Source organism: Sphaerodactylus townsendi, linkage group LG11 (assembly GCF_021028975.2).
Source record: "Sphaerodactylus townsendi isolate TG3544 linkage group LG11, MPM_Stown_v2.3, whole genome shotgun sequence".
NCBI lineage: Eukaryota > Metazoa > Chordata > Lepidosauria > Squamata > Sphaerodactylidae > Sphaerodactylus > Sphaerodactylus townsendi.
Window position 1 is genome coordinate 76268235 of NC_059435.1, and position 247395 is coordinate 76515629.

At 52.9% G+C, this 247395-nt stretch overlaps 2 protein-coding genes and 1 long non-coding RNA gene across 3 annotated transcripts in view; 1 reads left to right on the forward strand and 2 right to left on the reverse strand.

Moving 5' to 3' along the window:
- CCDC12 (coiled-coil domain containing 12) overlaps positions 1-94 on the reverse strand; it is an 11049-nt gene extending 10955 nt beyond the window's left edge. Inside the window, exon 1 of the mRNA XM_048510516.1 lies at positions 1-94. This exon is cut by the window's left edge and continues 41 nt beyond it. Within this exon, the coding sequence (XP_048366473.1) occupies positions 1-94 (94 nt within the window).
- Positions 95-30270: 30176 nt separating this feature from the next.
- LOC125440847 lies at positions 30271-32240 on the reverse strand. The gene is made up of 2 exons (XR_007245757.1): positions 31992-32240; positions 30271-30472 (listed from the first exon to the last, which is right to left on the reverse strand). It is a non-coding gene; the product is annotated as an uncharacterized LOC125440847 (long non-coding RNA).
- Positions 32241-71140: 38900 nt separating this feature from the next.
- On the forward strand, positions 71141-220927 carry NBEAL2 (neurobeachin like 2). The gene is made up of 58 exons (XM_048510517.1): positions 71141-71234; positions 94000-94088; positions 109709-109873; positions 120757-120838; positions 123854-123978; positions 125312-125394; positions 133989-134074; positions 134831-135137; positions 136357-136463; positions 140539-140611; positions 149373-149377; positions 152871-152954; positions 154749-154847; positions 156579-157162; positions 157894-158026; positions 159272-159391; positions 160773-161100; positions 162267-162349; positions 163746-163838; positions 164426-164597; positions 165585-165718; positions 166279-166438; positions 167541-167643; positions 168488-168641; positions 170394-170552; positions 172163-172322; positions 174852-174937; positions 175958-176190; positions 176310-176313; positions 176369-176742; positions 177656-177838; positions 179898-180057; positions 181339-181476; positions 181840-182145; positions 184183-184332; positions 185164-185321; positions 186510-186634; positions 188108-188228; positions 189951-190108; positions 190968-191101; positions 193879-193986; positions 194657-194752; positions 195984-196108; positions 198030-198170; positions 200254-200384; positions 202966-203075; positions 204536-204653; positions 205861-205958; positions 207054-207170; positions 207379-207468; positions 207639-207748; positions 212158-212330; positions 213211-213305; positions 214235-214351; positions 214534-214695; positions 217279-217427; positions 218197-218332; positions 219434-220927. Exons 1-58 carry the CDS (start codon positions 71148-71150, stop codon positions 219533-219535), a joined length of 8283 nt encoding a protein of 2760 aa, XP_048366474.1. The 5' UTR covers positions 71141-71147; the 3' UTR covers positions 219536-220927.
- Positions 220928-247395: the final 26468 nt, after the last annotated feature.

Below are 247395 nucleotides of genomic sequence, written 5' to 3' on the forward strand. Positions count from 1 at the left end.
CCCCTCCATCCCAGAGTCGTTCTTTGCTTTCTGGCATGAACATTCTTAAGACCCCCTTGGAAGACACTGGGGCAAACTCTTGTATGGGTGTCATGTGGATGTGTTTTGGGCCCACCGGCAATCAAGTACAGTGGGAAGGGCATTCTCCAAAGTTAAGAACATAAGAACATAAGAACAAGCCAGCTGGATCAGACCAGAATCCATCTAGTCCAGCTCTCTGCTACTCGCAGTGGCCCACCAGGTGCCTTTCGGAGCTCACAAGCAGGAGGTGAAAGCAATGGCCTTCTGCGGCTGTTGCTCCCGAGCACTGGGGGTCTCTTCCAACTCTATGATTCTGTGACACTCCCGTAGTTCATAACAGAGGAGAGGAAGTCCCCTCAGCAAAGGCGGGTTCAGGCCGATCCCCCAAATGATTTTCTGTACTCCCCTAATGGGGACCCAAAGCAGCTTGCATAATTCCTCCACACAACGATCCTGTGAGGTGGGTTAGGCTGTGAGGTTGTGAGTTTTTGTGGCATAAAGGGGGATTCGAACCCAAGTCCCTGAGATACGAGTCTGATATTCTTAACCACTTCACCACCGTGGCTGTCTCTGACATAAAATGCCACACAGATTTGGGCTCGGTGTAACTACCTTATTCTCCCAACCAGATTTTGCTGTCTCTAAACTGGAAAGTTTGTCCTGTACAGAAGGAGGAGACCCACCTTGTGGTCTGGTTCAGACAGACTCGGGGGGAGCCCAAGACCCCCCAGTTCGTCCTGGAACAGGTAAGCCAAACTGAAATCAGCAAACCTCACCAGGAAGCCAGGGAGAGTGACTTTTAACCGTGCTGCTGGCAAGACCGACACGTTCTCTGCTGGAGTTGTTTGTTCACGCAGCATTTGAGCTAGACTGCAGAAAAGCTGAGCTGTGCGGCTTCTTTGCATGGGAGGCCGGCCAGCTGGAACAAGCCACCGAGGGAGGGCAAGAGGGAATTGAAAAAAGTGGAAGAATTGCTGCTTTAGAAACAACTGTGTGTGTGTGTGGTGGGGGTGGGGGTGGGCAGATCCCAACCCCAATTATTGTGTTATAACACTGGTAGAAGAAGAAGAAGAGTTTGGATTTCTATCCCCCCTTTCTCTTTTGTAAGGAGACTCAAAGGGGCTGACAATTTCCTTGCCCTTCCCCCCTCACAACAAACACCCTGTGAGGTAGGTGGGGCTGAGAGAGCTCCGAGAAGCTGTGACTAGCCCAAGGTCACCCAGCTGGCGTGTGTGGGAGTGCCCAGGCTAATCTGAATCCCCCAGATAAGCCTCCACAGCTCAGGCGGCAGAGCTGGGAATCAAACCCGGTTCCTCCAGATCAGAGTGCACCTGCTCTTAGTCACTGCTCTTAGCTACTACGCCACTGCTGCTCCTGCTTCAGCCTGCTTCAGCCTAGAGGGTCGTGCACAAATGCGCCAGTGACTTTTGAGCACATGGAAAAGGTCTCCTTTCCCTCTTCCCACCACAGAACCGCCAGCTGCAAGGGCAGAGGTGATCTCTTGGGTCAAACAAGAGGAGGTTGACTCGTGCAGAAGGCAGCCGAGGAAAAGGCACGGCGGAGGAACTCACAACTGTGAGTATTTTGGAAGGAAGATCCTTCCTCCTCTGCTTTGCCCACCTGGGTGGGCTCCCCCCCCCAATCTTCCCACTTGCGCTGGCAGCCTTCGTTGCACCCTCTTTGGCCCGTTCCTCGCCATGGTTGTTGTGATGGTCAGATGGAGATGGGGGAAGGGGGGAGGATGGAAGAAAGATCCTGTAAATCACAGGTGTCAAACTCGCGGCCCTCCAGATGTTATGGACTACAGTTGGAAATGCTGGCAGGGGATGATGGGAACTGTTGTCCATAACATCTGGAGGGCCGCGAGTTTGACACCTGTACTGTAAATGAACAATGCATTTCCCCCATATACCGACCATCTCGCATCAATGGCCCCATTGTGTACGTGCCCTTATCCATGGGATGCTGAGCCATTTTGCTACCGCCTAGAGCAGTGATGGCGAACCTTTGGCACTCCAGATGTTATGGACTACAATTCCCATAGGTCCCAATTGGCCATGCTGGTAGGGGCTGATGGGAATTGTAGTCCATAACATCTGGAGTGCCAAAGGTTTGCCACCAAGGGCCTAGAGCGAGGGTGGCCAACCTATGGCGCTCCAGTTGGCCACGCTGGCAGGGGCTGATTGTAGTCCATGAACATCTGGAGCACCATAGGTCCATGAACATCTGGCGCACCTGGCCTAGTGATCAAGGCCTCGCCTGCTACTTCCACGCACCTTCAGGGCTGTGCAGCCTTTTAGGTTCCTCCCATTCCAGATCCATCCAGCAGCAACTGTAAAGGTCTTGGGGCAGAGACCCTTCCTCTTACGTGCCACGCAACACCTAACCTGCTCTCGTCCCAAAGCGGGGGTTCCATCCTCTCCCGACGGCGTTCCTGAATCTGGGACCGTCGTTCTTTCTCATGCAAGGACTATTCTGGAGGCCGCTCTTGGGTTTTCCGTGCCTTACGGAATTTTTTGCCTTCACTACTTACAGTGAAAGAAATCCACATTTCTCTTGAAGATTTTCTCCTCTCCTAGACTACACCGTTTCGAAGTTGGACGGTTTACCAAGGGATGGTGAAGGAGTTCCAACCTGCAGGCCTTTCCAGACAGACTTGGAACCAGAAGCCGACACCGTCTCTGTTGTGCAGAAAACAGGTGAGCCGCAGTTGGGAAACCTGAATGTAGAGGCGGAGCGCTCATGGGGACATGTGGGGGTGTCACATGTCCCCGGGCGCACACCAGCTGGTCATGTGGTGGGTGGAGAATTGCCCCTCACACCCCTCCCCTCAGCCCTGCCCCGCCCCGCGAGGCTGCTCCTTTGGCCGGCAGAGTCTTTGCCGGCTGAAGGAGCACCTGGCGGGTCGGGGCCAAGGGTGCCCGGCAGTGCCCCAGCCAGGTAAGTGGGTGGGGCACCCGGAGCAGGTTTTCGTCCCGGGCGCCATTCCCCCCCCACCTCTGTGGCCGGGGCTATCCACTGAGTCCAGCCCCAGAGTGAACCTACGAAGAGGTGACAGCACAACAGCCCTGTGGTTTAGGATGGGTGAAGATCTCCTAGGCCACAGGTGTCAAACTTGCGGCCCTCCAGATGTTATAGACTACAGTTCCCATCATCCCGTTAGCACGATGCTGGCAGGGGATGATGGGAACTGTAGTCCATAACATCTGGAGGGCCGCAAGTTTGACACCTATGTCCTAGGCTTTTGACTGCCCTTCAGGTGACGGAGATCACTTCCTCTGGACAAAATGGCTGCTTTGGAGGGTCCCTGGCATGGGACAAACCCCAAGCCCCGCCCTCTGCAGGCTCCCTCTTCCAGATCTCCAGGTATTGCCCAACCCAAAGGTGGCCGTCCTACTAGGTCCCATCCAGTCCCGCCAGCATGGCCAATTGGCCATGCTGGCAGGGGCTGATGGGAATTGTAATCCATAACATCTGGAGTGCCAAAGGTTCACCACCACGGCTCTATACATTGGTGTCAAACTCACAGCCTTCCAGATGTTGTGGGATCATAGTTCCTACTCATCCCCTGCCAGCATCATGCTGGGGCATGGGACGACATAAAAGTTCCAGTCCATAACACAGACCTGGAGGGCCGCAAAACATCAGGTACACACTGAGGGTCATTGAACTTGTTCAGTACAGAAGTAGGGAACTCACTTCCTCTACCCACTACTGTACTTATGGTTTGGATTTTTTCTTCTTCTTCCCGATCCCTACAACACATCAGTTTTAGTGCTCGGGTATCTATATATATTATTCCGGTCTTGCTGGAAGGGCTAACAGGATTTATAGATCTGGTAGAAATTCCGCTCTCCATGGGGGAAACGTGCTTATCTTCCCGGTCGGCTTCCAAGAGCGAGCTCGCCCGAGATCATGCTTTTGAGGCTGCCGTTTGCTTCTTACTGAAGTCATAATCCTTGTTCGGTTACAGGGAGTTGCTATGGAAATGGCTACAACCACAGCCTGAATATTACAGCTTCACACGGGAAAGACAAACGGGCCCGGAGGGAGGAGGGAAACGAGAAAAACCCCTAAAATCAAATGCCTTCCAGTAAAACACAAAACAGCAGCGGAGAAACTCCTGGTTGCTTTTGATTTCTACCCAGCGAACACAGAAATTATTGGGGACAAGGGACTCCCAATTTCCGTAGGAAAGAGATGGGGAGGGCAGGTCCGACCCAAATGAGGCAATTCTCAAAAGCAAATGAGAAAATCATATTAAAGCACTCAACAGTCACAGGGGTCCCAACAGAAGTGACAAGTATTGCCGAAGGCTTTTACGGCCAGAATTGCTAGGGTGTTGTGGGTTTTCCGGGTTGTCTGGTCATGTTCCGGTAGCATTTTATCCTGACATTTCGCTTGCATCTGTGGCTGGCATCTTTGAGAAAATGCTACTGGGACATGGCCATAACAACCCGGAAAACCCACAATACCCTAGAAGTGACGAGGCTGACTCAAGTTTAAAAGATAAAATTCAAGCCTCGGAGACACATAAGCACCTCTTCCACAGGCAAAGTGTGCCAGAGAGAGAAGGTTACCGAGTCAGGTCATCACCTTAGCCAATAATCTTCCAAGAGAACTCCACGGAACATGGAGGTCATTAGATTCTTGATGGCAATGAGATCAGTAATGGTAGACAAGCATTCCTGGAGCACAAACATCTCCTGGCTTCTCCAACATCACAGTCGGAAGGGGTTTTGAAGGGCACCTCGAACAGCATCCTTCTCAAAAGCAGGGAATCCAAATCCTTGACTGGGAAGGTGGTTTGGCAGCGCCCCTTGTTGGGACACCCCATCCCTCTTCTCCCAGGTCGACTGCCAAACTACCATCCCAGTCAAGAACTTCTCTCTATTATTCAACTGAAGCCTGTCACAAAAGCAGAAGAAGAGTCCTGCTGGGTCTGATTAGTGGTCCATCCAATCCAGTATCCTGTTTCCAACCTGTTCCTTTGCAGGCCAACAACAGGACACAGAGGGTTTCCCGGGATAAGAACCTCAGAAGAGCCCTACTGGATCAGACTAGTGAGGGTCCTTCTGGACCAGCCTTCCATCTCACACAGTGGCCAACCAGGTCCTTGGGAGGTCCAACAAGAAGGCACAGAGGCCTCCCCCTCCCCCTGATAAGAACCTCCGAAGAGCCCGGCTGGATCAGACTAGGGAGGGTCCATCTAGTCCAGCATCCTGTCTCACGCAGGGGCCATCCAGTTCCTCTGGAGGTCCAACAACAGGGCAGAGAGGCTGAGGCCTTCCCCTCCCCATGATAAGAACCTCCGAAGAGCCCTGCTGGGTCAGACCAGGGAGGGTTCATCTAGTCCAGCATCCAGTCTCACACAGTGGCCAATCAGGTCCTCTGGAGGTCCAACAATAGGGCAGAGAGGGTTTCCCGGGATAAGAACCTCTGAACCCTGCTAGATCAGGCCAGTGAGGGTCCTTCTGGAGCAGCCTTCCATCTCACACACTGGCCAACCAGGTCCTTGGGAGGTCCAACAAGAAGGCACAGAGGCCAAAACCTTCCCCTGATAAGAACCTCCGAAGAGCCCTGCTGGATCAGACCAGGGAGGATCCATCTCATCCAGCATCCTGTCTCACACAATGGCCAACCAGGTCCTCTGGAGGCCCACCAACAGGGCATAGAGGCTGAGCCCTTCCCCTGATAAGAATACAAGAAGAGCCCTGCTGGATCAGACCAGGGAGGGACTCCTCTTCTGAACATTCTCAATTCCTTCAATCGACTGCCTGTTGCACCCATGCATCAGCCAGCCAGCAGGGGTAGTGTACTGGACTACACCACAGGTTGCTCTGAGTGGCCCAGCACCTCCCCTAATTACATCCTGCAAAAGGAAGCCACACCTGCAAATCATCCTGCCTCACTTCCAATATTATCTGGGGGATTTCCAAAATTCAAGGAAAGGGTCTTGTAGTAAGTCTAGGAATAAGAACATAGCCTGCTAGATCATCAGACCTGCAAGCACAGACCTGTATTCATTTTAGTCCAGTACTATCATACTCCGCCCACCAGGTGCCTCTGAGAGCTCAATAATGCAGGTGGATGTGAAAGTAAATGGCCTTCTGCTGCTGCCAAGCCAAGCAGTCTTGAGCATCTTGGTCTGCTACAGCATTTGCAATCTGAGATCAAGGAGGACTGGTGATTGGGGAGCCATAGATCGAATTCTCCTCCATAAATCTGTCCAAGCCCCTGAAGCTACCCAGGTTAGTGGCCATCACCACCTCCTGTGGCAGCATATTCCAAACACCAATCACACGTTGCGTGAAGAAGTGTTTCCTTTTATTAGTCCTAATTCTTCCCCCCAGCATTTTCAATGAATGCCCCCTGGTTCTAGTATTGTGAGAGAGAGAGAATGTTTCTATCGAGTCCTTTCAAAAGTTTCCACTTACAAGCATCCACAAATCTTGCAGCCTACCGCTTGCATCTAGATACGCAGTATACTGAGAATGATTCTTCCGCTTACAGGAAAATATTTGAAGGCAGGAGAGGGTCCCTCAGTTCATGCAAAAGGCCCGGCACAGACTCTCCCAACTTCTATGGCACATTCAAAAGAGGGGGCGGGATGATTTGCAAATTGACTTCACTTCTTCACACAGTGGGCACATTCTGAACCAAAATATGTCTGTATGTGTGTGTGTAGGTATAGTGAGAGCCAGAGCGGTGTCGTGGTTAAGAGCAGGTGAACTTTAATCTGGAGAACTGTGTTTGATTCCCCACTAATCCTCCACATGAGTGACGGAGGCTTATCTGGTCAACCAGACGTGTTTCTGCACTCCTGCATTCCTGCTGGGTGACCTTGGGCTAGTCACAGTTCTCTCAGAACTCTCTCAGCCCCACCTGCCTCGCAAGGTGTGTGTTGTGGGGTATGGAGAGCAGCAATAGGCCACCTTGGATTCTTTTTTTTTACAGGAGAGAAAGGTGGGGATATAAATCCAAACTCTTCTCTCTAGGTGGGCAGGGAGGGAGGGGATTCCCACCGCCTACTGGATCAGACTATTAGGAGGACTCCCCCACGCAGTGGCATGAGTGGCTCTGTGGCACAGAGCAGGTGCACCTCCGATCTGGAGAGGAACTGGACATATTTTGATTCCCCAGCTCTGGCTGCTTGAGCTGCTGTGGAGGCTTTATCTGGGGAATTCAGATCTAGCCCGTGCACTCCCACACACGCCCAGCCAAGTGGACCCCACAGAAGGTCACAACCTTCGGAGCTCTCTCAGCCCCACCTACCTCACAGGGTGTTTGTTGTGAGGGGGGAAGGGCAAGGAGATTGTCAGCCCCTTTGAGTCTCCTACAGGAGAGAAAGGGGGGATATAAATCCAAACTCTTCTTCTTCTACTGAGGATTTCCAAACCCCACCATTGAACATGGGTCCCAAAACCCTTGCAACCATCTATCCTGGCACCCACCAAGTGTTTTTAGAAAGTCCACAGGACATAAGAGCAATGGAGTCTGGGAGCATCTTCCAGCCACAACAACAAGCGTCAGCCTTTTCTGAACAACCTAGTGACACGGTAGCCATTTAGGGTCAAGAGATTTCAGGTTGGGGTCTATACTACCTGGCAGTGGCTCCTGCGGCATTCGAACCTCGGCGTCTCAGGTCTTAATCCCGTGGTGGCGAACCTTTGGCACTCCAGATGTTATGGACTACAGTTCCCATCAGCCCCTGCCAGCATGGCCAATTGGCCATGCTGGAGGGGGCTGATGGGAACTGTAGTCCATAACATCTGGAGTGCCAAAGGTTTGCCACCACTGTATCTAATCTAATACTATAACCACCACACCAAATCCACAAGCTCTTCGGGGGGGGGGGGGCTGTCTTCTTTGCACAACAAAGCAGCAAGTGCAACGATTCTTCACGACAATAAAGCAGCAGCTATTTATATAAAACGATGTGCATACATGTATAACCGGCTAATTTCAAGCAGCCCCGTTTTCAGATGCAAATCACATGCTTCGCACGTACTAATTAAGCATTCCCACTTGGCCGCAAGACAGATCTAACTGTGCATTTCCGGAGCAGATCATTAACCTAGTTTTCCCTCTCTCTGCCCACTCTTCGTACATGAAACAAAAAGGGATCTGTTGGAAAGATGTGCAGCCTTCGACAAACTCCAGCAACACAGACCAAGTTAGCCCTGTCGGGATTTTGGCTTTCCCCTTCATAAAAAAAGAGATATTACAAAGCATCAGACACATTTCACTTTGCGCTGTCGTAACTGGAAGATCCTTGAAACATCAATTTAGGTCTCAGTAAAGACGTCTATTAAATACTATGTGTAAAAAGATAAGCAACACTATGAAATAGTAAAAAATTGTTATTGTACATGATCACAGTCGCGAGAGTGCTGATTGCTAAGAACTGGTAGTCTGAAACGGTGCCATTAATTGAAGACTGGCTGAATACCTTACTGGAATACGCAGCGAATGATAAACTATCTTCCTTAATTAAGAACAAAAGTATTACATTCTTTGTGGATGACTAGCATCCTCTTTTAAAGTTTGTGGGTAAGAGGAAGGAATGTAAAAGCATTATAAATTATAGCAGCATTTAATTTAAGTGCTACATGGTTAATATAATAAGATTTGCGTGGTTTTTTTCTCTTATTAAAGCTTATAAACTTTTTAAAAATTAAGAAATATTTTGGATTTAGATGAGGAATGAGAAAACCCGATGTATTTTAAGGTGAGCAGGAAGTGATAATTAAAATGATCAAAATCGTTGGAATCTTTTTTTAATGGAAGTGCTATCTTTCTATATGTTTCTTAACCCAAATGAGTTAATTGTAATTGTGATTTATTCAATGTATGCTGTTCGGTAACTGTTTAGTCTGTAATGTTCGTGTTTTTTTCTTTTTGTGTCTTTTTGTTAAATAAAGTTTACTTTTTTAAAAAAATTAAAGGAAGATCCTTGAAAAGGCTTAAAAAATTTAAAGGAATATCCTTGAAAAGGCTTGTTCAGAAAGGGAGCAAGCGGAACCTGTCTCCACTGTTATCTTTTGGCTGATAAGCTTAGAAACAAGAAACTAAAAACATGGGCTGGTCAGTCAGCTGACTAACTCTTGCGATGCTGCCAACATGTGAAGGTCATCGAAGGAATTCTGGAAGAGCCACCTGACCGTAAAAGGATGCCGGCAAGATAGCGAGGGGGGGGTCACCTGACAGCAAATGGGGTGACACGGAAGCTTCTGTGCCCCACCAGGAGAAGAGGACCATTCTGCAACAAAGGATACGTGTCACCCCATAGGTGACCAAGAAGGGAACCAAGGCTGGAGGACCTATAGACCAGCCAGTGTTTAAAGAAAGCCAAAGACTTACCATACACTTTTTTCTTTACAGCCAAAGTCCATTACAATACAGAACCCTAACAATTAAAATATACCCATATGCACAATGTACAACAACTAAAACTCTAAATAACAGTGATGGCAAACCTTTTTGAGACCGAGTGCCCAAACTGCAACCCAAAACCCACATATTTATCGCAAAGTGCCAACCCGGCAATTTAACCTGAATGCTGAGGTTTTAGTTTAGAAAAAATGGTTAGCTCCGAGGCGTGTGTTACTCAGGAGTAAGCTTGATGGTAGTCAGTGGCTTGGCTTTGAAGCAACCTGCAACTCTTCCAACAGGTGAATCACAATCCTAGGAAGGTTTACTCAGAAGCAAGCCCCGTTGCCAGAAACCGAGCTTACTCCCAGGTAAAGGATTGTGCTTTAGTTCTTCGCATGAAAATCAATTGGGTTTAACAGCGCTTAAAAGGGTTACCTACACTGCTTCCCCAAAACTAGGTCTTAGGTTTAATGCTAATAATCGAGCCCAGTGGCCCAGGCCAGCCTAGATGTGGGGGGGGGGGGCCGCTCTGTTTGCACGTACCCACAGAGAGGGCTCTGAGTGCCACCGCTGGCACCCGTGCCATAGGTTCGCCACCACTGCTATATAAGAACAGTAACGCCTTTGAACCCAATCCTCTAGAGCACAGGTCTGCAACCTGTGGCTCTCCAGATGTTCATGGACTGCAATTCCCATCAGCCCCTGCCAGAATGGCCAATTGATGGGAATTGCAGTCCAAGAACATCTGGAGAGCCACAGGTTGCAGATCCCTGCTCTAGAGATCCTGCTTCCCCGAGGGACTCCCCGTTCCAGCTGTTTGCATCCTGGGAAAAACCACAAACTCACTCCCTGCAAATTAGCACTTCATCGTAAAGACCAGACTGACTCTTGGCACCGAGTGGCAAGAGCTGTAAAATTTATATCGTTGAAGGTTTTCACAGCCAGAATCAACTGACTGTTATAGATTTTCTGAGCTGTGTGGCCGTGGTCTGGTAGGAGCTTTAGGAGAAAAAAACTACCAGACCACAGCCGCACAGCCTGGAAAACCCACCTGAGCCCGTTGCCAACTTTATTTATTTATTAAAACATTTATAGCTTGCCTTTGCTCATGATTCTAGGAGGCTTCCGGTAATAGTTAACAAAATTTCCAGTTAAAATCAAAACAACGTGGCAGATGTAACCACAAAATGGCCACCCCAGGAGGCAGAGCACCTCCCTCCCCCCCACACACACACACACACCAAGGAAGTCCAGGTGTAGGGGACAAGTGTAACTATTTCTAAAAAGTACATCTGGAAAAAAGAGAGATCAAATCCAGTACCACGAAGACGGCTGGCGTTAAAATAATATTATTTGATGTATTGTCGAAGGCTTTCACGGCCAGAGTCACCAGGGTGTTGTGGGTTTTCTGGGTTGTATGGCCATGTTCCAGTAGCATTTTGTCCTGACACTTCGCCTGCATCTGTGGCTGGCATCTTCAGAGGAGATCCTCCGAAGATGCCAGCCACAGATGGGGGCAAAACGTCAGGAGAAAATGATACTGGAACACGACCATACAACCCAGAAAACCCACAACACCCTAATTTTATTTGAATCTGCACAGTCCATGAGATCTCCAATCAGGCCAATCGGAATCAACTTTCCAAAAAGGACTGGGTGGGTTCCAGGAAAGGTGTCGGCAGACACCACGCACACTAACACAGCCAAAGGGCATGCCATACAATTGAGGAGTCCCTCCTGATACTTTAGGCGCACATCAAGGAATCCCACACACACACAAAGTAGGATGAGTATGGTGGCCCATCTTGGGGTGACTCAATCCTGCACATTTTGTGGGGGGCGGGGGTGGAATGGAAGATAACATGTACACCTTGATGACTTATACATCCCATTGTAAGCTAACCAATCCTGGTTTCTGTTTCTTGTTTGACAATTATAAATAATTATTACAAGGTGGGCAGACAGAGATGGAAACAGCTGTGAGTGGAAAGTTTAGGGCCTCTGAAACAAAGAAAGAGCTGCGCTGTGCACGGAAGGAATGCAGCTCTAAACACACTGTTCTCCATGTTCTTGCAAAACGTGTTTACAAAGTCCTCTCACCGTCCTGCCACCTCGCTTGGCATTCGCTATCCCCAAGTAATCCTCCTCCACTTCATTATTTACACTGTGAAACTGACCGGCGCCAGCAGGTTTAAAAAGATGACTGCTCATTTTCAAAGCTGTCATATTCTCCGCACGGAGCCAAAGAATTCCGCTGCCTTTGAGACCCTTTGCTGGCATTCCAAGAGCATGAAAAGAAAGAAAGAAAGAAAGAAAGAAAGAAAGAAAGAAAGAAAGAAAGAAAGAAAGAAAGAAAGAAAGAAAGAAAGAAAGAAAGAAAGAAAGAAAGAAAGAAAGAAAGAAAGAAAGAAAGAAAGAAAGAAAGAAAGAAAGAAAGAAAGAAAGAAAGAAAGAAAGAAAGAACGGAGGGAGGGAGGGAGGGAGGGAGGGAGGGAGGGAGGGAGGACAGAAAGAAAGAGAGAAAGAGAACGGGGAGGGAAGAAAATTCAACCATATCCTCTGGATTGCCAGGAAAGGTAAATATGCAACAGAAACAGTTGGAAAAGTTCTGACGTGGACGGCACCTCCCCAAAGCAAAGTAAAGCAGGCGAGCCCCTCCAGCCATTCACAAAGCAATCAAAAAAGTGCAATAAAAAATTACCCTCTTGGCCTCCTGTGGGTACGGAAGGGGGTGGGTCTTCACTTCAACTGTGGGTTGATTTTATTGTATGATTGTTATGGTTTTTTTGTTTTTATTGTTTTGTTGTTTGCCGCTCTGAGCCCTACGGGGGAGGGCAGCATATAAACTGAAATACAAAATATAAATAAATATATATATAGAACCAGGTGTTGGAGGGAGGGGGGAACGACCATTTTTTTAACCCACCCCAAAGACCCAGGGAGGATACGTGCCAGTCCCAACAGTATCAGTGGAACTGTGCCCCACGCTGAACCCGCACGGTGCCTTTTAGAATTTTTCAGCTTCTAAAAACACACACACACCCCTTCCAAAATGTTATCGGGATTCTCCGAAGGCAAAGGGGGAGAGAAACCAGCCCTTGCCTGAAGCAATCCGCTTCCCGGAGCCGTCAGAAAACTTTATTAGCCAAACTATTAATAAAGCATGAGCGGAGGGGAAGGCGGTTTATCTCGCCAGACAGATCACTTTATTCTGACTATGGATAATTCATGGAAGCACGGCTTATCGGGGGCACTGGTGGCGAAGAGAGACGGCAAACCTCCCGCTATCATCTTCCCTTTTTAATTAAAAAACCAAAAGGGAAAAAAAGCTTTTACAGATGGAAACCTCTGCTCGGGAGGACAGCGATAGGGCAGGCAAGTGAAAAATCAAGCGTAGGACGACTCCTAAGGCGTCTGTAGCTAGGAACGATCAAAGATAGGCCGCCCAGATATCACCGAATGAATTTGCTCACGCTGGCAGAGGCTTTCAGCAAGTATTACATATGCCGGCAGCCTTCTCCTCCAGGTTTGATTCCCAACTCCTACACATGAAGCCTGCTGGTGACCTTGGGCTAGTCACAGTTCTTTTAGAACTCTCTCCGGCCGTTTCTGCACAGCCAATTACAGCGTTGTGTTGTTGGTGTTATTGGAAACGCTGCAGCAACGGAGCATTCGCATGGCTGGCCGCTCCGTAGCGCATCAGCTGAACAGTGGCACTTTGCATGGCTACGCTAAGCAAACAGCATTCTTTTTTCCCCAGGGTAGACATTATGGGTGTTCAGCTCCAGGATTGTGGGGGCGGGCTCCGCGGCACCGATTCCTGGCAGGCGCTTCGCACGACACCGGCTCCAAAGCATCGTTGTTGAAAAGACTCGCTAGTTTAGCGATGTTCGATTACACTGTTGTGGGGCTGCTGGAGCGTCACTGCATTGCGGCAGCGTCGTTTCTGCAGTGTCATCCATGCAAAGTCTCCACCCATAACACTGAGGGAGCAGCAGTGGCGTCGGAGGTTAAGAGCTCATGTATCTAATCTGGAGGAACCGGGTTTGATTCCCAGCTCTGCCGCCTGAACTGTGGAGGCTTATCTGGGGAATTCAGATTAGCCTGTGCACTCCCACACACACCAGCTGGGTGACCTTGGGCTAGTCACAGCTTCTCGGAGCTCTCTCAGCCCCACCCACCTCACAGGGTGTTTGTTGTGAGGGGGGAAGGGCAAGGAGATTGTCAGCCCTTTTGAGTCTCCTGCAGGAGAGAAAGGGGGGATATAAATCCAAACTCCTCCTTCTTTTTACTGTCGTTTTACCAGCTTTTTTTGCCCATGTGGAAACGGCCTCAGCCTCACTTGCCTCACAAAGTGTCTATTGTGGTGAGAGGAAGGAAAGGCGTTTGTAAGCCGCCTTGTGACTCTTCACGGAAGAATCATAGAGTTGGAACCCTACCTATTCCCTCTTCCTTTGCTGCTCGATATGGCTGCACTTAGGTGCAGAACTGGATCCAGGCCTGCCTGTTCCCGCTTCCCCATGTTCTCAGTACAGCTGCACTGGAGTGCAGAAGATCATAAAATCATAGAGTTGGAAGAGACCCCAAGGGCCGTCCAGTCCAACCTCCTGCACTGCAGGAACACACAATCAAAGCACTCCCAACAGATGGCCATCCAGCCTCTCTTTAAAAACCTCCAAAGAAGGAGACTCCACCACACTCCAAGGTAGTGCATTCCACTGCCAAACAGTCCTTACTGTCAGAAAGTTTTTCCTGCTGTTTAAGTGGAATCTCTTTTCCTTCACCTTGAACCCATCACTCTTGGTCCTAGTGGATATCCGCTTCTCGGAGTCAGAGTACAAGACTATACAGGAAAAATGTACGGTATATATACTCCACTTGCTTTGCTACCATCAGATCCTCTGAAGATGCCAGCCACAGATGCAGGTGAAACATCAGGAGACAATGCTACTGGAACACGGTCATACAACCCGAAAAACCCACAACACCCAAGCTATGTTTGGCTTTAATTCATAAGAACATAAGAACTAGCCTGCTGGATCAGACCAGAGTCCATCTAGTCCAGCACTCTGCTACTCGCAGTGGCCCACCAGGTGCCTTTGGGAGCTCACGTGCAGGATGTGAAAGCAAGGGCCTTCTGCTGCTGCTGCTCCTGAGCACCTGCTGTTATTCGTTATTAAGTTAACTTGGGAACCACTATTGCTGCTTAATAATGGAGGCCCAGGTAGCACAAATGGCTCACACCATATTTTTCCATCTACGCCAGGCAAAGCAGCTGGCACCTGATCTGGCCACGGTGATCCGTGCAGCTGTCACTTCCAGATTAGATCCTGAATTCACTCTGCCCAGGGCTATCCTTGGCCTTGTTCCAGAATTGCCATCTGAGCTAGAATGCAGCAGCAAAGGTCCTTACAGGGATCCCACGGTGGGCACACATAATCCGTGCTCTACCAGCTACACTGGCTCCAAATGGAGCACTGGATTAGATTCAATGTTGTTGCACTATTGCACAAAGTCATAAACAGTCTGGGACCTGCATACCCACAGGACTGTCTCTCTTGGTATGTTCCTCAAAGAGTGCTCAGATCTGCGAATGGTAACTTACTGGTGGTCCCTGGCCTAGAAGAAGTTTGCCTAGCCCCAACCACAGCCAGGGCTTTTTTGGCTCTGGCCCAGTCTGTTGGAACATAAGAACATAAGAACTAGCCTGCTGGATCAGACCAGAGTCCATCTAGTCCAGTACTCTGCTACTCGCAGTGGCCCACCAGGTGCCTTTGGGAGCTCACGTGCAGGGTGTGAAAGCAATGGCCTTCTGCTGCTGCTGCTCCTGAGCACCTGGTCTGCTAAGGCATTTGCAATCTCACATCAAGGAGGATCAAGATTGGGAGCCATAGATCGACTTCTCCTCCATCAATCTGTCCAAGCCCTTTTTAAAGCTATCCAGGTTAGTGGCCATCACCACTTCTGTGGCAGCATATTCCAAACACCAATCACACGATGCGTGAAGAAGTGTTTCCTTTTATTAGTCTTAATTCTTCCCCCCAGCATTTTCAATGAAATTTTCAATGGAACGCTCTGTCCAATTAGAACAGCAGTTGCACACAGCCGGCAATACACCGGTGTTCTACCAGGGGCATGGTTGAAACAGACGTGATACCATCTGGCCTCTACTTTCTTTCCTTTGTACCATCCCAGTGTGGTTATAGTGGTTAAGAGCACGTGAACTTTAATCTGGAGAACTGGATTTGATTCCCCACTAATCTTCCACATGAGTGGCAAAGGCTTATCTGGTGAACCAGATGTGTTTCCACACTCCTGCAATCCTGCTGGGTGACCTTGAGCTAGTTACAGTTCTCCCCAAACTCTCTCAGCCCCACCTGCCTCACAAAATGTCTGTTGTGGGGAGAGGAAGGGAGACAGTCAGATGCCTTAAGTGTCATTGAAAGCCAAAGTGGTGTACTGGCTAAGAGCAAGTGGACTCTAATCTGGAGAACTGGGTTTGATTCCTCATTCCTCCGCATGAGCAGCAAACACTTAACTGGTGAACCAGATTTGCTTCCACACTCCTACATTCCTGGGTGACCCTGGGATAGTCACAGTTCTCTGAGAACTCTCTCAGTCCCACCTCCACTGGGTCACCAGTCAATCTCTCAGTCTAACCTACTTCACTGGTCTGTTGATATGGAGAAGAAGAAAACCATGAATGGATGAAAAGGAGGCCAGAAGAGATATTCTAAACGGGTTGAAGATGAAAAGGGCTCTCATTAAGAATCGCGCATGTATGACTCCCAGACCCTCCCACCATATAATGGCTTTGTTAAGAGCAGGCCTAAGGAATAAGAGGAGTTGGGTTTAAATCCCCACTTTCTCTCCTGTAAGGAGACTCCAAGGGGCTTACAATCTCCTTTCCCTTCCCCCCCAACACCTCTCCCTGTGAGGTAGGTGGGGCTGAGAGAGCTCCAAAGAACTGTGACTAGCCCAAGGTCACCCAGCTGGCATGTGTTGGAGTGCACAAGCTAATCTGGTTCACCAGGTAAGCCTCCACAGCTCACGAAGAGAACACAAAGCCCACCTCTGTGTTTTGTCCCCAAAGAAATGGTATGCAGAGATGTACTGACTGCCCCAAACCAGAATGCTGTGTCGCACTATTACAGCTAAAGAGGTGGGCAAGCAAAGGGTCATCCACGCGCCATGGTGTGACGTCACATCACGTTTCCTAGGGGTGGTTTGCCATTGCCTTCCCCAGCCATCCACACTTTGTCCCTGGTAAGATGGGTGGTCATTTTACCAACTTGGAAAAGAAAGAAGGCTCGAGCCAACCACCTGAGCCCGACTTCCGTTGGGATCGAACGCAGATCTTTGGCTGCAATTCTGCAGCTTACCACTGTGTGTCACAGGGCTCCTTAAAACGCATCTGCTAACAGAGACCCTCCGTGCATCTGCGCATTCTACTCAGGGCTGAGAGCAAACAAAGGAGGAGACGCTGACCAGAGAGCCTCCATGCATCAGCGCAGTCTACTCTCAGCTAAGGACATGCAACAGAGGAGACACTGACCACAGAGCCTCCATGCATCTGTGCAGTCTACTCTCAGCTAAGGACATGCAACAGAGGAGACACTGACCACAGAGCCTCCATGCATCTGTGCAGTCTACTCTCAGCTAAGGACATGCAACAGAGGAGACACTGACCACAGAGCCTCCATGCATCTGTGCAGTCTACTCTCAGCTAAGGACATGCAACAGAGGGAGACACTGACCACAAGAGCCTCTCCATGCATCTCGTGCAGTCTCACTTCAGCTAAGGACATGCAACAGAGGGAGACACTGAGCCACAGAGCTCTCCATACATGCATCTGTGCAGTCTACTCAGCTAAGGGGACACATGCAACAGAGGGAGAGACACTGACCACAGAGCCTCCATGCATCTGCAGTGCAGTCTACTCTCAGCTAAGCTGGACATGCAACAGAGGAGACACTGACCACAGAGCCTCCATGCATCTGTGCAGTCTACTCCTCAGCTAAGGACACATGCAACAGAGGAGACACTGACCACAGAGCTCTCCATGCTTTAATCTGTGCAGTCCTACTCTCAGCTAAGGACATGCAACAGAGGAGAGACACTGACCACAGAGCCCTCCTCCACATGCATCCTGTGCAGTCTACTCTCAGCTAAGGACATGCAACAGCAGGAGACACTGACCACAGAGCTCTCCATGCATCTGTGCAGTCTACCTCTCCAAGCTAAGGACATGCAACAGAGGAGACACTGACCACAGAGCCTCCATGCATCTGTGCAGTCTACTCTCAGCTAAGGACATGCAACAGAGGAGACACTGACCACAGAGCCTCCATGCATCAGCGCAGTCTACTCTCAGCTAAGGACATGCAACAGAGGAGACACTGACCACAGAGCCTCCATGCATTCATGTGCTAGTCTACCTCTCTCAGCTAAGGGACATGCAACAGAGGAGAGACACTGACCTCACAAGGAGCCTCCATGCATCAGCGCAGTCTTACTCTCCAGCTAAGGACACATGCAACAGAGGAGACACTGGACCACAGAGCCTCCACATGCATCTGTGCAGTCTACTCTCAGCTAAGGACACATGCAACACAGAGGAGACACTGACCACAGAGCCTCCATGCATCTGGTAGCAGTCTACTCCCCTCAGCTAAGGGACATGCAACATGCGAGGAGACACTGAAGCCACAGAGCCTCCATGCATCTGTGCAGTCTACCTCTCCAGCTAAGGGACATGCAACAGAGGAGACACCTGACCACGAGAGCCTCCATGCATCTGTGCAGTCTACTCTCAGCTAAGGACATGCAACAGAGGAGACACTGACCACCAGAGCCTCCTTCCACATGCATCTGTGCAGTCTCCACTCTCCAGCTAAGGGACATGCAACAGAGGAGATACTGACCTACAGAGCCTCCATGCATCACAGCTAGCTCCCATACTCTCAGCTAAGGACATGCAACAGAGGAGACACTGACCACAGAGCCTCCAAGCATCAAAGCTGTCCACCCTCTGCTAAGAACAGACAGACACTGATAAGAGAGCCTCCATGCATCAGCGCAGTCTACTCTCAGCTAAGGACATGCAACAGAGGAGACACTGACCACAGAGCCTCCATGCATCAGCGCAGTCTACTCTCAGCTAAGGACATGCAACAGAGGAGACACTGACCACAGAGCCTCCAAGCATCAAAGCTGTCCACCCTCTGCTAAGAACAGACAGACACTGATAAGAGAGCCTCCATGCATCAGCGCAGTCTACTCTCAGCTAAGGACATGCAACAAGAGGAGACACACTGACCCTTCACAGAGCCTCTCCATGCATCAGCAGCAGTCTACTCTCAGCTAAGGGACATGCAACAGAGGGAGACATCTGACCACAGAGCCTCCAAGCATCAAAGCTGTCTCACCCTCTGGCTAAGAACAGACAGACACTGATAAGAGAGCTCTCAGCATGCACTCAGCTGTTTAGCTCCACTCTCAGCTAAGGGACATGCAACAGAGGGAGAGACACTGACCACAGAGCCTCCCATGCATCTGTGCACAGTCTACTCTCAGCTAAGGACATGCAGCAGAGGGAGACACACACTGAGCCATACTAGAGCTCTCCATGCATCTGTGCAGTCTACTCCCTCAGCTAAGGACATGCAACAGAGGAGACACTGACCACAGAGCCTCCATGCATCCTGTGCAGTCCTACTCTCAGCTAAGGACATGCAACAGAGGGAGACACACTGACCACAGAGGCTCTCCATGCATCTGTGCAGTCTACTCTTCAGCTAAGGACATGTGCAACAGAGGAGACACTGACCACAGAGCTCTCCATGCATCTGTGCAGTCTACTCTCAGCTAAGGACATGCAACAGGAGGGAGACACTGACCACAGAGCCTCCATGCATCTGTGCAGTCTACCCTCAGCTAAGGACATGCAACAGAGGAGACACTGACCACAGAGCCTCCATGCATCTGTGCAGTCTACTCTCAGCTAAGGACATGCAACAGAGGAGACACTGACCACAGAGCCTCCATGCATCTGTGCAGTCTACTCTCAGCTAAGGACATGCAACAGAGGAGACACTGACCACAGAGCCTCCATGCATCAGCGCAGTCTACTCTCAGCTAAGGACATGCAACAGAGGAGACACTGACCACAGAGCCTCCAAGCATCAAAGCTGTCCACCCTCTGCTAAGAACAGACAGACACTGACCACAGAGCCTCCATGCATCAGCGCAGTCTACTCTCAGCTAAGGACATGCAACAGAGGAGACACTGACCACAGAGCCTCCATGCATCAGCGCAGTCTACTCTCAGCTAAGGACATGCAACAGAGGAGACACTGACCACAGAGCCTCCATGCATCTGTGTAGTCTACTCTCAGCTAAGGACATGCAACAGAGGAGACACTGACCACACAGAGCCTCCATGCATCTGAGCAGTCTACTCTCCCAGCTAAGGGACATGCAACAGAGGGAGACACCACCACAGAGCCTCCATGCATCTGTGCAGTCCTACTCTCAGCTAAGGACATGCAACAGAGGGGGAACACCTGACCAATAGAGCCTCCATGCATCTGTGCAGTCTACTCTCAGCTAAGGACATGCAACAGAGGAGACACTGACCACAGAGCCTCCAAGCATCAAAGCTGTCCACCCTCTGCTAAGAACAGACAGACACTGACCACAGAGCCTCCATGCATCAGCGCAGTCTACTCTCAGCTAAGGACATGCAACAGAGGAGACACTGACCACAGAGCCTCCATGCATCAAAGCTGTCCTCACACCCCTCCATAAGAACAGACAGACACTGACCACAGAGCCTCCATGCATCAGCGCAGTCTACTCTCAGCTAAGGACATGCAACAGAGGAGACACTGACCACAGAGCCTCCAAGCATCAAAGCTGTCCACCCTCTACTAAGAACAGACACTCACTGACCACAGAGCCTCCCATGCATCAGCCTTAGTCTACTCTCAGCCCAAGGACATGCAACAGAGCAGACACTGACCACAGAGCCTCCATGCATCTGTGCAGTCTACTCTCAGCTAAGGACATGCAACAGAGGAGACACTGACCACTGAAACCTCCCATCTGTGCAGATACTCTCCAGCTAAGGACATGCAACAAGGAGGAGACACTGACCACAAGAGCCTCCATGCATCTGTACAGTCTACTCCTCAGCTAAGGACATGCAGCTTAAGGGAGGGAGACACTGACCACAGAGCCTCCATGCATCAGTGCAGTCTACTCCTCAGCTAAGGACATGCAACAGAGGAGACACTTAACGCAGAGCCTCCCAAGCATCAAAGTTAAACGCCCTCTGCTAAGAACAACAGACAGACACTGACCACAGAGCCTCCATGGCATCAGCTTAGTCTTACTCTCAGCTAAGGACATGCAAGCAGAGGAGACACTGACCACAGAGCCTCCATGCACCCAGTGCAGCTCCACTCTCCTAGCTAAGGGACATGCAACAGAGGGAGACACTGACCACAGAGCCTCCATGCATCTGTGCAGTCTACTCTCAGCTAAGGACATGCAACAGAGGAGACATTCTCGACCCTACAGAGCCTCCATGAAGGACCGCAAATGCCCTCAGCTAATGACTATGCAAATAGAGGGAGACACTGACCATAGAGCCTCCATGCATGACCTGTGCAGTTCACTCTCAGCTACAGGACATGCAACAGAGGAGACACTGACCACAGAGCCTCCCAGCTTTTAATCTGTGCAGTCTACTCTCAGCTAAGGACATGTAAATAGGAGGGAGATGACTGACCACAGAGCCTCCATGCATCTCACAGGTGCAGGTCTACTCTGGCTAAGGACATGCAAGAGAGGAGACACTGACCACAGAGCCTCCATGCACTCAGCTTAGCCCACTCTCAGCTGGGAGATGCAACAGAGGAGATACCACCCACAGAGCCTCCAAGCATCAAAGCTGTCCACCCTCTGCTAAGGAACAGAGCAACAGACACCTAGGACCACAGAGCCTCCATGCATCAGCGCAGCCCACTCTCAGCTGCTGCGGACATGCAACAGAGGGAGACACTGACCACAGAGCCTCCATGCATCTGGTGCAGTCTACTCTCAGCTAAGGACATGCAACAGAGGAGACACTGACCTCACAGAGCCTCCATGCATCTGTGCAGCCCACTCTCAGCTAAGGATGATGCAACAGAGGAGACACTGACCACAGAGTCTCCATGGCATCTGTGCAGTAGCCCACTCTCAGCTAAGGACATGCAACAGAGGAGACACCACCCCACAGAGCCTCCATGCATCTGTGCAGTCTACTCTCAGCTAAGGATATGCAACAGAGGAGACACTGACCACAGAGCCTCCATGCATCTGTGTGCAGCCCACTTCCCAGCTAAGGGACACATGCAAATAGAGGGAGACACTGACCTCCACAGAGCCTCCATGCATCAGCTATAGTCTACTTCCCCCTCAGCTAAGGACATGCAAATAGAGGAGATACACTGACCACAGAGCCTCCATGCATCTGTGCAGTCTACTCTCTAGCTAAGGACATGCAACAGGAGGGAGACACTGGACCACAGAGCCTCCCAGCATCAGCGCAGTCTTACTCCCCAGCTAAGGGATGCAACACAGGGGACACTGACTTCAGAGCCTCCAAGCATCTGTGCAGTCTACTCTCAGCTAAGGACATGCAACAGAGGAGACACTGACCACAGAGCCTCCATGCATCTGTGCAGTCTACTCTCAGCTAAGGACATGCAACAGAGGAGACACTGACCACAGAGCCTCCATGCATCTGTGCAGTCTACTCTCAGCTAAGGACATGCAACAGAGGAGACACTGACCACAGAGCCTCCATGCATCTGTGCAGTCTACTCTCAGCTAAGGACATGCAACAGAGGAGACACTGACCACAGAGCCTCCATGCATCTGTGCAGTCTACTCTCAGCTAAGGACATGCAACAGAGGAGACACTGACCACAGAGCCTCCATGCATCTGTGCAGTCTACTCTCAGCTAAGGACATGCAACAGAGGAGACACTGACCACAGAGCCTCCATGCATCAGCGCAGTCTACTCTCAGCTAAGGACATGCAACAGAGGAGACACTGACCACAGAGCCTCCAAGCATCAAAGCTGTCCACCCTCTACTAAGAACAGACAGGCACTGGTCTGAGAGCCTCCATGCATCAGCGCAGTCTACCCTCTGCGGGGCCTTCTGGCCACCAGCCTCTGGCTGGCCGCCTTTGGAGGCAGAAGGCTAGGCGAGACGCGCCCTGCAGAGCAGGCCAGCCAGAGCGATGGCGGGAAAGAGAGGGGCGGAAGGGAAGCAGGCCTGACCGGGGGTGGGGGGCGTCCTGCCCTGCCCTGCCGCAGCCCCCGCCGCCCCGCCTCCAGAGCCCGACCGACCGACCGACCCACCTGCCTGGCGGCGGTGCCGGTGCGCTCCCGCAGGGCCTTCAGCCGCTCCTTCCGCCTCAGCGCCTCCTCCTGCAGCCCGCCCGGCGCGGCCATCTTAGCGCGCGCACTGCGCAAGCGCGTAATCTCCACGCAGCCGCAGCAGCCCCCGCGCCGGAGAGCCGAGAGACTCGGTCACTGGGCGACGAGCAGAGCGCCGAGTGTATCGATCGCCCAGGAGGCGGAGCCGAAGTAGCGAGGTTGACTGTCTGCCATGACTCTGAGCAGAAGCACCTCTGAGCGCGCACAGAGTGCTTTTCCGGCTGATTCTTGCTGCGGCCGGAAAAGGTACCTGTGTGAGCAAAATCAAAGCAAAGTCCAGGGGCACCTTAACGACTAAAACCCCAGTTATTTCACTATTCTTTAATTATTTACTGTTTTTTATTTCATTTATTCCACTCCTTTCAAAGCGGCTTGCATCAGGGGTGCCCAACTCTGGCCCTCCAGATGTTAATGGACTACAATTCCCATCACCCCCTGCTAGTGGCTGATGGGAATCATGGTCCATGAACATCTGGAGGGCCAGAATTGGACATTGCTGGCATACATCGTTCTCCTCTCGTCCATTTCATCTTCACAAGAACCCTGTGAGGTGGATCACCCAGCAAGGTTCTATGGCTGAGCGGAGTCTCGAACCTGGAATTCTCAGTTCTGACACTTTAACCATGAGGCCAGAGTGGCTTGGGGGGGGGGGGACCCCCGGGGGGGCACCCCCATGAGAATAATAATGCCCCTAATTGGATGGATAAAAATGAAAATCTTTGTTTCTGGAAAATAATCTCTTGCTATACTCGTAGTACTGCCCCGTGGGTCAGCTGCAGTATTGCAGTCAAAGCTCTGCTCACAACCTGAGTTCGATCCTGACGGAAGTTGTTTCATATAGCCAGCTCAGGGATGAAGAAGAAGAAGAGTTTGGATTTATATCCCCCCTTTCTCTCCTTGTAGGAGACTCAAAGGGGCTGACAATCTCCTTGCCCTTCCCCCCCTCACAACAAACACCCTGTGAGGTGGGTGGGGCCAAGAGAGCCTAGAAGAACTGTGGACTAGGCCTGGGAGGTCACCCAGAAAGGCCATGTGGGAGTATTAGGCTAATCTGAATTCTGTGATAAGCCTCCTCCACAGCTCAGGCAGCAGAGCAGGGAATCAAACCCGGTTCCTCCAGATTAGATAGACGAGCTCTTAACCGGGGTGTATTTCCGGGGTGTATGGCCATGTTCTAGTAGCATTTTCTCCTGACGTTTCACCCGCATCTGTGGCTGGCATCTTCAGCAGATGCTACTGGAACACAGCCATACAACCCAGAAAACCCACAACACCTTAGTAATTACGGCCATGAAAGCCTTCAACAATACACAGCTCAAGGATTATTCAGCTTTCCATCCTTTCCCAGGTCTGGAAAATGAGTACCCAACTTGCTGGGGGTAGAGTGTAGACGACCGCAGAAGGCAATGGCAAACCATCCCATAAATATAGTCTGCATACTAAATGTTGTGATGTGATTTCACCCCATGGGCCAGCAACGACCCGGTGTTTGCACAGGGTGTTTGCACCTTTACTTTTATATCTGTACTATCTGCACACAGTTGTCCTTACTATGCCCATGTGGTCAGAAATTATTCATTGCATTACAAAGGGTTCATGGCAACATGTCTGCTTTTTCTTCCATTTTATCCTCACGACAATCTTGTGAGGCCGGCTTACTTCTTTTTGTATTGTTGAAGGCTTTCACAGCCGGACTCAACTGGTTGTTGTGGGCTTTCCGGACTGTGTGGCTGGCATCTTCAGAGGTGTATCACAGAGAGAAGTCTGTTACACACTGTGTCCAGTGAGAAGGACAGCATCAATAACTGTGGGGCATGAGAACAGATCTCTGGGGTGAGGCGTCCTTCTCACTGGACGCAGAGTGTAACAGACTTCTCTCTGTGATACATCTCTGAAGATTCCAGCCACAGATGCAGGTGAAACATTAGGAACAAGATCTACCAGACCACGGCCACACATCCCGGAAAACCCACCAGAACCAGTTACCTATTTTTATTTATTTTCATCATTTAGAACTCACCTTTCTCCCCAAAAAACCGGTTTACATCACTTTTCTCCCCCTCCATTTCATCATCACAAGTTAGGCTAAGAGGATGTGACTGTTCTCAAGGTCCTCTCAGCAAGCTTCCATGGTAGCGTGAAGAATGTGAACCAGGGTCGTTGTGAAAGCCAGTGTGGTGTCGTGGTTGAGAGCAGGTAAACTCTAATCTGGAGAACCGGGTTTGATTCCCCACTCCTCCACCTGAGCGGTGAAGTCTTAACTGGTGGTGACAAGCCAAATTGTGTGTAACGTATATGACAAAGGAACAAAACAGCGCGTCACACACTGAAGACGGAGGATCAATATATTCAATAAATGTATTTATATATATTATAATTGTCCAGTTACTGAATCCAATGATTGTACATCCAGTTTTTTCAACAATAAAAGTTCATTTTTGAGATATATAATCCATATCTCCAATATCTACTGAACAAAAATAGTTCATTTTTAAAATATCTTTAGGATAATTATATTCCATATAGAAAGTACTTCCCAAACGACTCGCGCGTTTATAAGTACGTTTTCACTGTAGTCTTCCTCAGGAGAAGCAATTCTTTCAGGAAAAATTATTCAATCGTTTGCCATGCACAGGTCTTTTTACAAATAAATAAACAACATAGTATAATTTGTACATTAGATTCTAGTAATATCTAACACCATTTTTAACATTTTTAACATTTATGTTAAGTAACAATTTTACAAAATTGGTTTTACAACTCTCTCAGCCCCACCTGCCTCATAAGGGGTCTATTGTGAGAAGAGGAAGGGAAAGAGTTTGCAAGCCACCTTGAGATTCCTTACAGGAGAGAAAGGCCGGTTATAAATCCAAACAACAACAACAACAACAACAACAACACCCACCCACCCTCCTCCTCCTCCTCCTCCTCCTCCTCCTCCTCCTCCTCCTCTTCTTCTTCTTCTTCTTCTTCTTCTTCTTCTTCCTAGGCTGTACAGTGCAACTTCAAAATGCTTGCATGCATTTTCATTGCACAGTGGAGCGCACATGGCGCTGTCTCAATGTTTTCAGGGCGCATGACATGACAGTACTCATCAGCATGCTAACAGAATAAAGGGCTGAATAAAGTGTTTTTTGTTTTGTGTCTGTTTTTTGGATTCACATTCTCCCCATCGCATGCGTGCTAGCTAAGGAACAGGGTGTTTCCTTCCTCTTTGGAATAGACTGAGTTCAGTTTTTCAGAGTCTGGCGGAGCATTCAAAGCCCTAAAAAGCTCGTGTCATAATAAATTTGGAAATGTCAGAGAGGGAATAATTATGAAGAAAGGAAGGAGTTCCACTGCCCAACGAAAAGGCAATAAAAATCGAAAGAAAAACTAGGGACTCTGTCTAGGAAAAATTAAGCACTCAATGCCATCTTAAATAGAGTTGCCACCTGCTAAGCCAATTGATTTTAATGGACTTAGAAGCTGAGCATTTATTTATTTATTCAACACATTTGTTAGTCACCATTATTAGAATTCAAGACAACTTGCAGTATAAATAAAACATTGTAAAAGCACGTTTGTAAAATCTGTAAAAAGTTGCAGTCTTAAAACTCCCTTTAGATCTGCTTAAGATTGTTCCTGATCTTACATTCTGCATTCCACAGCAGGACAGTTAAAATTGTAAACATCAGATTGATACTCGTAACTAACTAAAGATAATCTAAAACTGTCACCTCCTGAATGAACTTTGGCAAGAATCAGCACCTTTTTAACACTCTGAAATATTCTAATTTGATTGCAAACTTAACACAATGAGCTTATTTCAGTAAATTTAGAAAGGGCTTCAACCTCTTCAACCACAGTTGAATTGACAGCAAATATTTTTGTTTTCTGTGCCAGTGATTTTCTTGCTGCCCTCAGATGTTCAGAAATCAGCTCTGTGCCACTTTGGATTTGTTTTCTTTTTTAAAAAAGAAGAAGAAGAAGAAGAAGAAGAAGAAGAAGAAGAAGAAGAAGAAGAAGAAGAAGAAGAAGAAGAAGAAGAAGAAGAAGAAGAAGAAGAAGAAGAAGAAGAAGAAGAAGAAGAAGAAGAAGAAGAAGAAGAAGAAGAAGAGGAGGAGGAGGAGGAGGAGGAGGAGTTTGGATTTATATCCCCCCTTTCTCTCCTGCAGTAGACTCAAAGGGGCTGACAATCTCCTTGCCCTTCCCCCCTCACAACAAACACCCTGTGAGGTAGGTGGGGCTCCGAGAGCTCCGAGAAGCTGTGACTAGCCCAAGGTCACCCAGCTGGCCTGTGTGGGAGTGCACAGGCTAATCTGAATTCCCCAGATAAGCCTCCACAGCTCAAGTGGCAGAGCGGGGAATCAAACCCGGTTCCTCCAGATTAGATTAGAAAAACAACATTAGATTAGAAAAACAGATTAGAAAAACAACCAAGGGATCAATAAACATTCTTATGCCCATTGTTTTAAAAATTATCATCAATTGCCAGGGTGTAAAATGTCCTGACAGGTGAAAAGGCATGTTTTGCATGGAGTAGACCTCTCTAATGTTTAGTGATACACACAAGCTTTATGATTCGGCTTCTGAAGAGCCAAAATTGAGTTTTAATACCCCACACACCATAGATGGTCCACGAAACCTGAGCTGCGGTTAAATCCACTCTTTCGCCGAACCTGTAATTCAAGCACTTCACGTGCCTCAGATTTTGATTCTGTTCCCTTTTTCTGTTTCAGCGCCACAAAAGAAAGTTGTACAAGCCAAGCCCTGATGTTGTTGGCCGCTTTCATCCAGATGTTTGCATTTTAAATTATTTAAGCAGCCATTGTAGGAAGGAGACATCAAAGCAAACAGACGGAAGCGGAGATGTCAGCTGCGAGAACCGGCGTAATGAGGTATCGGACAAAAGACTCCGCTCGTTGGGTTGTGTGGAAAAGGATGAAGGACAGAGATGAAGGCTTTGCCCTGGAATAAATTACTCAGCCGCTCAGAGGTTCGTTCAGAGAGAGTCTGAAAGATGAGACACGTATGAATATGAAAATGTGCCCTTGCCAACAGGAATCGTTGCCTTATAACAAAGACGCCGGAGTGGCAGAGTGACAGCTCCCTGAAAAAGATAACTTGTGCCTGTGTGTGCGGAGTTTCTGCAAGTGATCTTGCTTCTTTCACTGCAGGAGGAGGAGGAGAAGCAGAGTTTGGATTTATATCCCACCTTTCTCCCCTATAAAGAGACTCAAGGGGGCCTACAAACTCTTTTCCCTTCCTCTTTCCCTGCTGCCTTCAACCTTTCCTAGCATTATTGTCATTTCCAGTGACTTTTTTCCCCCATAATGTGTCCAAAATATGATAGTGTGAGCCCCCCTGCCGGCTACCCCTGCAGGGTAGGCCATCTTGACCTTTTAGGAGCTCTGTCGTCCTTTTGGAACAAACAGGACACGTCAGCTTCAGTTCATAATCAACGTGCTTAACAGTACTCCTGTAAACTCAAGTCCCTACACCACACCAACCTCCTCCTTCTTTCTCTGCATCTCTTTTATCCCTCTCAGGAATTTCCCTCCCTCCTGGGAGCTCCCTGCTCCAACCTCCTAGTGGCTGGCAAGCTGTCTGTCTTGTCCTGCTAGCCTGAGATTGGCTCTTTAGCCTTCCTGGCCCTCCTCCTTGATTGCAGCATGACTGGGGCTGTGCCAGCCCTGCCCCACTCTCTAAGGCTGCTGAGGACTGCTGATTGCAGCTTGGCTAGGGCTGTGTTGCCTCCACCTTGTTCCCTGGAACTATTGAGACTGTCTCTTGATGCCCAGGCTCGCCAGCCATTTCTGTGCTGTTCCTTCCTGCTGCTGGATTCCTGGGGCTCCCTGCTCCTTGTGGGACGTTCAGGGGTGGGGCTGTCGGTTGTGGGGTGATCCAGAGTTCCTGGGTGGGCATCTGTGACAAGGAGGTGGGTGAAATAGGGTGCAGGGTGCTGGGAGGCAGCCTTTCCCTCAGTTTAGTCATTTTCTCCCCACTGTGTAAGCAGTGGTGGGATCCAAAAATTTTAGTAACAGGTTCCCATGGTGGTGGGATTCAAACTGTGGCATAGCGCCAATGGGGCTGGGCGGGGCATTCTGGGGGCGTGGCCGGGCATTCCGGGGGCGGGGCATTCCTGGGCGGGGCTGTGGCAAGGACACAGCCAGCCATGCCTCGGGTCCTTTGAGCAGGAAATCCACGCACGCAGGCGCAGGCTGCCACGCACGCCAGTGCACCTCCTGCTAGACTGCTTCAAGTTCTGCGCGCTACTGCTGAGAGGAGGGACGTAACTAAGGCAAAAATCACGTGGCAAAATCACCCATTAGTAACCCCCTCTCAGCACACACAAATAATTAGTAACCTACTCTCGGGAACCTGTGAGAACCTGCTGGATCCCACCTCTGTAGTGTAAGACTTTCATAGGTACAAACCTACTTGCGCTCATCTTGATAAGATCACCCCTTCTGTCTGGCCTGCCACACATGCAGAATAATGCACTTCTAATCCACTTTCAATGCACTTTGAAGCTGGGTTTTACTATGCGGAATAGCAAAATCTACTTGCAAACAATTGTGAAAGTGGATTGAAACTTGCATTATTCTGCATGTGCTGAAGGGGCCTCTGTGCTGTAAATGAAACCCGCCAGTAATGCCCAAATCGTGGAACTGCCCTTCAGCCACTGAAGATCCTTGCTGGTTTTCACTAGCTGCAAAAAATGTGAATGAAAGTAGATTTATGGATTCTAATAGCATGAGGAAGTGAGGTTCTTAGGGAAGCTGATGGACAAGTTTGACCTCCTATAAGTTCCTCTTCTTCCTGTTTTTCTGCTTTCCTTGTAGGTTTCTCTGCACCTTTAGAAATACAAGGGAGTATCGCGGTACGTTGATAGCCCATTAATTAATTAATAGCCTCCAGAAAGCCTTTGCAGGGAATTGGATCAACAGAAGCAAGCTCCGCTCTGGGGAAATGTCTGGTGGAATAAAAAATGTTGTTTTGTCTTTGAAGCGCTACAAGACTCCATTGTTCCTGCAACAGAGTAACAGAGCAATCCTAAGCAATCCTAAGAATCTTACTCTGGTCTACTCAATAAATAAAGAATAAAGTGTTTCCTCTGAAGAGTTCTGCATAGTTTTTTAGAAGAAGAAGAAGAGTTTGGATTTCTATCCTCCCTTTCTCTCCTGCAGGAGACTCAAAGGGGCTGACAATCTCCTTGCCCTTCCCCCCTCACAACAAACACCCTGTGAGGTGGGTGGGGCTGAGAGAGCTCCGAGAAGCTGTGACTAGCCCAAGGTCACCCAGCTGGCGTGTGTGGGAGTATTAGTCCAAAACATTTTATTTGCAGTATTAGTCCAAAAACATTTGTATTAGTATTAGTATTAGTCCAAAACATTTTTCGTCCAAAACATTTTATTTCCAGCCTCAAAAAGTTTCATTTGCATCCTCTATTTTAGCCATTCTTTCTGTGACAAAGTTCTCGCTTGCTGCGCAGAGGTCTTTAAAATCTTTCCCTATAGTGCTCTGCAGCAGCCGGACTTCCTCTGCAACGCCGTTTTCTGAGCTCTGTCCATCGTCTTGCCTGTTTACTTCCATCCTTTACAAAAAAAAGAGGGGGGAGGGTGATATCTTCAAACTTACAGCGACACAACCCATAAAGATCTGCAGCCTGAGGTTTTGAAGCATCGAAGCTACAAATCTGTGGAGACATTAAAACAAAATGGGAGAATCTCCAAATGGCGACTCCAAATGGCGGACTAACGGGGAGGGCTAAAAATGTTTTGTACGTGTTTTTGCCCACGTTTTCAGCGACTTGTGTGGAAATTGCCAATGTTTCCCATTCAGCTCGCTAAGACTGACTTAAGAACATAGGAACATAAGAACAAGCCAGCTGGATCAGACCAGAGTCCATCTAGTCCAGCTCTCTGCTACTCGCAGTGGCCCACCAGGTGCCTTTGGGAGCTCACAGGCAGGAGGTGAAAGCAATGGCCGTCTGCTGCTGCTACTCCCGAGCACCTGGTCTGCTAAGGCATTTGCAATCTGAGATCAAAGAGGATCAAGATTGGTAGCCATAGATCGACTTCTCCTCCATCAATCTGTCCAAGCCCCTTTTAAAGCGAAACGTTCTGAGTAAACGTTGCTCAACCGCAGTGGCGTATCTGCCAGAGGAACATGGGGGGTGCCCAGCGGGCCCACAGCTGGAGCAGCCGGGCCCGGAACCTCCTGCGGGCCTGCCGGGTGCCCCTCGGCCCGGCCCGGCCCTGCCCTGCCAGGCCCAGCCCCACCAGGCTGCTCGGGACCACCACCACCTAAGGTAAATGGAGGTGGGGGTGGGAGGGGTACCCTGAGCAGGTGTTGCCTCAGGTGCCATTTCCCCCCCGGTTCACCTCTGCTCAACCGCAACAGCTTCTCTCATTGGAGCAGGGCCTTCTTCGGGGCCAACCTGCAAATGGCCAAAAATCAATAACTGCTTGTAGACGTGCCTTGCCTGTGGTGGCCACCCGCCTTGTGGTACGGCTTGCTCAAAGAGGAGGTCAAGAAGGGTCCCTCTCTCCTGGCTCTGTGCCAACGATGCAATACAAAATTACCCAAGAGGGTTTTCCTGCCAAGTAATAAGGTTGAACTCTTAGCAAAACGGCTCAGCAAGATACTTGAAGGCCTGTGGTTAGTTCATACTCTCCGTTGTAAGCAGTTTCCTGCTATGTAATAGTTTTAACCCATTGTGGGAACTAACGTCTATGCTCGGCTTCAGTTCTCTTTTCAGATATCTGGGTGAGGCTTGAATTGAAACAAAAGACCAACAACCAGCTGAAGAGTAAACAACATTTAATAATAATATGGTTTATTATTATTATTATTATTAATGATGATAATGATGATGATAATGATAATAATGATAATAATGATAATAATAATAATAGGGTTAGTTCTGATGCATATTCACCCACGAGAGAATCAGGTCTCTTTGATTCTACAACTTGTGCTCTTTCTGAATGACTCACCTCTGGAGTGGGCAACCTCCCCCACTCCTGTCCTGCTACTCGCGAGTAAGCTATAGAAGGACAAGGGCTTGGGAGGGAGGGAAGGAAGGAAGGAAGGCAGCGACCCAGACTTACTGGGGATCTTGGCCCGTTGCAAAGAAGGATCCCCAGATCGCCCACAGACCTCAGCGGGGGGTGCTTCCTCCCGAGTAGACCTCCCAAGGGCCGAGCTCTCTTCTTTCCCCTTCTCGCCCAGGCGCTTCCTCCCGAACCAGGCACCCAAGTGGCCCCAGATCCCTAGCAGAGCGCGCGCGCCCCGGGATTGCTCTCGAGGAGTCCCATCCACCCGCGCGACCGCCTGGCGACGCCTGCGGGGCGGGAGGCGCTGGCGGGGCCAGACGGCGGCGGGGACGGACGGGACTCCTCGAGAGTAATCTCGCCGGGGCGGGCGGCGCCGGCTGGGCGGCTCCCCCTCCCCGCCCCACCTGCCGGCCTCCTCCCTCCTCCTCCTCCTCCTCCGGGGCGGCGAATCAGGTGCGGGAGGCGGAGGAGGAGCCGCGGCCGGAGGGGCAGAAGGAGCGAGCGGCGCCCGGCGTGGCGGAGGGAGGCGGCCCAGCCGCGGCACCCGCGCGCCCCCGGACCCCCCGCCGCCCCCCGGGGATGGAGCCGGGCGCCCCCCGCTGAAGACCCCCCCCCCCCGCCGCCGCCGCCGCCATGGCCTCCAAGGAGCGGCTCTACGAGCTCTGGATGCTCTACTTCGCCAAGGTAAGCCCGGCCGGCCGGCAGCCCTCCTTCCCGGGGGGGGGGGGCGCGGGGGGGGCTCTGGCTTGACCCCCGCCCAGCGTTGGCTTTCCTCCTTCCGGGCGGCTGGGCGCCCCCAAACGACGGGGCACCTGCTTGGCTTCTGCCCCACCCACCCGCTCGTGACCCCACCCGCCTGCCGCTTTCCTCCTGCACACCTGCCACCTCGCCCCCCCCCCGTTCATTCTGACACCCACACCTTGCTTGCCAGGTGCCCCCCCCCCCAAAAAAAAACCCGCCCGGTCTCCCACTCACCCACCTACCTACCTGTCCATTTCCCCACCCATCCAGTTTTCCCCATGCAAACCTGTCCGTTCCCCCACCCCCGCCCGTTCCCCCACCCAACCAGTTGCCCCCCTCCCACCTACCGGTTTCTCCCCCCACCCCCTTTCTGCAAGTTTCCTCACGCACACCTGCCAGTTCTCTCCCCCCCCCCCGCCCCACCTGCCGGTTTCCCACATACTCACACCTGCCCATTTCTTTGCAAACCGGACTTCATTGTTTGGGAGGGGGAGGGGGAGGGGGAGGGGGAGGGAGGCAATCCCTGCACAGGTTCCACTAGGACCGGTCCAGCCCACCCCCTACCCCCCACCTGCGCCTTCAAATGTGGCCCTGGGGGGGTCCCCGGTTCTCTCTTTCTTGGCTCTTTTCCTTTTCACGCACACCCCCCCCCTCGGGCCAGCTCTCCAGACTGGATCACAGGAATATGGTTGCTCCACTTTCTGCTTGCTGGAGGTCCCGGAGATGTTGGGGGCCTCCTTTCCCCCACCCAGGGGGCTTGTGTACCCCCAGTTTATGAGGCCGGTCCCCCCTGGAGACATCCCTGGGCCCCTCTTGCCGACTTCACCCCTGCCCTTCTCCCAAGGAGCACGAACTGACCTAGGCTTTATTCTCTGTTTTATATTTTCTGTCCCACAACACCCCTACGAGGTAGGCTGGGTCGTGTGAGTGTTTCTTTTATTGGCTGTATTTCTAGCCTGCCTTTCTTGAGTGTGAGACTTGGTTTACCTTGCAAGTTTTGTGGCAGAGTGGGGGTGTAAAACTAGGTCCCCCCCCCCGCAGGCCAAGTGACTAACTACTACACCACACTGTCCTTCACAGCAGTGCCTCTCTGGGCAGAGGCCTCTTTTGGAAAGGGACGTGGTTTTATTGCAGACAGGGCTGTCCTGCCCCAGGGGTTGCTTTGCTGGGTGCGTTGAGATCGTCCTCGCTCAGGTGGGTCCCTGTTACTTCCCCCCCAGGTCACTTCCTGTGGCATCCTGGGGGAGATCCCTCCACCCACACCCTAATCCCCCTGGGGCGCCCCCATATTCCCCCTTTCTTTTCTCCACTTCCCAACAGTGCCCTGGGGACGTCTTATATATCCCTGGCCCTCCCAGAGAAGTCCTGGAACTTTCTACCTCTAGTTTCCACCCCTTGCCGTGGGGGCTGCCAACTCCAGGCTGGAAGATTCCTGGAGATTTGGGGAGCAGAATCTAGAGAGGGACCTGCTTGGATTATACATAGAAGAAGAAGAAGAAGAGTTTGGATTTATATCCCCCCTTTCTCTCCTGCAGGAGACTCAAAGGGGCTGACAATCTCCTTGCCCTTCCCCCCCTCACAACAAACACCCTGTGAGGTAGGTGGGGCTGAGAGAGCTCCGAGAAGCTGTGACTAGCCCAAGGTGACCCAGCTGGCGAGTGTGGGAGTGCCCAAGCTAATCTGAATTCCCCAGAGAAGCCTCCCCAGCTCAGGCAGCAGAGCTGGGAATCAAACCCAGTTCCTCCAGATTAGATACAGGAGCTCTTAACCTCCTACACCACTGCTGCTCCTGCCAAAGAATCCACCTTTGGGGCAGCCCCTTCCTGCAGGCGAGCAGATCACCATGGTCTGGTGATGTAATTCCAGAAGATTTCCAGGTGTCACCTAGAAATTGGCAACCCCCAATGCAGGCCACCTGGCTCACCTCTTTCTCCCCTTTCCCCCTGCCCCGGGCCCATATTTTTGGCAGCGCCTTCTTTTGCATTTCTCTCCCGGTTTCACGGATTTATCCTGCATCTTATGCGAACACCTGAAATCCCTATTTTTCTCTCTCCATCTTTTGTGTCCGCTACCTATTTCTGGGGGGTGGGAGATGTCCTAGGTCAGTGATGGCGAACCTATGGCACAGGTGCCAGAGGTGGCACTCAGAGCCCTCTCTGTAGGCATGCACAAACAGAGTGTGTTCCCCCCCCCCCCCAACACATCTAGGCTGGCCTGGGCCGCTGGGCTCGATTATTAGCATTAAACTTAAGACCCAGTTTTGAGGAAGTAGTGCAGGTAACCCTGTTAAGTGCTGTTAAACCCCACTGATTTTCATGCGAAGAACTAAAGCGCAATTCTTTACCTGGAAGTAAGCTCGGTTGGTAGGAATGGGGCTTGCTTCTGAGTAAACCCTCCACGGGTCGTGATTCACCCATTGGAAGAGTTGCATGGTTGCTTCAAAGCAAAGCCATCGACTACCACCAAGCTTACTCCCGAGTAACGCGTGCCTCGGAGCCAACCGTTTTTTCTGAATGAAAAGCTCAGTATTTAGGTTAAATTGCCGTGTTGGCACTTTGCGATAAATAAGCGGGTTTTGGGTTGCAATTTGGGCACTCGGTCTCGAAAAGTTTCGCCATCACTCTCCTAGGTGGGCTGGTCACTTTGAACTGCTACTTTGTTTTAATGGGGGAGGTTTTGTTGGAAATGGAGCTATGGTGGACCCATACTGGAGCGTGGGGTGGGGGGGAGAGAGAAAAAGAAACCTGTCTGAATGTGGAAGTTCGCCACCCAAAAAGGGCAGGTGCGTAGACAGAGCTGTAGGTTGAAACCCTCTTGAATTGAGTAAAGTTTTATTGGTTGACTTATTGCTTGTTCTGGTTGACTCAGTGCTTGTTTTGGTTGACTTAGTGCTCGTTCTGGGCCTCCGTCTTCCTGGGGAAGGTCAGAGCTGCCTCAGGTGGGTTGGTCGAGCTCGGGAGCAGGCCGCCGGATCAGTTTTTGAATAAATAAATGATGGCTTTCCAGTGGGCAAGGAGAGCTCGCCTTTCCGCCAGAGAGACAGCCTGCATTAAGGAACCCCGGCTTCCTGTGTGGTGTGTGCATGGCTTGGGCCAGGAGGCTGGGCTTGATGACCTTCAGGTTGCCCCCCCCCCCCCAACCCTGGGACTGAGCCCGGGACTCGCTCTTTGTGTTTTGCAAACCAGTCGGGCTGCCTGCCTGCCTCTTGGAGTGGACTTCAGGGGCACGGCTGGCTTGGGAGCCGGATTCCTCTTTTCCCCACCCCCTTAGCTTCCTGGGTCCACTTTCTGTTTGCATTGAGTGTTTTACGCGGCTTTGTTCTCCCTGCTCTGTGAGGGCTGCTTCCTCGCACGCTGGGTTTGATTTTTGCCTCAAACACCCAGCCTGGAGAAGTTTGAAGGCAGTAAACAGAGACAGGGGCAGTTTCTAGGGCAGTGGTCCCAATCTCTTTTCAAACATGAACCCCTTAGCAACCCATTTTCCTAAAACTATGCCCCCATATTAGCAAACCCATTGTGTAATTTTTTTTACACACCCTCCAAAAGCTCTGGCGCGTACTCCTGGGGGTACAAGCACCCCTAGTTAGGAACCTCTGCTCTAGAATACCGTTCCTCGGATCTGCCTGGTTACAAGCTACCTCTTTTCCAGGACGGTCCCTGCAGGTTGAACAGCCCTGGAGCATTAAAGGGGAAAGGACAAATTTGAAACATATCGATAAGAATCCCTTTTATGTTATTCTGCTAGATAAATTGGTGTTAAACCAACAAAATAGATACACCTGTAAGACCATTTTTTAATCATAGATATGTTATTTACAGGTGTAATTTACAAGTTGGAGTTACATCCAGTAACATTTTCTTGTATTGTCAAAGGCTTCCATCCGGAATCACTAGGCGTTGTGGGTTTTCTGGATTGTGTGGCCATGTTCCAGTAGCATTTTCTCCTGATGTTTCACCTGCAGATGCAGGTGAAAATGCTACTGGAACGTCAGGAGAAAATGCTACTGGAACACGGCCATACAACCCAGAAAACCCACAACACCCTAACATGTTTTGTTTGTTTCTGGGTGCATTATTTTTTAAGGGAGTTGTCTTAACATCGCCTTTTGGGTAAATATGGTAATAAGAGGAAGTTGAGAAGGGACGTACAGACAATGATGTTTGGATAGACTTTTATATCTGCCTTTTGGGATGGGTGCATAACTTCATCTTTCCCATTGATTCCTGGGCATTGTTAAACCACCCTGGTAAAATAAAACTCAAGTTTTTTGGCGCCTGCAAGACAGACAGATTTATTTTGGCATAGGCCCACTTTGTCAGATGCATGAAGTGCATTGGTTTGTAGGTGAACATACATGCGTACAGAGAGGGAAAATGTGGTAAACAGTGGGATAGGCAGGCAGTGATAAAATAAATAATACATGCATTGTCTAAATTGGCTTTCTACTCTGTTTTCTACTGTTTGTTAATGTTAATCAACAGTGTCTCCTTTTAATTATTATAGCGGTTGATATTTTTTGATGCCAATAAAGGCAGATGCATACCCTGTTTCCCCGAAAATAAGACATCCCCTGAAAATAAGACGTAGTATAGGTCTTGCTGAAGTGCTAAATATAAGGCATCCCCTGAAAGTAAGACATAGCAAAGTTTTTGTTTGGAAGCATGCCCGACGAACAGAACACAGCAAAATAAGACATCCCCTGAAAATAAGACATAGTGCATATTTGGAAGCAAAAATTAATATAAGACACTGTCTTATTTTCGGGGAAACACGGTATGTATATGATGCTTCTACCCAAGGCTCACTTTTACAAAAATACTGGGACAGTTTGCAACAGCAGCAGGCAAGAATATGGAAATCGTGTTAAACTTCTGGCACCGATGTTGACGTCCATCGAGCTTCTAGACTGCTCTCCCCTGTTGTCCAGGGCTCAGAGCGGTCTCCAACCTTCGATGCAATAAAAACAGTATTTAAAAAATGGCGCCCAAGAATATGAACCCAGCGAAGGATGGGTTGATAAATATTTGTCAAGCCCTGGATCTGTTCCCAATAACAAGCTTGGTGATTTCCAAATCAGAAGCTTTTATTGACAGACGACAGCACGGCCCAAGAGAGCGAAAGCCAGTTCTAAGGTCTGGCTTCCCACAAACCCATTTTATGCATATAATTCCGCCCCTCCCTCTTCCCTCCTTCCCAAATACCAAAGCAGAGTTCTACAGAGCAGGAATGTACCAGCCCGTTACTCCTCAAGGTCATATGAACTGATAAGAGGGCAAACCGGCACTCAAGCGTAACCTAAATCACTACATAGTGCAAGCTGCATAGTGAAGAGATAGAAAAAGTGCAGAGAAGGGCAACGAGGATGATTGAGGGACTGGAGCACCTTCCTTATGAGGAGAGACTGCAGCGTTTGGGACTCTTTAGTTTGGAGAGGAGACGTCTATGGGGATAGGGATTGTAAGTCTATAAAATCGCTTTTGCTGGCTGGGTAGAAAATGTTGGACAGAGAGACATTTCTTTCTCTCTTTCAACAATACTAGGGGAACCAGGGGGCATCCATTGAAAAAAATGCTGGGGAAGAATTAGGACTACTAAAAAGGGAAACACTTCTTCATGGCAACGTGTGATTTGGTGTTCTGGAATATGTTAGCCAACACAAAAGGTGCAAGCAGGATGGCCACTCACCTGGATAGCTTTAAAAAGGGCTTGGACAGATTTATGGAGGAGAAGTCGATCTATGGCTACCCATCTTGATCCTCCTTGATCTGAGGTTGCAAATGCCTTAGCAGACCAGGTGCTCGGGAGCAGCAGCAGCAGAAGGCCATTGCTTTCACCTCCTGCACGTGAGCTCCCAAAGGCACCTGGTGGGCCACTGCGAGTAGCAGAGAGCTGGACTAGATGGACTCTGGTCTGATCCAGCAGGCTTGTTCTTATGTTCTTAAGCATGGAGACAGCCAGAAAATGAAAGAATAATAAGCACTCTAAAACAAAATCCAGACCCCACTTGATGTCAGGGCTCCCTGATAATATCTTAGTAACAAAATATAAGAACGGGGATTTGATTAAGGCCTGGTGAAATATCGTCAAGCTTGCAAGGGAATTCTAAGGCCGTTTGGTTGGAGCTCCCAATTGCAGAAGTGCGAAGTTCGTCAGAGGGACTTCCTAGTCCTCTGTGTTATTTGTTTTGGTCTCTCTGTTAACACTTCCTGTTTGTTAACAATGTCATTGGAGTGCCTGGTATAATTGGAAGGAAAAGTGGATATATTGGCTTTGGAGTATTGCATACATTTCTGTGAGCTCTACACATTACGTGAGCGTGTGCACGCCTTACCAGGTGACCAGGTTTTGGGAGAGGAAGGTGGAATTTGCCTGCTGTAACAACCAGGGTCTCAAAAACCTGGTGATTGGTGTGATGGGTGTTTGGAAGATGCTGCCACAGGAGGTGGTGATGGCCACTCACCTGGATAGCTTGAAAAGGGGCTTGGACAGATTTATGGAGGAGAAGTCGATCTATGGCTACTAATCTTGATCATAAGAACATAAGAACATAAGAACAAGCCAGCTGGATCAGACCAAAGTCCATCTAGTCCAGCATTCTGCTACTCGCAGTGGCCCACCAGGTGCCTTTGGGAGCTCACATGCAGGATGTGAAAGCAATGGCCTTCTGCGGCTGGGTTATAGTAATGGAGCAGCAGTGGCGTAGGTGGTTAAGAGCCTGCACATCTAATCTGGAGGAACTGGGTTTGATTCCCAGCTCTGCCGCCTGAGCTGTGGAGGGCTTGTCATCTGGGGAATTCAGGTTAGTAGCCTCGTGTACTCCCACCTACTCTGGGGCCAAGTGGGTGACCTTTGGGCTGGTCACAGCTTCCTTGAGCTCACTCAGTCCCAAATCTGCACTTCACAAAGTGCTTGTTGTGAGGGGGGAAGGGCAAGGAGATTGTCAGCCCCTTTGAGTCTCCTGCAGGAGAGAAAGGGGGGATATAAATCCAAACTCTTCTTCTTCTTCTTCTTCTTCTTCTTCTATATTCTGAGCTCCATCTTGTGATAATGCACCTAGCTACACCCTATGTGCACAGGCATTGATATAACCTAAACTCTGGTTATATTCCAACATGGGTCTACGGCATTAAGTGTCAGATCCCCCTTTACGGCAGGAAAACCTAATTCAATCGATGCAGTAAACTAAACCTGCAATATTCGTCTATAAATATTTGATACTGATTAATAAATGTAATATGCAGAGTCTCAGGAACGAACACAGCACGGAGCCAAAGGGCCCTGTTTGGCCACCGTAATGGGGTAGGGGATTAAAGTTTATACCAGCTCTCTCTAGAGATCTTAAACTGTTCCTTATTCAGCAAAAAAAATATGTTTAGGATATAATAGGCACAACAGGGACTATTTATCAGAGTAAAGTGTCTAATTGCTGGTGATGTGACTCATAGGATGTATTCCTTCAACATCTGGTTCAAGAGTTCAGCCTGGTTTCTCTCGTAGTGAACCTGTTACTCAACCCATTTCTAGGCCATATTCCCTGATTTGGGGGAGATTTTTAAAAAAAATATGGAAAAAAATTGGTTAAGGAATTAATACAAAGTCTGGGAATGTTGGTCCAGCTACTTTGAATTAAAAGTCCTACCAAGTATCTACTACAACTATTAATACCAATATTTTCATTTGTGAAAACACTGTACAGTGACCAGCGATCCCCAACATGGTGCCCGTGGGCACCGTGGTCCCCAACAACACCTTTCCAGGGTCCTGCCAAATATTTTTAGAAAGTGGGCGGGATTGTGAGGATCCTTTGTCCAGCAAGGCTTCTGATTGGTCCCTCAGGGTTCAGTCAACTATGCAGATTAAAATAACAGTGACAGCTGCCATGACAGTGTTCGGTTTATTCTCTCTCACGCCTTTTGCCCGGCGTCTTTTTTAATTGTCCCCCTTCAATCCTGCGCTTTAGCATCTCCAATTTGGCTCCGCCTCCTGTTGCAGCCATTTTGTGGTCGCTCTCGCCTCCCGCGGCAGTCATTTTGTGCCAGAATTCCAAAGGTGCCCATAGACTGGAAAAGTTAAACATAAGAACATAAGAACAAGCCAGCTGGATCAGACCAGAGTCCATCTAGTCCAGCTCTCTGCTACTCGCAGTGGCCCACCAGGTGCCTTTGGGAGCTCCCATGCAGGAAGTGAAAGCAATGGCCTTCTGCGGCTGTTGCTCCTGAGCACCTGGTCTGTTAAGGCATTTGCAATCTCAGATCAAAGAGGATCAAGATTGGGAGCCATAAATCAACTTCTCCTCCATAAATCTGTCCAAGCCCCTTTGAAAGCTATCCAGGTTAGTGGCTATCAGCACCTCCTGTGGCAGCATATTCCAAACACCAATCACACGTTGCATGAAGAAGTGTTTCCTTTTGGGGACTCCCTGGATTCTCTGCCTGCTTCCCCCCTGCCTTCCAGCGTCCCATCGCAGAAGCAGAGACAATAGATGCTTCTGCCTTCTTTCTTCCCAGATGTGTTTAAAAATGGTGTGGTAAAAGTCCGGTGGCACAAAATGTATTTCAGTGCAAAGTGTTAGAGCCCTTATTGATGTTTCTCAATTCTGTTGGTGATTACAAAAAGCTCTCGTATTGCAAACGGAATGCCCGCACTTGCCCTTCTTCTGTGCTCCTCCCTGGATTTTCACTGCCACGACTCCCCCTCTGCGATCCTCTGTGGGTGGTCACGGATGGCCTCTTCCTTCAAAGAATTATTAACATCTCTACCGGCTAGGAAGTCAGCCTGCCCTCCGTAAAGATTAGCTCAGCGGCTGGTTCTAGCTGCCGGGTTGCTCGGACTTGTCCAGATTATTGCCAGGCCTGTGTATACTCTACACCCATGGTGGCGAACCTTTGGCACTCCAGATGTTGTGGACTACAATTCCCATCAGCCCCTGCCAGCATGGCCAAATGGCTGATGGGAAATGTAGTCCATGAACATCTGGAGAGCCGCAGGTTCCAGACCCCTGCTCTAGAGAGACCCTAGCTCAGTGGTGGTGAACCTTTGGCACTCCATATGTTGTGGACTACAATTCCCGTCAGCCCCTGCCAGCATGGCCAATTGGCTGATGGGAAATGTAGTCCATGAACATCTGGAGAGCCGCAGGTTGCAGACCCCTGCTCTAGAGAGACCCTAGCTCCATGTTGGTGAACCTTTGGCACTCCAGATGTTGTGGACTACAATTCCCATCAGCCCCTGCCAGCATGGCCAATTGGCTGATGGGAAATGTAGTCCATGAACATCTGGAGAGCCGCAGGTTGCAGACCCCTGCTCTAGAGAGACCCTAGCTCCGTGGTGGCGAACCTTTGGCACTCCAGATGTTATGGACTACAATTCCCATCAGCCCCTGCCAATTGGCCATGCTGGCAGGGGCTGATGGGAATTGTAGTTCACAAAATCTGGAGTGCCAAAGGTTCGCCACCACTGCTCTACACACAGTTTGCCCAAACGGCAGAAGAGATGGCAAACCTTTCTCTGAACCCTTTTCCCGCTGCAGCGGGAGGGGTCGTACAGTGGAACAATCTTCTGTGCAAGTAAAAAAATCTCCCACTCAGAAGATTCAGATGCTGGAAAAAAGGCGCGGCCTGAACCCCTTCCCTCGACAATCTGGCTTCCTACGTGCAGAGAGTTTGGTTTTAATTCTTGTGTTTAGAGGAGTCCAGAATTTCCACCAGTCCTCTGAATTGGTACCAGCCCGTGACTTGTTCACCTCCTGCAGCAGTGGCGTAGTGGCTAAGAGCAGTGGCTAAGAGCAGGTGCACTCTGATCTGGAGGGAACGGGTTTGATTCCCAGCTCTGCCGCTTGAGTTGTGGAGGCTTATCTGGGGAATTCAGATTAGCCTGGGCACTCCCACACACGCCAGCTGGGTGACGTTGGGCTAGTCACAGCTTACCCGGAGCTCTCTGAACCCCACCTACCTCACAGGGTGTTTGTTGTGATCGGGGAAGGGCAAGGAGATTGTCAGCCCCTTTGAGTCTCCTGCAGGAGAGAAAGGGGGGATATAAATCCAAACTCTTCTTCTTCCTCACTGACTTGGTGCAAATTTAAAGAATGCTGATTTTTGCGTGGGGATCATCCCGTGACTTGTGCTGATAAAAGCGGAGTTTTGTGTAGGTGTAAATAAAAATTTACATATCTATCGGAGGAGGGAAAAAAGCTAAGACAGGGCTCCGGAATATCCTCCAGCAGGGGCGTATTTGCCAGAGGAACATGGGGTATCACATGTCCCCGGGCGCACGCCATCTAATCATATGGGGGGACGGACTGCACTCGCTGGCTCTGAGTGGTAGACTTGGGCGCCTTGCCGGTTCCGGGTGGTAGACCTGGGCACCGGGGGGGGGGGTGTTTCAGATTTTGCCCCTGAACTCCATTTTCCCTAGATACGGCTCTGCCCGCGCCCACCCCCAAACACACACACCACCGGGAATCGTACTTCTCCCATCTAAGTCCTAACCAGAGCTGACCAAACTTAGCTTCCAAGAACTGATGAGATTAGGCAGGCCTAGACCACCCATCTCAAGGAAAAGACAAACAGAGGTGGTTTGCCATGGCCTATCTCTTGAGTAGCAACCCTGGACTTCCTTGACGGTCTCCCATTGAAGTCTTAAGCAAGCCTTTATTGGCATAGACAACAGTACAACAATAATAAAAAACGGATTAAAAAGCATATACAATACAGGAACTAAATGTTAGGTCAAAGGAAATCTACTGGCGTTTGGTAATTTCCAGGAGAAAGTCTGCCACTATCATACAGAGAGAAGGATCAGGGTTGTCCAACAAGCAGTGTAATCTAATTAAATCGGGGAGATGGGGTAAATGTAAAGGAGTAAGATTCACATACTTGGATCTGAGTTCCTTGAATCTGAGACAGTGTAGTAATTGGTGGGCCAGAGATTCAACTGAGCCGTCGTTACACGGGCACAATCTTTTAGCCTTTTCTTGCTTATTAAATCTGCCATGCAACAAGGCAGAAGGCATAACATTAAACCTGGCAAGCATTATGGCTCTCCTTTGAACGGAGAAGCTTCCCATTGAAGTCCTAACCATGGCTGATCCTGCTGAGCTCCCCAAATCTGACACGGGCAGGTTAGCCTGAGCTGTACAGTTCATCGCATCCACCTCACCACAAACACACCTGACCTTTGTCCTGTCTGAGCTGGCTTTGGGTACCCTCCTCCCAGCGAATCTCCAGTGAGGATGCTGAAAAGATATTCCTGGCATGCTTCGCCGACGGGCCCCTGTGGCGAGGGGATGCTTGTGAAGCGCGCGGGACCAGCCGACCTCCAGAAAAACAGCCAGGTCAGAGAACCCATCCGCGCCGAGTCACGTGCTCCGAACCGTTTCCCCGTGGCTCGTTGTCACTGTTAGCAGGCGGGTTTGAAATTGGCCGATCGAGTGTGAAAACAGGGCTTAGCGCATCAGCTGCTAAAAAATGCACGGCTGAGTCAGCTCCGCCATCTGTCAGACGGCAGCAATTCCTTCTAGACTCCTCAGGCAGAGAATGTGATGAGTTTCCCCCTCTGTTGTCGCTGTGCTGAGACCGTTGTCCAGCCCACTAGAAACCACCTCTGCAACCCTGGATCCAAGTTGCTGCCGTTATTGATTCTCATTAGCTGTACAATATATTACTCTGTGTGTGTTTGGGTGTGTGTGTGGGGGTGGGTGGGTGTAAAGTGCTGTCAAGTTCACAGCTGACTTATGGCAACACTATAGAGTTTTTGAGCCAAAATTTGGGAGAGGTGGTTTGCCACTGAAGAAGAAGAAGAAGAGTTTGGATTTATATCCCTCCTTTCTCTCCTGCAGGAGACTCAAAGGGGCTGACAATCTCCTTGCCCTTCCCCCCTCACAACAAACACCCTGTGAGGTGGGTGGGGCTGAGAGAGCTCCGAGAAGCTGTGACTAGCCCAAGGGCACCCAGCTGGCGTGTGTGGGAGTGCACAGGCTAATCTGAATTCCCCAGATAAGCCTCCACAGCTCAGGCGGCAGAGCTGGGAATCAAACCCGGTTCCTCCAGATTAGATACACGAGCTCTTAACCTCCTACGCCACTGCTGCTCCGTTACGCCATTGCCTTCCTTCAGGGGCGTATCTGCCAGAGGGACATAGGGTATCACATGTCCCTGGTCACATGCCATCTAATCACATGGGGGGGTGCTGGGCCGATGCCACGCTCGCCAGCTCCAGGCGGTAGATCTGGGCGCCATCGCTGGCTTCAGGTGGTAGACTTGGGCGCCAGGGGGCGGGGTGGAAAAATCCAGATTTTGCCCCAGGCTCTGTTTTCCCCTTGATATGCCTCTGCCTTCCTCTGCGTAGGAACCCTGGTATTCCTTGGTGGTCTCCAATCTAGTTATTAACCAAGGCCCGCCCTGCTTAGCTTCCACTGGTCGCCGCATCTCAAAAAGGATATTGAGGAGATAGAAAAAGTGCAGAGAAGGGCAATGAGGATGATTGAGGGATTGGAGCACCTTCCTTATGAGGAGAGGCTGCAGCGTTTGGGGCTCTTTAGTTTGGAGAGGAGACGTCTGAGGGGGGATAGGATTGAAGTCTATAAAATTATGCATGGGGTAGAAAATGTGGACAGAGAGAAACTTTTCTCTCTTTCTCACAATACTAGAACCAGGGGGCATTCATTGAAAATGCTGGGGGGAAGAATTAGGACTAATAAAAGGAAACGCTTCCTCACGCAACGTGTGATGGGTGTTTGGAATATGCTGCCACAGGAGGTGGTGATGGCCACTCACCTGGATAGCTTTAAAAGGGGCTTGGACAGATTTATGGAGGAGAAGTCGATCTATGGCTACCAATCTTGATCCTCCTTGATCTGAGATTGCAAATGCCTTAACAGTCCAGGTGCTCGGGAGCAGCAGCAGCAGCAGAAAGCCATTGCTTTCACCTCCTGCATGTGAGCTCCCAAAGGCACCTGGTGGGCCACTGCGAGTAGCAGAGAGCTGGACTAGATGGACTCTGGTCTGATCCAGCAGGCTAGTTCTTATGTTCTTATGAGATCTGATGAGATCAAGCTATCCAGGTCAAAAGAAGAAGAGTTTGGATTTATACTTTGCTTTTCTCTCCTGTAAGGAGTCTCCAGGTGGCTTCCAAACTCCTCTTCCCTTCCTCTCCCCACAACGGACACTTTGTGAGGTGAGTGGGGCCGAGAGAGTTCTGAGAGAACTGTGACTGGCCCAAGGTCACCCAACAGGCTTCATGAGGAGGAGCGGAGACACAAACCCAATTCACCAGTTAAGAATCCGCTGCTCAGGTGGAGGGATGGGGAAGCAGGAACCTCCAGGCCAGTGTTTCCCAACCTTTTCGAAGTCAGGGCACCCTTGACTTCACTCTTCATATCTCATGGTACCCCTGCCGTCACCCTCCACCTTCCCCTCCCAGGGTGAAGGGTAGCACTGGGGGTGGTGGTGGCTGCTGACCTTGTGGCCATGGACCAGCTCCATGTCCTTGCTGGCGCCGGTGGGAGACACCACAAAAATGAGGGGGGTAGTGTTGCCGTGGTACCCCTGGGACATGCTCACGGCACCCCAGGGTACCAGGGAACCCTGGTTGAGAATGGCTGATCCAGGCGAAGCTCTGTTGCCTGCAAATCACCTTTAGAAGTCAGCGCCAGGGCTCCGGAGCTCCTGGAACTTCTGAGGTTGTCTTCCAGGTGATGACGAAGTCTCCTGGCTTTAGAGTAGACCTTCAAGTCAGCCCCTTTAAAGCCTATCGAATCTGGGGCGCGGTTAGTTGTCTCAGGGCGAGGCCCCGAGAAACAAAAGCCTTTGGCGGTTTTCCTCGCCGGTAGTTCTTGGCCTGGACCTGCACAGCCCTGAGGTTGTTTGGCGTCTTGTCTGCCTTCTGCTCCATTTCCCTGTTTGGGCAGCAGGCACGCCCGCCATCCCAAATCCTTTAATTTGAAAGCTGTGTTTGCCTAGGATTTTCAGTGTTATTGCCCGAACCCTTCTAGACTGTTTGTGCTAGGAAAGCTTTGCGTTTGTATAATGATGACGGTGCCATTCAGGGGATCCAAAGTAGGGATTCAAAGATTCTTTTAGGATATCGTTCTCCTCTTTCCCGTTTTCTCACAACAGCCACCATGTGCAGTGCGCCTTGGGGGGATCTCAGTAGCCCCACCACCGGCCACCGATGGAGGGGTCCACGGCTGTCGGGAGTGCTTTGACTGTGTCTTCCTGCAGGGCAGGGGGTTGGACTTGATGGCCTTTGGGGTCTCTTCCAGCTCTATGATTCTATGGTCTGTTAATTTATGGTTTATGGAGCAGCAGTGGCGTAGGAGGTTAAGAGCTCGAGTATCTAACCTGGAGGAACCGGGTTTGATTCCCAGCTCTGCCGCCTGAGCTGTGGAGGCTGATCTGGGGAATTCAGATTAGCCTGTACACTCCCACACACGCCAGCCGGGTGACCTTGGGCTAGTCACAGCTTCTCGGAGCTCTCTCAGCCCCACCTACCTCCCAGGGTGTTTGTTGTGAGGGAGGAAGGGCAAGGAGATTGTAAGCCCCTTTGAGTCTCCTTACAGGAGAGAAAGGGGGGATATAAATCCAAACTACTCCTCCTCCTCCTCCTCCTCCTCCTCTTCTTCTTCTTCTTCTTCTTCTTCTTCTTCTTCTTCTTCTTCTTCTTCTTCTTCTTCTTCTTCTTCTTCTTCTTCTTCTTCAATTATTTTATTATGTTGGAAGCGGCCCTGAGCCTGCAACGGGAAGGGCGGCATACAAATTCAATAAAATAAATAATAAAATGTGAGGCAAGTCCAGGAGGGTTGTATTGTATGTTCCCCAGGTGAGGCCAACTTCCTGCTAACATTTCCGCCCAGAGACTGCCAAGGTTGCATTTTTTTTTTCTTCGAGGGCTTTTGAGAAAATGTGATAGCCGCTGGAGATCATACGGCAGCCCTGGAGGGGCAATAGCCAAGTCCAAGCCAAACGCTGCCCTCGCGTTGCTCTTAGAGCCAGGCTGGGACCACGGGTCACTTTGGCCAGTCGGCACGTCGTTTGTCTCCAGCACAATCCTGGCTAATCTAGCAGCAAACAAACTTCTGCAATCTGTACCCGAGTTTACTTGGAGAGAAGCCGGATTCCCCCCTCCCCTTTTTTTGGCTTCACTGCAAGGAAATAGCAAGTTATTGTCGAAGGCTTTCACAGCCGGATTCAACTGGTTGTGGTGGGTTTTCCGGGCTGGTGACCACGGCCACACAACCCAGAAAACCCACCACAACCAGAGGTGGGATCCAGCAGGTTCTCACAGTTTCCCGAGAGTAGGTTACTAATTATTTGTGTGTGCCGAGAGGGGGTTACTAATTGGTGATTTTGCTACGTGATTTTTGCCTTAGTTACGCCCCTCCTCTCAACAGTAGCGCGCAGAACTTGAAGCAGTCTAGCAGGAGGCAGTGCAATCGGCGCGGCGTAAGGTGCCTCCGCCTGCCAAGTGCATTCGCTTCAGCCTAAGTGATCATGCAGCGGCTGCTGCCCTTGCCACAGCCCCGCCTCTGGCACCCCCGCCCCAGGAATGTCTGGCCACGCCTCACAGTCTCCCCGGCCCAGCCCCACGGTGGCCACGCCACAGTTTGAATCCCACCATGAGAACCTGTTACTAAAATTTTTGGATCCCACCACTGACCACAAACAAAATAGCAAGTTGTTCGTCTCTTCTCCTTTGCCCCCAGCCGGCAGCAAACACAAGCCCTTACTATCTTCGGAGAACTAGACCAAAATATTTCTCTACCCTACCCCCACCCCCCATTGTTAATTAGCAGTTTTATCTTTGCAGCTGTTTTTACAGTCTGTGGTCCTGTTTTATGGATAGTTTTATGGTGTTTTGAGTACACCCCTTGGCTTGCTTTAATGGCTGGTTTGTTTTTATATTGCGGGGTTATTATTTTAGGCCTAAGCCGCCTCCTGCAGGACTCAGGAGAGGTAGCATCAAAAAATCTCTTGAATGGCTCAATAAGAGCACTAGGAAAGGACTGCTTTGCATTACGGGGGGTTGTTGACCCGTGGAACTCACTGCTACAGGATCTATAGATGGCCACTGACTTAGACAGATGTAGAAGGGGATCGGATAGATTTGTCGAGATGAGTCTGTTAACTACAGAAGCACAATGGGGCCGCCAGGGTTGGGCTATTGTGGTTTAACCCTGCTTGTGGGAAAGCAGGATGGGTAGTCTAGACCAGGGGTCTGCAACCTGCGTCTCCCAGATGTTCATGGACTACAATTCCCATCAGCCCCTGCCAGCATGGCCAATTGGCCATGCTGGCAGGGGCTGATGGGAATTGTAGTCCATGAACATCTGGAGAGCCACAGGTTTCAGACTCCTGATCTAGATGGACCACTGATCTGATTCATTACAGCTGCTTTTTAAATGAACACCAGAGCATTCAAACAAAACCCAGGCAGATGGTTCTTCATTTCCAATTCCTGCTCAAGAAAACTTCTAACTCAGGCGTGCATAAATCCTAAATAGATCAAGATAAAGGTAGTGGAGTTAATAAACCATCATATTATGACTTCTGTTGTTGTTATTGTTTTAAATATGTTTGGGCTGCCTTTCTGCCCAAACAGAGTCCACAAGGTGGCAAATGTTTTCAAAAAATCAAAACATTTGAGCAATCAAAAATAACAGTTAAAATTGTAAAATGATTCAATTAGATTGGGCGCCTGTTTTTAAACAACTTTAGATCGGGTGCCTTTAGATTGGGCGCCTGTTTTTAAACAACTTTTGTTGTTTTAATTTATGTAATGTTATTAATTGCTGTTTAAGTTTTAATGGATCTAAGTTTTATGTTGTATTGGTCTGCTGTCTTGGAGAACAGCCATATTGTGAGCCGCCTCGAGCCCTTTGGGGATGAGGCGGCCTATAAATTTAATTAATAAAATAAAATAAATTAAACACCCAGAGTTCGTTTTTATGATAACTTCCCCACCCTCGAAGGAGCTCCACGCATCATGCAGGGTACCCCCTGCCAATTTTTCTGCACAACAACCTTGTGAGGCAGTCCAGTGCTTGGAAGGTTATGGTGGAGGGGTATCTCTGATCCACGTCTGACGCTTAGTCACTGGGCCGAACTGGTTCCCTTCCCAAACCGCACTCTGTTTGGGAAAGAAGGTTCTGCATTGATGCAATGATCCAGGATTTTTCCCCCCCACGGGGAGTTCAGGGGCAGGGTGCAGTTGCAGGGGGGTGACCCTGCCATGTGCCCCCCCACATGGCCCCAGGAACTAGCGCCCGGAGCTCTAGAACCCCCCCCCCCATTTCCTCCTCATTACGCCACTGGAATGGGGTGACTCTTGGGTTGCCAGCCTGCAGTTTGCAAGAAAGAAGCAGCTGCATATGAGGACTGCAAGGCAGGGTACAAAGTATGTATTTGGGGGGTGGGGAAGGGAGAAGTTGCTGGTTTCAAACCTACCATTTTACCTGGAAGATTTTGACCGCAAGTACCAGGAGACAATCTGTACGGCAGGTGTCTGCCGCCCCTCTCTCCTTTCCTTCATCACTCTGAAACTTGCAAACTGCTTTTAGATTCTGCAGCGTTTTGGACTGTTGCACTCATCTAATTTCAGAGTTTGCGGCCGTCATATGCTGGTTATACCAAATCCAAAACCTTTATCAGGCATAAAACTGGTGTGTGTCAAGAATTCCAAATACAGTAAGAAGATCATTATTGCACAACTTGCAGTACACAGAGTAAAAATATAGCAACAGCTTCAGAGATTTCAACATTAGAGTTATGTAGAAGCTTAGCCATTTTTATCTTATCAGAAAGGAGCATAAATCCTGTTGGTAATACAGTTCTCAAATCAGTTCTGACGTTGTATTTTGAACAGTGAAGCAGAATATGAGAAAGTGAATCAGTTGTATCAGGACAAAATCGACAGGCTGGTTATATCTGCTCGCTGGTTAATGCCGCGCAAAGAACGCTGTTCCAAAAAGAGACCTGAAAAGTACCGACCCACTCATGGGACCAGTGAACAAAACCCCATTGTCCCAGGCCTCTCAGATCCTCTTGAGTGCAAGAAATGAATACCGCAGCCAGAGTTGCCAATTTCCAGTGAACTTTTTCTTTAAAAACAAACAAACAGAGGTATAAACAAGAGCAGCATCTGTGTGACAGAGTTCTAGTTTGCAAAACCATTTTAATGTTGCAGCCTGTTGAAGGCTGAAAAATGTGAGAACGGGCCTGTTTTGATAATTCAGGAAATGAAAATTCCATTTCCTTTTATCTGTTTTTTCCCATTGTGCAATTCACAGGGGTTACTCATAGCAATAGGAGGAGGCTCAGATAGAAAACAGGATCTCGGCTCTTGTGTGGGAGGTCTGTTGGGATTGAGTGACCACCTGCCCTTCCCCCCCCCCCCCCCCCCCCCAGTCACGGAATCGGGAAACTGGGTTACCGTTTCTCCATTCCAGATTGGGGTGACGATTTGTAGACTCGTCAACTGATACATCAGATGATGGTGCCAACTGTGAGATTTCTTATTCGAACACTGTAGTATATTTCTTAAAGTGTTTTGATCCTCTTTGATCTGAGATTGCAAATGCCTTAACAGTCCAGGTGCTCGGGAGCAACAGCCGCAGAAGGCCATTGCTTTCACATCCTGCATGTGAGCTCCCAAAGGCACCTGGTGGGCCACTGCGAGTAGCAGAGTGCTGGACTAGATGGACTCTGGTCTGATCCAGCAGGCTAGTTCTTATGTTCTTAAATGCCTTAGCAGACCAGGTACTCAGGAGCAGCAGCAGCAGAAGGCCATTGCTTTCACATCCTGCCTGTGAGCTCCCAAAGGCACCTGGTGGGCCACTGCGAGTTGCAGAGTGCTGGACTAGATGGACTCTGGTCTGATCCAGCAGGCTAGTTCTTATGTTCTTAAAGTGAAGAGGGCCAGGGTATTTGGGGCTGGCTTTCTCATCGGCGCCATTTCCTAGCCAAAGCTGGGCTTTTTCTTTTTTAAATAGTTTCTGCGTCTTTATTGCTATGTTCATTTCCTTTTTTAAATGGTGTAACTGTGCGCAGATCCTGGGGCGTTCTGCATTAAGCGCCACAGAGCGGCAAATTGTTCACATTTATAGAAACCCTTCCAATTACGGGGACTTTGTTCCAAGCGGTGATAACTACTGCAGCTTTTGAAAAAGTTTTTTTGTCCTCTTTAAAGTGGAAGTTAACCTGTTGGATTCTTGGGGCGTAGGAGGTTAAGAGCTCGTGTATCTAATCTGGAGGAACCGGGTTTGATTCCCAGGTCTGCTGCCTGAGCTGTGGAGGCTTCTCTGGGGAATTCAGATTAGCCTGGGCACTCCCACACACGCCAGCTGGGTGACCTTGGGCTAGTCACAGCTTCTCGGAGCTCTCTCAGCCCCACCCACCTCACAGGGTGTTTGTTGTGAGGGGGGAAGGGCAAGGAGATTGTCAGCCCCTTTGAGTCTCCTGCAGGAGAGAAAAGGGGGATATAAATCCAAACTCTTCTTCTTCTTTGTGATCAACATAGCTGTGAAAGAGGATTGTCAGCCTTCGGACGAGGAATGTTCTTCTACAGTTTTCTTTCAAAGCAGGCTTCGAAGGGGTTGCCAGTCCCACTGGGCCACCAATAGGGCGGTGATGGGTATAGGGTTGTCACCTCCAGGTTGAGACACTCCCAGAGATTTGGGTAGCCCTGACGGTCAGGAAGTTCTTCCTAATGTTTTGGGTGGAATCTCTTTTCCTGCACCTTGAACCCATGACTCCTGGTCCTGGTCTCTGGAACAACAGAAAACGAGCTTGCTCCCTCACCAACATGACATCCCTTCAAAAACCTAAACAGAATTATCATGCCACCTCTTAACCTTCTCTTCACCAGACTAAACATCCCCAGCTCCCTAAGTCTCTCCTCGTAGGGGCATGGATTCCAGACCTTTGACCATTTTGGTCGCCCTCCTCTGGACCCGTTCCAGCTTGTCAATATCCTTCTTGACAAATCCCCAGGTTCCATTTGGAGGTTGGCATCTGTAAGACTGCAACGTCTAAAAATCCTAACCCTACGAAAAGCTGATTGCAAAATTTCTCCTTGTACAAAGTCAAACTCCTCAGTTCCCTTCCCTCCTCTGTTCATTTCCTTAACTGTTCTGTGTTGACTCGATAGCACAGTCGCTGGTCCCGATAACGGCATCCTGCTAAAATATTATTTTCCATGTTGATGCTCATGTTGAATCTGTGCACCGTTAACTTCCAGTGTCCTTTTGGAGAAGCGGATAAAGCTCACCAGCCTCAGGCTGGGATGGTTCCAGAGGTGGGATCCAGCATGATTCTGGCAGGGGATGATGGGAACTGTAGTCCATAACATCTGGAGCAGAGGTGGGATCCAGCAGGTTCTCACCAGTTCCCGAGAGTGGGTTACTAATTATTTGTTTGTGCCGAGAGGGGGTTACTAATTGGGTCTGCTTTTCTGTTAGAAATTCCATTAGGTCCAAAAATCATAAAGCCCTGTTGTTTCCTATGTGGCTGGTTAGCGAAGGTAGAAAACGGGATAATTCTCCCTGTTGTTGGGCTGTTTTAAAAACATCTTTTAGAAATATGGTAAAGTTCCTTGTTTAAGGAAAGTATCCTTCTTTTGATTTCTAGAAACAAAATTAAATATTTGAAAGTATTAAGTATTTGACAGGCAGTCAATTAGAGGAGAAGTAGTTGTTTCTGTTGGCCGCAGACGATAGGACTTGCTATGATGAGTTTGAATTATGGACAGAAAGATACCAGCTGGAAATTAGGAACTTTTTTTTACAGTAAGAGTTTTTTTACAGTAACAGAGAAATTATTAATGCCCAGCCCCCAGAATGCCCGGCCATGCCCCCGTCGTGCCCAGCCCAGCCCCATTGGCGCTACGCCACTGTTTGAATCCCACCACCATGGGAACCTGTTACTAAAAATTTTGGATCCCACCACTGGATGGTTCCCACTGGTGGGATCCCAAGGAAGATCCAGTGCAGTCTAGCAATTAAAGTGTCCAACTAAGATTTGGAATACCCAGTTCCAAATTGCCACTCTGGCAAGGAAACTTGCTGGGTCCAAAATGCCCGTCCCTCAGAGTTGATGTGAGCTGACATCATACACAATTGAAGTCCCTTCCCCTCCCCTCCCCAAACGCCACCCTCCTTGACTCCACCCCAAAATCTCCAGGAATTTCCCAACCTGGAGTTGGCAACCTAAACCCTATGGTGGACGTCTAAGGATTTTCCAACTTCCAACGCAGGGTTTTGAACACGGCCCAGAAAAACGTTCTGCTTCCTGAATGTCAGAATGACATTTTCGCCAGTCGCAAACACTTGCGGGATGCCCGTTCTTTCTACGGCAGTGTTTATTGTTTTGTAGATGACAGATCTAAAACGGATGTCCTGGTAGTCTAATAAAAGACTTTCCTTTTTTACCGCGCCTGCACGCTGCTCTAAAATGTTGCATTTGGCAATCTGCACTGCTCAACACTTTCAGACACTTGCTGGCTCGTGTTGTGTGTTGGAGTAAAATTTCCTTCCTGTTCATTCCTTTATCTTCAACCCCCCCCCCCCTTAAAAAACCCCAATTTCTGGAATTGTTCCCCCATTTCCTGCTGTGCATAGAAATGGCCATAGAGAAGAAGAAGAAGGGTTTGCATTTATATCCCCCCTTTCTCTCCTGCAGGAGACTCAAAGGGGCTGACAATCTCCTTGCCCTTCCCCCGTCCTCACAACAAACACCCTGTGAGGTGGGTGGGGCTGAGAGAGCTCCGAGAAGCTGTGACTAGCCCAAGGTCACCCAGCTGGCGTGTGTGGGAGTGCCCAGGCTAATCTGAATTCCCCAGAGAAGCCTCCACAGCTCAGGCGGCAGAGCGGGGAATCAAACCCGGTTCCTCCAGATTAGATACATGAGCTCTTAACCTCCTACGCCACTGCTGCTCCTGTTTTTTTTTAATCAAGGGGTTTTTGAAGGACTGGATAATGCATACATGGGAGACATTTTTACCTGGCTTAGGTGCTTCTATTGCGGTCTCTCTTTGGGAATTTTGAAAGCTGCTGAGACAACAGAGGTGGCTGGTGAAGGAAACCCAGGAAGCATGGAAAATCCATATTTGACTAAAGTATTAGGAAGCAGGCAAGTGACTTGAATCGGGGTCTGGAGGGAGCGTGCAGGTGCACTCGATCCCTTGACCCCTAAGTAAAGAACAGATGACTGGGGAAGGCAATGACAAACCGTCCCGTAACCAAAGTCTGCCTAGTAAACAATGGGGTCACAAATAACCCAATGCTTGCACAGCGGACTACCTTTACCTATCAACCGGCATGGTGGAGTGGTTAAGAGCAGGTGCACTCTAATCTGGAGAACTGGGTTTGATTCCCTGCTCTGCCGCTTGAGCTGTGGAGGCTTATCTGGGGAACCAGATTAGCTTGTGCACTCAGACACCTGCCAGCTGGGTGATCTGGAGATAGTCACAGTTCTTCTGAGCTCTCTCAGCCCCACCTACCACACAGGATGTTTGTTGTGTGGGGGAGGGGGGGAGGGAGAAGAGTTTGTAAGCCCCTTTGGGTCTACTTACAGGAGAGAAATGGGGGATATAAATCCAACTTCTTCTTCTTCTTCTTTCTTCTTTCTTCTTCTTTCTTCTTCTTCTTCTTCTTCTTCTTCTTCTTCTTCTTCTTCTTCTTCTTCTTCTTCTTCTTCTTCTTCTTCTTCTTGCCTCCCCCCACCCCGCCACCCATAGTCGTCTCTTTTCTAAACTGAAAAGTCCCAGGCTCTCCAACCTGTCCTCACCGAAAAGGACTCCCAACCCCTAAATCACCTGGCAGTCCCTCTTGTGTGCTTTCCCCACTTTTGAGCTCGGAAGGAACCGTTTGTGCGGCTGGATCCACCTTGACATGGACATATAGTTTATGATGTTTTAAGCCATTGTATTTAATCCTACAAGTTATATGAGAGTGATTCCCTGGGCACCAAGCACTTCAGAAGCTTACTTTAGTTGGAAGAAACGAAACTCATGGGACAGCCTGACACTGAGGCTCATTCCGCACTTGCAGAATAATGCACTTTGAAACTGCTTTCAGTGCTCTTTGAAGCTGTGCGGAATAGCAAAATCCACTTGCAAACAGTTGTGAAAGTGGTTTGAAAACGCATTATTTTGCGTGTGCGGAAGGGGCCTGAGTTTTTCAGGTGGTTTGGGAAAACAGGGCCCCACCAAGGAGATAAGGAATTAGCAGAAGCTCACAAATACAGGTAAAGGTAAAATAGAAACCAGTAGTTGTTATAGAAGCCTTTTACGCAAGGTGTTTTTGACTGAAGTTTCACCAAATATGGGAATGGGCAGGGTGTGGTAAAAGGTGGGATGAGATGATCTGTCTTCTTGACTCAAACCAATGGTCGGAAGACGAGGAGGGATGTTTGTAAGAGGGTATAAATTATGTTACGCAAGCAACGGCCCCTTGAACCTCCTCCCTGTTGCTAACAGAGGAGAGTTCCCTCTTCTGCGCAGAATTGAATGAAAACAACAAATCTCTGAACACGGAAGAAGCTTTTGGATGGTTAGTTTTGTAACCGGTCAGAACTTTTGCTCTGTGGACAGGGCCTTGCCCTGTGCCTATCAGTCTCCGTCTTCAGGGTCAGGTGGGCCGGTGTCCTGGCTGCCTCCCGAGGTCTGTTTGCCTCCAAAGTCTGTGTCTCTCCAAGGTTATAAACGGAATTATTGTTTGCAGTCGCTGTTGGCTCAGGTATGCGGAGCTGGAAGCTTGACCTTTTATGGGAAACGGAGCCGCTGAGATGCAAGCTGCAGGGATCTCGCCGGCCTCGTGGTCCTGAACCGGCCGAGGGTTTTTTGCTCACGGGCCAGATTTTGGAAAGGGTTCCACGACAAGGAGAGTGGGCACCCACAGGCCCCTGGCAGGGTTGAAGCTCAACAGTGAGAGCCAGTGCAGTGTAGAGTGTCAGCATAAGATCTGAAAGAACTGGATTCGAATCCCTCCCCTTTCCCCGCCATGGAAGCTCGCTGGGTGATCTTGGGCCAGTCATACACACTCAACATAACCTACCTTGCAGGGAGAGAAAGCAAGAGTTTCCCTGGAGCAGATGGCTCGACGGATCTTCCTGGGCACTGTTATAAGCATTTAGGTTCTCCTTGGGCAAAAGTACCTCAAAGGAAAAGGTTTGGAGGAAAAGGTTTCTTGGCCAGGGTCTGCCAACGCTGGCTTCACTTCTCCATCTCTGTTAACTAAACACTGGGCCAGTGACTGTGAACATAAGAACATAAGAACAAGCCAGCTGGATCAGACCAGAGTCCATCTAGTCCAGCACTCTGCTACTCGCAGTGGCCCCCCAGGTGCCTTTGGGAGCTCACGTGCAGGAGGTGAAAGCAATGGCCTTCTGCTGCTGCTGCTGCTCCTGAGCACCTGGTCTGCTAAGGCATTTGCAATCAGAGATCAAGGAGGATCAAGATTGGTAGCCATAGATCGACTTCTCCTTGATAAATCTGTCCAAGCCCTTTTTAAAGCTATCCAGGTTAGTGGCCATCACCACCTCCTGTGGCAGCATATTCCAAACACCCACCACACGTTGCGTGAAGAAGTGTTTCCTTTTATTAGTCCTAATTCTTCCCCCCAGCATTTTCAATGAATGCCCCCTGGTTCTAGTATTGTGAGAAAGAGAGAAAAATTTCTCTCTGTCAACATTTTCTTGTTGACAGAGTGCAGCAGTGGCGTAGGAGGTTAAGAGCTCGTGTATCTAATCTGGAGGAACCGGGTTTGATTCCTTCTCTGCCACCTGAGCTGTGGAGGCTTATCTGGGGAATTCAGATTAGCCTGTGCACTCCCACACACGCCAGCTGGGTGACCTTGGGCTAGTCACAGCTTCTCGGAGCTCTCTCAGCCCCTCCTACCTCACAGGGTGTTTGTTGTGAGGACGGGGGAAGGGCAAGGAGATTGTCAGCCCCTTTGAGTCTCCTGCAGGAGAGAAAGGGGGGGATATAAATCCAAAACTCTCCAAAAACTCTTCTACCCCGGGCCCGTTTGGCAGTGTTGGGTCGAGCACGGCCTTGTGGGAGTAAAGCAGGGCCGGTTCTCCAGCCAAGTTACCCAAGCAACCATTTGAGTTGGCACGATGTCAGCGTTGCCAGTGTGCTGTAGGAATCCAGCCTCCTCTTGGCCTGCTACCAGCCCTTCAGTCACACACCAGACGACTTGATATCTGATGAAGGGAGTTTTGACTCCTGAAAGCTTATTCCCAGAAGAAGTAGAGGAGTTTGGATTCACACCCCACCTTTTTCTCCTGTCAGGACACTCCAGGTGGCCTACGAGCTCCTTTCCCTTCCTCTCCCCACAACAGACACCTCATGAGGCAGGTCGGGCGGAGAGAGCTCCAAAGAACTGTGACTGGCCCCAGGTCACCCAAAGGGAATGCAGGAGTACGGAAACACATCTGGTTCACCAGATAAGCCTCTGCCACTCAGGGAATCAAACCCGGTCCTCCAGATTATAATCCACCTGCTCCTAACCACTACACCGCGCCGGCTCTCTTGTTCGTCTCTAAGGTGCCGCTGGATTTGAATCCAACTGCAGCAGATGACTGTCACAGAATCATAGAGTCGGAAGAGACCCCAAAGGCCATCCAGTCCAACCCCTTGCAATGTAGGAACACACAATCAAAGCACTCCTGGCAGATGGCCATCCAGCCTGTCTTTAAAAACCTCCAAAGAAGGAGGCTCCACCACACTCCGAGGCAGGGAATTTCTTCCCTGAGCCGGTGTAGCCACTAACTGGGCCCTAACTAAACTCGAGCAGCAAAACATCTTGATCTGGACTGTTGACAGGGGGGGTCTCTCAGTGATGAGGAAAATACTGTGGTTCCATGGAAGAGCTTCCGCTTGGCATGCAGACGGTCTTGGGTTCAATTCCTGGCATCTCTGGCTAAAAGGATCGGGCGGGGAGGGATGTGAAATCCCTCTTCTTGAGACCCTGGAGAGCAGCTGCCAGCCTGAGGAGCAGCCGTGGCATAGGAGGTTAAGAGCTCGTGTATCTAATCTGGAGGAACCGGGTTTGATTCCCAGCTCTGCCGCCTGAGCTGTGGAGGCTTCTCTGGGGAATTCAGATTAGCCTGTCCACTCCCACACACGCCAGCTGGGTGACCTTGGGCTAGTCACAGCTTCTCGGAGCTCTCTCAGCCCCACCCACCTCTCAGGGTGTTTGTTGTGAGGGGGGAAGGGCAAGGAGATTGTCAGCCCCTTTGAGTCTCCTGCAGGAGAGAAAGGGAGGATATAAATCCAAACTCTTCTTCTTCTAAACTGAGAACCTCAGATTGTCCCTTTAAATCCATGCCGAAGGGGGTGGATTTAAAAGGAGAATCTGGGGAAATTTGGAGGGTGCCTGCTGTCAGGGGTGCAATTGTTAAGCTAGCAGCACCAAACTTTTAGGGTATCTTTAGGAGACTTTCCTAATTATACCACCCAGGTTTGGTGAAGTTTGGGGAATTCAGATTAGCCTGTGCACTCCCACACACCCCAGCTGGGTGACCTTGGGCTAGTCACAGCTTCTCGGAGCTCTCTCAGCCCCACCTACCTCACAAGGTGTTTGTTGTGAGGGGGGAAGGGCAAGGAGATTGTAAACCCCTTTGAGTCTCCTGCGGGAGAGAAAGGGGGCATATAAATCCAAACTCCTCCTCCTCCTCCTCCTCCTCCTCCTCCTCTTCTTCTTCTTCTTCTTCTTCTTCTTCTTCTTCTTCTTCTTCTTCTTCTTCTTCTTCTTCTTCTTCTTCTTCTTCTTCTTCTTCGTAGCTGATTCTGACTGTGGTGAACCAATGGTTTAGCTCAGGGGTCTGCAACCTGCAGCTCTCCAGATGTTCATGGGCTACAGGGGCTGATGGGATTTGTAGTCCATGAACATCTGGAGAGCCGCAGGTTGCAGACCCCTGGTCTAGCTCAGTACCGTGTTTCCCTGAAAATAAGACAGTGTCTTATATTAATTTTTGCTCCCAAAGATGCGCTATGTCTTATTTTCAGGGGATGTCTTATTTTTCTGTGTTCTGTTCGTCGGGCATGCTCCCAAACAAAAACTTTGATACGTCTTACTTTTGGGGGATGCCTTATATTTCGCACTTCAGCAAAACCTCTACTGCATCTTATTTTCAGGGGATGTCTTATATTCGGGGAAGCAGGGTAGAAGGCAGCGTCTTGTGGATGTGATCTTGTAACCTGCATCATAAAGGGAGGGAATCAAACCACAGCTTTTGTGTTAACTTGTTTCCTGAATGACACAGGGTGCACACAGACACTCCTGGTCTTGGTGATTCAGGGTGCCTTTCCATGCCTTTAACTTCTCGTAAGCCAAAGATCTGCGGTTCGGCACAGCAAGGTGCAAACGGCCGTATCTGTCTCCCGTGAGTCAAGTGTTGATGTCTGGCAGGCTGGCTTAGCCGTGTTTGACTTCTCAAGCAATCTGCTCTTTGCAATGTGAGGCTGTGTGTTTAAGATACATGTCACCAGGCGTTGTCGGGGTTCCGTGGGGGGAAAAATGTGGAGAGGGGAAGGTCTGCAAACACAGGACAGGGAGTTAATTCCTCCTGCATTTTGTGCAAGCTGCTGCAAGGGACATACGGTCAAGGAGCGGTCTCATCTTTCACCCTCTCGACTGTAGTGAGATTCGCGATCACCCTCTCATCTCTTCTTGCTGTGAGGATCCGAGAGAGATGGAGATCCTTGAGGAGAAGAAGAAGAAGAGTTTGGATTTATATCCTCCCTTTCTCTCCTGTAATGACACTCAAAGGGGCTTACAATCTCCTTTCCCTTCCCTGCCCCCCGAAAAGAACACCCAGTTTCTCTCAGCCGCGTAATGCCCATTGGGCAAGGTGGGCAGCTGCCCAGGGCATCACCTTGTGGGGGGCACCAAAAATGCAGGGTTTGTTTTGGGGTATTTTTAGTGGTTTTCCCTTTTTGGTCTGCAGAGGGCGCACTTCTTCTTTAGTAGCATAGGCATTAAAATTTCAGCGGGGAGTCATGTCAGGAGACCGTTCCTCTAATGCTACCCCCCAAGTTTGGTGCAGTTTGGTTCAGGGAGTCCAAAGTTATGGACTCCCAAAGGGGGGTGCCCCATCCCCCATTGTTTCCAATGGGAGCTAATAGGAGATGGGGGCTACACCTTTGAGGGTTCATAACTTTGGCCCCCCTGAACCAAAATGCACCAAACCTGGGGGGTAGCATAAGGACGGTCTCCTGTTGATACACTGAAATTTTGGTGGTGATATGTCTAAAAATACACCCCCTGCAGGCATCAATGACCTGGTGCAAAAAAAAATTCGGGTCGTGGTGGGGTGGCCGCCCATGGGGGGGGGGGCATCCAACTCAGGTTTTGCCCAGGGCTCCAGTTTGCCTTGTTACACCCCTGGCCCCACCTACCTCACAGGGTGGTTGTTGTGGGGAGGGGGGAAGGGAAAGGAGATTGTCAGCCCCTTTGAGTCTCCTTACAGGAGAGAAAAAGGTGATAGAAATCCAAGCTCTTCTCTCCCTAAATGTTTCAATGCCCTTCCAGTGCAGGCCAGGGTCGAAATGTGCCAGTTTTGCGGGCCAGGAGGTGGGCATCTTGATTATCACTCCAGAGGAGGAACAAGGAATATGCCAGAAAAACGAAAGGCCGGCCTCTCTCAGGGCGGAGGGTTGGGCTTCCCTGGAATCTCTGAGCAAACAGGTCCGTTCCTGGCGAGCGAGCGAGCGAGCCAGTGAGTCAGCCAGGAAACAGGGTTTGCTTCCCACTCCCACCGCAGTTTGTCAGTTTGATCCAGTTGAACTTTTCCACCCCAGAATTAGAGAGGCGGAGGAGAGGCCATAAATTGGCCCTTGACTGGCAAGCCGCAGGCGGGAGCGGTGAAGGGTTTTTGTGCAGCGTTCCGGGTGCCAGTGGGGTTGCGCAGTCTGGCAGGGCCCGGAGGTCGTGGGTTCTGTGCCAACAACCGGAAGAATCTGCTAGGGCAGCAGAGAAGCTGAGGCAGGAAAGAGGGGGGTGGAAGCGGCTCTGTTCCCCCCCACACACAGAGGTGGGATCCAGCAGGTTCTCACAGGTTCCCGAGAGTAGGTTACTAACTATTTGTGTGTGCCGAGAGGGGGTTACTAATTGGTGATTTTGCCACGTGATTTTTGCCTTAGTTACGCCCCTCCTCTCAGCAGTAGCGCAGAACTTGAAGCAGTCTAGCAGGAGGGGCACCGGCGTGCGTGGCAGCCTGCGCCTGGGCAAGGTATCTGCTTCAAGTGGACCGGGCGTGCAGTGGCTGCCAAGGCCCTGCCACAGCCCCGCCCCCAGGAATGCCCCACTCCCTCAGAATGCCTCGCCACGCCTCTACATCGCGTCTCCTCGCTACCAGCCCCCATTGGCGCTACGCCACAGTTTGAATCCCACCACCATGGGAACCTGTTACTAAAATGTTTGGATCCCACCACTGGGTTTTCCACACGTGCCATTTGCAGTGTTTACAACCTGGAAATAAAACGTTTCTTCCACGGAATTCTGCATTGTTTTACTGCCCTTTGGTCTTGGAAACATTTCCAAAGCACTTTTCCTCTGTTGTGTCTGAAATCTCTTTTATGGTGTTTCTTCTCGTTTCCAAGCTGGCTTCCCTCATAATGCGATCCTATCCTGCAGGGCTCTTCTGAGGTTCTTATCAGGGGAAGACCTCGGCCTCTGTGCCCTCTTGTTGGTCGTCCAGAGTAAATGGCTGACCCCCGTGTGAGACGGGATGCTGGACTCTCTGCAGTCTGACCCAGCAGGGCTCTTGTAATGTAGCTTCGGGCAGCATCTCTCTCCCAACCTCCGTGTCACGTCTTGCAAAGATTCCCATTCTGTTGTCTCACTTGCTCTTGGTGGACAGGAAGCTCTGGGTTTCCCTGGGGAAGCGCCGTTAGCAAGAACGATCGCGACAAACTGGGAAAGCCACAGGCTGGCTCGCCTAGTGTTTCTGGTCAAAGCGCCGGTAGGAGAAGGGAGAATGACTCTCCCAGCCTGGTTATTTTTCAGCATATTCTTTAACTCCCTCTCTGCAGCACAAGCTAATTGACCCACCGTTAACCTTCCGTAAGATTTGCTATTAAAAGCCAGCTGCATCTTTTTCTCGACCAGGTTGAAATGCAGGCATGCATTTATTTCTAAATCACTTCTCTCCCCAGCTGGGACTCAAGGTGGCCTAGAAGATGGTTTGTTGTTGTTGCTGTTGTTGTTGTGGTGGTGGTGGTGGTGGTGGTGGTAGCTTTCACAGCTGCCAGATCTTTAGCTGGTTGTTGGCCTTCATTACAATTCGAGCCTCACCCAGAGGCCTAGGAAGTTGTAATGTAGCGGCGTAGTATTCATGCGGATCCCAGCAGGGCTGCCTTCTGAATTTGATAGATGTTGATTTTGTCAATTCGAAGATGTTTCAAGTATTATTATTATTATTATTATTATTATTATTATTATTATTATTATTATTATTATTATTATTATTATTATTATTATTATTATTATTGATACAAAAACAGTCATACACAGCAAACAAGATCAATATGCTGGATTTTGTATTACATTACACGTCGGACACTTCCCAAGCATCTAGGACTGTGTGATGTATCGACGAATAATGCGTGCAGAGCCGAGTAGGGTGGCCTTTTGCAGCTGACGTATGGTGATTTTGTCAGCACCAATTGTTTTTAAGTGCCCTCCTAGGTCTTTAGGCACTGCACCCAGTGTGCCGATCACCACTGGGACCACTTTTACTGGTTTGTGCCAGAGTCTTTGTAGTTCAATCCTTAAATCCTCGTATTGTGTAAGTTTTTCCAGTTGCTTCTCATCAATTCTGCTGTCACCAGGAATTGCAACATCAACTATCCACACTTTCTTTTTTCCCACAATCGTGAGGTCATATTTATTATTATTATTTTTATTATTATTATTTTTATTATTATTATTATTATTATTATTATTATTATTATTATTATTATTATTATTATTATTATTAAACTTTGTTTAATACCACAGGTGCCAGTTCTTTAACTGGTTCTTGGCCTTTCATTACGATTCAAGCCTTCCATAAATTTGCCCAGGCCCCTTTTGGATCCACTGAAGCCAGCAGCTGTTGCCAAATCTGGTGGCAGGGAGTTCCACAAACCAATTGACTGGGTTGACTATTATAGCAGGCGAGATGGAGAATTTAGAGCCAGCATGGTGGAGTGGTTAAGAGATTTACCAGACTCTTATCTGGTAAATAAGGTTTAATTCCTCACTCCTCCACATGCGCAACTGACTCTTACCCGGCGAACCAGGTTTGTTTCCCCGCTCCTCCACATGAAGCCTGCTGGGTGACCTTGGGCCAATCCCAGTTTTCTGCGAACTCTCTCAGCCTCACCTGCTCCACACAGTGTCTGTTGTGGGCAGAGGAAGGGACAGGAGTTTGTAAGCTGTTTTGAGACTCCTTACAGGACAGAAACACGGGATATAAATCCACACTCTTCTCCTCCTTCTACAGTTTAGATCGGAAGTCTTCTATTGTGGTTTCTTCACCTGATTTTTGTTTGAAAGACCACCTAGTGCCTAAATCTCTCAGTGGGAATTCTGAGTGCCCAGACAAAATAGTTGTCTGCCAGGCAGGCAGCTGAGCTTTGTTCTGAAACCTCCGAACAGTGCTGGAATTGCCCAACATACTTATCACAGTCTGGCAGTCCGAACTCGAGTCAGCTCAGGTAGAAAGGAGCGTCTCACGGGCCGATCCCCGTTCCTTTGGCAACCCAACCAGCTGCCGCACAGCCAGGCAAACAGGAGAGCCCCCTTTCTCACGCGCCTCTCTCTGCCTCCTCCCCATGATCTGGCGCCCGCCCACGCCGGGTGCCGGGCAACTCTGGGGGCCTCCATCCGAGAGTCAATATTGACCGAGGGTGGCGGGCAGTCATGGATTGGCGCTTTGATTTTTACAAGCCTTTTCTGGCAAAGCGGCAGCTTGGGGCGGGCTGCCCAGCGGGATTTGACGGCGGCGGCTGCTGGTGCCCGGGAAAGGAGCTCTTGGCTCGCCTCCGGAATCTGTGTTGTGAAGCCGTATGCGAAACCGGGCAAAGAGGTTTCCAGAGGCCATGAATGTCATTCCTTGCCTAGGATCTTGGAGCACACTTACTCTCAGCCTCCACCCTGACCAGTATTTGGATGGGCAGCCTCCAAGGAGTACCAGGGTCGTGACATGGAGGCAGGCAATGTGGCTTGCCTTGAAATACTAGAACCAGGGGGCACTCATTGAAAATGCTGGGGGGAAGAATTAGGACTAATAAGAGGAAACACTTCTTCTCACAACGTGTGATTGGTGTTTGGAATGTGCTGCCACAGGAGGTGGTGATGGCCACTTACCTGGATAGCTTTAAGAGGGGCTTGGACAGATTTATGGAGGAGAAGTCGATCTATGGCTACCAATCTTGATCCTCCTTGATCTGAGGTTGCAAATGCCTTAACAGTCCAGGTGCTCAGGAGGAGCAGCAGCAGCAGAAGGCCATTGCTTTCACCTCCTGCACGTGAGCTCCCAAAGGAACCTGGTGGGCCACTGCGAGTAGCAGAGTGCTGGACGAGATGGACTCTGGTCCGATCCAGCTGGCTTGTTCTTATGTTCTTAGAGGTGGCACTCAGAGCCCTCTCTGTGGGCACGCTCACAGAGTTCGTCATGGGGGGGGGGGCGGAAAATCACACACACACACCCCACACACATCTAGGCTGGGCTGGGCCACTGCGCATGACCCATTCAAAGTGTTGCATGGTTCCAGCTTCCACCAGATCTTTACCCCGAGTAACGCTGCCTTTGGAGCCAACAACAGTTTTTTTTTCTAAACTAAAAGCTCAGTATTCAGGTTAAATTGCTGTGTTGGCACTTTGCGATAAATAAGTGGGTTTGGGGTTTCAATTTGGGCACTCGGTCTCGAAAAGGTTCGCCATCACTGCCTTACAGCATAGGTGTCAAACTCGCAGTCTTCCAGATGTTATGGACTGGTTCCCTTATCATCCCCTGCCAGCATGATGCTGGCAGGGGGTGATGGGAACTGTAGTCCACAACATCTGGAGGGGCGCGAGTTTGACACCTGTGCCCTACAGGGTCACCATAACTCAACTGTGATTGGATGACAAAAAAAGGACATTAAAGTGGGTATAAATAGCACCCTTCCTGACTATGCATCGTCTCTTCCAAGTGACTGTTCATGTTTTTACTTATTATTTCAGTTAAACCTTTTTCTTTCTCCTCAATGGGGGACCCAGCCTGGCTGACATTGTGCTATTCTTTCATTTTATCCTCACAACAACCTTTTGAGGTGGGCCAGTCTGAGAGTGGGCGACTAGCTCAAGGTCGCCAGGCAAGTTTTCATCACAGAGCAGGCAATTTGAACCCGGACCTCTCACACCCTAGCCACTACACTGCACTGCCTCTCAAAGTGAAGGTGGCTTACGTCATTCTTCTCTCCTCCATTCTGTTCAACCCTGCAAGGTAGGCCAGACTAAGCTGACGTGTGCGACTGGCCCAAAATCACCCAGGGAGCTTTCATGAGGGAATGGGGGACTTGAATCTGGGTCTCCTGGTCCGACACTCTAACCACTAGGCAGCACTGACTCTTAAACAGAAGGGGACCGAACTGGCTTGGAAATCAAGACCCGTCATATGACAGTCTTTCCAAAAAGTCAGTTCTGCGGCTAACTGTGACATTCACATCCCCGGCTTGAATCTTGCATCACTGCAATTTAAGAAGGACATTGACAAGGATATTGACAAACTGGAACCAAAATGTGGAGACCGGGTCCCAATCCTCACTGCCATGGAAGCATGCTGGGTGCCCTTGGGCCAGAGGTGGGATCCAGCAGGTTCTCACAGGTTCCCGAGAGTAGGTTACTAACTATTTGTGTGTGCCGAGAGGGGGTTACTAATTGGTGATTTTGCCACGTGATTTTGGCCTTGGTACACGCCCTCCTCAGCAGTTAGCTGAGAACTTGAAGCAGTCTGGCAGGAGGTGCACCGCGGCGTGCGTGGCAGCCTGGTGCCAAGTGCATTCGCTTTCTCCGCCTAAGGACCGCGACTGGCGTGCATGGCTGTCCTTGCCACAGCTTTGCCCAGCAATGCCCCGCCCCCACTTCCAGAATGCTCCTGCCCCGCCACTCGTCAGGTGCCCTCAGCCCAGCCCTTACGTTGGCTACGCCACAGTTTGAATCCCACCACCATGGGAACCTGTTACTAAAATTTTTGGATCCCACCACTGGGCCAGTTGCATACTCTCGATCTGACCTACCTTGAAAGGTTGTTGCAGGGATACAAGGGAGGAGAAAGGAATGCTGTGCACCACCTGGGGCCTCCATCAGGCAGAAAAGTGGGCTGTAAATCAAATAAACAGATTAAATTCTAGTTCTCTTTTTTCCTTGATTCCCTGGGGTGCAAGTCGGATTCTGTCCAGCAGAGGGCAGAAGCTCACCCGCCGCTTCCCACACACATTGGAGAATCCCTGCTTCTGAACTTCATAGCTAGCTAATTTTATGTTTTGCTTTCTGGCCCCCTTGGGAAATGCAGGACAAGGAGACCCCCAAGGAGAAGGCAGCATCAATGTTTCCCTGTTGTTGAGATCCCTTGCAAGCAGTGATGGCGAACCTTTTCGAGACCGAGTGCCCAAATTGCAACCCAAAACCCACCTATTTATCACAAAGTGCCAACCCGGCAATTTAACCTGAATACTGAGGTTTTAGTTTAGAAAAAACAGTTGGCTCCAAGGCGTGTGTTACTCGGGAGTAAGCTTGGTGGTAGTCGGTGGTTTTGCTTTGAAGCAACCATGCAACTCTTCCAACAGGTGAATCACAACCTAGGAGGGTTTACTCAGAAGCAAGCCCCATCGCCAGCAACTGAGCTTACTCCCAGGTAAAGGATTGTGTTTTAGTTCTTCGCATGAAAATCAGTGAGGTTTAACAGGGTTACCTACACTGCTTCCCCAGAGCTAGGTCTTAGGTTTAATGCTAATAATCGAGCCCAGCGGCCCAGGCCAGCCTAGATGTGTGTGTGGAGGGGCACTCTGTTTGCGAGTGCCCACAGAGAGGGCTCGGAGTGCCACCTCTGGCACCCATGCCATAGGTTCACCATCACTGCTTGCAAGGGTACTTGTATCCTTTTGGAACAAGGATATTACGAAAACTCCTTTGAATTAAAAAGAAGCACACCAACAACTCTGATTTCTGGTGTGGAAGCGTCTATTTCAGCTTGCGGGGTATCGTGGTTAAGAGTCCTTGAGAGCAGGGACTCAGTTGGAGAAGGGTTTGGCAACCTGGCTCTCCTTTTTCTGCTCATCTTGCTCCGTTGTTCGGGCGAACGCAGCCGCCTGCCCTTTGAGAAGGAGCCACTTCTCCAAATTGCCACTGTCAGCGTGAGCCCTCCTCCTGAGCGTTTTGTTCTCGGCCTGGCCAGGAAATTGATTTCCTTCTTGCCGTCGACTGTTCTCCTCGTACCACCTGCTGGTTCCCAGACTTTCCTCCTGAGAGGGGAGAACAGCTTTTTCTCTTCGTCCTCCCTGCCAAGAAAGAGACACGGCGGCCCGGTCTTCGGCTCATGGCAGGGCGACGTGGTGCTCTTGCTTGTCTCTTCAGTTGCGCTTCGGGGATAGAAGGAATCACTCTTGCAAAAGGAAGGCAGGGCTACTGGTGGAAGATCTAAAACTTTGGAAATTATTTCGCGTATTTTGGGGCGCATTGCAGAAATGAATTAAGGTAGGGGTGGCCAACCTATGGTGCTCCAGATGTTTATGGACTACAATTCCCATCAGCCCCTGCCAGCATGGCCAGTTGGCCATGCTGGCAGGGGCTGATGGGGATTGTAGTCCATGAACATCTGGCACACCATAGGTTGGCCACCCCTGGATTCAGACCCTTAGGATTTTCTTATTATTACCCTGTGGTTATAAGGATCGCTAGCTTCTAGGCCATGGGTGTCAAACTTTCGGCCCTCCAGATCAGTGGTGGGATCCCAAAATTTTAGTAACAGGTTCCCATGGTGGCGGGATTCAAAACAGTGTATGTAGAAGGGCCAATAATGGGGCTGAAGTTTGAGCACGACGGTGACGCATGGCCGGGCATTCTAGTATGAGGCAAGTTAATAATAATTCTCTGTTACTGTAAAGAAAATTTTACTGCACATAAAGTTCCTAATTTCCAGCTGGTATCTTTCTGTCCATAATTTAAACGCATTATAACAAGTCCTATCGTCTACTGCCAACAGAAACAACTACTTCTCCTCTAATTGACTGCCTGTCAAACACTTAATACTTTCAAATACTTAATTTTGTTTCTAGAAATCAAAAGAAGGATGCTTTCCTTAAACCAGGAACTTCACCCTATTTCTAAAACATGTTTTTAAAACAGCCCGACAGGGAGAATTATCCCGTTTTCTACCTTAAGCTAACCAGCCACATGTAGGGAAGCAAAGCAGGACTTTATGATTTTTTGGACCTAATGGAATTTCTGGCGGAAAAGCAGACCCAATTAGTAACCCCCTCTCGGCACACACAAATAATTAGCAACCCACTCTCGGGAACTGGTGAGAACCTGCTGGATCCCACCTCTTCTCCAGATGTTATGGACTACAGTTCCCATCATCCACTGCCAGCAATGTGATGGCTGGGGATGATGGGAACTGTAGTCCATAACATCTGGAGGGCCGCAAGTTTGACACCTATGTTCTAGGCTAATATTTATTTATTCTTTTATTTTGTATTGTCGAAGGCTTTCACAGCCGGAATCACTAGCGTGTTGTGGGTTTTCTGGATTGTATGGCCGTTTTCCAGTAGCATTTTCTCCCTCATTTATTTTATTAGTTTTATATCCTGCCCCATCCCCAAAGGGCTCTGGCGGGTTACAAAACTAGGGATCAGTACAAGGAAGTTATACTCACAACGTACTGCAGAGAACATGATAAGGAACAATGACAAAATAATCTAGGTCTGTTGTAACTTCAAAAGCAGTTTTAGTACATGTAGCCACATTGCTATGGAGAAAAGTGTTGAGTAAGCTGTGTAGTCAAACTCTATAAAGTTTTTTTGTTAGAGTGCAATTAGGCACCCCCTATAACTTTTTTTTGTTTATAGCAGTGATTGGTTTATAGAGTGTGTCTGGGCACCTAGCCTTCTCATTTGATGTAGTGGTTAAGAGTAGCTGACAACAATCTGAAAACCAGGGTTCGGTTCCCCGCTCCTCCACTTGAGGGGCGGACTGTTATCTGGGGAAGCCTGCTGGGAGTTTGTCAGCCGCTTTGAGACTCCTTAAAGGAGAGAAAAGTGGGATATCAATCCAACCTGCAGCATGGTGTAGTGGTTAAGAGCAGGTGGATTCTAATCTGGACAACCGGATTAGATTGATTCCCCCACTCCTCCATCTGAGGGGCAGAGGCTTATCCGGTGAACCAGACGTGTTTCCGCACTCCTACATTTCTGCTGGGCTCTTGGCTCAGTGTCCGTTCTCTCAGAACTCTCTCGGCCCCACCTACCTCACAAGGTGTCTGTTGTGGGGAGAGGAAGGGAAAGGCCCTTTGAATCTCCTTACAGGAGAGAAAGGGGGGGTTTATAAATCCAAACTCTACCTCCTCCTCCTCCTCCTCTCAACAGCCCCAGACATCTAATCAGCAATGGACTGCGATTATAGGAATCCTAAATGAAACTTAAAGTTTTTGTTTTCATGCCAGACTTCTTGAGGACCAGAAACCTGAAAGTGTCTGGAAACTGAGCTCTCTGGGATGCTGTTTTTTTGTCAGTGATTTCTGGGTCCCCAGTGGGTTTGCAGGAATAACTGGCTTGGCTCTGGAGCCTGAGGAAAGAGGAGGGCAGACCGGGGCCCGGGGTGGGAGCAAGGTAGACTTTAACCGGACTTGGGTGCAGTTTGGTTTTGCTTTCCTCTTTCAGAACGTAGCCCTCCCCCCCCCCCCCCCCGTGTGCGTCTTGACTCTGCAGAAATGAAACATCCACCCGTGAAATAATCTGCCCAGCCTCGAAGCTGCTAAACCGGCTGAGCCGGCCGGTTCCCCAGCCGGGTTTGGAAAGGGAACTGTTTGCGGGGAGCAGCAGGGCGCCCCATCAAAGCAGAAACCTCGCAGGTGCGTGTCTGGAGAGCCACCATCTGCCTTTCCCCTTCCATCCATACCCAGACGGACACGCCAGAGCGGGAAGACTGGCCCCAGAGCGGACGGAGGCCTTTCTCTCTCCCTTCCTGGTGCACCTGCAGTCCCGAGGGCTGAGCGCCAAGGCGTGTAGCGCTCCGGTTCAGCAACTCTCCGGCAATCCCACAGGTGTAATTGGGGCCCGGCCATGTGGCGGTGCCCGAACTTGTCTCTGTGACGGCGGCCGAGCGCTCCCAGCCACTCCCCTGCTCCTCGGAGGAAGGGATGAACGGATCCGGCGGTGGCGTTCTGGAGAAGTGGCAGCCGTGAGAGCATGGCGCTGGGCCGCCTGGACGCCTGGCACTCGGGGAGCATGAGGCAGCCGTCCGGGCTCGGTTGCCTGCCGGGGTCTTCTGGCTCCCTGAGAATGTGGCAGGAGACGCACGGAGAAAGGTGCCAGGTGAGCAGGAAGGAACTGGGCACTGCATGTCTGCCTGGCAGCTGGGACTGCCGCTTCTCTCCCCCCCCCCCCCCGGTGATGGGTTGTGTTTGGTGGACAGGTAAACAGGCTATTGCTGAGTTTAGGGTTGCCAGCCTCCAGGGGGTACCTGGAGATCTCCTAGAATTTTGAGTAATAGGTTCAAGGTGCAGGAAAAAAAATACCACCTAAACATCAGGAAGAACTTCCTGACAGCAAGGGCTGTCAGGAGAAACCGGGTTTGATTCCCAGCTCCACTGCCTGAGCTGTGGAGGCTTATCTGGGGAATTCAGATTAGCCTGTGCACTCCCACACTGCCATGGCTAGGGCGACCTGGGCTGAGTCACAGCTTCTGCGGGCTCTCAGCCCCATCTACCTCATGGGGTGTTTGTTGTGAGGGGGAAGGGCAAGGAGATTGTCAGCCCCTTTGAATCTCCTGCAGGAGAGAAAGGGGGGATAGAAATCCAAACTCCTCCCCCTCCTCCCCCTCCTCTTCTTCTTCTTCTTCTTCTTCTTCTTCTTCTTCTTCTTCTTCTTCTTCTTCTTCTTCTTCTTCTTCTTCTTCTTCTTCTTCTTCTTCTTCTTCTTCTTCTTCTTCTTCGATTTGGGGGGGCTTTTGTGAAAATGGGGAGAATGGACTGCAGGGCTGAGAAGCTCCGGTGAGCTCTGTCTTAAATCAACGGAGATTTTTTGATTTGGAATTTCCAGTAGCCCAGCTGTCAGCGCTCCTGTTGTGGGGTCACCAAATTGGTGGAGTCGGCAGTCCGCTGAGCCAATAATTCTCCCGTTTCCAGCCTGGAGTGGTGCCCCCTGCAAGCTTCCCTGTGTTTTGGCAAACTTTCCTATGTCCTTCGATGGGTGGTGGTCCTTCCGGGGTCTCCAAGAAGAAGAAGAAGAAGAGGAGGAGGAGGAGGAGGAGTTTGGATTTCTATCCCCCCTTTCTCTCCTGCAGGAGACTCAAAAGGGGCTCACAAGCTCCTTGCCCTTCCCCCCTCACAACAAACACCCTGTGAGGTGGGTGCAGGGACTGAGAGAGTCTCGAGCATGATTCTAGCCCAAAGGTAATCCCAGCTGGCGTGTGTGGGGAGTGCTACAGGCTAATCTTGAATTCCCCAGAGAAGCCTCCACAGCTCAGGCGGCAGAGCTGGGAATCAAACCCGGTTCCTCCAGATCAGAGTGCACCTGCTCTTAGCCACTGCGCCACTGCTGCTCCTAGGCCCCAGGCCCTTAGACCCCTCGAAGTGGACAGCCCAGAGATTCGAACTCAAGACCTTCTGTGCGCATAGCAACGGACTCGACTAACGTTGCCCGCTTTGGCTACAGAGGCGCCTCAGAGGCGTGCCAGGGGGGGGAGGAAGCTTGAGCAGGGAAGGTGGTTCCCAAGAGCCCATCCTCCGTACGCTGCATTTCACTCCGGGGAAATGGGCCCCTCTGGGCGAATGATAGTTATAATTTCATGGGCGGGGCTGTAGCTCGCCGAGAGGAAAGCACCAGCGCGATCGCCAATGTTCTGAATGTGCCGAGATATTGTTGAGGTGTCTCCGTCTTCCCTGATGAGGCTCTCGGGGGGCGGTGGGCACAGAACTGTTCGCGTTGTCCTTACCTCCCCTGCCCTCATAAGGGGGTTAGGTTGTCGGAGGCACCTTGATCTCCGTGAGGTTTTTAAAACCTGGGGCTGAATGGTACCTCTGCAGAGGGACTGGCGGGAATGGACTAGAACAGTGGTGGCGAACCTTTGGCACTCCGGATGTTATGGACTACAATTCCCATCAGCCCCTGCCAGCATAAGCAGGGGCTGATGGGAATTGTAGTCCATAACATCCGGAGTGCCAAAGGTTCGCCACCACAGGACTACAAGTTCTTCACACAGCGCGTTGTTAACTTGTGGAACTCATTGCCACAGGCTGTGGTGATGGTCACCAGCTAGGAGGGCTATAAAAGGGAAGTGGGGAAATTTCACAAGAGACGGGACTATCAGTGACCATCCATCATGATGGATATCTGCTCCCTCCAGGACTAGAGGCAGTATGTCTCTTTGGCCATTTTCGCACAGTCCAAATATCCCAGGATGGGCAAGTGGAAGATCCCTGTTCATGCAAAAAAAATGTTCCACCACGCATTCCGGTGCTAAAAGCGTTGGCCTGTCTCCGGTGTTGCTCAGAGCTAGGAAGAAAAGCAAAGGAGCTCTCTGGTCACCTCGATGCCTCCCTCCTTTTGAAGGAACGCATCTCTGTGGTGAGCGGGCACTTTGAGTAAATTTGGAAACTGTTTTCATGTGAAAGACGCGTCGAGGTGCTTCAGAGTGTGTGCAAAGTCCCACAAGGAAGTGCTTCTGGTGTTGCCATTATTATGTTCAAATCAGGCTGTGATTTCACTGGGATCACACGGAAGGAAAAAGGGATGGACTAATCCATAGGTGTCAAACTCGCGCCCCTCCAGATGTTATGGGCTACAATTCCCATAATCCCCTGCCATCACATTGCTGGCAGAGGATGATGGGAACTGTAGTCCATAACATCTGGAGGGCCATGAGTTTGACACCTATGGACTAACCTATGTGAATAGACCCCAAGAAGATCTGAATTTTTTTAATGCTCACAAAACCCAGCTGGTCACAAAACTTAGTTGGTCTTGTGTTCAAGGAGCAGCAGTGGCATAGGAGGTTAAGAGCTCGTGTATCTAATCTGGAGGAACCGGGTTTGATTCCCAGTTCTGCCGCCTGAGCTGTGGAGGCTTATCTGGGGAATTCAGATTAGCCACCAGCTGCAACTTCCCACACCGCGCCAGCTGGGTGACCTTGGGCTAGTCACAGCTTCTCGGAGCTCTCTCAGCCCCACCTCCCTCACAGGGCAAGAAGATTGAGAGCCCCGTTGAGTCTCCTGCAGGAGAGAAAGGGGGGATATCAATCCAAACTCCTCCTCCTCCTCCTCCTCCTCCTCCTCCTCCTCCTCCTCCTCTTCTTCTTCTTCTTCTTCTTCTTCTTCTTCTTCTTCTTCTTCTTCTTCTTCTTCTTCTTCTTCTTCTTCTTCTTCTTCTTCTTCTTCTTCTTCTTCTTCTTCTTCTTCTTCAAGGAGAGACTCCTCCACATGTGTGGCGAGCAAATGACTGCCGGAGAGGCACATTCCTTCACACGGGGAATCGTGAAGGTGATTGGTGATCTCTTCTTTTTTCATTCTTTGGCAAAAGGGGCACCTTGGGAAAGGGCCCAGACTGGGGAGTATTGTATGGGTTTTCGGGTTGTATGGCCCGTCGCGGTTCCAGTAGCCTTTTCTCTCTGGCGGCTCATACTGCCATCTGTGGCTGGCATCTTCTTCAGAAGAGTTCTGTCACGCGGCCGCTTTAACCTGGAAAACTCACAACACCCCAGTGATTCCAGCTGTGGAAGCCTTCGATAATACAGAGCCAAGACTCTTTTGCACAGGTGAAGTGTTCCAGGATCCATGGCTCTTCCAGAAGAATTGGTGTGAGAGATTTCGTAGTGCTTGTAGTGGTTAAAACGGAAGTAGACTTTAATCTGGGAGAACTGGGTTTTGATCTCCCCACTCCTCCACATAAGTTGGCAGACTCTTATCTGGTTTTGAACCAGAGTTTTGTTTCCGCCTCCTACATTCCCTTCTGGGTGACCCTGGGCCAGTCCCAGGATTCTCTCAGAGCAGCTCTCAGCCCCACCTGCCTCACAAAGGAGTGTCTGTTGTGGGGAGAGGAAGGGAAAAGACTTGTCAGGGCCACCTTGAGTCTCCTTACAGGAGAGAAAGCATGAGGATATAAATCCAAAACCTTCCAACTCTTTTTTTTTTCTGAGAACCTGGTGGCGCACTGGGCCGAGGAAATTGCCAGGAACTGGCAGCAAAGGCGCCATGCAGGTAATGTGGCGCGCCAGAATGAGCTTTTCCCTCCCGGTTGAGTTGGAATGTGTACATGCCCGTGAGGGATATTAGCATGGTGGAAAGGGTGAGCCCGGCTCTTGGCGGTTGTTTTTTCCCCAAAGTCACAGCGAAAAAATCTCCTGTCGCGGTTCCTGTAAGCTTTGTTCCCTTCAAAATGCGAACATGCCCGCTTTGGTTTTGAAATGCGGCTCTCTCTCGCTCCGCGCCAGCACATGAATGTCATTCTAGAGTGATTCATTCAGAAATCTTGTCGGACCACTTGTGCAAACGGCTGTGGAAACTGAGGCGCTCGGCTCGTAAATGGAAACTTTTTTAGGAAAAGGAGCAAGCAGAGGTGAAAAAATGCCAGGCTGCCAGATGTTTGTCGTGAAGGGCCAATAATCCCAGGCCATGTGAAGTATCCCTCCATTCTTTGAACATTCTCCTATTTTGGATTTTTTAAAAAGAAGTAATACATAGCAATAAGTTTTTTCTCAGTTATAAAACGTATAGAGAATTATGGGCTAGAGCGTGGTGAGACCTTTGGCACTCCAGATGTTATGGACTACAATTCCCATCAGCCCCTGTCAGCTTGGAATTGTAGTCCATAACATCTGGAGTGCCAAAGGTTCGCCACCCCTGGGCTAGAGGGGTCTGCAACCTGCAGCTCTCCAGATGTCCATGGACTACAATTCCCATCAGCCACTGCCAGCATGGCCAATTGGCCTACAATTCCCATCAGCCACTGCCAGCATGGCCAATTGGCCTACAATTCCCATCAGCCCCTGCCAGCATGGCCAATTGGCCTACAATTCCCATCAGCCCCTGCCAGCATGGCCAATTGGACTACAATTCCCATCAGCTACTGCCAGCATAGCCAATTGGCCATGCTGGCAGTGGCTGATGGGAATTGTAGTCCATGAACATCTGGAGAGCCACAGGTTGCAGACCCCTGGCTGGATTCTGCATGCCTCCATGCTCTTTTGAGCACATAGGTGAGATCCAGTTGCGTTATTTGTACCAGCTTGTGGATCCAGAGAATTTGAAAAGCAGAAGGGGGATGAAAGACGGTGGAGTTAAGGAGAGATCCCCAAGGGCCATCTGCTGTGATTCACTCCTGTCTCTGGGGCAGCATCTTCTCACCGAAATGTTATTTGTGCATCTTCTCACCCTCATTTTGGAACCCTCGCAGGTGGCTTGCGACCGATTAAAACCATTAAAAGCATAAGCATTTATTGTCATTTTGCACGCACAACGGAATTTACAGCAGCTTTCCTCGATGCACACAATTTCAGACTCAATCCCATCCTCACTTTCCCCTCCCTCCCCCCATCCCTACACAGCCCCAAACACATCAACACGAAGCCGCGGAGTTCAGCATCGCCACAGCTCTAGAGTAGAAGCTGTCTCTAAGCCTCTTTGTCCTAGTTTTGATAGACCTGTATCGTCTGCCAGATGGTCACAGTTCAAAAAGAGAGTGTGCTGGATGAGACGGGTCCCTCAGAATATTTTGGGCTTTCTTTAGGCTTCCGGAGTTATAGAGTTCTTTCAAGGAGGGGAGAGGGCAGCCGATAATCCTCTGTGCAGTAGTGATCACCCTTAGGAGCGCCTTCCTATCTGCCACTGGGCAACTGGAGAACCATACACAGATGCAGTAGGTGAAGACACTCTCTATAGCACAGCGGCAAAAGGACACCAGGAGTTTTCCATCCAGTTGTTGTTTCCTTAAAAGTCTCAGATAGTACAGTCTTTGCTGGGCCTTCTTAACCACCGCGGCAGTCTGTACAGGCCCCAGGTCAAGTCCTCTTTAATCATAACGCCCAGAAATTTAAAACTAGCCACTAAAAGGGTGCAAATCGCCATTGAAGTCAGCTTTGAAAAAGCCAGTGTTGAGTCACTACAGAATTGTCGCCCTTCCCCAATTGCCAAGAGAAATGAGTAAATCTTCAGCACGCTGTGGTATGAAAGCAGAAGAGGAACCACCTAGGACCCGCTGGGCAGGAGATCTACCAGCATGAATGTGTGGAACTCACTGCCACAGCAGATAGTGATCTGATACCAGCTCAGTGGCCTTTAAAGCAGAGCACAACAAAGGCCCTTTCCGCACAAGCCGCCTAAGAACATAAGAACAAGCCAGCTGGATCAGACCAGAGTCCATCTAGTCCAGCTCTCTGCTACTCGCAGTGGCCCACCAGGTGCCTTTGGGAGCTCACGTGCAGGATGCGAAAGCAAGGGCCTTCTGCGGCTGCTGCTCCCGAGCACCTGGTCTGCTAAGGCATTTGCCATCTGAGATCAAGGAGGATCAAGATTGGGAGCCATAGATCGACTTCTCCCCCATAAATCTGTCCAAGCCCCCTTTAAAGCTATCCAGGTGAGTGGCCATCACCACCTCCTGTGGCAGCATATTCAAAACACCAATCGTACATTGTGTGAAGAAGTGTTTCCTTTTATTAGTCCTAATTCTTCCCCCCAGCATTTTCAATGGATGCCCCCTGGTTCTAGTATTGTGAGAAAGAGAGAAAAATTTCTCTCTGTCCACATTTTCTACCCCATGCATAATTTTATAGACTTCAATCATATCCCCCCTCAGACGTCTCCTCTCCAAACTAAAGAGTCCCAAACGCTGCAGCCTCTCCTCATAAGGAAGGTGCTCCAGTCCCTCAATCATCCTCGTTGCCCTTCTCTGCACTTTTTCTATCTCTTCGATATCCTTTTTGAGATGTGGCGACCAGAACTGGACACAGTACTCCAAGTGTGGTCGCACCACGGCTGTATATAAGGGCATGACAATCTTTGCAGTTTTATTCTCAATTCCTTTCCTAATGATCCCCAGCATAGAGTTTGCCTTTTTCACAGCTGCCATGCATTGAGTTGACATGCCCATGGAACTATCAACTAAGACGCCCAAATCCCTTTCCTGGTCTGTGACTGATAGCACTGACCCCTGTAGCGTGTATGTGAAGTTTGGATTTTTTGCCCCTATGTGCATCACTTTACATTTTGCTACATTGAACTGCATTTGCCATTTCTGAGCCCACTCACCTAATTTATCAAGGTCCGCTTGGAGCTCTTCGCAATCCTTTGTGGTTCTCACCACCCTACATAATTTGGTATCATCTGCAAACTTGGCCACCACACTACCCACCCCTACTTCCAGGTCATTTATGAATAGATTAAAGAGCACTGGTCCCAAAACGGATCCTTGGGGGACACCACTCCTTACATCTCTCCATTGTGAGAATTTCCCATTTACACCCACCTAAAAGGTTTGCAAAATGTTTTCAATCCCCCCTTTACCGCGATGCTTGTTTGCCTTCAACAACACTCCCCCAAATACCACACCATTAGGGGGGGTTGTCTCTTTGGGGGCATTATTTGGAGAAACTATGGCTCATTCCGCACATGCAGAATAATGCACTTTCAAACTGCTCTCAATGCTCTTTGAAGCTGTGCGGAATGGCAACATCCACTTGCAAACAGTTGTGAAAGTGGTTTGAAAATGCATTATTTTGCGTGTGCGGGAGGGGCCTATGCTTCAAAGAGTCTTCGATTCTCTGTAGCAATCATGGGTTTGTTTTGACTTTATTTGATGTATTCGATTTATATCCCGCCTTCCCCCTGCCAGAGTCGATTCCCCCCGAACTCTCTCACCTGCCTCGCAAGGGGTCAGTTGTGGGGAAGGGAAGGGAACCGGAGTTTGTACGTCACTGTGAGACTCCTTGCGGGAGACAAAAGCAGGGTGTAAATCCAGACTCCTCCTCTTTCGTCTTCATCTTCTTCTAGTGCAGGGGTCTTCAAGCTATGGCCCTCCAGATGTTAATAGACTACAATTCCCATGAGCCCTACCACTTGGCCATGCTGGCAGGGGCTGATGGGAACTGTAGTCCATGAACATCTGGAGGGCCATAGTTTGAAGACCCCTGTTCTAGTGGAAACAGCTATGAAAGTCACAAAGGGAAGGTGATTGTTGAGTCTTTTTATACAGCACCCCGTGGGGCCACCTCGAGCTACCACCCACTTGATGTATTTGTAAGCTTGTCACTGAGGTGTAATGCAACCACCAAAAGCAGGAACATTTCTTGGGCGTGTGTCTGTGTGTTTGGTGATAGTTGGAGCAACAGAGGAAGTGGTGACTGGGGTGTTTTTGTGCAAGACGCAGCTCTCAGATCCTGGTTTTCTAACGGAGAGGACTTTCCCTTCTTCTTCTGGACCTCCAGAGAAGAACCACCATTCTTCCTTTCCAACGTCCCGTTCTTTTTGTGGTTCTCTCCAGATCAGAGGTAAAACGAGGGGAAACTGTGCCCAGGCCGTGCATGCGCCCTGCGCTTCTGCTGCGGTGTCGCCGGCCCCTGCCACGACACACCCCCCCCCGCCATGGCCCAGACATGCCTCCAACACTGCTCTGCCCACCCCGTGGGCGCTACACCACTGCACCAGATTTTGTGAGGTTCTGCCCACCCCGTGGGCGCTACGCCACTGCTCCAGATTTTAACCCTTTTGCAAGTCTGTGGCTAAGTGTGTTTAGAATAGTGTTACGAACCTCATAGAACATCCAAAAAGCTCAGCTGGGTCAGACCAGGGAGGGTCCATCAAGTCCAGCATCCCATCCCACATGGTGGCCAACCATTTCCTCTGGAAGTCAAACAACAGGGCATAGTGGCTGAGGCCTTCTCACAATAAGAACCTCAGAAGAGCCCGGCTGGATCAGAACAGAGAGAGTCCATCTAGTCCAGCATCCTGTCTCATAGAGTACCTGGCTAGTTCCTCTGGAGGTCCAGCAACAAGGCATAGAGGCCTTCCCCACATAAGAACATCACAAGAACCTGTCTGGACCAGACCAGGGAGGGTCCATCTAGTCCAGCATCCTGTCTCACACAGTGGCCACCCAATTCCTCCGGAGGTCCAACAGGGCAGAGAGGCCGAGGTCTTTCAGTGATGTTGATTTGTTTCTGGCATAGGAAGTCTGATGTATACAGTTCTGGGCACCGCAATTCAAGAAGGATATTGACAAGCTGGAACGGGTCCAGAGGAGGGCATCCAAAATGGTCAAAGGTCTGGAGTCCTACGAGGAGAGACTCAGGGAGCTGGGGATGTTTAGGTTGGTGAAGAGAAGGTTAAGAGGTGACATGATAGCCATGTTTAGATATTTGAAGGGATGTCATGTTGGTGAGGGAGCAAGCTTGTCTTCTGCTGCCTCAGAGACTAGGACCAGGAGCTGTGGGTTCAAGATGAAGGAAAAGAGATTCCACCTAAACATCAGGAAGAACTTCCAAACTTTCAGGGCTGTTTGACAGTGGAATTCACTGCCTTGGAGTGTGGTGGCGTCTCCTTCTTTTGGAGGTTTTTAAAGAGAAGGTTGGATGGCCATCTGTCAGGAGTGCTTTGATGGTGTGTTCCTGCATGGCAGGGGGTTGGACTGGATGGCCACTGGGGGTCTCATCCAGCTCTATGATTCTATGTAGGATGAAGTCCTTCTTCCAGCTTGTTCTAGAAGCCAAAGGAACTACTCTCTTTTCCTGTGCTTAGGTCTTCCTCAAAGGTTCGAGAGAGGCGCGGTGTCTCTTACTTGGTTGTACTCTTGCAGTGTGTGTTGAAACTGGGGCTGGGGCTGCACCTACTGTTGCCAATTCCAGGTTGGGAAGTTGCCGGAACTTTGGGGGCGGAGTCTGTAGAGGATTTGGACTGGGAAGCAACCCCAGCAGGGTGTCATGCCATCAGACCCACCCTCCAAAGCCGCCCTTAACCTCCTACACCCAGTGAGCAGCAGTGGCGTAGGAGGTTAAGAGCTCGTGTATCTAATCTGGAGGAACCGAGTTTTATTCCCAGCTCTGCCGCCTGAGCTGTGGAGGCTTCTCTGAGGAATTCAGATTAGCCTGGGCACTCCCACACACGCCAGCTGGGTGACCTTGGGCTAGTCACAGCTTCTCGGAGCTCTCTCAGCCCCACCCACCTCACAGGGTGTTTGTTGTGAGGGGGGAAGGGCAAGGAGATTGTCAGCCGCTTTGAGTCTCCTACAGGAGAGAAAGGGGGATATAAATCCAAACTCTTCTTCTTCTAACTTCTTCTTCTTCTTCTTCTTCTTCTTCTTCCTTCTTCTTCTTCCTTCTTCCTTCTTCTTCTTCTAACTCCTTCTTCTTCTTCTTCTTCTTCTTCTTCTTCTAACTTCTTCTTCTTCTTCTTCTTCTTCTTCTTCTTCTTCTAACTCCTTCTTCTTCTTCTAACTTCTTCTTCTTCTTCTTCTTCTTCTAACTTCTTCTTCTTCTAACTTCTTCTAACTTCTTCTTCTTCTTCTTCTTCTTCTTCTTCTTCTTCTTCTTCTAACTCCTTCTTCTTCTTCTAACTCCTTCTTCTTCTTCTAACTTCTTCTTCTTCTAACTTCTTCTTCTTCTTCTTCTTCTTCTTCTTCTTCTTCTTCTTCTAACTCCTTCTTCTTCTTCTTCTTCTTCTTCCTTCTTCTTCTTCCTTCTTCCTTCTTCTTCTTCTAACTCCTTCTTCTTCTTCTTCTTCTTCTTCCTTCTTCTTCTTCTTCTTCTTCTTCTTCTTCTTCTAACTCCTTCTTCTTCTTCTAACTTCTTCTTCTTCTTCTTCTTCTTCTTCTTCTAACTTCTTCTTCTTCTAACTTCTTCTTCTTCTTCTTCTTCTTCTTCTTCTTCTTCTTCTTCTTCTTCTTCTTCTTCTTCTTCTTCTTCTTCTTCTTCTTCTTCTTCTTCTTCTTCTTCTTCTTCTTCTTCTTCTTCTTCTTCTTCTTCTTCTTCTTCTTCTTCTTCTTCTTCTTCTTCTTCTTCTTCTTCTTCTCCCGGGGGGCTGACCTGTATGGTCTGGAGAGCCATTCTAATTCCCGGAGAACCCCAGGCCGCACCTGTAAGGTGGCAACTCGAGCTCCGCCTTTGCTGTCACGCTCCAAGGAGGTGAGGACCCCAAATTGGTTGCTCTCTGATTCTCCTTCCCTTCTGCAAGGTGCCGGCAAGCCAAGACCTGGCCGGCCCCTCCTCCTCCTCCTCGTCTAGTAAGCCTCTCCTTTGATCACGCTTGCCCAATCTAGGGAGGGGGGGGGCGGAGATTGCAGCTCTAGAGGGATTGCCAAATGCCCGGCAAGGAGTTGCGGATCGTCATCTCCTGTTACATGTCAAGGCTGCATTTCCTGCGTTTGGTTCTCCTCCCCTCCCCTGAAAAAAAAACCCTCAACGTTGCTACTCGACAACACTCCCATTGCTAAAAGTCCTGCACCGCAGGGTTGTTTTTCTTTTCGGAATGGAAGATTGGGCTGATACGTAACCATGACTGCTGTAGGTGGCGGCTGGAGATCTCCCAGCAGCTCCCAGCAACTTGGCTCAGCAGCAGTGATGGTTGGCATCAGCTCAACAACTGCCATCAGTTTAAGAGAGGCGGGCCAGGGCCTGTAGCTGACATTCTTCTTCTCAGTTCTTCGGAGAGGGTTAGGGTTAGGGTTAGGGTTAGGGTTAGGGTTAGGGTTGACCAAACAGCTGCCCACCCAGGGCATTCCCCCCCTCTTCCCGTGGTAGCTACGCCACTGCTGTGGCTTGCTCCAAGGCCATTTCCACTTCCCAATCCACCTGCCCTGGGAATGCTACGTTGGGATTTCTGCCTAGTTTGGGCCTCTGGGTGGGTTCCCACCACTTCCTCAGGTCTCGTTCTGCGTCTGCAACAGGTTTCGAACCCAGATCTTCTCTAACCACTACGCCATAGGTGTCAAACTCGTGGCCCTCCAGATGTTATGGACTACAGTTGGCAGGGGATGATGGGCCTCGAGTTTGACACCTATGCACTACGCCATACTGTCTGTCATGCTGTGAGCTAATCAGTGCTGGGTGATTCATTGAGGGATGTCGTAGTTTTGTTATTGATTGCTAGATGGAGTGAGTGACAACTGAAGTCTGTGACAACCTATGGGAGTCAAATCAATTGTTTGCCCATTTCCTCGCCCCCATCCCTTGTTCTGTGTTAGGTGCCACTCTAACAAACTCTGTGTTTTATAGTGGAGTGTTGATACTTTATGCGGTTGTGATGCCTGGGCTCTGTTGGTGGGTTTTCAATCAGGTCTGTGGAGAGGTGTATAGGAATGGCACTTTTGATGAGTCCATTTGGACTAAACTATTGATAAGACTCTGAATGGCTGCTGTATCTATCTGTCTTTTATGGACAATTGTTTTATTGTATTTTGGAATGCCAATAAAGGCTTGTCTATGTCTAATCAGTGCTGGGACATAACGCAACAGTGACTGAGCATGCACAGAGAGCTGTCCCCTCAATCTTCAAGAACACCAAGCACTCAAAAGTCTGGGATTACACGTTGTGTGGGTGTTGTGCGTATTCTGCGGATCTGTGACTCAGTCACGCAGCCACAGAACGAGACATCCGAAAGAAGCAGGGTCCCAAAATAAGCAGGCTTTCCACTGTGGCCCTCTGCGACCTCTAACAGCTGCTTGGGGCTGGGGCGGACTGCAAAATGCCAATAGTCCAATCCTGGCCTGGCCCTCTAACCACTACACTACGCTCCTGTCTCATTTTGGACCCCAGCAGTTGTGAGCGCCGCCCTTGCCGTGGATTGCACGGTCGTGTTCGGCACAGGGGCCGCAGCGGCTGCGACGGCCTCGTAGAGACAGTGTGTTCTTGCGGTATTTCTCTTGCAGCGCGAAAGGAAGTGTTGTCGGTTATAGTGACTGAGCGTTTCCTGGCTCTCCTTTTACACAAGCAGCCCCGTTCTGTGAAAAGTCACGTTCTCGTTTGGGCCGCTTTCTCCGGGTTCCTGCATCCCCCCCTTCCCCCTCCTCCTCTGCCAGGGCGGCCGGATCCTGCGAGGTGCCTTTTCTCCTCCTCCTCCTCCTCGTCTTGGTGCAGACTACATGGACCCCACGTCTCTGTAGAGCTTTTCCTGTCCCCTGGCCATGGAGGCTCAAGGTGGCTGGCCGAAGTCTCTCGCCCTGCCCTGCCAGGTAATATCCGCCGGGTTCCTTTCGGGTGGCTGCTGTCTGGGCACAGCCTGGTCGCGCCTGGATGCGCCTCTGCGCACTTGGTGAGCCGAGGCGCTGCAGAAAAAGGAAACGGGCGGACAAAATAGAAACTCCTTTCTCTGTCTCTTTTTGGAGAGGGATGTTTATCTTTGCTTTGTTACCGAAAGAACGCTGTGCGTGTTCCCCCTTCACCCCGTGGATGGCAACGGGGGACAGGTTGTTTTTTCCCCCAGCTGAGGAAGGAAACTTGCCATTCCTACAGGTGTCGTTCGACCTTGCTGGAGAGACCATATTTTGCACCCGTGACTGGGTGGCTAGCACAATTGCTAAATCCCTCGGCTGCTAGTGCAGGTGCGTGGCTAGAGACAAGGGTCGTTTCCCCACTTACCATCGACCACCCTTGCTGCGCGCTACTCTCAGCGCACGTCATTTCTGGCGCACTCCCAGGCTTCCCCACGACCCCGCGCTCTGCGCGAGGTCATCAAAAGGCGCCGTTTTGAGGAGCACCAGGAATGACGCGCGCTGAGGGGGCGCCAGAGCGGCAGCGTCGGGATGGCTGCGTTGTCGCCGCCCCTGTAGTGGGGAGTGCCGCGGGACCCCGCGCTACTTGGCGAGAGTAGCGCGCAGCAGATGGTACGTGGGGAATCGACTAAGGTTGCCAATTTTTTGGCGGGATGTGAAGAACTCCCAAGAACTGCAGTTCACCTCCAGATTAGAGATCAGTTCCCCTGGAGCAGGAGTCTGCAACCTGCGGCTCTCCAGATGGTCATGGACTGCAAATCCCATCAGCCCCTGCCAGCACGGCCAATTGGCCATGCTAGCAGGGGCTGATGGGATCTGTAGTCCATGAGCATCTGGAGAGCCGCAGGTTGCAGACCTCTGCCCTGGAGAAAATAACTGGGGGCAGAAGGCTGGGGCATTTTGCCCCCCTGAGGCTGCTCCTCTGCCCTGACCAGAGGTGTGTCGAGGGAAAATGTAGCCCGGTGCGAAATCTTTCCGACACCACCCCTGTATGGGCAGCCGCCCTCCCCCACCACGACCAAACAACTTTTTTGCACCAGGTCTTGAAGTCAGTGTATGGACCTGAGGGGAAGGAGGAGGGACGCGGGGGGAGATTGTCCGCGCCCCACGTGACTAAATGGCTGCAGCCTAGTGGCATTTGACCCCATATGTCCCCCTGGGCGGTACGCCCCTGGCCCTGACCCTTCTTCTTCGAATCTCAGAGTGGGTTCTCTGCCTCTGAGCCTGGTTCCTCCTTTCAATCTCTAACTCGTTGGATGATGCAAAATGCGTTTTCCGCGACCCCTGCCGACTGGCCAAGCTCTGAGGTGTGTTAACCTGGATCCTGGCAGTCAACAACAGGGAGCGGAAGCTGATCAATAAATTTGTTCACAATCCAACTTCAAAATATGGTACAGCCACACAAAAAAAGAAGAGGAGTTTGGATTTATACCCCACCTTTCTCTCCTGTAAGGAGACTCAAGGTGGCTTACAAGCTCCTTTCCCTTCCTCTCTCCACAACAGACACCTTGTGAGACAGGTGGGGCTGAGAGAGTTCTGAGAGAACTGCGTCTAGCCCAAGGTCACCCAGCAGGAACGTAGGAGTGCGGAAACGCATCTGGTTCACCAGATAAGCCTCTGCCACTCAGGTGGAGGAGTGGGGAATCAAACCTGGTTCTCCAGATTAGAATCCACCTGCTCTTAACCACTACACCACGCACACACACACACACACACGTATTTTTCTCCAAACAAGCGAGTCGGTATATCTTTGGGGGGGCGACGGAGTTTGAAGAAAGGAGTCATCTTTTGGCTTATCGTGTTTGAATGTCAGCTGTCAACAGAGGGGGAGTGGTTCTGGGTTCCAGACCCATCCCCTAATGTTTGCCAACAGAGATTAGCATTGGGACTTGATTTCGCAGGGCAGCCCGTCTGTAAACAACCCCAAGGTCACCTGGTCCAGCTCCACAGACCAGAGGGTTGCTCTATGCGGGCTGGATTTACTACCGGAAGCGCTTGTGGCTTGAATCCTCAGTCTGGCTGTTTTGGAGGGTCACCTTGTTGGCCTCCAGTAGAAGAGCTGGCTTCGAGCCTCGTAGGATCTTAGACACCAACAAGGTTTTCAGGGCATAACTTTTGGGACTCTGAGACATCATTGCCAGATTTTCAGGGCATCCGCTTTCGAGACTCCCGAGCTCCTTTTGCAATATTTTCAGGCCACAGGATTTGAGAGTCCTAATTCCCTTCGCCAAAAATTGGGAGTTTTCAAAAGTCCAAGCTCGGCTTTAATGCCCAGATTTTTGGGGCATAAGAAGAGAAGAAGAAGAGTTTGGATTTATATCCCCCCTTTCTCTCCTGCAGGAGTCTCAAAGGGGCTGACAATCTCCTGGCCCTTCCCCCCTCACAACAAACACCCTGTGAGGTGGGTGGGGCTGAGAGAGCTCCGAGAAGCTGTGACTAGCCCAAGGTCACCCAGCTGGCGTGTGTGGGAGTGCACAGGCTAATCTGAATTCCCCAGATAAGCCTCCACAGCTCAGGCGGCAGAGCTGGGAATCAAACCCGGTTCCTCCAGATTAGATACACGAGCTCTTACCCTCCTACGCCACTGCTGCTCCTTTTGAGAGCCTGAGCTCTCTTTGCCAGATTTTCGGGGGTTTAGCTTTCAACACCGTAATGTTACGGTGCTGCTAAGATCTTCTACCCATGGTTTTTGTGATTATGATATTATGGCATTATGTTTATGGTTGCCATTTAGATTGTGAACTAGCTTGTCGTGCTGATGTTATTAAATTGTTGCTATGTAATGTCATGATGTTATATCGATGGTGGTTTGATTATCAATATTTGTTACTTGAAATACTGTTTGATACTGCTATTATGTGTTATGTTATTGATATATATTTTGCTTTGCACTGCCCTCAGCCTTTGGGGGGAGGGCAGCATTCCAAGAGTCAAACTCAGAGGCATAGCAAGGGAAAATGGCTCCCAGGGCAACACCTGCTCTGGACACCTCCCCGCCCCTGTGCCTCCCTCCCTCCCACACCCCACGTACCTTAGGCAGCAGCAGTCCCGGGCAGCCTGGCGGGGCAGAGCCGAGGGGCTCCTTGTGGCAGCCCCGCCAGACCGCTTCTTGAAGGAGCAGCCTGGCAGGGCCGGGCCAGGCCGGCCAAGGGGGGAAGGAGGAGGGGTGTTGGGGCAATTTTCCGCCCTCCACATGACCGAATGGAGGCCCACCCAGGCAGTGGTGGGATCCAAACATTTTAGTAACAGGTTCCCATGATGGTGGGATTCAAATTGTGGCGTAGCGCCAATGGGGCTGGGCGGGGCACAATGCGGGCATGGCCGGGCATTCCTGGGTGGGGCTGTGGCAAGGACACAGCCGCTGCACCAGTCCTTGGGCGGGAAACGAATGCACGCAGGTGCAGGCTGCCACGCATGCCAGTGCACCTCCTGCTAGACTGCTTCAAGTTCTGCGCGCTACTGCTGAGGAGTGGAGGAGGGGCGTAACTAAGGCAAAAATCACGTGGCAAACCCACCGATTAGTAACCCCCTCTCGGCACACATAAATAATGAGTAACCTACTCTCGGGAACCTGTGAGAACCTGCTGGATCCCACCTCTGCATCCAGGGCAAAAGTCCCCATATGTCTTCATGGAAGCTCTGCCTCTGATCAAACTCCCTTTGCCAGATTTTCAGGGCAGAAGCTTCCAAGACGCCAAGATGCCTTCATAAGTAAACTTTTCCCCCCCTGTGTATTGCTTTCTGGAATTAGGATACTTGCACATGGCAATGAATTTTTGGATATATATTTTCCTGTGTGGCATTGTGTATTGCTGTGAACTATTTAGGGGTATCTGTTGAAAACGAGACTGTAAATTTAGCAATATATAGTCCTCCCTCCCACATCACAACTTCTCACATTCCAGTTTTTGAGATTGCAGGTGGAAAGTTGCACCTGCAGCTGCCACCCCTGCAAAAAATCCCAATGGTGCAAGGGAGCAGCAGGGGCATAGTGGCTAAGAGCACTGATCTGGAGGAACCGGGTTTGATTCCCAGCTCTGCCAGTGGAATGCACGACCTCGGAGTGCGGTGGAGTCTCCATCTCTGGAGATTTTTAAAGAGAGGCTGGGTGGCCATCCGTGTGTGTTCCTGCATGGCAGAGGGTTGGACTGGGTGGCCTTTGGGGGTCTCTTCCAACTCTATGATTCTGTGATATGGGATTTCCAATGGTGCGCTCTTTCCCTGACCTTCTTCCCTCCCCCAAGGGCAGCGAGGGGCCCGCTGTGGGGTTAGTTTGGCTGAAGCACCGCTGTGGGGGATCTTTTGCAAATGTTATGCCTTGTTGCACATGGGGTGACCACCCTGCTCCTAACCCCCACGATGTGGGGTGGGGGGGTGGGGTGGACTGTCTGTATTTCATCTGTACATTTCTGAGGTATGAAATGGTGTTTCTTGGAGCAATCCCAGTACATAAAGTTTCCATATAATCTGGTCCCTAGCGGCAGTATTGTTGAATACAGGTAATAGTTTATTGAACTTGCTACAGAGTTCCCATGACTAGTGATAGTCTGCCACATGAGCCGATAGTTCTTCTTAAGGGTGGCCACCTTTCCCCCCCCAGTATCTTTATGGTTCAAGTTTAATAGACCCAGAAATTTTGAAAATATTAAACCTGAACCCAAAATACGCACCTGCCTTTGGACTCCAGGTGTATCTCAGAGGCAGGTGCACAGGTGAACACTTGGCCCAGCCAGGCCAAGCCCAGTGTCAAATTGCAGACTCGGCCTGGCTGGGTTAGGCATTTTGTGGGATTTGATGTTTTAGCTCCTTTTTATTGCCTTTTTTTCAGATTAAAAACACCCCCAAAATCCTATATTGATAGGGGGGGGGGGGTGGTGGTGGTTTCCGGTTTGGATTTATAGGTTTATGTATAATGTATGTAATTATACCAGGGGGCATCCATTGAAAATGCTGGGGGGGAAGAATTAGGACTAATCAAAGGAAACACTTCTTCACGCAACGTGCGATTGGTGTTTGGAAGATGCTGCCACAGGAGGTGGTGATGGCCACTCACCTGGATAGCTTTAAAAGGGGCTTGGACAGATTTATGGAGGAGAAGTCGATCTGTGGCTACCAATCTTGATCCTCCTTGATCTCAGATTGCAAATGCCTTAACAGTCCAGGTGCTCGGGAGCAGCAGAAGGCCCTTGCTTTCACCTCCTGCACGTGAGCTCCCAAAGGCACCTGGTGGGCCACTGCGAGTAGCAGAGTGCTGGACTAGATGGACTCTGGTCTGATCCAGCAAGGCTCTTTCTTATGTTCTTAAGGCCATTGCTTTCACCTCCTGCACGTGAGCTCCCAAAGGCACCTGGTGGGCCACTGCGAGTTGCAGAGTGCTGGACTAGATGGACTCTGGTCTGATCCAGCTGGCTTGTTCTTATGTTCTTAATTATTCTGTAGGGCGGAACATATACCCGAGGTTTACCCAGTGTGTGATTCATTCAGAAATAACGCCACACCTTTTGGCTTGGCCTTGTGTCCTTGGTAGCTGGGGTTAAACGAGTTGGGATTTTTGCTTGACAGACTTCCCTTATCGTTTTAGCTGAATCATGGAAGTGGGAGGGAGATGGTGTGTCATCTAATCCACCTTCTTCTTTCTTCGACCTGTGCTATTCAAGGATGTTGCCAACTGGGCTTTCACAAAGGGGAAAATGTGAAGGGAAGATTTGACATTCTTTACTATAAATAAAAAACCCACAGTCTGCGTGCAATTTCATGGCGGGTGTTTTCTTCTGAGCTCAGTTCTCTGTGGTTTCTTGACGGATATTCAAGAGTGCACATGAGACATACCTGTTCCTGGGTGTTTCTCCAGAACAGAAGTGCCTTCTGGATCAGGATTGAAGCTTCCTTGTTTGGGGATTCTAGAAAGAATCGCAGACGCCAACAAGCCCTTTGGAGTTAGTGAGAAACTGGTCAAGAGACCCCCGAGATACTTTCTGGCCACCCAAGCTCTGCAAATTGTGCAAGCAAAGTACACTGTTGTTCAGTGTTGGGATCCAAAAATGTTAGTAACAGGTTCCCATGGTGGTGGGATTCAAACTGTGGCGTAGCGCCAATGGGGCTGGGCTTGGCACGACGGGGGCGTGGGCGGGCATTCCGGGGGCGGGGCATTCCTGGGCGGGGTTGTGGCAAGGACGCAGCCGCTGCGCCGGTCCTTGGGCGGGAAACGAATGCACGCAGGCGCAGGCTGCCACACACGCCGGTGCACCTCCTGCTAGACTGCTTCAAGTTCTGCGCGCTACTGCTGAGAAGAGGGGCGTAACTAAGGCAAAAATCACGTGGCAAAATCACGTGGCAAAATCACCAAAATCACTGAGCTGTGGAGGCTTATCTGGGGAATTCAGATTAGCCTGTACACTCCCACACACGCCAGCTGGGTGACCTTGGGCTAGTCACAGTTCTTCGGAGCTCTCTCAGCCCCACCCACCTCACAGGGTGTTTGTTGTGACAGGGGAAGGGCAAGGAGATTGTAAGCCCCTTTGAGTCTCCTGCAGGAGAGAAAGGGGGGATATAAATCCAAACTCTTCTTCTTCTTCTTCTTCAGTTAGTAACCCACTCTCGGCACACACAAATAATTAGTCACCTACTCTCGGGAACCTGTGAGAACCTGCTGGATCCCACCTCTGCTGTTGTTGCAGGCTTCCCTTGGTCTTGGTCTTGGTCTTGGAGAGTTCTGCCAGGCATCAAAGTGTGCTTGCTTGCTCACTTTGCTGCAGGGTGGATTTGATTTAAATCAAATTGACTTAAATCACAATTTAAATCACTTGTCAGCAAGACTTTATTTCCATTGTGGTTTTCTGAAGAAAGACTCATTCTTGCTGGTGTAATCTTAATATTTTCAACAAGATGAAGGTTTCATTTTTGAAATCATGCCTGCTTGACCCTATGTAGGTAGAGGGACTTCATTAAAATATTCCCAGACTTGGTCTCTTTTATGACCTGCTGCCTTATTTCTCAAGAACAGAAGTGGCGTAGTGGCTAAGCAGCAGTGGCATAGTGGCTAAGAGCAGTGGCTAAGAGCAGGTGCACTCTGATCTGGAGGAACCGGGTTTGATTCCCAGCTCTGCCACCTGAGCCGTGGAGGCTTATCTGGGGAATTCAGATTAGCCTGTGCACTCCCACACACACCAGCTGGGTGACCTTGGGCTAGTCACAGTTCTTCTGAGCTCTCTCAGCCCCACTCACCTCACAGGGTGTTTGTTGTGAGGGGGGAAGGGCAAGGAGATTGTAAGCCCCTTTGAGTCTCCTGCAGGAGAGAAAGGGGGGATATAAATCCAAACTCCTCCTCCTCCTCCTCCTCCTCCTCTTCTTCTTCTTCTTCTTCTTCTTCTTCTTCTTCTTCTTCTTCTTCTTTTTTCATGATGAATAACCTTTGGACTATAATGGACTAAATAGACTATGGACTAAATAGACTTTGGACTAAATAGAAAACTATTTAATGTTTTTTTCCATCAAGAGGCCTTTTAATTAAAAAATCTCATTTAAATTTTTAAAATCCAATTTTTTATTCTTTTATTGAATTTTATCCACCCTGCTTAATTGCTCGAAGTTTGACCGACCTTTTAACATCCCATAGCAGCCTTTTATAAAGTCAGACTGTTGATGCCATCCCTGTTATCCCCTCTGAGGGCCCGGCCAGAATTGTTTACTTAAAAGGGGGAGAGGATATTTCAACAACCGATACATAATCCAGTGTGCTTCCACACAGATGTTTAGCTCCTTCTTGGCTTCCTTACGCCACTGCTGTTTTCTGGAGGATCCATGTTGCGTTGCCCTCCATTCGTCCTGCTTCCGAGTTCCCCTGTTTTGTTGTGACCTTTTCCTTACCTAGTTTAGTACAGTCATGGGGGGGGGGGGGGGGGGGGACTGCAGCCAAAGTGCTTTTGATTACCATATGGCTAGAGAAATGTCCCTTTTTGTAGCCCTGCCACATCTACGTTGTTTTCCTTTTCTCAACTCCCACAACTACCATTCTCTCACCCCAAGAACTTTGTAAAAAAATAAAATGGGATATTGAGACATCCCTATGATGTTATACCAGCATGACAGTCTGTTGCAATAATGTGCTTGCTTCTGGCTCTCCTTTTTAAAAAGGTAATGCTCTAGTCCAGGGGTCTGCAACCTGTGGCTCTCCAGATGTTCATGGATTACAATTCCCATCAGCCCCTGCCAGCATGGCCAATTGGGCTGATGGGATTTGTAGTCCATGAACATCTGGAGAGCCACAGGTTGCAGACCCCTTCTCTAGTCCTTATGATAGCGCAGTTATAAGGGGAAACATATAGGCTGCACATTTCCCCTTATAACTCTGCATCTACGAAGGCTGGAAACTTAATATATTGTTGTTGCTGTTGTTGCAATAGACTGCTGTACTGTTTGGTCGAAGGCTTTCACAGCCAGATTCAACTGGTTGTGGTGGGTTTTCCGGGCTGTGTGGCCATGGTCTGGTGGATCTTGTTCCTAACGTTTCGCCGGCATCTGTGGCCGGCATCTTCAGAGGTGTATCACAGAGGGAAGTCTGTTGTAATGTTGTGCAGTTATAGGGATCTTGTGATTCTAGATTTTAAAAAAAATTAGTCCTGTGGTGGAGACAGTATAGGGGGAAATGGTACTGTACATGGCTGTTGTTTCTTTGAACGTCTGCCGCTGCTTTTGCAGTGCCCGTGAGAGCCCCACAGAATTGTCTCTGTGTGGAAGCACTCGTAGCAGAATTACAGAATGCCCTTGGCCCGCCTCCTGTTTGAAACCTCTCTGCCAGATATCTGTCAGCCTCATTTGTGCAGAGAAGGATAAAAATGTTTTGAATAATAAATCTGGGCTGCCATCCAGGAGTTACAGGCAGGAAAGTACTTCTGTCCTCCCAAGAAGCAGGCTGCCCGGTATTTCCCCCTCCACTTCTGATGCTTCCCTGGTAACGCTTGGAGATTCCCTTGACATTTAAGAGTAATGTTTGTGGGGAGGGGGCTCAGGTGGGAAGGGGGAGGCCGAGAATCCTGTATCCTGGCTCTTTCTGAGAAGACTCTTAAAGAGTGGCAACAGCCCTAGGGAACTTGGTAGTGACGAAACTTGAACTCGGCATGTCGAAAATTCGAAAATGATTGAATTTGAAAATTCGAATGCCGAAAATTCAGAAAATGCCTGATTTGACTCTTCAGGCATGTCTCTCTCTCTCTCTCTCTCTCTCTCTCTCTCTCTCTCTCTCTCTCTCTCTCTCTCACACACACACACACACACACACACACACACACACACACACACACACGGAACAAAAAAAGAAACAATTATTTGTTTGCGGATTTGCACAGAGTTGAGGGTGTTTGAGTCTGAGAACATCTCTGGAGCCAGCAAAGAGTCCTGGTTTGGGGAGGGGAGAGGGGAAGGCTGCCGAGTGTTATCCAAGCTGACCTCTAAAATAAAACTTGCGCACCCATGTCCCACCAACATGCTTCTGACACATGTTCAGCTCGTTGTCCCTTTTGTGTGTTCAGTGACGTCAAGTTGCTTCCGAGAGCCCGCATGGTGTAGTGGTCAAGAGTGGTGGACTATGATCTGGAGAACTGAGTTCGATTCCCCACTCCTTCACATGAGCGGCGGACTCTTATCTGGGGAACTGGGCTCAATTCTGCACTCCTCTGCATGACGTCTGCGGGGTGACCTTGGGCCAGTCACAGTTCTTTCAGAACTCTCTCAGCCCCACCTGCCTCACATGGTGTCTGTTGTGGGGAGAGGAAGGGAAGGAGTTTCGGTATAAATCCAAACTCTCCTTCTTGTATGAATTAATGGGTGAGCTGGCTTGCTGCTGGGTGAGATTTCGCGTTCTGACCGTCTTCTCATTTCTTCCTTTTCCAGAAAGACTTGGCGTACCTGCAGCAATGGCTGGAAACATTTGTCGCAAATTTTGAGAAGATCATCGCTGTGCACTCGCTGGATCCAAGGAGGTAAATGTTTCTCCTGCAGGGCTGGCCCAGCTGGTAGAGTTGAACTCAGTGGTGGGATCCAAAAATTTTAGTAACAGGTTCCCATGGTGATAGGATTCAAACTGGCGTAGCGCCAATGGGGCTGGGTGGGGCATGACAGGGGCGTGGCCAGGCATTCCGGGGGCAGGGCATTGCTGGGAAAGGGCTGTGGCAAGGACGCAGCCACTGCGCTGGTCCTTGGGTGGGGAAACGAATGCACGCAGGTGCAGGCTGCCACGCACACCGGTGCACCTCCTGCTAGACTGCTTCAAGTTCTGCGCGCTACTGCTGAGAGGAGGGGCGTAACTAAGGCAAAAATCATGTGGCAAAATCACCCATTAGTAACCCCCTCTCGGCACACACAAATAATGAGTAACCTACTCTCGGGAACCTGTGAGAACCTGCTGGATCCCACCTCTGGTTGAACTCTTACCTTAATGGGAGAGGGCGGCAGAATTCACAAGACTCCATGTCTGAAGCAGCACACTTGTCCATATTTTTTTACAGATATTGCGTTGTCCCTGGGCATGATGGCACAATCCACCCCACATATGCCAGGTCATGGATGCATGACTGGACTCAGTCAAAGATCCATCAGGGAAGCTCACCCCTAAAAAGTCTCATTTACTCAACACTGCAAGGGGTCAGAAAGTGCTTTCAGTTTCCTTCCATTCCACTTTCAATAGCGGGCGGGGAGAGAGGTTGCCCCTTTCCTCAGGCTTTGCATATCTTTCCAAGACAGGGGCATGCTGGCAGAAAATGGCGCCCGGGGCCATTTTCTGCCCCCCAGTGCCCCCCAGTGCCCAGCCCCATTTACGGCAGCCTGGCTCCCTACACATCGCTAGAGGCCTGGAAGTTGGTGCTCCCTGCCCAGGCCGAACTCCCAGGCCCCCGATGGCGTGTAGGGAGCTGCGCTGCTGTAAGTAAGGAGCAGCAGTGGCATAGGAGGTTAAGAGCTCGTGTATCTAATCTGGAGGAACCGGGTTTGATTCCCCGCTCCGCCACCTGAGCTGTGGAGGTTTATCTGGGGAATTCAGTTTAGCCTGTGCACTCCCACCCACACCAGCTGGGTGACCTTGGGCTAGTCACAGCTTCTCGGAGCCCTCTCAGCCCCACCCACCTCACAGGGTGTTTGTTGTGAGGGGGGAAGGGCAAGGAGATTGTCAGCCCCTTTGAGTCTCCCACAGGAGAGGAAGGGGGATATAAATCCAAACTCTTCTTCTTCTTCTTCTTCTTCTTCTTCTTCTTCTTCTTCTTCTTCAAGGAGAGACTCCTCCACATGTGTGGCGAGCAAATGACTGCCGGAGAGGCACATTCCTTCACACGGGGAATCGTGAAGGTGATTGGTGATCTCTTCTTTTTTCATTCTTTGGCAAAAGGGGCACCTTGGGAAAGGGCCCAGACTGGGGTATTGTGGGTTTTCCGGGTTGTATGGCCGTGTTCCAGTAGCCTTTTCTCCTGACGCTCCGCCTGCATCTGTGGCTGGCATCTTCAGAGGTTCACGGCCGCACAACCTGGAAAACTCACAACACCCCAGTGATTCCAGCTGTGGAAGCCTTCGATAATACAGAGCCAAGACTCTTTGCACAGGTGAAGTGTTCAGATCATGGCTCTTCCAGAGTGGTGTGAGAGACTGCGTAGTGTAGTGGTTAAGAGCAGGTAGACTTTAATCTGGAGAACTGGGTTTGATTCCCCACTCCTCCACATAAGTGGCAGACTCTTATCTGGTTTGAACCAGGTTTTGTTTCCGCACTCCTACATTCCTTCTGGGTGACCCTGGGCCAGTCCCAGTTCTCTCAGAACGCTCTCAGCCCCACCTGCCTCACAAAGTGTCTGTTGTGGGGAGAGGAAGGGAAAGGAGCTTGTCAGCCACCTTGAGTCTCCTTACAGGAGAGAAAGGCGGGATATAAATCCAAAACCTTCCAACTCTTTTTTTCTGAGAACCTGGTGGCGACTGCCGAAATTGCCAGACTGGCAGCAAAAGGCGCCATGCACAATTGTGGGCGCCGCAATGAGCTTTCCCTCCGGTTGAATGTGTACATGCCCACGTGAGGGATATTAGCATGGTGGAAAGGGTGAGCCCGCTCTTAGCGGTTGTTTTTCCCAAGTCACAGCGAAAAATCTCCCTGTGCGGTTCCCGTGTTTGTCCTTCAAATGCCGAACATGCCCGTTTGGTTTTTGAAATCGCTCTCTCTCGCTCCGCATCGCACATGAATGTCATTCGCAAGTGATTCATTCCAGAAATGCGGTCGGACCACTTGTGCAAACGGCTGTGGAAAACTGGAGGCGCCGGCTCGTAAACTTTTAGGAAAGGAGCAAGCAGAGGTGAAAATGCCAGGCTGCCAGATGTTTGTCGTGAAGGCCAATAATCCCAGGCCATGTAGTATCCCTCCATCTTTGAACATTCTCCTATTTTGGATTTTTAAAAAAGTAATATACATAGCAATAAGTTTTTCTCAGTTATAAAACGTATAGAGAATTATGGGCTAGAGCCGTGGTGGTGAACCTTTGGCACTCCAGATGTTATGGACTACAATTCCCATCAGCCCCTGTCAGCTTGGAATTGTAGTCCATAACATCTGGAGTGCCAAAGGTTCGCCACCCCTGGGCTAGAGGGGTCTGCAACCTGCAGCTCTCCAGATGTCCATGGACTACAATTCCCATCAGCCACTGCCAGCATGGCCAATTGGACTACAATTCCCATCAGCCACTGCCAGCATGGCCAATTGGCCTACAATTCCCATCAGCCACTGCCAGCATGGCCAATTGGCCTACAATTCCCATCAGCCACTGCCAGCATGGCCAATTGGCCTACAATTCCCATCAGCTGGGGTGGGGGGGGGGGGGGGTGGGGGGGGGGGGGGGTGGGGGGGGGGGGGGGTGGGGGGGGGGGGGGGTGGGGGGGGGGGGGGGTGGGGGGGGGGGGGGGTGGGGGGGGGGGGGGGTGGGGGGGGGGGGGGGTGGGGGGGGGGGGGGGTGGGGGGGGGGGGGGGTGGGGGGGGGGGGGGGTGGGGGGGGGGGGGGGTGGGGGGGGGGGGGGGTGGGGGGGGGGGGGGGTGGGGGGGGGGGGGGGTGGGGGGGGGGGGGGGTGGGGGGGGGGGGGGGTGGGGGGGGGGGGGGGTGGGGGGGGGGGGGGGTGGGGGGGGGGGGGGGTGGGGGGGGGGGGGGGTGGGGGGGGGGGGGGGTGGGGGGGGGGGGGGGTGGGGGGGGGGGGGGGTGGGGGGGGGGGGGGGTGGGGGGGGGGGGGGGTGGGGGGGGGGGGGGGTGGGGGGGGGGGGGGGTGGGGGGGGGGGGGGGTGGGGGGGGGGGGGGGTGGGGGGGGGGGGGGGTGGGGGGGGGGGGGGGTGGGGGGGGGGGGGGGTGGGGGGGGGGGGGGGTGGGGGGGGGGGGGGGTGGGGGGGGGGGGGGGTGGGGGGGGGGGGGGGTGGGGGGGGGGGGGGGTGGGGGGGGGGGGGGGTGGGGGGGGGGGGGGGTGGGGGGGGGGGGGGGTGGGGGGGGGGGGGGGTGGGGGGGGGGGGGGGTGGGGGGGGGGGGGGGTGGGGGGGGGGGGGGGTGGGGGGGGGGGGGGGTGGGGGGGGGGGGGGGTGGGGGGGGGGGGGGGTGGGGGGGGGGGGGGGTGGGGGGGGGGGGGGGTGGGGGGGGGGGGGGGTGGGGGGGGGGGGGGGTGGGGGGGGGGGGGGGTGGGGGGGGGGGGGGGTGGGGGGGGGGGGGGGTGGGGGGGGGGGGGGGTGGGGGGGGGGGGGGGTGGGGGGGGGGGGGGGTGGGGGGGGGGGGGGGTGGGGGGGGGGGGGGGTGGGGGGGGGGGGGGGTGGGGGGGGGGGGGGGTGGGGGGGGGGGGGGGTGGGGGGGGGGGGGGGTGGGGGGGGGGGGGGGTGGGGGGGGGGGGGGGTGGGGGGGGGGGGGGGTGGGGGGGGGGGGGGGTGGGGGGGGGGGGGGGTGGGGGGGGGGGGGGGTGGGGGGGGGGGGGGGTGGGGGGGGGGGGGGGTGGGGGGGGGGGGGGGTGGGGGGGGGGGGGGGTGGGGGGGGGGGGGGGTGGGGGGGGGGGGGGGTGGGGGGGGGGGGGGGTGGGGGGGGGGGGGGGTGGGGGGGGGGGGGGGTGGGGGGGGGGGGGGGTGGGGGGGGGGGGGGGTGGGGGGGGGGGGGGGTGGGGGGGGGGGGGGGTGGGGGGGGGGGGGGGTGGGGGGGGGGGGGGGTGGGGGGGGGGGGGGGTGGGGGGGGGGGGGGGTGGGGGGGGGGGGGGGTGGGGGGGGGGGGGGGTGGGGGGGGGGGGGGGTGGGGGGGGGGGGGGGTGGGGGGGGGGGGGGGTGGGGGGGGGGGGGGGTGGGGGGGGGGGGGGGTGGGGGGGGGGGGGGGTGGGGGGGGGGGGGGGTGGGGGGGGGGGGGGGTGGGGGGGGGGGGGGGTGGGGGGGGGGGGGGGTGGGGGGGGGGGGGGGTGGGGGGGGGGGGGGGTGGGGGGGGGGGGGGGTGGGGGGGGGGGGGGGTGGGGGGGGGGGGGGGTGGGGGGGGGGGGGGGTGGGGGGGGGGGGGGGTGGGGGGGGGGGGGGGTGGGGGGGGGGGGGGGTGGGGGGGGGGGGGGGTGGGGGGGGGGGGGGGTGGGGGGGGGGGGGGGTGGGGGGGGGGGGGGGTGGGGGGGGGGGGGGGTGGGGGGGGGGGGGGGTGGGGGGGGGGGGGGGTGGGGGGGGGGGGGGGTGGGGGGGGGGGGGGGTGGGGGGGGGGGGGGGTGGGGGGGGGGGGGGGTGGGGGGGGGGGGGGGTGGGGGGGGGGGGGGGTGGGGGGGGGGGGGGGTGGGGGGGGGGGGGGGTGGGGGGGGGGGGGGGTGGGGGGGGGGGGGGGTGGGGGGGGGGGGGGGTGGGGGGGGGGGGGGGTGGGGGGGGGGGGGGGTGGGGGGGGGGGGGGGTGGGGGGGGGGGGGGGTGGGGGGGGGGGGGGGTGGGGGGGGGGGGGGGTGGGGGGGGGGGGGGGTGGGGGGGGGGGGGGGTGGGGGGGGGGGGGGGTGGGGGGGGGGGGGGGTGGGGGGGGGGGGGGGTGGGGGGGGGGGGGGGTGGGGGGGGGGGGGGGTGGGGGGGGGGGGGGGTGGGGGGGGGGGGGGGTGGGGGGGGGGGGGGGTGGGGGGGGGGGGGGGTGGGGGGGGGGGGGGGTGGGGGGGGGGGGGGGTGGGGGGGGGGGGGGGTGGGGGGGGGGGGGGGTGGGGGGGGGGGGGGGTGGGGGGGGGGGGGGGTGGGGGGGGGGGGGGGTGGGGGGGGGGGGGGGTGGGGGGGGGGGGGGGTGGGGGGGGGGGGGGGTGGGGGGGGGGGGGGGTGGGGGGGGGGGGGGGTGGGGGGGGGGGGGGGTGGGGGGGGGGGGGGGTGGGGGGGGGGGGGGGTGGGGGGGGGGGGGGGTGGGGGGGGGGGGGGGTGGGGGGGGGGGGGGGTGGGGGGGGGGGGGGGTGGGGGGGGGGGGGGGTGGGGGGGGGGGGGGGTGGGGGGGGGGGGGGGTGGGGGGGGGGGGGGGTGGGGGGGGGGGGGGGTGGGGGGGGGGGGGGGTGGGGGGGGGGGGGGGTGGGGGGGGGGGGGGGTGGGGGGGGGGGGGGGTGGGGGGGGGGGGGGGTGGGGGGGGGGGGGGGTGGGGGGGGGGGGGGGTGGGGGGGGGGGGGGGTGGGGGGGGGGGGGGGTGGGGGGGGGGGGGGGTGGGGGGGGGGGGGGGTGGGGGGGGGGGGGGGTGGGGGGGGGGGGGGGTGGGGGGGGGGGGGGGTGGGGGGGGGGGGGGGTGGGGGGGGGGGGGGGTGGGGGGGGGGGGGGGTGGGGGGGGGGGGGGGTGGGGGGGGGGGGGGGTGGGGGGGGGGGGGGGTGGGGGGGGGGGGGGGTGGGGGGGGGGGGGGGTGGGGGGGGGGGGGGGTGGGGGGGGGGGGGGGTGGGGGGGGGGGGGGGTGGGGGGGGGGGGGGGTGGGGGGGGGGGGGGGTGGGGGGGGGGGGGGGTGGGGGGGGGGGGGGGTGGGGGGGGGGGGGGGTGGGGGGGGGGGGGGGTGGGGGGGGGGGGGGGTGGGGGGGGGGGGGGGTGGGGGGGGGGGGGGGTGGGGGGGGGGGGGGGTGGGGGGGGGGGGGGGTGGGGGGGGGGGGGGGTGGGGGGGGGGGGGGGTGGGGGGGGGGGGGGGTGGGGGGGGGGGGGGGTGGGGGGGGGGGGGGGTGGGGGGGGGGGGGGGTGGGGGGGGGGGGGGGTGGGGGGGGGGGGGGGTGGGGGGGGGGGGGGGTGGGGGGGGGGGGGGGTGGGGGGGGGGGGGGGTGGGGGGGGGGGGGGGTGGGGGGGGGGGGGGGTGGGGGGGGGGGGGGGTGGGGGGGGGGGGGGGTGGGGGGGGGGGGGGGTGGGGGGGGGGGGGGGTGGGGGGGGGGGGGGGTGGGGGGGGGGGGGGGTGGGGGGGGGGGGGGGTGGGGGGGGGGGGGGGTGGGGGGGGGGGGGGGTGGGGGGGGGGGGGGGTGGGGGGGGGGGGGGGTGGGGGGGGGGGGGGGTGGGGGGGGGGGGGGGTGGGGGGGGGGGGGGGTGGGGGGGGGGGGGGGTGGGGGGGGGGGGGGGTGGGGGGGGGGGGGGGTGGGGGGGGGGGGGGGTGGGGGGGGGGGGGGGTGGGGGGGGGGGGGGGTGGGGGGGGGGGGGGGTGGGGGGGGGGGGGGGTGGGGGGGGGGGGGGGTGGGGGGGGGGGGGGGTGGGGGGGGGGGGGGGTGGGGGGGGGGGGGGGTGGGGGGGGGGGGGGGTGGGGGGGGGGGGGGGTGGGGGGGGGGGGGGGTGGGGGGGGGGGGGGGTGGGGGGGGGGGGGGGTGGGGGGGGGGGGGGGTGGGGGGGGGGGGGGGTGGGGGGGGGGGGGGGTGGGGGGGGGGGGGGGTGGGGGGGGGGGGGGGTGGGGGGGGGGGGGGGTGGGGGGGGGGGGGGGTGGGGGGGGGGGGGGGTGGGGGGGGGGGGGGGTGGGGGGGGGGGGGGGTGGGGGGGGGGGGGGGTGGGGGGGGGGGGGGGTGGGGGGGGGGGGGGGTGGGGGGGGGGGGGGGTGGGGGGGGGGGGGGGTGGGGGGGGGGGGGGGTGGGGGGGGGGGGGGGTGGGGGGGGGGGGGGGTGGGGGGGGGGGGGGGTGGGGGGGGGGGGGGGTGGGGGGGGGGGGGGGTGGGGGGGGGGGGGGGTGGGGGGGGGGGGGGGTGGGGGGGGGGGGGGGTGGGGGGGGGGGGGGGTGGGGGGGGGGGGGGGTGGGGGGGGGGGGGGGTGGGGGGGGGGGGGGGTGGGGGGGGGGGGGGGTGGGGGGGGGGGGGGGTGGGGGGGGGGGGGGGTGGGGGGGGGGGGGGGTGGGGGGGGGGGGGGGTGGGGGGGGGGGGGGGTGGGGGGGGGGGGGGGTGGGGGGGGGGGGGGGTGGGGGGGGGGGGGGGTGGGGGGGGGGGGGGGTGGGGGGGGGGGGGGGTGGGGGGGGGGGGGGGTGGGGGGGGGGGGGGGTGGGGGGGGGGGGGGGTGGGGGGGGGGGGGGGTGGGGGGGGGGGGGGGTGGGGGGGGGGGGGGGTGGGGGGGGGGGGGGGTGGGGGGGGGGGGGGGTGGGGGGGGGGGGGGGGGGGGCGCGGGGTGGTTGGGGGGAGGGGGGGGTGGGAGGGGGTGAGGGGGGGGGGGGGGGGGGGTGGGGGTGGGGGGGGGTGGGGGGGGGGGGGGGGGGGGGGGGGGGGGGGGGGGGGGGGGGGGGGGGGGAGGGGGGGGGGCGCGGGGGGGGGGGGGGGGGGGGGGGGGGGGGGGGGGGGGGGGGGGGGGGTGGGGGGGGGGGGGGGGTGGGGGGGGGGGGGGGGGGGGGGGGGGGGGGGGGGGGGGGGGGGGGGGGGGGGGGGGGGGGGGGTGGATTTAACATCACACTTCAAGGTCCTGTTCAGGTTGCATTTTCAAGTCCTTATATTTACAGTCTGCTGATAGTGTCAAGTCCAATTCTTCTTTGCAAGTGGGTTGGCTCCTGAAGACTCCAAGGGCTTGGTGAACGGGATTCGACATGATGAAGGTTTCCAGGAGAACTCTCACCCAGTACAACCACAAAAAACCCTGAAACAATAAACTCCAACATTTACAACATAGCAAAAATAAACAACTACCTTCCCAGTAGTTCCCAACAATATTGCAGTTACCTTAACAAGGTGTTAAGGGCTTATACAACCAAGGTCCGAGTCTGGTAGCCTTGTCTCCTCCAAACTACATGAGCTCTGCAGCTTTGAGTCTCCACCCCTTTCCGGGTCAACCCATTCTGAGCATGGGGGTTACACACACACACACACGTGAATGAGAAGCACAACTTTTTTTTCTTTTAAGAGCAAGGTTTAAGCCATTATGACTATAAAAGTACCTGCAATTTTTTTCCTGCAGTCGCCATATTTGTCCCGAGAAGCAAAACAAGGCCGGAGTCCCAGTAGCTCCTTAAAGGTTCTGTGATAAATATTTATCCTGGCATGCCCTTTTGTGAGTCAGAGTTCATTGCCCCAAATCCACTGAGGTGTACAACCAGTCTGTATTTTTACAGTCACAAGAGAAAGGCACGGAGGTGTTAGAGAAAGAGGCTGGTATAAACAAAGAGTAACCGGTTCATTTAGCATGGGTGTTAGGTACTTCTGGCTGTTGTTAGATAGTTCAGACGTAAAATCTAGTTCAGAATGAAGATACAAATAAACAACAGGAAACCACAAATGTATAGCTGTAGTAATTTACATCTGTGTGGTGTGGGAAATGCAAAATATTAGCACCCATAGAGATTAGAAATGTGAGGTTCAAAACGTGGCCGAGAGATGATGCTAAACTTCCCGATGTATGTGAAGTCTTCAATTTCCCGTTGCATTCTCCCTTTTAAATTCTTCTGTGGGCGAATAGTGACTTTAAGGTGGAGTGCCAGAACGGAAGTTGAAAATGTTCACCCCTCTGGTTTCTGGATGTTGTGGTTCTTATAGTCAGATTTGTGTACATTTTTATAGTCAGATTTGTGTACATTCCTCTGAAGAGGCCAGCCACAGATGCAGGTGAAACGTCAGGAGAGAATGCTGCTAGAACACGGCCAGACAGCCCGGAAACCACACAGCACCCCATTTTATAGAGGAAATCTCCCTCTGTCTTCTGCTTTTGAAGGCTCTGAGTTTTGTGTTGGCTCTTCTCCTTTCCAACACCATTGTTGGAGCAGAAGAAGACCCAGATGCACTGGCGTAATGCCCATTGGGCAAGGTGGGCAGCTGCCCAGGGCATCACCTTGTGGGGGGCACCAAAATGCTGGGTTTGTTTTTGGGGTATTTTAGTGGTTTTCCATTCTTGGCCTGCAGGGGGCGGAGTTTTTAGGCTAGCGGCACCAAAATTTCAGGGTATCATCTGGAGATGATGGCACCCCTCAAGTTTGGTGCAGTTTGGTGCAGGGGGTCCAAAGTTATGGACCCTCAAAGGGTAGCCCCCATCTCCTTAGCAAAGAATGGGGGATGGGGCACCCCCTTTGAGGGTCCATAACTTTGGACCCTCTAAACCAAACTGAACCAAAATTTGGGGGTACCATAAGGACAGTTTCCAGATGATACCCTGAAATTTTGGTGCCGATACATCCAAAAATGCGCCCCCTGCAGGAACACCCCAGAAATTTGCCCAAGAATCTTTGTTCTGCATTGAGTTTTCTGTATTGCTGTCCATGGGGGTTGCAGGCTAAAGGGGGGGGGGGACATTTCTGAAGGCACAGTCTCAAAACTTTCAGGGTCTCATCATGAGACTGCCCTGATGATACCCCCCAGGTTTGGTGCAGTTTGGTTCAGGGGGGCCAAAGTTATGGACCCTCAAAACTATAGCCCCCATCTCCTATTAGCTCCCATTTGAAACAATGGGGGATGGGGCACCCCCTTTGGGAGTCCATAACTTTGGACTCCTTGAGCCAAACCTCACAAAACTTGGGGAGTAGCATAAGGACAGTCTCCTGACGATATGCTGAAATTATGGTGCTGATATGTCTAAAAAGGCACCGCCTGCAGCCACCAATGTCCTGGTGCAAAAAAAATTTGGTTGGGGTGGAGTGGCCGCCCATGGGGGGGGGGGGGCATCCAACTCAGGTTTTGCCCAGGGCTACAGTTTGCCCAGGGCTGCCTCGTTAAGCCCCTGCCCAGATGTGTCGCAAGGCTAAACCTTTGTTCTGTGGAAGTGTCTCGAACAGCTGGCATCTCCCAGAGTGTCTCTTTAAAGCAGACAAGTTTCTAGCTCTTATGATTACAAAGGCCATATCTTATGATTTCCGAAGTCTGAACAAGACATTCAGGGTTTGGGTCACAGGTCTGGCTTTGTCCTTGTGCCAGTTGCAGGTGGCTTTTTTCTCTGTTATCCCCATTTATATAAACTCACACTTGTAAGCAAGATTCCTTCATGCAAAGATTTGAGGGACTTTTTAAAAACAGAGTGTGTTTTGAATAGTTATCTAAGGCTCATTCCGCACATGCAGAATAATGCACTTTCAAACTGCTTTCAGTGCTCTTTGAAGCTGTGCGGAATAGCAAAATCCGCTTGCAAACCGTTGTGAAAGTGGTTTGAAAACACATTATTTTGCATGTGCGGAAGGGGCCCAAGTTTGGTTGTGTGCATCTGGTGGACACACAGGTTCGTTAACGCAACCCAGCTTGTGTTTGCAATCAACGCAGACAGCGTAGGAACTCGATTTGAATCCAGTAGCATCAGAGACCGACCAGAGTTTGGGGGAATGAGGTTTTGGGAATCAGAGATCCCAAAGCACTTTTAAGATGCTGGACTTAAATCTAGGTCTTCTACTGCAAGCTAGACCAGCTACCCACCAGAAACTACTAGTTTTAAAAGATTACTGTTGTTCTTTCTGTTGGAGTTTACTTCACAGAGAAGCAGCTAATACAATAATGAAAAGGGTAAAAGGTAAATGCTTATTAGCAACCACATTTGGGATAGTAAAGAGGGAAAGAGAGAGCAGGCTGCCATCTTGCTAGCTAGGAAGAGTCTCTGCAACTAACTTCTGACCTGAGAGTCTCAGTCTAAGGACAGCCAAGGGGTGACCCAAAAGGATGGAGGGGTCACTAGCTTTACGGCCCCCTCTAGCTGACCACTTGTCCGCCCCCTGCTGGGTCTTCTTCTCAGTTCCTTTGTACATTAGACATAGTCACATCCAACACTTTCTAACACAGTGATGGCAAACCTTTTCGAGACCGAGTGCCCAAACTGCAACCCAAAACCCACTTATTTATTGCAAAGTGCCAACACAGCAATTTAACTAAATACTGAGGTTTTAGTTTAGAAAAAACAGTTGGCTCCGAGGCATGCGTTACTCGGGAGTAAGCTTGGTGGTAGTTGGTGGCTTTGCTTTGAAGCAACCATGCAACTCTTCCAATGGGTGAATCACGACCTGTGGAGGGTTTACTCAGAAGCAAGCCCCATTCCCAGCCACCAAGCTTACTCCCAGGTAAAGGATCGTGCTTTAGTTCTTCACATGAAAATCAGTGGGGTTTAACAGCGCTTAACAGGGTTACCTACACTGCTTCCCCAAAACTAGGTCTTAGGTTTAACGCTAATAATCGAGCCCAGCAGTCCAGGCCAGCCTAGATGTGGAGGGGGGGGACTCTGTGCGTGCCCACAGAGAGGGCTTTGAGTGCCACCTCTGGCACCCGTGCCATAGGTTCGCCACCACTGTTCTAACAGTTCCATTTTGGAAGCACTTGTAGCAAAATGAATAGTTCCTTCAGCCTGATAGTGCAGTCATTGCTGTGTGCGGTTACGATCAAGGAGGCAAATAGACAAGCAGGTTGAGCTTGCGAAGCAAATGAAATGCAGGGATGGGACCAAATAACTAAACCCAGGCTACAAAGTCGTGAAATAATGACAAAAACGGTATATTTAAAGTGCACAGGCAAGTTTTAATTCTAAGTGCCTCCAACAACCCTCGTACACTGAAAACGAGGTAACGTGTGAAGCAGATCCACAAACATTCTCAAAGAAGACAGTACATAATATGGAGTGCAGATAGTCCTTTGACGCCCTCACTGAAGAAAACTATCTTGACACTTTTACAGTCAAATAAATACCTTGCAAGACAGGTTTCCCGGTGTTCTGTTTCGTGGGATAATTCCCACCTCTTCAGCAACGTAGTACAGACCTTGCCCACGGCCTGTTAGGGATCTCTGTCCCGAAACTAATAATTGATGTAATTGCAATCACAGCCATGAAGACGGAACCATTGCAGCCCGACAGAGAGTGGGACCCATCTTGGAATATGTTGTTGTTGTTGTTGTTGTTGTTATACACATAACAACACAGCACAAGTGTCTGGAATTAATCTCTGAATATCGAGTCCTTCCCAAGGACCTAGGATATTAGAGGTATTTGCGTAGAATATGTGCAGTTCCTAGAAGTGCTGCTTTCTGCAGCAGGTGGACTGATGTTCTGTCCAAGTTTAGGCTTTCCAGATGTTTTTCAAGATTTCTTGGGATTCCTCCTAGAGCACCGACTACTAGTGGGATGATGATGATGATGGTGGTGGTGGTGGTGGTGGTGGTGGTTATTATTATTATTATTATTATTATTATTATTATTATTATTATTATTATTTATTGGATTTAATATAACGCCCTATCCCCGAAGGAGATAAGCTAAGCATCCATTATCAATTTCCTGCAAGATTTTTTATTTGACTGTTGATTGTATAAAAGTTACAAGAGAATTCTCTTGTGAGGACGTCAAAGAGGAACATAGCGATAAAACTTGCACGTGCATCATATCAGGGGCGTAATGAGGCAGCCCTGGGCAAACTGTAGCCCTGGGCAAAACCTGAGTTGGATGCCCGCCCCCCCATGGGCGGCCACTCCACCACGATCAAATTTGTTTTGCACCAGGACATTGGTGCCTTCAGGGGGTGCATTTTTAGACATATCAGCACCAAAATTTCAGGGTATCATCTGGAAACTGTCCTTATGGTACCCCCAAAGTTTGGTGCAGTTTTGTTTAGGGGTCCAAAGTTATGGACCCTCAAAGGGGGTACCCAATCCCACATTCTTTGCTAAGGAGATGGGGGCTACCCTTTTGAGGGTCCATAACTTTGGACCCCCTGAACCAAACTGCACCAAACCGTGGGGGTGCCATCATGACAGTCTCCAGATGATACCCTGAAATTTTGGTGATGATACGTCCATGAATGCCCTCCCTGCAAGAACATCCCGAAATTTGCCCAAGAATCTTTGTTCTGCATTGAGTTTTCTGCATTGCTGTCAATGGGGGTTGCAGGCTGGGGGGGGGCACATTTTTGAAGGCACAGTCTCGAAACTTTCAGGGTCTCATCAGGAGACTTCCCTAATGATTCCCCCCAAGTTTGGTGCAGTTTGGTTCAGGGGGGACAAAGTTATGGACCCTCAAAACTGTAGCCCCCATCTCCTATTAGCTCCCATTGGAAACAATGGGGGATAGGGGCACCCCCTTTGGGAGTCTATAACTCTGGACTCCCTGAACCAAACCTCACCAAACTTGGGGGGTAGCATAAGGACAGTCTCCTGATGATACGCTGAAATTTTGGTGCTGCTAGCCTAAAAACTGCACCCACTGCAGGCCAAAAATGGAAAACCACTAAAATACCCAAAAACGAACCCAGCATTTTGATGCCCTCCACAAGGTGATGCCCTGGGCAGCTGCCCACCTTGCCCAATGGGCATTACGCCAGTGCATCATATATACAATTTTTGTTATTATTTCATGATTTCATGGACTGTCTTCGGCAGACACTAAAACCCATAAAGGGTTGGCACCTGGAGAATTTCCACAGGGAAGAAGAGAAAGAGTTTGGATTTATACCCCCCCCCCTTCTCTCCTCTAAGGAGACTCAAAGGGGCTTGCAGTCTCCTTCTCCCCCCTGCCCAACAAACACCCTGTGAGGTGGGTGGGGCTGAGAGAGCTCCGAAGAACTGTGACTAGCCCAAGGTCACCCAGCTGGCCCAAAGTCACCCAGTTGGAGTGCACAAGCTAATCTGGTTCCCCAGATAAGCCTCCACAGCTCAAGTGGCACAGCGGGGAATCGAACCCAGCTCTCCAGATTAGAGTGCACCTTAAGCACGATACCAGGCTGGCTGTTCCATGGTCTGTGACCGGCCGTGGAGGAAGCCCTCCCACATACTCCCTTCCCCTCACCTCAGTGGGGAAGGGACCACCAGGGACCCCCTCCCCTTGACCTCAATGCTCATGCCCAGTGGTGGGATCCAAAAATTTTAGTAACAGGTTCCCATGGTGGTGGGATTCAAACTGTGGTGTAGCGCCAATGGGGCTGGGCGGGGCATTCCGGGGGCAGGGTGGGGCATTCCTGGGCGGGGCTGTGGCAAGGACGCAGCCGCTGCGCCAGTCCTTGGGCAGGAAACTAGTGCACACAGGCGCAGGCTGCCACGCATGCCGGTGCACCTCCTGCTAGACTGCTTCCAGTTCTGCGCGCTACTGCTGAGAGGAGGGGCATAACGAAGGCAAAAATCACGGGGCAAAATCACCCATTAGTAACCCCCTCTCGGCGCACACAAATAATTAGTAACCTACTCTCGGGATCCTGTGAGAACCTGCTGGATCCCACCTCTGCTCTTGCAGGTTCATATGGATGCAGGTGCTCCTTCAGGTAGGTGGAACCCAAGACGTTTAGGGCTTTGAATGTCAACGTCAAGACCTCGAATTGGGCCCAGTAGCAAATAGGGATCTTCATGCTTTGATGGGTCAGGAGAGCCTCTCCCTGTGACCTCTTGAACTGAAGTGCCCAGAACGTCACAAAAGACAGTGGAATGCACTCCCTCGGAGTGTGGTGGAGTCTCCTTCTTTGGAGGTTTTTAAACAGAGGCTGCATGAACATCTGTCAGGAGTGCTATGATGGTATGTTCCTGCATGGCAGGGGGTTGGACTGGATGGCCCGGGGCGTCTCTTCCAACTCTATGATTCTGTGACAGGAAGGCACGTCTTTTCATTAAATATATTTACCTCTCCCCCTTGCTCCAAGGAGAAGCTCATTTTTCCTCGTATTGTCGAAGGCTTTCATGGCCGGAATCACTGGGGTGCTGTGTGGTTTCCAGGCTGTGTAGCCGTGTTCTAGCAGCATTCTCTCCTGATGTTTCACCTGCATTTGTGGCTGGCATCTTCAGAGGATCTGATGTTGGGAAAGCAAGTGGAGTATATATACCTGTTGGAGTGTCCAGGGTGGGTGATGAAACATTGTCTGTGAGTAACAAAGAAGACAGCCAGGTCAATAGGTGAGGGCATCTGAATAGAAGTATGAGTAACAATGAAGTTTATAGCCTGGGAGTAACAATAGAGATAGCAAGGTCAATAGGTGGGAGCATCTGAATAGAAGTATCCTGGCCTTTGTTTCCTTTGTCTATAGTCATCCTATGTATGTGTGGAGCTGGTTAGACACTGTCTTGACTCTAGTATTTTTCAACACTGGCAACCAAGTTCTGTTCATTTTCATCGTTTCTTCCTTTTTCCTCGTTTGATCTGCGCCCCCATCTCAGCAAAAGCTAGGCCAAGTCTTGGGGGGTTGCCCGGTGAGATTCTCAGTCTTGTCCTGTTCTGACCTGAGAAGCCGCCCTGTGCTCCGGTTGGCAGGAAATAATCTGCATCTCCGCCTGGTTTTTCCTTCCCCCAGGCCAGAGGACTCCGTCTCCGAGATTCCCCTGCTGCCCCGAGATGTCCTGCAGGTGCTGACCCAACAGCTGACGTGCAGCGTGGCCCAGATCTCAAACGATGCCGTGGCCGAGGCAGGGCTCAGCCGGGCCCTCCTGCTTGTCAAGTTCTTCATCATCATTTGCAGGTAAAGGGCGTGTGCGGGAAACAAACCAAGAAAGAGAGAGAAAGAAATCAAGCACTTGGCTTTCTAAAGCTCAGCCCTGGGCTGATTCTCACCTTTGGATGTGGTGTTATCATGACATAACATCGTGTTCAAAGCGAGAGTCCCATCCGGGCATCTTCTCACGAGGCGAGAATTATTGTTTTAACATCTCAGGGAAATATTATTTATGTTTTGGTAGATGTTTGAAGGTCTGGCTGCTTTTTTAATGCGCTGGCCCATCAGTTGGGATTTTCAAGAGTGGAGATTTAGTGTAGTGTACAACTGACCCTAGGTTGCCTGGAGGTGGCATTCTTTTTGCTGTCTCCTAACATCAACTTGGTGAGTTTTGTGATGGTTCAGGGGTGGCCAACCTATGGCGCTCCAGATGTTCATGGACTACAATTCCCACTGTAAAAATCAAGTGGAGACTCTTGCTCACATTATTCTTGACTGTCCGATATATGTGGGCATTAGGAATTTCTCTCCCAGTCTGGCCCTAGACAAATCCGAAAGTGACTCTGACTGCTCTGTTGTGGAGCTTCCGTTAAACAACACAGATGTCGTGCTCTTGGAAAAAGTAGCAAAATTTCTTTTACAAGTGACAGAACTTTCTAAGTAATTTATACTGCTATCTAGTCTTCCTGTCTGCGCTTTGAATGTACTCTTGATTTGTATTTCAAAAATGTCTGGCAATGCTCTAGAACCTATTTTTGAAATGCCAAATAAAGGTTGTTGTTGTTAAACTCCATCTTAGCCTAAGGTGACCAGATGGTCACCTTTGTGAACCGGGACGGGGGGGGGGGTAAGCGCCCGCGCCCCCGCATGTGACAGGGCATGTGACAGAGGCGCCTTCAGCTCCCAGGCCGCTCCCCCCGTGGACAATTTGTCCCGCGTCCCGCAGGTTATTTCAATTGTCCTGATTTTTGGGAGGCTGCCGCACTGCCTTGCACCCCAGAAGGCAGTGCGGCAGCCTCCCCAAAATCGGGACAATTGAAATAACCCACGGGATGCGGGACAAATTGTTTGAAGGCGGGACTGTCCCGCCAAAAGCGGGACGTCTGGTCAGCCTGTCTTAGCCATCATCCAACTGGCCCCTGATTGCGTCTCCTTCGCCAGTCCAGCTTCACACTTGAGAACCAGAGAGCGCCATTTTACTAAATATGTGTGGAGGCACTCATTTTGTGGCCCTGCATTCCCAAGGGTTGCCACCTGCTCTTAACCACTACGCCACTGCTACTCCCTCAGGAGGATTTCAGGAGGGGGACGAGCCACTTTGGCTTCCTACTTTAGTTGGGGAGGGTGGGTGGTTTCCATCTTATCTTCCCCGTTAATCTTCAGTCACAGTCTGTGTCAGCTCTCTCTGCTTCTGCTTCCAATCTCTATGGAGACCGAGAGGCCAAGATGAGGCGGCTGGAACGGATGGAAGCTCTGAGACATCCTGAACTGCTCCATCCCTTCCCCAGCTGCAGAATTGCGATGGCATGCAGGGGATGTTCATGCTCAGATGCGACACCAAGGGGGCTGCTTGCATGTGAAACTGGCGGCTGCAGATCTGATCATCGTGGGCCGTTTCCCACGTCTGGCTGCTTTCCTGTGATGCAATCAACACCCCTGGTGACCTTCTGTGGGGCTGATATACTTGTGTGGGTATAGTTGCCAACTCTGAGTTGAGAAATTGCTGGAGATTTTGGCCCCTTCCGCACACGCAAAATAATGCGTTTTCAAACCACTTTCACAACTGTTTGCAAGTGGATTTTGCTATTCTGCACAGCTTCAAAGAGCACTGAAAGCAGTTTGAAAGTGCATTATTCTGCATGTGCGGAATGAGCCTTTGAGGAGGGAGTCTGGGAAGAGCTGGTTTGGGGTGGGGAGGGACCTTAGGGGGCTTAATGCCATACAGCACACCTTCCAATGTGGCCATTTTCTCCAGGGTAACTTGTCTGTGCCGGCGAGAGATCAATTGTACCCAGAGGTGGGATCCAGCAGGTTCTCGCCAGTTCCCGAGAGTGGGTTACTAATTATTTGTGTGTGCCGAGAGGGGGTTACTAATGGGGTCTGCTTTTCCGTTAGAAATGCCATTAGGTCCAAAAATCATCAAGTCCTGTTGTTTCCTATGTGGCTGGTTAGCGAAGGTAGAAAACAGGAGATAATTCTCCTCCTTAAAAACATGTTTTAGAAATATGGTAAAGTTCCTTGTTTAAGGAAAGTATCCTTCTTTTGATTTCTAGAAACAAAATTAAGTATTTGAAAGTATTAAGTGTTTGACAGGCAGTCGATTAGAGGAGAAGTGGTTGTTTCTGTTGGCAGGTAGAGCGCATAGGACTTGCTATAATGAGTTTAAATTTATGGACTGAAGAAAAGATGGGCCCAGCTGGGACTACATTAGGAAACTTTTGTTACAGTAAAGAGTTTTACAGTAACAGAGGAAATTATTAATGCCCGTACCTCCGGAATGCCCGAAGCCACGCAGCCTGTCGATGCCCGCACCAGCCCCATTGAGAGGCTTATACCACTGTTTGAATCCCACCACCATGGGAACCTGTTACTAAAATTTTTGGATCCCACCGCTGATTGTACCCCTCGGAGATCTCCAGGCCCCACTTGGAAGTTGGTAACCTCTGTGGGACACATGTATAGCAGCGGTGGGGGGCAGTGGGGAAGGCGCCCCCGGGCAATTGGCTCCCAGGGGAAGCGTCCTCCCTTGCCCCACCGTTGTTACACCCCTGTCCTTCTCCCCATTCCAAGGAGATGTGAATTTAATTTTCTCTTCCTCCACTATATTTTCATAACCACCACCCTGTGAGGCAGATCAGTCTGAGAGAGGGTGAGTAGCCCATGGCGGAGTGGAAGTTAAAGCGTAGGTCTGACATTGAAGCCACTCCCAACCACTGTGACTTTTGCTTTTAACAAGAAAATTCATGCCCAGCTGGGGGTTTGAACTCCAGCCACTTCTGTTTCCCCACGGCTGTTCAAGAAACAATTGAAAGGAATCTGGCGTTTGTATTTAGCTACCAGTTAGGAATAGGAAGACACAATTTGTATTTTTGCTATTAATGAGGAATGTTAAAACAAACGCAATGAAACTTTGCATCGGTGAATTGGGCCTTGCTGCCAAATAGCTGATGTGCATCTTTAAACACCATGGTTCGTTTTTGACTTCTTTGCAATCTTTCATTTGCTGGAAATATTACGTTGTGCGAAAGCTGTGCTGCTTTGGTGTAGCAACTGACTGTTATAAGAAAGGCAAGTTATCCTGAAACTTGCTAATAGACTCTGGGCAAAGTTCTCTTTCACTGAATCCACCCTGCAGGGTTGCTGGGAGGCTAAATTTCTCCTTCAGAGGAGGGGATAAGAGCAAGATATAAACAAAGGTGTGTGTTGGTTGTAGTGGGTTTTCCGGGCTGTGTGGCCGTGGTCTGGTGGATCTTGTTCCTAACGTTTCGCCTGCATCTGTGGCCGGCATCTTCAGAGGTGTATCACAGAGGGAAGTCTGTTACACACTGTAACCAAACGTTAGGAACAAGATCCACCAGACCATGGCCACACAGCCCGGAAAATCCACTACAACCAGTTGAATCCGGCTGTGAAAGCCTTCGACAATACAAAGGGGTGTGTGTGTGTGTGTGTGTTTAATGAATCAAAGGAAGCTTTTTATTTGTTTTGGCGCAGGAAATGTTCTGAAATCAAGCATGTTTTCTAACAGCGGTCCACTCCTTAGAATGTACCGTGCCAACTTTCACATAATGCAAGATCTCATCCTTATATCTAATCTGGAGGAACCGGGTTTGATTCCCTGCTCTGCCGCCTGAGCTGTGGAGGCTTCTCTGGGGAATTCAGATTAGCCTGTGCACTCCCACACACGCCAGCGGGGTGACCTTGGGCTAGTCACAGCTTCTTGGAGCTCTCTCAGCCCCACCCACCTCACAGGGTGTTTGTTGTGAGGGGGGAAGGGCAAGGAGATTGTCAGTCCCTTTGAGTCTCCTGCAGGAGAGAAAGGGGGGATATAAATCCAAACTCTTCTTCTTCTTATAGGTCACAGTAATCCCTATATTTAATATAATCTATTTACTTACTTACTTATATCCCACCTTCCTCCTTGATGGGGATTTAAAGTGGCTGGCATCGTAGTCCTCTCCTTTTTTTATCCTCATAACTACCCTATAAGGTAGGTTTGGCTGAGAGTGAGTGACTGACCAAGGTTAACCAGCAGGCTTCCATGGCAGAACCGAGATTCGAACCTGGGTCCAACACTTTAACCACTACACCATGCCACCACATTGGATGTCGAGGGATGGCGCCTGTGGGAATAAAAAAGTCATAAAAGTTCCTACCTCCGCTTGATCTGCAAGTTTGCAAGACCTGGGGGAACTTGTGCAAAAATCCAATTATTAAAAATTAAAACATATAATATATATATTTTTAAAAAACCCTGAAAATGATGGCACATTGAAAAAGGGGATGAAGTAGGAGCTGGCAGCAGAGGAATCTGATTTCCCTTTCCTTGTGAATCCGTGCACCTAGTGTTGCTGTGCGGCCGCTCCCTCCAGCCCCCAGTTTTATTGCAGCTCAACTATTAGGACTTCTGGTTTGGTTTTCGGAGGCCCTTTAAGAAAAACTAAACTGGGTTATTCTTGGCTTGCTGGCCTGATGCCAGAGGTGGGATCCAGCAGGTTCTCACAGGTTCCCGAGAGTAGGTTACTAATTATTGGTGTGTGCCGAGAGGGGGTTACTAATACGTGATTTTGCCACGTGATTTTGGCCTTAGTTACGCCCCTCCTCTCAGCAGTAGCGCGCAGAACTGGAAGCAGTCTAGCAGGAGGTGCACCGGCGTGCGTGGCAGCCTGCGCCTGCGTGCATTCGTTTCCCGCCCAAGGACCAGCGCAGCGGCTGCGTCCTTGCCACCGCCCCATCCAGGAATGCCCTGCCCCCGGAATGCCCGCCCACGCCCCCATCGTGCCCCACCCAGCCCCATTGGCGCTATGCCACAGTTTGAATCCCACCACCATGGGAACCTGTTACTAAAATTTTTGGATCCCACCACTGCCTGATGCTCACACCGTCTTCCTGTGTGGCCCGTGGCCTGCAAATGAGAAATAAGGCCTGGCTGATACCCTGTTTCCCCGAATATAAGACATCCCCTGAAAATAAGACGTAGTAGAGGTTTTGCTGAAGCGCGAAATATAAGGCATCCCCCGAAAGTAAGACGTAGCAAAGTTTTTGTTTGGAAGCATGCCCGACGAGCAGAACACAGAAATATAAGACATCCCCTGAAAATAAGACATAGCGCATCTTTGGGAGCAAAAATTAAATAAGACACTGCCTTATTTTCGGGGAAACACGGTAAGTGTGTTGCTCTCCTGGTTCTGGGAAGTTGGGGGAGTTACCCTTATTAAATCTGCAATCATGTAAGACAGGGGTCTTCAAACTATGGCCCTCCAGATGTTCATAGACTACAATTCACATGAGCCCTACCACTTGGCCATGCTGTCAGGGGCTGATGGGAATTGTAGTCCATGAACATCTGGAGGGCCACAGTTTGAAGACCCCTGTTGTAAGATGACCCACGCGTAGTTGGAAATACCTGGCGATTTGAGGGCGGAGCCTGGGCAGGAGGCGGGTTTAAGGGGGGGACGGACCTCGGGGAAGTATAATGCCATAGAGCCCCCCCTCCAAAACAGCCATTTTCTACAGAGAAGGGGAATAAATGTTTTAAAAGAAGGAAAAGAGTTTGGATTCATACCCCACCTTTCTCTCCTGAAGGAGACTCAAGGTGGCTTACAAGCTCCTTTCCCTTCTTCTCCCCACAACAGACACCTTGTGAGGCAGGTGGGGCTGAGAGAGTTTTGGACAAACTGTAACTAGCCCAAGGTCACCCAGCAGGAATGTAGGAGTGCGGAAACACACCCGGTTCACCAGATAAGCCTCTGCCACTCAGGTGGAGGAGTGGGGAATCAAACCTGGTTCTCCAGATTAGAATCCACCTGCTCTTAACCTAAGGTGACCAGATAGTCACCTTTGTGAACCGGGATGAGCGGGTAGGCGGCTGGAAGGCCGCGCGCGTGCGCCCATGCGCGCGCAGCCGCAGGAGTGCACTGCCTTCTGGGGTGCTGCCGTTTCTTGCACCCCAGAAGGCAGTGCGGCAGCCTTACAAAAATCGGGACAATTGAAATAACCCGCGGGACGCGGGACAAATTGTTTGAAGGTGGGACTGTCCCGCCAAAAGCGGGACGTCTGATCAGCCTATCTTAACCACTACACCACGCTGCAATTTGTAGAGTCTGGAGATAAATTGTATTGCTGGGAGATCTCCATCCCCTACCTGGAGATTGACAACCCCCTAACAACCAGGAATGTCTTGCAAGGAAGGGGGTGGGGAGGTTACACCTTTGGTAGGGTTTTCTTCCCCCACAGGCCCACCCGCAGAGTTTGTGGAGCCGCTTTGCTGGTGAGAGCACTTGGAACCGTGCCACGGACATGAATGCACGCCAAGCTCTGGGCCTTGTTTGTGCAGAAGAGCGGAGGAGGTCATTCCGGGCTTCCCACGAAGGCTGGGCTGACCAGTTGTTCCCTTCTCCCCGGGGGAGGTTGTGGGGGCGGCGAAGGAACCCGTTCCTGTTTCTCCGGCGGCTCTTTCCGGCTCAGTCCTGGACGTTCCACCCTGCCTCGAAACAGCGCGTGCTGTCCACCGTCTGCGCACTGCTTGCAGCAAGAGAAAAATCTGAATTTTTGAAAGGTGTAAGGATCATTTCTTTGAAGGAGGAATTTTCAAAAGGTGTAAAGTGATGGGATTGTATTGTCGGAGGCTTTCGCAGCAGGAAGTGTTGTGGGGTTTCTGGGCTGCATAGCTGTATTCCAGTAGCATATTCTCCTGATGTTTCGCCTGCATCTGTGGCTGGCAAGATGCAGGTGAAACATCGGGAGAAAGTGCAACTGGAACACGGCCATACAGCCCGGAAACCTCACAACACTGGGGAGATGGGGTTCTTTTGGAGCAGCAGTGGTGTAGGAGGTTAAGAGCTCGCGTATCTAATCTGGAGGAACCGGGTTTGATCCCCCGCTCTGCCGCCTGAGCTGTGGAGGCTTCTCTGGGGGATTCAAATTAGCCTGTGCACTCTCACACACGCCAACTGGGTGACCTTGGGCTAGTCACGGCTTCTCGGAGCTCTCTCAGCCCCACCCACCTCACAGGGTGTTTGTTGTGAGGGGGGAAGGGCAAGGAGATTGTCAGCCCCTTTGAGTCTCCTGCAGGAGAGAAAGGGGGGATATAAATCCAAACTCTTCTTCTTCGTCTTCTTTTGGGGGGAGCACAGCGTGGGGCGGTCACAGGGCTCAGCCCCGTGTCTGGCTTCGGGGCGTGCTCTGTGGTGGAAAGGCCGGGTCAGGAGAAACTTTCAGACCGTTTGGTGCACATCTTTAGTAATGAAGGCAGGGAAGAGAAGGGAATGGGAATAGGAGCCTCTCCGACATGACCTTGGAAGGTGTGGCAGCCCAGGTAAGGTTGCCAGCGCAAGGTTGAGAAATGCATGAAGATTTGGGAGGCGGAGCCTGAGAAGTGCAGGGTTGGGGAAGGGCGAGGGGCTTCAATGGGGTATGAAGCTGCAGAGACCACCTTCCAACGCAGCTGTTTAGATGAACTGGTCTTCTATGTCACCAGAAGATCCCTTGTAGTAGCTGGAGATCTCCAGTCACCTCTGGAGCAGCAGTGGCGTAGGAGGTTAAGAGCTCGTGTATCTAATCTGGAGGAACCGGGTTTGATTCCCAGCTCTGCCCGTAGCCCTGGAGACTGTGGAAGGAGGCTTCCTCTGGGGAATTCAGATTAGCCTGGGCACTCCCACACACGCCAGCTGGGTGACCTTGGGCTAGTCACAGCTTCTCGGAGCTCTCTCAGCCCCACCTACCTCACAGGGTGTTTGTTGTGGGGGGGGGGGAAGGGCAAGGAGATTGTAAGCCCCTTTGAGTCTCCTGCAGGAGAGAAAGGGGGGGATATAAATCCAACTCTTCTTCTTCCAGTCTTCTTCCAATGAGCAGCAGTGGCGAAGAAGGTTAAGAGCTCGTGTATCTAATCTGGAGGAATCGGGTTTGATTCTGGAAGCCTGTACCCCCCACACACGCTGGAGGACCTTGGGCTGGGCTCAGCTCGAGCCTCTCAGTCTCCACCCACCACAGGGTGTTTGCTGTGGGGAAGGAGGATTGTAAGCCCCTTTGAGTCTCCTGCAGGAGAGAGTGATATAAACCAAACCTTCTTCTTCTTCTCTTCTTCTGTCTGAATGAGGACAGAGGGGCTCTCTGGGAGCTGTGGGGTCCTGAGAGGTGCCAGAGATTTGGGTGCCTGAGATTTGGGTGCCAGGATTGCCAACCTCCAGGCAGGGGCTGGAGTTCTCCCAGGATTATGACTGCAGAGATCAGTTCCCTTGGAGAAAACAGCTGCTTTGGAGGGCGGGCTCGATGGCCCAACGCCCCTGCTGAGCCCCCTCACCTCCCCAAACTCTGTCTTCCTTCGGCTGTATTCCCAAATCTCCAGGAATTCTCCAGCCTGGTGCTGGCAACCCAAAGGATTGCTTCTTTACTTGGGGTGGGAGAGGGAGCTAGAAGAAGAGTTGAATTTATACCCCACCATTCTCTCCTGTAAGGAGACTCCAAGGAGCTTACAAGCTCCTTTCCCTCCTTCCTCCCCCTACAACAAACACCCTGTGAGGTGGGTGGGAGCAGAGAGCTCAAAGAACTGTGACTAGCCCAAGGTCACCCAGCTGGCATGTGTTGGCGTGCACAAGCTAATCTGGTTCATCGGATAAGCCTCCACAGCTCAAGTGGCAGAGCAGGGAATCAAGCCCGGTTCTCCAGATTAGAGTGCACCTGCTCTTAACCAATACACCACATTGGATCAGTGGTTAGAACTGCCCCGTTTCTTCTACTTTTCACTCTACAGTTTACGTGTGCCTAAAAGCCACCTAAAGGTCCCTCAGGTTTACCGCTGGGCACAAGCGCTCCTAATTGGGTGCATGTTGAATTAGTGCCTGTTCAGTAGCACTTAAGCACCTTGGCTGGCAGGAGAAGAAGAAGAAGAAGAGTTTGAATTTATATCCCCCCTTTCTCTCCTACAGGAGACTCAAGGGGGCTGACAATCTCCTTGCCCTTCCCCCTCACAACAAACACCCTGTGAGGTGGGTGGGGCTGAGAGAGGAAACCTCCGGTAGCTGTGACCTAGCTCCAAGGTCACCCAGCCATGCGCGTGTGTGGGAGTGCCCAGGCTGGGAACCTTGGAATTCTTAGAGGAAGCCTCCACAGCTCCAGGGCGGCAGAGCTGGGAATCAAACCCCGATTCCTCCCAGATTAGATACACGTAGCTCTTAACCTCCCCTAAGCATGCACTGCTTGCTGAGGGGGGGTGGCTGCGGACCCAGGGAACCCGGGTAGTTCTGGGAGTCCCTTTCACGAAGCTTAGGTGGTTGAGGGCTGCAGAAGGGATTTTTTCAGGTTACGCTTTGGGGGGGGGGTTTCAAGGAGGATTTCTGAGCTTTTATATTTTGGAGGCCGAGGAGCTGTGGAATGTATTAAATAAGTTGCATTGACCTTGGATGGCTCAGCCCCTCCCAGTTTCCTGAAGCGAACTGGTTAGTGCGTCGTAAGTGGGAAGGCACCAAGGAATCCCAGGAGTTGCTCTGCCATGTAAAGAGCAACAGCAAAAGAAATTTTTAAAGGTATCGAAAAGGAGTCTCTTATATTGGAAGCATCTCGGGCAATTCTGGATAAGGGGGCTCGAGTTAAGGTAGGTTGTGGAGTGGGCCAAATCTGCACTTCCTGCAGCAGCGGCGTAGGAGGTTAAGAGCTCGTGTATCTAATCTGGAGGAACCGGGTTTGATTCCCAGCTCTGCCGCCTGAGCTGTGGAGGCTTCTCTGGGGAATTCAGATTAGCCTGGGCACTCCCCCACACGCCAGCTGGGTGACCTTGGGCTAGTCACAGCTTCTCAGAGCTCTCTCAGCTCCACCTACCTCACAGGGTGTTTGTTGTGACGGGGGAAGGGCAAGGAGATTGTCAGCCCCTTTGAGTCTCCTGTAGGAGAGAAAGGGGGGATATAAATCCAAACTCCTCCTCCTCCTCCTCCTCCTCCTCTTCTTCTTCTTCTTCTTCTTCTTCTTCTTCTTCTTCTTCTTCTTCTTCTTCTTCTTCTTCTTCTTCTTCATTAACAGACCAGCCCCCCAGTGCATTGTACAGTATTACACACCGCAAAAAAATTAGGGAAATTCGTTCACGCTGCCTGAGCCTCAAGGGCAGACTTGCTTGCTTTTGCCAGCTTTTGGGCATCATGGGAACTGGTCCAAAGCTGTGTTATTTTCACTCAGTGTGGAAGGGTGTTCACAGCGTTAAGGGGTTGTGTGAAGCCCACGGAAAAGGCAGGTCACGCGTGGCAACTGTTAATACCATTAAAGCGAAGTTTTTTTAGCTAGAGGCTGGATTTCTCGTGTGTGAGTGCAGCTGTTTCCACCTTGAGTGGTAGAAAATTTGCTTCAGAGTTACAATTGCCGGTCCCGGGCATCACGCCTCTTTCCTTTTATATTCCGGAGTGTGTTGATTTGCAGGCTTCCGCACGCGGAGAATCACAGAACGGCTCCGCCGCCTCCTTCCCATTCTGCCTGCCTCGCAGCTGCGGAAGCATTAATGAGTTCCTGTTCAGGATCCGCTTTGGCGCTGCTGGAGAGACTTCCTAAACCAGAAAGGCTGTTCTCTAATGCGCAAGCGTTCATGTCTAGGAGTGAGCGAGCTCAGGTTTTGCACGGGAACGTGGCCACGGGGCTTTGTGCTTCCCCGGACGGTTGCTTAAAACTCTGGACTCCTTCTCAGATCGGTGTGCTGATTTCCCCCCCAGGAATCTGGAAAACGTCCAAGCAGACCGGCCCCCGGCATTTGTTCACGAGGTGATCAGTTTGCTGTCTGCCTGTTCTAACAAGGTAAGCTCCCAACTCTGGAGGCCGGGTCGCTACAAATGAAGAAATGAATGGGTAAACTTCCCAAGAGCCTTGTGCAGGGGGTTATTATTATTATTATTGATAGGCACAGGGCGAGGCCCTGTGTCCACAGAGCAAAAGCTCTGACCGGTTACAAAAATAACCATCCAAAGCTTCTTCAGTGTTCAGAGATTGATTTTCATTCAATTCTGCGCAGAAGAGGGAACTCTCCTCTGTTAGCAACAGGGAGGAGGTTCAAGGGAGCTGCTGTTTCATGCACTAGTACATAATCTCTTACAAACATCCCCTCCTTGTCTTCCGAATTCATTGGCTAGATTTGGAATACGCTGCACATTGCCATTTTGAATCTCCTCCTCTCCCAAAAGCCCACCTTGCTTTCTACAATTGCAGTGCAGTAGTGATTTCTTTATGTCATCTTGTCCGTTCAGAGAGATCTTGGTTGCTATATCAACCCAGTTTTACTTCAGCCCCTTATCTGTATTTTGTGAGTTTCTGCTAATTCCCTCATCTCCTTGAGGTGGGGCCCTGTTTTCCCAAATCAAAGCTCCAGTGTCAAGGAGCTGCTCTATTATGAGTTTCGTTTCTTCCAACGGTGAAAGTAAGTTTTTTAGCGTGCTTGCAATTGCCCAGTGAATTACTCTAATACCAAGGGGTAGGAACCTCGTCTTCTCTCCAGATGTTCAGGAACTACAATTCCCATCAGCCTCTGTCAGCATGGCCAATTGGCCATGCTGGTAGGGGCTGATGGGAATTGTAGTTCCTGAACATCTGGAGAGCCGCAGGTTCCCTACCCCTGCTCTAATATAACTTGTATGATTAAATACAATGGCTTAAAACATCATAAACTATATGTCCATATCATTATTTATTCAATGTCAGTATACCGCCCCACCCCCCCAGGGGCTCTGGGCAGTGTACAACACAATCATCATAAAATACAAGCAACAAGAGGGGTGCATAAGCAACAACCTATAAATAATACCTAACATTGAGCTAAAACAGAATGAGCTGATGAATTAAGCCCCATAAACTTTAAAATACTAATTTAAAACAGCGATTGATACTTAAAACTAGTGTCCTGCAAAACCTTACTTAAAAATCTTCCTAACAAGGAGGGGGGGCATGGCAGGTCCCAAGGATGTAAAGGGACCCTCAGACAGGAGAACGGGTTAGACTAGATGACCTTTGAGTTCCCTTCCAGTTCCAGGTTTCTACATTTCTGCCCTAACCAGGCTTACCAGCAGGGCTGGCTCATGGTATTTGGCTGCCCCGAACTTACCTGGGTGGAATGGGTCAGGTGTGCAATGGGCATTTGTTACGTTTCCAGTCCCTGCCACCCATAGCCAGGGGGAAGAGAAGGCCGGGCACTGCTGAGCTCTCTGGGGCTCCAGACGTCAAGCCCTGGATCCATTACCAATAACAAGCTCAGTGATTTTCAATCAGCAGCTTTTATTGACAGACGACAGCATTCCCCTTTCATGTGCATCATTCTGCCCCTCCCACTTCCCTCCTTCCCAAACACCAAAGCAGAGTTCTACAGAGCAGGGATGGACCAGCCCGTTACTCCTCAAGGCCAGAAGTGGGATCCAGCAGGTTCTCACAGGTTCCCGAGAGTAGGTTACTAATTATTTGTGTGTGCCGAGAGGGGGTTACTAATTGGTGATTTTGCCACGTGGTTATTGCCTTAGTTACGCCCCTCCTCTCAGCAGGAGCGCGCAGAACTTGAAGCAGTCTAGCAGGAGGTGCACCAGCGTGCGTGGCAGCCTGCGCCTGCGTGCATTCGTTTCCCGCCCAAGGACCGGCGCAGTGGCTACGTCCTTGCCACAGCCCCGCCCAGGAATGCCCCGCCCCCAGAATGCCCGCCCCCGCCCCCGTCGTGCCCCGCCCAGCCCCATTGGCGCTATGCCACAGTTTGAATCCCACCACCATGGGAACCTGTTACTAAAAATTTTGGATCCCACCACTGCTCAAGGCCGTATGCACCGATAAGAGGGCACACCGGAACTTGAATGCAACCTAAATCATTACTTGGTGCAAGCGTGGAGACAGGGAGAAAACGAAAGAGAAACAAGGGCTCATTCCGCACATGCAGAATAATGCACTTTCAAACTGCTCTCAGTACTCTTTGAAGCTGTGCGGAATAGCAAAATCCACTTGCAAACAGTTGTGAAAGTGGTTTGAAAACGCATTATTTTGCGTGTGTGGAAGGGGCCAAGCATTCTAAGCAAGACAAAATCCAGACCCCAATTAATGTCAGGAGCCCCTGACCCCAGGCACCAAGATAGCTGGGCTGGCCGGGAGGCAAAAACAGGTACACCCCATCACCTTCGCCTGCACCTCTTCAAACTCTGGTGTGCCTACCTGAGTTGCCAAGTCTCTTCTCTCCCTTCGTTCGGCCAGCTCCACTTAAGGCACGGGACTTTTTCCTTTTTGCTTGCCCTGCAAACTTCCTCTGTGGGGCCGCCTTATCCAGTGAGCTAAATTAGCCCTGGTAACTTTTGCCAGCAGGAGCAGCAGTGGCGTAGGAGGTAAAGAGCTCGTGTATCTAGTCTGGAGGAACCGGGTTTGATTCCCAGCTCTGCCGCCTGAGCTGTGGAGGCTTATCTGGGGAATTCAGATTAGCCTGTACACTCCCACACACGCCAGCTGGGTGACCTTGGGCTAGTCACAGCCCGGGAGTTTCCTTCTCAGCCCCACCCACCTCACAGGGTGTTTGTTGTGAGGGGGGAAGGGCAAGGAGATTGTCAGCCCCTTTGAGTCTCCTGCAGGAGAGAAAGGGGGGATATAAATCCAAATTCTTCTTCTTCTTCTTCTTCTTCTTCTTCTTCTTCTTCTTCTTCTTCTTCTTCTTCTTCTTCTTCTTCTTCTTCTTGTGTCTTTGAATCACGTGACACCGTGTATCTCAGCTGCATCTGGGGAACAGGCTTTCTGACGGAAGCTGAGCACCACAAAACGCCCCGATCTGCAGATTAACTTGGCTCCTTTTCTCCTTGACAGCTCAAGAACGCCCCGGGGCAGGATTTGTTCTACAGGGGTCAGCTGGAAAACATCACTTTGTATGCTCTGCACCTCTGCGAGTGCCTCTTTGATCCCTACCAGACCTGGAGGAGACAACAGAGCGGGTGAGTGTGCTGCCCCCCCCCCCCCCGCCACATCCCTCAACTGAGATTTGTGATGGGCACAGCAGTTTTCATAGTTCATAGCTTATTTGGATGTAACAACCCAGAGACCACACGCCCCTTTTTAAAAACGTTGACAACAAACCACAGAACAGAATTTTGCTGCATCTACTGCACAGTTTCAATCAGTTTTGAGCGGGTCCAGAGGAGGGCGACCAACATGGTCAAAGGTCGGGAATCCATGCCCTACGAGGAGAGACTGAGGGAGCTGGGGATGGGTAGCTTGGTAAAGAGAAGGTTAAGAGGTGACACGATAGCCATGTTCAGATATTTGAAGGGATGTCATGTTGGTGAGGGAGCAAGCTTGTTTTCTGCTGCCTCAGAGACTAGGACAGTGATGGCGAACCAATGGCATGGGTGCCAGAGGTGGCACTCGGAGCCCTCTCTGTGGGCACGTGCACACAGAGTTTGTCACATGGGGGTGGAAAATCACCCCCCACACAGACACACCTAGGCTGGCCTGGGCCACTGAGCACGACATGCGTGCACCACAGTGAGCAGGGAGGACTCGGCTGGCGGGCCTGGTGCCTGTGCTCTGGGTGGCTGTTGCCCAAGGAGAGGGGGTGGGCTTAGAGGAGGCAGAGATGTTAGAGAGGCACAGAGCGGTGCGAGCGGAACTTGCTGGAGGCTAGAGCAGGCTGGCCCCTGCTCGAGCAGGTGGGGCGGAGGAAGAGGGAGCCAACCGGTTTTTTCTAAACTAAAACCTCAGCATTCAGGTTAAATTTCTGGGTTGGCACTTTGCGATAAATAAGTGGGGTTTGGGTTGCAATTTGGGCACTCGGTCTCAAAAAGGTTCGCCATCACTGGACTAGGACCTAGAATGATGGGTACAAGGTGCAGGAAAAGAGATTCCATCTAAACATTAGGAAGAACTTCCTGACTGTCTGGGCTGTTCGACGGTGGAATGCGCTATCTCGGAGTGTGGTGGAGTCTCCTCCTATGGAGGTTTTTAGAGAGAGGCTGGATGAACATAATGTCAGGAGTGCTTTGAGTGTGAATCAATTTGGAGGACAAGCCCCAAGAAGATGGCTCAGAAGCAAGTTCAATATATACAAACTCCATTGGAAGGTTATGCATCTCAAACTGCACTCAAAAGGGCTACGTAGTTTGCATCCACTGTTGATGCACAGTTATCATCTCTGGTCGTAGTACATTTTAACAAGAAATGCAAGTATTTAAACCACACTCTATGGCATTCCATGAGGGGCTGGGTCACCTGCCTGAAATGGCTTGCGTGCCCCCTCTCACGCCCTTCTGCCTTTCTCACTGTGCCCAGGGAGATCGTCAGCATGAAAGAGAAGAGCAAATACAAGTTTGTTCCGGCTGTGCTGCCTGCAGAGTTCGGCTCCTTCTTCCAAGGTACGTGCGTCTCCGTCTCCGCCGAGGGCCATCTTTCTCTCTGTCCCCCACCCCGGCTCTCTCTCCTCTAGCGGACGGCTGGCTGCCTATCTCCCAGCAGTCTGTGGGTCTTGCTGTTCAAAGAGCCCCTCCGGTCTGGAACAAAAAAGGCTCCCCACTCTCCGAGTTGACGTTGTGCAATAAAGCATCTAGGCCAGAGATGTCCAATTGGCCATGCCGGCAGGGGCTGATGGAAATTGTAGTCCACAGACATCTGAAGCACCTGAATTGGCCATGCCGGCAGGGGCTGATGGGAATTGTAGTCCATGAACATCTGAAGCACCTGAATTGGCCATGCCGGCAGGGGCTGATAGGAATTGTAGTCCACGGACATCTGAAGCACCTGAACTGGCCATGCCGGCAGGGGCTGATGGGAATTGTAGTCCACGGACATCTGAAGCACCTGAATTGGCCATGCCGGCAGAGGCTGGTGGGAATTGTAGTCCACGGACATCTGAAGCACCTGAACTGGCCATGCCGGCAGGGGCTGATGGGAATTGTAGTCCACGGACATCTGAAGCACCTAAATTGGCCAGCTGCAGGGGCCGGGATGGGAATTCGGGCCAAAGGATAAAGCAGGGGCCGGGATGGGAAATTCTGTAGTCCACTTATCATCTGAAGCACTCCAGTCTGGCCATACGGCAGGGGAGCTGATGGGAATTAATGGCCACAGCAGAGGCTGGGATGGGAATTGTTACAGTCCACTTGACATCTGAAGCACCTAAATTGGCCATGCCGGCAGGGGCTGATGGGAATTGGCCATGCCAGCAGAGGCTGATGGGAATTGTAGTCCACGAACATCTGAAGCACCTGAATTGGACACCCTTGATCTAGGCTTTTCAGCTCTGGGTTGGGAAATTTTTGAAGAGTCAGGGGTGGAATCTTGGGAAGGGGAGGGTTTCGGGAGGAAAGAGGCCACATCAGGGTCTAGTGTACCCTCCAAAGCAGCTGTGTTTTCCAAAGGAACTGATCTTTGTGTCTGGAGGTCCATCATAATTCCAGGAGATCTACAGGCCCCACTTGGACGGTTGCCCCAAAAGCTGCTGCTCTCAAACGCTTTTTTGCTGCGATTTTGCCATGAAAATCCTTCTGGTTCTGCAGGCTGCCAGGTTGCACAGAACGAATTGATGCAGAAATATAACTGTGTGTCCCTATTGATCTAACAGACCTGTGTAATTCAAAAGCCTGCGTTTGATATCAGTCAGCTGGTGAGCCCAGTTTTAAAAGGACTTCTTACAGGAGAGTCAGTATTGGCTTTGTGGCGTTTGCAGCTATAGAACGTTCCCAAGTGACAGATTTCTTCTTTTTTTAATGCTTTATTTAGTTAAAACAAGACAAGACAAACAGAAATACGCAAGCACATTCATACAAAAAGCAAGCAAAAGCAATAGTAGTAATAATAATAACAATAATAATAAAAGGAAGGAAAATTCTAAGTATACTCCAATATAATCATAAAGAACTACAAATTACATCACCTTTACAATTAAAATTCCATAAAATATGCAAACTAACCCAACACAAAACAATAAGACAAAATAGCACGGCAAAGACAAACATAAGATAAACATAATTCCCATCTTGCCTGACCCAGCTGGAATTATTTCTTGAGTTATCTGGACTCTCAGTCCAAGTGACAGATTTCTACCACCTCGGCTCACTTCGTCGCCTCTTGTTAGCCTCTTGTTTGTTATAATTTTTAACGCTGTACATAATAAACAATAACTCCGGTTTCAAATAATCTGTTTCTATAGAAGCAAAGCTGATGCGTTTTAGTTTTTGATTGTTCACTTAGAAACGGCGGCATTTTCTTTCTCTTCTTGGCTGATTTAGGAACGTGGCGAAAGTGGATTTCTGGGACTTAATGCTCCTTTCATACTACTGTGTTGTCCTGTTTATCTTGTCTAATTGAGGACTGGACTCTGGATTAGTGCATTCCCAAGCAATTTGTTGCCTAAGCAGTGAAAACAAAACCACAGCAAATTATGCCAAACAGTACAAGTAATCAAAAACAAAGGTGTTCCAATTTTGCATAATGTACACAGCATGTCACCCAATTCAAATCTGTTTGGTACAAAACTGAGATTGCCCAGTTCTAGAATGTGATTGTTCTGTTGTTGTTGCTGTTGTTGTTAAGTTTCAAATATAGCCCCCCTGGTTGCTGTTAAAAATTAAGGTTGCTCTTCGCAGGAACATCCCTCGGGGACTTTCCAGGGAGGGTGTTTGCAGCGTTACTCCTTTGGACAGTGAGAATGGAGGTGTGGGCGTGTATTTGCTGACTTACTAAAGTCTGTGCCAGTTTATGCACCTTGGAAAAACCTAGAATTTAAAAGAAGGGAATAAAAACTTGCTTTTAAAAAAAAATAAAGGTTGCTAACTTGTTCATTTTGATTGATGTGTTAGTAGTTTAATGTCTTTTTTAAAAATCAAAAACAAGACCACTCTTCTTCGGGGTACAGGGAGATGGGAGAGAGGCCTCCACTCGGGCCAGCGGGGCCTTCTCTGCCTTGTCCCCAATGTTGTGGAACACTCTTCCATCAATCATTAGGGCCCTGCAGGTCCTTGGGCAGTTCCGTGGGGCCCTAAACGCTGAGCTGTTCTGCGGAGCTTTTGGTGGAGAGTAACCACTGATTGCTACCCACCCATCCACCTGTATTTTCCATCATCAGACCACTCCCATGAGAAGGAGCTGAATTTGATTTTCTGATTGAATTTTTATCGCCATCTATAGCTTTCCCCCCTGTTTTTAGGTTTAATAATGGTTTTAGTTGTGATTTTAATGTTTGATTATTCTGTATACTGCCCAGAGCCCTTCAAGGGTGGGCAGTATACAAAATTTAATTAGACAAATAGACAGACAGACAGACAGACAAACAGATGGCTAGATAGCTGGCTAGATAGCTGGCTAGATAGCTGGCTAGCTAGATAGATAGCTAGCTAGCTAGCTAGATAGATAGATAGATAGATAGATAGATAGATAGATAGATAGATAGATAGATAGATAGATAGATAGATAGATAGATAGATAGATAGATAGATAGATAGATAGATAGATAGATAGATAGATAGATAGATAGATAGATAGATAGATAGATAGATAGAGGATGGATAATGGATGGATAATGGATGGATAATGGATGGATGAAAGAAAGAAAGAAAGAATGAATGAATGAATGAATGAATGAATGAATGAATGAATGAATGAATGAATGAATGAATGAATGAATGAATGATGATAATGGTCCAATCATCAAAAAGTGGTCAGGGGTCCCCAGGAGTGGCCAGGACAAAGAAAACCAAAATAGGAGGAGAACAGATGGCTCATAATTGGTTTCCAGGAAAAGATCAGGATAAAAGTGGAAACAAAAAAATTGGGGGGGGGGGGGATTACAACTAAAGGTGCAAAAATGTGTCGTTCAATCAGGGGATGAAGCAGTATGGGGTCAAACCTCATGGGGGGAAAAACCCATACAGGAAAGCCCTTGATCTCCCGCAAAGCTTCCACGCCAAGTCAGCTCTGCCCCTTCCTGATCAAACTGTACAAAGAAATCTTTTCTGATGTGTCTGGAAGCACCAGGCTGTTTTTCAGCTCCCCACATATCCTCCTTAAGCCGAATTCATCTTGAATTAACTGCTCCTTCGGGTTAAACTCCGTGTCCCTGATGCCAGCCATGGGCCTGCATTCTTTACAGCGTTAATAGCTTAAAAAGAAGTTCTTTAAAAGCACTTAATCTGTACCGATTCTCTCTCACACTTGCACCCTGGGAGACAGGGCAATCCTGCCCTAGATCTGCAGGACTTCTGCTTCTGCCAATATATTCAATCAACTCCATTGATCAGGTTTCAAGGTTTTAAAAAAAAGACCTCGGGTAGGTTGCAAGTGTAACCTCTTATCTGTGGGTTCTGTGGGGCAGAACTTGGAATGAGTTTGCAACAACAAATTTTAAAAACAAAATGGTTTACTTTCTTAACACATAACATATAACATCAACATTTAACATCACATTTCAAGGTCCTGTTCAGGTTGCATTTTCAAGTCCTTATATTTACAGTCTACTGACACTGCCAAGTCCATTTCTTCTTGCAAGTGGGTTGGCTCCTGAAGACTCCAAGGGCTTGGTGAACAGCATTCAACATGATGAAGGTTTCCAGGAGAACTCTCACCTATTACAACCACAAAAAGAAACCCTGAAACAATAAACTCCAACATTTACAACATAGCAAAAATAAACTACCACCTTCCCAGTAGTTCCCAACAACATTGCAGTTACCTTAACAAGGTGTTAAGGGCTTATACAACCAAGGTCCGAGTCTGGTAGCCTCGTCTCCTCCAACTACATGAGCTCTGCTGCAGCCTCTTGCTGCTTTGAGTCTCCACCCCTTTCTGGGTCAACCCATTCTGAGCATGGGGATTACACAAGCACAGCTCCCAGAGATGAACTGCTCTCCCCAAAACGAGGCAAAAAGCAGGAAGCTCCATAAAGCCCTATTCTCCCTTTCTCCTCCATGCTCCATCTAGGTTGGATTTCTCTCCCCTCTGCCTTTGTATTTATCCCCTGGAAAGCCAAACAGGTTCGTGGTCAATAAATACTTGGCTGGTGAGAAGAGAAACCTGTACAACCGGTGATGTAAAAAAGTGACTTTTCTATTGAAAGCATCAAGTTAGATAAGTAGTGTGCTTTTTAAATCCCAGGGAGTTTTAGGGGGTTTTCAGTCTGGTGTCTCATGATTGCGTTTGGATCGGTTGACTTTGAATTATTTTCATGCAGTGTGGGGATTTCTTTCCGTGCTTTGGTGGAGCCGAACCCCTTCATTGTGATCAACTGGCCGTGGCTGGATCTGCTGGGGAGGAAGAAACAGAAAATAACCCTGGTGTGATCCAGCAGGGCTCTTCTGAGGTTCTTATCAGGGGAAGGCCTTGGCCTCCATGCTCTGTTGTTGGATCTCCAGAGGAACTGGTTGGCCTCTACGTGTGAGGCAGGATGCTGAACTAGATGGACCCTCCCTGGTGTTATCCAGCAGGGCTCTTCTGAGGTTCTTACCAGGGGAAGGCCTTGGCCTCTATGCCCTGTTGTTGGATCTCCAGAGGAACTGGTTGGCCTCTACGTGTGAGGCAGGATGCTGAGCTAGATGGACCCTCCCTTGTGTGATCCAGCTGGGCTCTTCTGAGGTTCTTATCAGGGGAAGGCCTCGGCCTCTATGCTCTGTTGTTGGATCTCCAGAGGAGCTGGTTGGCCTCTACGTGTGAGGCAGGATGCTGAGCTAGATGGACCCTCCCTGGTGTGATCCATCAGGGCTCTTCTGAGGTTCTTATCAGGGGAAGGCCTTGGCCTCTATGCCCTGTTGTTGGATCTCCAGAGGGACTGGTTGGCCTCTACGTGTGAGGCAGGATGCTGAACTAGATGGACCCTCCCTGGTGTGATCCAGCAGGGCTCTTCTGAGGTTCTTATCAGGGGAAGGCCTTGGCCTCTATGCTCTGTTGTTGGATCTCCAGAGGAACTGGTTGGCCTCTTCGTGTGAGGCAGGATGCTGAACTAGATGGACCCCTCTCCTGGGTGTGGGATCCATCAGGGGGGCTCTTTCCTGAGGTTCTTATCAGGGGAAGGCCTTGGCCTCTATGCCCTGTTGTTGGATCTCCAGAGGAGCTGGTTGGCCTCTACGTGTGAGGCAGGATGCTGAACTAGATGGACCCTCCCTGGTGTGATCCAGCTGGGCTCTTCTGAGGTTCTTATCAGGGGAAGGCCTTGGCCTCTATGCCCTGTTGTTAGATCTCCAGAGGGACTGGTTGGCCTCTACGTGTGAGGCAGGATGCTGAACTAGATGGACCCTCCCTGGTGAGATCCAGCAGGGCTCTTCTGAGGTTCTTATCAGGGGAAGGCCTTGGCCTCTATGCCCTGTTGTTGGATCTCCAGAGGGACTGGTTGGCCTCTTCGTGTGAGGCAGGATGCTGAACTAGATCGACCCTCCCTGGTGTGATCCAGCAGGGCTCTTCTGATGTTCTTCTGTTTCAAGATGAGCCAGCTTTCAAGCTGGCCACTTCTAGTTGGCGCCTCCTTCCATCTGGCCACTTCTAGTTGTATAAATTATCCTGAGTCTATCAGGGAAGGAGGGTGCACTCTTCAAGTAAATGTGTCACGTCATAGTCTGGAAGGAGGAGAGCGTCCATGTGAGTTTGCTGGAGATCACTAGCTTGTGGTTTTCTCCACAGATTGTGAGGATGGGGACTTGAGCCCTACCTCTTTCAGTTTTGGAAATGTTGATGCCTTCGATGGTGCAGCTTTGTCTGAAATGGCTCAGACCTGTGTGAGATGTGTGTGTCCCTCTTGCCTTGCCTTCCTGGGTACTGTTATGGCCTCGATGGATCGGAAGTTAGGGACTTGTCAAGAGCCTTCCAAGACCTGTTCAGCTTCCTTCCTTCAGGAGCAGCAGTGGCGTAGGAGGCTAAGAGCTCATGTATCTAATCTGGAGGAACCGGGTTTGATTCCCAGCTCTGCCGCCTGAGCTGTGGAGGCTTATCTGGGGAATTCAGATTAGCCTGGGCACTCCCACACACGCCAGCTGGGTGACCTTGGGCTAGTCACAGCTTCTCAGAGCTCTCTCAGCCCCACCTACCTCACAGGGTGTTTATTGTGAGGGGGGAGGGCAAGGAGATTGTAAGCCCCTTTGAGTCTCCTGCAGGAGAGAAAGGGGGATATAAATCCAAACTCTTCTTCTTTTTCTTCTTAGTCCTTCCTTGGTTCTTGCTATGAAACTCTGGTGAAGGCGGGATCTAACAGCAACATGGGAACCCTCGGCTTGCTTTCCTTCGCTTTAGGCGCGCTGTAATGTTCTTATCCTTTGGCTGGTATCTACTGATCTCTGGGGTGGCCTCAGAGGCTCTGTTCTGCCTGGGAGCACTGTTAGTGATTTCACCGCTCTGGGATCCCAAGGGTGGGGCTGGGAAAGATATAACTGGAGCAGCAGTGGCGTAGGAGGTTAAGAGCTTGTGTATCTAATCTGGAGGGACCGGGTTTGATTCCCAGCTCTGCTACCTGAGCTGTGGAGGCTTCTCTGGGGAATTCACGCCAGCTGAGTGACCTTGGGCTAGTCACAGCTTCTCGGAGCTCTCTCAGCCCCACCTACCTCACAGGGTGTTTGTTGTGAGGGGGGAAGGGCAAGGAGATTGTCAGCCCCTTTGAGTCTCCTGCAGGAGAGAAAGGGGGGATATAAATCCAAACTCCTCCTCTTCTCTCCTATAACAAAATAATGGAATTCAGTTCCAGCAATGCCTGTTTGGTGCTGTCCGTGGTATCCTGACAATAAACCGGCTTCTGAACTCAAGAGCCTGGTTGCTGCCGGGTTCGACAGATCTCGACTGGGCTGCTGTATGGGTGTGTCACAAACGTTCGGATGTCAATCAATGATAAGTGATGTAGGGGATGGGAGCGGATCGTCACCACGCTTAACCGTGGGTACGGGCTTCTTGGGCAAGCCGATGGTCCTGGCATGAGCGCGAGGATATGGCACTGAGATACCCACAACACCAACCTTGGGAAGGAGGGGAAATGCTGAAGGATGCAGGTCATTTTTTTTCCCTCCAGAAAAGGCTTCAGTGCGTACATGAAGCTGACTTATATGGAATCAGGTGTTTGGTCCCTCAAGATCAGTATTTTTTAGTAATTTAATGTTTTATGATGTTTTATTGGTTGTTTTAGATTGTACACTGCCCAGAGCCCTTCGGGAGTGGCCGGTATAGCAAATATAAACTATAAACAAACAAACAAATATATGTATTGTCGAAGGCTTTCACGGCCGGAATCACTGGGGTGCTGTGTGGTTTCCGGGCTGTATGGCCGTGTTCTAGCAGCATTCTCTCCTGACGTTTCGCCTGCATCTGTGGCTGGCATCTTCAGAGGATCTGATGTTGGGAAAGCAAGTGGAGTGTATATATCTGTTGGAGTGTCCAGGGTGGGTGAAGAAACATTGTCTGTGAGTAACAAAGAAGGCAACCAGGTCAATAGGTGAGGGCATCTGAATAGAAGTATGAGTAACAATGAAGTCTATAGCATGGGAGTAACAATGGAGATAGCAAGGTCACTGGTGGGAGCATCTGAATAGAAGTATCCTGGCCTTTGTTTCCTTTGTCTATGGCAGGGGTCTGCAACCTGCAGCTCTCCAGATGTTCATGAACTACAATTCCCATCAGCCCCTGCCAGCATGGCCAATTGGCCATGCTGGCAGGGCTGATGGGATTTGTGTTTGTGTGGAGCTGGTTAGACACTGTCTTGACTCTAGTATTTTTCAACAAATAAATAAATATATTATATTTAATATTGTATTACATATTGTATTTAATTAATAAATAAATACATATTCAACAAACAAATAAATAAATACATATTGTGTACACAGACTGGCAGCTGCTGTTGGCCACCCCTGTTGCATGTTAAATACAGTTAAATACATAGGACAGAGCATCCAGTGCTCTGTGCGAAAGAGTTTGGATGGCCAAAATCTTAAATTTGGGTCTTTCATGATGCTCAAACTCAGTTGGCTCTCGTCTCCTTGTTCTCCAGAGTGTTTCCAAGAGGAGGAACAGCTTCCGGAGGCGCTCCAGCTACGGCTCATCCACCTCTTCGGTGCCGTGATCTCGGGATCCAAGGTCAGTCTCATCTCGATCCGTGTCTCACGGCTTCGTGGGTTCCATTGGCATTATCCCACGGGGATGTAAACGTTAGCATTGCTGATTTGGAGGCTGTATGCTCGGCCGCTGCCATTCTGGGCCAGTGGGGATTGGGGGGTTAAGATTTGTTTTTGGGTTCCTCACTCTTTGTCCCACTCTTTAGGAGGGGCCTGTGGCTCAATAGCAGATTCCCCGCTCTGCCACTTGAGCTGTGGAGGCTTATCTAGTGAATCAGATTAGCTTGTGCACTCCAGCACAGGCCAGCTGGGTGATCTTGGGCTAATCATAGTTCTTCTGAGCTCTTTCAGCCCCACACACCTCACAGGGTGTTTGTTGGGGGGAGGGGGGAAGAGGAAGGAGTTTGTAGGTTCCTTTGAGTCTGCTGACAGGAGAGAAAGGGGAAATATAAATCCAAACTCCTCCTCCTCTTCTTCTTCCTCCTCCTCTAGGGCTGTGGTGGTGAACCTGTGGCTGTCCAGATGTTATGAACTACAATTCCCATCAGCCTCTGCCAGCATGGTCAATTGGGGTTGTCAGGGGCTGATGGGAATTGAAGTCCATAACATCTGGAGTGCCAAAGGTTCACCACCACTGCTCTAGGGAATTTTGTGTGTCTCAAAACATTGTTTGACCAACATTGGTAGTTTTCCAAGATGCTTTAATACTGGTGACAAATGAATGCATGCTCATGTGTGGTTTCTAAATTGACATCCGGCGTGCTCTCCTCCTGAACAGCAAAATGCCCTGGCGTTGGTCACGCCGTCTTTGGTGGAGGTCTTGATGCTGGTCCTCCGGAGGTGGTGCTGCCCTGCAAGCGGACCACCCAAAGATCTCCGGTCGCTCCAGCTGACCTTGAAGGCCTTGGTCGAGATGGTCCACGTTCTCCACGCCAGCAGCCCCAGCCAACGCCAAGTAGAGATCCGGTCCATCTTGGGCAGTTTCTTCAAGGTTCTCAACTCTGACCAGCCCATGGCTGCTCTGGACGGTTCTCCAGGACCTCACTGGGAGGAGAAACTCATCACCCTCAGGGTGAACATGTTGGGTAGGTGGACCTGGAGAGGGATCACCCGTGATCTGTTGGGTGTTAGGATCCAAGGTCAATTCATTAGGAAGTTTTCATTGCATTGTGATTTGTGTGCATTCCAGTGCAGGTAAACACCACGCAGGTGACATGTCCCCAAATGTATGTTTCATTTGCCAGATGTTACATGTCTGTTACCCTAACTCAGGAGGTCTACAACCTGTGGCTCTCCAGATGTTCATGGACTACAATTCCCATCAGCATGGCCATGCTGGCAGGGGCTGATGGGAATTGTAGTCCATGAACATCTGAAGAACCGCACGTTGCAGACCCCTGCCTAACGGATAATTTCCTTTTCCAAATGTATAAATGGATTTCTAAAGGTTTGGGCCTACCATGGAATTTAAGACATTCAAACAGAGACGTCTGAGGGAGGATAGGATTGAAGTCTATAAAATTATGCATGGGGTAGAAAATGTCGACAGAGATAAATTTTTCTCTCTTTCTCACAATACTAGAACCAGGGGGCATCCATTGAAAATGCTGGGGAATTAGGACTAATAAAAGGAAACACTTCTTCACACAACGTGTGATTGGTGGTGATGGCCACTAACCTGGATAGCTTTAAAAGGGGCTTGGACAGATTTATGGAGGAGAAGTCAATCTATGGCTACCAATCTTGATCCTCCTTGATCTCAGATTGCAAATGCCTTAGCAGACCAGATGCTCGGGAGCAGCAGCCGCAGAAGGCCATTGCTTTCACCTCCTGCATGTGAGCTCCCAAAGACACCTGGTGGGCCACTGCGAGTAGCAGAGAGCTGGACTAGATGGACTCTGGTCTGACCCAGCTGGCTTGTTCTTATGTTCTTATGTTCTGGCCTATTTTAATTAAAAACAGCCAAAGCAACTTAAAGTTTGTATGGTCATTTAAAACTGGGGTGGAGTGTGTGCGTGTGTTTGTGTGTGTGTTGCAGATGGCAAATTGTACCAGTTAAGAGCAGGGTGAATAAGTCCTAATTTAATCAGCAAGACACGGGATGATTTCTTGAATTGGCTGTGTGGAGACTTTGGAGACTGGAATTCTGACCGTGATTTCATGCATTTATTTTGTTATTGGTGATGTTTCTTTCGCTTTGCAAATATATACAGCCTGCCTTTCTACCCTTAGAAGGGCCATTGAGGCTCCTAACAAATTAAATCTGGCATAAGAAAATCCTTCCGTCTTTCCTTCCTCCTTCAGATGCGATTCCGGAAATGCTGGACTGCAACGACCGGCCCGTCTTGCAGGCGATATTCCTCAGCAATAACTGTTTCGAACACATAATTCGGCTCATCCAAAACAGCAAGGTAGGATAATTTGGTCGGTGTCTGCAGACTTCTTTTCTTCGGAGCTGGGTTCTTGGGGGTCCTCTGGTTTCTGTTTCTCTCCCCCCACCCCCTTCACCTCCTGTGGCATTTTTTTGGAAAATTACAAAATAATGGGGCCACGGTGAAGGTTTCACAAACTAATTCAACAACTGTGGAATGACAGTCCATGGGCGTAGTGCTCGTGCTAATTTGTGGCTGTGCACCCTTTGCAGAGGGACTATTTGGTTTAGGAATCTTTCTGTGAATGATCACACGGCAACAAGCCTGTGAACATATTGTTAAGTTTAACACAGCATAAATACTTATATTTGAATTGTTTATTGACTGTTAGGCTCATTCCGCACATGCAGAATAATGCACTTTCAAACTGCTTTCAGTGCTCTTTGAAGCTGCGCGGAACGGCAAAAATCCACTTCCAAACAGTTGTGAAAGTGGTTTGAAAACGCATTATTTTGCGTGTGTGGAAGGGGCCTTAGAGATACTGGTACAACAGTGTCATTAGCCATGCAGGTGCTTGCTTGGATGCTAATCTCCAGGGGGTGACTGGAGATCTCTTGAGATCACAGCTGATCTCTAAGTGATGGAGAGTGGTTCAGCTGGAGAAAACAGTCACTTTGGAAGGTGGGCTGTGTATGGCATTATATCCCACTGAAGTCCCTCAAATCCCGCCCCCCTCAAGCTCCGCCCCCAAAATTGCAACCCAGAACGGGCAACCTTAAGGTTGTGACATCTCTTTCCAGAGAGGGTTTGTAGAAGAGGGTAAATAGGGCTGAGATCACTCTTTGACTCTTATGATTGAAGTCTATACAATTATGCAGGGGGTAGAAAATGTTGACAGGAGAGAAATTTTTCTCTTTTTCTCACCATACTAGAACCAGGGGGCATCCATTGAAAATGCTGGGGGGGGGGGATTAGGACTAATAAAAGGAAACACTTCTTCACGCAACGAGTGATTGGTGTTTGGAATATGCTGCCACAGGAGGTGGTGATGGCCACTCACCTGGATAGCTTTAAAAGGGGCTTGGACAGATTTATGGAGGAGAAGTCGATTTATGGCTACCCATCTTGATCCTCCTTGATCTGAGATTGCAAATGCCTTAACAGACCAGGTACTCGGAAGCAACAGCCGCAGAAGGCCATTGCTTTCACCTCCTGCCTGTGAGCTCCCAAAGGCACCTGGTGGGCCACTGTGAGTAGCAGAGAGCTGGACTAGATGTACTCTGGTCTGATCCAGCTGGCTTGTTCTTATGTTCTTACAAGAAAAGAGTCTTTGGTGTCAGGCAGGACTAGGACTCTGGATTACTTGAGATCTCCTCCACTTCTAACACATAACAGTCGCCGAGTGTTACATGCCAGGCGTTGAGATTGTTTATCTGGGCTCCGTTCCCAGGGACAGGGGGACCAAGGTCTGGCTTTGTGCCCTGAGATTTTTCTTCGCCTCCTCGGCCTTGGCCACTGAAAGCCTAACAAATCTGGGGAGTCTGTAAATACAAAGCAGGATAGATGTATATCAAGACCCAAGGGAGTCTTTTGCGCTCTCTCTAGAGCTATTTTTAACTTTCTCACTTTGAACAACCCAGGTGCATCCATGTTCTCTCTTCTGTGCTATTTTAAGGATGTTATTAGAGTATAAAACATGGACACACACAGAGAGAAAGAGAGAGAGAGATCATGGGTGAAAACTTCAAGATCACAGCCTAAAATATCTTTCCGTTCCTTATCTTTTCCCCCCTATTTTGTGATTCTTAACATCCAACCTCCTGAACAGTTCAGGATAACTCAAGAGCTTGTGGACAGTCTGTGTTGTTTTGATTGCCCTTAACTGCTCCGGGTGGATGCCGGCCATTATTACACCCCTATAATTCTAGAAGCCTCTGAGAGCCAGCGTGGTGTCGGGGTTAAGAGCAGGTGGATCCTAATCTGGAGAACCAGGGTTGATTCCTCGCTCCTCCACCTGAGTGGCAGAGGCTTATCTGGTGAACCAGATGTGTTTCCGCACTCCTGTATTCCTGCCGAGTCACCTTGGGCCAGTCACAGTTCTTTCAGAACTCTTTCAGCCCCACCTGCCTCACAAGGTGTCTGTTGTGGAGAGAGGAAGGGAAGAAGAAGAAGAAGAAGAAGAAGAAGAAGAAGAAGAAGAAGAAGAAGAAGAAGAAGAAGAAGAAGAAGAAGAAGAAGAAGAAGAAGAAGAAGAAGAAGAAGAAGAAGAAGAAGAAGAAGAAGAAGAAGAAGAAGAAGAAGAAGAAGAAGAAGAAGAAGAAGAAGAAGAAGAAGAAGAAGAAGAAGAAGAAGAAGAAGAGTTGGATTTATATCCCCTTTTTCTCTCCTATAAGGAGACTCAAAGGGGCTGACAAACTCCTTTCCCTTCCCCCCTCACAACAAACACCCTGTGAGGTAGGTGGGGCTAAGAGAGCTCAGAAGAACTGTGACTAGCCCAAGGTCACCCAGCTGGCTTGTAAACCACCTTGAGTCTCCTTACAGGAGAGAAAGATGGCCCCAGCAAATTGGAAAGAGAATCCTGAACCCCAAGATCTTCTGCAGGATGAAGCTCGGATCCCTCCCTGCCTTCAATAAGCTCCTCCCAAATTGACCACGTGGGTTATGGTTTGTGCTCTCTGGGGGGTTGTCAATGTGTGTTCCTGATGAAATAGGGTCTTGAGAAATAGAAACCTCACTCAAATGCTAACACTGTGCAGTTTCCTCTTCTGGTTCCGGAATCCCCCCCACATTTCCTGTTTCGCTGCGGGGCTTATAGATCAGCTCTAATCTAGATAGCCTGTTGGCAACCAGTCAAGTCATCTTCCCAAGTCTCCTCCTCCTTTCTCCGGCTCTGCACTACTGCAGAAGTTTAGTACACATCCTGTCTCCTGGCCATTCTCATGATGCAAATCCGTGCATCCGCACGCATCCATGTGCAGTCCTTCTGGTGTAGTGGGGGGGGGGGGGTCCTGAAATGAGGACTCCGTTTCTTGTACATCTGGTTGGAGCTTCCATCTGGGGGGCTGGTGCTCTTTGGTCAGCCCTGGGTCTGTGATCTGTCAAATGCCGTCTGTCTGGGGGTGGGGTGGGGGGTTGGTGTGGTGTGCCAGGCAGCTGTTTCCCTCTCTGCTTAAACTGTGCCCATCCGCTCTCTGGACTTGGACGGTCCCTTTCCATCTAATACAGCGGCCTCAACCTGTGGCTGTCCAGTTGTTCATGGACTACAATTCCCATCAGCCCCTGCCAGCATGGCCAATTGGCAGGGGCTGCCAGACCCCTGATCTAACACCTCTCTCTCTCCCCCTCTCTCCCCCCCTCTCTCCCTCTCTCTCTCTCTCTCCCCCCTCTCTCTCTCCCTCCCTCCCCTCTCCCCCCTCTCTCCCCCTCCCTCCCCCCCCCTCCCTCCCTCTCCCTCTCTCCCTCCCTCTCTCCCTCCCTCCCCCTCCCCCCCCCCTCCCCCCCCCCCCCCTCTCCCCCCCCCCCTCCCCCTCCCTCCCCCCCCCTCTCCCTCTCTCTCTCCCCCCCTCCCCCTCCCCCTCCCCCCCTCCCCCTCCCTCTCCCTCCCTCTCCCTCCCTCCCTCCCCCCCCCCCCCCCCCCCCCCCTCCCTCCCCCCCTCCCTCCCCCCCCCCCTCCCCCTCTCCCCCTCTCCCCCTCTCCCTCTCTCTCTCCCTCCCTCTCCCTCTCTCTCTCCCTCTCTCTCTCTCTCTCCTCTCTGAGAGCCAGCGTGGTGGAGAACCGGGTTTGATTCCCCCAGCTTCTGCCCCTTTGAGCTCGTGGGAGGCTTATCTTGCAGTAATCAGATTTAGCTTCTGTGTACTCCCAACACACTGGCCAGCTGGGTGCGACCTGCTTAGTCACAACTCTTTTGGAGCTCTCTGTGCCATTCCACCCACCTCACAGGGTAAGTTTGTTGTGAGGGGGAAGTAGCAAGTGAGATTGTAAACCCCCTTGTGTGTCTAGCCTCTTTTTTACAGGAGCAAAGGAAAGGGATTGCATAAATCCAAAATCTTCTTCTTCTTCCTTTCTTCTTTCTCTCTCCTGCGAATGACATTACACCTCTGACCTTTCTGACAGCTGTACCTAAGCGCTGAGTGCAAATCTTCAGGGACCGATCTCACCACCGGGCTGCTGACTGAGATGGATATCCGTCCAGGTGGTATTGCCGGGTCGCCATATGGTGGTGGTGGGATTTGCAATGCCGGTGCATGGTGCTTTCCCCTCGGGGTTCTATATGCGTGCCCTCGCAAGCCCCCCACAGCTCTGCACGTTTAAACAGACAAAGTTAGGTCAGAGCACCCAGAGCCTTGAAGGTGGTGGGTGAGAATTGCACGCGTGAAATCCGCCTCCTGCTTAATCAGGCCTTGGCCGTGAAGGTCAGCATTGCCTGCTCAGACTGGCAGCCGCCACCTTCCCGAAACCACCTGATCCCTGCCTGCTCTCCTTTCTGCTGATTGGTCTGACCCACGGCCGAGCCAAAGGTGAATTCTGAACCCGCTTGTCATAGCCAATGCTTGCACACTGTGTAAGGTCGCCTTTCCGCACAACCAAAATGAAACGTTTTGAGACAGGAAATAAAACATTTCCTCTGAGGAGTTCCGCATCGTTTTTAGCTCAAAACATTTCATTTCCAGTCTCAAAATATGTTATATGTATCCTGGATTTTAGCAATTCTTTCACTTGCTGTGCAGAGCTCTTTCAAATGTTTTGCAAGACTCCCAATGTGGCGTAGGAGGTTAAGAGCTCGTGTATCTAATCTGGAGGAACCGGGTTTGATTCCCCGCTCTGACGCCTGAGCTGTGGAGGCTTATCTGGGGAATTCAGATTAGCCTGGGCACTCCCACACACGCCAGCTGGGTGACCTTGGGCTAGTCACAGCTTCTCGGAGCTCTCTCAGCCCCACCCACCTCACAGGGTGTTTGTTGTGAGGGGGGAAGGGCAAGGAGATTGTAAGCCCCTTTGAGTCTCCAGCAGGAGAGGAAGGGGGGATATACATCCAAAGTCTTCTAGATCTACGCAGCGGTGTTGAGGCGGGGTCGTTGCCATGCAAAACGGTCTTCCTTGAATTGCTCTATGGCACTTTTTCTGCAGCATGGTCACTGGGCCGCAGTGGTACTCGGGGGTCATCAGGAGTACGGAATAGTGGCCGTTCGAGGATGGAGACTGCGGATCTGTCTACCTCCTAGTGCTGTTGTCTAGGATGTGTTGGAGGATCTTCTATGATGCTTGTATGGCTTCGTGCATGCGGGCTAACCTTAGAGGTCCTTCTAGTTGGGGCTGCATCCATTGCTCCTCCTCGCTCTGCCAAAAATTTGTTAGCCATGTGCTTTAGCAAGGGGCGTAATGCCCATTGGGCAAGGTGGGCAGCTGCCCAGGGCATCACCTTGTGGGGGGCACCAAAAATGCAGGGTTCGTTTTGGGGTATTTTTAGTGGTTTTCCGCTTTTCACCTGCAGGGGGCGCAGTTTTTAGGCTAGTGGCACCAAAATTAGTAGACATCAGGAGATGTTCTATGATGTTCTCTTCAGGCTTGTAGCTGTTTGAGTCCAAAGTTATGGGATCTCAGCAAGGTGCCGCCATCCCCCATTCTTTCCAATGGGAGCTAAGGAGATGGGTTACCCTTTGAGGGTCCATAACTTTGGCCCTGAACCAAACTGCACCGAACCTGGGGGGGTATCATTAGGGCAGTCTCCTTATGAGACCATGAAAGTTTTGAGACTGTGCTTTCAGAAATGTGCCCCCCCTCCCGCAGCCTGCAACCTCCATTGACAGCAATGCAGAAAACTCAATGCAGAACAAAGATTCTTGGGCAAATTCTCTGGCCAGCTCTTTTCAGGGTGCATTTTGACATATCAGCACGGGCTCAGGGACATCTGAGACTGTCTGATGCACCCTCAGTAGTTTGAGGGGGGCCAAAGTTATGGACTCGCAAAGGGGGTGCCCCCATCCCCCATTCTTTCCAATGGGAGCTAAGGAGATGGGGCTACCCTTTTGAGGGTCCATAACTTTGTCCCCACTGAACCAAACCGCACCAAACTTGAGGGGTAGCATAAGGACAGTCTCCTGATGACACGCTGAAATTTTGGTGGCAATATGTCTAAAAATGCACCCCCTGCAGGCACCAATGACCTGGTGCAGAAAATATTTTTGGTCATGGTGGGGTGGCCGCCCATGGGGGTGGGGCATCCAACTCAGGTTTTGCCCAGGGCTCCAGTTTGCCTCGCCTGAGACCAGGGGGTGTGGGGTGAGAGAATAAATAACCTGCCCATAAAGAAAGAGAACAAACACAAGTGGTTATAAATAGCGGAGGGTCGGCTGGGCTGCGTCTGGTTCTGTCAGCCGAGAATTCGCCACATTCTCTCCAGTGTTTTATCAGTGAAAGTTCAGAGGTTTCTTTTTTTAAAATTTTTAAACCCATTCCAAATGCTTTTAGGCTGCCTTTTGGGCCCGGAGACGTTTGGCTGGGGATTTAAACAACACTGGATCTTTTCCTTGTCTTCTCTGTATTAATTCAGAATATTCTGTTCCGTTGCATTTGAAGAAGATGATCGAAGCAGGTTGCAAAACTGCAATTTTAAAAATCCAGGGTGGAACTGTAAAAAAATTGTGCTGCTTCAAACTGAGCAGGAATTGAGCTTAAAAAAGGTTTTCTGACCGAGAAGCTGGAACCAGAAGGCTGGCACTGGGGAGATGGGGGAGGGGGGCACAATATCTGGAGAAGACAATTGCCAAAAACACCATCTGTGTTCTGACCAAGGGCACCTTTTTGGCAGCAGCAGCAACAGCATCTCCCTAGCTGGCCTCAAAGAACAAGCGGGTCCAGTATGTCGGGGGGGGGGGGTGGACCGGCCATTTTGCCCCCCGGGAAAGATCTTGGAGGGCCTCCGGCACCCCAGGGCCAAGCAGTTGCTATGCCTGTGCTTTTGGAACTGAGAGAGTTCAGAGAGAACTGCGACCGGCGCTCGGTCTCCCAGCCGGAATGTAGGAGTGGGGAAACAAATCCGGTTTACCAGATAAGAATCTGTCACTCATGTGGAGGAGTGGGGGAATCCAACCCAGTTCTCCATATTAGAGTCCACTGCTCTTAACCACTACACCACGCTGGTTCTCTCTACTTTTATTGGTCAGACAAGTTCAGAAGAAGAAGAAGAAGAAGAAGAGGAGGAGGAGGAGGAGGAGGAGGAGGAGGAGGAGGAGGAGGAGGAGTTTGGATTTATATCCCCCCTTTCTCTCCTGCAGGAGACTCAAAGGGGCTGACAATCTCCTTGCCCTTCCCGCCTCACAACAAACATCCTGTGAGGTAGGTGGGGCTGAGAGAGCTCCGAGAAGCTGTGACTAGCCCAAGGTCACCCAGCTGGCGTGTGTGGGAGTGCCCAGGCTAATCTGAATTCCCCAGAGAAGCCTCCACAGCTCAGGCGTCAGAGCGGGGAATCAAACCCGGTTCCTCCAGATTAGATACACGAGCTCTTAACCTCCTACGCCACTGCTGGGCTGCATCTGATTCTTCGGAGCTTGAGTTCTAGTACCAGAGGATCTATCCAAGAGGGAATGTATAGGAGTAGAGTGTCTAGAACGAGGGATGTGATTGTACCTCTCTATTCCGCACTGGTTGGACGTCACCTAGGATATTGTGTACAGTTCTGGGCACTGCAGTTCAAGAAGGATATTGACAAGCTGGAACGGGTCCAGAGGAGGGTAACCAAAATGGTCAAAGGTCTGGGGTCTACACCCTATGAGGAGAGACTTGGGGATCTGAGGATGTTTAGACTGGAGAAGCAAAGGTTAAGGAGGGACATGATAGCCCTGTTTAGACATTTGAAGGGATGCCACGTCGAAGAGGGAGCAAGCTTGTTTTCTTCTGCCTCAGAGACTAGGACACGGAGTAATGGATTCAAGGTACAGGAAAACATTAGGAAGAACTTCCTGACCGTCAGGGCTGTTAGACAGTGGAACGCACTGCCTCAGAGAGTTGTGGAGTCTCCTTCTTTGGAGGTTTTCATAGGGAGGCTGGATTGCCATCTGTCAGGAGTGCTTTGATTGGAGTGTGTGGCAGGGGGGTTGGACTTGATGGCCCGTAGCGTGTCTTCCAACTCTATGATCCTATGTAGCCCTTTGGGTTGGTCTAGGCCAGTGGTGGCGAACCTATGGCCCTCCAGATGTTCATGGACTACAATTCCCATCAGCCCCTGCCACCATGGCCAATTGGCCTTGCTGGTAGGGGCTGATGGGAATTGTAGTCCATGAACAGGGGGGATATAAATCCAAACTCCTCCTCCTCTTCTTCTTCTTCTTCTTCTCCTTCTCCTTCTCCTTCTCCTTCTCCTTCTCCTTCTCCTTCTTCTCCTTCTCCTTCTTCTTCTTCTTCTTCTTCTTCTTCTTCTTCTTCTCCTCCTCCTCCTCCTCCTCCTCCTCCTCCTCCTCCTCCTCCTCCTCCTCCTCCTTCTTCTTCTTCTTCTTCTTCTTCTTCTTCTTCTTCTTCTTCTTCTTCTTCTTCTTCTTCACCACCACGGGTCTAGGCCTCTTCATGCAGGTATCCTGCAGGAGGAAGGAATTTCAAAGCCTGTTCAGGAACCATTTTGAGCTTTCTCTTTTCCTTGCGCTGCGGAGGAAGAACGCGCGCAGAGTTCCCATTGGCGACGCGGCTGCCACAGCTGCGACTCTGCCTTCTCAGCCTTCCGTCTGGCATAAACACTGAGGCGCGAATGCGAAGATGGATTTCCAAGGGCAAAGCTGCGAACGTCTTGTAGGAACACACGCCCACGCCCTAACGGTGCGATCGGAACATTTCGGCTTTCCCTAGGAAGGTCGGAGAAGGAAAGAGAAAGGCTTTTCCTGTCTAGCTGTACAGGTTTTTACCAGGTTTGTGGGGTTAACGAATGGCTGGTCTTGCCCATCTGCCGGTTCTACGGTCCTAGATCAGCAGGCAGGAGAGAGCCGAAAATGTCTGCCAGCAAGCAGCTATTTTAGGCTGCCCTTTCAAATGAGCGATGGGTTTGACCTTTCCATTTGGAGGAGTTCAAAGGAACTCTTTCGAGAGAACTATCCGTCATACATGTGCCGGGTGCGCCTAGTAACAGTTCTACAGCCAAACACTTCTGGTTCAGACGTACCTGTTCCCAGACTCCCACTGGCTCCCGGTGGAATTCCGGATCATCTTCAAGGTGCTGGTATTGACCTTTAAGGCCTTACGCGGCCTGGGACCATCGTATCTTCGAGACCGCATCACCCCTTATGTCCCAACAAGGCCTCTTCGATCAGCTGAGGCCAATTTTACTGGTGGTCCCTGGCCCCTCAGCGATACGGCTGGCCTCCACGCGGGCCAGAGCCTTTACGGCTCTGGCCCCGGCCTGGTGGAACGCTCTTCCTCCAACTGTCCGGGCCCTGCGGGACCTTGGTGAGTTCCGCAGGGCCTGTAAGACGGAGCTGTTCCGCCGGGCCTTTGGAGGAACCAGCCGTTGATGGTGCCCCCTCCCCGGCCCCCGACATCTGGGCCAGCTGCCATCCTAGACTCGCCACTCCTCCCTTTTTTAGAAGGGGGAGGGAATTTTTAGACTGGAATATAGGACGCCATCCCTCCCCCCTTTAGGAGAGGGGAGGGAACCATAATAGTAGACTGCTGAATGCCATCTATTTTACTGTAACTTATTATATTTATTAGAAATGTTTTATGGTCGTCCCTGCTTTTAAATGTTTTTATTGCTTATATTGTTTCCTTTTATGCTGTACACCGCCCAGAGCCCTTCGGGGATGGGGCGGTATAAAAGTTCAAATAAATAAATAAATAAATAAATAATTATGAGATGGGGTTAAGGAATAGACCACATGTGGACTCTAAGAGACAAGGAACAAGGTTGGCCAACCCCCCCCCCCCAAAAAAAAACTTGCCACACAACAGGAATTGCACAAGGAAGTGTTAATGACTAAAGTGCATATATGCAATATTCACAAAATAACATAATCGAGAATGAGATCATTCCATGAGTCCATAGGGTTCTCACGACCGTAATTCTATAAATATTTCATTCACTGCACTGAAGAAGATCAGCACTGTCCAATGGGAAAAAGGCAGAATCTGGGGGAATCACGGTCCACTCACCACACCGTTCAAGAAACAGCAACCTGACTCCAAATTGTACAAGTTCAAAGGAGCCGCAGCAAAACGCCTGGGCGCTGAAGTGCATGTGCGTCCTCTTCAGTGCGTATGTATAGTATTAGTACTTATTTCCGCCATTCAAAAATTGCTATATGCTACCTATGATAATTGTGATACCTTGTGCAATTCCTGTTGTGTGGCAAGTTTTTTGGGGGGTTTGGCCAACCCTAACCCTAACCAGGGGGCATCCATTGAAAATGCTGGGGGGAAGAATTAGGACTAATCAAAGGAAACACTTCTTCACGCAACGTGTGATTGGTGTTTGGAAGATGCTGCCACCGGAGGTGGTGATGGCCACTCACCTGGATAGCTTTAAAAGGGGCTTGGACAGATCTATGGAGGAGAAGTCGATCTATGGCTACCAATCTTGATCCTCCTTGATCTGAGATGGCAAATGCCTTAGCAGACCAGGTGCTCGGGAGCAGCAGCAGCAGAAGGCCATTGCTTTCACCTCCTGCACGTGAGCTCCCAAAGGCACCTGGTGGGCCACTGCGAGTAGCAGAGAGCTGGACTAGATGGACTCTGGTCTGATCCAGCAGGCTTGTTCTTATGTTCCTTGTCTCTTGGTGTAGTCTTGCCCTCATTCTTCCTTTCCACATGTGGACTCTCCCATCCCTTCTGTGGCTAACTTTGCATCCTAACCAGAGTTACCTTTCGAATCAGGGCTTGTTTTGGAAGGACTTTTACTGATACATTTGACCTTGATGTCCGTCAGCATAAGGTCTGGATGCTGCCTGTGTGTTCTTAGTTCTAGAGTTGGAAAATTATGTCGTCTGACCCCCTGTTCGACGCAGGGAATCTAGAGAGCATTCCCCACAGAGGGCTGTCCACCCTCTGGTTGAAAACCACCAGTGGGAGAAGCGGGGGAAATCCCCTTGCTTGGATGACTAGTGGGAAAGCCCATTGCTTGGACGGTTGGTTTATGTTAGGAAGTATCTCCTAACCAAGTTGTTGGTTCTCATTGTTAGGAAGTATCCTAACCAAGTTGTTGGTTCTTGTTGTTAGGTAGTATCTCCTAACCAAGTTGTTGGTTCTTGTTGTTAGGAAGTATCTCCTAACCAAGTTGTTGGTTCGCGTTGTTAGGAAGTATCTCCTAACCAAGTTGTTGGTTCTCATTGTTAGGAAGTATCCTAACCAAGTTGTTGGTTCTCGTTGTTAGGTAGTATCTCCTAACCAAGTTGTTGGTTCTCGTTGTTAGGAAGTATCTCCTAACCAAGTTGTTGGTTCTCGTTGTATCTCCCAACCAAGTTGTTGGTTCTCGTTGTTAGGAAGTATCTCCTAACCAAGTTGTTGGTTCTCGTTGTTAGGAAGTATCTCCTAACCAAGTTGTTGGTTCTCGTTGTTAGGAAGTATCTCCTAACCAAGTTGTTGGTTCTCGTTGTTAGGAAGTATCTCCTAACCAAGTTGTTGGTTCTCGTTGTTAGGAAGTATCTCCTGACAAAGTTGTTGGTTCTCGTTGTTAGGAAGTATCTCCTGACAAAGTTGTTGGTTCTCGTTGTTAGGAAGTATCTCCTAACAAAGTTGTTGGTTCTCGTTGTTAGGAAGTATCTCCTGACAAAGTTGTTGGTTCTCGTTGTTAGGAAGTATCTCCTGACAAAGTTGTTGGTTCTCGTTGTTAGGAAGTATCTCCTAACAAAGTTGTTGGTTCTCATTGTTAGGAAGTATCTCCCAATGTGGAGCCCAGCCAACGTGGTGCTCATGGGCCCTGTGGTACCAACAGACACCTTTCCTGGCATCCACCAAGTGTTTTTAGAAAGACCGTGGGGGGGGGGGGGTTGCCCAGCAATGCTTCTGACTTTTAAGCAGCTGCTACCACAATACAAGGATCTTCACTGTATGAGTGAAGATAAGTTGCGCACATGCAAGAGCCAACATGGTGTAGTAGTTAAGGCATCAGACTAGTCCAGGGGTGGCCAACCTATGGCACTCCAGATGTTCATAGACTACAATTCCCATCAGCCCCTGCCAGCATGGCCAATTAGTCATGCTGTCAGGGGCTGATGGGAATTGTAGTCCATGGACATCTGGAGCACCATAGGTTCGCCACCCCTGGACTAGGGTCTGGGAAACCCAGGTTTGAATCCCCGCTGTGCCATGGAACCTATGGGCTGGGCACACACTCTCAGCCTCGACCCTGGGAAATATCGGGATGGGAGATCCCAGGGGGCGTGACATGGAGGTAGGCAACGGCAAACCATCTCTGAACGTTTCTCGCCTTGAAAACCCCACCAGGGGTCTCCGTAAGTCAGCTGTAATATGACAGCCAAAAAAAAAAATCAAGAAAATATTTTTAAACAGTGCATCCCACTAAACAGAGCTACTATTGAGGAGTTATAGTTAGTTTTGTGTGGCCTCACTCCCTGCAGCGTTGCAGATGCACCCGCTGTCCTGTTGCAGCGTTCCATAGGTGCCCGCAGGCCCCAAAGGGTTGGAGAATCTCTCCAGCTGGATTCAACTGGAATCTCCCCTTCCAGGACTTCACCTGTTGGATCCAGCCTTGCTCTCCGGAGCAGCGGAGGTTGCTGGGTTGCCTTCCATCTGGTTTGCTCTTCGCTTTCTCCAAACTGTAGCAGCTTCCACATTCACCGCTGCACAACGCGCACCTCCCCTCCGAGACACCCTGACAGCTTCACGGATTATCGTTCTCAGTAGCCAAGGAAACAGATTAAAGGTTTGGAGAAGCAGCTGGTCTTGGGCTGCCTTTGTAAAAGTTTCACGTGGCCATAACTGGAAAGCCAGTGGAAGACCTGTCTCAGGAGAGAAAGTGGCAGAGGAGCCCTCTCTGCACAAGGAAACAGAGCTCAGCCTGGCAAGCATAAGCATAAGCATTTTATTGTCATTGTGCACGCACAACGAAATTTACAGCAGCATTCCTCAATGCACACAATTTCAGACTCATACCCCATCCTCCCTTTCCCCTTCTTCCACCCATCCCTCCACAGCCCCAAACACATCAACACGAAGCCGCAGAGTTTAGCATAGCCACAGCTCTAGAGTAGAAGCTGTCTCTAAGCCTCTTGGTCCTAGTTTTGGTAGACCTGTATCGTCTGCCGGTTGGTAACAGTTCAAAAAGAGAGTGTGCTGGATGAGACGGGCCTCTCAGAATATTCTGGGCTTTCTTTAGGCTTCGGGAATTATAGAGTTCTTCCAAGGAGGGGAGAGGGCAACCGATTTGCTGAAAAGCAGGGAATTGCTGATAAGCAGGGATGGCGTCAGAGTTCGCACAATCCCTGAATTGCGTCGAACCGTCGTGGCAAAAGACTTTTACTTTTTCCTACCGCTGGCCGAATGTCTTCGGCTCCAAACCAGCTTGCCAACCCTGCCCCGGGTTCGTAGAATCCCCTTCAGTTCCTCTCCAAAAAGCCTCTTCTGTTCTTTTTGCCGAACTACTCGGGCTTATAAGTCAGCGAAATGCCATCTTCCGCCCCCACAAAGCCATGTAGCAAGAAGTCTGCAGTGAGCCTGTCGTAAGAAGAAGAAAACAGAACACCAAGGCTTACATGGCTGCTGCTTCCTGCTTCATACGTTTGATGAAATAGCTGCTTCCCAGAGTTTCACCCCCAACTGTCCAGGCATTTCCCAACACAGAGTTAGCAAGCCGGCACGGTGCACTGGTCAAGGCTGGTGGCATCTAATGTGGAGAACTGGGTTTGAGTCTCCGCTCCTCCACGTGAGCAGCAGACTCTAATCTTGCAAACCAGCTTTGTTTCCCCACTCTTCTATACCAATCCCTTGAGTTGTGTTCAGGAGCAGTTTTCACTCAAATGTTAGAGCAGGGCAGACAACCCCAACACCTTCCTTATGAGGAGAGGCTGCAGCGTTTGGGACTCTTTAGTTTGGAGAGGAGGCGTCTGAGGGGGGATAGGATTGAAGTCTATAAACTTATGCATGGGGTAGAAAATGTTGACAGAGAGAAAATTTTCTCTCTTTCTCACAATACTAGAACCAGGGGGCATCCATTGAAAATGCTGAGGGGAAGAATTAGGACTAATAAAAGGAAACACTTTTTCCCGCAATGTGTGATTGGTGTTTGGAAGAAGCTGCCACAGAAGGTGGTGATGGCCACTCACCTGGATAGCTTTAAAAGGGGCTTGGACAGATTTATGGAGGAGAAGTCGATCTATGGCTCCCAATCTTGATCCTCCTTGATCTGAGATTGCAAATGCCTTAGCAGACCAGGTGCTCGGGAGCAGCAGCAGCAGCAGAAGGCCCTTGCTTTCACATCCTGCAGGTGAGCTCCCAAAGGCACCTGGTGGGCCACTGCGAGTAGCAGAGAGCTGGACTAGATGGACTCTGGTCTGATCCAGCAGGCTAGTCCTTATGTTCTTTTGTTCTTAACATGTCTGCATGGTTTGCCACACTGTGTTTGAAGATGCTTTGGTGTGAACTGCTATTCTTCTCCTGGGCAACTCAAAGCTACCTGTCAGAAGATGGAGGGCTCGGAGAAATGGGGGTGTTTACAATATTATAGGTGTATACTTCCTTATTTTCTTCTCTGAAATGTTAGAGCGACACACAGTTGTGCGTGCCGTCATGCCAAGGGCTGCTGACCCGTTCTTCATAACCACTTTTCGACAAGATTCTTCACTTATCCCTGAGTCAGCAAGTCCAGCCTCACTACCATGATTGGCATTTCAAAGACCAATCTCTTTTCATGTGGTCTCTCTGTCTCTTCTGATTGGTGTCGACCTCCCCAGAGGGGAGGGCAGAAGGAGCTGCCGGCTGCCGGCTGGAAGGGGGGGTGCATCTGGAAGGGTAGTGTCCTTGGGCTTCCTTGCCCCCCCCCCATGTTGATGCGTGGGCGCCCAATGACGATAAGGCAGCAGGGAGCCCTCCCCCATTGCTGTCTTCCTAGTCACGTGGGGGGCTGATTTTGCACCCCCCATATGACCAGATTAGTGGCAGCCAGGGACAGAGGGTACCCCTCGTCCCTAGGCAAATACACCACTGGCTATGAGCAGTGGTGGGATCCAAAAATTTTAGTAACAGGTTCCCATGGTGGTGGGATTCAAACAGTGGCGTAGCGCCAATGGGGCTGGGCGGGGCACAACGGGGGCGTGGCCGGGCATTCCGGGGCAGGGCATTAATAATTTCTCTGTTACTGTAAAAAACTCTTACTGTAAAAAAAAAGTTCCTAATTTCCAGCTGGTATCTTTCTGTCCATAATTTAAACTCATTATAGCCAGTCCTATCGTCTACTGCCAACAGAAACAACTACTTCTCCTCTAATTGACTGCCTGTCAAATACTTCATACTTTCAAATACTTAATTTTGTTTCTAGAAATCAAAAGAAGGAGACTTTCCTTAAACAAGGAACTTGACCATATTTCTAAAACATGTTTTTAAAACAGCCCAACAGGGAGAATTATCCCGTTTTCTACCTTCGCTAACCAGCCACATAGGAAGCAACAGGACTTTATGATTTTTGGACCTAATGGGATTTCTAATGGAAAAGCAGACCCAATTAGGAACCCCCTCTCGACACACACAAATAATTAGTAACCCACTCTTGGGAACTGGTGAGAACCTGCTGGATCCCACCTCTGGCTGTGGGGGTCAGGGGACAACCTCCTTCCATCACATCTTCTTTTAGAAGGCCTGTGTATCTCTTCCTTGCTTAGGGTATATTGATGTTTCCAGCGTGAAGCAGTGGTTAAGAACAGGTGGGCTTTAATCTGGAGAGCCGGGTTTGATACCTCACTCCTCCACCTGAGTGGCGGACTCTTATCTGGTGGATTGGATTTGTTTCCCCGCTCCTCCATGTGGAGCCTGCTGGGTGACCTTGGGCTGATCACAGTTCTCTCAGAACTCTCTCAGCTCCTTCTGCCTTGCAAGGTGTCTGTTGTGGGGAGTGGAAGGGAAGGAGTTTGTAAGCTTCTTTGAGACTCCTTATGGTTGAGAAGAGAGGGGTATAAATTCAAACTCTTCTTCTATCCAAAAGCAGACTGACAGAATTAAATCAATGCACTTCTTCACTGGCGTTTGGCTTTCCAATTTTTAAATCCCAAATAAATCAGCAAAGTTCCAGAGAGCCTGTTCCCCTTTGCTCGGCGTTGGTGGTGGGTTTTTTGGTTTTGTTTTTATTTTATTTTATTTATTTATTTTTGCAATGTGGGTCAGTAGGAGTCTTCAGTTAGGAAAGACGGAATGTCGCAAGACGATGGGAAACCGCCTGGCCGACTCGTGGCAGTGAGAATTTGCGGCCCGTGAGTTCAGGGACTGCCTGTGACCCACACTTTTCTCCCTCTTGCCTTCAGGTCTTTGACACGCGTTCGGATGCCCTCGCAGTTCATGCCATCGGGGTGCTCACATCCATCATGAGCGGATCCCCTTCAGCCAAGGTGAGAGGACCACGTTTGTGTGAGCGAACAATTTGAATAATGTATTGTCGAAGGCTTTCACGGCCGGAATCACTGGGGTGCTGTGTGGTTTCCGGGCTGTCTGGCCGTGTTCTAGCAGCATTCTCTCCTGACGTTTCGCCTGCATCTGTGGCTGGCATCTTCAGAGGATCTGATGTTGGGAAAGCAAGTGGAGTATATATACCTGTTGGAGTGTCCAGGGTGGGTGAAGAAACATTGTCTGTGAGTAACAAAGAAGACAACCAGGTCAATAGTTGAGGGCATCTGAATAGAAGTATGAGTAACCATGAAGTCTCTAGCATGGGAGTGACCTTGCTATCTCCATTGTTACTCCCATGCCAGAGACTTCATTGTTACTCATACTTCTATTCAGATGCCCTCAACTATTGACCTGGTTGTCTTCTTTGTTACTCACAGACAATGTTTCTTCACCCACCCTGGACACTCCAACAGATGTATATACTCCACTTGCTTTCCCAACATCAGATCCTCTGAAGATGCCAGCCACAGAGGCAGGCGAAACGTCAGGAGAGAATGCTGCTAGAACACGGCCAGACAGCCCGGAAACCACACAGCACCCAAATTTGAATAATTCTGCTGTGGGAGAGGCAAGAAACTGGGGTCTCTTGCATGAGTGGGGAGAAGTTTCGCGCAAGAACCACAGCCCCCAGCAAGATTACAAAATGAAATATTTGCTCTCAAGAACCACAATTTGCAGTCCAAAGAGCAGAAATACCAGGACTCCCACTGTGTCTTCGTAAACACAGATTAAAAAAATGTGTACCAAATACCTTCTGTTGTTGTTTTCCTCCAGGGCGTGCGGAGTTTTTCCCCCCTTGTTTGGTGTCCCCTGGCTACCTCTCACTAGCCCCCATTTGCATGTCTTTGTGTGTTTGATTTGCTTTGTGTATGATATGTTTTATTGAATTGTTTTGAAGATTTATTATTTTAAATGCCTTTGAATCTCAGGAATGTTTGGATGCTTCCAATGTTTTAATGTGTGCCATCTCAGGGACTCTGAATTGGGTGGAAAGACAATTTTTTAAAAAGAAAGAAATTCAATGGTTTCTTTCCTGGAATAAAAAATCACCGGAAGGCCACAAGTGAGGGGATAGAGTTCCCAACCTCCAGATAGTTCCTGGAGATCTGGACTTGCAGCAGATTTCCAGAGGACACAGATCAGTTCTCCCAGAATAAATGCCTGCTTGGAAAAACTAGCTGCTTTGGAAGATGGGCTGCATACAGAGGTGGGATCCAGCAGGTTCTCACAGGTTCCCAAGAGTAGGTTACTAATTATTTGTGTGTGCTGAGAGGGGGTTACTAATGGGTGATTTTGCTCCGTGATTTTTGCCTTAGTTATGCCCCTCCTCTCAGCAGTAGCACGCAGAACTTGAAGCCGTCTAGCAGGAGGTGCACCGGCGTGCGTGGCAGCCTGCGCCTGCGTGCATTCATTTCCCGCCCAAGGACCAGCGCAGCGGCTGCGTCCTTGCCACAGCCCCGCCCAGGAATGCCCTGCCCCCGGAATGCCTGGCCACGCCCCCGTCGTGCCCCACCCAGCCCCATTGGCACTACGCCACAGTTTGAATCCCACCACCATGGGAACCTGTTACTAAACATGTTGGATCCCACCACTGGGTGCCTATGCTATTGAGGTCCCTCCCCTGCCCTCCCAGGTTCCACCCTTAGATCTCCACATATTTCTGAACCCGAAGTGGACGTGAACGGGGCCTTGCAAAAAGTCTTCTCGGTAATCCTCACTGGCTCTTGCTCTTTCAGGAGGTGTTCAAAGAAAGGATCGGCTACTCCCACTTGTACGAAGTTCTCAAGAGCCAGAGCCAGCCCACCAGGAGACTGCTGCAGGAGCTACTGAACATGGTGAAGACCCACTGTTTTTATTTTGGGAGGTCTGCGGCCCTGGTCCTTCTCAGACCAGGAAAGGAGGGTGCACTTTTTCATGCAACGTGTGATTGGTGTTTGGAATATGCTGCCACAGGAGGTGGTGATGGCCACTCACCTGGATAGCTTTAAAAAGGGCTTGGACAGATTTATGGAGGAGAAGTCGATCTATGGCTACCAATCTTGATCCTCCTTGATCTGAGATGGCAAATGCCTTAGCAGACCAGGTGCTCAGGAGCAGCAGCAGCCGCAGAAGGCCATTGCTTTCACCTCCTGCATGTGAGCTCCCAAAGGCGCCTGGTGGTCCACTGCGAGTAGCAGAGAGCTGGACTAGATGGACTCTGGTCTGATCCAGCTGGCTAGTTCTTATGTTCTTATGTGCTTCGGAACTGTACTTTCCTGGCCAGCAGTGGTCGTTGGGACCGTGCTCACGGGCTCCGGGCGGCAGACCTGGGCGCCATCGCCAACCTGGCGCTAAGATCAGTAGATGGCTCAATCTCTGTCTCCCTCCCCCCCTGCATCTTTGTTGCTCCTTACAGCTTTGTCACCTGCTGACTGAATATTGGCCAGTCCCCTCCCGGGGGGTTAATGCCAGACATCATCTACCTATTTTAATTGTGGAAGATCACCTCTGCTAGTGTTTTAATGTTTAATTTATTTATTTTTTTAATTGAAACTGTATTAGCTGTATTCAAATGTTGATTGTTTGTAAACCGCCCTAAGCCCTTCGGGGGTAGGGCGGTCTATTAAATTTAAATAATAATAATAATAATAATAATAATAATAATTATCATCATCATCATCATCATCATCATCATCATCTAGGGGAAATGGAGCCTGGGGCGGGGGCCCCCTCAGATTTTGCCACAGGCTCCATTTTCCCTAGATACGCCTCTGCAGCTGACGCATGGGAGCTCCTAGAGTTTTCAACAGGTGTAACGAGGCAAACTGGAGCCCTGGGCAAAACCTGAGTTGGATGCCCCCCCCCCCCCACGGGCGGCCACCCCACCACGACCAAAAAAACTTTTGGCACCAGGTCATTGATGCCTGCAGGGGGTGCATTTTCAGACATATCGTCACCAAAATTCCAGCATGTCATCAGGAGACTGTCCTTATGCTACCCCCCAAGTTTGGTGCAGTTTGGTTCAGTGGGGACAAAGTTATGGACCCTCAAAAGGGTAGCCCCATCTCCTTAGCTCCCATTGGAAAGAATGGGGGATGGCGGCACCCCCTTTGAGAGTCCATAACTTTGGACTCCCTGAACCAAACTGTACCAAACTTGGGAGGTAGCATAAGGACAGTCTCTTGATGATACGCTGAAATTTTGGTGCCTCTAGCCTAAAAACTGCAGGCCAAAAATGGAAACCCACTAAAAATATCCAAAAACGAACCCTGCATTTTTGGTGCCCCCCACAAGGTGATGCCCTGGGCAGCTGCCCACCTTGCCCAATGGGCATTACGCCCCTGGTTTTCAAGGCAAGAGCAAGCAACAGTTTGCCTTTGCCTTCCTTCCACGTAGCAACCTCGGACTTCCTTGGTGGTCACCCAGCCAACCAGGGCCAGCCCCGCATAGCTTCTGAGATCTGACAAGAGCAGGCTAGCTTGGGCCATCGTCCAGGTCACTGGGGAAGAGAGGAACTAATGAACCAGGAGATTAATTCAGCCTTGACTTTCAGTTTTTTTGTTTGTTTGCTTTTATTTTTTGGCCAGGCGGTTGAAGGTGACCACGCCTCCTGCCCCACCCGCCCGATCCACAACGAGCAGCCCCTGTTGATACTGGTCACGTGGCTTCCAGAACTGAAATCCCAGGACCTGCAGATCTTCCTTTCCGACTGGCTGAAGAAAATCTGCGACTCCTCGCTGCAGAGCCGCACGACGTGCGTGAAGGCGGGGATGGTCAGCTGCCTCTTGGACGCCCTGTGCGCCGCCGAGCACGAACTGGACGGGAAGTGTGCCGAGAACCTCATACGCCTGCTGCAAGTTCTGGGCAGCCTCTCCATCCGGCCGGGCGAATTCAAGCAACTCCTTAAGCTGCTCCGGACCGACCCGGGCAAGGGAGCCCATCCGTACACCACCCAAGTCATCCGCGCGCTCTCGGGCATGGCCCGGAAGGATAGCCCGGAGCGAGCGTTGCAGTACTTTGACCTCACCCCCAGCATGGCGGGGATTATGGTGCCTGCCATCCAGAAGTGGCCCGGAAGCGGGTTCGCCTTCCACGCCTGGGTGTGCCTCGTGGAGGAAGTGAAGGAATCCCCCGAGGAGGTGGCCAAGTTGAAGCGAAAGCAGCTGTACAGGTGAGGCCCTGTGGGCAGTGGGCTGGCGTGGATGTGATGTTGTATACAGGTTCCAACCTGACGTGTTCCAGAGGGGACAGCCTGTTGCAACCAAAATAGAACTCATGGGCCCATTATGCACAGAATGCTTTCCTCGGGGCTCTTCGCTGAGCATTGGGGTCGTAGCGGGGTCTCCTCGCGTTTCTGTATTTACACGCAAGGAGGCACCCCACTACCTGGCGCGTGGCTTGCCTGCTGAACTCTCCCGGGTCTCATTTCTTCTACATAATTATGTGTGGGGCTCAATACCAGCCTGTGGGTGGGCTTACTTCTACAACAGTGAGAGAGTGGAGAGTTCCGCAGGGCCTGTAAGACCGAGTTGTTCCACTGGGCCTTTGGTGAGACCAGCCGCTGAGGGTGCCCCCTGCCCCTCCTTTTGCCCCATATGGGTCTCTTATATTATCAGGACCCATTATATATATATTGGGGAGGGTTTAAGCAAGGGTTTCGTGGGACGCTGTGTTAGGTATTAACTGTTGTTTTAATTGTATCTATGGTAATTAATTTTGTGATGATTTTATGTGTGATATTTTATGTTGTTCACCGCCTTGAGCCCTTCGGGGATAGGGCGATATATTAAATTAAACAAACAAACAAACAACAACAACAACAACAACAGCCCTGTCCTGTGGTTGGGCCAACAGCATCCACAGTCAAGCCTCTTTTCTATCCCTCTATTTCCCTCCCACCAGCTTTTTCACAGCCAGCGGGACAGGCTTTGAGGCCTTCTTCACAGCTGACGGGATGCTTGTGGTAGCTGTGTGCACAAAGAAGGAGTATATGACAGTTGCTCTCCCGGAGTTTCCTTTCAACGACAGCGCCTGGGTGAGTTGAGCCCCTTTGTGCTGGGAGACCCAATCCAACGGCTAGGTGCACCATGGCCAGGTCCGGTGTCTGACTTTACCCTGCTGCTTTCGCAAAGGAGGTGACAGCACAGGTGTTATAAATTCCACTCCCAGGGTACAGTAGGCAAGCTCTGTCCTGTTCAGCTGTCAGTCATAGACAGGTGTTAGGGCTGTTGAGGTGCTGATGAAAGTTCAGTTGTACTGTAGAGTTTCCAGTGAGTTCCTGGGTAGCTCTAGGAATTTCCCAAAACGCTATGGATTTACCATAGAGTTTTGGGAGATTCCTAGAGCTGCCCTTTGTCACTTCCTGTATGAACTTCCTCATACCTTCGGGACTGCATTACCCCATATGTCCCTACTCGGCCTCTGCGCTCAGCAGAGGCCAATTTGCTGGTGGTTCCTGGCCCCTCAATGATGCAGCTGGCCTCCACACGGGCCAAGACCTTTTCAGCCCTGGCCCCTGCCTGGTGGAACACTCTTCCTCCAGCTGTCTTGGTGAGTTCTGCAGGGATCTTGGTGATCTTGGTGAGTTCTGCAGGGCCTGTAAGACGGAGCTGTTCCGCCGGGCTTTTGGAGTGTCCAGCCGCTGACTGAGGTGCCCCCTTTTATTCCTCCGGTCCAGAGTTCCCATTATCATCTACGGGACCCACTTTTCTGTTTTGCTCCCCCCTCTCTGGGAGGGTTTTAATTGGGGTTATTGACGCCATCTTTGTTAATCTTTGTTAATCTTTGTTAATTTTATCGCTGTGTTTTAATCTAATTTTAATGGGGTTGTTTGTATGGGTTGTTGTACATCGTGTAGAGGAAGTTGTGTTGTACACCGCGGTATATAAAATCCATCCATCCATCCATCCATCCATCCATCCATCCATCCATCCATCCATCCATCCATCCATCCATCCATCCATCCATCCATCCATCCATCCATCCATCCATAATTAATCAATCAATCAATCAATCAATCAATCAATCAATAAATAGGTACATGAAGCTGCATTTTTAAAGAAACACTATGCCCTCCTCCAAACCTCCCACCCGTGGCATTCTGCACCCATGCTGAAATCTGAAGGTGGCACAGAAGTTCTTCGAGGGCTGGTTTGAGCTTTTTTTGTCACCAGGTCTAAGCTCATGCGTTTCTTCCTGGGCCAACGCTGCTGTCTCTTTTCAGCGTAACCACAACTTCTGGGGCTCCATAAACACTTCTGTCTCCTCCTGCTTCTTCTAGCATTGCGTCGATATCGTCCACATCACTGGCCGCCGGCCCTTCGGACAGAATCTCGTGAACGTCTATGTGGACGGGCAGCTCAAAAAAATGGCTCAGCTACGTTTTCCCTCCCTGGGTGAGGTAAGATCATTTCCTGAAGGGACCACAGTTATCACGTGTGCCACACGCCGTCAAGTTGCTGCCAAGTTAGGGTGACCCGATGAATAATTCGACCACTTTACTCCAGTCTTGCAGACTGAAGGCCACGGCTTCCCTTCTTCCCATATCACAGAATCATAGAGTTGGAAGAGACCCCAAAGGCCACCCAGTCCAACCCTCTGCCATGCAGGAACACACACGGATGGCCACCCAGCCTCTCTTTAAAAATCTCCGGAGATGGAGACTCCACCGCACTCTGAGGCTGTGCATTCCACTGTCAAACAGCCCTGACGGTCAGGAAGTTGTTCCTGATGTTTAGGTGGAATCCCTTTTCCTGCACCTTGAACCCATGACTCCTGGTCCTAGTCTCTGGAGCTGTAGAAAACAAGCTTGCTCCCTCACCAACGTGACATCCCTTCAAATATCTAAACATGGCTGTCATGTCGTGGCGTAGGAGGTTAAGAGCTCATGTATCTAATCTGGAGGAACTGGGTTTGATTCCCCGCTCTGCCACCTGAGCTGTGGAGGCTTATCTGGGGAATTCAGATTAGCCTGTACACTCCCACACACGCCAGCTGGGTGACCTTGGGCTAGTCACAGCTTCTCGGAGCTCTCTCAGCCACACCTAGCTCACAGGGTGTTTGTTGTGAGGGGGGAAGGGCAAGGAGATTGTCATCCCCTTTGAGTCTCCTACAGGAGAGAAAGGGGGGATATAAATCCAAACTCTTCTTCTTCTTCTTCTTCTCTCAACCTTCTCTTCACCAAACTAAACACACCCAGCTCCCTAATTCCCCTAACTCAGTGGAGGCGAACCTATGGCACAGGTGCCAGAGGTGGCACTCAGAGCGCTCTCTGTGGGCACTCGCATATCTAGGCTGGCCTGGGCATGATCCTTTACCTGGGAGTAAGCTCGGTTGCTGGCAATGGGACTCGCTTCTGAGTAAACCCTCCTAGGATCGTGATTCACCCATTTGAAGTGTTGCACGGTTGCTTCACTAAGCTAACTCCTGAGTAACGCATGCCTTGGAGCCAACCGTTTTTTCTAAACTAAAACCTCAGGTTAAATTTGCCGTGTTGGCACTTTGCGATAAACAAGTGGGTTTTGGGTTGCAGTTTGGGCACTTGGTCTCGAAAAGGTTCGCCATCACTGCCCTAACTTCATAGCCCTTCGTGTGAGCGTACAGTCTCTGAGCAGACACCATAATCCAGATGTTGGTGGTGACTCTACTGACGGGTGAACGAATGACAGTCAGCAGAGCTGTCTCCATTCAGACGCTTCTCATTTGCCATAAGGAAGGGAAAGGCTGAGACACAAAACGTGGTTCTCTTCTGTTTTAATTCCTGTCCTTGTCTTCCCATCTAGTCCTTCTCTTCCTGCTGCATTGGCTCTGCCGGCCACCGAACGACCACCACCTCCACCACCCTGCCGTCGCCGTGTCACTCACCAGACTTGACCTTCCCGGCCCACCCTCCTTTGAGCCGCTCCCAATCTTTCCCAGCCTCTCTCGCGCCACATGCATGGATGCCCATTCCGTCTCAGGTCACGCGGGAAGGCGTGGTGTCCACAACGCTCGCGGGGAGCCAGGATACGGAGTGGGGGATGCCCACGTCGCTGGAGGGCCACCTCGGGTCCATCTCGATCTTCTGTGAAGCGCTCCAGCCGGCTCAAGTGAAGGCGCTCTACTCTTTAGGTGCGTGTCCGAGAAGCATAGAAACAGAGCAGAGAGCTCTTGCAAGGGGCATGCCTCTCTCAGTATAAACAACGTGCCTCAGATGGGGAACCCGCCCTTCCGTGGCCCATGTTGGTTTGTGTTAACCTTTCTGAGTCTGTCCTGAAAAGAGGGGAGCAAAGTGACAGAGAGGGACGTACAGCTCAGGAACGAGAAGATGGAAGGCAATGTAAAAGCCCTCAAGAAGAAGAAGAAGAAGAAGAGGAGGAGGAGGAGGAGGAGGAGGAGGAGTTTGGATTTATACCTACCATCTCAAACCCCACCTTCTTCAGGTTCTACCATGGGGAGAGGCAGCGTGGTGTAGTGGTTAAGAGCAGGTGCACTCTAATCTGGAGGAACAGGGTTTGATTCCCCGCTCTGATGCTTGAGTTGTGGAGGCTTATCTGGGGAATTCAGATTAGCCTGTGCACTCCCACACACGCCAGCTGGGTGACCTTGGGCTAGTCACAGCTTCTCGGAGTTCTCTCAGCCCCACCCACCTCACAGGGTGTTTGTTGTGGGGGGGGGGGAAGGGAAAGGAGATTGTAAGGCCCTTTGAGTCTCCTGCAGGAGAGAAAGGGGGGATATAAATCCAAACTCTTCTTCTTCTTCTTCTTCCTGTAAGGAGACTCAAAGGGGCTTACAGTCACCTTTCTCTTCCCCCCCCCCCCACAAACAACCTGTGAGGTGGATGGGGCTGAGAGAGCTCCGAGGAACTGTGACTAGGCCAAGGTCACCCAGCTGGCATGTGTTGGGAGTGCACAAGCTGATCTGGTTCCCCAGATAAGCCTCCACAGCTCAAGTGGCAGAGCGGGGAATCAAACCCGGTTCTCCAGATGAGAGCGCACCTGCTCTTAACCACTAGGCCACTACTGCCCCTTTAGGTCAGTTTCATATCATGGAATTTTGAGAGAGGGCAGTGAGTGCCAACACAAAACGGCGCCGTCAGGGGCAGAGGCAATCCAAACGCCGGGCAGTTCTACATAGCAGGCCAACACAGAAACAATATCTCCTTGGCTCTCTGGTTGCTCTGCCTGTTGCACTGAGGAGAGACACCAGGCCCTGGTGGTCTCTTCCAACTCTATGATTCTATGATTCTCGGGCATGTTGGAAAGCCCCATTTTCTTCTCTTCTCTGCCCCCCAATAGGACCAAATGTTACCTCACCATTCAAGCCAGAAGGGGACTTCCTGGAGCTCAGTAGCAAACTGCTTCTGTATTACACCCCACAGGTACGAACACCTACATTATCTCTTCCTTTTTGCTTTCTCTCTCTTCTGAGAAGGGGGAGAGACTGTGTTTAAAGGGACAGTGCCTTATCCGAATCTTCGTGATTTCAGGCAGAGCATTCTCTGATGTCTCTGACAGTCAATCAAAATCTATAATGCCATGAATTTATATCAGTATAAAATAGACAAGAAGATGGAGAAAATAGTTGGTGAAATGGCTTTGGTGGGTTTTCTGGGCTGTGTGGCCATGGTTTGGTAGATCTTGTTCCTAATGTTTCGCCTGCATCTGTGGCCGGCATCTTCAGAGGTGTATCACAGAGAGAAGTGTGTCACTGGACGCAGTGTGTAACAGACTTCCCTCTGTGATACACCTCTGAAGATGCCAGCCACAGATGCAGGCGAAACATTAGGAACAAGATCTACCAGACCATGGCCACACAGCCCGGAAAACCCACCAAAACCAGTTGGGTGAAAGCTTTCGACAATACCGTTGGCGAAGTCTTCTGATATTTATCGTTGGCTGCTAGAATTGTTTGGACCTGACAATGGAAATCATGCATATTAAAGAAACTCAGTTTGCCCAAATAGCAAAATTAATGAGAATTAGTCGTGGGAAAATGTTATCCGAGTTGAAGGATGAATGGAAACAGCTAGCAAATGATCTTGAAAATATGTTTAAGAATAAATTAATGTTAATAAGCCAGGAGCAGAGGAGAAAGCAGAAACTACAAATAAGGTATAGAAAAAGCTCCGTCTTGCATAAGCTCCAGCCGTGGGGGAACAACAGGTCATTGTGAGAATTGTAATGTAATGGCATTGTATGCTGCCCTGAACCCTTTGGGGGTAGAGTGGGGTATAAATATAAAAATAAATGATAATAAATAAAGTCCTCTAAGGAAGGTCTGTGAGAACGGGAGACGATGACCCTTGAAATATTCTGGGTCCAGTTATGCCTTGGGTGCAGAGGTGGGATCCAGCAGGTTCTCACAGGTTCCCGAGAGTAGGTTACTAACTATTTGTGTGTGCCGAGAGGGGGTTACTAATTGGTGATTTTGCCACGTGATTTTTGCCTTAGTTACGCCCCTCCTCTCAGCAGTAGCGCGCAGAACTTGAAGCCGTCTAGCAGGAGGTGCACCGGCGTGCGTGGCAGCCTGCGCCTGCGTGCATTCGTTTCCCACCCAAGGACCGGCGCAGCGGCTGCGTCCTTGCCACAGCCCTGCCCAGGAATGCCCCGCCCCTGGAATGCCCGACCACGCCCCCATCATGACCAGCCCCACTGGCACTATGCCACTGTTTGAATCCCACCACCATGGGAACCTGTTACTAAGATTTTTGGATCCCACCACTGCTTGGGTGCAATCTTTTATTAACGGTCTCTTTCTCCTGTGTGGATTTCTAGGCTTGCAAGAGCAACATCTGCCTGGATCTCTCGCCGAACCACTTCTTTGACGGGAGGCTAACAGGGCACAAGGTGGTGAACTGGGATGTCAAGGTAGGACACTACTCCTCTGGAGTGTCACAGTCTGTGGTACTCCAGACTGTTCCCTGCTGGTGAGGGGCTGGCAAGTTCTCTGGGGCAAGAGGCATGGCGGAAGGCAGAGGGCACGTTGCATGATGTCCTTCATTATGAGTCAGATGCCCCAGCCGCTGTTCTGCTAAAGCAGTGGGGGCGAACCTTTGGCACTCCAGATGTTATGGACTACAATTCCCATCAGCCCCTGCCAGCATGGCCAATTGGCCATGCTGGCGGGGGCTGATGGGAATTGTAGTTCATAACATCTGGAGTGCCAAAGGTTTGCCATCACTAGTTAGTACTGTAAATATGTAACAGAGCAGTACAGTATTTATTTGTTTTGTTCCATGTAACCCTACCCTTTTTAAGTTAGTAAACTTCTTTTCTATAAAAAGCAACTCAAAGTATCTCTGGCTGCCTCCTTTACCGCTGGAACCTGCTTAAGTATCTCTCTTTTAATCGAATACCCTACAAAAACCAGGGGCTGATCTTTCACTGTTGCCGCCTGTGTGAATCGCCTCTTGGCTCTGAACGTTCTCTCGAGGCATCGTTTGCATTTCCCGCAGGACGTGGTCAACTGCGTCGGGGGCCTGGGGGTGCTGCTCCCCCTGCTGGATCAGGTGGCGTCTCAGAAAAAGGAGTCGGAAGACCATCAGGAAACCCACGACCTGGTGGGCCCGGAGCTGACTTCTTCCCGGAACGCCCAGGGCATGCTCATCCCACTGGGGAAATCCTCAGGTTACCTTTCCATCTCCGTTGCTATGCAGTAATCAGTCAGGACGAGGGTGGGCATCGTATTGCCCAGTTAGGACCCTCCGCTCGTCGGAGGAAAACCTACTGGTGATCCCTAGCCTGAAGGACCTCCGGCTGGCTTCCACGAGGGCCAGGACCTTCTCTGTCCTGGCCCCAGTCTGGTGGAATAAGCTCCTCAGCAAGATCAGGGCCCTGCGAGATTTGAATCAAGTCCACAGGGTCTGCAATTCCTCTTGTGGGGAATTGGGTTTTTAAGTCACCATCTTTTATGGCCAATTGGCCTTGCTGGCAGGGGCTGATGGGAATTGTAGTCCATGAGCATCTGGAGCACCATAGGTTGGCCACCCCTGTTTTTATCTTCTGTATTGGGTTTTTGCTGTATTTTAGAGCTGTTACTGCTGTTTTAAATTGTATTTCTTTTATCATGTTGTACGCCGCCCCGAGCCCTTTGGCAGGATAGAAATATAAAAATAAATAAATAAAATATCCTAAACTTCCACTCTAAGGCTAGATTGATTTTACAGTCAGGGAAGGAAAAATCTCATGGGGATTGACCCTTGAGAGAGGTTGCAACAATCAAATCCCTTAGGGTGCTCCAAATATTGTTGTTGTTGTTGTTGTTGTTGTTGTTTTGTTGTTGTTTTGTTGTTGTTTTGTTGTTGTTGTTGTTGTTTATTAGATTTGATAGACCGCCCTACCCCTGAAGGGCTCAGGGCAGTGTACAACAAAGCAACAACAAACATAATAAAACAAATCGAATAATCCCAGTTAAAAATAATACAAAACCTTAAAACTATAGCAGCAGCATCCATCAATAAATAGTTAATAGTTAATAATAAGAGTCGTCTGGCATCACACCCCAGTGATCAAATCCTGGGAGTGGTCAGATTCTTTTATCATCCCAGGTCCCTCTCTTAGGGACGCCACCTTTTCTCCCTTAGGGCTGACCGAGGTGTGCCTTTCCATTTGCAGAAAGCCGGCTGGAGAAGAACGGGGTGGCCGCTTTCCTCCTCTTGGTGAAAAACTTTATCCGAGGCCACCCTGTCAATCAAGAGAGCCTGGTCCAATGCCATGGGCCACCGATCATCGGAGCCCTCCTCCAGAACGTAAGTATTTTGGGGTCATGCTGTGCCAAGTGGCCTAGGACAGTGGTGGTGAACCTATGGCACTCCAGATGTTATGGACTACAATTCCCATCAGCCCCTGCCAGCATGGCCAATTGGCCATGCTGGCAGGGGCTGATGGGAATTGTTGTCCATGAACATCTGGAGTGCCATAGGTTCGCCACCACGGGCCTAGGATCTTGTGGCCAATTGGCCATGCTGGCAGGGGCTGATGGGAATTGTTGTCCATGAACATCTGGAGTGCCATAGGTTCGCCACCACGGGCCTAGGATCTTGTGGCCAATTGGCCATGCTGGCAGGGGCTGATGGGAATTGTTGTCCATGAACATCTGGAGTGCCATAGGTTCGCCACCACAGGCCTAGGATCTTGTGGAAGAGTTAAGTTACGGGGGAAGTCCAGCTAGGTGTGATAAACAGGTGCAGGATCTGCAATCCAGCCAGTGGTTACAAGATGAGGTTCGTGGTCCAAGCACTCTTCAGTGTCTTTCTGCTTGTTCAGTTGGACCACTCAGGCAAGTGCCCCATCATCTCTGCCCTCCCAGGTCCCCAGCCAGATGATGGACATGAACGTGCTGATGGCCTCTGAGATCCTCATGGACCAGGTGGCCTCTGAAGGGCACCATCTTCTGCTGCACCTTCTCTACCAGTATCTGCTTTTCGACTTCAGCATCTGGAGCAACTGCGATTTCGCCGTCCGGTTGGGTGAGCATGGGATGGTTTGCGTGTGATCCAGAAGGGAGGTCTCCTGTGAAGCTGGAGCGACTTCCCTTGAGGTGGCACAGATGTTTCTCATAGATGAGAGGGTGGAGGACATCATCCCAAGGGTGCAGTGACAATGGACTCTCTGTGGAACAGCTTTACCTGTGTGATTAACAGCTTCCCCAGGGGCATAAATTCGTCTGCATGCACTTTTATCATGTAGCATAGAAGAGGATACATCTTGAAGGATAGTTTCAGAATGGTAGCTAGTGTTGGTCTTCAGTAGAAGAGTGAGATCTGAGTCCAGGGGCACCTGGAGCAGATGTTGCCCCGGGCGCCATTCCCTCGCGGTATACATCTGCTTAATTGGAACACCTTTCCCTGGTGCACCTGGTGATGCAGCCTTGGAGAAGAGCAGCAGTGGCATAGTGGTTAAGAGCAGGTGTACTCTAATCTGGAGGAACCGGGTTTGATTCCCCACTCTGCCGCCTGAGCTGTGGAGGCCTATCTGGGGAATTCAGATTAGCCTGTACACTCCAACACATGCCAGCTGGGTGTTCTTGGGCTAGTCACAGTTCTTCAGAGCTCTCTCAGCCCCACCTACCTCACAGGGTGTTTGTTGTGAGGGGAAGGGCAAGGAGTTCGTAAGCCCCTTTGAGTCTCCTACAGGAGAGAAAGGGGATATAAATCCAAATTATTATTCTTCCCTTCTTCTTTTGAGAACTAGTAGTGGGAGATCACAGGGACGTGTTGCTTAAAACAAAGATCCTTGAAGTGTAACCTTTTACCTCCAATCAATAAATCGATTTTGTATCCGCTGAGTCTGTTTAGTGGGTAGGTCCATGGAACACAGCAAAATCATGCAATACCTTTTATTAAAACGATATGGCACGAAATGTTTGGGTTCTGTTAGAACTAGTCTGGATTTTTTTTTTTAAGTGAGGAGAGAGGAGACATTTCGCAACTCAGAAATTTCCACAATTGTTTTGGTTGGCCCCAATAAAAGCTATTATGGGAATCTTGTTTCAGGATTTGCTTTGAGCTAATGCAGCTACCTGTGAAATGTGCCTGTCTGTCTTTTCACTCTGCCCTTCATTATTTGCAGGCCATATCCAATATCTGTCCAACATAATTAAGGATCACAAACAAAGGATCCGGAAGAAGTATGGAGTCCAGTACATCCTAGATTCCATCAGGACCTATTATGGGTGAGCTAAAATCTCTTTTACACCTTAAAAGACACCATGTGAACTGTAGAAGGAAGTTCCAGTCAGTCATAAGAACATAAGAACTAGCCTGCTGGATCAGACCAGAGTCCATCTAGTCCAGCACTCTGCTACTCGCAGTGGCCCACCAGGTGCCTTTGGGAACTCACCTGCAGGATGTGAAAGCAAGGGCCTTCTGTGGCTGTTGCTCCCGAGCACCTGGACTGTTAAGGCATTTGCAATCTCAGATCAAAGAGGATCAAGATTGGTAGCCATAAATCGACTTCTCCTCCATAAATCTGTCCAAGCCCCTTTTAAAGCTATCCAGGTTAGTGGCCATCACCACTTCCTGTGGCAGCATATTCCAAACACCAATCACACGTTGCGTGAAGAAGTGTTTCCTTTGATTAGTCCTAATTCTTCCCCCCAGCATTTTCAATGGATGCCCCCTGGTTCTAGTATTGTGAGAAAGAGAGAAAAATTTCATGTTGTCTTCATGATTTTCACATTGTGGTCCACACTGGGGCCCAGTAACACATCTGGATACAGGGTAGCCATCAGAAGAGAGTGTTGCCAGATATGGTGAGCACATCGAGTGCACAAATAGCATCTCTTGGTCCATCTGTAACATGGAAATTGCGAGCTCATGAAGCTCCTGTTTGGCTTAGGAGCATGTTGGAAAGAAATAGGTTTAGCCCTTCTGCACGCAAAGGCAAACCAGTTGCTGGTCTTGAAACCCTACAGGGGGTCCCAGAGAATCAACTGCAAATAGAGGACACTTTCCACTATACACGAACAGTAAGGTAGCCAAGATGGTTAAGTGTCATTTCCCCCCTCTCCCTTTTAGGACTTACAAGGAGAAGCCGGTGGCGACGGACGACATCAAGACAGTGCAGACGTCTCTCTTCAGTCTGGTCAAGGACTTCTTGAGCAGGAGCTTCTCCACAGAGGAGATGCGATGTGCCCTCAACTACCTTGCCGCTGTGAACGATGAACACCAGGTATGGGCGGCGCTGTGCTCCGTTCAGACACCGCAAACAAACCTGGTTTTTCTCTTGTGTTCCACCACCTTCCTCACCTTTTACGAGATGTCTGGAATGTAGCCCTAGTAGAGCAGAGTGGTTGAATCATCATAGAGTACCTTGGCTGAATTTTGTCACCACCCCAAGTTCATAACTGTCCATGGGTATGCGACAGAGGTGTACCTGCCAGATGGACAGGTATCCCGAAGCAGGTGTTGCCCCCAGGCGCCATCCCCCCCCCAGATACGCCTCTGCTATGCAGTGTAAGTAGGACAGTCTCACAATTAGGTTGAAAAGTTAGATCCTACCAGCAGTTCTCAAGGGTGAAAAAGGTGCCCTTTTTGACACCTGTAAAGCAGAGGTGGGATCCAGCAGGTTCTCACCAGTTCCCGAGAGTGGGTTACTAATTATTTGTGTGTGCCGAGAGTGGGTTCCTAATGGGGTCCGCTTTTCCACCTCCACGCCCTCGCCTCCCCAAGAGGCATCCTGCCTTTGAACGTGAAGGTTCCATATACCCTGTTTCCCCGAATATAAGACATCCCCTAAAAATAAGACATAGTAGAGGTTTTGCTGAAGTGCGAAATATAAGGCATCCCCCGAAAGTAAGACATAGCAAAGTTTTTGTTTGGAAGCATGCCTGACGAACAGAACACAGAAAAATAAGACATCCCCTGAAAATAAGACATAGCGCATCTTTGGGAGCAAAAATTAATATAAGACACTGTCTTATATTCGGGGAAACACGGGGTAGCAATTTGCGACTAATAATGTCACTCCCTGAACTGGGTTAATCCCTTCCAGGTCCTGCAATTCATGGATTCTCAGCCTTTCGTACCTTTTATCTCACCAGTCTCTCTCAAAGAACCTGTGTGTTTCACCATTGCTGTGTTCAGATTTGTCAGTTGGGGCATTTTCTATAATGTGGTGATGATTTAGAAATGACTTGGTGCAAAACAAATTTTTTGGGGGTCAGGGTGGGGTGGCTGCCCATGGGGGGGGGGGGCATCCAACTCAGGTTTTGCCCAGGGCTCAGGTTTGCCTAGGTACGCCTCTGCCTCCTTTGCTAAGGGGGGGCTGGCGAGGGAACCTGTTACTCAAATTTTTGGATCCCACCACTGCTGTAAAGCATCAATCGTTCAAGGAGTGGAAAAGCAGGAAGAATTTGGGAAAGGGGTATGGTTTGAAGCCCTGGCAACGGACTTGTGAAAATCTGACCACATTTCACAATTGGTGGTTTTTCTAATGTTTGGGTCCTGACCGTTTTTGTGGTTTTTGATTTATCGTTATTGTTATTGTTATTTAGTTTGGGGTCCTGACCATGGACTTGAAAATTTGTTTTTCGTGATTGTTCAAGGATTTATGAGTTTTCAGGCTCTGACTGTGGACATTTTAAAATTTGTTTTCGTTTTTGTGCCCTGACTACAGATCTGTATAAGTTTTGTTGTTTTTAACAATTTTCAGTTTTTTTAAATTTTCGGATCTGATAATGAACTTATGAAAGTTTGGCCTTTCTTTCTTTCTTTCTTTCTTTCTTTCTTTCTTTCTTTCTTTCTTTCTTTCTTTCTTTCTTTCTTTCTTTCTTGTCCCAAAGGCAGACCTGTCAATTTTGCCCAATTTTTTTTTGCCTTTTCTAATTTTGTTTTATTTGTGGACCCGTGAAATGTGCGTGAAGCTGCTTGTGTGCTCCCAACCCCCCTGTACCAACGTGAAATATTCTGGTGCCTCCGGCAGGTGTGTGGGGTGCTGGAGGTGATGCACAGTTTGCAGAAAAGCTCCCCTGCCCAGGAACAGCTCTTCACGTTTCTGTTTGAGCCGGGAAACATAGAGATCTTTTTCTCGCTTCTGGTTCAGAGGAAGTTCTCTGACGACATGCGCGAGAGGATATTCAAGGTGAGCACATTCTGTCTTCTGTGCCTCTCTAGCGTCTAGTCTCTGTGTGCACTTGGCTTGATCTTTGGATGCTGTCTGGCTCAGCTGAGGCCAAGGGCGTAATGCCCATTGGGCAAGGTGGGCAGCTGCCCAGGGCATCACCTTGTGGGGGGCATCAAAATGCAGGGTTCGTTTTTGGGTATTTTTAGTGGTTTTCCATTTGTGTTTTTAGGCTAGTGGCACCAAATTTTCCACGTATCATCAGGAGACTGCCCTAATGTTACCCCCCAGGTTTGGTGCAGTTTGGTTCAGGGGGGCCAAAGTTATGGACCCTCAAAACTGTAGCCCCCATCTCCTATTAGCTCCCATTGGAAACAATGGGGGATGGGACACCCCCTTTGGGAGTCCATAACTTTGGACTCCTTGAACCAACCCTCACCAAACTTGGGTAGTAGCATAAGGACAGTCTCCTGATAATATGCTGAAATTTTGGTGCTGATATGTCTAAAAATGCAAACCCTGCAGGCACCAATGTCCTGGTGCAAAAATAAATTTGGTCGTGGTGGAGTGGCCGCCCATGGGCGCATCCAACTCGGGTTTTGCCCAGGGCTCCAGTTTGCCTCATTACGCCCCTGGCTGAGGCAAAGAGAGGGTCAGTCTTGAACGCCTGTTCTGCTGCAGATAATATAACAGTGACTGGGGCGTATGGGGTCCCCGGACTGTGGCCATTTAGTTACATGGTGGGGGGGGGCAGAAAATCGCCCACACAAACACACCCGCCTTCCCCCTGGGTCCATACACTGACTTCAAGACCTGGTACGAAAAAAGTTGTTTGGTCATGGTGGGGGAGGGCAGCCCCCGTACGGGGGCAAGAGGGGTGGGGAGGAAAATTCAGATTTTGCACCAGGCTACATTTTCCCTAGATATGCCTCTGACAGTGACGCATTATGCATGGAGCATTTTCTGTGGCATTCCTAGCCCCGCAGTTCCTTCACAGCGGCCTGCCCTTACTCAAAGGCAAGAAAGAAGAAGAGGAAGAGGAAGAGGAAGAGAAGGAAGAGGAAGAGGAGGAGTTTGGATTTATATCCCCCCTTTCTCTCCTCCAGGAGACTCAAAGGAGCTTACAATCTCCTTGCCCTTCCCCCCTCACAACAAACACCCTGTGAGGTGGGTGGGGCTGAGAGAGCTCCGAGAAGCTGTGACTAGCCCAAGGTCACCCAGCTGGCGTGTGTGGGAGTGCCCAGGCTAATCTGAATTCCCCAGATAAGCCTCCACAGCTCAAGCGGCAGAGCTGGGAATCAAACCTGGTTCCTCCAGATCAGAGTGCACCTGCTCTTAGCCACTGCTCTTAGCCACTACGCCACTGCTGCTCCTTACTCTTTAAAGGAAATTACTCTTTAAAGGAAATATCAATATTGTTTATGTCGATATTGTTGAGGATGCTTTTCATCATTTTTGCATTTTTGGGGAAAGTCCAGCCGTAAACCCTTGAAGGAAGGGGAACCCCCCCCCCCCCCGCCAAACTCCTGTCAGGGATCTACAACCAGCTTTTCCTTAATATGCAAAAGCAATGAAAAGCAGCCTCAACAACTTCCCCCGTTAATTAGCTGCTACCTCCTTTTTGTGCACAGATCCTATACAAGCTGCTGAAATACGAGAAGGTGAGCGAGAGGAGCAAACACCGCCTGAAACTGAAGGACATTGGCTACCAGGGCTTCATTTCCTACCTGAACGACGTCCCTGTCTCTATGCAACTGTTCCGCCACCTCTTAGAACAGGTCCTGGGGTCAGGTAAGGCAAGACTGGCTGGATAAATTCAGGGGTTGGGGTTGGAGGGTTATCAGGGGCAGCATGGTGGACTGAAGAGGAGTCCGGTACAAGTTGGAGCAAAGCTGGGGAATATTTTTCTCTGAGGAAATAGGTACAGACTCCTGCTCCTAAAGACTGCCCCACAGATGGCTGAAGAAAGAAGAAGAAGAGGAGGAGTTTGGATTTGTATTCCCCCTTTCTCTCCTGTAGGAGACTCAAAGGGGCTGACAATCTCCTTGCCCTTCCCCCCTCACAACAAACACCCTGTGAGGTGGGTGGGGCTGAGAGAGCTCCGAGAAGCTGTGACTAGCCCAAGGTCACCCAGCTGGCGTGTGTGGGAGTGCACAGGCTAATCTGAATTCCTCAGATAAGCCTCCACAGCTCAAGCGGCAGAGCAGGGAATCAAACCCGGTTCCTCCAGATTAGATACACGAGCTCTTAACCTCCTACGCCAAGGCTGCTCCTGTTTTTCCCAAGGAGAAGGTGTTTAGATCCATCCCATTTTAGACCAAGAGATCCAAAAATTGAATTCAATAAATCCACCAGTATGTTCACCATCTTTCCTAAATTTAAAAACATATAATGGGAAGATGGCTGATTATTTATATGAACTGGACAATCCTGGTCTTCGGAGAGCATTTATATTAGCATGCTTTAATGCTTTTCCATTGAATAATCTATTGGGAAGATTTCAAAAACCTCCTCGACACAAGAGAAAGTGCAACTGTGATGATAAAACAATTGATTCACTTGAACATATTCTAATGGAGTGTAAAACATACGAGAGTAACCATAACACATATATCACCCCTCTAATACAAGTAAGAAAATTAGATAATACCAATATAGTTCAATATCTTCTTTAAGGAAGTGCGAATGCAAGAGAGCTAGCAACTGCTGTAGCTAAATTTCTCGCAAACATATTAAGATTAAGGAAGCTAAACTAAGCTGTCTGTAATGAATTATGTTAATGTTAATAAGGAAGTATAACAGACAATCAAGTAACAGTGGCGTAGGAGGTTAAGAGCTCGTGTATCTAATCTGGAGGAACTGGGTTTGATTCCCAGCTCTGCCGCCTGAGCTGTGGAGGCTTACCTGGGGAATTCAGATTAGCCTGTACACTCCCACACATGCCAGCTGGGTGACCTTGGGCTAGTCACAGTTCTTCTGAGCTCTCTCAGCCCCACCTAGCTCACAGGGTGTTTGTTGTGAGGGGGGAAGGGCAAGGCGATTGTAAGCCCCTTTGAGTCTCCTGCAGGAGAGAAAGGGGGGATATAAATCCAAACTCCTCCTCTTCTTCTTCTAACCTTGAGAGACATATATTTATGTCTGATAAATGATTAATTGATTGATTGATTGATTGATTGATTGATTGATTATACTTCTTGAGTGGACCCTGGCTTTATAATGAAGACCTGTGTACCAGTTTTGTACAACTTTCAAATAGTTGATCCCAATCACATACATGTATTATTTGTATTTGTAGTCAGGTAGCAAATACACTGTATTATCATTTTTGGCAACCGAGAATGGCCAGTGGACCAAAATTCATCTGATTTTAAGTAATAAAAATGTGACACAGGATTTCTTCGTGTTATGTCATTGTGCTTTTATGCACGTGAGGCAGGCTATCACGGGCCTTCAACTAGGATACGATGATTTTAATTTGTATTAAATGCATATGTCAGTGGTGGCGAACCTAAGGCACTCCAGATGTTCATGGACTACAATTCCCACCAGCCCCTGCCAGCATGGCCAATTGGCCATGATGGCAGGGACTGATGGGAATTGTAGTCCATGAACATCTGGAATGCCATAGGTTCTCCACCACTGGCATATGTGCTTTTGCTATATAGCAGTTTTTTTTTTATTTAGCGGTCCTTGTCTATTCTTGATCTTTGGGTTCTTTAGCTTTGGAAATCCCCCAGTTTTTGCCTGATATCCATTCATCCTGGGCAGAACAGATCCCTTTCCCAACCGCAAAGGAAAAAATGACACAATCTGGGGAATGGAGCTCCGGTGCTCTGCTGCCCATTTCCACAGACTGCTGAGGCTATGTTTATAGCCCAGCTGACACTTACTTACTTACTTACTTACTTACTTACTTACTTACTTACTTACTTACTTACTTACTTACTTACTTACTTACTTACTTACTTACTTACTTACTTACTTACTTACTTACTTACTTACTTGTTGGATTTATAGGCCGCCTCACCCCCGAAGGGCTTGAGGCGGCTCACAGCATGGCTGTTCTCTAGACAGCAAATCAGTACAAAAATATAACTTAAACCCATTAAAAACTTAAGCAGCAATTACTAGAAATAAATACAAGTTAAAACAACAGAAGTTGTTAAAAACAACTTGTATGAGCCAGAGCTGCCCCTCCCTGCCTCTCCCTGCCCCTCCTAGACTGTAAAGACTGTGCCGTAGGTGCCGTAGTGGCAAAACTATTGGACACCTTTCTGCGTACTCAGGTGCTCACGTTCCGCCATTTTCCTTGCTTCCTAGATGCCCCAGACTACAAAGATTTGGTGGCGGTGGTTTACCTGTCCCACCGGGCAGAACTGACTGCCCGGCTGAACATCTGCAGAAAGGTGAGTCAGAGCGATGGATGGGAGCTGGCTGATGGGGGTTAAGGTTGCGGGGGGGCATGATAGCCATGTTTCGATATTTGAAGGGATGTCATGTTGGTGAGGGAGCAAGCTTGTTTTCTGCCTCTCCAGAGAGTAGAACCAGGAGTCACGGGTTCAAGGTGCAGGAAAAGTAGGAGTATAGTGTTGAGATTGAGGGATGATAATTGTACCTCTCTCTTCTGCATTGGTTAGACCTCACCTGGAATATTGTGTGCAGTTCTGGGCACCACAACTCAAGAAGGATATTGACAAGCTGGAAGAGGGTGACCAAAATGGTCAAAGGTCTGGAATCCATGCCCTACGAGGAGAGACTTAGGGAGCTGGGGATGTTTCGTTTGGTGAAGAGAAGGTTAAGAGGTGACATGATAGCCCTGCTTAGATATTTGAAGGGATGTCATGTTGGTGAGGGAGCAAGCTTGTTTTCTGCTGCTCTAGAGACTAGAACCAGGAGTAATGGGTTCAAGGTGCAGGAAAAGAGAAAAGAGAACAACTTCCTGACAGTCAGGGCTGTTTGACAGTGGAATGCACCACCTCGGAGTGCGGTGGAGTCTCCATCTCTGGAGATTTTTAAGGAGAGGCTGGATGGCCATCTGTGTGTGTTCCTGCATGGCAGAGGGTTGGACTGGGTGGCCTTTGGGGTCTCTTCCAACTCTATGATTCTGTGATATGGGAATAAGGGAAGCCGTGGCCTTCAGTCTGCAAGACTGGAGTAAAGTGGTCGAGTTATTCATTGGGTCACCCAAAGAGCAGAATTACAGAATCATAGAGCAACTTGTTTGGTGGAGTCTCCTTCTTTGGAGGTTTCTAAACAGAGGCTGGATGAACATAGGTTGCGAGTGCTTTGATTGTGGATTCCTGCATGGCAGAGGGTTGGACTTGATGGCTCTGGGGGTCTCTTCCAACTCTATGATTCTGTAATTCTGCTCTTGGAGGCTCGCAGCTCCAAACTGGTCACTAAACGCTTCCTGCTTCCTCTCCAAGCTCTTCCACCTGATCTACTCCCAGCACGACATGGTGAAGCAACTGGCCAAGTTGGCCGGCTGGCAAGATACCCTCACCAAGCTGTACGTCAAGGAGTCCTACGAGTCCCGCCAACACAGTTTGTCCGGCTCCAGCAACAGCGGGGGCTGCTTAGAGCTCCTGAGGCTGTCCAGCCAACCAGCTCCAGAAACGGGGAAGGAGCCCGCGGAGGCCCTGAGTCTCCGCCTTCTGTCGTGAACTCCTCCAAGATCTCGGGACCGCCTTCCTCCCGCTGGGCTGAGCCAACGCAGGGCTCCTCGACCAAGAGCTGTCGGAAGGTTTTTCTGACCACTCCATCTCCCCGACCAACCAGCGAGGCAAATCGTTCCACCCCTACGGCTTCAAGTCCTTTGACTCGTTGGATCTCGCCAGCCACTCCTCCTCCCTCCCTCCAACATCGTTGATCTTCCCGGGCAGGGTGAGGGCCACGCTGGCGACATGATCCACGTGGACAAAGTCTACCACCCTCTTTCCCCTTTTCTCCATGTCCCCCTTCGACCTTGGCTTGGACGTGGGTATAGTAGCAGCTCCGCTGCCACGCCGGTGAGCGCTGAGAACCGGATCGCACCGGGTCAGCCTGCCCGGACCCTTCCCCGGCTGGAGAACTTCTCAAGTCCTTCCTGGGGCACCCCCCCCCGGCCGGAAGAGCTCCCAGCCTCCTCTCCAACGTGCAAGTTGGATGAAACCAGCTACCAGGCTCAGAGACCTTTGCCCAGCCGCATAACATTCCTCAACACAAGCAACCCGGCAGGTGAGTCTCCCTCCTCCCTCAGCTGTGGGCAGGTGGTTCGGAGGTGCTGGATGGAACTCAAGCAGCTTCTCTAGAGCAGGGTGTCCAAAACTGCTGGGGACCGGATCCATCCCTTGAGAGGGCTGACTGTGTGCTCCAAGCGAGCCCGCTGAGGTAGCCCTCCCTCGGCCTCCTCGGCCTGGCCTGGCGAAGCCTCGGGCCGCAGGCTGGCCGGTTCAGACACCCACCCACCCTTTCCCAAACCGGTCTGGTGATCCCACCGCAGACTGACCAATCCAAGCACCCTGCGGGTAGCAGGGGAACAGGAAGGGTTCCATAATCTAAACCAGTGGTGGCGAACCTATGGCACGGGTGCCAGAGGTGGCACTCAGAGCCCTCTCTGTGGGCATCGCAAACAGAGTATTCCCACCCCACATCTAGGCTGGCCTGGGCCGCTGGGCTCGATTATCAGCATTAAACCTAAGACCCAGTTTTGGGGAAGCAGTGTAGGTAACCCTGTTAAGCGCTGTTAAACCCCACTGATTTTCATGCAAAGAACAAAAGCGCAATCCTTTACCTGGGAGTAGGCTCGGTTGCTGGGAATGGGGCTTGCTTCGAGTAAACCCTCCACGGGTCGCATTCACTCCATTAAAGAGTTGCACCGTTGCTTCAAAGCAAAGCCATCGACTCACCACCAAGCTTACTCCCCGAAAGTAACACGCTTCGAGCTAACCGCTTTTTTCTAAACGAAAACCTCAGCATTCAGGTTAAATTGCCGTGTTGGCACTTTGTGATAAATAAGTGGGTTTTGGGTTGCAGTTTGGGCACTCGGTCTCGAAAAGGTTCGCCATCACTGATCTAAACCAAACACTTGCCTTGCAAAAACCTGCTCGCCGAAACCTGCAGCCCCTCTCCGGGTCTCGTCCTCTGCAGCAAACCCCCGAGGAAGAACTCTGCAACCTCCTCACCAACATCATCTTCTCCGTCACCTGGCGAGGGGTGGAGGGGTGGGACGACGCGGCCTGGAAGGAGCGGGGCCAGGTCTTCTCTGTCCTCACCAAGCTGGGCTCGGCCTGCGAGCTGGTGCGCCCCCCGGACGAGATCAAGCGGAGGTAGGTGGACGGCCGCCCGAACGGTGCTGCGGGAGCATCGGGTCTCTCTGCGGAGCAGGGAAGAGGGTTCAGGATTCCACCCGAGTTTTTCCGCAGTGGTCTTCCGCCCTGCATTGAATGCCTGACAGGGCGTGTGCAGCGGGAGCCGGAAAGTGTAAAATATACTCTCTTACATCCATTCATGCTCAAGGAGTCATTACGAGCTGGGTCAGGGTGGCACGGATGGCGTGCTCAGAGGCAGAGCGCTCACGGGGACATGTGGGCTCATATGCCCACGGGCATATGCCAGCTGGTCCCCCCACATCCCTCCCCTCGGGCCTGTCCCGTCAGGCTGCTCTGAGTCTATCCAAGTCTTTGTGGCACGCCCAGTGGTGGGATCCAAAAATTTTAGTAGCAGGTTCCCATGGTGGTGGGATTCAAACTGTGGCGTAGTGCCAGTGGGGCTGGGCGGGGCACGACGTGGGGTAATGGGCCGGGCATTCCGGGGTGGAGCATTCCTGGGCGGGGCTGTGGCAAGGATGCAGCCACTGCGCCGGTCCTTGGGCGGGAAACGAATGCACGCAGGCACAGGCTGCCACGCACGCTGGTGCACCTCCTGCTAGACTGCTTCAAGTTCTGCGCTACTGCTGAGAGGAGGGGCATAACTAAGGCAAAAATCACGTGGCAAAATCACCAATGAGTAACCCCCTCTCGGCACACACAAATAGTTAGTAACCTACTCTCGGGAATTTGTGGAGAACAGCTTTCTGATCCCACCTTCCAAGTACCTTTAGTGCATTCCGTGCTTATTTTTCCTCATTTAAACAGCTTAATACAGAGGGACGCCCAGAAGTGGGATCCAGCATGTTCTTACCAGTTCCCAAGACTGGGTTACTAATTATTTGTGTGTGCCGAGAGGGGTTTACTAATTGGGTCTGTTTATCCGTTAGAAATTCCATTAGGTCCAAAAATCATAAAGTCCTGTTGTTTCCTATGTGGCTGGTTAGCGAAGGTAGAGAACGGGACAATTCTCCCTGTTGTTGGGCTGTTTTAAAAACATGTTTTAGTAATATGGTAAAGTTCCTTGTTTAAGGAAAGTATCCTTCTTTTGATTTCTAGAAACAAAATTAAGTATTTGAAAGTATTAAGTATTTGACAGGCAGTCAATTAGAGAAGTAGTTGTCTCTGTTGGCAGTAGATGATAGGACTTACTAAAATGGGTTTGAATTATGGACAGAAAGATACCAGCTGGAAATTAGGAACTTTTTTTTACAGTAAGAGTTTTTTTACAGTAACAGAGAAATTGTTAATGCCCCGCCCCTGGAATGCCTGGCCACGCCCCTGTCGTGCCCCGCCCAGCCCCACTGGCGCTACGCCACTGTTGGAATCCCACCACCATGGGAACCTGTTACTAGAATTTTTGGATCCCACCACTGGGGAATCCCCTCTTTTGAGCCAGTGGGTGCCTTCGACACTCTGGTAGGCACAAACGCAAAATGGCGGCTGCAGGAGGCAGAGTCAATTAGACACATGAAGCCCAAGTGCAGAGGGGTTAATTTGTGTCGGGGGGGGGAACCCTGGGAATGAAGTGAGAGGGGTGGGGGCGGGGAAGTGGGAGTAGGGGTTAATTTTTATGCTATTTCAATTGTGTTTTAATTGTTTTAATGTATTTATGATGTTTTAGTTGTGGGTTTTTTTTATTGTTTTTGAACTGTGTCAGCTGCCCTGAGGCTTTTGTTTGAGGCGGGGTTTAAGTATTTATAAACAAATAATAAATGAATCATGCAATAAAATGATTTGCTGTTGAAACAGTATTGTTTCAATCTGTCCCTCCAATCAAATCTCCAGTGGCCAATTAGAAATTCTGCTGGGCAAGATCCACTCCTAGCCTCACCTACTTTCTAAAAAACAGTTAGTGGAGATCAGGAAAGGTGCCCCCGGGCACCATGTTGGAAACCCCCCCCCCCTCCCGGTTTCATATATAAGACATGAGTGAGGTGTGGCCCAGAAGTTGTGGTACACATTTCACTGTTAGCCGAAACTGGACTTCTCCATCTTGTGTGTTTTCTTTCCCTCCCAGCCTTCTGGAGATGATGCTGGAGTCGGCCTTGACGGACATCAAGGAGTCCCCTCCGGCGATGCTGCCCGGCCTCACGCAGAATGCGCTGAAACTTCTGCGCCTCCTCCAGGATTTCTTGTTTTCAGAGGGTCACAGCAACCCGGCCTTGTGGAGTGAGAAGGTGAGCAAGTTACCTGGTCAGGTGTGTGGACATAAGTAACCTTGCTTTCTCCAGCAGTGGCGTAGGAGGTTAAGAGCTCGTGTATCTAATCTGGAGGAACCAGGTTTGATTCCCAGCTCTGCCGCCTGAGCTGTGGAGGCTTATCTGGGGAATTCAGATTAGACTGTGCACTCCCACACACACCAGCTGGGTGACCTTGGGCTAGTCACAGCTTCTCGGAGCTCTCTCAGCCCCACCTACCTCACAGGGTGTTTGTTGTGAGGGGGGAAGGGCAAGGAGATTGTCAGCCCCTTTGAGTCTCCAGCAGGAGAGAAAGGGGGGATATAAATCCAAACTCCTCCTCCTCCTCTTCTTCTTCTTCTTCTTCTTCTTCTTCTTCTTCTTCTTCTTCTTCTTCTTCTTCTTCTTCTTCTTCTTCTTCTTCTTCTTCTTCCTCCTCCTCCTCCTCCTCCTCCTCCTCCTCCTCCTCCTCCTCCTCCTCCTCCTCCTCCTCCTTTGGGTCCATGGTGACAGAAAACAGCACACAGAGATGCAAAGACTGGGGGCGGGGGGGGGGGTAGGGATGGCGTAGGTGTAGGGAGGGGGCCTATCCTCTGGTTCTGCCCCCCCCCACCCTGGGGGTAAGAATCTTCCATTGTTCTCAGTCCAGGATCTTCCATTGTTCTCAGTGGGAAAACTTGTCATTTGTTTTTGGTCGTCTAGTTGGGAGGGGGGAAGGAACCCATCACCTGGTCATGGCCCATCCACCCCCAGGGGGAGGGGGCCCGACATCTGGTTGTAACCCACCCACCCTGGGAAGAGGCGGCAGGGGCCCTGGCATCTGGTCACAGCCCACCCACCCTGGGGATTTTATTTTCCTGAGGATTTCCCCCCCAGTTTTTCCAATGCCCTGTGGCACAGAGTGATAATCCGCAGTACTGCAGTCTGAGCTCTGCTCACAACCTGAGTTCAGTCTCGACAGAAGTCAGTTTCAAGTAGCCAGTTCGAGGTTGACTCAGTATCCTCCAAAATCAATATCCTATTGTTAACAGCCTTGTTCATGTCTTGTGAACTGACAACCTTAACCTTTTTCCAGCAGAAATACTGTTTAGAGCCGTGGTGGTGAACCTTTGGCATTCCAGATGTTATAGACTACAATTCCCATCAGCCCCTGCCAGCATGGCTAATTGACCATGCTGGCAAGGGCTGATGGGAATTGTAGTCCATAACATCTGGAGTGCCAAAGGTTCGCCACCACTGGCTTAGAGGGATATCATTGTTACCTTTGCCGTCTCACTCCAGGTCTACGAAGGTGTCAACAACCTGCTGGAGAGGTTGGCGGTCTGGTACCACCTGGCCAACGGTACCTCAGACTTGAAGGAGATGGCCCAGATCGGCCTGCGTTTGCTAGTCGGCTATATTATGTTAGAAGACGTGCAGGTAAGCAGTAAGACCAGAACTCAGCCTTCTGCAGGAGCGTACCTTGGGGGGGGGGGGGACAGAGGGAGCCTACGCCCCAAGCACCACTTGCGGGCATCATAGGGGGCGCATTCGCTTGCCCCTTCCCCCGCTCACTGCTTCACTCGCTCGCCCACCACGTTTCCTTGACTTGGGAGGCTTTGACTGTGCCCTTGGGCTAGTCACAGTTCTTCGGAGTTCTCTCAGCCCCACCCACCTCGCAGGGTGTTTGTTGTGGGGAGAGAGGGAAGGGAAAGGAGATTGTCAGCCCCTTTGGGTCTCCTTGCAGGAGAGGAAGGGGGGATATAAATGCAAACTCTTCTTCTCCTTCGCTCTTTTCTCTAGCTGCAGCCCTTGGCCTACGCGAAGCTCCACACCCTTTTGCAAACAGCCTCAGCTCCAAAGAAAGAGGAAGCTTGCTACCTGCTGGGCAAGCTGGAAACTCCGCTCCAGCGCTTGCTGCACACCAAGTCGGAGGCCGTATCCTGGCTGGTGCCCATCATCCGCACGCTGATGGACCAGTGTTACGAGACCCTGCAGCTCCACCTCTTTCTCCCTTCCCTGCCCCCCACCAACGGCAGCCCCACATTCTTCGAGGACTTCCAGTTGTTCTGCACCACTCCAGAGTGGCAGGCATTCATCGAGAAACAAGTAAGTGGCACCAGGTAAACAAAAGGCCTTTGCACGTCTCGTAGAATCCTATAACAAACGAGAGGGCCCCAAAGGTCAAATAGAACAACCTCTTGGAACAGGCAAGATTTTGGTTGGGTTGTGCACCGCAGCACTGGAGCCAAACTACACTTTATGACAGGCGTGGCCACTGATGCCATTTTACAGAATTCCGCGAGGACTGATCTTTCTCTGACCCACAACATAGGGGGAAGCGATGTTCCCTGTTAGCCACGTGGCTGTACAGGCGCCATATTGGTGCCGTGTTGTTCGCATATCTGATTGGCTGTGCAGATTAAAATAACTGCCTCCACAGCACTGAGTTTATTCTCTCACTCGTCTTTTGCGGTTGGCACTGCCCGAAGGCAACTCAGTTTCACACAGAGGTAGGGAACTTCTGCGCAGTTCTCTACAGATGTTATTCCATTAACATCTGGGGCACCAGAGTTGGACACCTCTGGATTAGAGGAACTACAGGGAGGGGAGGTGATCTTGCCCCCACCCTCCAGGTGCCAAAACAGCTATACTTGAAAAGTGTTGGTAATTTTCCAAGTGCCTGTCACAACTCAGATACTAAAGAGTTAACTGTTTGTATGTAAACAAGGTAGTGAGGTCACTGTTTAATGACCCAGTCTATTGATCAGCTGTTGGTCAGTAAATCGTCATTGCTTACATGTTAGCAAGCACGTATATCAGAGGTTATAAAGTTAACTGTTTTCTTTGTTCTGAGATTGCAAATGCCTTAGCAGACCAGGTGCTCGGGAGCAGCAGCCGCAGAAGGCCATTGCTTTCACCTCCTGCCCGTGAGCTCCCAAAGGCACCTGGTGGGCCACTGCGAGTAGCAGAGAGCTGGACTAGATGGACTCTGGTCTGATCCAGCTGGCTTGTTCTTATGTTCTTATGTTCTTATGTTACCCTAGAGAGACTACATTAGCCACGAGGCTAGATAGAAAGCAAGACGTAGTCTTAACTGTGTATTTGCTAGTATAGCTTTTCTTTTTTAAAAAATTGTTTTTATTGCTCAATTTCAAAAAGAAATACAAGAGGAGGAAGTTTCAAACACACAAGTATAGTATAGTTAGAGGAAAAAAATTGATACAATAATTATACTATACATTAAATCAACTCCGTTTGTAGGTATTCTCAAGAAGAAGAAGAAATTTCATGTGTATTTATCACATTTGTCATAATTAAGTACCCAGGAAATAGCGCAGCACACCGGCTGGCTGGTAGTATAAACATCAACGATTATAGTCAAATAAATAGTCTACTATAGTCTCAAAACTCAGATATATCTTATTGACATAAGTTCTTAAACTGTAATACAATTTTACATAACAGTGTGCTGAAATGCATCACAAATCCTAAACATAAAAAGGTATGGTTCATAAGAAGCTAAATTCCTTATTCAGTGCTATATATCTGAAACAGCAGAAAGCAAACCGCAAAAGTCCATAACAGAGTGCGGTGCCAGCAATATCTTGCCAAAGGAAAAAAAAATGATACAATAATTATACTATACATTAAATCAACTCCATTCTTGGGTATTCTCAAGAAGAAGAAAAAATTTCATGTGTATTTATCACATTTGTCATAATTAAGTACCCACCATATCGCATAGTATAGCTTTTCTTGTTTTTATACCCCCTTAACCTTTTTCCCTTTAAGCTAGCAAACATTCTTTATGAAAAAGCAAACTCAGCATCTCTGCATACCTTGATTTTTACCTGCGCATTTCTGCTACTTAAGTATCTCTCTGAATATATTGTTCAGAAAACCCTTCAAAAAGGCATGGGAGAACACAATCATTTGTTTTCTCCAAGCCAGGCTCTCGTATGATTTTCTACATGGTCAAAATTTGTCTGTAAAATACCGTCAGCAACCCCACGTTGAACACGTGGCTGGCGTGAAGTGCAGTTTGGCTCTTAGAGGTGGACAAAGACCTTCAATGTGGGGCGTCGCTTGCCTCGAGAGGTCAAGATTTCTCGGTGACTTTTCCGTCTGGGTCTCCTTCGGTAGGTGCAGCCCAACATGACCCAGTTTGAAATGGACACGTTTGCCAAGAGCCACGACCACATGTCCAACTTCTGGAACTCCTGTTACGACGCTCTGATGAGCAGCTCCTTGAGGAGAGAGAAGGAGAAAGCGGAGAGCAGGAGGAAGTTCCAGGTAAGGTGAAAAGGGACATTCCCTGAGTTTGTGCAGAGAGCCCGGGCCGGGTACTTCCATGCATGTCTGCACATACTGCATCGTGACACCCAACCAGAAGTGGGATCCAGCAGGTTCTCACAGGTTCCCGAGTGTAGGTTACTAATTATTTGTGTGTGCCGAGAGGGGGTTACTAATTGGTGATTTTGCCACGTGATTTTTGCCTCAGTTACGCCCCTCCTCTCAGCAGTAGTGCACAGAACTTGGAGCAGTCTAGCAGGAGGTGCACCGGTGTGTGTGGCAGCCTGCGCCTGCGTGCATTTGTTTCCCGCCCAAAGACCGGCGCAGTGGCTGCATCCTTGCCACAGCCCCGCCCAGGAATGCCCTGCCCCCGGAATGCCCGGCCACGCCCCCATCATGCCCCACCCAGCCCCATTGGTGCTACGCCACAGTTTGAATCCCACCACCATGGGAACCTGTTACATCTGAAGCGTCAGAGTTGGACACCCCGTCCTATACCGTCTAACTGGCACCAGATTAATCACCAATTAGTCACCCCCTCTCGGCACACACAAATAGTTAGTAACCTACTCTCGGGAACCTGTGAGAACCTGCTGGATCCCACCTCTGCATACAACCCGAAAAACCCACAACACCCTCATGAGAGATCTGTCTAGAAATACACTGGCTGGTCTCTGGTATTCACTGATTTTCTCCCCCGTCTGCTCCTACTATTCAGCCAAATCCCGTGTTGGGTTGGAGGGCACCTTCCCGTTTCCTTCCTTCCCTTATGCTGTCGTGCCCTCGTGCCTTCAACCCCTCCTCCGTCCCCTTCGGCTCCCCCTTTGCTAGGACCTCATCTTGGAACCGGTGATGAAGCGGGCCAAGTACGAGAACATCCGGCACACGAACATGCTGAAGCAGCTCAACAACCACCACAACGCCGTCTTGAAGCAGTGGAGAGCTCTGAAGCGCCTGCTGACCTCTCCGTGCTCCGCCTGGGCTGACCGGTAGGGTGCTGGGTCCTTTCTCTCCTAGCCGTGTCAGGCTCCCCCTTGGAAGAGTGATATATCAGCCTAGGCTAGAGGTTTCTAGTACCTTTCCCAGCACCCACCAAGTGTTTTTTGAAAGTGGGTGGGGCCAGGCGGCACGTGCAGAGGTGGGATCCAGCAGGTTCTCACCAGTTCCCGAGAGTGGATCACTAATTATTGGTGTGTGCCAAGAGGGGGTTACTAATTGGGTCCGCTTTTCCATTAGAAATTCCATTAGGTCCAAAAATCATAAAGCCCTGTTGTTTCCTATGTGGCTGGTTAGCGAAGGTAGAAAACGTGATAATTCTCCCTGTTGGGCTGTTTTGAAAACATGTTTTAGAAATATGCTAAAGTTCCTTGTTTAAGGAAAGGATCCTTCTTTTGATTTCTAGAAACAAAATTAAGTATTTGAAAGTATTAACTATTTGACAGGCAGTCAATTAGAGGAGAAGTAGTTGTTTCTGTTGGAAGTAGACATTAGGACTTGCTATATGGACCGAAAGATACCAGCTGGAAATTAGGAACTTTTTTTTACAGTAAGAGTTTTTTACAGTAACAGAGAAATTATTAATGCCCCGCCCCCGGAATGCCTGGCCACGCCCCCATCATGCCCCGCCCATCCCCATTGGGGCTACGCCACAGTTTGAATCCCACCACCATGGGAACCTGTTACTAAAAATTTTGGATCCCACCACTGGGCTCGTTGTGTAGTGGTTAAGAGCAGGTGTACTCTAATCTGGAGAACAGATTTTGATTCTCTGCTCTGTTACTTGAGTTGTGCAGGCTTATCTCGGGAACCCTCTCCACTTTGCATTTAGGCTTCTTTTTTGTATTTGACTCCACCTCCTCTGGCAACCATTTTGCGATTGGCCTTGCCTCCCATGGCAGCCATTTTGTGGCTGGGCCTACCACCCTGCGTCAGAATTCAGAAGGTGCTCAAAGGCTCCGAAAGGTTGGGGGGCCCCCTGGCCTGCACCTTTAGACCTGGTCTGGAGAAAAAATGTCCCACCCATGAGTGTGGAAGCAGCGGTGAAGGTCCTTGGTGACCTTTTGGGGCAGTCACAGTTCTCTCAGAACTCTCTCAGTCCCCACCTGCCTCACAAGGCATCTGTTGTGGGGAGAGGAAGGGAATGTGATGCGTTGGAATCACCCCTCCCATCTCTTAAGGAACCCTCTCAAGATGCACTGGAAGCTGTCGAATGCGGAGACCTACTCTCGGATGAGGCTGAAGCTGGTGCCCAATTACAACTTCGACAGCCACACGGAGGCCAGCGCTCTTCGCGACAACCTAGGTAAGGGGGAGTGGCCGGTGGGAGAAAAGAGCAGTTTTTGTGGCAGAGATATGCGCCATGGTGGCGAACCTTTGGCACTCCAGATGTTATGGCCTACAATTCCCACCAGCCCCTGCCAGCATGGCCAATTGGCCGTGCTGGCAGGGGCTAATGGGAATTGTAGGCCATAACATCTGGAGTGCCAAAGGTTCGCCATCACTGGGTGGCACTGCTAGGGGCAAGAACTGGTTTTTTTGCAGCCCCCTGCCACGTTTGTGTGGTTAGTGGCCCATTCCTGGACACAAAAAGGGTACGTGCTGGACTTGCTATGTGGCTTCCACCCTGGCTGTTGTCAGAGTCTTCGAGGTGTGCTGTCACTTGGCAGTCTTCACCTTCCCCAGGCACCAAGATCTGGAAACAGGCTGGCCCCCTAAGGCAGTGTGGTAAAATGACTGGCTAGGACTGGGGAGGTCTAGGTCCAAATTCCCACTCTGCCATGAAACTTTGGCAGGTCATTTTTTCTCCGCCTAACCGTACCATACATCTTGGGAGGCTCTGGCTGGCTGGCTGATTAGTATTATTATTTTATTGATACAAAAACAGTTATACACAGCAAACAAGATCAATATGCTGGATTTTGTATTACATCACACGTCGGACACTTCCCAAACATCTAGGACTGTGTGATGTATCGACGAATAATGCGTGCAGAGCCGAGTAGGGTGGCCTTTTGCAGCTGACATATGGTGATTTTGTCAGCGCCGATTGTTTTTAAGTGCCGTCCAAGGTCTTTAGGCACTGCACCCAGTGTGCCGATCACCACTGGAACCACCTTTGCTGGTTTGTGCCAGAGTCTTTGTAGTTCAATCCTTAAATCCTTGTATTGTGTAAGTTTTTCCAGTTGCTTCTCATCAATTCTACTGTCACCAGGAATTGCAATATCGACTATCCACACTTTCTTTTTTCCCACAATCGTGAGGTCAGGAGTTGTTGTTGTTGTTGTTGTTGTTGTTGTTGTTGTTGTTAATTATTATTATTATTATTATTATTATTATTATTATTATTATTATTATTATTATTATTATTATTATTATTATTATTATTATTCAATTTAATAGACCACCCTACCCCCGAAGGGCACAGGGCGGTTCACAAAACAATCAACATTTAAATACATCAAATAGTTTCAATTAAAACAATAAATAAATTAAATTATGCACAAGGTGTGCAATGGGGGTGAATGTCCCCTGCGGGCCCCATAGCTTGCCAGAGCCAAGCAGAGCCTCCCCCACAAGCACAGCCTCCCCCTGAGACCTCAGTGCCTGGGCAGGTACATATGGGATGGTGATAGTCAGGTGCAAGAGGGATGGCACTAGCCCCGCCCCCGAGGATAGTGTTCCAAAACTAGTTATCCATTGGAGAGATGAAAAACAGCCAGGTAGTACCTGCTACCAGCATGACGCGGCTTCTGAACCAAACTCCTCTTCTTTCCAGGGGCCGATTACTCTCCCAAGCCAGCTGAGGCCTTCCCCCTTGCAGTCGCCAAGGAGGCGAAGGTCAGTAAGATGCAGGACGACCAGCTGGCGGAAGAAGAACTCCTGTTCCCAGAAAATCAGTAAGTTGTTGCTCCTCTCTGTTGCAAGAAGAAGAAGAAGATGAAGAAGAAGAGTTTGGATTTATATTCCCCCTTTCTCTCCTGCAAGAGACTCAAAGGGGCTTCCAATTTCCTTGCCCTTGCTCCCTCACAACAAACACCCTGTGAGGTGGGTGGGGCTGAGAGAGCTCCAAGAAGCTGTGACTAGCCCAAGGTCACCCAGCTGGCGTGTGTGGGAGTACACAGGCTGGTGGGAGTGCACAGACAGTTTTGGATGAGCACCCAAGAAAAGCTGTCCTGGGTCAGGCCAGGGACTGATCGGGTCCAGAATTCTGTTCATGCAGTGGCCAACCAGCTGCCCGTAGGAAGACCACAAATAGGAAGACGGCTGCGGCATCCTCCCGTCCAAGCCCCTTAGCATACCTGAGAGCCAGCATGGCGTAGTGGTTAAGAGCCGGTGCATTCTAATCTGGAGGAACCGTGTTTGATTCCCCGCTCTGCCACTTGAGCGGTGAAGGCTTATCTGGGGAACCAGATTAGCTTGTGCACTCCAACACACGCCAGCTGGGTGACCTTCGGCTAGTCACAGCTTTTTGGAGCTCTCTCAGCCCCACCCACCCCACAGGGTGTTTGTTGTGGGGCGGGAAGGGAAAAAAGATTGTAAGCACCTTTGAGTCTCCTACAGGAGAGAAAAAGGGGATATAAATCCAAACTCTTCTTCTTCTTCTTCTACTACTACTTCTTCATACAGCCTCTGGTACTGAAAAGCATAGATATCCGTTATGATTAGTAGCCAGGAATAGTCCCGTCCTCCATGAATTTGTCCACTTCCATTTTAAAGCCATCTAGGAGCAGCAGTGGCATAGGAGGTTAAGAGCTTGTGTATCTAATCTGGAGGAACCGGGTTTGATTCCCAGCTCTGCCGCCTGAGCTGTGGAGGCTTATCTGGGGAATTCAGATTAGCCTGTGCACTCCCATACACGCCAGCTGGGTGACCTTGGGCTAGTCACAGCTTCTCGGAGCTCTCTCAGCCCCACCTACCTCACAGGGTGTTTGTTGTGAGGGGGGAAGGGCAAGGAGATTGTCAGCCCCTTTGAGTCTCCTGCAGGAGAGAAAGGGGGGATATAAATCCAAACTCTTCTCTTCTTCTTCTACGTTGGCAGCCATATTTAATAATAATCAAGCCTTCATTGGCATACCAAATTACAATAAAACAATTGTCCATAAAAGACAGATAAATGCAACAAACATTCAGAGTCTTATCAATGGTGTAGTCCAAGTGAACTCATCAAAAGTGGCATTCCCATACACCTCTCCACAGACCAGACTGAAGACCCACCAACAGAACCCAGGCCTCACAACAACATACAGTATCAACACTCCACCATAAACCCCGAGTTTGTTGGGGTGGCGCCAAACACAAAACAAGGGATAGGGGACAAGGAATTGGGCGAACAATTGATCTGACTCCAATAGGTTGCCACAGTCTTCAATTGTCACACCATCTGGCAATCGATAACAAGACTACGACATCTCTCTATGAATTACCCCCAGGTTATTTGACTTTGGCAGCCATATTGTGGCACGCAAATTAACTGTGCTCTGCGTGAAGAAATACTTCCTCGTGGCTGCACAGACCCCCGAGGGGCTTCCGAAAGAGGGCTGTGCTTTAGGGGCGACGGAGCGGCAGCTTCTCTGCTCCACTCCAGGCGATGCTCAGTGGGATCCTCCCATCACTTCCAGGGTTGAGACCAAGGAACAGAGTCAGCGTGAGAAGCTGGTGATCGCGGAGGACTGCGAGATGATTACCACAGTGGCTGTGGTCCCGGGACGCCTGGAGGTCACCACCCAGCACCTCTACTTCTATGACGGCAGCAGCGACAAAGAGGAGACTGACGAAGGTATCAGCAGGGGTGGGGGTAGCCTATATCTCCCAGCATGCTCTGCAAATCAGGCCATCAACAGAGTGAACAGTGGCCCCTTTTCTGCCTTTTGTGTAGGTCTGGGGCAGTGGCGTAGCACCAAGGGAGCAGGAGTGTGTGTGATGCGCTGAGCACACGCCGGTGCGGAGGCATTCCGGGGTGGGTGGCAGCGTGACAGGGGCATGGGGCGCTCGTGTGCCCCAGGCACAGTTCCCCCTTACTCCAGCCCAGGTCTGGGGCCAGCAAAGAACATAAGAACATAAGAACTAGCCTGCTGGATCAGACCAGAGTCCATCTAGTCCAGCACTCTGCTACTCGCAGTGGCCCACCAGGTGCCTTTGGGAGCTCATGTGCAGGATGTGAAAGCAATGGCCTTCTGCGGCTGTTGCTCCCGAGCACCTGGTCTGCTAAGGCATTTGCAAGCTCAGGTCAAAGAGGATCAAGATTGGTAGCCATAAATTGACTTCTCCTCCATAAATTTGTCCAAGCCCCTTTTAAAGCTATCCAGGTGAGTGGCCATCATCACCCCCTCCTGTGGCAGCATATTCCAAACACCAATCACACGTTGTGTGAAGAAGTGTTTCCTGTTATTAGTCCTAATTCTTCCCCCCAGCATTTTCAATGGATGCCCCCTGGTTCTAGTATTGTGAGAAAGAGAGAAAAATTTCTCTCTGTCAACATTTTAAGACTTGATTCTTGGTGGGGTGGGACTTACGACGACATACACGAGAGAGAGAGAGTTGTGTGTAGTAGTTAGAGCGTCAGAGTGGGATCTGGGAGAAATCTAAAAAAACCAAGCTTGGTCTGCATGAGTTTGGCTTGCCTCCTCCCAACCCAGGAATCGGTTACGACTTCAAGCGCCCGCTGTCTCAGCTCCGGGAACTGCACCTTCGCCGTTACAACCTCCGCCGGTCTGCCCTGGAGTTCTTCTTCATCGACCAAGCCAACTACTTCCTCAACTTCAAGAAAAAGGTGACGGTTCATCCCCGCGAGCTCCTGTTTCTCTTCTGAATCTCCCTTCTCATCCCCTCTCTTTCTCCACCCAAATAGTAACTGATTTGATGGCGGGGCGGGGATGGCTAGATTGCGAGGCTGTACTGGGGTCCGCTGGGGATATCCAATCAGTCGCCATCTTGGATGATCTATATCAATGGTGCCGAACCTTTAGCACTCCAGATGTTATGGACTACAATTCCCATCAGCCCCTGCCAGCGTGGCCGTGTTCGCCACCACGGATCTATATCTTGTATTTTTAATGGTTTTAGTGGTCTGAAATGTTTTATTTGATGTATTTTAAGCTATGTTTGTAAGCCACCCTGAACCAAAGAAGTTTTGACTCTTGAAAGCTCATACTGTGGGTTTTTAATATGGTGCTAGCCTGCCAACACTTTCCCTGGTGCCCGTCAAATGTTTTCAGAAAGTGTGTAGGATGAACTTTTGTTAAATACCTGATAGGTCAAAAAATTGTTTAAATGGGCCACTAAATATAAAACTGCTAAATATCAAAAGCAGCAGTGGCGTAGGAGGTTAAGAGCTCGTGTATCTAATCTGGAGGAACCGGGTTTGATTCCCAGCTCTGCCACTTGAGCTGTGGAGGCTTATCCGGTGAATTAGATTAGCCTGTGCACTCCCACACACGCCAGCTGGGTGACCTTGGGCTAGTCACAGCTTCTTGGAGCTCTCTCAGCCCCACCCACCTCACAGGGTGTTTGTTGTGAGGGGTGAAGGGCAAGGAGATGGTCAGCCCCTTTGAGTCTCCTACAGGAGAGAAAGGGGGGATATAAATCCAAACTCTTCTTCTTCTTCTTCTATTATAAATTAAAATAATCTACCGTTGTAAAAGGCCCATAAGTACCTACTTTATACATACAATATCACAATTGAACTTTTGCCATTGGAAATCTGTTAAAGAGTTACTATGTAGAGTTATGCATGACCTCACTTCCTGACAGTGTGTGGTTGGCTTCCGCTGCTGTGGCCGCCATTTTACAGTTAGCTCCGGCTCCATTTTGCAGTCGGCTCCATTTTGTGGCTGTGCCCACCCAGTGGGGCTGTGCCCAACCACAATTGCAAATGCCTGCAGACTCTAAAAGGTTGTGGACCCTTCGCTGGTACCCTGGAAATAGTTCAAATGGTAGCTGGATATCCTTCTATTACAGTGGTGGCGAATCTATGGCACGGGTGCCAGAAATGGCACTCAGAGCCCTCTCTGTGGGCACGCGCAAACAGAGTAGCTCCCCCCCACACACACACACATCTAGGCTGGCCTGGGCCGCTGGGCTCGATTCTTAGCATTAAACCTAAGACCTAGTTTGGGGGAAGCAGTGTAGGTAACCCTGTTAAGCGCTGCTAACCCCACTGATTTTCATGCAAAGAACTAAAGCGTGATCCTTTACCTGGGAGTAAGCTCGGTTGCTGACAATGGGGCTTGCTTCTGAGTAAATCCTGCTAGGGTCGTGATTCACCTGTTGGAAGAGTTGCACGGTTGCTTCAAAGCAAAGCCACCGACTACCATCAAGCTTACTCCCGAGTAACACACACCTCAAAGCCAACCGTTTTTTCTAAACTAAAACCTCAGCATTCAGGTTATATTGCCATGTTGGCACTTTGCAATAAATAAGTGGGTTTTGGGTAGCAATTTGGGCACTCGCCATCACTGTTCTATTACAACTGATCTCCAGGTGATAGCAATCAGTTCATCTTGAGAGAACCGCCATTTTGGGAGGAGGACTCTATGGCGTTACACTTAGTTGTGGCCCCTCCCACCCGCAAAGCCTAGCCTCTTCCACCTCCACTTCCAAAATCTGCCAACTAGTTCTCAACCCTGAGCTAGCAACCCTACCTGTGGAAACCTTGTTAGTCTTTAAGGCGCTGGTGGACCTCAATCTATCTCTTCTGCTGCAGACAAACATGACTGCCCTCCTCAAAAACAATCTGCAAGCTTTCGAGTTCCCTAGAATTGTTCTTCAGACTGGGCATTAATAAAGCGAACCAAAAAAAAAAAGGTTGGACGGGGAGAAGAGAAGGGGGAAAGATAATTTATTTCCCTCATAAACTTTGGGTTGCGGAATGATTCCTCGCAGAGGCGTACCAGGGGTAAATGGCGCCCGGAGACAAATTGTCTCCAGGACGCCCCCCAGGCTCTGCCCCTGTCCCGTCTACCTCGGCTCCGCCCACACTGCCCTCGACCCCGCCCATGTCACCATGGACATGGGCAAGGTTTAGGGTGCCCACCTTCCCCCCAGACTTCCCCCGCCAGCTGGGCTCCCAGCCGGCAGCCTGCAGTCTCTTCTGGCCTGCCCTGAGGGGAGGTCCCACCCCTTCCTGCTCCCCAAGCCCCACCCCCCAGCCTCAGTGCTTATAAAAGAAGGTCTCCGAGGCCGGGACTGCAGTCTCTTCTGGCCTGCCCTGAGGGGAGGTCAGAAGAGACTGCAGGCTGCCGGCTGGGAGCCCAGCCAGCAGGGGGGGAAGGGAGGGAGGGAGGAGTCCAGGGCGGGGTTGAGGGGGCTTGGAGGCAGCAGGAAGTCCTGCTGTTTCATCATTTTTGCGTGCCTCGGATGGGGTCGAGGCATGCGAAAACGACGAGACAGCAGGACTTCCTGGTCACGTGGGGGGCCGATTTTGCGCCCCCCATGTGACCAGAAGAGTGGTGCCCAGGGACAAGGGGTACCCCTTATCCCTAGGCAGATACGCCACTGGTTCCTCGAGCAGATTTGCTTACTAACACAAGGTTGATTTGCTTTCTGCAGGTTAGAAACAAGGTGTATTCTTCGATCCTGGGCCTGCAACCTCCAAACCAGATCTATTACGGCAGCCGTTCTCCTCAGGAGTTACTGAAGGCCTCGGGCTTGACTCAGGTGCTTATTTCTGGGTGTTCTTTCCATGGCAGCCAGAATTCTTTTCCGTGCCCCACCAGCCCACCCACATTACAATTTTGATGTTTTGGTAGAATTATTAGGGTAGGAGCAACCAGGCTCAGAGAAATCCCAACTATCACCTGACCTTCAGGGAACTCCCAGCAAAGAGAAAAAGGGTCATTTGGTCAACCTGGAGTTCTTGATGCAAGTTGAGAACAAGATCTAAATCTGGAACCATTGTCCACTGGATGCGAGCCAGGCGAGAATGCATTTCTGGCGGAAACTGGCCCAGAGAAATGCCTCTGACCATGTGCAGAGAGCATCTTTCCTAAGAACAACAGTGTCCTCTCCTCCCCAAAGCTAGGCCATAAGAACACATGGCTTCCAGAGCCTCTATCAGGAATATTGTCCATCCATCTCTTGCTTTAGAAGTTAGATCCTCGCAATTGGACCTTGCAATTTCTTCGTGATTTTAGTGGCTCGTGGCTATGGGTTTTTCCAGGGACCAACATTTCCCATAATTCCCTGCTTGAACCGACCACTTTTCGCTGTAGATGACTCATTGGTTTCCAACAGAATTCTCGGCCACCCATCATCTCTCGGAGACAGCTGCCCCCACCCTGCCATTTTCATTATAACAAATCCTTCAAGGGGTCTTTTCCTCTTTCAGAAATGGGTTTACCGGGAAATCTCCAACTTTGAGTACCTCATGCAGCTCAATACAATTGCAGGCCGCACTTACAATGACCTCTCCCAGTATCCCGTGGTAAGTTCTCAAGGAGGGAAGCCCCTTCCTTCTAAACTCAAACTCTGTGCTGGGGATCATTAGGAAAGGAGTTGAGAATAAAACTGCAAGGATTGTCATGCCATTATATAAAGCAGTGGTGCGACCGCACTTGGAGTCCTGTGTCCAGTTCTGGTTGCCACATCTCAAAAAGGATATCGAAGAGATAGAAAAAGTGCAGAGAAGGGCAACGAGGATGATTGAGGGACTGGAGCACCTTCCTTATGAGGAGAGGCTGCAGTGTTTGGGACTCTTTAGTTTGGAGAGGAGACGTCTGAAGGGGGATATGATTGAAGTCTATAAAATTATGCATGGGGTAGAAAATGTGGACAGAGAGAAATTTTTCTCTCTTTCTCACAATACTAGAACCAGGGGGCATCCATTGAAAATGCTGGGGGGAAGAATTAGGACTAATAAAAGGAAACACTTCTTCACGCAACGTGTGATTGGTGTTTGGAATATGCTGCCACAGGAGGTGGTGATGGCCACTAACCTGGATAGCTTTAAAAAGGGCTTGGACAGATTGATGGAGGAGAAGTCGATCTATGGCTCCCAATCTTGATCCTCCTTGATCTCAGATTGCAAATGCCTTAGCAGACCAGGTGCTCAGGAGCAGCAGCAGCAGAAGGCCATTGCTTTCACCTCCTGCATGTTAGCTCCCAAAGGCACCTGGTGGGCCACTGCGAGTAGCAGAGTGCTGGACTAGATGGACTCTGGTCTGATCCAGCTGGCTTGTTCTTATGTTCTTAAGTTCTTATGTTCTGCTTGGGACTTGAGTTCGGATTGAACCAGCTTCCTTTATTCTTTATTGGATCACAGGAAGATAAAGCCAGAGGCGTCTGTCTCTCTGTCTCTCTCTCTCTCTCTCTCTGACTGTCTGATAGCTGATTCTTTGACTTAATATGAGTTTAGGCAGATTGTGAGAGGGAGGGCAGGAAGGGATGCGCTCAGTTCCCATGGCCCTTTCTTTCATGCTCAGAGTAATGCTGATCCACCTTTTGTGCTCAGGAAGGAGTTTTCTTGCAGGCTAGATTGGCCCAGGGATCTTGGAGGCTGTTTGCCTTCCTCTGATCATAGAGCGGGGGTCGCTGGGAGAGTGGGGGTCAGGATAGTTGTGGATTTCCTGCGTTGCGCAGGGGGTTGGGCTAGATGACCCTTTGGTCTCTTCCAGCTCTGTGTTTCTATGTTTTCCTTTCTCTCTGTCCCTGTTCAGTTTCCATGGATCCTGCAGGATTACGTCTCAGAGACACTGGATCTCAACAACCCCGCTGTGTTCCGGGATCTTTCCAAGCCCATCGGGTTGGCCAACGAGAAACACGCCAAGGATGTTAAAGAGAAGTGAGTGTCACGTTTCCTCGGGAGGACTCAGCTTCCCGTCTTCCTGGGTTGGACACAGAGGAATGTGGCTAAAAAGGCAGGGAGTATTTGGGATGAGGCCGTTCCTCTTTCCCTCGGGGCAACCCCCTGTTTGCCCTTAGCCGACTTCCAATGAGCAGTGTCTGTTATTTTTTTTAAAGATCCCACTCATCTGAACCACAGGCTCTGAAGAACTGATCATGTGTAGTTCTGTCTTACATTTTAATACGTTAATTGTGTTGTAGCCTTTGTGTGAACGGAAAGCGAGGCCAAGATATGATGATGATATTATTATTATTATTATTATTATTATTATTATTATTATTATTATTATTATTATTATTATTATTATTATTATTATTATACACATAACAACACAGCACAAGTGTCTGGAATTCATCTCTGAATATCGAGTCCTTCCCAAGGACCTAGGATATTAGAGGTATTTGCGTGAAAGAGATGTGGTACAAGTCTCCTAGGAAGTGCTGCTTTCCTGCAGCATGTGGACCTGATGTTTTTGTCCAAGTTTAAGACTCTCTCTCCAGATGTTTTTCTCGAGATTTCTTGGGATTCTCTCCTAGAGCACCTGACTCACTAGTGCGGGATTACTGTTGTTCTTTTGCCAGAATCGTTCAACTTCAATTTGTAGGTCCCTTGTATTTTGTGATCTTTTCCAGCTCTTTGAAATGCTTCTACTCCCTGCTGTCAACTCGGCAATTTCAGCAACATCTATGATCCAAAACATGTTTTTTCCTCCTACCACTGTTATAAGTCTGGGGTGTTGTGTGTGCCAGGTGTCCTATCTGTCTGTATCTCCTAAAGTCCCAGATTATTTTTTTGCTTCTTCATTTTCACCAGCTGTGGTCTTAGCTCTACAAGCTTGTTCTGCGTACTCAGGTGTCTTGCTACAGGACAGGCCATACTTTTTGCAAAGTTTCCAGTGCACCATTGCTGCTAGCCTGTTGTTGTTGTTGTTTGTTGTTGTTGTTGTTACTACTACTACTACTACTACTACTACTACTACTACTACTACTACTACTACTACTACTATTATTATTATTATTATTATTATTATTATTATTATTATTATTATTATTATTATTATTAAATTTAATAGGCCGCCCTACCCCCAAAGGGCTCAGGGCGGTTCACAAACCAATCAACATTTGAATACAACAAATAGTTTCAGTTCGTTTCAGGGAACAGCAGTGGCGTAGGAGGTTAAGAGCTCATGTATCTAATCTGGAGGAACCGGGTTTGATTCCCCGCTCTGCCGCTTGAGTTGTGGAGGCTTATCTGGGGAATTCAGATTAGCCTGGGCACTCCCACACACGCCAGCTGGGTGACCTTGGGCTAGTCACAGCCTCTCGGAGCTCTCTCAGCCCCACCTACCTCACAGGGTGTTTGTTGTGAGGGGGGGAGGGCAAGGAGATTGTAAGCCCCTTTGAGTCTCCTGCAGGAGAGAAAGGGGGGATATAAATCCAAACTCTTCTTCTTCAAACTCTTCTTAAAACAATAAATTAAACATTAAAACACTAGCCGCAGTGATCTTCCACAATTAAAATAAGTAGATGATGTCCGGCTTTAACCCCCCGGGAGGGGACTGGCCGATATTCAGTCAGCAGGTGACAAAGCTGTAAGGAGCAACGAAGAAGGGTGAACTCACCAAAGGCCTGGTGGGTAGGGCTTCATTCAAAGCATCAGTGTGACCAAAGTAGGATTCAGACATCTACAACCCTGGCCTGCTTCTGTCCCACGGAAGCTGTGTGGGAAATCGTGCTTGGAAAGCAGAGAGGGCAAAGAAGGGGTAAAATGATGCCCGCCTGGACTCCATATTAGCTACTGGCAAAAAATGGCCCCCGACTTCACGCTATCCTTCTGTTCCCATCCCCTCTTCCCGCAGGTACGAGAGCTTTGAGGACCCCACAGGCATGATTGACAAGTTCCACTATGGCACTCACTACTCCAACGCAGCCGGTGTCATGCACTACCTGATCCGTATGGAGCCGTTCACAACCCTTCACATCCAGCTGCAAAGCGGAAGGTGAGCCGGAGGGGAGCTGGCCAGGCCTCGGACCGTTGGGCTGTTACACGCAAGAAGAAACCGTGCGACTGATATTTTCCTCTTGGTGGACATCAGGGCCCTTAGACAATCTTGATGGTGGGCTAATGATGTCTTCCCCCCCCCCCTCCAAACTTCTATCAGGCTTTTTTCTCATTAAAATAAATGTAGACTACTTAAGACAGGGGTGTCCAACTCTGGTGCTTCAGATGTTCATGGACTACAATTCCCATCAGCCCCTGCTGGCATGGCCATGGGAATTGTAGTCCATGAACATCTGAAGCACTAGAGTTGGACACCTCTGCCTTAAGAGGATGAGTTTCTGCCCATTTGACAGAGAGGGAAGGAAAGAGTTGGTCTTTGCAGCAACTGACTGCAAGATGAAGTGGTGTAGTGGTTAAGAACCCCCTGGGGATAGGGCGGTATAAAAGTCGAAATGATTGATAGAGAGAGAGAGAGAGAGAGAGAGAGAGAGAGAGAGAGAGAGATTGAGAGAGAGAGAGAGAGAGAGATGAGAGAAGAGAGAGATTGAGAGAAGAGAGAGAGAGAGAGAGAGAGAGAGAGAGAGAGAGAGAGAGCGGTGGACTCGAATCTGGAGAACCGGGTTCTATTCCCCACTCCTCCACATGAGCTGCAGACTCTTATCTGGAGAACTGGATTTGTTTCCCTGTTCCTACACTTGAAGCCTGCTGGGTGCCCTTGGACTAGTCACAGTTCTGTCCAAACTCTCCCCTGCCTCACACGGTATCTGTATCACAAGGCAAAACAAACCAAGTTCCAGAATAATAAAAAAAAAACAGAAGGCATTCAAGGTGAACAATAAAAATGATAACCTTGCTATAAAAATACAATATAGTTAAACAATAAAACTATTTAAATCAAGCTAAATTCTTAGAGCCGTGGTGGCGAACCTTTGGCACTCCAGATGTTATGGACTAAAATTCCCATCAGCCCCTGCCAGCATGGTCAATTGGCCATGCTGGCAGGGGCTGATGGGAATTATAGTCCATAACATCTGGAGTGCCAAAGGTTCGCCACCACTGTCTTAGAAGATAACGGTATTACTTTTAAATAGCAATACAACCCAGCTATCCACGAGTTTTAATTACATGGGTACAGCAATTTGCCACCTGCCTCAAGATATTTGGCTTTTCATCGGCTGGCAGTTTTTCTAGGCCAGTGATGGCGAACCTTTTCGAGACCGAGTGCCCAAATTTCAACCCAAAACCCATTTATTTATCGCAAAGTGCCAACCCGGCAATTTAACCTGAATACTGAGGTTTTAGTTTAGAAAAAACGGTTGGCTCCAAGGCGCGTGTTACCCAGGCCAGCCTAGATATGTGTGTGTGTGGGGGGGGGGGGGGCAGAGGTGGGATCCAGCAGGTTCTCATAGGTTCCCGAGAGTAGGTTACTAATTATTTGTGTGTGCCAAGAGGGGGTTACTAATTGGTGATTTTGCCACGTGATTTTTGCCTTAGTTACGCCCCTCCTCTCAGCAGTAGCGCCGCGCAGAACTTGAAGCAGTCTGAAGCAGGAGGTGCAATCAAGCGTGCGTGGCAGCCTGCGCCTGGAGTGCATTCGCTTCCTGCCCAAGGATCATGGCGCAGCGGCCGCCCCTTGCCACAGCCCCGCCCAGGAATGCCTCGGCCACTCGAATGCCTGGCCACTGGCCGCGGCGTGCCCAGCGTTAGCCCCATTGGCGCTACGCCACAGTTTGAATCCCACCACCATGGGAACCTGTTACTACAATTTTTGGATCCCACCACTGGTGGGGGGGTTATTTTCCGCCCCCCCCCCTTATGATTAACTTTGTGCACACATGCCCACAGAGAGGGCTCTGAGTGCCACCTCTGGCACCCGTGCCATAGGTTCGCCATCACCGTTCTAGGCGAACCTTGTCCGATCAGGCCGGAAATTTGCCTGTGTCTCCTTATAAAAAGGGCGGTGGAAGAAAACATGACGCACTGTCTCAACTTCGCCTGTAGCACAAGGGTGTAATCTTTCAGTCTCTGTGGCAAAGACTGCTCTGAGAGTTAACTGAGGGACTCGCTGTCTCCGCTGGCAGGTTTGACTGCTCCGACCGCCAGTTCCACTCTGTGCCCGCCGCCTGGCAAGCCCGTATGGAAAACCCTGTGGACGTGAAGGAGCTGATCCCGGAATTCTTTTACTTCACGGACTTCTTGGAGAATCAAAATGGTAAGACGTTCAAAATGCCTTCTCTCGAATTATTCCTGGAACCAAAAGAAATACACCAATCAGGAAAGCAAAAACACAAAAGGAGTGTAAGAAACTTGACCCCACGTAAGGACATCTCTGCCCAAGCTGGTTCTAGAGATGAAACACACTCCTATCTGTCCAGGTATCACGGGAAGGCCACAGTAGTGCATTCCACAGTTGAACAACCCTTACTGTCAGGAAGTTCTTCCTGATGTTTAGGTGGAATCTCTTTTTCTTCACCTTGAACCCATTTCTCCTGGTCCTAGTCTCTGGAGTAGCAGAAAAGAAGCTTGCTCCCTCCCCAACATGACATCCCTTCAAATATTTAAACAGGCTATTGTGTCACCTCTTAACCTTCTCTTCATCCAACTAACCATCCCCAGCTCCCTAAGGTCGATTCCGCACACGAGTAAAATAGGTTCGACCCAGTTCTCTGAGAAGGGTACTAACCTAGGTCGAAGCCATTGTTGTTCCCCACTGCAACCAGCTTGATCCCAGCTCGGAGGGCGGGATCATCCTGTGCCTCTTCGCCGCTCTGTTCCGATTGGCTCCTGTTCTATGGCCATGTTCCGTCTATCCCCACACACGTTATAAAAAAAACTGCCACAGGAATGGAGGGACGAAGGTGGCGTTTTTTGATTGGCCAGCTGTACGCATGCCCGAAACCCTCAGCTGTTATTGGCTGAATGAGGGACTCCTGGCTCCAGAGATTCCGCACTTTACTGGAATCGAGCTGAGTTCAAGCGTGGTTCCCTGAAAAAGTAGTCATTCCCAACTGGAGTCAGAAATTTGACCATTACACGGGGCGAAGCTGGTACAAAACCACGTCGATCCCAGTGGTTGTGCGGAGCACTTAGGTCGAACGCAGCTCGAACTTAGGTCGATAACGCAAGTGCGGAATCGACCTAAGTCTCTCCTCGTAGGGCATGGATTCCAGACCTTTGACCTCCTTTAGACCCGTTCCAGCTTGTCAATATCCTTCTTGAATTGCAGTTTCCAGAACTATACACAATATTCCAGAGGCATAGTTATGGGGGAAAGTGCCCAGTACACCGGTGCTTCCTCCGCCCCCGCCCCGGAACGCCCCCACCATGTCCCCACAGGGTGGCGCACCCGGTGTATCATGCACCCCCACCCTCTTGGAGCTATGCCTCTGCAATATTCCAGATGAGGTCCAGGTGCAGAATAAAGAGGTACAATTACATCCCTTGATCTAGACCAGGGGTCTTCAAACTATGGCCCCCCAGATGTTCATGAACTACAAATCCCATCAGCCCTGCCACTTAGCCATGCTGGCAGGGGCTGATGGGAACTGTAGTCCATGAACTTTTGGAGGGCCATTGTTTGAAGACCCCTGATCTAGACACTATACTCCTATTGATACAGCCCAGAATCACATTGGCTTCACCACAATGTTTATCCGCTCTCTTGCCGCCTCCAAACATTTCATGGCTACCGTGAGGGCTTTTTGGTTTTTTTGTTTATTTGTTGAAATGATAATTAATTGCTTCGGGACTCTGGAGCTCCACTTAATTGATGCTTTGTTGACTCAACCTAACCAAAAAAAAGCCCCACATGAAGCGATGAAAATAAAGAGGCGAAAGGGACAGGAGTGAGGTTGGGGATGTGAAAAAATGGCCCTGAGAGGGAAGTTGGGCGATGACACACCAGCGAGGAAAATGGCAGCAGGAAAGTTTTAAATGTGACCACACTGGGAGAGGAGCTGACTAGGAAACGTTTCTCCTGAATACATTGTTGTAAGAGTGTTTTCGGAAACCACAGAAAAAAAGCTGTTTGGAAACATTTTTTGAACCAAACAGGTAAAACTGACGTGGAACTCTTTGAAGGAAACGTTTTATTATCATCCTGAAAACGTTGTAGTCAGAGGTGGGACCCAGCAGGTTCTCACCAGTTCCCGAGAGTGGGTCACTAATTATTTGTGTGTGCCGAGAGGGGGTTACTAATTGGGTCTGCTTTTCCGTTAGAAATCCCATTAGGTCCAAAAATCATAAAGCCCTGTTGTTTCCTATGTGGCTGGTTAGCGAAGGTAGAAAACGGGATCATTCTCCCTGTTGGGCTGTTTTGAAAACATGTTTTAGAAATATGGTCAAGTTCCTTGTTTAAGGAAAGTATCCTCCTTTTGATTTCTAGAAACAAAATTAAGTATTTGAAAGCATTAAGTATTTGACAGGCAGTCAATTAGAGGAGAAGCAGTTGTTTCTGTGGGCAGTAGACGATAGGACTTGCTATAATGAGTTTAAATTATGGGCAGAAAGAGATCAGCTGGAAATTAGGAACTTTTTTTACAGTAAGAGTTTTTTACAGTAACAGAGAAATTATTAATGCCCCGCCCCCGGAATGCCCGACCACGCCCCCGTCGTGCCCCGCCCCGTCCCATTGGCGCTACGCCACTGTTTGAATCCCACCCCCATGGGAACCTGTTACTAAAATTTTTGGATCCCACCACTGGTTGTAAGTATCCAGTGTGGAAAAGGCCAACGAGGAGAGAAACCTGGTTTGGATCAAGTGCGCTGAGTGGCTGCGTTTAATTCTCTTGCAGGCTTCGATCTGGGCTGCCTTCAGCTATCCAATGAAAAAGTGAGGGATGTGGTCCTTCCCCAGTGGGCGAAAACCCCCGAAGATTTTATCCGCAAGCACAAACAAGCGCTGGTAATGAGGCGTGGGTGGCTGGGGATAGACATCAATCAACGCTTTATGCAGTTTCCCCAAAAACATATTGGGGCCGCTGCTTCAGTCAGTGGATCTGTTTTAATGAGGGGTGAATAAGAACATATCTCTCTTTGGAGCAGCAGTGGCGTAGGAGGTTAAGAGCAGGTGCACTCTGCTCTGGAGGAACCGGGTTTGATTCCCAGTTCCGCCGCCTGAGCTGTGGAGGCTTATCTGGGGAATTCAGATTAGCCTGTGCACTCCCACACATGCCAGCTGGGTGACCTTGGGCTAGTCACAGCTTCTCAGAGCTCTCTCAGCCCCACCTACCTCACAGGGTGTTTGTTGTGAGGGGGGAAGGGCAAGGAGATTGTCAGCCCCTTTGAGTCTCCTGCAGGAGAGAAAGGGGGGAGATAAATCCAAACTCTTCTTCTTTTTTGAGGGAGGCAGTGTTATTGAAGCAGCGGATTGACTCGGAGTAGACCACCTTGCAGGACGCAATGTAGACAAAAACTGACCGACACACAGTCACCAGTGCAGTTCTATTTATTGCTATCTACTGACAAAGTGCTTCGCCAGACCACAGGTGTTTGCAGGGACACATCACTCTGCTGTCTATGCTAACTATATACAAAAGTGTTGCCAATCAGGTGCCCTCACCTTATCAGGTTTGCACACGGTACAAGCTGTGCACTCGGTCCCAATCTGCACACGGCACCTGCTAGAAGGAGGGTTCAGCTGTCATTTAGATTTTGCTCATCTAAACATTCACACATGTTCTGACAGTGTTCACTACCCGTGTGTTTGTTGTTATTATTTGATTTTGTTTAATATCACAGCTGCCGGTTCTTTAGATGGTTGTTGGCCTTTCATAACAATTTCATTTTTTTAACAGTGTATTTGTTGGGGGCCGGGGGGGGTGGGGAGGCAGCATGGTATAGCTTAATCCCACCAGATCTTGGAAGCAGGGGTCAGTACTTGGGAGGGAGACCGTTGATGAAGACTCTGCAGAGGAAGGCAACGGCAAAACTCCTCCACTTCTCACTTGCCTTGAAAGCCCTGCGCTGAGGTCACCATCAGTCAGCTGTGACGTCGAAGACTTTCACGGCCGGGATCACTGGGGTGTTGTGGGGTCTCCGGCCTGTATGGCTGTGTTCCAGTAGCATTTCCTCCTGATGTTTCGCCTGCATCTGCGGCTGGCATCTTCAAAGGAAGATCTTCTGATGTATTTGAATTTTATGTTGTTCACCGCCCAGAGCCCTTCGGGGGTTGGGCGGTATATAAGTCTGAAAAATGAATGAATGCATGAATGCATGAATGCATGCTACTGGAACACGGCCATCCAGCCCGGAAACCCCACAACACCCCAGTCAGCCGTGACTTGAAGGCACTTTGCACACAAATTGAGGGGGTGGCCTGCCCTAAGTCTTTCTGACATCACATCTGCCTCTTGTCCTTGGTAGGAATCGGAGTATGTATCCGCCCATCTCCACGAATGGATTGATCTCATCTTCGGATACAAACAGAGGGGCCCAGCTGCTGTGGAGGCACTGAACGTCTTCTACTACTGCACCTACGAAGGTGAGCCTGTCACCGCTTGACCTTTCCACCACGTTAGGCTTTTACTGACACTCTGGGAAGGATATGTCTGGCCCAAAGTTACCCACAATGCTTCATGGGTGAGTCTGAATCTTATAGGGCCATGGTGGTGAACCTATGGCACTCCAGATGTTCATGGACTACAATTCCCATCAGCCCCTGCCAGCATGGCCAATTGGCCATGCTGGCAAAGGCTGATGGGATTTGTAGTCCATGAACATCTGGAGAGCCATAGGTTCACCACCACTGTTATAGGAGATGTTACTGATATACTTTTAGCTGCCTCAGGCTTCTAGAATAAAAGGTTGGTTCAAGTCCAGTAGTACTTTAGAAACAAACAAGTTTTTCAGGGTGTAAGAGTTTTCAAGATATCTGAAGAAGGGAGTTTGGACTCTTGAAAGCTTATATCCCAAAAATCTGGCAAAAGACATTTGAACTCTTGAAAACTTATGGTGTGAAAATCTGGCGAAGGGATCTTCGACTCTTGAAAGCTCAGTCTCCCAAAAAACTGACAAAGGAAATTTGGGCTCTTGAAAGCGAATATCCCGAAAATTCGGCGAAGGAAATTTTGACTCTTGAAAACTTACGATCAGAAAATCTGGCGAAAGGATCATTGACTCTTGAAAGCCAAAAATCTGTCACGGGAATTTGGGCTCTTGAAGCTTACATCCTGAAAATCTGACAAAGGAAATTTGGGCTCTTGAAAGCGAAGATCCCGAAAATTTGGCAAAGGAAATTTTGACTCTACGACCAGAAAATCTGGCGAAAGGATCATTGACTCTTGAAAGCTTATTGTCCAAAAATCTGTCACGGGAATTTGGGCTCTCGAAGCTTACATCCTGAAAATCTGGCAAATTTGGACTCTTGAAAACTTACATGAAAACTTTGCCAAGAACCTGGCAAAGAGAGCTTTGACTCCTGAAATCCCGTTTCCCCAGACCTCTGGTGGAGGGAGCTTGGACTCTTGAAAGTTTATGCCCCAAAAATCTGGCCCAGGGAGTTTGGACGAATAACCCCCGGCAGACCATTCCCTCATGCGAGAGGCTGCACAGAGAAGAATTAACAACAGAAGAGAAATAATTAGTAATCAAAGCAGCATGGAGAGGATCGATGTCCGTCTGACCTGACCTGGACTTCAGGCCTAAAAACTCCTATCACTCTTATACGTTCTTTCCCTTTTTGTTTTTAGGGGCGGTCGATTTGGACGCCATTGCTGACGAAACTGAGAGGAAAGCTTTGGAAGGCATCATCAGCAACTTTGGGCAGACCCCGTGCCAGCTCCTCAAGGTGAGGCCTGTTGGCTAGGCCGGCTGGCAGCGTTCCAGAACGAATCTCGAGCATTTCACATGCGAAGCAGCAGTGTCTGGTTCACGGACCAGATAGCCATTTGAGCCGCTGTAGTCCAGAGATGTTGTTTTATTCATTTATTATTATTATTATTATTATTATTATTATTATTATTATTATTATTATTATTATTATTATTATTATTATTATTATTATTAATTTAAAACATTTATTAGCTGCTTTTCTATCAATGTGGGGTAGTAAAGAGCAGAAGGACTTTAATCTGGAGAACTGGGTTCGATTCCCCACTCCTCCGCATGAGCGGCAACCTCGCCTTCTGTTCTCGCCTCTGTTTATATCTTTTAATTGACGGAGCCAGCAGTCTTCCCGTTTGGGGAGGGTTTTAAAAATGGGTTTTGCTGGGCGCCTTTGACTTCGACTTTAAATTTTGTACTAACCGCTGTTTTTAAAAGGGATTTAGTAATTTATTTGTATTGAAATTTAATTGTTTAGTTTTGATTGTGTTTAATTTTTTGTTCAAATTAATTGTTTGTTTAAATTTTTTGTTTAAATAATTTGTTTAAATTAATTGTTTAATTTATTATTGTGTTATGATTGTGATTTAATTTTGTTGTACACCGCCCAGAGCCCTTCGGGGATAGGGCGGTATACAAAACTAAACAATAAATAAATAAACAAACAAACAAATAAATAAATGAATAATCTGGATTTGGTTCCCCGCTCCTACACATGAAGCCTTGGGCCACTCACAGTTCTCTCCGAACTCTCTCGGCCCCATCAATCTCACAAGGTGTCTGTTGTGGGAAGAAAAAGGGAAGGAAGTTGTAAACCAATCTGGGCCAAGTTCATGTTTCTGTCGCAGCCTGCCCTCCGATGACCAGCCGCCATTAACAGCAGGTGCTTGGAGCAACAGCCGCAGAAGGCCATTGCTTTCACATCCTGCATGTGAGCTCCCAATGGTACCTGGTGGGCCACTGCGAGTAGCAGAGAGCTGGACTAGATGGACTCTGGTCTGATCCAGCTGGCTTGTTCTTATGTTCTTATTCTGTGTCCTTTCCCCTCACACCTCTCTAGGAGCCCCACCCAGCTCGCCTGTCGGCTGAAAACGCCGCCCGAAGGCTCGCTCGGTTGGACACTTCGTCCCCCAACGTGTTTGAGAACCTCAGTGAACTCAAATCCTTCTTTGTGGAGGTAAGGCCCTTTGGGGAGGGTGCCTGTTGCCACCCAGCTAACCCCTGCAAATATCATTGCCTGACATTTAGAGACAGTTTTCAGATATAAAGGCTGGAAACTTTTCAGGGCGGGGGGTGGGGGATAGAGAACAAAGGATGTGCCCAAGTCAGGCCCCAGAGCGAATTGCTTGCGAACGAATGATGTGTTTTATCACCCTCTGCTCCAGGGCATCAGTGATGGGATTCCTCTGGTGCAAGCCGTGGTCCCGAAGAACCAAGCGCACTCGTTCATGACTCAGGGATCTCCTGACATGCTGGTAAGTACCAGATATCTTACGGTGTTTTTTTTCCCCAGCCTCTGAAATGATAAAAGTGCTGGCAGAATGGTGGGGGAGCCCATTTGCTCCAGAGAGTGGCGAGTTCAGATTCTGCTTGCCTTTACACCTCCCCTTCAATGAGCTGACATCCCTTTTTCCCTCCTCTCCAGGTCACTGTCAGCGCCAACGGGCTGCTCGGGACGCACGGCTGGCTGCCCTATGACAAAAACATCTCCAATTATTTCAGCTTCACCAAAGACCCCACGGTCTCCAACTCCAAGTGAGTCCGCCAGCCCTTTCTGCCCCCACGCCACCCTCTGTCATCTTCTCTCTGCCCCATAGCAAAGCAGTCCAATCTTTTCCAAGCCTGCAGAACTCTGACACAGGGCGGTGGGTGCAGCCATGAAATGGCTGCTGCAGCAGGCGGAGCCAACCACAAAATGTCAGGCAGTGACGTTCTACAGGTGGAATAATAACTCTTCGGCATTTCGGGCCAAATCTCTGTTAAGCAGGGTGCCTTTCAAAATAAACATATTGTTTAGAACAGTGATGGCGAACCTTTTCGAGACCGAGTGCCCAAACTGCAACCCAAAACCCACTTATTTATCGCAAAGTGCCAACACGGCAGTTTAACCTGAATACTGAGATTTTAGTTTAGAAAAAATGGTTGGCTCCGATGCGCGCATTATTCAGGAGTAAGCTTAGTGGTAGTCGGTGGCTTTGTTTTGAAGCAACCGTGCAACGCTTTGAATGGGTGAATCACGACCCTAGGAGGGTTTACTCAGAAGCAAGCCCCATTGCCAGAAACCAAGCTTACTCTCAGGTAAAGGAGGCACCAACCGTCCCAGCCGAGTCCTACCTGTTCACCACGGTGCACGCATGTCATTCCCAGTGGCCCAGGCCAGCCTAGATTGCTGGTTGCTGGTTGGTTGAAGCAGAGCAGGTTAAAACTGAACCCGTCAAAGACGGAGATCTTCTGGCTGGGGCGGGAAGGAGGGGGTGGGGATTTCCAGCCGCCGATATGGGAGGGGGCTACATTGGCACCGGCCTCCTCTGTTCGTAGCCTGGGGGTCCACCTGGATTCGTCTCTTTCAATGGAGACCCAGGTGGCCCATGTAACCCGGGTATGGCGTTTTTCCATTCATTAGGCGCCAAGCTTCTCCGGGCGGCTGGCCCCTTCCTCTCTCAACCGGACCTGGCCACCGCGGGATCCACTTAACGGTCACCTCCAGACTGGATTATTGCAAATCGCTTCTACGCAGGCCTTCCTTAGCGCCTGATTCGAAATTAAAATTGGTCCAGAATGCGTGCGCACGCTTTGCTCACAGTGAGGTGCCGCCAGAGACCATATCTCGCCTGTGCCAGTCAGCTCTGCACTGGTTACCGATTGAATCTCGAATCGTTTTCAAGGTGTTGGTTTTGACCTTTAAAGGCCTTTGCGCGGCCTGGGACTCCTCACTTCCTACGGGACCGCCTTTTGCCCCATATGTCCTAAATCGGGCTCTCTGCGCCAGCAGAGGCAAATTTCACTGGTGATCCTGGCCCTCAATGATGCGGCTGGCCTCCACCGGCCAGAGCTCTTTACAGTTTCTGGCCCCCTGCCTGGTGGAACGCTTCTACCTCCAGCTGCCACACGCTGGCCCCGCGGGATCTTAATGAATTTCGCGGTGAGAGGGCCTGCAAGACGGAGCTGTCTCCGACCGGGCTCTTTGGGGAGTCCTCGGCCGCTGGATGCCCCCCCCTTTCTAAAATTTGTGGACCCTGCCGTTCCCCCTCCCTCTTCTTTCCTCCCCCCCTCTTTTCTTAGGGGACTACGAGTAGGACGCCATCGGTAATTTTGATAGATGCTGCATTTTAATGGGGGTAGATTTTAACATATAGAGCCATATTTAATAACTATTTAAAATTTGATTTTATTTGTGCTCTTATCTATTTGTTTGTTTGCCGCCCTGAGCCCTTCGGGGGAGGGCGGTTTATAAATATAAATATAAATAATAATAATAATAATAATAATAATAATAATAATAATAATAATAATAATAATAATAATAATCCCACTAGTAGTCGGTGCTCTAGGAGAAATCCCAAGAAATCTTGAAAAACATCTGGAAAGCCTAAACTTGGACAGAACATCAGTCCACATGCTGCAGAAAGCAGCACTTCTAGGAACTGCACACATTCTACGCAAATACCTCTAATATCCTAGGTCCTTGGGAAGGACTCGATATTCAGAGATGAATTCCAGACACTTGTGCTGTGTTGTTATGTGTATAATAATAATAATAATAATAATAGATATGTGTGTTGGGGGCGATTTTCGATTTTCTGGGGCCCCCCCACGACGAACTCTGTGTGTGCGTGCCCACAGAGAGGGCTCTGAGTGCCACCTCTGGCACGTGTGCCATAGGTTCGCCACCACTGGTTTAGAATATTTTCTTGCATATACACCGCTTACCTTAGTCATTTGGTAACGATCTTCATGCTGCTGTTGAAGCAACTTAAAAAAGAAAAGCTGCACAGCCAATCAGAAGCCCTACTGGGCAAAAGCCCTGCCTGGCCCCACCCACTTTCTATCCACCCGCTGCTCCACCAGTTGCATTGGCCGCATGTGGAGAATTGAATCAGGCTTAAGCCCACGTGGTGTAGTGATTAAGAGCAGATGGATCCTAATCTGGAGAACCGGGTTTGATTCCCCACTCCTCGACCTGAGTGGCAGAGGCTTATCTGGTGAACCAGATGTGTTTCCACACTCCTACATTCCTGCTTGGGACCTTGGGCTCATGGCTCTCTCTGAACTCTCTCAGTCCCACCTGCCTCACAAGGTGTCTGTTGTGGGGCGAGGAAGGGAAAGGAGCTTGTAAGCCACCTTGAGTCTCCTTACAGGAGAGAAAAGGGGTGGGGTATAAATCCAAACTCTTCTTCTTCTAAGGTTCTGGTGCTGACCTTCAAAGCCCTAACTAAACGGTCTTGGACCATTACACCTGCGAGAGCACCTCCCCCAATACACCCCCCAAAGAGTACTATGCTCAGCAAATAATAACTTTCTGGTGGCCATGGCCAAAAGGTTGTCTGGAGGTCCTCAGTGAAAGCCAGATCCTTTCTGGTGCTGGCCCCTGTCAGGTGAAATGCTCCGCAAATGAAGTCAAGAGGACTAATAAAAGGGAACTTTAGGACTAATAAAAGGAAACACTTCTTCACGCAACGTGTGATTGGTGTTTGGAATATGCAGCCACAGGAGGTGGTGATGGCCACTCACCTGGATAGCTTTAAAAAGGGCTTGGGCAGATTTATGGAGGAGAAGTCCATCTATGGCTACCAATCTTGATCCTCCTTGATCTGAGATTGCAAAGGCCTTAGCAGACCAGGTGCTCGGGAGCAACAGCAGCAGCAGAAGGCCATTGCTTTCACCTCCTGCACGTGAGCTCCCAAAGGCACCTGGGGGGCCACTGCGAGTAGCAGAGAGCTGGACTAGATGGACTCTGGTCTGATCCAGCAGGCTCGTTCTTATGTTCTTATGTTCAAGAGCCCTGCGGGATTTGTCACCATCTGCAGGGCCAGCAAGACAGAGTTGTCCCACCTGGCCTGGGGTTGAGGACAGCAGTGGTGTCTGTTCATCACAGCTGACTTCCCTTCCCTCTCCCTTTTTGGTTCTTTTAAGATCAATTAAATTGACTATCCCAAACATCTCTGGGTTTTGTTTTATTGTTAAGATGCCGGGACTGAATACTGAGCATGATTGTGTTTTATTTTACTGTACTGATATGAGAATGAATGTTGTAGACCCCTCTGAGCCTGTGTAACGGGGGAGGTGGCCTAATAATCAAATACCGTATATACTCATGTATAAGTCGACCCACATCTAAGTCAAGGCACCTAATTTTACCACAAAAAACTGGGAAAACTTATTGACTCGCGATTAAGTCGAGGGTGGGAAATGCACCAGCTACTGGTAAATGTCAAAAATAAATGTTTTTGGATATTTATTTCAAAGAAAAACAGTAAACTAGCTCTGTACGTGGAAAAGAGGGTCAACAAAAACAATATGGTCTCAACAATAACTTTAAAAGTACAAAAACGTTAGCTCTATCAGCAAGCAAGCTAAAACACAAGAGTTAAAATCCTTCAAAACTGAATTTTTGGTCAGGGGAGAAATGTTTATGTTAGCCATACCAACATTTCAGAGTATCTTTAGGAGACCCTCCTGATGATACCACCCAGGTTTGGTGAAGTTTGGTTCAGGGGGTCCAAAGTTATGGACACTCAAAATGTAGCCCCATCTACTATTAGCTCCCATTGGAAACAATGGGGATGGGGCACCCCCTTTGGGGGTCCATAACTTTGGACCCCCTGAACCAAACTTTACCAAACTTGAGTGGTATCATCAGGAGAGTATCTTGAAAAATCCCTGAAATTGTGGTGCTGCTAGCTTAAAAACTGCACCCCCTGGTGTCCGACAAAATAAAAACCCTAAAATATTTTTAAAAATACACCTGACTCGCGTATAAGTTGAGGGGGGCTTTTTCAGCACAAAAAATGTGCTGAAAAATTCGACTTATATGCGAGTATATATGGTACATAAATAACTAAATAAAACCACTTGGCGGGTGTCCTGGTGCCCTTGGGCACCCTGTGGAGGAACCCTGCCTTAACTGAAGCAATTTTTCTTTCTTCCTTGTTCACTTGTGCCAGGACCAAGCGCTACTTGTCTGGCCCCTTTGCGCCAGGGGTTGACTTGTCCTTCAAGACCCTCGCTGTCTCTCATGACGGGAAGCTCCTCTTCAGTGGGGGGCACTGGGATAACAGCTTGCGCGTCACCTCCCTGAGCAAAGGGAAAGTTGTCGGGCACATCAACAGGCACATAGGTAAGTGTGGGAAACAGAGTTGCTGGAAGGAATGGTGCAAGGTAATCAAGGCAGGTGTACAACAGGTATAGACCAAAGTAATTACACAAATGCTTACTTATACTCACAAAATGAGTAATATTTAAACCAATGATGAATTGGAATACAATTCTGTCTTTGTTTTCTCGGTAACAACTTAAAACAGTGTTTCCCAACCTTTTCGAGGTCAGGGTACCCTTGACCTCACTCTTCATATCTCACGGTACCCCTGCTGCCACCCTCCACCTTCCCCTCCCATTGCCCCTGCTTGCCACACACCCCACCTTCCCCTCCCAGGGTGAAGGGAAGCACTGGGGGTGGGGGTGGCTGCTGACCTTGTGGCAGGCCCTGCCCCATGGGCCAGCTCCGTGTCCTTGCTGGCGCCGGTGGGAGACACCACAAAAATGAGGGGGGGCGGTAGTGTTGCCACGGTACCCCTGGGACATGCTCACAGCACCCCAGGGTACCACGGTACCCTGGTTGAGAATGGCTGACTTAAAATATTATTAATCTAGTTCAACAGGTGGGCTATTTGGCTATAAAACCTCCGGATTTGGTTGTTATTTCAATTCTTCTTTTTCAAGCCGTTCTGTAAAGTACAAAATCAAGTATCAATATATATTCAAATACATATATCTCACTTATTTTTGGTTTTCAAAATAAAAGCCCAATCCCATAAACACGTACATAGTTTCTGTAAGGTTTATCTTTCTATATTAATAATATTTTGAGTTGTTGCCGAGAAATTGTAGAGATGCCGAGATGCCGCAGGCACTGTCCTCTGAGATGGATGTTGGTCTGCCAACGGGCGGATTCGTGTTTGGCGATTTGTGGGTCTAGCATTTGTCTTTTGTTCTTTTAGATGTCATCACTTGCCTGGCCTTAGACCTCTGCGGAATCTACCTCATTTCTGGATCACGGGATACCACCTGCATGGTATGGCAGGTCCTCCAACAGGTGAGGCTGAAAGGGTACATTGACTCCTCTGTGACAGGGTGCAGAGCATTGCAGGGATGTACCCCGCGCCTGCCCCACCCCCCAGGCGCTGTCTTAGAAATGCTGACTTAGAAATCTTAGAAAAAGGCAAACTCTATGCTGGGGATCATTAGGAAAGGAGTTGATAATAAAACTGCAAAGATTGTCATGCCCTTAGATGAAGCCGTGGTGCGACCGCACTTGGAGTCCTGTGTTTAGTTCTGGTCGCCACATCTCAAAAAGGATATCGAAGGGATAGAAAAAGTGCAGAGAAGGGCAACGAGGATGATTGAAGGATTGGAGCACCTTCCTTATGAGGAGAGGCTGCGGCGTTTGGGACTCTTTAGTTTGGAGAGGAGACGTCTGAGGGGGGATAGGATTGAAGGCTATCAAATTATGCCTGGGGTAGAAAATGTTGACAGAGAGAAATTTTTCTCTCTCACACACAATACTAGAACCAGGGGGCATCCATTGAAAATGCTGGGGGGAAGAATTAGGACTAATAAAAGGAAACACTTCTTCACGCAACGTGTGATTGGTGTTTGGAATGTGCTGCCACAGGAGGTGGTGATGGCCACTCACCTGGATAGCTTTAAAAGGGGCTTGGACAGATTTATGGAGGAGAAGTCGATCTATGGCTACCAATCTTGACCCTCCTTGATCTCAGATTGCAAATGCCTTAGCAGACCAGGTGCTCGGGAGCAGCAGCCGCAGAAGGCCATTGCTTTCACATCCTGCCTGTGAGCTCCCAAAGGCATCTGGTGGGCCACTGTGAGTAGCAGTGAGCTGGACTAGATGGACTCTGGTCTGATCCAGCTGGCTTGTTCTTATGTTCTTGTGCTGACTCCTCGGCAAAGAAATGTGGCTGTCCCGAAATTCTACCCCTGACCTGTTTCCTTTCCCTGTGCCAGGGTGGTTTCTCTTGTGGCCTGGTGCCCAAGCCTGTCCAGGTTCTCTACGGGCATGATGATGAAGTCACATGTGTTGCCGTGAGCACCGAGTTGGACATGGCCGTGTCGGGGTCAAAGGTAAGATGGGGCTGTGTTTACGAGTGCTTTCAGAATGCTCAGAAGAGCTTGAACCATTCTCCTCTCCCACTCAAAAGGGGAGTTACATTGCTGCTCTTCTATCTTCCGTTTGCTCACCCATCCCCGGGAGCATCCTTGTTGGTCCAGCCCCAACCTAAAAGCCTCCTCCCCCCCCCCACCAGGACGGCACCATCATCATCCACACCATCCGCCAAGGGCAGTTCATGAAGTCGCTCCGGCCTCCCTGCGAGAGTTCCCTGCCCATCACTGTCTCCAGCCTCACCGTGGGCCAAGAGGGCCAGATCGTGGTCCATACCACCGTGGAGGGAAGGGCCTCCTTGAAGGTGAGGGCTGCACAAGATGTTGATTGCCGGGGAGGAAATGGCAAAATGGCCTCCGCATAATTGTTCCTCCAAATTCAATGAGAATTCAAAGTTCAAAGACCTTTACTAGGCATTAAAACATAGCAGAACTAAGTAATCCAAATACAGTTTAACGAGATAAAACAGGTACTCCTGTTTCAAAAGTGCATACTTCAGAGCGAAAGAGGAACCCAGGAAATTATTTCGTAATAGTGAGCAAGAATTTGGCCACTATGTCCAGTTGCTTGGGATTCTCTGTATTCAGAAGATAGTTCAATTTAAGATTAAAAAGGCTTGGATGGACCAGTAAGGGATCCCCTAAAAACAGGTTTGGTCTAAAATCGTTAAATTTTGGACAGACTAATAAAATGTGCTCCAATGACTCCTCAGAGGTTTGACAGTATTCACAGGTACGCTTTTGCTGTGAAGGTACCGTGAATCTCTCTGGGGAAAAGGTTAGTGGAAATGTGTTGGTTCTCGCTCTGGTAAATGGCCACCTCAACTTAGGGTCAGACAAGATGTTTAAGTATGCAGCTGTCCTGCATTTCCCGGGCATGATGTTAAAATGGAGGGGAGAGAACAAGCTCCTTGCTTTACTAACTAGATGTTGGTGTTCCTGATCGAATAGCCGTACCTTGATACAATGTTGTATCTCGCTAGGAGAAAGCATAAGGAGCTGGTCCCAAGAAAGACCCAGGGAGGAAATCTTTGATTTGATATGAGCCCACCAGGTAGAAGATTGAAGTTCGTGGAGGGTGCAATAAATGAGACTATTAGGGTTATTAAGGAAACATAACCGAATCCAAAATTTAAAGGTGGCCCACCATGCTTTTGTTTCCAAGAGGTGTAGTCCTGCCTCGAGGCAGAGGGCAGCGTAGGGTACGCAATGGGGGACCCCGAAAAGCTTATATAAAAATTTAGATTGTATTCGCTCCAACGATATATGCCAGGCTTCGATCCATAGGGAAACCCCGTAGAGAAGTTGTTGGGACCCCTTGGCATTACAATGAGAGTTCATGGGAAGCTATGGATCTCCTTCCTTGAGAGCAGCCCTGCTGGACCAGACTGTAGTCCATCTTCTAGTCCAGCATCCTGATTCAGGCAGTGGCCAAGCGGTTGCCCGGGAAACCTGACAACAGGAACCTTCACTCAGGAATGCTAAAGAAAGCCAATGCAATCCTGGGATGCATCTATAATAGTGTCTACATCGAGGGAAGTAATTGTACCACTCTACTCTGCATTGCTCAGACCTCACCTAGAGTACTGTGTTCAGTTCTGGGCACCGCAATTTAAGAAGGATATTGACAAGCTGGAACGGGTCCAGAGGAGGGCGACCAAAAATGGTAAAAGGTTCGGAATCCATGCCCTACGAAGAGAGACTTAGGGAGCTGGGGATGTTTAGATTGGCAAAGAGAAGGTTGAGGGGGGACACGATAGCTCTGTTTAAATATTTGAAGGGACGTCATGTCGAAGAGGGAGCGAGCTTGTTTTCTGCTGCCACAGAGACTAGGACACGGAGTAATGGGTTCAAGGTGCAGGAAAAGAGATTCCAACATTAGAAAGAACTTTCTGACAGTCAGGGCTGTTCGACAGTGGAATTCACTGCCTCAAAGAGTAGTAGAGTCTCCTCCTTTGGAAGTTTTTAAACAGGCTGGATGAACATTTGTCAGGAGTGCTTGGATTATGTGTTCCTGCATGGCAGGGGGTTGGACTTGATGGCCCCTGGGGTCTCTTCCAACTCTATGATTCTACGTGAGGGATTTTTCCATGTCTGTCAATAAACATCTGGGGGCCTATTTTGCCTGAACCTCTTGTTTCTGAATAAGGACTTGGCTATATAGGGTCCCTAACATCATCGGGACCCATTATGCTCTTCTGGGAGGGTTGCATATGGGTTTCGTGGGATATTGTTTTAGAATGTAATTGTTTTAACTTATATATATGTTTATATACATGATATTATACTGTTCACCACCCTGAGCCCTTCGGGGATAGGGCAGTATATTAAATCAAATGATTGATGGATGGATGGATGGATGGATGGATGGATGGATGGATGGATGGATGGATGGATGGATGGATGGATGGATGGATGGATGGATGGATGGATGGATGGATGGATGGATGGATGGATGGATGGATGGATGGATGGATGGATGGACGGATGGATGGATGGATGGATGGATGGATGGATGGATGGATGGATGGATGGATGGATTGATGGATGGATGGATGGATGGATGGATGGATGGATGGATGGATGGATGGATGGATGGATGGATGGATGGATGGATGGATGGATGGATGGATGGATGGATGGATGGATGGATGGATGGATGGATGGATGGATGGATGGATGGATGGATGGATGGATGGATGGATGGATGGATGGATGGATGGATGGATGGATGGATGGATGGATGGATGGATGGATGGATGGATGGATGGATGGATGGATGGATGGATGGATGGATGGGACCATAAAGTATCCGAGGCCCTTGAGAGTGCTCGTAGCCCTCCCCACAAGCAACGTGAAACTAACCCCCCGCCTCTTCTTTCTTGAAGGACAAGTTTGCCCTGCACTTGTACTCGGTCAACGGCAAGCACCTGTCTTCTGTCCCATTGGATGAGGAGGTCACCGCCATGTGCATCTCTGGGGAGTTTGTGGTGCTGGGGACCATCCAGTGTTCACTGCAGATCCGGGAGCTTTGGAGGTAAAAGTCGCTGCCCCGTGATTCTGCGACTGCACCCCACATCCCCTCCCCAGGCGAAGTCGGCCTTGTTTCCATCTTCTTTGCGTGCTGAGAAACCAAAGTATGGTTGGTTTTGGTGGGTTTTCCGGGCTGTGGTCTGGTGGATCTTGTTCCTAATGTTTCGCCTGCATCTGTGGCTGGCATCTTCAGAGGTGTATCACAGAGGGAAGTCTGTTACACACAATGTTAACGCTGTGAACAGACTTCCCTCCCAAATGCCTTAGCAGACCAGGTACTCGGGAGCAGCAGCCGCAGAAGGCCATTGCTTTCACCTCCTGCAGGTGAGCTCCCAAAGGCACCTGGTGGGCCACTGCGAGTAGCAGAGAGCTGGACTAGATGGACTCTGGTCTGATCCAGCTGGCTTGTTCTTATGTTCTTATGATACACCCCTGAAGATGCCAGCCACAGATGCAGATGAAAAGTTAGGAACAAGATCCACCAGACCACGGCCACATAGCCTGGAAAACCCACCAGAACCAGTTGAATCCAGCCGTGAAAGCCTTCGACAATACATCAAAGTATGGTTGTTATAGCCTCCACACACATTTCATCAAAGTGGGTCCCAGCAACTGTGTTTGGGTGGGGGGTGTTTCAGTGCTTGCTTCACTATTCCCTAAAAGAAGAGCTTCTGTTGCATGTGATGGAGCAGGCCTCCTGTCTTACCACCCCCGTTCTCGGACTTGGGGGCGGTTCTCGTTTTCACCGGGATCCCCCTTTGCTGCCATTTCAGCCTCCGAGCGGCCGTTTCCCCTTTGGCCATGAAGGTCCCCATCCACAGCGTCTCGGTGACTAAGGAGATGAGCCACATCTTGGTGGGTCTGGAGGATGGGAAGCTGATTGTGGTGGGAGCAGGGCAGCCGTCTGAGGTAAGCTGCAAGCATTCCACCGTTTCTCCCACGCTAAGATCATCTGCGGGAGGAGCGGGGTCCAAAGGGACACATCGAGTCTCAGAGGTGGGATCCAGCAGGTTCTCACAAGTTCCCGAGAGTAGGTTACTAATTATTTGTGTGTGCCGAGAGGGGGTTACTAATTGGTGATTTGGCCACGTGATTTTTGCCTTAGTTACACCCCTCCTCTCAGCAGTAGCTCGCAGAACTTGAAGCAGTCTAGCAGGAGGTGCACCAGCATGCGTGGCAGCCTGCGCCTGCGTGCATTCGTTTCCCGCCCAAGGAGCGGCGCAGCGGCTGCGTCCTTGCCACAGCCCCGCCCAGGAATGCCCCGCCCCCGTCGTGCCCCAGCCACGCCCCCGTCGTGCCCCGGCCACCCCCGTTGGCATTACGCCACAGTTTGAATCCCACCACCATGGGAACCTGTAACTAAAATTTTTGGATCCCACCACTGTCGAGTCTGTCATTAAAAACTGGCTTGAAAAGCAAAAGGTAGCAAGTGGCACCCGCACGGGCAGCCATCTTGGCCTGAAGTCCACAAATGCAGTTAAGTTGTCTGCACTGCTGTGCTAAGCAACATCAAGGGAAGAAAATTAAGAGTTTGGTTTTATAGTCTGCTGTTTCTCTCCTGTAAGGAGAGTCGAGGCGGCTTACGAACCTCTTTCCCTTCCTCTCCCCACAACAGACACCTCGTGAGGCAGGTGGGGCTGAGAGAGTTCAGAGAGAACTGTGACTAGCCCAAGGTCTCCCAGCAGGAATGCAGGAGTGGGGAAACACATCTGTTTCACCAGATAAGCCTCCGCCACTCGTGTGGAGGAGCAGGGACTCAACCCCTGTTCTCCAGATTAGAAGCCACCTGGTCTTACCCATGACACCACGCTGGTTCTCCTTAGAGACCAACAAGGTTTTCAGTGTATCAGCTGTCAACGCTCCCTTTGAGACTTTTGAAAGTTCATTCCTCCACAATCTCCGAGCTGCTCTTGGGCTCGAATCTAGCTGTTCTGCTGATCAGCCCAGCTGCCCTCTGAAACATTCCCAGGAAACTGACTTGCCTTTGGTGGTTTCTTTCCCTCCCTGCAGGTGAGGCCAGGCCAATTCCACAGGCGGCTCTGGCGGTCGACGCGGCGCATCTCCCAGGTATCATCCGGCGAGACAGAATACAACCCGATGGAGTCCAAATAGCTGCCCTGGCTCAGATGTCCGCCTTCCAGTTGCTTTGCGCCTGCAGCAGAGGGACCCAAGATCTCTCCGGCCTCGTCTGCTGGGGGTGTCTTCAGCCACTTCCCCGCTAGCGGCCTGCTGTCGACGGCCTCTTTGCGCAGCCCTTGGTTTTGTAGCCATGGAAATTGCCTCCGGGATCGCTATGCAGACTGGAGGCCCGTCCCCTCTCACACAGGGCTCCGAGGGTGGGTGCGCGCAGGACAATCTCCGGAGGGGGGGCTCTCGAGAGTCCACCCAACCGGTTCCCTCCCTGTATCTTGATTACTGTTGTTATTATTATTATTATTTGATTCCTGTGGAGCTTGAAGTGGCAAATGTTTGTATCCGTCATCTTACACTGGAAAGAGAGAAAGAGGATGAAGAAGGAACGGGAGGGCGTGGACTTTCACCGCCGCCCACTGCCCAGCAGGAAACAAAATGCAATAGATGCACGCCAGCCTCGAGACGGCGGACTGGTCTTCCTCCAGTGGCCTTAAGCAGACCCTTTTCTTGCACTACGTAGAAAAACTGCGCTGGAACCAAGGACTGCGGCGTATCGTTTGCCCCAGCGGTCGGGGGAAACCAGTCTGCTGACTTGGAGGAAGCTTTAACAGCGAGCTGAAAAGGGAAACTATCGCAGGCTGTTCTTCTCCAGTTGGAAGCACTCAGTGGTGAAGGGGAACCTAATCTGTGCCAGGCAGACGATATTAGCAAGGCAGCCAACCATGCAAGCAAGCGAGAAAGCAAAGGGGTGGGGTGAATAGGCAGGCGTGCCCTATCTTGTTGGGTTGTTTTCCCCTCAGTTTCTGCAGGGATTGGGTTACTTATAGGTGACTTTGGGGGGGATTTGACTTTATGGGGAGGAGTATCAGGCACAGTCTGTGAGTATCGGGCACAGTCTGTGAGTATCGGGCACAGATTCTGGTCCTCTGCGCAACTTCACCAGCAATAAGCCCCTGCCTCTTGATAGCCTTGTGTCTTCACGCGACCCTAGCAAGCCTTCCGCTCTATCTTGAGGAGAGGGCCTGCGTAAGATTTTGTGCAATCTCAGCGAGAGAGGCCTGCTCTCCGCCTGCCTCGCTTCCCGGCCCTGCAAAGCGCAGCGCTGCCTTTTTGGACGAGGGCGACTCCCTGCCTGTTATCCCAGTTGAAGCAAAGCAGGTCGGGAGTTTTTAAAAAGCTTTGAGGGAGCCAGTGTAGCTGCTGTCTCGGACAGGGTCTCTCGGTGGAATCCGCAGCAAAGGGCTCGGTCACGCTCCGTGGTACGTCCGAGAGCGGGCCGTGCGTTGCTGTCCGTCCGGTTCCCTTTTAAGCACTTTTTTGATAACCAAAACTGCTCAGCGTTGAAAGTGAAATAAAGATTGTGGTTCAGAAGAGACGTTTGATGCATCGCAACTCTCAACACGAGGCGTGGCAGGTCTTTTCCCAGCAGGTGTGACAAAGAAAGCGGTTATGGAACCGGTGGCGACTTTCTGCTTTCTCTTCTCCAGCCTTCCCTGGATATCAGTTGGGGTTGGTCCGGGTAGACCAGTGGTGGCGAACCTTTGGCATTCCAGATGTTACGGACTACAGTTCCCAATTGGGAATACAGTTCCCAATTGGCCATGCTGGTAGGGGCTGATGGGAATTGTAGTCCATAACATCTGGAGTGCCAAAGGTTCGCCACCACAGAGGTAGACTGTCGGGGTGGAAGCGGGAAGGGGAAAGGAATGCTTGGTGGGGTAAAACAAGAACCGGGTTGTCCCTGAAATGGAGAACTTTGCCTCGGTCTACTGAAACGTCATCGGGTGGCTTCACACATGCAAATAGCCCAGAGCCGGTGTGTTTTGGGGGCCAACTTTGAGAAATGAATCAGGAGTTTGGCGAGAATTTCTGTCAGTTCCAGCGGAACATAGTCATGACATTGGTGAAAATCATGGTTCAGTGATAATGGGGTTGCGTGGACTTTGAGCGGTAGCCGTAACGGTGGCTTAGTTCTGGGAGGAGGAGGATCCGGGCCTTACTTTTTCTCCCCCCTCCTGCCACTCAGCTGACTAATGAATAGCTGGCTTTGTTTCATTCTTGTAATCATGCAGGTTTGCAAAGTCCAGAGCAGTCCTGGATTGGGAGGGGCGGGGAGGTGTTTCCTGCAGAATCAGGTGTGAGTGTTCTCCTTGGCCCCTAGACCATAGGTGTCAAACTCGTGGCCCTCCAGATGTTACGGACTACAGTTCCCATCATCCCCGCCAGCATCCATGACATCTGGAGGGCCGTGAGTTTGACACCTGTGCCCTAGACTGATTATTGTAACTTCCAGGCACCCGAAATGGTCCAAGAGACTGAACTGGGTTGGAGGCTACACATCAAAAGGTCCCCTCTCACTTCCCAAATTCAGAGGTGTAGCGAGGGAAAATGGCGCCCGGGGCAACACCTGCTTGGCCACGCCCCCTGCAAGCCCCCCGTGTCTCCCACACCCACACCCCACTTAACTTAGGTGACAGCTGTCCTGAGCAGCCTGGGGGGGGTGGAGCCGAGGGGGGAAGGAGGTGTGGCGTGGGGGTGATTGTCCGCCTCCCACAGGACCAAACGCCTGGAGCATATGTCCCCATATGACCCCCCCATATGACTCTGCCTCTGCCCACATTTGGTCGGGCTGCCCACTCTAACTTCCTACAATGCAAGGACTTTGGATCTTTCCTTCACACGTGATTCACCCTGAACCAAAGTAGTAGTGAGCCTTGAAAAGAAGGGGGGTTATTCGGCAGGTCAGCCTCCAAACCTTAAGGTCTTGGTTCTGTCTCTCTGGGTGTACGGGACACACTGATTCCATAAGATTGCAGACGTTTTGAAGAGAAGGATCTCCCCCGGATCCCAAATCCGAGCCCCCCGGTTCTGTCTCCCATGTAGCTCCTTTGTCACCTTATATCATGTGTCCGTCCTCCTCACAGCATAGAGAACGTTCTGCCACTACAGTTTCACGTAGAAAACCCCTGGTTCTGTCGGATACCTTTGACTCGCTTCCTTGGGAAAGCAGCCAATGCTTCATGCTCCAACTCTGGACTGTTCCTAAGCCATGTGGGTGGCCTCCTCCCCGATTTCTGTTCTGTTGGGGGACGGGGAGGGTTGCTAATGCGACGAACGTGAATTCGAGAATCTGCAGACTCGGTTGTTTGCCCTTCCGTTCCATTGCTGTGACGAAGCACCGTGGGTTCTCTCGCCCGAGCTCAGAAGGCTGGAAATATAAAAGGGACGTCTTCTTCCAAACATGGCTTTCGCAGGGAAAAGGAAGGCTTTAAGGCCCACTGGGAGGAGCGCACTGGCTTTATATGTGCGAAGCATGGCCCTGTGAAGCTTGAAACTCTGTAGGAGAAGACATTATGCACTGGAATGTTGACTACTGAAGGTTTTGGCAAGGAGAGTCTCTCTCGCCCTTTCTTGGGACCAACTCACTCCTCTGTGTCCCTCTATGGATGCTGGAACTACTTGTACTCAGACAATAGATATGCCACTCTCCTTTCTTTTGCTAATGAGAAGGTCCAGGTTCTCAAAGCAATGACCTCTGACCCTACCCCCATTCCCAAAAGCAAATCCTTGGTGAAGACCAAGTTTCAAAAACACCAAGTGCAATATTGGCATTTTGCAGGAAAAAAGATGATACTCTTTTCTGCCTGTCCTGTTGTATCATCGTTTTCTGTGTACATAATAATATATAAGCGGGTTTTGTACCTTTTATGAATGTTGATCCAATGTTTTCTACTGTTTTGTATTTTATTGGGGGGGAGAGTTACTTTGAGCTTTTTTGGGACTTCGGTGGGCTTTTGAGAGAGCACCCAGGTCTCCCTGTGGATTTGTCCATCGTTCAGGGTGAGCGTCCTGGGGAGGGGCAAAATCTTCTTGGCTTCCTCCTCTTTATTTTGTCTTGGACAAGGGTCTGCAAGCTGCGGCTCTCCAGATGTTCATGGACTACAAATCCCATCAGCCCCTGCCAGCATGGCCAATTGGTCATGCTGGCAGGGGCTGATGGGAATTGTAGTCCATGAATATCTGGAGAGCCGCAGCTTGCAGACCTCCGGTCTTGGGTTTGCGAGGATCAAGTAGGCTCGAGAGAGATTTGCAGCTTAGTGGTGGATGCTTCTGAATTACTGGACGCGTTCTTTGGGGGATCCCGATTGGAAGAGGGCAGCTGCCGGCAGCCACCCGAAAGGAGACTTGATCGCATGTCGATGTATGCAGTGCAATCCAAGGTAGACAGCGCCTGCAACGAGTTTGGAGAGAAGTGGGAAACCAAAGCTAAGAGCCAGGTTAGGATTCTCTTCTCAGACTTTATTTTTTCCCCCGTTTGAAAACAGACAGGTGTTGACACAGGAGAAGTTCCAGAAAGGTATTCACACCTGCTGCCGCTTTGAATACCACTAAGAATTGTGCCCCTTTGGTGCCCCAGCTTCACATTGTTTCTACATGTTGAGAGGGAAGGCAAAATTGCATCTTCCCCTAAGGACTGTTCGTCAAGGTGCTCTCTGTGCTGTCGCAAATTCCAACCTCTTCTTTTGCTGGATGATTTCCTTGCGACTGTGGGATTGCAAAGGGACCAAACGAGGGGGCGGCTTGTGCCTCACCCTTTGACCGAAGGCGGGCCAGAAAGCTAGTCAGCAAGAACAGAAAGGGACAAGACATAGTGTGCACAGTTCCTCTTTATGGGGCTGCACAGGGGGCTTCACACAAATCGTTTGTTACAGATTTGTACAACTCTTAGCAAACTGAGCCTGAACTGAGTGCAGTTATAGGTCTTGGTCAAAGGACTATGCAGCAGCGGTCTGGCAGAGAAAGATATAGAAGAGGGAAAGACCATCATGCATGCCTTAATCTTGTTCCCTCGATCTGGAGGGTTATTGCAGATATTTTTAGGGAGCTTTGCGAGTCCAGCTTTCAGAAGGAAAAACAACAACAAAGTTTGCCGTACAATAAGGTCAGATTTGCTCCAGTTTCCATTTGCAAATTACCTTTCAATGTGGGCCCATCGTGAAGTAGCCGCACAGCAGCCATTGGTGATTTAGTTCCTAGTTATGGCCAAGGTTTAAGGATCACTTCATGGGTCTCTCTTTCTCTATCCAAGAGATCAAAATGGCGGCTGCAGGGGTTGGACAAATTGACAACAGACCGGTCTACTCTCAGGAAAACATCTGCAAAGCCCAGGGAGGTGTCCGTCCATGTAAAGCACAATCTGAACTCAAACGTTAAAAAGTTTATGCCTTAAACTTGAAAATGGCTGCCTTCTGCTGCCTGAGTTTTTATCCTGCAGCCATGATGGTATCCTGTTCATAAGACTTTGAATAAACTTCTGAAAGAAACAAGAATCTGCCGTACTCTGTGTTCTTCCACAATCTGGATTATTAGGGGCACAATCCAGCCAGGACGTTCCTTTAATTCTTTTTTTCATGAAGGCAAAACAAATATAACTACCGTCAAGGGTGAATCTAGGATGGAGCAAGCCAGGGTATGAACCCTGGGCACCGCCTAGGGGTACCCAAATCACCTTTCTGCAAAACAGAAAGCCACCACCACTTGAGGGCTGGCCTACCTGCCATTGGTAGACCCACGAATTCTTCTTACTGGAAGGTAAGAACATAAGAACAAGCCAGCTGGATCAGACCAGAGTCCATCTAGTCCAGCTCTCTGCTACTCGCAGGGGCCCACCAGGTGCCTTTGGGAGCTCACATGCAGGATGTGAAAGCAATGGCCTTCTGCGGCTGTTGCTCCCGAGCACCTGGCCTGCTAAGGCATTTGAAGTCTCAGATCAAGGAGGATCAAGACTGGGAGCCATAGATCGACTTCTCCTCCATAAATCTGTCCAAGCCCCTTTTCAAGCTATCCAGGTGAGTGGCCATCACCACCTCCTGTGGCAGCATATTCCAAACACCAATCACACGTTGCATGAAGAAGTGTTTCCTTTTATTAGTCCTAATTCTTCCCCCCAGCATTTTCAATGGATGCCCCCTGGTTCTAGTATTGTGAGAAAGAGAGAAAAACTTCTCTCTGTCCACATTTTCTACCCCATGCATAATTTTATAGACCTCAGCCGTCTCCTCTCCAAACTAAAGAGTCCCAAACGCTGCAGCCTCTCCTCATAGGGAAGGTGCTCCAGTCCCTCAATCATCCTCGTTGCCCTTCCCTGCACTTTTTCTATCTCCTCAATATCCTTTTTGAGATGTGGCGACCAGAACTGAACACAGTACTCCAAGTGCGGTCGCACCACAGCTTTATATAAGGTAGACCAGCCCTCCAGACAGCAGGTTACCTGTGGTTGAATGTAATGGTAGACCTGGCCAAAGGAGAGCTGGTTCCAAAATGGGGGAGAACCTGTAGGATTTGAGGGTGGGGGGCAATTTCCACGCTTGCCCTGGGCACCATTTTCTGTAGATGTGCCCCTGATTACCATAAACACTTTGTTAACTGGCATCTGTGGAGAACTGGGGTTTGCCCTTTAATAAGATATCCCGGAGTCAAGGCTGATTCTGCCTTGGTGCAGTAACATAACCAAACTTCACCTGGGCTTGGTCTCAGGAACTACCTGAGCAATCCTCACCATAAAACATAAGTAAGTTTTACTGAAGAAAGGTATTTTTCAAAAGGTATCTAGGTCAGTGGCAGCGAAATGCACAAAAACAATTCACCTGGCTGGCTACCTGACTTACTAGAGTACTAACACAGTGTTTCTTTTTTTATTTATTAGATTTATAACCCGCTCTTTCTACCAAAGCAGGCTTAGAGCAGCTTCCAACATTTCAATAAAGACATACTGTATAAGCAGAGGTGGGATCCAGCAGGTTCTCACAGGTTCCCGAGAGTGGGTTACTAATTATTTGTGTGTGCCGAGAGGGGGTTACTAATTGGTGATTTTGCCACGTGATTTTGGCCTTAGTCACGCCCCTCCTCTCAGCAGTAGCGCGCAGAACTTGAAGCAGTCTAGCAGGAGGTGCACCGGTGTGCGTGGCAGCCTGTGCCTGCGTGCATTCGTTTCCCGCCCAAGGACCGGCACAGCGGCTGCGTCCTTGCCACAGCCAGGCCCACGGATGCCCCGCCCCCGGAATGCCCAGCCACGCCCCCGTCGTGCCCGGCCCCATTGGCGCTACACCACAGTTTGAATCCCACCACCATGGGAACCTGTTACTAAATTTTTTGGATCCCACCACTGTTTATAAGCATAAAATCCAAGCAAGGTGGGACAATAAAGTAAAATAAAGTAAAAACATCCCTCTCTGCCTAGTCCACAATCAAAAACAGGAGAAGGGAGGCCATCCAAGATGCAATAAACCCCATTGCTACCCTCAGCTGTAAGCCTCAAAGCAAAGAGTTCCAGGGCGTAATACAAGTATCTTTTGGGCCACAGGAAGGGGTACGGAGGAAAGCGTTAAAATGGGGGTGCAAAGGATTCTTCTCTCTAACTATAACAATGCTGGCTATAATCTCCTGTCTTCCTTCACCAATCACTGGGCAGTATCCACAGAGCTTTCCCAGGTAAGAGCGACCTCTACCTTCCATTCCTCCTATCAGACAGCTGAACCGTGTGTGTTTATGACACCAAATGACCCTTGCTGTATCTCCGAATTGTCCCCAGGTGGTGGGTTTGGCCTGCATCTCAGACTGTCAATATTAAAAGTAAAGTTTTATTGCAAAGAATGTAGAAAGTTGCTTTACCAGGCAGAATTCCAGCTCGTCAATACAGGCATAAATTAAAACAAGAAAGATGGTTCCCCACACAGTCTTGGGTTCTTAGCAGTATAGATGTTCAGCGGTACAAGGCAGAGGTGGGATCCAACCAGTTCTCACCACTTCTCTAGAAGTGGTTACTAATTTTTTCTGAGTGCCGAGAAGGGGTTACTACAGGCTGACCAGACGTCCCGCTTTTGGCGGAACAGTCCCGCCTTTACACAATTTGTCCCGCGGGTTATTTAAATTGTCCCGATTTTTGGGAGGCTGCCTCACTGCTTTCTGGGGCGCAAGGCAGTGCGGCAGCTTACTCCCAAGGCGTGCGCTGTCAAGCAGGAGACAGTTTTGGGGCTTGCCGTTTCCCCACCCCTGTCATTGTATGGGAAACGGCAAGCAAACCAGAAGGCAATGCGGCTCCTGAACGCATAAAGTGACGCGCATGCGCGCGCAGCCACCTACCCCCCATCCCGGTTCACAAAAGTGACCATCTGGTCACCTTAGGTTACTAAAGCAACCTCCCTGCCCAATAGGGACTGGAGGTGCGTGTGTGCAGCGGCGCCACTGTTTGAATCCCACCACCATCGGAAACTGTTATTAAAATTTTTGGATCCCACCACTGGTACAAGGGTAATAACTCAGTCAACAGTCGGCCCAAGGATCCAGGTCAAGCCCACCACCATCTGCAACCTGCGTCTCTCCAGATGTCTCTCACTTTTATAGGATAAAGACAGGTTACATCAAAATGGCAGAAAAGAATACTCCCCCGAAGTACCCTCATCATCAATCAATCATTTGGAGAGGAGGAGATTTTCCCTTTCCCCAAAACATTTGGGGCAGGCTAAAGCCCTTATTGGAAGATGTCAGAATTTCACCCTTTGACGTCTTGGGAATTAAGGCCCTTCTCAGAATTAAGGCTCACCATGGGGGGTTTCCCCACTTACCTTCTGCTGCGCGCTACTCCGGGAAAGTAGCGCGGGGTCCAGCAGCACTCCCCACTTGCAAGGGCGGCAAGCACGCAGCCGCCCCGACGCTGCTGCTCTTGCACCACCTCAGCGTGCGTCATTCCTGGTGCCGAAGAAACGGCACCTTTTGATGACCCTGCGCTCTGCGCAGGGTCGATGAAAACCCCCCGAGAGCGGCGCCAGGGAATGTGTGAGATGGCGCGCAGCAGAAGGTGAGTGGGGAAAGCCCCCATATCAGTATTGTTCTTTGCTGCCCTATTTTCCAGACAAAGAGCCTAAACATTTAGCCACGTTCCTTACTCAGTATCAGAAAAAGGGCAACCTCAAGGTTCCGGGAGACATTAAGACCGCGAAAACAACTTAGTTCACAAATTCTGTAGAAATGAGAACAAGGGGCATTCTTCAGGGTTGTTACAATTCTGGTTAGCAACAGTGAAAGAACAGTATGCAAAAGGCCTGCATGATTCTTGTTCAGCAGCTTTATGGTTGCCAACACCCCATTATAGGAAAGGAAGAGCTAATGGGGGGGAATAGTTTTACTTATAGATCATTTATAAGGATTAAATCCTTTAGGCTGTCTCTGCGCCTACAATACTGGCCATGATAGTCTGGGGGTCTAATTCAGCGGTAGGCTGCTTCGCATGAGGGGCCATGGGTGGCTCAGTTGAAGAGCATCTGCTTGGCATGTCAAAAGTCCCCAGTTTGATCCCCGGCATCGCCAGTTAAAAGGGTGGTGGGAAAGACCTCTGCCATGATGGAGAGCGGCTGCCAGTCTGTTCAGGCAATGCCAACCTTGCTGGATCAAGTGTCTGATTCAGTGGAAGGCAGCTTCGTGTGTGAGACAGCAAAGAAGGATCCTCGCCTGACACTCTGTACAGGCGCCGTCAGCTGGAATAGACCATATTGGGGGATGGAGAAGCTTTGTGAGTCCATCTGCCTGTCTTTGGGATGGCACAGTATGATGAAACTGCAGTGATGGCGAACCTATGGCACGAATGCCAGAGGTGGCACTCAGAGCCCTCTCTGTGGGCACGCGCAAACAGAGTGCCCCCCCCCCACACACATTTAGGTTGGCCTGGGTCGCTGGGCTTGATTATTATCATTAAATCTAAGGCCTAGTTTTGGGGAAGTAGTGTAGGTAACCCTGTTAAGCGCTGTTAAACTAAAGCGCGATCCTTTACCTGGGAGTAAGCTCGGTTGCTGGAAATGGGGCTTGCTTCTGAGTAAACCCTCCTAGGGTCATGATTCACCTGTTGGAAGAGTTGCACAGTTGCTTCAAAGCAAAGCCATCGACTACCACCAAGCTTACTCCCGAGTAACGCATGCCTCAGAGCCAACCATTTTTTCTAAACAAAAACCTCAGTATTCAGGTTAAATTTCCATGCTGGCACTTTGAGATAAATAAGTGGGTTTTGGGTTGCAATTTGGGCACTCAGTCTCGAAAAGGTTCGCCATCACTGGGCTAAGGCATCCCTTGGTGCCAGGCAGTAGGATGGCCCTGGTTTTCACACATGCCAAATAACGCACTTCAGTGGTCTTTCACGAGCGAATGTTGCCACTTAAAGTGGTCCAAAAATGTGAAAGCGGATTAAAAGTGCACGGTGTGTGCAGAAGCACAAGACTTGGGAGATGCGGGTTTCCGCAGGCTGGCAGGCAGGCAGTGGTGCCGTCCCCTGTGCAAAGCCAAGCCCTTGCAAAAGCAAAGAGGTGGGAGGACTGGAATCCACACCTTGGCTGGCTCTCCCAAGAGCCAGCCAAGGTGTGGATTCCAATCCTCCCACCTATTTGTTTTTGCAAGGGCGCTTCTCTCTCTTTGGAGGGGAGGAACCCAACCAGAGGTAATGAAGATTGACAGCATGTGGTTTCAGCCTCCCACCTCCGGCCAGCAGGTGGCGCTGTCGGCAAACCGCTCCGTCTCAATAGCAAGGAGCCCAAGCGGGGAGGGGGGGGGTTGTGGAGCGGCACGCGCACGCGCACCACAGTCCAGGCCGTCCCCCAACCACGGGCGCGGGTTAACCCTTTCGTGCCCGGGTTGCAACTTTAGGAGGGTCGCAGAGCTTGGGACTCGCCCGGCAGAGGCGCGGGGCTGGCTAAAAAGTTGGCAACCCGTCCGCTGCCTGCAAGCCCAGCTTGGGTTTGCACCGAGTAAAGGAAATCGAGCCTGCGGGAGACTTTTAATGCAAAAAAAAAAAAAGATTGTCTCCCCAGACTTGACCGCGCAGGCTGCAGGGTTTCCAACTCCCTCCCCGGTTGCCTCCAGACGCGACCCAACTTTGCAAACTCCTGCATGCACAAAAAGACCGCTTGCAAACATCCACTTTGTTCAGCCCCCTTGGCCCCTGGCCCGCTGATCACGTGTGGATGCCCCGACACGCGTATCACAGCCTCCTACACGTGTCACGCAGCCCCGCCCGCCGCCCGCTGACTCTGGACTTTGCCCCGAGGCTGGCCGCAATTGGAAAAGAGAGAGGTCGGCCGTAGGACGAGGTTAGTCTCTGTTCCTTCCCCAATGCAGAAGTTTTGCTCTGCAGATCTCTTGCAACTCCAGATTGCAAGGGTGGCAGAAGTATTTATTATCTTTTTTTTCTGAGAGATTTATTCTACTTTTCTGGAGGAAATGGCTGCTTTGGAAGGCGGGCGGCATGGCATTATTGTAGGCACAGAGTTAGGTTAGAAGAATGTTTCCAGTTTCAATAGGTACCAAATAAGTCACCTTAGTAAGATTGAACCCCTCCAGTTATTTCCCTTTTCTTATAATGGGGTGTTGGCATCCTTTTCCCTGTTGCTGCCCAGATTTGCAGCAGCCCTGAAGAATGCGCACCCCCTCCCTTCTGGGTTGCCAGCTATGGCAGAGCCTTAGCTGTGGGAATTCTCTGGATCTGTATGTGTAGTTCCAGATTAAACGAATAAGGGATGAAAATGTTCTTGCTTCTACTTGGAAATGTAAGAGACCGTAAACTAAGCTGTTTTTGAGGTCTCATTGTTCCTACTAGTACCTTGAGTCTGCCCTTTTTCTGATACAAAGCAAGAACATGGGTGAATGTTTAGGCTCTTTGTCTAGAAAGTAGGTCAACAGAACAACATTAGAACATAAGGACAAGCCAGCTGGATCAGACCAGAGTCCATCTAGTCCAGCACTCTGCTCCTCGCAGTGGCCCACCAGGTGCCTTTGGGAGCTCACGTGCAAGAGGTGAAAGCAATGGCCTTCTGCTGCTGCTCCTGAGTGCCTGGTCTGCTAAGAACATACAAACAAGCCAGCTGGATCAGACCAGAGTCCATCTAGTCCAGCTCTCTGCTACTCGCAGTGGCCCACCAGGTGCCTTTGGGAGCTCACATGCAGGAGGTGAAAGCAATGGCCTTAAGAACATAAGAACGAGCCTGCTGGATCAGACCAGAGTCCATCTAGTCCAGCTCTCTGCTACTCACAGTGGCCCACCAGGTGCCTTTGGGAGCTCACGTGCAGGAGGTGAAAGCAGTAGCGCTTAAGAACATAGGCAACAGAGCCTCACACCTGGATCAGACCAGAGTCCATCTAGTCCAGCTCTCTGCTACTGGCACAGTGGCCCACCAGGTGCCTTTGGGGAGCTCATGTGCAGGGATGTGAACGCCAAGTGGCTCCTATTTCTGCTGCTGTGCTGCTCCCGAAAGCACCTGGTGCCAACTAAGACATTTGCAATCTCAGATCAAGGAGGATCAAGATTGGTAGCCATAGATCGACTTCTCCTCCATAAATCTGTCCAAGCCCCTTTTCAAGCTATCCAGGTGAGTGGCCATCACCACCTCCTGTGGCAGCATATTCCAAACACCAATCACACGTTGCGTGAAGAAGTATTCCCTTTTATTAGTCCTAATTCTTCCCTCCAGCATTTTCAATGGCTGCCCCCTGGTTCTAGTATTGTGAGAAAGAGAGAAAAATGTCTCTCTGTCCACATTTTCTACCCCGTGCATCATTTTATAGACTTCAATCCTATCCCCCCTCAGCCGCCTCCTCTCCAAACTAAAGAGTCCCAAACGCTGCAGCCTCTCCTCATCAGGAAGGTGCTCCGGTCCCTCAATCATCCTCGTTGCCCTTCTCTGCATTGATAAGGTGAGGCTGGGCCTTAGTTCACTGGACATCTTCCAATAAGGGCCCTTGCCTTTCCTAAATGTTTTGGGGTAAGGGATAATTCCCTCCCTACACAGTGATTGATTGATGGGGGTTGAATTTTGGGGTGTATTCTTTCTTATGCTGTTCTGATGTAACCTATAAAAGCAGGAACCCGCGTCCATTTTGTGTGGCTCCTCTGATCCTAACTTGCCCGTCTGTTGGCCTGAATAAAATATTTCTTTGATTTTATTCCTTGTCGGCTTGAGCTTTTGGGCCTTAGTTTCCTTAAATTCGTTACCCCTCGGTAACATTATCGCCTGCAGAAATCCCGCCTGTCTCTAAATCCCACTCTTCCAACTCCCAAACTTCCAGGCCTTTCCCAAGGCAACCCTATTTTGTGTGGATTCCCCCAAATCTCCGGGGGGGGGGGGGGGGAGCAGGATGCAAACGGTTGCAAAACATACATGTATATAGGATTTTTTTTTACTATTATTTTTAAGTTCAACAGTAGGGAATAGTAGAAATACTTTTGATATCATTGTATTGTCGAAGGCTTTCGTGGCCGGATTCAACTGGTTCTGGTGGGTTTTCCGGGCTGTGCGGCTTTGGTCTGGTGGATCTTGTTCCTAACGTTTTGGAACAGACTTCCATCTGTGATACACCTGTGATAGGTTTTGAAACAGACTTCCATCTGTGATACACCTCTGAAGATGCCAAAACGTTAGGAACAAGATCCACCAGACCACGGCCACACCGCCCGGAAAACCCACCAGAACCAGTTGATATCATTGTTTCAGATATGAGATCAAAAGGTATAAGATGAATAGAATAAGGTCTGGAGTTGGCTGTCTAAAAAGGAAATTTACACGTAGAAATGTTTGTGGAAGCAGCCTGCATTGAATGTAACGTATATTTTGTAAATCTTAGCTGTTTACTGTTCTATTTTAAATCATTTACGTTCCTTGTACTATGTATTATTTATAGACTCTGTCTCTCTGTGTGTGTGTGTGTAAATTTTTAAACTTTATTGAAAATTTAAGAAAATACATCGATTAATATAACAAATTCTTATACAGAGAGGGTTTACAAACATAAGAGTATCACTCAGTACTAATCTATTTTTTGTCATCAATAATCTAATTATCTAATAAAAAACCCTCTAGTCACACTTAAGTCATATAGGAGAAGAAAAAGAAATAATTAAAAGCTACAAAAAGAAAAGAAGAAAGGAAAGGGGAAAAGGGTTGAGATGGGATGATTTATCCCACATACATTGATTGCATACATTGTATGTTGATTTCAAAAAGGGTGGTGACGTAGAGAGCAGTGTAGTGGTTAGAACATCTTAAAAGAATCTACCGTTTCCCTGAATATAAGACATTCCCTAAAAATAAGACGTACTAGACTGGTTTTGCTGAAGTGCGAAATATAAGGCATCCCACCTGGGGGGGTGGGGGGGGGGGGGGGTGGGGGGGGGGGGGGGTGGGGGGGGGGGGGGGTGGGGGGGGGGGGGGGTGGGGGGGGGGGGGGGTGGGGGGGGGGGGGGGTGGGGGGGGGGGGGGGTGGGGGGGGGGGGGGGTGGGGGGGGGGGGGGGTGGGGGGGGGGGGGGGTGGGGGGGGGGGGGGGTGGGGGGGGGGGGGGGTGGGGGGGGGGGGGGGTGGGGGGGGGGGGGGGTGGGGGGGGGGGGGGGTGGGGGGGGGGGGGGGTGGGGGGGGGGGGGGGTGGGGGGGGGGGGGGGTGGGGGGGGGGGGGGGTGGGGGGGGGGGGGGGTGGGGGGGGGGGGGGGTGGGGGGGGGGGGGGGTGGGGGGGGGGGGGGGTGGGGGGGGGGGGGGGTGGGGGGGGGGGGGGGTGGGGGGGGGGGGGGGTGGGGGGGGGGGGGGGTGGGGGGGGGGGGGGGTGGGGGGGGGGGGGGGTGGGGGGGGGGGGGGGTGGGGGGGGGGGGGGGTGGGGGGGGGGGGGGGTGGGGGGGGGGGGGGGTGGGGGGGGGGGGGGGTGGGGGGGGGGGGGGGTGGGGGGGGGGGGGGGTGGGGGGGGGGGGGGGTGGGGGGGGGGGGGGGTGGGGGGGGGGGGGGGTGGGGGGGGGGGGGGGTGGGGGGGGGGGGGGGTGGGGGGGGGGGGGGGTGGGGGGGGGGGGGGGTGGGGGGGGGGGGGGGTGGGGGGGGGGGGGGGTGGGGGGGGGGGGGGGTGGGGGGGGGGGGGGGTGGGGGGGGGGGGGGGTGGGGGGGGGGGGGGGTGGGGGGGGGGGGGGGTGGGGGGGGGGGGGGGTGGGGGGGGGGGGGGGTGGGGGGGGGGGGGGGTGGGGGGGGGGGGGGGTGGGGGGGGGGGGGGGTGGGGGGGGGGGGGGGTGGGGGGGGGGGGGGGTGGGGGGGGGGGGGGGTGGGGGGGGGGGGGGGTGGGGGGGGGGGGGGGTGGGGGGGGGGGGGGGTGGGGGGGGGGGGGGGTGGGGGGGGGGGGGGGTGGGGGGGGGGGGGGGTGGGGGGGGGGGGGGGTGGGGGGGGGGGGGGGTGGGGGGGGGGGGGGGTGGGGGGGGGGGGGGGTGGGGGGGGGGGGGGGTGGGGGGGGGGGGGGGTGGGGGGGGGGGGGGGTGGGGGGGGGGGGGGGTGGGGGGGGGGGGGGGTGGGGGGGGGGGGGGGTGGGGGGGGGGGGGGGTGGGGGGGGGGGGGGGTGGGGGGGGGGGGGGGTGGGGGGGGGGGGGGGTGGGGGGGGGGGGGGGTGGGGGGGGGGGGGGGTGGGGGGGGGGGGGGGTGGGGGGGGGGGGGGGTGGGGGGGGGGGGGGGTGGGGGGGGGGGGGGGTGGGGGGGGGGGGGGGTGGGGGGGGGGGGGGGTGGGGGGGGGGGGGGGTGGGGGGGGGGGGGGGTGGGGGGGGGGGGGGGTGGGGGGGGGGGGGGGTGGGGGGGGGGGGGGGTGGGGGGGGGGGGGGGTGGGGGGGGGGGGGGGTGGGGGGGGGGGGGGGTGGGGGGGGGGGGGGGTGGGGGGGGGGGGGGGTGGGGGGGGGGGGGGGTGGGGGGGGGGGGGGGTGGGGGGGGGGGGGGGTGGGGGGGGGGGGGGGTGGGGGGGGGGGGGGGTGGGGGGGGGGGGGGGTGGGGGGGGGGGGGGGTGGGGGGGGGGGGGGGTGGGGGGGGGGGGGGGTGGGGGGGGGGGGGGGTGGGGGGGGGGGGGGGTGGGGGGGGGGGGGGGTGGGGGGGGGGGGGGGTGGGGGGGGGGGGGGGTGGGGGGGGGGGGGGGTGGGGGGGGGGGGGGGTGGGGGGGGGGGGGGGTGGGGGGGGGGGGGGGTGGGGGGGGGGGGGGGTGGGGGGGGGGGGGGGTGGGGGGGGGGGGGGGTGGGGGGGGGGGGGGGTGGGGGGGGGGGGGGGTGGGGGGGGGGGGGGGTGGGGGGGGGGGGGGGTGGGGGGGGGGGGGGGTGGGGGGGGGGGGGGGTGGGGGGGGGGGGGGGTGGGGGGGGGGGGGGGTGGGGGGGGGGGGGGGTGGGGGGGGGGGGGGGTGGGGGGGGGGGGGGGTGGGGGGGGGGGGGGGTGGGGGGGGGGGGGGGTGGGGGGGGGGGGGGGTGGGGGGGGGGGGGGGTGGGGGGGGGGGGGGGTGGGGGGGGGGGGGGGTGGGGGGGGGGGGGGGTGGGGGGGGGGGGGGGTGGGGGGGGGGGGGGGTGGGGGGGGGGGGGGGTGGGGGGGGGGGGGGGTGGGGGGGGGGGGGGGTGGGGGGGGGGGGGGGTGGGGGGGGGGGGGGGTGGGGGGGGGGGGGGGTGGGGGGGGGGGGGGGTGGGGGGGGGGGGGGGTGGGGGGGGGGGGGGGTGGGGGGGGGGGGGGGTGGGGGGGGGGGGGGGTGGGGGGGGGGGGGGGTGGGGGGGGGGGGGGGTGGGGGGGGGGGGGGGTGGGGGGGGGGGGGGGTGGGGGGGGGGGGGGGTGGGGGGGGGGGGGGGTGGGGGGGGGGGGGGGTGGGGGGGGGGGGGGGTGGGGGGGGGGGGGGGTGGGGGGGGGGGGGGGTGGGGGGGGGGGGGGGTGGGGGGGGGGGGGGGTGGGGGGGGGGGGGGGTGGGGGGGGGGGGGGGTGGGGGGGGGGGGGGGTGGGGGGGGGGGGGGGTGGGGGGGGGGGGGGGTGGGGGGGGGGGGGGGTGGGGGGGGGGGGGGGTGGGGGGGGGGGGGGGTGGGGGGGGGGGGGGGTGGGGGGGGGGGGGGGTGGGGGGGGGGGGGGGTGGGGGGGGGGGGGGGTGGGGGGGGGGGGGGGTGGGGGGGGGGGGGGGTGGGGGGGGGGGGGGGTGGGGGGGGGGGGGGGTGGGGGGGGGGGGGGGTGGGGGGGGGGGGGGGTGGGGGGGGGGGGGGGTGGGGGGGGGGGGGGGTGGGGGGGGGGGGGGGTGGGGGGGGGGGGGGGTGGGGGGGGGGGGGGGTGGGGGGGGGGGGGGGTGGGGGGGGGGGGGGGTGGGGGGGGGGGGGGGTGGGGGGGGGGGGGGGTGGGGGGGGGGGGGGGTGGGGGGGGGGGGGGGTGGGGGGGGGGGGGGGTGGGGGGGGGGGGGGGTGGGGGGGGGGGGGGGTGGGGGGGGGGGGGGGTGGGGGGGGGGGGGGGTGGGGGGGGGGGGGGGTGGGGGGGGGGGGGGGTGGGGGGGGGGGGGGGTGGGGGGGGGGGGGGGTGGGGGGGGGGGGGGGTGGGGGGGGGGGGGGGTGGGGGGGGGGGGGGGTGGGGGGGGGGGGGGGTGGGGGGGGGGGGGGGTGGGGGGGGGGGGGGGTGGGGGGGGGGGGGGGTGGGGGGGGGGGGGGGTGGGGGGGGGGGGGGGTGGGGGGGGGGGGGGGTGGGGGGGGGGGGGGGTGGGGGGGGGGGGGGGTGGGGGGGGGGGGGGGTGGGGGGGGGGGGGGGTGGGGGGGGGGGGGGGTGGGGGGGGGGGGGGGTGGGGGGGGGGGGGGGTGGGGGGGGGGGGGGGTGGGGGGGGGGGGGGGTGGGGGGGGGGGGGGGTGGGGGGGGGGGGGGGTGGGGGGGGGGGGGGGTGGGGGGGGGGGGGGGTGGGGGGGGGGGGGGGTGGGGGGGGGGGGGGGTGGGGGGGGGGGGGGGTGGGGGGGGGGGGGGGTGGGGGGGGGGGGGGGTGGGGGGGGGGGGGGGTGGGGGGGGGGGGGGGTGGGGGGGGGGGGGGGTGGGGGGGGGGGGGGGTGGGGGGGGGGGGGGGTGGGGGGGGGGGGGGGTGGGGGGGGGGGGGGGTGGGGGGGGGGGGGGGTGGGGGGGGGGGGGGGTGGGGGGGGGGGGGGGTGGGGGGGGGGGGGGGTGGGGGGGGGGGGGGGTGGGGGGGGGGGGGGGTGGGGGGGGGGGGGGGTGGGGGGGGGGGGGGGTGGGGGGGGGGGGGGGTGGGGGGGGGGGGGGGTGGGGGGGGGGGGGGGTGGGGGGGGGGGGGGGTGGGGGGGGGGGGGGGTGGGGGGGGGGGGGGGTGGGGGGGGGGGGGGGTGGGGGGGGGGGGGGGTGGGGGGGGGGGGGGGTGGGGGGGGGGGGGGGTGGGGGGGGGGGGGGGTGGGGGGGGGGGGGGGTGGGGGGGGGGGGGGGTGGGGGGGGGGGGGGGTGGGGGGGGGGGGGGGTGGGGGGGGGGGGGGGTGGGGGGGGGGGGGGGTGGGGGGGGGGGGGGGTGGGGGGGGGGGGGGGTGGGGGGGGGGGGGGGTGGGGGGGGGGGGGGGTGGGGGGGGGGGGGGGTGGGGGGGGGGGGGGGTGGGGGGGGGGGGGGGTGGGGGGGGGGGGGGGTGGGGGGGGGGGGGGGTGGGGGGGGGGGGGGGTGGGGGGGGGGGGGGGTGGGGGGGGGGGGGGGTGGGGGGGGGGGGGGGTGGGGGGGGGGGGGGGTGGGGGGGGGGGGGGGTGGGGGGGGGGGGGGGTGGGGGGGGGGGGGGGTGGGGGGGGGGGGGGGTGGGGGGGGGGGGGGGTGGGGGGGGGGGGGGGTGGGGGGGGGGGGGGGTGGGGGGGGGGGGGGGTGGGGGGGGGGGGGGGTGGGGGGGGGGGGGGGTGGGGGGGGGGGGGGGTGGGGGGGGGGGGGGGTGGGGGGGGGGGGGGGTGGGGGGGGGGGGGGGTGGGGGGGGGGGGGGGTGGGGGGGGGGGGGGGTGGGGGGGGGGGGGGGTGGGGGGGGGGGGGGGTGGGGGGGGGGGGGGGTGGGGGGGGGGGGGGGTGGGGGGGGGGGGGGGTGGGGGGGGGGGGGGGTGGGGGGGGGGGGGGGTGGGGGGGGGGGGGGGTGGGGGGGGGGGGGGGTGGGGGGGGGGGGGGGTGGGGGGGGGGGGGGGTGGGGGGGGGGGGGGGTGGGGGGGGGGGGGGGTGGGGGGGGGGGGGGGTGGGGGGGGGGGGGGGTGGGGGGGGGGGGGGGTGGGGGGGGGGGGGGGTGGGGGGGGGGGGGGGTGGGGGGGGGGGGGGGTGGGGGGGGGGGGGGGTGGGGGGGGGGGGGGGTGGGGGGGGGGGGGGGTGGGGGGGGGGGGGGGTGGGGGGGGGGGGGGGTGGGGGGGGGGGGGGGTGGGGGGGGGGGGGGGTGGGGGGGGGGGGGGGTGGGGGGGGGGGGGGGTGGGGGGGGGGGGGGGTGGGGGGGGGGGGGGGTGGGGGGGGGGGGGGGTGGGGGGGGGGGGGGGTGGGGGGGGGGGGGGGTGGGGGGGGGGGGGGGTGGGGGGGGGGGGGGGTGGGGGGGGGGGGGGGTGGGGGGGGGGGGGGGTGGGGGGGGGGGGGGGTGGGGGGGGGGGGGGGTGGGGGGGGGGGGGGGTGGGGGGGGGGGGGGGTGGGGGGGGGGGGGGGTGGGGGGGGGGGGGGGTGGGGGGGGGGGGGGGTGGGGGGGGGGGGGGGTGGGGGGGGGGGGGGGTGGGGGGGGGGGGGGGTGGGGGGGGGGGGGGGTGGGGGGGGGGGGGGGTGGGGGGGGGGGGGGGTGGGGGGGGGGGGGGGTGGGGGGGGGGGGGGGTGGGGGGGGGGGGGGGTGGGGGGGGGGGGGGGTGGGGGGGGGGGGGGGTGGGGGGGGGGGGGGGTGGGGGGGGGGGGGGGTGGGGGGGGGGGGGGGTGGGGGGGGGGGGGGGTGGGGGGGGGGGGGGGTGGGGGGGGGGGGGGGTGGGGGGGGGGGGGGGTGGGGGGGGGGGGGGGTGGGGGGGGGGGGGGGTGGGGGGGGGGGGGGGTGGGGGGGGGGGGGGGTGGGGGGGGGGGGGGGTGGGGGGGGGGGGGGGTGGGGGGGGGGGGGGGTGGGGGGGGGGGGGGGTGGGGGGGGGGGGGGGTGGGGGGGGGGGGGGGTGGGGGGGGGGGGGGGTGGGGGGGGGGGGGGGTGGGGGGGGGGGGGGGTGGGGGGGGGGGGGGGTGGGGGGGGGGGGGGGTGGGGGGGGGGGGGGGTGGGGGGGGGGGGGGGTGGGGGGGGGGGGGGGTGGGGGGGGGGGGGGGTGGGGGGGGGGGGGGGTGGGGGGGGGGGGGGGTGGGGGGGGGGGGGGGTGGGGGGGGGGGGGGGTGGGGGGGGGGGGGGGTGGGGGGGGGGGGGGGTGGGGGGGGGGGGGGGTGGGGGGGGGGGGGGGTGGGGGGGGGGGGGGGTGGGGGGGGGGGGGGGTGGGGGGGGGGGGGGGTGGGGGGGGGGGGGGGTGGGGGGGGGGGGGGGTGGGGGGGGGGGGGGGTGGGGGGGGGGGGGGGTGGGGGGGGGGGGGGGTGGGGGGGGGGGGGGGTGGGGGGGGGGGGGGGTGGGGGGGGGGGGGGGTGGGGGGGGGGGGGGGTGGGGGGGGGGGGGGGTGGGGGGGGGGGGGGGTGGGGGGGGGGGGGGGTGGGGGGGGGGGGGGGTGGGGGGGGGGGGGGGTGGGGGGGGGGGGGGGTGGGGGGGGGGGGGGGTGGGGGGGGGGGGGGGTGGGGGGGGGGGGGGGTGGGGGGGGGGGGGGGTGGGGGGGGGGGGGGGTGGGGGGGGGGGGGGGTGGGGGGGGGGGGGGGTGGGGGGGGGGGGGGGTGGGGGGGGGGGGGGGTGGGGGGGGGGGGGGGTGGGGGGGGGGGGGGGTGGGGGGGGGGGGGGGTGGGGGGGGGGGGGGGTGGGGGGGGGGGGGGGTGGGGGGGGGGGGGGGTGGGGGGGGGGGGGGGTGGGGGGGGGGGGGGGTGGGGGGGGGGGGGGGTGGGGGGGGGGGGGGGTGGGGGGGGGGGGGGGTGGGGGGGGGGGGGGGTGGGGGGGGGGGGGGGTGGGGGGGGGGGGGGGTGGGGGGGGGGGGGGGTGGGGGGGGGGGGGGGTGGGGGGGGGGGGGGGTGGGGGGGGGGGGGGGTGGGGGGGGGGGGGGGTGGGGGGGGGGGGGGGTGGGGGGGGGGGGGGGTGGGGGGGGGGGGGGGTGGGGGGGGGGGGGGGTGGGGGGGGGGGGGGGTGGGGGGGGGGGGGGGTGGGGGGGGGGGGGGGTGGGGGGGGGGGGGGGTGGGGGGGGGGGGGGGTGGGGGGGGGGGGGGGTGGGGGGGGGGGGGGGTGGGGGGGGGGGGGGGTGGGGGGGGGGGGGGGTGGGGGGGGGGGGGGGTGGGGGGGGGGGGGGGTGGGGGGGGGGGGGGGTGGGGGGGGGGGGGGGTGGGGGGGGGGGGGGGTGGGGGGGGGGGGGGGTGGGGGGGGGGGGGGGTGGGGGGGGGGGGGGGTGGGGGGGGGGGGGGGTGGGGGGGGGGGGGGGTGGGGGGGGGGGGGGGTGGGGGGGGGGGGGGGTGGGGGGGGGGGGGGGTGGGGGGGGGGGGGGGTGGGGGGGGGGGGGGGTGGGGGGGGGGGGGGGTGGGGGGGGGGGGGGGTGGGGGGGGGGGGGGGTGGGGGGGGGGGGGGGTGGGGGGGGGGGGGGGTGGGGGGGGGGGGGGGTGGGGGGGGGGGGGGGTGGGGGGGGGGGGGGGTGGGGGGGGGGGGGGGTGGGGGGGGGGGGGGGTGGGGGGGGGGGGGGGTGGGGGGGGGGGGGGGTGGGGGGGGGGGGGGGTGGGGGGGGGGGGGGGTGGGGGGGGGGGGGGGTGGGGGGGGGGGGGGGTGGGGGGGGGGGGGGGTGGGGGGGGGGGGGGGTGGGGGGGGGGGGGGGTGGGGGGGGGGGGGGGTGGGGGGGGGGGGGGGTGGGGGGGGGGGGGGGTGGGGGGGGGGGGGGGTGGGGGGGGGGGGGGGTGGGGGGGGGGGGGGGTGGGGGGGGGGGGGGGTGGGGGGGGGGGGGGGTGGGGGGGGGGGGGGGTGGGGGGGGGGGGGGGTGGGGGGGGGGGGGGGTGGGGGGGGGGGGGGGTGGGGGGGGGGGGGGGTGGGGGGGGGGGGGGGTGGGGGGGGGGGGGGGTGGGGGGGGGGGGGGGTGGGGGGGGGGGGGGGTGGGGGGGGGGGGGGGTGGGGGGGGGGGGGGGTGGGGGGGGGGGGGGGTGGGGGGGGGGGGGGGTGGGGGGGGGGGGGGGTGGGGGGGGGGGGGGGTGGGGGGGGGGGGGGGTGGGGGGGGGGGGGGGTGGGGGGGGGGGGGGGTGGGGGGGGGGGGGGGTGGGGGGGGGGGGGGGTGGGGGGGGGGGGGGGTGGGGGGGGGGGGGGGTGGGGGGGGGGGGGGGTGGGGGGGGGGGGGGGTGGGGGGGGGGGGGGGTGGGGGGGGGGGGGGGTGGGGGGGGGGGGGGGTGGGGGGGGGGGGGGGTGGGGGGGGGGGGGGGTGGGGGGGGGGGGGGGTGGGGGGGGGGGGGGGTGGGGGGGGGGGGGGGTGGGGGGGGGGGGGGGTGGGGGGGGGGGGGGGTGGGGGGGGGGGGGGGTGGGGGGGGGGGGGGGTGGGGGGGGGGGGGGGTGGGGGGGGGGGGGGGTGGGGGGGGGGGGGGGTGGGGGGGGGGGGGGGTGGGGGGGGGGGGGGGTGGGGGGGGGGGGGGGTGGGGGGGGGGGGGGGTGGGGGGGGGGGGGGGTGGGGGGGGGGGGGGGTGGGGGGGGGGGGGGGTGGGGGGGGGGGGGGGTGGGGGGGGGGGGGGGTGGGGGGGGGGGGGGGTGGGGGGGGGGGGGGGTGGGGGGGGGGGGGGGTGGGGGGGGGGGGGGGTGGGGGGGGGGGGGGGTGGGGGGGGGGGGGGGTGGGGGGGGGGGGGGGTGGGGGGGGGGGGGGGTGGGGGGGGGGGGGGGTGGGGGGGGGGGGGGGTGGGGGGGGGGGGGGGTGGGGGGGGGGGGGGGTGGGGGGGGGGGGGGGTGGGGGGGGGGGGGGGTGGGGGGGGGGGGGGGTGGGGGGGGGGGGGGGTGGGGGGGGGGGGGGGTGGGGGGGGGGGGGGGTGGGGGGGGGGGGGGGTGGGGGGGGGGGGGGGTGGGGGGGGGGGGGGGTGGGGGGGGGGGGGGGTGGGGGGGGGGGGGGGTGGGGGGGGGGGGGGGTGGGGGGGGGGGGGGGTGGGGGGGGGGGGGGGTGGGGGGGGGGGGGGGTGGGGGGGGGGGGGGGTGGGGGGGGGGGGGGGTGGGGGGGGGGGGGGGTGGGGGGGGGGGGGGGTGGGGGGGGGGGGGGGTGGGGGGGGGGGGGGGTGGGGGGGGGGGGGGGTGGGGGGGGGGGGGGGTGGGGGGGGGGGGGGGTGGGGGGGGGGGGGGGTGGGGGGGGGGGGGGGTGGGGGGGGGGGGGGGTGGGGGGGGGGGGGGGTGGGGGGGGGGGGGGGTGGGGGGGGGGGGGGGTGGGGGGGGGGGGGGGTGGGGGGGGGGGGGGGTGGGGGGGGGGGGGGGTGGGGGGGGGGGGGGGTGGGGGGGGGGGGGGGTGGGGGGGGGGGGGGGTGGGGGGGGGGGGGGGTGGGGGGGGGGGGGGGTGGGGGGGGGGGGGGGTGGGGGGGGGGGGGGGTGGGGGGGGGGGGGGGTGGGGGGGGGGGGGGGTGGGGGGGGGGGGGGGTGGGGGGGGGGGGGGGTGGGGGGGGGGGGGGGTGGGGGGGGGGGGGGGTGGGGGGGGGGGGGGGTGGGGGGGGGGGGGGGTGGGGGGGGGGGGGGGTGGGGGGGGGGGGGGGTGGGGGGGGGGGGGGGTGGGGGGGGGGGGGGGTGGGGGGGGGGGGGGGTGGGGGGGGGGGGGGGTGGGGGGGGGGGGGGGTGGGGGGGGGGGGGGGTGGGGGGGGGGGGGGGTGGGGGGGGGGGGGGGTGGGGGGGGGGGGGGGTGGGGGGGGGGGGGGGTGGGGGGGGGGGGGGGTGGGGGGGGGGGGGGGTGGGGGGGGGGGGGGGTGGGGGGGGGGGGGGGTGGGGGGGGGGGGGGGTGGGGGGGGGGGGGGGTGGGGGGGGGGGGGGGTGGGGGGGGGGGGGGGTGGGGGGGGGGGGGGGTGGGGGGGGGGGGGGGTGGGGGGGGGGGGGGGTGGGGGGGGGGGGGGGTGGGGGGGGGGGGGGGTGGGGGGGGGGGGGGGTGGGGGGGGGGGGGGGTGGGGGGGGGGGGGGGTGGGGGGGGGGGGGGGTGGGGGGGGGGGGGGGTGGGGGGGGGGGGGGGTGGGGGGGGGGGGGGGTGGGGGGGGGGGGGGGTGGGGGGGGGGGGGGGTGGGGGGGGGGGGGGGTGGGGGGGGGGGGGGGTGGGGGGGGGGGGGGGTGGGGGGGGGGGGGGGTGGGGGGGGGGGGGGGTGGGGGGGGGGGGGGGTGGGGGGGGGGGGGGGTGGGGGGGGGGGGGGGTGGGGGGGGGGGGGGGTGGGGGGGGGGGGGGGTGGGGGGGGGGGGGGGTGGGGGGGGGGGGGGGTGGGGGGGGGGGGGGGTGGGGGGGGGGGGGGGTGGGGGGGGGGGGGGGTGGGGGGGGGGGGGGGTGGGGGGGGGGGGGGGTGGGGGGGGGGGGGGGTGGGGGGGGGGGGGGGTGGGGGGGGGGGGGGGTGGGGGGGGGGGGGGGTGGGGGGGGGGGGGGGTGGGGGGGGGGGGGGGTGGGGGGGGGGGGGGGTGGGGGGGGGGGGGGGTGGGGGGGGGGGGGGGTGGGGGGGGGGGGGGGTGGGGGGGGGGGGGGGTGGGGGGGGGGGGGGGTGGGGGGGGGGGGGGGTGGGGGGGGGGGGGGGTGGGGGGGGGGGGGGGTGGGGGGGGGGGGGGGTGGGGGGGGGGGGGGGTGGGGGGGGGGGGGGGTGGGGGGGGGGGGGGGTGGGGGGGGGGGGGGGTGGGGGGGGGGGGGGGTGGGGGGGGGGGGGGGTGGGGGGGGGGGGGGGTGGGGGGGGGGGGGGGTGGGGGGGGGGGGGGGTGGGGGGGGGGGGGGGTGGGGGGGGGGGGGGGTGGGGGGGGGGGGGGGTGGGGGGGGGGGGGGGTGGGGGGGGGGGGGGGTGGGGGGGGGGGGGGGTGGGGGGGGGGGGGGGTGGGGGGGGGGGGGGGTGGGGGGGGGGGGGGGTGGGGGGGGGGGGGGGTGGGGGGGGGGGGGGGTGGGGGGGGGGGGGGGTGGGGGGGGGGGGGGGTGGGGGGGGGGGGGGGTGGGGGGGGGGGGGGGTGGGGGGGGGGGGGGGTGGGGGGGGGGGGGGGTGGGGGGGGGGGGGGGTGGGGGGGGGGGGGGGTGGGGGGGGGGGGGGGTGGGGGGGGGGGGGGGTGGGGGGGGGGGGGGGTGGGGGGGGGGGGGGGTGGGGGGGGGGGGGGGTGGGGGGGGGGGGGGGTGGGGGGGGGGGGGGGTGGGGGGGGGGGGGGGTGGGGGGGGGGGGGGGTGGGGGGGGGGGGGGGTGGGGGGGGGGGGGGGTGGGGGGGGGGGGGGGTGGGGGGGGGGGGGGGTGGGGGGGGGGGGGGGTGGGGGGGGGGGGGGGTGGGGGGGGGGGGGGGTGGGGGGGGGGGGGGGTGGGGGGGGGGGGGGGTGGGGGGGGGGGGGGGTGGGGGGGGGGGGGGGTGGGGGGGGGGGGGGGTGGGGGGGGGGGGGGGTGGGGGGGGGGGGGGGTGGGGGGGGGGGGGGGTGGGGGGGGGGGGGGGTGGGGGGGGGGGGGGGTGGGGGGGGGGGGGGGTGGGGGGGGGGGGGGGTGGGGGGGGGGGGGGGTGGGGGGGGGGGGGGGTGGGGGGGGGGGGGGGTGGGGGGGGGGGGGGGTGGGGGGGGGGGGGGGTGGGGGGGGGGGGGGGTGGGGGGGGGGGGGGGTGGGGGGGGGGGGGGGTGGGGGGGGGGGGGGGTGGGGGGGGGGGGGGGTGGGGGGGGGGGGGGGTGGGGGGGGGGGGGGGTGGGGGGGGGGGGGGGTGGGGGGGGGGGGGGGTGGGGGGGGGGGGGGGTGGGGGGGGGGGGGGGTGGGGGGGGGGGGGGGTGGGGGGGGGGGGGGGTGGGGGGGGGGGGGGGTGGGGGGGGGGGGGGGTGGGGGGGGGGGGGGGTGGGGGGGGGGGGGGGTGGGGGGGGGGGGGGGTGGGGGGGGGGGGGGGTGGGGGGGGGGGGGGGTGGGGGGGGGGGGGGGTGGGGGGGGGGGGGGGTGGGGGGGGGGGGGGGTGGGGGGGGGGGGGGGTGGGGGGGGGGGGGGGTGGGGGGGGGGGGGGGTGGGGGGGGGGGGGGGTGGGGGGGGGGGGGGGTGGGGGGGGGGGGGGGTGGGGGGGGGGGGGGGTGGGGGGGGGGGGGGGTGGGGGGGGGGGGGGGTGGGGGGGGGGGGGGGTGGGGGGGGGGGGGGGTGGGGGGGGGGGGGGGTGGGGGGGGGGGGGGGTGGGGGGGGGGGGGGGTGGGGGGGGGGGGGGGTGGGGGGGGGGGGGGGTGGGGGGGGGGGGGGGTGGGGGGGGGGGGGGGTGGGGGGGGGGGGGGGTGGGGGGGGGGGGGGGTGGGGGGGGGGGGGGGTGGGGGGGGGGGGGGGTGGGGGGGGGGGGGGGTGGGGGGGGGGGGGGGTGGGGGGGGGGGGGGGTGGGGGGGGGGGGGGGTGGGGGGGGGGGGGGGTGGGGGGGGGGGGGGGTGGGGGGGGGGGGGGGTGGGGGGGGGGGGGGGTGGGGGGGGGGGGGGGTGGGGGGGGGGGGGGGTGGGGGGGGGGGGGGGTGGGGGGGGGGGGGGGTGGGGGGGGGGGGGGGTGGGGGGGGGGGGGGGTGGGGGGGGGGGGGGGTGGGGGGGGGGGGGGGTGGGGGGGGGGGGGGGTGGGGGGGGGGGGGGGTGGGGGGGGGGGGGGGTGGGGGGGGGGGGGGGTGGGGGGGGGGGGGGGTGGGGGGGGGGGGGGGTGGGGGGGGGGGGGGGTGGGGGGGGGGGGGGGTGGGGGGGGGGGGGGGTGGGGGGGGGGGGGGGTGGGGGGGGGGGGGGGTGGGGGGGGGGGGGGGTGGGGGGGGGGGGGGGTGGGGGGGGGGGGGGGTGGGGGGGGGGGGGGGTGGGGGGGGGGGGGGGTGGGGGGGGGGGGGGGTGGGGGGGGGGGGGGGTGGGGGGGGGGGGGGGTGGGGGGGGGGGGGGGTGGGGGGGGGGGGGGGTGGGGGGGGGGGGGGGTGGGGGGGGGGGGGGGTGGGGGGGGGGGGGGGTGGGGGGGGGGGGGGGTGGGGGGGGGGGGGGGTGGGGGGGGGGGGGGGTGGGGGGGGGGGGGGGTGGGGGGGGGGGGGGGTGGGGGGGGGGGGGGGTGGGGGGGGGGGGGGGTGGGGGGGGGGGGGGGTGGGGGGGGGGGGGGGTGGGGGGGGGGGGGGGTGGGGGGGGGGGGGGGTGGGGGGGGGGGGGGGTGGGGGGGGGGGGGGGTGGGGGGGGGGGGGGGTGGGGGGGGGGGGGGGTGGGGGGGGGGGGGGGTGGGGGGGGGGGGGGGTGGGGGGGGGGGGGGGTGGGGGGGGGGGGGGGTGGGGGGGGGGGGGGGTGGGGGGGGGGGGGGGTGGGGGGGGGGGGGGGTGGGGGGGGGGGGGGGTGGGGGGGGGGGGGGGTGGGGGGGGGGGGGGGTGGGGGGGGGGGGGGGTGGGGGGGGGGGGGGGTGGGGGGGGGGGGGGGTGGGGGGGGGGGGGGGTGGGGGGGGGGGGGGGTGGGGGGGGGGGGGGGTGGGGGGGGGGGGGGGTGGGGGGGGGGGGGGGTGGGGGGGGGGGGGGGTGGGGGGGGGGGGGGGTGGGGGGGGGGGGGGGTGGGGGGGGGGGGGGGTGGGGGGGGGGGGGGGTGGGGGGGGGGGGGGGTGGGGGGGGGGGGGGGTGGGGGGGGGGGGGGGTGGGGGGGGGGGGGGGTGGGGGGGGGGGGGGGTGGGGGGGGGGGGGGGTGGGGGGGGGGGGGGGTGGGGGGGGGGGGGGGTGGGGGGGGGGGGGGGTGGGGGGGGGGGGGGGTGGGGGGGGGGGGGGGTGGGGGGGGGGGGGGGTGGGGGGGGGGGGGGGTGGGGGGGGGGGGGGGTGGGGGGGGGGGGGGGTGGGGGGGGGGGGGGGTGGGGGGG

Coding starts and splice junctions, on each gene's coding strand:
- NBEAL2 (XM_048510517.1), top strand. CDS start 71,148: ATGAGGCAGCCGTCCGGGCTCGGTTGCCTGCCGGGGTCTTCTGGCTCC. Junction 191,102..193,878: donor TCCTCAACTTCAAGAAAAAG/GTGACGGTTCAT, acceptor TGCTTTCTGCAG/GTTAGAAACAAGGTGTATTC. Junction 207,469..207,638: donor AGGGATCTCCTGACATGCTG/GTAAGTACCAGA, acceptor CCTCCTCTCCAG/GTCACTGTCAGCGCCAACGG.